The sequence below is a fragment of the Gopherus flavomarginatus genome, chromosome 20 (assembly GCF_025201925.1).
Source record: "Gopherus flavomarginatus isolate rGopFla2 chromosome 20, rGopFla2.mat.asm, whole genome shotgun sequence".
NCBI classification, from domain to species: domain Eukaryota; kingdom Metazoa; phylum Chordata; order Testudines; family Testudinidae; genus Gopherus; species Gopherus flavomarginatus.
The window spans coordinates 24,652,341-24,922,275 of NC_066636.1; the positions used below are offsets into that span (position 1 = coordinate 24,652,341).

The following is a 269,935-nucleotide window of genomic DNA, read 5'->3' on the forward strand; positions in this document are numbered from 1 at the left end:
CTCTGCGTTGAGCAAAGAGCTGCTGCTGCTGCTGCTTTCAGTTCTTAATAAAATTTCTATTTGAAAAAAACAAAACAAAAACTAATCACCTCATCGTTTTTTCCCCACGTCACTTTCCAGGAACATGGAGGCGGACTCATCCATCCTGATTAAAAAACAGCTTAATCCCTTAAATACTGCGGATTCTCCATCTCATAAGGTGAAACCCCTCTTAATTGTATTAGTATGAAAACCAGTGGCATAGAACAGACTGTTCGTGTCTGTTGCGTTTTTTTTTCCTGTAAATAGTTGTATGTAATTTACCATCTGGCAAGGAGAGCAAAATATCTAGACAGCAACTACTTTGAATACAGTATGAGTGGCACAAAGTGTAATGGTGTAAGGAATGTTTTTTCCACCTGAAGGGTAAGGTGGTCAGTGTAATGTTTTTGACACTATGTCATTTTTTGTTGGTTTGCATGGGTATAACTGGTAGGCAGTAGTTGCACCTGACAAGTAATTCAGACAGAGAAGGTAAAGCTGCAGTTCTGCATTATGTGTGGCTGGACCCGCACTGGGATTGCTCAGGAATCCTCTGCGTGGAGCTTACTGCAGGACTGGGGCTTAAGGCACTAAGCAGACTTTACTGGTAGCTTCGAAAAAGAATTGCATTACAGCTAACAGTGAGCATTTTCCTAAGCTCCAACAGCATTTTCATTCAGTTTAACAGAACTTATTTGACTATCGGTAGGAGCTCTGCTTGGTGATTCCTGGTATATTGCAGTCAGCCCCTTCTGGGCAAGTCATAAATGTGTCCTTGGTCTGACTGTAACAAAACCAGTGATATAGAAATGTAAATGTAATGAACCCATAATTTTTTAGACTTTGTAACTCATAAGTACACATTGATGCCCCAGTGCTGCAAAGACCTCCATGTGTATTAACTTTGCTAACAGGAGTAGTTCCACTGATTTCATCTGGGACCCTGTACAGTAGTAAAGCTAAGCAGGTGCATTGGTCTTTGCAGGATCGGGACCTTGTGCTTTAGATCCAATGTAGCTGATTCTCTTCCTTGGCATAAAAAATGAAAGCAAAGGTTCTCATGTGACTGGGGGGGTGGGGATCTGAGACAGACACCAAGCATCATGAGACTCATGATAAAATTACAAGAATTGGCAATGCTGGCAAGTGAGGGGCAAAATCATAGAATCATAGAATATCAGGGTTGGAAGGGACCTCAGGAGGTCTAGTCCAACCCCCTGCTCAAAGCAGGACCAACCCCAACTAAATCATCCCAGCCAGGGTCTTGTCAAGCTGGGCCTTAAAAACCTCTAAGGAAGAAGATCCCACCACCTCCCTAGGGAACCCATTCCCGTGCTTCATCACCCTCCTAGTGAAACAGTATTTCCTAATATCCAACCTAGACCTCCCCCACTGCAACTTGAGACTATTGCTCCTTGTTCTGCTCCCCTTCTGACCAGGGCGGAGGGGTGGATGGAGCACATCACACCCACTTTGCACTCGTGTAAATCACTCCACGAGGTGCAGGGCAGGGAAGAATCAAGCCTCTACTCTACTTGCCCTACACTGATGACATCTTCATCAGCTGGACTCATGGAAAAGAAGCCCTGAGGAATTCCACCGTGATTTTAACAATTTCCATCCCACCATCAACCTCAGCCTAGACCAATCCAGACAAGCGGTCCATTTCCTAGACACTACTGTGCTAATAAGTGATGGTCACATAAACACCATCCTATACTGGAAACCCACTGACCGCTATACTTACCTACATGCCTCCAGCTTCCGTCCAGGACACACCACATGATCCAGTGTCTACAGCCAAACTCTAAGCTACAACCGTATTTGCTCCAATCCCTCAGACAGAGATAAACACCTACAAGATTTCTATCAAGCATTCTTAAAACTACAATACCCACCTGCTGAAGTGAAAAAACAGACTGACAGAGCCAGAAGAGTACCCAGAAGCCACCTACTACAGGACAGGCTCAACAAAGAAAATAACAGAACACCACTAGCCATCACCTACAGCCCTCAACTAAAACCTCTCCAGCGCATCATCAAAGATCTACAACCTATCCTTAAAGATGATCCCTTACTCTCACAGATCTTGGGAGACAGGCCAGTCCTCACTTATAGACAGCCTCCCAACCTGAAGCAAATACTCACCAGCAACTGCACACCACACAACAAACACACTAACCCAGGAACCTATCCTTGCAACAAAGCCCGATGCCAGCTCTGTCCACATATCTATTCAAGTGACACCATCATAGGACCTAATCACATCAGCCACGCCATCAGGGGCTCGTTCACCTGCACATCTACCAACGTGATATATGCCATCATGTGCCAGCAATGCCTCTCTGCCATGTACATTGGCCAAACCAGACAGTCTCTACACAAAAGAATAAATGGACACAAATCTGACATCAGGAATCATAACATTCAAAAACCAGTGGGAGAATACTTCAACCTCTCTAACCACTCAGTGACAGCCTTGAAGGTGGCAATTTTGCAACAACAAGACTTCAAAAACAGACTCCAAAGAGAGTCTGCTGAACTCAAATTAATATGCAAATTAGATACAATTAACTCAGGCTTAAACAGAGACTGGGAATGGTTGGGCCATTACACTAATTGAATCTATTTCCCTATGTTAAGTTTTCCTCACATCTTCTATGGGTCATCTTAATTATCACTTCAAAAGTTTTTTTTCTCCTGCTGACAATAGCTCATCTCAATTGATTAGACTCTTCCTGTTGGTATGTATACTTCCATCTTTTCATGTTCTCTGTATGTATAAATATCTCCTGTCTGTGTGTTCCATTCTATGCAGCCGAAGAAGTGAGCTGTAGCCCACGAAAGCTTATGCTGAAATAAATTTGTTAGTCTCTAAGGTGCCACAAGTACTCCTGTTCTTTTTGCGGATACAGACTAACACGGCTGCTACTCTGAAACCAGCTAATCAATGGGAGCTCATCTTTAGGTCTCCTTGGTGATGGAAAATCAGCTGGATTCCAAACTCCCTTCAATAGGAACGCGGCTCGATGCTCTGCAGATTGCAAGGCGCCAAAGTCACATCTTTAATAACTGCAGTTTTATCGATTTAATTTTAAAAGAAACCTTAATATCCTGTCTGCGTCCTGAGTTGTAACGACAAAGACCCATTGTTGTTTGGGAACGGGCTGGGCGAGTGAGTTCATACTGGAGATAAGTCGCTTGCCTGGGGCCAGCGTCTAATAACTGATTCATGGGTCGGAGTACAGAAGAATGTGGACACGGTGTATTCATTGAGTCAGGGACTACGGTGCCCATGCTAACTGGTGGACATGGTTCCAGCAGAGGACGACAATGTGCTTTCATTTCATGCTCTGTATTATCTGCTGAGATTCAGCAAGTGCATCTGGCCGAGGGGGACGTGGGGCTAATCAGCTCTTGGCTCTGTGAGGGTGGGGGATCCAGGGCTGGTTTGCTGTAGCTCTGCCAAGTGCTTCTTATTCTTCTTGGTCCTTCCCCCTGGGAGATGGAGAGCTGGTTCCAAATGGTTTTCTCTCCTAAAAGGTTGCCTAGAGCTCTCCAGAGGCCACACGATGGCAGCATTTGCTCAGAAGCAGCGAGGCAAGGAGATTCTGGAACCTGCAGCTTGCCTCTGATTGCAGTGCACTGCTTTTCTCTCTTGAAATAAAACAAATTGCAGCACAGCTCTCCCATCCAACTTTCTGTCCTAAGGACAGTTCTAGGATACGGCTGCCATTCCCACAGAGCTTCATTTTAAAGGGCTTTCAAGGACACTTGACCGTCCGTTCTCTGCTCCTGACCTCAGCCTGTTCTCACCAGGCAGAAAAGGGCTGGTGGCTTTGATTTGTAGTTGACTTGCTTTTTGCTGCCCGAACCCAACAGCCCACGTTTTTATTTAAGATGAATGGATTCCTGGGGTGGATGGGGCTGGATGAATAGCCCTGTAGTCATCTCCTCGTTATCCATGGAATAGGTGCAGACGTCTCCCATGCCCATGCACTGTTTTTGCACTGGGTTGATCCGCTCAAGACAGGATCAGTTTTGGCCTCCTCGCAGAGGTTCCCAGTAAGCAGTAAGGGGTTTTGTCACATAGCACTAAAAACTAGACTGATGTCACTCCTTCATTTCACATGGCCCCCATAACAGACAGCATTGTCTTCACCTGGGGCCCATTCAAACCAGTGACCTTGACTGGAAAGTCTCCACATCTCATGTGCCTTCAGTTCCCCTTCACAGTTTTTTCAGTATTTATTGTTGCTAAAAGCACTGTGATGGTATCACAACGTGTGAGCGAACAGATGTCCGGCAGAGTGTGCTTAAGACAGTGCGTTTGTTCTAACATGAGCAAGGGACAATTAACAATCCCGCCGAGCAAAGTGTCCCTGGTAAGTGTCCATTACATTAGCACAAGACACTAGTGAAATGGCGTGTGAATGAGCTGGTATGGACCATTAACCAGACAGCGTGTAAACTGACTTGTGCACATGCACTAGGAAGTAGGTTGCATACAGCAATGTACCGCCCGGTCTGCTTGTCCTGTGCATGAAGAACGCTGTGTCATCCTGAGTCTGTCAGTAGGGTTTCTCTTGCTTTGTTAGAACTGCTGTCTCCACACTGGAGAGGAGAGGGCTTTCATTCCTAAAATGTAGCGGGAAGGCAGCTCACCTCCACCTCCTTGTCCCTTGCTAATGTCTAGAGTGGGGTGGGTTTCTCCGCTTTCTGGTGGGTCCCAGCAACTAGGTGTGTTATCTAGGGCATTGCACAAGCTGCTCCTTTCAGGGTTTCTTGCTGCTGAATGAATGATTGAATCTGAGCTTTGATCAAGCTGAGGCAGCTGCCGTGGCTGTTCTCCAGAGAAGTGTCAGCAACGATTACTCATCTTGCGAGCTCCGGATGTAGAGAGAGGGGGAAGCCAGGCTCTGGGGAGAGTGACCACGTCTGTCCAGCTGTTGGTGACACACTTGCCTGGTCCAGCAGTCTGATGACATTCTCACATTTGCACAGACTGCCTTTAGTCTATTAAAGTTGCGCCATTGCAAAGCAGGTGCGGATGCTGCCAGGGGATCAGAGGCGGCTCTAGGCATTTTGCCGCCCCAAGCACGGCAGGCAGGCTGCCTTCGGCGGCTTGCCTGCGGAAGGTCTGCTGGTTCCGCAACTTCCGCGAACCTCTCGCAGGTACGCCACCAAAGGCAGCCTGCCTGCCGCCATCGCGGCACCGGCAGAGTGCCCCCCGCGGCTTGCCGCCCCAAGCACACGCTTGGCATGCTGGGGCCTGGAGCTGCCCCTGTGGGGGGTCAATTTCAGGAGCCAAAATCCGGGAGCTCCCACATCAGCTGTAGCAGTGGAAAGTGTTAGTATCCTTAGGGCTATTCCGCAAGGCAGCACGTCTTATTACAAAGGGGCATCGGAACATTTTGATTCTCAGTCTCCCTGGCTGACCATCCCTTGACGTATAACTCTGGGTAAGGTGCAGGCATAGCCAGATCCAACCTGGGGTGTTCTGCAGTGCAGGCCAGGGCTGCCCTTATCTTGAACCAAGAAACACAGGGATGCCTAATTGAATTTAGTCTGTAGCATTTATAGGCTGCCAATCGTAGTATCTAGTTGGCCTGTCCTAACCTGCAGTGTGCCATTGAGAACCACGCTCCCAGGCCCCGTTATGTGAGGGGCATTGGTCACACTGGGCTGCCCTTCAGTTTTGAAGAGGAGGGTGCTCCATTTTTTATGGAAGTTAGGTGTGGGCCTCAGCATAGGCTGCTGGTGAAAATATTCATTGGGGGGCTGAGCCAACCCCATGCTCACCCCATAGCGTCCACTCCTGACCTGTGGGCCTGGGTCCTGCTCCCTGCTCCGGCCTCTTGCTCGGCCGAATCCGAGTGGCACTTGGCGTGCATGCCTGTGTGCAGGTGGGGCCCTCCCCCTGCTACACCCCACTCCCTTCCTGGCCCTGGCCCTGCTGGACATGGGCGTTGCCTGCAGAGCTGGGCATCCACGTGGACAGCAGAGTGGCTCAGAAAATAGACAGGGAGGCTGAGTCCTCTGTAGCCCTAGCCACGCACTGCCTGTGGGCCGTGGGCTCCTGGCACAGGTCCAGTACGGGTCTCATTCGGGGGTAACATGGAGGCTCTGTGATGGCAGTAGCTGTACTGTCTTGGTGTTCTTAGGGCTAAGAAGACTTCTGCTCATCTGGGCCAGGTGGATATTGGACTATTTAGTGCTGCTGCTTTCCATGGCACAGGAAAGAGGTTTGCATGTTGTTCCAGAATATTCTGTCCCAGCTGAGCTCTGCCAGGCTGTCGCTCAACAGTGTAAGCACCAACGTCAGGGCAAACTGGTAAGAGCCAGGGCACAAACCCAAAATTGCCTGGGAGCTCTGTACTTAGATTTCATCAGCAAATCATCAAGCGTAAACTTCCCAGGCACCATAACATCCTCAATATGGAGTCACAGGCCATCCCCTCAGGTCCTCTGCTCTGTGACGCCACCTTCCTTTGTGATAGATGGCCCCTTATACCAAGTATCACAGTAACATTCAAGTTGCTCCCAGGCCTCAAAGACCAGTCACTTGCCCAAGGTCTGTTGCACTTTAGATCTCCCACCAAAGACAGCACTTGGAGCCAACCCTACAATAATCTAGCGAATGATTTGTTATATAAGAAAAGGAAACGAGATTTCTTTACGAGGTTAAAGCAGGTAAACGTAGATGTACACAAGTGAGTTCCAGTGTTAAGCTTCAAAAAGTAATAGAAGCTTCTCTAAGCAGCAAGCTCTGTGTGTCCTTTAGGGCTAGTCCAGGCCTGGCATGGGAGAGCTGTTGCTTATGCCTAGTAATCCTTGCTCCCGAGTCCAAGCACATAAAGATCCAGTTCCTCCTTGTTAGGGGCTTTTTTCCTTCCCCTCTATCTTCCGCTTCGAGTTGCAAACTCAGCTGATGGAGGAATTCACTTGCAGGTCTCATCTTCATAGGGGAAGAGGAAAGGTAACCATCAGTCTTTGGTCTCTTTTAATGCTCCACTCTGGTCCATCTGGCATTGATAGGCCTTCTTGGTCAGGCAGGATAATGAGACCTGCTGGAGACCAGCATTTCACGCTGGTTAATGTTTCTCTCGTCTGGTGATTTACAGTTGCAAAGGCTTATGATGCAAATGTTCAAATCTTACTGTGCAGTGTGGACTAGACGTTATACATGAGATTAATGCAGGCAGCAGCTCACAAGCGTTCAATAAAGTCTAAATGCAAAACACATTGTATTAATTCTAAAGCCTGTTTTAACACTGCTAACACGCAGGTGAGTCAGACTGTGTATTTGTCAGTGTCCAGTGGAGACGTGGGGAGCTTGGCATGGCTTGCACCAGGCCTGCCAGCATCACAGACTCCTCCTTGTAATATCCAGGCCTGCTGGGCAATGGCCTGGGTGCATGTGCATGAGATGGGATGTTGAGTGGGGTTCCCTAGGGAGGCGTTGTTGTTCTGTGGGCAGGGTGGCCATGCTGTTTCTCCGGCAGCACTGGTTATTGAGGGGGATCGGCAGTGAAAAGTGGGTCAGTGTCGCCCCTCCGGATTACTGTGCCTGACACAGCAGTTCCCAGAGAGTGAATCAGTTAAACTAATGACCCTTCCTAATCCCAGACTTCATTCAGCTTCCCAATGTCAGTTTAATATTCTGTTGTGTATTTGTTCCTGAGCCGTAACCGCTCTCTCAGGCTCCCCTCCCATCGTGTGCAGTACGATTTGTTGGAGGAAGAGCCCTGTACTCTGCATTTAGAGAGTCTGAAAAGGAAGAGTTCAAAGTGAGCCCTGGAGCGAGGCTGCTTCTGGCCAAACCTGAATCTTTCTCAGTGTGACTCTCTTTGTTTTGCCAGCAGCGCCCCATATCTCCTTTCTCCAGGCCACCCTTTATGGCTGGGACACAGGCCCAGGTCCAGGCTGATGAGCCTTATTCAGGTCCCACCTAAGGATACATGTCTGCTATCATGCCCACAAGGAAGTGAGATAATAACAAACCAAACTAAAACTCCCTCCTCCGATTCCTGGTGTGACTGTCTTATCTGTGCACTTTCTGGACTGTCAGCTCTTTGGGGCAGGATCTGTCTGACCTTTGCCACGCTGGCATCGCTTACAGATAGCTACACCACTGGCCCCCGAGTCATCCTCAGGGCTGAGTGCGACTCTGCAGTGCAGCTACCCTGGGGGAATGCAGCTCACTGCCCTTCCCTCTTGTTCTGAGCCATCTGCCAGGAGCCTAGCAGCCATCCTCATTTAAATCGACTTCTGCCAGCAGGGAAGACGCCCAGGTCTGAATTTACCCAGACTAGCCACAGTATTTGCCTGATATGACCTTGAAGCTCACTGAGTGGATTCCCCCCACCTGCCCCATCATATTCCTCAAGAAACTTCAGGAACCTCCTTGAAAGGCCAGAAGATAGGTGGCCCTCTTCTTTCAGCTTGTTCATATTTATGTAGCTCTTGAGAGCCGAGAGATGGTGTAATGCGTTTGTCTAGCAAGTGGAACACTAGTGCATCTGGGCCTCTGAAAGGGCTTCCTCACATAACGGAGTAATTTCTGCATCCCACGGGAGCCTATTACACCTTCCTCAGGACCCCTTATTCACTACAGATTCTTTATTCACTACAGATGATCATTTTATGCAGCACGAGCCAACAGAAGGAGCCGAGGCGTGGATCAGCTAGTGATCTGTGCAGATGGAGAGGCAGGGATGCGGAGAGAGAGAGATGATAAATGGATAGAAAGATAGCTGTTTGCAAATCTCAGAGACTAGGTATGTAGTGCAAGTGGATGGCCCGAGCAGATTTCTTTGCATACAGCATTTTTTAATATAAGAGAGAGAGAAAGAGAGAGAGAAATTTGTATAATCTCTTTCATGACTTCCCTGGGGCAGCAGTGGCACATTAAGGGAAAAGAGAAGGACAAGAAAAACCAGTCAGAGGCACCAGGTGACTGAATATCTAGCAGCTTAACTGATTTCTCTTTAATGAGTACAAAGCCTGTTGCTCCTGATCAACATCCAGTGTCAGCTTCAGAGCAAGCCGTGTCCTCCAATGGCTGTGGGGTAGCTTGGTGTGTGTCTAGGGGAGACAGGGTTCAGAGCTGGCAAATGGAACATTGCAGGATTAAGGACACCTGTGTGGAAGTGGGTTTGTTGGGACACATGAGGAGAGGTAATTTTGCTGCCTACTGCTTGTTGTTATCCACCATTCTGTCTATCTGGTCTGATCTAATCTGATCTGTTTTCTGGAAGAGATTGACCCAGTTGCCCAGAGCAGATTTCTTTTATCCCCCTCGCCAAAGGGAATCTCTCTTTTAGGCCTGGTCTACACCATGAACTTACATTGGAATAGGCACGTCTCTCGGAGTGTGAGAGAGATAACTACACCGACTTAACCCGGGTGTAGACAGCACTAGGTCAATGGAAGAATTCTTCCGTCAGCCTAGCTGCTGTCTCTTGGGGAGGTGGATTACCCACACCGATGGGACAGGTCCTCCCATTGGGATAGGGAGTCTGCACCAAAGCGCTACAGCAGCGCTGCTGTCGTGTTTTAAGTGTAGACGTAGCCTTAGAAATGGTGACTCTGGGAATTGGGCAGATCCCAGGGGACTTGCATCTGAGTTGCCTTTTTCTCTTCATGCTCCTCTCCCCATCCAGCCCTACTCTTCCCCCTCCGTTCTCTGGAGCGCGGGTTCTCAACCTGGAAGCATGGCCAGCTCTCCAGTTTTTTTGCTCAGAGGGGTCCTGAAACTTCTTTCTGTTGTAGTTTGTGGTGGCAGGCTGGAGAAGGCAGAGAGCCCTGCTCTGGAGCAGAGCACGAGGGGAGAAGCAGGGGTCTGCGCTCCCAAGAAGAGCGGCTCTGAAGGGCACATTGAAAGGAGCTTAGTGAATGACACAAAAATGTGATTTCTTTCAAATCCAAGGGCCATGTTCTGCTCTGTCAATGCTGACGTAAATCTGGAGAGAATCCAGCTGAATCATTCCAATTTACTCCAGTGTAACTGTAATCGGCACAAGCCTATTCATTTGCCTTACTGTGCCCCTGGATGTTACCTGACTGTCTCCCAGTGATCGTTCGGTGTCAGGGGTACTGATGCATTATGGGACTAGGTTCACTGAAGTCAGGTGGTTACTTCTGCTTACACTGCAATCCATGGAGAACTTTCTGCTCATCCTCCACCCTCAGCAATATTCAGTGTGATCTTCTATTTCTCTTCAGTAGCGGGAGGAGTGTCTCTGTTCTTGGTGGGTGCAGAGATGCATCATGCACCCATTCCATTGCCAGCAAGGTGGGGGATCCGAAAATAACTGCATTAGTCACGGCACTACCTAAGAATCCCTGAGAAGCTGCGGCTGAGTCACTCGCCAGCGTAGCAAACGGGGCCTGCATGCCTGGTCGATACTATAATCCCTCTGCACTTCTTTACAAAAGGTTTCCCAGATACAGCAAGGTGCTGGAACACAGATGTGTTCTGGCCGGTCTGTCACCCCTGTGTCCAACCACCTCATAGACTTTAGGGTCAGAAGGGACCAATATGATCATCTAGTCTGATCTCCTGCACAAAGCAGGCCACAGAACCCTACCCATCCACTTCTATAACAAACCCCTAACCTATGTCCGAGTTATTGAAGTCTTCAAATTGTGGTTTGAAGACCTCAAGCTGCAGAGAATCCACCAGCAAGTGACCCATGCCCCACGCTGCAGAGGAAGGCAAAAAACCTCCAGGGCCTCTGCCAATCTGCCCCGGAGGAAAATTCCTTCCCGACTCCAAATATGGCAATCAGCTAAACCCTGAGCATGTGGGCAAGATTCACCAGTCAGCACTCAGGAAAGAATTCTCTGCAGTAACTCAGATCCCATCCCATCCAATATCCCATCACAGACCACTGGGCATACTTATCTGCTGATAATCAAAGATCAATTGCCAAAATTAAGCTATCCCATCAGACCATCCCTTCCATAAACTTATCAAGCTTAGTCTTAAAGCCAGATATGTCTTTTGCCTCCACTACTCCCCTTGGAAGGCTGTTCCAGAACTTCACTCCTCTAATGGTTAGAAACCTTCGTCTAATTTCAGGTCTAAACTTCCTAGTGTCCAGTTTATACCCATTTGTTCTTGTGTCTACATTGGTACTAAGCTTAAATAATTCCTCTCCCTCCCTAGTATTAATCCCTCTGATATATTTATAAAGAGCAAGCATATCCCCCCTCAACCTTCTTTTGGCTAGACTAAACAAGCCAAGCTCTTTGAGTCTCCTTTCATAAGGCAGGTTTTCCATTCCTCGGATCATCCGAGTAGCCCGACTCTGAACCTGTTCCAGTTTGAATTCATCCTTCTTAAACATGGGAGACCAGAACTGCACACAGTACTCCAGATGAGGTCTCACCAGTGCCTTATATAATGGTACTAACACCTCCTTATCTTTGCTGGAAATACCTCGCCTGATGCATCCCAAAACTGCATTAGCTTTTTTAACGGCCATATCACATTGGCGGCTTATAGTCATCCTGTGATCAACCAATACTCCAAGGTCCCTCTCCTCCTCTGTTGCTTCCAAGTGATGTGTCCCCAATGTATATCTAAATTTCTTATTATTAATCCCTAAGTGCATAACCTTGCATTTTTCACTATTAAATTTCATCCTGTTACTATTACTCCAGTTCACAAGGTCATCCAGATCTTCCTGTATGATATCCTGGACCTTCTCCGTGTTAGCAATACCCGCCAGCTTTGTGTCATCCGTAAACTTTATTAGCACATTCCCGCTTTTTGTGCCAAGGTCAGTAATAAAAAGGTTAAATAAGATTGGTCCCAAAACTGATCCTTGAGGAACTGCACTAGTAACCTCCTTCCAGCCTGACTGTTCACCCTTCAGTACAACCCGTTGGAGTCTCTCCTTTAACCAGTTCCTTACCCACCTTTCAATTTTCATATTGATCCCCATCTTTTCCAATTTAACTAATAATCCCCCATGTGGAACTGTGTCAAATGCCTACTGAAATCGAGGTAAATTAGATCTACTGCATTTCCTTTGTCTAAATAATCTGTCACCTTCTCAAAGAAGGAGATCAGGTTGGTTTGGCACGATCTACCTTTAGTAAAGCCATGTTGTAACTTGTCCCAATTACCATTGACCTCAATGTCCTTAACTACTTTCTCCTTCAAATTTTTTTCCAAGACCTTACATACTACAGATGTCAAACTAACAGGCCTATAGTTACTCAGATCACTTTTTTTTCCCTTTCTTAAAGATAGGAATTATGTTAGCAATTCTCCAGTCGTACGGTACAACCCCTGAGTTTACCGATTCATTAAAAATTCTCGCTAACGGGCTTGCAATTTCATGTGCCAGTTCCTTTAATATTCTTAGATGAAGATTATCTGGGCCCTCCGATTTTGTCCCATTAAGCTGTTCAAGTTTGGCTTCTGCCTCAGATGTGGTAATATCCACCTCCATATCCTCATTCCCGTTTGTCATCCTTCCATTACCCCTAAGCTCCTCATTAGCCTTATTAAAGACTGAGGCAAAGTACTTATTTAGATATTGGGCCATGCCTAGGTTATCCTTAACCTCCTTTCCATCCTCAGTGTTTAGCGGTCCCACTTCTTCTTTCTTTGTTTTCTTCTTATTTATATGGCTATAGAACCTTTTACTATTGGTTTTAATTCTCTTTGCAAGGTCCAACTCTACATGGCTTTTAGCCTTTCTCACTTTATCCCTACATGTTCTGACCTCATTAAGATAGCTTTCCTTGCTAATCCCACCCTTCTTCCACTTCTTGTAGGCTTTCTGCTTTTTCTTAATCACCTCTCTGAGATACTTGCTCATCCAGCTTGGTCTACAACTCCTGCTATGGCTTTTTTCCCCTTTCTTGGGATGCAGGCTTCTGATAGTTTCTGCAGTTGCGACTTAAAGTAATTCCAGGCCTCCTGTGCATTTAGATCCACAAGTTCTTCAGTCCAATCCACTTCCATAACTAATTTCCTTAATTCTTTAAAGTTAGCCTAGTAACACCTTCTAAATGTTTCACCGAGGGGGTCATGTGGGATTTCTGCCAACAGCTAAGAACTGGCTGATTATCATGGTTATTGAGAGAGGTTTGTACGGGAAGCAGTGGTGTTTCAAATCGGTTGGGTGTGAACCTGGCACCTAAGGAGGGGGAGCTGGAGAGCTGACCCAATCTACTTGAGAACCGTGAATCACCATCGACTGAGCTAGTTGGTGTTTACTGTCTTGGCCAGATGCAGGCTTTGGCATTTGCAAAGACAAAAGAACCCCAAGGAAAGTCTCTGAATGGGGAGTCCTGGGTCATGGGACAAGAGAAGAAGAAAGAGGAAGAGTGATTCTGCCAATGGGGGTTGTCTCATCAACGGTGAATCCCAGCTTTCTAGACTGGGCAAGCACTGTTTAGAACTTAATTGGGTGAGAAATACCGAATGAGACAGGAAAGTCGCTGGTTACTAAGGCCAGGCTATAAACTGCGTCTTACGTTTTTCTTTTATCTGTGGCCTTACGTTTCCAGATCCTGAGGTTGGCTTGTGTTGGACTCTTTCCCTCGAGCTCTGCTAAACCAACGGCAGGTTGGCTTTACTCTAAACCTGCCAAAGTGCCTCGTGCTAAGGAGAGTGTCGAACTGAGAGGAAACCAGGGACCTGGGTGCCCTGCTTCCCTGGAGGCAGCAAGTTGGTGCCCATTAGGGCTCCCTCCTGCTGTGAGTAGGGAGTAGTAATTCTCCCCAAACACCTCAGGTAACCCCCAAAAGTGACAGACAGACACTTTATCTCTGTACCGGAAAGGAGACCTTAGCACAAGAACAGCATCTCCGCCATAGCAAGATGGGTTATACTTTATATCCTGCGCCTGCGGACTGATTAATAAACAACTGCCTTTGCTCACATGCACTCTCTGCCGGTGGGTGCAGTGTTCAGGGCACTAGCCTCGGGCTTTCAAGACTGTGAGATGCTCAGGGACTCCAGTAATGGGGCCATATCTAGCCAGAGGAATAGCTCGTAGGAGGGGTGAGCGCTGGGAGTTTTAAAAAGGAAAGTTGTTACAGTGTGTGCAGTTTGATGAGCTTGCGTTTAGCTTTCCTGAAGCATTGTGTTGTTACAAGGAAGGTCTCCGCTTGCCACCCTATCCTGCCGTTCCAAGAGATGTAACAACAAAGGGATGTTTTCTAAGGAGGGTTTTTACAATTAATATAGAATTAGAAGTGAGATAAGAATTGTCAAAACGACCGATCAGTGTGACTATGAGAGAGAGAGAATGAAAATTAGGGGAAGGGGGGGGCGTTTTTTTGCAAGATGTCTTCAGATGGGCTTTGATTTTGCAAAACTGAAACCCAGGAGCAGTTTGGAGCCAACCCATCAAAGCTTGAGGGAGTTCATCTGGCCCAACAGTTTCAAGTTGCCGGTACTGTGAGGCAGCCAATGTTACAGTTACCCACCTCCATATGGGAGAACAGGGAGCACTTCTCAGGTGGGCGATCCTGGCACCGCAGTTAGGCAGAAACCACTGGTTCAGACACAGCTCCCTGCAGCCTGGACTAAAAGGCCTGTGTGATAGGCGGATCGGGCCCAGCTTGGTGCGGAGTTGGAGCCTCCTGTCTTTGCAGAGCAGTTCTTTGGTGCAGTCAGAAGCAAGCCGTCTGCTTCCGAAGTGCGAGATGGGAGTATGCTGACTGAATTAGATTCCGAATTGGAGAATATCTTTAGCATGAACAAACTTTTGTTCTTTCCCACGGGTCTCATCATTTTCTTATGCTTTGTGGGGGTGTCATAAACAGATAGCTAAGGGTTAATGTCTCTTTCACCTGAAGCACCTGACCAGAGGACCAATCAGGAAACCGGATTTTTTCAACTTTGGGTGGAGGGAATTGAGTGTCTAAGTCTTTTGTGAGTCTGCCTGCTTTCTCTGAGCTTTGGAGAAGTAGTTCTACTTTCTAATTTTCTGTTTCTAAGTGTAAGGACAAAGAGATCAGATAGTAAGTTCTATGGTTTTCTTTTCTTTGGTATTTGCATGAATATAAGTGCTGGAGTGCTTTGATTTGTCTTCTTTTTGAATAAGGCTGTTTATTCAATATTCTTTTAAGCAATTGACCCTGTGTTGTATCATCTTAATACAGAGAGCACATTTGTATGTATTTTTCTTTCTTTTTATATAAAGCTTTCTTTTAAGACCTGTTGAAGTTTTCTTTACTTCAGGGAAATTGAGTCTGTACTCACCAGGGAATTGGTGGGAGGAAGAAATCGGGGAGATCTGTGTGTTGGATTGCTAGCCTGATTTTGCATTCCCTCTGGGGGGAATAGGAAAGTACTTTTTGTTTCCAGGATTGGGAACAGAGAGGGGGGAGTCTCTGTGTAGTTTCACAGAGCTTGTGTCTGTGTATCTCTCCAGGAGCACCTGGAGGGGGGAAGGGGAAAAGGATTATTTCCCTTTGTTGTGAGACTCAAGGGATTTGGGTCTTGGGGTCCCCAGGGAAGGTTTTTCAGGGGGACCAGAGTGCCCCAAAACACTCTAATTTTTTGGGTGGTGGCAGCAAGTACCAGGTCCAAGCTGGTAACTAAGCTTGGAGGTTTTCATGCTAACCCCCATATTTTGGACGCTAAGGTCCAAATCTGGGACTAAGGTTATGATAGGGGGGCCTCTTAGAACAGCACTATTAAGAATAGTACAGATCTTTGCAAAAATCCAACTGGAGGAAAAGATTTATCAACCTCATCTGCATTTCTCAATGGCTGGGATGTGAAACCCTGCATCGGTGTTACACTGAGGCTTGGTTTTTATTTACCCAGGATGGTTTTTGAGTGAATCCATCCACAATGTTCTCTTGTATTTTGCTCACATATGATATTACTTTTATTCTTAACACTGGCCCCATGTACTTTTATATAGCGTGTTGCATTTTATACACCACCCTAGTGTAGCGTCTCTGGCTACAGGCAGTGTGTTACTTCATGGTTTTGATTCTCTGTTGTTCTCAGCTGTGCAAAGTGGGAGTAAAACAGATACATCTGGAAGGTGGTGGCCAACCGCACTTTGCACCGGTGTAAATGAGAGCTCAGGTTCCAGACAACAGAGCGTCAAGCCCTACGTTTTTTATTTTGATTCTTTTTGAACTAGCATCTCAGAAGGACGGTGATGTGTTTGCAGTTTGTGCAATGGAGCTGCCATGCAGGCAGGATCACAACTGATATAATTGTCTTAGCCTAGTGGCTGCTACCAGCAGGAAGTTCAGAAATACCCATTTAGTTAGAAAAAAAATGTAATTTACTGGCACATTTCACAGCATATCCTGCTGAGAAATGCTGCTTTCTTTGAGTGCCAGGCCACTAGTCTAAACTGGAAACAGCTTGTTTTTATTCCAGTAACTGTGCTGGGAGATGACATACCCTTACTAGCAGCCTGCCATCTCCTCTCTGCACATGCTGAACTTCCATTAGGGTTACTGAGAGTAACATGCACATTCTGGGGAAAGGAGTAAATCCGCTTAAATGGAATCAGGACCTGACTGGAGAAATGTTACATCTGGGTGGTTAATGCACAACCCCTGGATTGTATACAACCAGCAAAACTATCCAGCTTAACATGTATGTGTATGGAATTTCTATCCATAGATTCAATGGCACAGTTCGGCTCATTTAAGATTGTTATATTTGACTCTATGCTTGCTTTCACTCCCACACCAGCACAACCTATTCTGTCATTCCTATCTCTTTTGTGCCCTGGTAATACTGTGTCCCTTTGAGTATCATTGTTCCACCACGTTTCTGTGATGCTGGTTGTATCAATATCCTCATTTAATACCAGGCACTCAAGTTCACTCACTTGGTATTTAGACTTCTAGCATTTATAAACAATCACTTAGGTTTGTCCATATTTAGTTGTCTGCCTTCCTGTGATGTAATTGAATAGGGTTTTTTTTTTGTTTACTGGTTCTCCTCAATTCCTACCTGTATTTTATCAATGTCTGTCCTCTCCTCCTTACTAGGATACAGAGTATCCCCTTTAAGAAATCCTCTTACACAGGATGGCTCTGTCCGAAGAGTGTGCTCCTCTGCACCGGTCAGCTTTCCCCAGCCCTTACTTTAAAAACTCCTTTACCACCTTTTTAATTTTACATGCCAGCAGTCTGGTCCCAAGCTGAAACAACAATGGAGTCCTTGTTTCCAGGTTCAGAAAGCCAGTGGGTGAATTGTTGCAGAGAGAATGAAGATCTAGGTTTCAGGCATTACTCTCTTTCCCCTTGGAGAGTCCTCGATCCAGAACTGTTCATAAATACAGATTTCCTGCTGAAAAGAAAGATTAAGCACATTTTGCCTAATCTGTGTGTGTAATTTCTAGTGGTATTGGAAAATGCAGCAGGATTAACACACCAGGGAACAGCCTCCTTAATCTCCTGTAATACTGGAAACAAAGTGACATGGTTTTAATCTTCTAAGTAAGTGCTGCAGAGCCTGTTGAGGGTATTTTCCCATTTGACAGGTATTAACTGTGGAGTTCTCACAAACCCCAGTTTTGAAATGATAAGCGTGTCAGTGGAGGACGTCACATGTCCCAGGATTCCTCAAAGCATCAATATCTGGGTTACTGCATGAGAGATTCCCATCATGACTGCATGTTTCTGGGTGGATTGGAGAATTGTGTATGTGGGTATGAGATTTAGCCACCGGGCCGCTGCTTGCCCTGAGTGACTAGGGCTGCTGCTGGATCATCTGATCACTTGGGCACTGTTCCTGAGTAAGTGGGAAGATTCACATTGACTTCAGCAGCTTTTGGACAAGGCCTTTAAGCCATTTGCTGGACTTTGGCTCTGGTATCCCATGCCAGGTAGGGAGGGCTCCTTCTTTTTCTCAGTTCGTTCTCTTTGCAGAGTCACCTTGGTGCCATCTGGACTCTATCTGGTTTCAAAGCCTTTCACTCCTTTCTTTGTGTGTAGGGAAGGACTCTGGCTATTTGCTTAACAGTTCAAACACACCAAGCCTGATCCTGTTCTCCCTTGCATTGCTGTAAGTGGGTGAGAGTTAGGTTCCTTGAGTGTCTTGTTTGTATTTGAATGTACACTCGGAGTGTGAGAGACCTGTCTGCTCTGAGCTACAGTTACATTTTCAGGTGCAAAGTACCTTGCCAGGGCGCCAGAGGAACAGCGTTTCACATTAATAAGTTGCCATGGCCGATCCCTTCGTCCCTTAAAAAGGGTGAAACTTTTGAGTCCCAAAACAGATTCCTGAGGGAGCACTGGAAGGTAGCAGCCCCTTCAAATGATAACATTTTTGTGGGGGGATGTGACCCTGATGTCATTCCTAAGAGGAGAGGAGAGACAGTATGAAGTACCACTGCAGCGGTAGGAGGCCTCTGAGTGGAAGCATCTAGCAGCTGTGGGTTTGTCTACATCAGTTTGTAATAAGCATTAAAAAGCTTGGAACTGGAGCACTCCAGTGGAAGGCAGGGAGAAGAACCCTTTCTAGTTCAGATTCTGGGGCAGCCCGGCGCTGCTTCTTCTGCCTCTTTGTTCTGTGTTTGCTATCTCCTGCTCAGACTCTCGTTCAGAAAAGACACAGGCTTTAGTCAGACAAGGGCCAGGCTTGTGGCAGCCCTTTCCCCGGGGAGGGAAGTCTGCAGTGAAGTGTACAAATGCTGGCTTAAACTGGGGAAGCTGCTGCTTCTGCTCCAGACTTGCTTGGGAAGTTGGGGTCTTGTCTCTGGTGGGAGTTGCCGTGCTCACTGATGGGAGATTAATGGCCACTCCTGTCTGTGCTCTGCAAATGGGCTAATGGCTGTGACTCAAGAGGAGGGTTGGACAGCTGGTTAATGCCACTTGCATTTTGGAGACATAACTGCTATATCATTGCAGCTCTACCGGTGGGAAGCACTAGACTGCGGAAGACAAGAAGGATGGTCTTGCAGTTAAGGCATCGGGACTCAGGGGATCTAGGCTCAAGTTCCAGTTCGGCCACAAACTCTCTGTGTGAATCACTGCACCTGTCTATGCCTCAGATCAGGAGCAATGCAAAATGGTCTCTCTCGCAGGGTATTCAGGAATGTCTCAGAGGTCCCCAGCTCCACTGCGGCAACAGGACTGTGAGCACCGACTCAGGCAGTATGGGACCTGGGAAGGTCTAGACATTTTGGAGGCCACTTCAATAAATATTCTGCAGGAAATAATAAGCCATCCTAATGAAATGTCTCCAAATGATTCACTTCCAAAAGACCCACCTTCAGAATGCCCCAGCAGGGCAGCCCGGAGAAGTGAAGCCTGCTTCTCCCACACATCCTACTGCTCTCCCACCACTGGGCGGAGGCTGTGGTGATGGAATTCAAAGCCACCAGACCTAGCATTGGCTATTTCAAAACACAAGAGAAAAAACCTCCAACTTGTTCATAAAAAGTTATTTAAAGAGAGAGAGAGAATTGTAACACTGTACACTGCTGGGCAGTTTGGCCTAGTTGATAAAAGGCCTTTTTCTAAGCAAATATATTTAAGATCAGAAAGAAAGAACAGAGCTGCAAAGACCAATATGACAGAGGGTTCTGAAGCCTTTATATATATACGTATAGATGGTATATTTGTGGGTGTGTGTGTGTATATATATGTGTGTGTGTGTGTGTATAGATATGTAGGTATCTACCTACTTACACACCCACATAGTAAATATTTATAGATACTGACCTCTTCAGATTTAAGTCCAAGGCACTTTTTACAGTGAACAGGTTAAAGCCATTAGTTTAAAACATGCCTGTTTCCGGGTACAAATCAGTTTTATGGCAACGCTGTCGGATGCATCTCCGCCCCTTCCCCTCAAATTTAGGGAGCCCCGGGTTGGCAGGGACCATGCATATGGCTAGCAGAAGAACTAGGAAATGTGAGCACTGGATCAAATCCTGCCCGTGGATACGTACAAATAACAACCAAAAGTGATTCATAGTTCAGGGTTAGTGAATCAGAGCTCACTAAGTTCACTGGTACGAGCTGACCTCGGTCATGGCAGTTCCCTGGTGGAATCCTGGACTGGTAGTTAGCCAAGGAATGAGATATTTTCAGTAACAAGCCAGTGGAAACTCTGCCCTGCTCTGTGTCTCACAGTAACTGTGCTGTTAGCAGGGATCCGGAGAGTCTGAAATGAAGGGGAAGCCCGCAAGATGACTTTGAACAGAAACAGTGAGAAGGCAGCACTCTTGTTGGATAATATCCATTCAGGCAAGAAGGTAATAGTGTGAGCATCTTTGTTAAACGCTGTGGGCCAGAGGAAGCATCAGGAAAATAGTCCCAAATCTGACAGAGGGAGGGGAACTAATCCTATATAGGAATATTTCCCCAAACTCCAAAAAGCCCTTCTCTGTAATTCAGTTCTCGTGGTGTGGAGGGGTGCACTGCTGGGTAAGGGGCTGTGGCTGGGAGAAGAGCAGACTTTGGTGGCATCAGCCTCCTTCAGGGATGTTTGTGGGAGTTAAGGATGGTATTATCATCAGTGTCTCCCTGTGGAGCCAGGATCCATTATGGCGAACTGACCCGGAGGCAGTAGCACAGGGTGCAGTTTGGGCAGGAGTGGAATCATGCTACTAGAGGAGACAGTGAAAATGGGGTGAGTTGATGGGAAGCCAGAGTGGAATTGAGCCAAGGACTCATCCTCTGAAGATGCCCTGAGCAATCCCACAGGTCTTGGGACCGTTGCTCGTTCCATGGTCTGGCAAACCTACTCCCACCCCTTTTGCTCTTTCATGAGTTTCCTGCAGGGATCTTCTCCTTTGCAAGAAATAATGTGAATGATTCTTATGAGAGTCCCAGGGGCAGGAATGAGTGGTTGGACTTCTCGTCTCATGCATTCCCCTTGACTAAGAGCTTGCAGACTGGAAACTGAGGAAAAGGGAGTGAAGGATGTTTGTTGCCTGTGATAGGCTGGTGGCTGTGCATGTCTGAATGGTGCTGAGCCAGGGAAAGAGCATGTCCCCTCCAGGCAGCACTGGCGACTCAGCGGAAAAGGGTGTTCAGATCTTCAGAGAGATGAAGACTTGTTGGGAAGCACTGGGGGTGGGGGGGCAGCAGATGTCATTCTCCGAATGGCATCTAGTCACTGTAAGGGTGCTGCTCTGGAGCACTGCAGATGGGAGCCCATGAGCAGTGGGGATGACAGGGCAGGAAGGCACTGAACAGAAATACAGAACAAAGAGGTTTAGGGCTGGGCTCTTTGGCTGATCTGGCTGCTCCGTGCTGCATTGCTGATGGACTCTGACTGTAAAGCGGCTTTAGCCAGCCCAGGAGGGTCACTCCATTGTAAGACAGAGCTTCTGGCCACTTCCCGCTCTGGAGGGAAGGAGTCTGACTAGGTCTATGTGCCTTGTGGATTCTTGGCTGTAGTTCCAGACCCTTGGGGCCATTTGGAGCAAGCGTAAGTTGGAGCAGCCCTAATTCGGTACAGGGAGGCTGGCCAAGTACCAGCCACAGGGGAGTGGAAAGGGGAGAGCCTCACGCCAGCTTTGCACATCCACCCGTGCAGATCAAGCCCAGCCCAGTTCCAAGGCAGCCATTAGAGGTGGTCTGTTTCATTGTTCTGAATACTTGCAAGCCACAAGCATCAAAAACCCAAAGATGAGAATGGATGAGTCCTCAGAAATGCGTAATGTCTCTCTTCTGCAGTAAGGAATACCCCTTGTACCACCAGAAAATGAGCCTCTCTCAGAATTTAGGACTCTTTATACCAATGAAGAAATGTGTCAACTCTACCCCATGGCAGTGTCGTTCTGGGTATCCTATGAAGTCTGGTATCACACTGGCATCTTAGGACTGGCTGTCATCTGACCCCAGAGTGCCCTGGCACCATCCAGGCCTGGAATGGCTCATTTGTTTCTGGCTAAGAATGTTGGGCAGTTCCTCAGAGCTAGTGGTGACCAGGCGAGGCAGTGCACCTCAGTGAGGCACAGAGCACTGTCGGGTCTGTTTCACTTAAAACAATTTCCCCTGAGAGCAGACCTTATCTGCAGCAGCAAACGTCCTCTAGGCAGGGCAGTACTACACCATCACACAGGAAGGCATGTGATGACCGAGGGCGGGGGAGAGAGAGAGGGAGGACTCTATTCACCTCCCCACCCCAAGGAAGTCCTGAACACACATGGTGCTGGGGGCCTTGGGGACAACAGCGGCTGAAAACCAAATTTCTTTGCTGATCTACAGGCCAGGAGTGACTCAGGGAGCTTCCGCATGCTCCCTCCACCTGCTCTGCAGACGAGCTCTACTCTAGGACATTCGGACCCTCATCCTCTTCTGGGCGCAAGCTGTTCCCAGGTCAGAGCAGCGTGTCTGCATATTGGGCTTCTGTCCTCTGTCAGTGGGCACTGAGCTGAGGCCATCAAGCCTTGTTATCCCAACTGGGCACCACAGACTGCACCGAAACCACAGGGCTCGGGAGAGAAGCATTTACACGGCTCATTCCACAAAATCCTACGTCCCACTGGGAAAACTTGAGTTTGCAGAGCTTGGATTTTGGATTCATGCCGTTTGTGGCCTAGGCACCAGGCTCCTGCGTTCATTTGGAGACAGAGAACGAGGGAGAGAAACTGGCTGGCAGGGCATGTTAGGACTTGGATTGGCCACTTTAGCTGGTGGAAACTGGCATAGCTCGTTGAGGGCAGGAAAGCTCCACTGGTTTGCACCCGCTGAGGACCTGCCTTGAATCTCGGTGTATAGCGCCTATGCGATACGTAGTAACAGTCAGAGGGTTAGGAGTATGTGGAGTCTCTTACACAAGGATTGCAAAGGCTCTAATCTGATGACCATTTGCCTTAGTCCCTGTGTTACGCTAAAATCTGCAGTGACTTGTACTCAGAAACAGACATTTTGACAGCAGGCTGACATCTCTGCCTGCTAACAAACTTAATGGAAAGTTACAATACCCTTTATAATATAGCAATATAATTCATAGTTAAAATAAACTATTAGGCTTTTCTGCTATTATTTAAAAAAAAGCAAGCAGTACAGAGGCAAGATGCAAACCCATATTGATGCTCATCATCTAAGTCTGAATAGAAACACTTCAGTTTTGAGAGTTGCAAAGAGGATGATATATCGGTTCTGGCATTCTGCTTCTTTGTGGTTTTTCCCTCGTGGACAGTGCAGAATAGAGGTTCTTGGAGCAAAACTGAGGCTGTGCCAGGAAATGAGATGTGCTGAAGATGGGTGTCTGAGATTCAGAATGAGAATGTATCTGGCACTAATGAGCCAGGGGATGGTTATTTTTTCCCCTTCCATCTACCACAAAATGTGGGCATTGGCTGGTTCAGTCTGATTTGCGTGTGGTTTGTCACTGGTTTTTGTCTGTAGAATGTCAGCATCTCTTTGGGATGATAACGATGCGTTGAGTTTTACTCTTGTGCTTTTCTCCCTCAGCTGGTCTCAGTTCTTCCCTTCCTTTGTTCTGGTTCAGTTGGAGGGGGTGTCATCTCCTGGCCCGTTAATGCAGGTTCCAGAATGCCTTTCTCAGGTGTGTAAACAGCGGAACCCCCTGCCACTGGGAGATGGAGACTGGTTGTTCAAGATTTGCCAGTGGGCTACTCAGAGGGAAATTCCAGTTCAGGGAGGGTGTTTCCAATAGAGGAGAGATGCAAGGTCTAGTTTACACAAGGAGTCCTATTAAAGCAGCTTAGTAAATCTAGGAAAACTCACCTTAGTTACTCAGGGTAAGCCTAGGTCATTGTGGAAACTGACACTATACAGCAGAACCTCAGAGTTACGAACACTTTGGGAATGGAGGTTGCTCGTAACTCTGAACAAAATGTTCTGGTTCTTCTTTCAGAAGTTTACAACTGAACAGTGACTTAATACAGCTTTGAAACTTTACTATGCAAACAAAAATGCTGCTTTCCCTTCAGTTTGTTAGTAGTTTACCTTTAACACAGCACTGTGCTGTATTTGGGGGTTTTTGGCTCTGCTGCTGCCTGATTGCAGACTTCCGGTTCCAAATGAGGTGTGTGGTTGACCGGTGAGGTTGTAACTCTGGTGTTCGAAACTCTGAGGTTCTACTATTACTACGGATGTGCCTGTCTCAATATAATCAGTGGCTGGCTTATCCTTCTACTAGCAAAGGCTGTCTGACAGCAATGGCTCTATGGAATCGTTTAAATGCCACTGCAAACATCATTGCTGTCACTTCCATACTAACTTTAACAATGGTAGCAGGAAACAAGGGAGTAAAAATGGGTATCAGAGGTAGAGTCAAACATGCTGTTGCCACTGATAGTTTGATTAACCAGACTGCTGTCTAAGGTGCTGAAATGTGAGGGACTGCAAAACTGGTGGGGTAGAGGAACAGTAGTGCCTGATACTGCAGGGGTGACAACTGGAGTACTGGACCAGTCAACTGAATTACGGAACATTGCTTGTTGCAGCACCAGAGATACCAACTGGCAGTGCAGTTGAGTATCTGTGTCTCTTTATAAACCAGCAAGAAACTTCTGTCAAGATAATAATCAATCCTAATGAAATTACACTTCTCCAGACAGTTATGCCTGTAGAAAAATTCTCATACGCTACGTATGATATTGAAGCTTTCACTGCCTGTGCTTCATTCCTCACAAAAGCTTTGAATCTGTTAGCGATTTGGCATTTTCCAGTCTCATCTCATTCAGTAGGATTTACCAAAATTGATTATTAGGCACAAGTTCCAAGTTTCCTGTTGGTGATACTGATCCTTTGCAACCAATACTCCCTTTAGTGATCTAAAACTTGAGGATATATTTTTCTGTCTCTTTCCAGTACTTATATCACAGCTTCAGTGTAAGATGCTGTTGTTTAGTCCTATGTGAACCACCAGAGATGAAGACCTGTGTATTTTATAACGCTATTTAGCATTTATAGAGCCTTTCTCACCCCTAGACCTGAAAACACGTTACAAAGATGGATAAGCGTTGTCCTCACCATCTTACAGGAGAGGAAATGGAGGCAGACAGATGGGAAGTGACTTGCCCAAGGTCACACGGTGAGTCTGTGGCAGAGCCAGGACTAGAACTCAGGGCTCCTGACTCCCAGTTGAGTGACCTAACCACTGCCCTACATGGTATTTGAAAGGGGGAGCAGATGGCTACCGTAGCTAGAATATCTCCTCCTGGCCAGACTGGAGGGATACTGGCAGTGATGTTAGCGTAGCCGTCTCTCCTCTCTAAATACTGCAGTTAGGGCTGGGAAGGAGGGGGAGCACAGCTCAAACGATGGCAGTGGAAATGGATGCACTCCGGAAGTAGGAGAAAGGCCTGATGGCTACGACTGGGAGGGTGACAGGCCAAGCAATGGTGTGGCTATAAACCGAAAACCTCTCCCACCATGGAAAGGGGTGTACCTGAGCCCTGGCTCCCCAGCACCCCACACCACGATGGGCTTTGAGAGCTGATGGTGATTATTGAATGCTGTTGTATGGAGGGAAAAGCCTGCAATTTCTCAAGATGGTGACAGAGGTTCTGGGTGAGGAGTACCATGGCTATTGGCACAGGAAACCCTCTGAGGGTATGTCTACACTACAAAATTAGGTCAATTTTATAGAAGTCGATTTTTAGAAATCGATTTTATACAGTCAATTGCGTACGTCCACACTAAACGCATTGCTGGGTTGCGGCTGATGGAAAGGTGTCCATGGTGCCCTTGTTCCTGCTGGCATGGGGCTGTGTAACATCCTGCCTTGCCTCTGCAGTACTTCTTTGGAGGGTGTATAATTTCCCTCCTGAACTCGGTCAGTTGTGTTTATGGAGGCTCATTTTGCTCCTGCATTACCAACGAGGTTACTCAGACCTCTGTGGTAGCAGGGCACATTATTAGCAGAACTCTCTTGGTATTTCTGCCACAATATGCAGCAGAGCAATACCGTTGTGCCACCAGTGTTAGCACCGGTGGGAAGAAGGAGTATTCCTCTCTCCAACTAGTGATGGTTTTCTCAGAAACTTTCAATATAGGGTTTGAGGCGCACAACACCTACCAGCGGCAGCAAGGAGAGTTTTGCATGTAAACCCCTCTGCTGATCATAGATCCCTGCCTAGGTACCTATGGAATCCAGTGTTCTTTATGGAAGTGAAAGAGTTACAGAGGAGAAGCTTCCAGGCTAAGTATGCCTGGAGTAACACAGTGACTTTCAGTACAATTAGAAGACACCGCTGGGTGATGTGTAATTAATATCACAGAGTAATTACATGGTTACTTCATCCGTTTAAAGATATATAAATATCCTCTGCTGAGTTTTCATTGAGAGCAGCCAACACCATCCCCGGAATTCTAAGAAAGCAAGCCAGTGCCTTGCGGCTGCCCGCAGGACTCTGAACAAAGACCATACAAGGCATTAAAACAACAAAGGCAGGAGCTGGGGCTGAACAAAGAGTTTTTAAAGAAGTGAAAATGTCAGAGGGAGAAGGGAACATTTTAGTTCCCAGAGGAAGCTGGGAGGTGTCCAGGCCCATGGTGACAACCAGCAAAGATTAGCCATCTCTCTCTTATGGACTGCCCTCTCCCACAGCCAGTGGCGGGGCTGGTAACTTGCACGTCCATCCCCACTCCTGACCATTGCTATTGAAGGCAGCTCCCCCAGCAGATGCCCATAAAGGGCAGGATCCCGGGCTGTGGGTATCTGTCTAGCTGCCTGTGAAGCTGTGCATTGCATCATTTACCCCGGGGTGGTTCTGCTGCTAGCTACCAAGACCCAACAGAATCACTGCAATAAATTAGTCTTTTGTTTTAAACTGATGAAGTGTCCTAATCAACTTTCTTTTCTGTCTCTCCCGATTCCTACTTCCCATTAAAGCAACCTCATGGTTAGGTCACAGCAATGTTTGAGCTAGTAGAATGTCATTGTTGTCAGCCAAGCTGAAGGCAGGGGAGAGAATTTTTAAATTCATGTCACAAGTTAAGACCCTCTCTCTAACTGGCCCTGGGTGTTTTACCTTTCAGTTCTGAAGCCTCTTCAAAGAGTATCTGGATTGGAGAGGTACTGGATTATTTGCTGAGACTATAAATGGTGGCTCTGGTTTGTGGGTGATGCAGGTAATTCAAGATCCACCACAAACCTTTTTCTACTCCTCAGAGGGGTTTTCAGGAGTAATGCAGGGTGCCTCCTTGAAAGCCCTGCAGTGCAGTGACCCTCGCTCCAGTCAAACAGGACTGGATGCAGCTCCAGGAGGAACCATCTGGTTCCATTCCACAAAGCCCTCCCTGACCATTGGCTGAATGCATTGCTTCTGCAACCCTCGCTGCCCCGCCTTCTCAGGGTGCTTGGAACTCGGATGCCTCGCATGGTTTCACTGGAGTGGCAGTGCATTTTTAAACAATCCATGTTGGATTGACTTGCAGTGTGTTTCATCAGGGCCTCATCATATATCTCCCTGTAACCGCCCTGTAATGCAATAAACACCCCCACGAAGCCAGCATGCCCCAGATGCCGTGCCCAGCACCTGAATGCTGCGCTCCAGCACATTGGCTTCAGGCAGAAAATGGATTCACTCCTCTAGAGACTCAGAATAAAGCGAATGAAGCACCCTCCCCTAGCTGGAAATGTGTGTATGTGGCAGTGTTTTGGCAGGGGGTGGGGTGGCAAATGGGCCTCTGAGCTCAGAGCCTGTGCAAGAAGGTGAGATATTGGCAGTTCCCTGGTAGGGCTGTGGGAGATGCAGGAGGCAAAGGGATAGCAGTCTTGGCAAACTAATTGTCCTCCTCCCCCACTCTTCCTTGGCAAGACACTTAACGAACAGGGCTGGGAGGAATGGGGACAAAGGAAGGCCCTGGAGATAAGCAGCCCCTTTGCCCATGGCTCACAGCCCGTGCTGTGGAGTACTCTTCCTCTGGTGCAGCTCCGTTGCTTCAGTGCTTCGGACATTTTTTTTTTCTTTTCCCTATTTGAAGACCTGAGATTGAGTGTGGATTTCTGTCCTCCACCAAACACTGCAGCAAGGGCCTTGCCAGAGGCTTCCCCTCACATCTGCTTCCTTCTCATCGCATGTAGAGGCACCGAAACAGAGACTGGATTTCTGGTTCCAAGGCGTTGTTGAACTCCGAGGGCTCTGAGCTAACCTCGGCGTTAGTTCGGTCGTGCTTTCAGCATTGGCTTGGCCTGGATGTTTCTGGCGGCCAGAGGGCCGGAAGAAAGTTGACTTGACTCTGAAGACCCACAAGTAGCTCTTCTTGTCTGTCTTCGTAGGGCTTGAGGGCTCAGTCTGCAATTCAGCAGCTGCTTGAACTGGTGTAAGGGGTTGGGAAGGAGGTGGAGCTGACCCCAATCGGACTGTCAGACAGGGGTGTCTGGGGGGTGCCCCCTGCCATACTGATGCCACGAGCCTCAATAACAGCTGTGAGGAGCTGCTGCTGCTGATGGCGCAGGGTTTCAGCGATGAGCAGGGGAAGAGAGTTGAAGCTAGTGGTTAGCTGCTCCAGTTTGGACTCTAGGCTGCCAATCTGCTTCTCCAAGTCCTCACTCCGGTCATTGAGCTCTGTGATCAGGTCATACATAACGTTCTGCATCTGGGGGACAAAGAAGACATCACTGGGATTAGCGCAGAGGACACTAACAGCCAGAACAAGTGGGAGGTAAAAGCCCTGTTTACAGCTGAGCTGGCACAGCTGACAAAGGCCTGCAAGCATGAGGCAGCAGCCGGCAGGATGTTGCATATGGAAGACCTGCCCTGTCTCTCTTGGAGATCAGAAATATTGGGGGAGAACCTCTTGGGTTGCATTTCTGATGGGCTGGGGAGAGCAACAAGCTGGCTAAGCCTGGAATGAAGCCTCAGAGGCCAAGAGTTCTGTACTGGGACTAAGAAGAAAACATTTCACCCTGTGAAAGCTAAGTGGCAAATGCTGGATGTTTACTCTGTCCCACCGAGCTGTTGGCTGTAGAAACCTTGAAAATACATCTTGTTGGCAGATCCTGCGAAAATTAAGGACAGAATGTTCTCCCAGCTGAGCAGCCCCTAACCAGCTAATGGCCAAAAATTAAGAAATTAAAACTGGCTGCTGTCTTTTGGGAATGCTTGGAATCATCAGAGTCAGAGCATGTAGGACTAGATCTAAACAACAATGCTGCTTCGCACTCAGGTAGCACCTTCCATGGAAAGATCTCAAAGCGCTTCACAACAGTAGGTGTTGTCTAAGGCCCCTAGAGGGGAACTGATTTGTTCAGGGTCACATGCTGAGGCAGTAGCAAAGTTGGACTTGCCCCTGCTCTAACCAATAGGCAAGGCAGCCTCTCTGGAATCTGGCAAGTGGGAATACCAGCTCTTTTGGAAATTACAGAGTCTTCCATCACATTTGGTCCTTTTTGCTGGGGGTTTGAGACTCTCGGTGTGGTCTGACATCGGTGCGCACACATACAACCTCAGTGAATGGATTTCTGCACACCTCCACCTTGTGATTCTGATGCTGTTCACAAAATAGAGATGGGAACAAACAAACACAGGTTGCTAAAAGGGGAGAAGAAAGAAGAGAGGGAAAATGACAGCAAGGAGGTGAAAGTTTGATTAGAGGGAGTTAGGGTATAGTTGCACCTAGCTAAACCAATCCTTGTAACCAATGGAGCAGTGTGTGAACCGTGAAGCCTTTTCACATGGATACTGGGAAGAGGGAAATCTCCATTCAGAGACTGAACTTCCAGTGCTACAGAGCAAATTGCAACACAAGTGCTGAGCCAATCAGTGAAGCTGTCTCCTGTGTAGCAAGGCACAAGCATATTTTCCAAATCAAGAGAGAAGTCTTTAAAATGAATCAATGACCCGTTAAAAGAAAAGCCTGTTACAGGATTTTGCTATAACGAGTTTATTCCTTTACCAGGTTTTTACCAGAGAGATGCTATGCTCTTCTAATTTGTTGCCTGGTGACTGAATGCCGGGGAAGCCTGGACAGAGATGAAAGATGTGAGACTTCTGGCTGGTCCAGAGCATCCCAGTAAGAAAGACATCGATCAGCAGAACATCAGAGTTCACCTCTCGGTTGCAAGGTGCACATGCTGGCAGCAGCTGGAACCGTCTGATTAAACTCTTTTCTGGCAGGACTAGGCTTGATTGTGTCAGATACTTAGATTTATTTACTGGCGGTGCAAGCAGCCTGTGCAGTGTCGCCTCCAGCTAATGCTCTGCAGCTTGTTCTGTGTTACGATCCAGCTGCATGCTGCTGAAATGATTAAATGTGATCCTCATCCTCAGCTATGCCTATCACCCCCACAGGCATTTGCATGTGTTCTGCCTCCACCTCTAGCCCTTCATCTTCTGCACTGTGAGCCCTGGAGGCCATGAAGACATCACCTGTGTTTGTACAATACCGAGTACAACAAGGCCCTCATCCCGACTGGGGCCTTTGGGCACACCCATAACACAGTAACAACGAACAGAAGAGGGACCTGCTTGCTGGGTTGGGCCGGATCTTCCTCTGGGTTTAGGCTACACTGCTGGGTGGGTAGTTCCTGAATTGCTCGTGGGTAATTTAGGACACTGATATTTGCATCATAAGGATAATCCCCATCGGGGACCTACTGTCTTAACCCATCTCCGCAGAAAAGACAAGCCATCGCATTGACAGCAACCCAGCTTCTATTTGTCCGGGAGGGGAAGCACAAGCTGCTTCCTAAATTAAATCTTTTCAGCAGGACACTGCACATGAAAACTGAGCTCTTAGTCTGGCTCTCCAACTAGGTTTCCCTCTGCTACGAAATCTAACTTGGGATCGAGAGGAGAGTAACCAGAAATAATGTCCTCCTAGCATCTGAACCCTGCCGACGGAGCAGCTGGGTGTTCCAGGCCTGGGAGCTTTTAGCTCTTGCAGTTCTTTGAAGATATGGACATTGTGACGCTGCTGCGGCTCCACTGATATTCTATCTCTGGGATGAGCCCCTGTTTGCGGGGGTGAGAATTTACCAGAATTTTGTCTTCAAATGAAGAGCATCTTTGGTTAATGTTTTACGCTGTCATTCTCAACAGGACCTGAGCGAGTCCGGCTGCTGCTGGTTTTCAGTGGGAATTGAGCACCGCTCTGCCTAAAGCCCCTTTGAGAAGCCTGACATTAAAAGACTGATCCCAGATCCTGCTTTGCTGTGTGTTGGTTGCGAAGGGAACTGGCACACCCCATCAATGCCAGCTGTTCCCATTCCAGAGATGAGGCACAATACTATTGTACCTATCCAACTCCAGCCTGTTAGAATCTACACTGCCCCAATCTCCCAGTGAAGTAATAGCTACAAACGGGCCCTATCCCTGGCTGCAGGGTGTCAGTAATACCCCCAACTGTCATTTCCAGATGCCTGGTGTTTGACCTTTTGTCTCCTGCGTTCAGCCAGCTCCGACTGACTGATTATACAGTAAATGTAGATGAAAGGCTTGCAGCCCTGTCGGCCTCGGAGAGAACTTCAGAGACTTGCCTTGGAAAGATCAACCAGTGTGTTGGCCTGGTCACTCAGCTTCCTCTGCTCCATCTTCACACTGCGCAGCCTGTGGAAGAAGAAAATGCTGATACAGCCATGTCCTTTTTCTGTGTGCTGGTCCCTCCAGCCGCATTAACTGCTCTGGAAACCCAGCTGGGATTAGCCACACACAGCACATGGGTCACAAGAGACAATCATATTCATAATGGCATCTGGCAAGGAAATGGAAAATTGCTCAGATTTTCTTCTCTATGAACTGAGCTGGAACATCGAGGTCTGGACCATGTTGGTCATTCTCCCTCCCACCCCACTGTTCTTCTGGTCGCCATTTGGAGTGGATTCCACTTACTGGTGAATGGCTTGAAGGAACTTTCTCTGATGCTTCCTGACTTTGGCATGATCAATCTTCTTTAACAGCTTTGTGTGTTTGTAGATAAGCCACGTTTCCCGAAGGACGTTGGCTGCAGCATTCTTGATCTGCAAGACAAAAGTGGAGACCCAGCTGCAGGTTAGTTCCTCCTCCTGGCTCAGAGAGCATATGGGATGCAGTATCTTGTATGTTAGGCCTGGGGCAATGGTTTGGATTGGTCTGTACTGGTCCTGCAAGCTGCTAAGCACCCTCCCCTCCCATTAAAGTCAGTCAGAACTGAGGGCACTCGGCACTTTACAGCACAGCTTGGCACTTGGTAGGATCGTGCCCTTGCTCACGAGAGTGACCGGTAAGAAAGAGGGTTGGTGGCAAATGGGCAGATCTGAGGAGACATGGGATGAGTGGGCTCCTCCTTATGCTGACAGGGTCCTTTGCTGGGCACTTCGAAGGCGAGGCAGGAGTGGATTGGGGACCACGCTGCAGTGTTCTTGTTTGGGGTCCCACACACTCCCTAGCCTGCCCCTCAGTTTTTACCTTGTGCCTAAATGTGCAACCGTCTACCCTGTGCTGAGCAGGACCACGTTCTTCATGGAACCAGTTCCAGGCCATCCCCACATGCCACTGAGAGCCCCTGGCAGCTAAGTTCCCTCTAAGCTGTGTGGGCGCACAGTAGGCTATCAAGAGACACGCAGGCATGAGAGGCACCTCTCTCCCAGACCCAGAGCTGCAGCAGCCAGTGAGAGACTACAAGAGAGAGCTGGGGAAAGTCCTCTCTCCCCACCACAGCCCAGAGGCAGCCTGGACCCCAAACCCCTCATCCCCAGCCCCACCCCAGAGCCCGCACCCCCAGCCAGAGCCCTCCCTCACCCACACCCCAACCATGTTCCCCAGCCCTGAGCCCCCTGCCACACTGTGAACCCCTTGGCCCCCACCCCCACCACACGTCACCTCTGTTTTGGTGCATATAACAAAATTCATTCCGCACATGGATGTAAAAAATTAGAGGGAACCTTGCCTGGCAAATATTTACTCCTGTCCCCGAGAGGACATGGATTCTGTACTGGCCGCCGGTGTGAACATGCCTCACATGCAGAGAGGAATCCACCCCCCGTACCAGCTGCCCCTTCCCCACGGTAGCCAAAGCACTGTAACAGCTGTTTCACACAGGGGTCGGTTTGGTTACACTGGAAATGGGGACAGCACCACAGCAATTTCCTGTACTTATCCCCAATGATTAAAGCCAGAGCTTTTCCCCTTTGCAGCCCCCTCTCCATGCTATAAAGCCACATACTCCTGCTGACGGCATTCCCATATGCTGGCCCGGAAACGGCTGATATCACTCAGTGCACCACCAATTTGAGACAGACCAACAGGATCCAGACGGCTAGGGACCAAGTTTTCATTTAAACACAGACATCTTGAGTAATTAGTGGAAAGAGCAGGGGGAAGTGTTCCTTGGTCACAGGCAAGCCAAGCTGATTGTAATTAGCTGTTACCTTTTGGGTTTTTGCATGTTTTGCTCTGTGTCAGGAGTTTAAGCACAGATACCCACTGCTCAGACATTTCCAAAAGCTTTGCAGATTGCTATGGTGCTGGGGCAGGAGAACAAAGAGAGATTGTGAGTACCAGGGGGAATTTTTATACACAACCTTGTGAGAGTAACCAACAGCCCGGGAGGCTCAGGTCCTCTGTCTACAGAACTGGCAGTGCAAGTGAAAGCTTCCTCCAGTCTCTTGTGCTAGTGCATCGCCGCCGCTTGGAGGCACTGACCGTGGGGCAGCAGTTTTCATGGCTCACTCTGTCTTTGGCCTCGCTACTGAGACTGCCAACCAGCCAATTGTTTGCTTTTGTTACGGACACTTGTCCACTAGGGACTTGACTGACACCCCCCCAGCAGCCGTCAGATGTTAGTGACTCTCAGTCACGTGCGTCCCAGGTTTACTTGTCTCCAGGAGCAGGTCACACCTGAACACAGGTGCTGGCGAGAGAATGAACCACAGCTCTCCTCTTTCTACCACCCTCAAGTACTGCACTTCCCATACACGGGTTTATAATTAAATTTCACATTAGGCTGGTGGTTGTGCCCAGAGTAATCAAATCCAAGTATTTCTCAAATCAGGACTCCACGTGCTCTCGTCTTGGCTAGGCTGGGCTGTCAGGTGTGGGAAAACCAGATCCTCCACCTGTGAACACACAGGCACAAACCACAGTGCAACACGGACATCACTGAATTTATTAACCCCCTTGCTGGTGGCTCGGTCTGAGAGTCTGTGCAGGAACCTGGCGTGAAGAGTCTGCTGTTAAACTGCAGCTTTGGTGCTTGCTTTGAAATGAATTGGCCACAGTCCACTTGGCACAAAGCCAGCACATCAATAGCGGTGGGAGGAGGAGGAGGAACAGGTTTGCTTTTTGTATCGCTTATGTCACCATAAACGCCACTGTGGCTGTGGGCTCCCTGCAAGGCAGGCACGCCACATTTCCTGCCCAACACCCCTTCCCCGGCCTCCTTGGCAGCTTGCTCTTCACAAGACATTCCTCCCCTGCCAGAGACTCAAGCTCAGAATGGGCATCCTGCAGAAACTAATGTCTCTTCGCAGTGACACGGGCTGGGCCCCATGACCCAACAGGAGTGATGGAAAGGAGGAACGTGCAGATTTCCTGAGAAAGGAGTGAGGCACCAGACTCTCCCCAAGGTCCCTGGATATTCTGTGGGATACAAAAATTTTATCCCTAAACTTCTCGGGGGCTCTTAGTTTTCCACCAGATTTTCCACTTGGATTTTATCTGTAGCTGCCTTTGATTTCTGTAGGACCTAGAGCATATTTAACAAATAAAACATACATGAGGGTTGGGGAATGGGGCAGAGGGCGGGTAACATGGGCCGTTGCTCTAGGGAGGAGAATGGAGAGACCGGAAAAGAAGCTGTAAGGAGGGTGCATAGACAATTAGGCTTGCTCCGTTTTCCTTCCAAACATCACTTCAAGGGTTTTTGCTTTATAACAGAATCCCGGTTTTATCTCCAAAAGGGACCAATCCACTGCATGGTCCTTGGAAAAATACATCCCACATCAATCTACCGGCTTATTTTTTCACCATGTTTTAAAATCCCTTAAAAATGAGCACAGAGGAAGCTAGTTTTGTTCTTCTGACTGCTCCAATTCCCTGGCTATGAAGACGATCATTTCAGTTCTCTGCTGCTTATAGGAGGTATCTGGTTTTGCTCCTAGGTTTCTCCCTCTCTTCAGCAGGAGGGCACTGCATCGCACTCAAGATTTGTGTAACGTTCTTCATCTCTGGCAGTTTCAATTCAATTCCCTGCCCGTGATCACAATCTCCTTTACTGCAAAGTCTCCACAGGATCCAGACACATTTGAAAATTGAGTTTCCAAGTTGTGATGCTGAGCCAGTCCAAAGTCACATACCTACCTCTGCTTCACTGCCATCTCACTCATACAAAAAATTGCTGGCGCCACTCACATTTGAAATGACATTAAGTACAGTCACCACAGGGTATAAAGTGATTATACACTGCCAGAGTTCTAGTGCAGTTCCATGGCTAGGCTGCAGAGACTGGGTCCTCACTGATTTCTTCCCCTCTGAGAAACTCTCTCATTCATGCTGGTGAAATTCAGGCTTAGGGTTTTGTCTGTACTCACAGCACTGTACTGGTGCAGCTGCGCCTCTGCAGAGCTTGGTGGAGACACTATCTATTTCCACCTCCCCGAGAGGCAGCAGCTGGGTGCACCGGGGGTGAGGTGGTATAATTACCTTGCTCAGGGGTGTGGATTTTCCATAGTTACATAGTACCTCGGCTAAAGTCAGAGGAGTTGCACTAGTGCCACACTGGTGTAAGTGGAAAGATTAGCTCAGGATGCTTCGCATGGATCATCCACTCTGACTCATGAAAAGTTAATCGACCAAATTCAACCCTAGTGTAAGCAATTCCCTTTGCTTCAGCTGAGCTGCCCTATTTATACAAGTGTGAACTTGAATACTCATGGCGAGAGGTGTAACTGCACTAACTCCATCCTCTCTTCGTGGAGCGGCTCCCTGGCTAGACTCCCCTACATCTGTCAGAACCTACTGCTACCTGCTGCGCTCCAGGCTGGCTTGGTCTATGCATCATTCTAGCTCAACACAAGAGCTCATCTGGATGCTCTTGAAGAAAATGGAAAATGGCTTTAAGAATGAATGCCCCCAGACAGAGGTGTGAGCGGGGGTCTGTGAGCACTAGGCCCTGATTAACAAGGTCACTTTACCTCCTGTTTTGCCTCTGGAAGGTTCCATGAGGGCAGCATCACAGAAATCCCTGCACTGCCCTGAGTGGGAAACGCTTCTGGCTCTGCAGCTTTCCCTCCAGCCCTTTTTGGGAGCAGATACTGGAAATCAGAGACATGGGGCCAAATTCTATGCTGATGTAAATGGATGAAATTCCACTGAAGTCAACAGTGCACCCATTTATACCAACTGAGAAGTTTGTCCAAAATGTGGTAAGCCCTGGATTTGATGTTCTCTTGAATCCCTCTGCTGGCCAGCCCGCCCAGTATGGCTCTAAATAGCACAATATCTTGTTCACTTGGAACTAATTCTTTAGGAGACTTTTCCACTGCTCCTACAGCAAAGGCAGAATAAGTCCTGTCAAAGGATTTGAAACTTACAGTAAACAAACAAAACTACATTTTATAATGAATGCATCATGATCTCTATTTGTATTGTTGATTCCTTTGCCTAGTACACAGTGGGTACCATCCCAGCATAAAGAATGACTCGTAATTGGGTGGGCAGCTGTCTGAAATACTGGCCCTGCTGCTGAAGTGCAGAGGACCTCGGAGTGATCATTAGGCCCTGCCCAGCCGGGACCCAAAGCATGTAAACAAGCCCTGTGCCTCCAGTCAGCATAGGCCTGCCCTGGAGAGATGAGGAAGAGAATCCCCTTCGGAGAGGGGAAAGGTAGCCTGTCTCCTCCTAGGACAAGGCACTTCCTCTGCTTGGCTGCACAGTTGGGCTTTTCAGATTTTCCTAAATCCCTTGTAAACGAGAGACTTTTGGAGCAGAAGATTGAGAGAGAGCTGGTGTTACTTGCTCATTACAGACTTGACAGCTCCTCTTCCAAGCCTGCACAGCATTCAGACCATGTACGGATTATACAATTTATTTTCTATTATGCTACAGCAGTTGCCGTGCCACTGTAGCGTGAAGTAGGCTGTACTTTTTGTAACAACAACAGAGGAATATGTCCCTGAACTTTCCTTTTGACCTCTGTATATTCTCCTAAAAAAACCAAATACAAAAACGCCCTCCGCCAACACAATTTATAGTCAAAACAAAGCAGCTCAACTCTCATGAATAATTCCCCAGTGAAACGGGGCTGCAGGGACAACTGGGCATGCATTGCTGTGACTCCACAATACAAGTCACTCCATGCTTAGCTCAGGCTGCAGAGAATTAAAGCAGAGCCCAGTTTCTAATGACGCTCCCAATGAGCGGCAGCCTGACAGAGACCTGTTGAGCACAGCAGGGCTTTGACACTGGTGGGGCTTCTTGGCAAGAATATTTGTGATCTTCATGCAGACAGGAGTGTTGGGAAAACTTCTCACAGAAGCTGTCCGTAAAGAAACAGCTCCTGACCTGTTCAGGCGCTCCATTGCTGTGATGGACACATCTCTGCCTGGCCGACAGGAGCGTTTTCCCCTTTGAGTGCTGTCTCTGCACCAGGGCACCAGCTCAGGGATCTTTTGAGCTCTGCCCCAGAGAGGAGACTTTGGTTTTTCATTTTAATACCCACTTCCATAAGGAAAATTACCTGGAGTGACCAAGGGGGGAAATGATTTAGAGAAGGGCACTTTGGAGAGGAAAACATTCCTGCAGAAATGTGAGGAAACAGACACGCTGCAGCATTCCATGATATTTTTCTGTCAGGGCTCAAGAAAAGCTTATAGTGCAAATGGCCAGCGCCCCCCTTCAGCCAGCATTGTTGATGCTTGAGGAGTTTCTGGGAACATGCAAGTTTTCTCCTCCCAGATCAATGTCCGGTCTCACTGTGATGTCACAGTCTAGTTTACAAGATGAGAACTGTCAGGCCAGACTCTCAGCAGGCCTAAAGCAGCATAGTTCCATTGAGATCAAAGTGGATTTACACCAGCTGGCTTAAGGCTTCCTGCTGTTCCATTTGGGGATTTTTACCCCAACCAGCTGTGACAGACTCCCCGCTGCCTGGAGCACCTTACCCGCTTCGTCAGCTGAGTGTCCATCATGAAGTTGTGCACGTGCTTCTCGGCTTTGGTGAGTTCCAGTTTCCTGGCCACCACGGCCACCACCAGTGCGGTGCAGCCAGCTCCCTGCCGTGGGAAAGCAAGGGGAGGAGAGAGAAGGCAAAGAGTTAATCGTGGAGCAGGAAGAAGCCCCCTCCGACTTCCAAATGCCTCTTGCCTTCCCGCAGAGAGACTCTTGGGATGAAACCTTGCAGTGATGGTGCTTTGCATGGCCACAGCCCCATCCACCCGAGGCTCTCCCAGCCATTTACATACATTAATTACACTTCACCCCCCACCTCCTTGTGCAGCAGGGCATATATTTAATTACTCCATGGGGTCAGCTGCCCACAGTGCTGGACACGTGTCCTTGAGCGGCTGTTTGTGTAATTAATGGACCACGCTGCTGGTCAGCAGGGGGTCATCAGGAAACCGTCGCCCTCTCCTGACCCTCCCAAGACACTCAGAAGCTGCACTCAATACTCCAGCTCGGCTGGTGCAGTGGCATAGTGCCCCCGAGCTAAGGAGCTGACCCACTGCTTTTAGGAGAAAAGCATCAGGACTAGGGTGCATTCCTGGCTCCTGAGGAAGTCTGTTTTGTGGGTTAGAGCGGGGATGGGAGAGGGGGGAGTCAGGACTCCTGGGTTCTATTCCCAGCTCTGGAAAGGAGCATGGGCTAGTCGTCAGCCCCCGGGGAACTGGGCGTCAAGACTCCTGGGTTCTGTTCCCAGCTCTAGGTGGGAGCGTAGGCTCACAACTAAGACAGGGGGACTAGGAGCCAGGACTCCTGGGCTCCATTCACTGCTGTGGGAAGATTGTTAATGCAGGCAACCGGGACTCCTGAGTTTCTTACCCTGACTCACTGTGTGACCTTGGCAGCATATTCCTTCCCCTCAGTTTCCCCATCTGTGAAATGGGAATAATGACACTTACTGGCCCGACTAAACCCTTTGTTATTTAAAAAATAGCTTCCTTTATGAGAGTCATGAAGGAAGCCCTTTGTGTGTCACCTGTATTAGGCTGCAGGGCCACGTGGCTGGGAAGAGGATGGATCAAACACCCCAGCAGGTTTGCAGGCGCGCTCTCTCGCTCTCTCTCAATCTCTGTTTTCTCTCATGGAGCTTCAGGAAAAAAAACAAAAACCTGCCTATGCTTTTGGCACAGCTGAAGCTGACACCTTTCCTTGGCTCTTCCTAAGTGATTCCTTTCGAAAAGGCTGCTGACACCCTGCACGTTGGTCAGCTACCCACTTTTACTACAGTGAGGCCCGGCACAGAAATGAGATCATGTGAATCACTGTCTCTGTCTCGTCCTCCCTCCCCTCTTCTCCCTCTCCCTAAATGGTGACAGCTGGTAGCTCCTTTTTACCAAGCAGTTACAGTAGGAACTGTGCCCATTCGAGTCGGGATATGTTCCATTTGGCAAATGGAGAGCCCAGTTGGTAGCTATTATCTCCTGGACAGATTTGGCTGTAAAAGCAAAAGGTGCCAACCTGAAAGCGAATCTGTGCATGTGTGAGAGAGAGAGTGAGAGTGTCTGCCTGAGTCTCCCTGAGTGCGAATGAACCCGCCTCCCCTGTGCTGCCTGGCAGAGACCGTGACCTTAGGGAGTGACCTTTCATTCATTAAAGATCATTAACAAACATCCCGGTCTGAGCTGAATCCTGCAGTTCTCCTGGAAGGCTCCGTACGTACGCTTTTCATTCCCTCCGTTCCCTTGGAGTGGAAGTTCTTCTGGTTCGCCCAGTCTAGCTTGGGATTGGACATCTGCCCTTGGCTGTGAGGTTAGCACGGGGCCAGTTCACTGCTGCAAGCGATTTTGGCTATTGCTCATCTCTTCTGCCATGCTCATCATGGTGGTGTCTGAGCTCTGCAGACCCACCCTGGATCTAACACCAGGCTGATGTCTTTTACAGAGTGCACGTCCAAACGTTGCAGATATGCCAGGCATTCGTGCCTGAAGACTACCTGCCTTCGTTTCTCCAGACATGACTTTCCATCAGATGGAGGGGGTGGGGTTTCGGGCCATGCCTCAGGTTCACAATAACCCCTGGCTTCTCTTTCAGAGCTTGGTGGGACAAGTGCAGCTTCTGGCCTCCATCCCTCTGAAAATCAGGCCACAGACTTGCTGGAACCTGCTGGGAGGACTCAGCCTTCACCTGGAAGTGATGGAGGCGCTGTCCTTTCTCCATGGACCTGGCATGATTCGTAAGCCCCTGGGTCACTGGGGAAACATTTCCTTCCTTCCCTGGCTGTTGTGCAGTTAATTCTCACCCTGCACCCCGAAAGTGACTGGACTCAGTGATGCTGTGTGCATTAGCCTGGGATCTGCTGAGATGCTGGTCAGAATAGGGAGCAGGGGGATATCCACACTTCTTACATTTTCATTCTCTTCCCCTTTCATCTTCTGAACAGACAGCGAACTAAACCTATGACCTTGCTGAGAGCTGAGTGCAATCACCTCCATTTTACAGATGGGGAAACCGAGGCACGGAGCGAGGCTGGGACTCACCCAAGGTCATTCAGGGAGTCGCCGTTAGCCCGAGGATTAGAACTCAGGGGCACCTGGCTCCCAGCATGTGCTCTTTCCACTAGAGATAACATAATCTCTCTACTCCTCTAAGGAAACAGCTCGCCAATGGGGAAACTGAGGGTCTCTCCCCTGTTGTTCAGGAGTATGTCTACACTGAGTTTTAAAACCTGGGGCAGCAAGTCTCAGAGCCTAGCTCTACAGACTTGGTCATTGAGCTCACGCCTGGCACTATGAACAGGTGTTCAGACCTGGGCTGGAGCTCAGGCTGTGAAGCTCAGGACAATTTCTCTGAGTTGGCACTCCAGCCTGAGCAGTAATGGCTGCACCGGTGTGTTTGGCACCCTAGCACAAGCCGCACAGCCCGAGAAGGTAGACTCAGGCTCGGAGGCGCAGCTGGTGTTTGGTAATCCATGGGCTGTGTTGACAGGTGTTCCACGGAGTAGAATGGCTGGGGTTGCACTGGAGGGCTCCTTGTGGTTCATGAGCCCCTGGGGCTTAAAGAACAGCACGCCAGACTGTGATAGGCAGCATAGGTGGGTACCCTATGTAATTCATAGCACATTTAACCACGCTGGAGGGCACTGTACAATCCTCTGGGTACTCAGGTCCCTGCTGTTCTGGGACAAAGCGTGCTAAAATCAAATTAGGCCATTGGGTGCCTGGGACAAACTCTCCTCTTTGAGATGATGGGGGGAGGCAGCCAGCTTAACTCCCTCATCATCAGGGTGGCTCTGAGCAGGCAGGGTCCCTGATGCCCGGCTCGCTGTATGCTTAGCCTCACTCACACCTAAGCCTGACCCTTGTTGCTTCTGTTCAGCTGGGGAGCAAAGATGCTGCTTGCTCTCCTCCATCGCGGCTGGCTGAGCAGAGGGGCTGATCTGTCAGCTGTGGCAGGCGCTAGCAGACTCCTTTTCTGGCTGTTTGCTGGAAAGTGTCACACTCCTCCCGTTTGGCTGGTGTTACCGTGGCAGCAGCCAGATAAAGTATTTTCCCAGGCTAGCGAGTGAATGCCCCCCAGGGGAGCTGCATTAATAGGGTCTGAGTGCACTGGCACAGCACAATAGCAGCAGGAGCTCACCATGGAGGCAGGACTAAAACCCAGACACGAAGGGGTAGTTTCTGGCATGTTGAAAATTATCCTCCTTGAGAGTCCGGCAAGCCTGGGCAGGAGAAGGAGGGGGAACCAGTTGCTCTCATAGAACTTGGAAAATCTGTGAATTGGTCGGCCAGTGGAGCAAATTCATGCCCCTGTAGTTGGCATGGTCCCACCGGACGTGCCAGCCAGCGGCTGGCTCCCGCAGCATTGCTCCAGCCTGATGCACTAGATCCCACTGTGCCCAACCTTAGTCCCACTCAGTAGCTAGGAGGAGCAGCAGATGCAGCCCATAAAGGAGAGGGTCTTGCAAGGGAGGCAGGCAAGTCCGGGCAGCACAGTGGAGAGAAGCAGAGCGATGACGGAAGAGGAACCCGTGGAATGAAACGGGGCTAGGCTTGGAAATACCTGACGCTGTGTGTACTTGGAAACGTGTTAGGGGAGCAAGCTGAGGCCTGGTCTATCACTGAAATGTCGGCTGCCCTACCTCTGTGAAAAACCCACACCCCTGAGAGCTGCCGTTCAGCCAACCTGAGCCCCCATGGAACTGCTGCGAGCTCGCCAGAAGGATTCTTCCATTGCCCAAGCTATGGCCTCATTGAGAGCTGGATTAAATACAGCAACAGGAAAACTCCCTTTGTCGCTGTCATGAGGGTCTACACTACACACAGCACTGGAGTGGCTGCAGTGTAGACACAGTGTAAGCCTGTCTCTCTGGAGTTCCCAACTGATGTTCTGGCCTTTGTGCACCTCCTGTGAGCGCAGGCTGAGCGCCCACCCAAGGCAGCATGGGTAGCGTGGACCATCCCTCGATGCGGAGGACCTGCCCCCAGGGCTGTGGACCACTTAAACCCCAAATGTGTAAGCAGGCTTAATTGGTGCACAGGCCTCATGCAGCTACTCAACACAGATAGATTTCTACCTAGATTTCTGCGCACCCCACAGTGGTTGCTGGGATCTCTCCTGATGATAGAAAGGAAGAGTAGAGAGAAGACATGCCACTATCCCCAGCACCCAATGATTGGGGAGGGAAGACTGGGCCAGATCCTGAGCGATGGCAATTTACACCAGTTGAGGACCTGGTGTTGTCTATTGACTGGAGAAGCAGAGACCCACACAGCAGTTCCAGTGCTGTCTCCTGGTGGATGTGGTGGCATTTGCCTGGTGACAGCGTGTCAGTACACAATAGCGCTCAGTCAAGATCATGTTGCATCATGGCCCAAACAGTGCAGCACAGCACCAGGACCTCCCACACAGACAATTTTGTGCATCTTCATTCAATAACGACCCATCAATCTCTCTGGCTAGTCAAGGCTGCACACCTCCATCTTCAAGTGCCTCTCAGCTTCTGCTTCAGGCTGGCTTCCATGGGACATCTCCAGGTGGAGAACGCTAGAAGCTGGAATGTATCAAGAGGATTTTGGAGTGGGGACCCGGTATCTCTCACTCAGCCCTGGGAGAACTGACTCCATAGCTTAGTTTATGGAACACAAACAAAATGAAATATTAATGAAGAGGTGAAAATGACAAATGGAATGAGGGGGTGTGGAGACTTCACAGCTGACTTCTTGTCTCTTCCAAGGATTCCTTACAACAGCTGGAGTAGCTCCAACGTGATTGAAACCAGCTGGCACTGAGCGGTTTTAGGATGGAATCTAGTCCCCACAAGTACACTAGAGATGCTCACCATCTCTGTTCACTGTTCTGACAAACAGCTCTAGGAACCAAGCACTAGCCTGCTCCAGATATTGGCTTGTCCTGGAGATATCCCTACCTGTGATGGGGGTTGGTCACCCCAGCCTCCTGTACCGAATCCACCCATCCTCTGTTGACCTGGAAGTGCAGAGTCTGCTTTGCTTCTCTCTCAGAGTGAGATCGAGAGACGCTTCTCTGCAGGCAATGTCATTGCGCTGGGGGAATCAGCCCCAGTTCTCCCTCCTGCTCACTCTGGTACTGCAGCCTAGAGCTGATAGAGCCTCTGGAGGCCACTGGCTAGACACCACGCTGTTGGGTGCTTTCAAAATGCCTAGCCAGAGAGGCAAGTTGTGTGATGCTGTGAGGCAGCTGCCATAGCGTCTCCTACTGAAATGCAGAGGAGCTCCAAGTGTCTGCTGTGGTAGGCGAAACTCCCTGGTAGGCAGCAGTCACAGCGCTCTGACCCCTACTTGGTGGCTAATCACCGCACAGTTACTCGGGAACTCTGCAAGATGCCTGTTATTAAACCTGGTCACAGCACACACTAGGCCTCCATGTTCACCATGGTAACCAAATGGGGAGGCTGCCTTTAACTAATTAGTGTAATCATCACGGGGAGCCTGGCATAGGAAGGGTGTGGCCGGGGAGGGAGGAGAGAGAAATGACTCAGCAAGAGAGAGATTCCTTGATGCAGAGGGTGCCCATGAGGACTAGCGCCTGCATGGGAAACCCCACAGAGCTGTTGGCCTGAAGAGGGGCTAAGGAGCAGAGTTCCCTGCATACAAGTGTACGTGAAAGAGGAACAGGCCTTGGCTAGTGATATAAATGGCTGTGGGACTCAGACACCGGCTGTAAAACAGTGGGTAGCCATGACTGGTTAGTTTAGCTTAAGGAAAACGGAGAGCATTATTGCATTCAAAGCGAGGATCCTAGTGTATAATACACAGCGAGAGTCGCCCATTGTAGGCTGCTGAGGAGTGAGGTAGCTGGAAAACTTTGCTGTACCAGGTGATGTTTCAGTCCACTAATAAAACTATTCTCCCTGCTCCCTTTATTCTGCACCAGTCTCCCAGTAACACGTAGCATTGCGAGGCAGCTCTGCACACTGAGGAAGAGGCCCGCTTTCCACAGCTTTTCTTGAGCATGGCTGCAGGAGCTGGGAGGATTTGATAGTCAGTAAGTCAGTGAGACAAACCAGGACAGTCAGTCAGATGGGCTGCAGCTCAGTGTGGGGAGAGAAAGGCAGATGCTTGTAAAAACCAGTGGCTGAGAGGTTGGCCTGTCTGGGACAGCTGCCAAACCCCACTGCTGGGCACTGATTGAGGGATACTTCTGTCGCACAGACCAAGGTCTCTGTGGAGCTGCTCTGATGAGATCAGAAAACTTCTGTCACACAGCACTGCTCAGCAGCCTGTACTCAGTGGCAGCTGGGTCTTTGCCAGCCCTGTACTTGTTCTAAAGACTCACCTGTGCCCATTATATATCCCCGGCTCAGCCTGCGTGGTTTGGCATTATTTGCCTGCTTAGTGGGCAGCTCTCACTGCTCCACTGAGGGTTGGCAACCACTGCTGTAGCCCAGTATTGCTGAGACACTATACACACTACAGCCTTCCCACCCAGCATAGCACTGCGCATCCGCTGGCTACAGAACTGGGCCCACGGTACTTTGCAGGCTTTTCAGGTATCCACACAGACACACGCCCTCCAAAGTTGTGTGTCAAGATCTGGAAAACACCTGTAAGCTCCTGTCTAAGTGTCTTTTGCGCCTCAGACAAAGGACATGTTGGATTCATGGAAGCCCAACGCAGTGATCCAGAGACCGGAGTGAGTTCCACCGAGTGCCAGCCTGCCCGGGAGGCCTCCCATTCGTCCCATTGTCTCAGTGCATGCAGTGGTTCAGATTAACGCTGTGAGTTTTGCTTACTACTGATGAGGGTTTGACCTCCCCAGCTCCCAGCATCCTGATTGCTCACAGCCTTGCCAATTTTCAGCAGCAGAGCAGCAGGAGCAAAAACTGTGAAGTCTTGCTCATAGACAAACTAGCTGAGAAGCCCCCAACCAGTGGGGAAGGAAGGGGGCTCTGTAGAATACCCCAACCAAAACCTGCCTTGTCTTGCTTCCCAAGCTGTAGCCCTGGGTTAGACCCTGGGAGGGGAATCAGTGGAGTCCTAATGGAGCCCTATCCAGTCCTTGAATGAAGAGCCTCAAGGAGTGTTTTCTAAACGGGAAGGAAACCGAGGCAGGATCTCCACGGCTCAGTATAGGAAGGCCCCAGTGGGTGGGTGTGAGGGGCAATCTGCTGGCCCCGGCTCACCGAAGCTTTACTCTGGATTGTGTACTTCCCTCTCCTGGGCCGCTTCCTTGAGAAAACACTCTTACCATGATGCCGGTGAGGAGGCAGACGCCTTTCCCACAGTATGTGTGAGGCACCATGTCACCGTAGCCAATGGAGAGGAACGTGATGGAGATGAGCCACATGGCACCCAGGAAGTTGCTGGTCACATCCTGCTGATCGTGGTACCTGCCAAGGAGACGCACACCTCAGTGTAGCAGGAGAGGACAGGAAACCGGTCATCTCACACAACTCTCCTCCCGCACCCGGGTGTCTCTGCCAGGTCAGATAATGGTGCTCATGGAAATAGGGCCTTGGCTATCCTTCCTAGTCCCCAGTGTCAGAAGGCAGCTGCAGAAGACACCAAGCAACCACTTGTCTTGTTCCTGCACAACCCAGCCCTGCAAAACCGACAGGTCAAAAGGGCATTTTCAGTGACCTCAGGCTGGATATTTGCAACCCTGCCTCTGTTTGGCCTCAGGACCACAGCTTAGAACCATGCACTGCTAAAGCAGCTGGTCTTAAAAAATTACTTGTGGCAAGATTATGGAATCAGATAAGCGCACACCCCTCCCAGGACATAATTAACCTTGGGCTGAAAGTCTCTGGACCATATTGCAAAATAGGGAATAAATATTAATAAAGCAACAGAATGTTCCCCAGCAGCAGCAATTTCACAATTTCCTCCTAAGAAAACCCCCCATGTGCCCCGCCTCCCCCACAGCAAAGACTCAGCAGAAAGACTGATTTGCTTTTAGTCAGTGTTGCAGTCACATTTCAGCAAAATACCCTCCAGCTCCATCTGCACTGGGGTCATGCTGCTGGGCAGGGGTGTCTGTTTGATGGGGAAGCAGATGTGACTGAATGGAGAGGAGAGAGGCAGGCTGAGAGCTGCTGCTGCTCCGTTCCCACCAGCTGCTCAACCTGTCAGCGTTCCTCATGAACTACCATTTACATTTGAACTCACAGCACAATGTTGTCTCCTGCAAACTCATTATCACCACCTCCCCGCGAGTGATGGAGACCTCATGAGAACAGATTCCTTCCCCTCCTGACAGAACTGAAATGCACCTGCGCTGGTTTACATCTTTGATAACTTTGAACAGGATTCCCTACTTGGGCTCAAGCTGGCATGGAGACTGTCCACAGTATGGATGTTTGATAGCAATGGCAGCTCGCCTCCTGCTTTTCAAAAGGAGCGTGCATGTGAAACTGGCCCTGGATTATGGGTTTAGCATGCACATGCCCCCTGCGAACAACGAGCACAAACTAACAGAGTGTGCTGGCAATTTCAACTCCTTTCTGTGTCTTTACACATCATTCTGAACTTCTCTGGTTAGCAGCTCAGTCTCCAGGCGAGAGGCTTGTAAAACAACCTGGAAGGAGCAGAGGACGTTAGTATCAACCCAATAGTAATGTATTTTTCCTGACTTCTGTTACTACACCTACACACGTGCACACCCAGCCACTGACTGAGGTTAGGGAGACTAGAGACCCAGCGTCACATTAACCAATGCCCCCTGCTCTGCTCCCACCTTCTCCTGGCTCTTTCCCTGGCTGACCCCCAGGAAAGGGGGTCAGGTTCCACTGCAGGAAAACTTATGCCCAATCCTCCAAAGACTTGTGAATGCGCTTTACTCAAAGCATGTGAGGATTCAGCGGCACTCCTAGCCTTAGCGAGTAACTCCAGGGAAACCTTGCAGTGTTTCCATTGCCATGTTCCGTCTTTTGGAACATGCAAAACACTCAATTCTGGTCCATTTCCTGTCCCTGACAAGGTCAACAAACTCTCTGGCTGGCCCCACAGCCTCAGCTGCTTTTCTTCCTGTTCCTGTGCAGCACCAAGGCCTGCTCCTCTGGCCCCCACCTCTGCAGGCGAGCTTTGTCAAGGGCCTCTGCTCAGTTCAGGCCAGTCCAGACCATTTCCTCGGCAGTAATTGAGCTGTAACCTGGGGAAGATGAACTGGAACCACATGGCTGGCTTGGACGGCGTGTCCCAGCGGTGATGCGTCAGCACACGCAGCAATGGACTCTGGTCTCTTTCCCCGGCGGCAGGTCCAGGACACCTCACCCCTTCAGATAACCTAGCTAGGTTTAAGATGAAGCTTGACAAGTTCATGAACAACATTCTATGAGGAGCTGCCTGTGACAGCAGGGAGCTGGACTCCATGACCCAGATGCTCCCTTCCAGACCTATGTTCCAACTGCTCAACTACCCAGAAGCTCTAACTAGTGAGAAGCGGCCTGGGCTGCTGACCTCATGGGGCTTCGCACTGTCATGCCAGATGGCACCCCCAGCCTCTTGCTGCTCTGCCCCACAAGGGCGCACGAACCAGCTGCCCAATTCCCCCAGTCCGAGCAGTGCGGACAAACTCCTAGCAAAGGACTCCAAACCCAGACCTCTCCAGCAGAGGGCAGGTGGCTGGGATGTAAGCACTCCAGGGTGGAGTGTTTTAAAGAGGAGACGCACTGGCATTGGTTGGCGGGTGGCAGAGGGCATAGCCCAATGTGCCGTTACCGTGATTGCTTTCTGTACAGGCGCAATGGTAGTCGAGACTGGAAGCCACTTCCAACAAGCAGCAGCAAGCTTGTGTATACGGAGCCTCTCAGAGGTACCCAGCCTTGTCATGCAGTTCCCAATAACCTGGTTTCCAGACGTGATGAGAACCACAGCTCCTGTGTCTTCAAGACCCAGTCATGACTCCCTGGTTTCCTTTGACTCTTCACCATCTGCTTCCTGTGTACAAGATGTTTATTTCCAGCCCCTTTGGAGAAGAGGGGATCAGATGCTTGATGGGGTGCTGGGCTGGATCGGCCAAGGCCTGTTTGCTTCTCAGGGGCAGGTTTCTCTTAGCTTCCTTGTGAAATCATTAAGGGAAAACAGATGGAGTTTTTGGCAATTTCCTCCATATCAATTTGTCCAAGTTTCTCAACTCAGAACTCTCTGGATTGTTTTATTATTATTTTTATTTCCCTGAGTCTCCTGTATCTGGAGACGCTAATGAAATATGCAAGCATAAAAATATGTTGACAAGAATCTGTTTAATATCACATTCCCCACCCCAGTATTACCAGAGAGAGAGGTCTAGTGGTTAGAGCAGGGGACTGGGAGTCAGGATTCCCAGCTGCTGTTCCCAGCTCTTGGTGGAGTGTGTGACCTAGTGGTTAGAGCAGGAGACTGGGGGTCCCGACTCCTGGTTTCTTTTGCCAGTGCTGCCACTTGGGGAAGACACTGGGTCTCAGTTCCCACAAAAGGGGATGATGATATTTGGCCTCCCACAGGGATTAATGTTTACCTGCAGCGCTCTGGGATCGGAGATGGAGAACACTATTGAAGTGCAAATTAGGAACAGGCCTGTTTGTTTTCTGTATGGGCGAGAGGCTGCTGGTGTAGGTAACAGCGCAAGAGTCAGTTCAGTCCCCTACTCCTAAAGCAGAGGGTCAGAGGCAAAAAATGCCTGCTTTGGAGAAGACCAGACGTCCCCTCTCGGTTCCAGACTCCGAGTTGCAGTAACAAAAGCTGTTCAGGAGTGAGAGAGACCACAATTCATTGGCTAGCCCAGTGCTACGGAGGCAGCCCAACGCAGGGCTCTGAGGGCAAGTCTCGGGAGTATTGTGGAGGCCGAATGCTCCCTCCGCCCTCGGAGAAGGGAGTGCCTTGCATCATTGGGATGGCCCTGGCTGATGCAGAGTGGCACTGACAGGCTGTAGCGGAGGGGAGCTGTGTTCAGCCCTTCTCCCTCAAGGAAAGATCACCAAGATGCAGGGTCCCTGGGAGAAGGAGGTAGGAAAAACCTCCATGCCCTGAATGCCGGGAGAGATGAGGCAGAGTTCTCAGATGATGCTGGGGGCTTCATTTGATAAACCTCATTTCCTGAGCTTGCCTGCAGCTCAGTGTCCCTCTCCCCAGTGGGACAGGAGCCGTTCTGAAAAGCACCTGAGAATGCTGACTCCCACTGGGCCGGCCAGCTATCTGGGAAGTCACATGATGCAGTGTGGCTGACCAGGAAACCAAAGGATGTGGGAAGCCTCCTGCGCTGATGGGAGGTGCTGAAAACAGCCTCACAACTTTTTATCTAAGTTAAAGACCATCTTCCAGCATAACATGAAGACAACTGTGCCCTTTGCGACCCACCTGGGGACAGGCTAGAAAGACCAGCCAGGCTCCCCACAAGTGCACAGCCGCACTCTCTGGGAACCTGGAGACGGGATACTGTAGGGACCCAGTGCCTAGCTAGAGGCTATAGGATGTCAGAAAGGCATGTCCCGGAGGCCCCAGCACTAAACAAAACAAGCTTCTCTCTTGCCATAGTCTGTCTCAGATTCATTGATTCCAAAGCCAGGAGGGACCACTGTGATCATGTAATCTGATCTCCCATGTAACACTTCCCAGACTTCATTCCTCCTTGAACTAGCGCATGGCCTTTAGAAAAACCAAGCCAAGGCAGTCCAGGGACACTGCACGGAACCAGGGGCAGCAGAAAGACCCAGCCCCCCACCCCTTCCCGGGCTGTATTTGCAAAAGGCAGACGGAGGTCACTGCTGAACCATGCCCAGTGAGGAGATCTCCATGCCATCTATTCACCTCCCTTTCTCTGCACAACCAGTTCCATGGGACCAGTGTGCAGCTGTGCCAGACTGGGCGCTCATCTTGCTTTATCACAAAAGCTAAGTGTGTAGCTGTTGCACATGAGACTCCAGGTAAACCCAGGAGCTGCGAGAAGTAGTGTTGTTAGTTCAGTAGGTGGTGCTCTTTCCCCCGAGTCAGTTCCAGCTAAGGCCAGGCTGTCTGTAAAACGCTTTCCCATCTTTCTGGATAAAAGATGCTATATAAAGAGCATAAAGATGCTATATAAAGAGAAGGTGGTAGTAGGATCTTGTACCCTTGGTAAAGAAACCCAGCAGCACACAGTCCTACCCTCTAGAGTCAGCATGCCAACAGCGGAGCCGTAAGCCCTGAAAACCCTTAACCTGAGCGAGGGGGAACAGTTAGTAAGCAGAGTACTCGAGGAGTCCTGGGCTGGAGGAAGCAAGCAGAATGCCAACACCCATGCAGCCTGGCAGCTCCGCATCACTCCAGCACAGAGCAGTGCATCTGGTCAACTCCAGACACAGCCATGGATAGCGAGATGTTACTACAGCGAGAGGTGGAGGTGGACTCAAGAATCTCAGCTCTGTTTGAGGTGATTGCCAATACCATGCTACTCCAGCCTCGCTCTCCACAATGCATTTAAACCATTCCTCTGCTGCATGAACATATCCTCTCGCAGGCAGATTTTCACTTGGTGGGTTACGTCTTTCTCTGCTAACCAGTCAGCAGGGTGTTCCTACCCCTGGAAAAGTACTTCCCCATCATCAGGCAGCTGTATGCCTCTGATAAAGGGCTTGGAGCTGTCGTCTGCCTGCCACAAGCAGGACGTGAACGGAAGAGCCTGGCTGATGAGAACAGTTTGGGGGGGTTCAGAGGGAAAAGGGTTACGGACAGGCCAACATACCAAAGTTTTTTTCTTTTTTCCCAAAAAGCACTTTTGAGCAGATGAAGCTTGTCCAGACGGACCGCTGGCATGCACTGCCATGCGAAAGCTGCGAGAGCGGCTGCAGGACCACGCTCACGCCAAAGGCTCAGACCAGAGCATTCATTTCCACCACCCGCCTTCCCCTGAACAAGCAAAGCGAAGTGACGCTGCTGCTGGGAGCAAACTCTCCCAGGCTACTTGGCTTCCTCTCAGCTTTCCTTGCCATTGCTTTCCCCCAGTGCAGGGCCAGTCCCTACCAAGCCAAGCCTCTGGGACTGTGTGTTCCTTCCAAGGGAGCTGACAGCTGTTCTAAGCTCAGCCTCCTCCACGCATCTGCCCTCTCGGCCCAGTTTGGAAGTGGAGTATCCTAGTCCAAGGATGCATGTTACTACTGCTAGGCAATGCCCACAGCGAGCGAGCGACGGGTTTGGGTAGGTGTCATGGGAGGGGAGTGACCACGAGGGAGAAGTGGGCAAACGGAGGGGTTGAGGCTGGCAGTGGTGATGGAGCAGAGCTGGCTTGGGGAGGCTGAGCTAAGAGACAAGGGTGACAAGGGCACCAAACACAGCTGCAGCTAGGTCTGTGGCAGGTGAGTGAATGAAGGTAATGCAGTCCCATCTGGAGAGCTCCCAGCCGTGCTCAGAGGGAGCACTTCACGCTCTGCTGAGTGGCCTGCGGCAATTACCCAGCTGCCGCTGGTCACTGGGAACTGCCCCTGGAGCGGCACTGATGCCTTTTTCCACAAGCCAGAATGGGTGTGGGGCCCATGATAGTCCAATAGCCCCAGAGTCATCCCCCGCGCCCGAGAATGCGGTGGAAGAAGCTGTAGCTGGGGGCGCTGTGCTGCAGGCTACCTGGCTCCAAGCAGCTCAATGGGTAGGAACTTTCTGCAAGGTAAAGAAGTGGGATGGGGGAGGGGTCACTGTGCTCAGCATACCAGGGATAATTGTTCTGATGGGGGCAAAATGTGGCCCCCTCAGTGGGGGAGCCGGCAACCTCACTGTGCTTCAGCCAGAACCCCTGTGCTGAGCAGGCGCGGTGTACAAAGCATACTGATGGGTTGCTAAGCAACGCAAAGCCTTTTGAAAAACCACAAGCCACCCCTGGCAACTCGGGGGGGTTGGGAGGCAGCAGAGGAGGGAGCAGGGAAGAAAAGGGAAGCAGCAGCCAGGAGGAGAAGAGAGAGCAGAGGGCTGTGAAATGCAGAGGGACAGGGAGGATGAATGGAGCTGGGGGAAAGCGACCAAGGGACACAGCATCCCATGTGCCATGCATGTCGGGGTCCCCAGGTCACAGGTGCCCATAGCTTCAAAACCACCCCAATTAGCACTGATGGGCCCTGAGTGCAGCCTCACCAGAGGCCATGGAGCTCGGACTCCCGTGTTGAGTCCTAAAAGCAAGGAGCGAGTCTGCCGGCGCAGCCTCAGCAGCACGAGGCAGTGGTGACAGACGCACACGACGATCCGGTTCCCCCACCCCCACCCCACCCCCACTCACGCTCTCTGTGTGGAGCTCTGCACTGGCAGACACACCCTGTATTGCAGCTGCCTCTAACGTAGCCACCAGCTCTCCTGGCCGTTATGCCTGGGCAGCACTAGTACAACATATCAAGTCATTATTCTGTGTCCTAACTGCCCCCTGCCCAGCAGAGTGTGGGTAGAGGGTTAGGGAGATTGCTGGGGGCTGCTTGCTCTGCCATCCTGTTTCCTGGCCCAATTCCATCCCCGTTAATTGCATTTTGACACCTGCCTTTTCAACTGGATACAAAGTTATTCTGTAATTCCTGTCTTAAATGGTCGTGTAGCATTGCTACTTCTTGATGGATTCTGTGGGCCACCTTAGAGATGGCTGCATTCCGGTCTTGGTGGCACAATCCCTGTGTCTCGCAGACCTCGCCCAGCTGGGAGGCGTAAGGATGCATTCGTTCATGGTTGCTGTTCGGCCGAGGATATTGCTGTAGTGGTATGGATCATTACCATGGCTGTGATCTGGAGTAGGGTGCTTGCTAACTTGTACAGTGGCTATTTTTTAGTATCAGTGCTTATTTATTTACATTTCATTTTCCAAATCAATCCCACGGGGGACAGGAACTCAGTCAGGAGAGCTCAGGGACCTTGCCAGACCATTTAAATCCCCCAAATACAGAACCCATAAACCACACTGTCATAGCACTGTCGGATAACCATACCCATCACTGCAGCATAGAAAAGCTTGTGCAGTCAGGGCGTGTGGCACCAGCCCTCTTCCATACGACTTAAAGCAATCTGAGTTCCCCTTTAACAGGCCCCGGCAACCTAGACCAGGCAGTCATAGTTCTCTGCAGTGATTGGGCGCCCAGTCCAGGCACCTGGAAAGCAGAGTGAAAGGTCTCTTGCTCTCAGTGCCTTCATCTCCCATAACTTCCCGCCCGAGGTCCCAGGAGAGATCCCGAAGATTCCCCTACTCAGGCAGGGATACTGGCAGCACAGGCCACGCAGCTATGGGGCCAGGCCAAAACCTGAGTGGTGCTGCGATCCCGTGCACAGGAAGCAGTGCCAGGGGGGTCAGGCAGCTGGGGGGAAGGCACCTGAGAGGGGGAGAAGAGGGTCAGGTGTCCCCCACTTCAAAGCAGAGGCTGCAGAGAGCCATTGAAAGGACTAGTGACGGTCCCTGCAGTCCCTGGCACAGGGACTCCCAGGTACAGCTGATTTTACCATCTTCATGGCAGGATGGGCTGCTTCAGGCACGAGCCTGCGTGTCAGGAGCTGTGGGTTCAGTTCCTGCATGATCTGGGGCAAATCACATAATCCCTCTGTGCTGCCATCTGTAAACGGAGAGAACAATCCTTCCTTTCTGCGTAGAGAGCATGCACAAGCCATCAGGATGGGGCAGCGCCATAGACTGACCTGGGTCACTTGGTAAGCTGGGCTTATGTGAACAACACACATTTTAACGTAATCAGATGCCAGGTGTATATCTGGGGATGCTGGTGCACTTCTGAGCTGGAGGACTATGTCCTGGAAAGTTGTAGGGGTCGTGGCAGATAACCAGCTGAACCTGAGCTCGCAGTGCACTGCTGGCTGAGCGAGTCACTGTGATAGAGATGTGTAAACAGAAATACTGAACTGGAACAGGACCATGTCTAGGGCATCAGTGAGACCATTCCTGGAATCCTGGGGGCAGTTCCAGTGTCCACACTTCAAAACGCATGTTGAAAAATTGGAAGGGGTTTATAAAGAGCTATAAGAATAATTCCGGGCCTGGAAAAACCTGCCTTACAGTGAGAGACTTCGGAAGCTCAGTCTGTCTAGTTTAACCAAGAGAAGATTAAGTGTTGATTTGACCATGGTCTTTAAGTACCTACACGGGGTGAAAAAACAGACTAGTAAATTATTGCTTTTTAATCTAGCAAGGCAGAATGGAATCCTGTGGAGCTGTAGCTAGACAAATTCAAACTAGAAATAAGGTGCAAGTTTTTAAACAGGGAGGGGAACATTGGAACAACTTTCTTAGGAATCTGGTGGATTTTCTCACTTGAAATCTTTCAATCAGGTTTGGCTGTCTTACTAAAAGGACTGCTGTAGCTCACTTAGAAATGATGGCCTGGACACAGGAATTAGGAGAAGCTTAGACAAATACCTGTCAGAGATGGTCTAGATAATACGTAGTCCTGCCACGAGTGCAGGGGACTGGACTAGATGCCCTCTGTCAATGTTAGACTCAGGACTCACAGTTTGTCAGACCACTCTGTTTTATTAGCACTGCGCTCTGCTAATAATACCCAGATGTGAGCACCATGCAAGACACAAACTATCTTATTTAAACAGATAAAAGGGCGAGAACTTAACAAGAAAACAAAGGAAGCAGAATCTGATAAGTTTACCTGGGCTAGCCATGCATATCTTATTTCCTTACTAACTAGTACCAATCTTCTTAACGTTTCGCCATGAGCACCCTTGTTTATGCCTAATGTTTCTTTTCCTGGCACCTGTATTTCAACATTTCTTATTTCTGCTTAAAGATACATACAACATTTCTTTAATCCATTCTTATTTTTACAATATAATTCATTCTAGTTTCACACCTCTCAAGGTCCCTTTCAGTCCTACGATTCTATGATTACTGGGTGAAATTGCAGATCACTATAGCCCCTTTTGGCCTTAAAGATCTAAGACTCTGAGCCGCGGCTGTTCATGCCGTACACTCGGTCCCTCGCTATGGTTCGTACAGGCCCTAGCACAAGACAGTTATCATTGCTTGGGGAGCAACAGCATAAGCCCAGGTTGCAAGAGAGTTTGAATGACCTCGAGCATAAGGTCTGTAGGACAGCGCCCAGCATGGGGGTGGAGGGACATTCCTTGATCAGGGTCTCTAAACACAGCTCTAATATCAATATTAGCCTCCTGTTTTCACCCCTCTGATTTGCCAGTAACTCCATTCAGCCTGAAGCTCAAACTCCCCCAGCAGATTGCTCCTGTCAAACTGAGCCTGCGGGCTGGCGACCCTCCAAGACAGAAACTGGGCGTGAGGCAGGTGGCTATTGGGGCTTTTTGCACCTCTGGTGGCAGCAAACCTGCAGGAAGCTGATTCAGTGCTGCAAAGCAGATGGCCTGGCTTACTCGACCCAGCTTTGCAGCACGTTCTTCTATTGAGGGTGGCTCAGTTCAGACTCCCAGGATGTGATGTGATAGCACTGAACAAAGTGCTAACTCCAACAAGACATCAAAGGTCAAGCTGCGTTTTCAGGCCCTAGCTAGGCCCCAGCAGCACAAAGGGGATTTCACCAGGGCCAAGGATTGGGTCCTCCATGACTCCCCTAGGTGGTTACGTCTGTGCTCACCTCTGGCCCCCACTGGCAGAGAAAACCCTGGCGTGCCATCTGTACAGGCCAGGTGAAATGAAGAGCGTGGTTTCCTGGTGTTCTACAGCCATTGCCGGGCGTAGCTGCTCCCACTCTGCCAACGATATGCATGAGCACAGCTCTAAGAGGAGTTTGGTTTGGTTGGTAGCAGGTTCCAGGAATCCAGACTGAGGCTCCCCTTTCCCAGTGCACCCGCCCCCTGGGGTGACAGCGACCCAGGGCCCAGCCAGTGAAGTGAATCTGGGCAGGCCTGTCTGCCCTAGGAAACTCCATCTTTCCTTGCATAGCAGTAGCAGCGGCTAACCCAAAGCGGGGCTGGGCAGGCAGGGACAGCACCGTCTGTGCATGGCAATGCAAAGCACGAGCTGTTGATCTGCTGACTCCACACTGACACTGGCTGGAAGCGAGGAGGCCACAGCTACCCAAGCACAACGTGCGGAAGATGGAATCTGCCCAGCCGGGGAAGAGGCAGTGAAGAGGTGCAGCTGGAAGGTGTCGCCTGTCTCTCCCTCAGCAAGTTGGAGAACTGAGTAGCTTTGGCAGGTGCTTTGAGCTACTGAAGCGGTGCTGCAAGCGCTCTTCCCACGGGGCTCCAGGAGAGAGCAGCACTTGCCTCCCTGCCCAGTTCCCACTGGGGAGACCCCGACTGCCTGCACTGCGCAGAGGTGAATGGCAGCTCTGGCACCGCCTTCGTCTGCACCAGCCCTTTGGAAAGGTGATAATCCTGGTGCACAAATGACTAGGTTCTGGTGGTGGACTGGCCTGTGGTGGACAGCCAGCTGTGACAGTACTTTGCCCACTATGGGGTCTTTCGTCTAAGGCTTCACCTGCAAGTACTGATTAGACCTCGCAATGCGAGGTAGGGCAGGGCCACACAAGGACCCGGCTGCCTATCCTGGGGTGCACAGCAGCACAGGGAGTGGAGGGCCCTCGGCCAAGCGGTGACCAGCCATGGGGAATATCCTTGAGGGCTTACAGGTGGGGAGCTTAGTCTGGTTCCTTACGTCAGGGCTGGGCTGGTCCTGGTGCCATGTCCCCGGCTGTGTCTCTGGGAGTTAGGAGAGGATTTTGTGACACAGCCTCCATTTATGGGACCAGAACTGAGCCAGTGGGAGAGATGCGAATGCTACGGAGGGGGCTCTCTGCTCCTCCGAGCAATGACCAGCTTGCAAGGGCGAAGGCTGGGCAGCGAGAAGGTGCTTCCCAAGGAAGAGAGAGATGAATCTAGAGAAAAGAGAAGGGAGGGAGAGACCCAAAGATCCAAGGGAAGGAAGGGGGGGAGTGGAGAAGCAGCTCTGGGGTGGTTTGAGCAGGCAGACGGGAGTCAGTGCAGAGGCCTGCATGCAGGTGGCCTGCGAGTCCTCAGAGCGCAACTCCTGACCCTTCATTGGCAGCCCTGATCCTCCCCGCAGACTGACTGCCCTGCTCTCCTGCTCCATGATTTCCCCAGCACACCTGGGCCAGACAAGCTCATCTCAGAGGGAAGGGAGCAGGCCCCAGGCTCCCAATAGCACTTCTAGCCCTGCCAGCCAGAGATAGCGTTATTGTTAGGCAAATGGCAGGTGCAGGACAAACATGCAAACAAGGCCGCTGAGAGTCCTCCTGATCAATTAGCTACTCTGGCTTCCTAGTGCTTTTATCGCTGCTCTGCATTCAACAGCCCCTGGCCCCCCGCAGGGCAGAGCCAGGGCCATGCACCACTGTGATGGAGTACGGGGATGAGAGAGCAGGGGGTGACTTTAGGTGAGGGACAGGTGCTCAGCCTGTAACCTGAGCTAGGCAGGGGGGAGGGGTGTCAGCACCTTTGCCCGGGAAGCTGGATAAAGGAAGGGGCCGGCTGGAGGGAGCTGGGTTAGTTCAGCTTTGGTTTTGGGCTGGGTTGTTGCAATTCAGGGAATCCCAAGCTGGGGACTAAGTTTCCTGAACCCCAGAAGGACTTGATTGAGGGGTCCTGGTTGTGCCTACAAGCTCTGCTGTATCCTTCGTTCCTGTTGTCCAATAAACTTTCTGTTTTACTGGCTGGCTGAGAGTCACTGTGAGTCCCAGGAAGAGGGGTGCAGGACCGGACTCCCCCACAGACTCAGCAGGCTGAGGATTGCCAGTGTTTGAGCCTCTGGCCTACCCTATTCCCTCCCTGTCTGTCTGCCCATCCATCAGGTACTGCCACGGGCGCCTTACCATAGTGCTGGAGTATCTTGCAGTACCTGTGCTCCCTGTGCCCCCTGCTCTTCTCTCCCTGAGGAAGGGGTTGTTTGGCCCAGCACCTGGCGCTGCGGGGTCCCGATCTGAAGGGCTCCTGGCAATGCAGCTAACCCATAACCGTTGCCTCTCCCTCCACACAGCTAGAGCTCACCATTGTCTTGGTTACTCGGCAGTCGTCTCTCTGGCCTTGACAAATGCAGTCTGCCCTGCTCAGAACCATGCCGAGATCGTTTTCCTAGCGTGTCCCTCCCCCCATGTCACTTCGCTCTCACACCCCCCGCAAGCGGCTGGTTTTCGCTTCCCAGGCCCTTCCCTCCTCTCCCCACCTGTCTGTCCTCTCCCATTCACTACGGAGCGTTTGAAACTCACCTCTGATTGGCCCGTAACACCAGCCCCCAGTGTCCACTTGTTACTTTTTCAAACAAGCCACTTTGTACTTTCGCCTGCGCTGCCCCCCCCGTGTGGGAGGAAACCCCCAGAGCCACTTCTGCACCCACCTTCCAGTCCCACTGCCAAACGCTCCTTTGCTGTGATGCTGCTGGCATGCAGAGGCCATGGCCTGGCAGGCTGACCAGCACTGTCTCACTGTTCACTTGTAGTCCCGTCTGCCTGGCTCTGTCCCTCTGCTGTCTTGTGGCTTATATGTGGGTCGGGAGTGGCAGGGACTGTCTTTTTGTTCTGCGTTGTCCAGCTCCTAGCGCCATGGGGATCTGGCCCCGGACCAGGGCTCCCACAGTAACAATACAGCAGAAGCGGGCTGCCCCTTCCAGAAAAGGTTTTCAGATGACAAGAGGCTGTGGAGGGAGGCTGAGGAGTGGCTGGGAAATGGCCTCCCAGCTGAACGGCAGGCAGGGGCACTGCCAGTGAGTTTTGCATGTCCGCAGTCAGTGCCACGCAGCCAGTCTTAAAGAGCCGCCTGCAGGGAACTTTTCTCTCCACCATCTTACAAACATGTCCCATGTGCCTAGCTGTGCCCATCTGCCTGCTCCCTGCTGGCCTCACTGCTTCCCCTTTCTGTCCGTCACTCAGTCAGTTTTCTAGGGCTCCCTTAGTTGCTGAGGGCCCTCAGGCAGCAGCCCTGCCTCAGTTGCCCTACTTGTAGATGCACGAAGCTGTGCAAGTCTTGACAGTCTTGATCAATGGTAAAGCCTCTGCCCCCTGATACCCCTCCTGTCACTGCTTGGACAGACAGGGTGCTAACAGGAGAGCAGAGGGGTATGAATTGGCAGCAAGGACAAAACGGGTTCAAAGAGACAGCACTAGAGAGCAGGGCACCAGCAGAGCCAGCTTATGTGCCTGGAGGCAAGGAAGAATCAGCAGCTCGATCCCTTATCCGTGCCCACAAAGTGCTCAGTGCCTAACTGCTGCTTGGCAAGCTGTGGCACTGTGGGTGTCTGACTCACCCGGGGACAGCCTGCTGCTGTCAGACCAAGCCTCTGGGAAAGCCGCTGAGCTCAGCCCCACATGCTAATTCCCACTTGGAAGGGTTTAATTAGGAACCTGCTTGGACACATCTTTGCCAAGCTGGGGGAGGCTGGGGAAATGCCAGGCGTGCCCTGCAGGATGCCAGCAGCTGTCAGTCCCACCTCCCATGTCATGACTAATATGATCCAGCTGTCAAGCCACGTCTCTGTTCTGGCCCCAGAACAACACAGAATGCATTCGTGACCCCATAACCTTCCCTCTGCCTGCAGGCAGCCTGGCGGGGCTGTGAGAATGAAAAGCCCAGAAGGAGACGTATCCCTGCACCCCACCCCCGCAGGCTAGGAGTACACTCGCTGCCCCACATTCACACCTCGTACGGGGCTGTCTCCACCGCAACCTGGAGAGACGTGCACAAGTCCCAGCGAGATGCTCGCCCAGAGCTGCCGTGTAACTGTACTGTCATGACAGTTGCTCTCAGCAAAGCGAGAGCCAGAGCCCGGGGCTTGGCAAGTTATTTGGCACCTTCTATGTTTCCAGCAGCTTCCCCTGCACTATTTCACAGGAGACTGCGCCTGGCAGAATGCGGCTGGGCCCAGGCCATCTGAGCCCTCCCAGCCTTCACTGGTGAGCAGAGTCACCCCAGCTGCCTGCACCTCTCCCCCGGATACAGTTTAGGACACTGGGAACATTCTCTCCTTGTAGCACTTGTGTGACTCAGTGGATAGGCTCTGCCCATTGTCAAACCCTGACTGGGAGGGGCCAACTAGCAGGGGTCTGTCATCCTGTCAAGGACTGCAGGGGAGCCTGGCATGGCAGAATGGGGCTGCTGGTGAGAACGGAGAGGCCTGGGAGCACTGCATGCACACAGCCTCCCTGGGAGAGGAGCGCAGAAGCCTGGCAAGGCGGCCCTCCGCTGGGTACCTACAGAAACCTGGGTTTCCATTTTCAGGCAGCCACTTATTAATTCCACTGGCCTGGCCTGTGCCCGCTGACCAGTGTACCTGGACCCCACGATCCTGGGGCCGGGGGCGGTGTTGGGTAGCCAGCTGGCCATGCTTGCACAGCACCACACCCACATCCCCTGGGTTTGTTCACATGGCACCAAGGACACCCGCAAAGCACTCACACACACACAAAATCCTTGGCTCCTGCATCCTGCTCCCTGGGTACGTCTACACTGAAGAGAAACCCATGGCAGTGAGTCCCAGAGCCCAGGTCAGCTGACTCAGGCTCACGCTACAGGGCTAACCTTAGCAGTGGAGACTCTCCCCCCTGGCCAGGCGTCAGCCCGAGTAGGAACGGCACCCCGCAGTGAAAACCCAGTCAGCTGACACAGGCCCTGCGACTTGCTGCCCTGGGTTTTGTTTGTGCAGTGCAGGTGTACCCTAGAGGCTCTAGGGGTGCCTGCCTTAGGGAGGGAGAGTTCTGCATGGAGCCCACATCATCGATTCAGCCCTTCATCTCTGGGGGGCCTTGGGATTGCTGAGCCCCTCTCCAGGGCTCTAGACAGCTGTGGGAAGCTGGGAAGGGTTCCATCTCCTCCCCTTCCTGCCCTGTGCAGAAAGCGTGCATGCCACTCACTGCTCCAAGGAGAAAGCTGGCTTACCTCTCGCAGACACGGACCGTCCAAGCGGCGATGATCCACAGGGAGATGCTGAAGACCAGCAGCACGGTGCCGGGGCAGATGGTCATGAGAGTCTTCATGACGAAGCGAGTGTTGAAGTTGATTTTGTTGAGCGCCCCGATGCTGCGTGACGAGGCGTCAGTGAAGAGCTTGCTGTGCAGCAGCATGACCCGGGCAATCAGGTACAGGCGGAGGAACATGGGGATGGAGAGGATGATGTCCACATCGGCCTCTGCCCGCGAGGGTGCGTAGGAGAAGGCCAGACGTGCTGTCCAGAAAAATTTGTACTCTCCAGGGATGGGGTGTATAGCACAAACCAGCATCTCCAGGCTGATGTAAAGGATGCGCTCATAAGTCATTGCTATCCGCCAGTCATCGGCGCCATTGTCAATCACGAAGAGCTAGTGGGACGGAAGGCACGTGATTAGAGACAGTACCCAGTTAGCGACACCCTGCCTTCCTTCCCAGGGGCTACCCTGCAGGGCTCGGCCCCTGGGAACGGACACCATGGCAAGAGCGTGAGGGAATTCACACTGGCTACGGTACAGGGTCCAGAACCCAAACGTGAGCTCTGGGCCCTGCCCCAAAGTGCCCACAGTCCAAAGAGCAGGAGGGGAAACAGGGGAGGCAGTTTGCCCAGTGGTAGCAGTAGGAACAGGACCCAGGTGTCCTGACACTATGGTCAGAGCTCGAGCTGCCCCTTTTAGGCACAGTCTTTCTTGGCTTGACTTGTAGCAGCTGCCCCCATGAAGCCCCAGGACTCCCATTCTAATCTTCCCACTGACACCAATCCCCTGCTAATGCTCACTCAGGCAGGCAGTGCCGTGGGAATCATGTAAGTGACAGCAGCACAGATGGGCAGGATCTGGCCTGTAGCTTTTCACCTCCATCCTTGGGCACCTGTGGCGTGCAAAGGTAACGTGCTCACTTAGCCCTGTCTGACTGGCGCAGCGCGTGCTGGAGCCGGCTGAGCAGCCTGCGAGCAGAGCTCAGAAGCAGGGTCCCGGCAGTTAATAACGCAGGCTGGAAGGAGGGTCTGTAGGGAACCGGCTGAATTGCTGCACTTCAGCATGGGACAACGTTTGTCAACTCCAGAGCAAGTTCAAGGTCAGGTTTCTCCCGTGGAGCCCACAGACTGGAAGCTGTTTTAGACGAGGTTATTTATTCCAGGAACAGAACACTCTGGGGAAAAGCTTTCCCTCTCCTGCTCTCGTCCCTGCATTTCTCTCTATCACACGTTCACACAGGCACACTTGGGGGGTGAAGACACTTCTTCAGCTGCTTTAAAAACTAAACAGAGGGAGTGGAGACTCCACACCAGGGTGGTAGAAAGGCCTGTCTACACTAGCACAGAGCTCAACCCAACAGCGCGAGCCAGCTGTCTGAGAAAATTTGCGTGCAGAGCCACCCCAGGCCCAGCCCTGCTGGCCGTACTGCCTTAGAACAAGGCTTTCAGCGTAGGCCATGTGCAAGACAGCCCCCTGGAGCGGGGGCCGGCAGCCCCAAAGCACTTAGGTGAGCTGCATGCCAGGGCCAGACCTTTGCAGGCTGCCTTGGGGGGGATCCCGTCTGGCAGGGCCTGGCCTGGGAATGGGTGATGGCCACCTGCTGGGCACTGGTAAGGGGCTCAGTTAGTTTGGAGGCAGGGAGTGGCTCATGCAGCTTTTCAGCTTGCCCCATTTGGGGAGTGACAGCCCATCTGTGCATGTAGCATGATGGGACTCGGATACCAGCAGTCCTAGTGGATGCTGCAGCAGGAACCACTGGATAAAAGCTCTGGGGATTAGCAGGGGCCAACCCAGGAAGAAATGGAGATTGTGGTCTGCGTCCTGCACCTTTGGCTTGTAAACGCAGGGACAGAGCGTTGTACCCGGAGTGCAGGGCCCTTCTCCCCCCAGCCCCCTTGCACTGGACGCTGGGCGTAGCAGGAGCCCTGCATTGATGAGCTCCAGGCAGGAGGGGAAACAGAATCCCAGGGAGGGCAGGTGACTCACGCAGGGCTACCCAGCAGGTCAGTGACAAGCCAGGAACAGAAGTCAGGTCTCCTGGGTGCACAGCAGAGCCTGCAGGGGGCCCAGGGCCAACCCAGGGCTGCAGAGCTCAGGTGGCCCCAGTGCTCTCAGTCAGCCTAGCTGCGTTAGCCAAGGAAATGCCTGAATGGCCTTACACCGAGCGTGAGGAGGGGCTTTGTCCAGTTCCCTTTGCTCTCAGGGGTCCCAGTGAATTTGTTGCTCACACTGTGCCTTAGAATGGCCCAGCCCCCAGGGCAGAACCTGCCATCACCCTCACCCGCTGAGCACTGCACTGTCAATTAACATGACTGAATGGCTCCTTAAAGGTCCCCTTGCTCTTAATCGCTGATGGACGGGAAAATCAGAGCAACACAATGGGGCAGCCAGCTTTTCAACAGCAACATTAAAGACCCAGACACCCTGCTGTCAGGAAAGAGCCCATCCGGTTCCCATGGCAGCAGCAGGTTCATCCTGGGCCAAGCAGTAAGGAAGGACGGGCTAAGGAAGCAGGGTCTCCTTGGCTTTGAAGGTCAGGCTGGCTTGCGCTGGGGACACCGCACTGGAAAGCACCAGGCCTGGCTCCTGCAAACCCTTGTTTATCTGCATAGCTCTTGCTCCCATGGGGGTTGTGAGCCCTGGGCCCCCAGGCTGCGTATGTGGGGCTCCGATGGGGCAGTGCATTATTGCATTAATTAAGCACTGACCATCACTTAGCTCCATGAGACACGCAGAGGGAGACTTGGTCTCTGCTCCACAAAGCTTACACTCAAACAACTTCTTCAGCTCCTTTTTGCTAAGTAACAGCCCAGTTCTGCCCCCATCACTGCCTGGCTCAGCAGAGCTTTGGAGAGATGCTACAGCCAGGAGTCCTAGGCATGATAGCAGGCTGGCTGCTCGCTGGGTCTCAGGGGGCAACATCCAAGGGGTTCCCAGACTGCTAGAGCGAGGGCAGCAGCAGCACAGAGATGGCTCCAGGCTCAGACACAGGTCAACCAAGCAGGAATCTCCTCCAACCACTGACCCCTAGACCGGAGAATGCACTAGAGACCAAACCTGCATAGGGCTGGGGGGGCAGGTGGGGACTCCTCCTCAGGCTTTTCCATCCCTGGTTTGTGATTCCTAGCAGCTCTGTGGGAGAGACGGGCACACCAACCGCCGTTAATCACTGACAAACAGCTCTCTAGCGTGGAGAATTAGGCTTGCCAGAGCCTCAGACTGGAGTCATGTTCATTGAGGCGTCACCTCCTCCCCTTTCACTTTAGTCACACCGATGTTACAGCACTGGGGGGGGGGGCGCTGAGCTCAGGAGCCCGGTACGGTTGTCCCTCCTTTCCCCCACTCTCACCAGCCACATAAGTAATTAGAGCCCCCGCAATACTTGCAGTCTAAATAAAGACACGGTCAGAGGGAGCAGGGAAAAGACTGTCCTAGGTCCTGCAGCAGGCAGCTCCAAGACCAGATCTCAGGCCTCCTGGCCACTGGATTCCTTTGAGCAGATCCCGGAAGATACTGGCTCCCATGTGAGGAGGACCCCCATCTTATTTCCCCACTTGCCCAGCCAGGGGCAGCACCTTACACCTGCTCTGAGCAGCTCTGCCTGGGGCTGGGTGTGAGCATCCTTCTTGGGTGAACAAAGCCACAGGCAGACTCACCCAGCTACTTGGTCTCTTTCCCCTGGTCTGTTTGGAAAGCTCCCCAGCCTGGAGCTGCTTTGTTTAAGCAATTGTTTATAAAAATGCTCCAAGCTGCCAGGACGATGCTCAGGGGTGTGAGCAGCTGACAGCCCATTCCTTCCTGCAAAGGGTATTACAAATAAACAAGCAAAGGAAATAGCCCAGAAGCTGTTTGCCTCCTTGTGCAGGAAAGGGGGCACGCTTTCATGTTTGTTTGTTGTAACCTTACCCCCCCAGCAGGGAAGTGAAAAGGAGGTGTGTGTGTGTGTGTGTTTTAAAGCTTCTGCCTTTGTAAAGTTCTCTCCAGCATGCACGCTGGGAGTGCACCATTGCTACCAGGGTTTCCATGGAAACCACATCCAAAGTCCAGCCATATCCAATTAGGCTGCCCCAGGCTTGCCGGCAGGGAAAGGCTCGAGCGCACTCACCCCAGTGGCTAGGAAACAATGATGCAGCTGGAGAATGCAGCAAGAAAGCCAGGGGAAGGAAGAGACTCTGTTAAGCAGCACGGCCTGCACCCATCGGTGTGGGAGAAGTTCCAGTTAGGGCAGCTCTGGCATTTGCTGCCACTTCAGGCATTGCCCTCTTACAGCTGGGATTCGAGTGCGCCTCAGCGTGTCACGGGACTGCAGGCCTGGCTCCTATGGGACTTCTCCTTACTGCTCAGGGCAGGGCTGTTGAGAGGAGCCTGATCCGAGCTCCACTTAGGCCCTTGACTTCACTCTCAGGGATATGGAGCCATAGGCCTGGGCAGCTGCACACGTCCTTGTGAGTTGACGTTGCAGTGCACATGTCTGCGTAAAGCTGGGACTTTCAGCACCATGACAGCTGTAGTACACCCCATCCGGGCTGTCTGGCTCTTTCAGAGCCCAGCTCCCCTGGGACCTTCCTGCATGCTGCCCTCCATCTCTGCCAGGGCACAAGCAGTTCCTCTTGGGCAGCCCGGAGCCAGCTCCAGGGTCTCTGATCCTCAGAGTGTTTTGCACCTACATCAGTCACAGCCAAGCCCTTTCCGAAAGCCAGTCCTGCCACGTACCGGCTTGCCTTCCGCACAGCACGGAGCAGGCTGAGCCTGGGAGGAAGAAATGAAGCTTGCTCAACAGGCAGCAGGAACCACCTTTAGAGCAGACACAATCCACTTGCTGAGGGGCTGGATCCTGCTCGGTTAAAGTCAAGGGGAGCTGTGGCAAACTGGGAATGTTCTTCATGTTTTCTCTGAATACTGTGTTGGTGCCTCAGTGTCCCCTATGCAGTTCTTAAGTATCTAGGTGGTGGGATAAGGGTGTGTGATTGCTGCAGAGCAAAGGGCCAGTGCACCTAAATACCTGACACTCAGTCTCCTAGCAACTGATGGCCTGGGCCCCTCCTCTGCAAAGGTGTCAGCTGAAGGTGTTGGAGACAAAGAGATCAGGTGACCTCCTGGCCTGGGAAAGGGGCTGAGCAGAGAGGAGGGGCTGGAGGGGGTTGTTAGTCTGGAGCTGGCTGGGGATGAGGAGTGAGGGCAGACGTGGGGGTCTGGCTCACTGCCCCCCAGAATGGACCCGGCCGAGGGGCCCGTTCTCTGTACCTACAAGCTCTGTTTGAGACTGTGTTCCTGTCATCGAATAAACCTCTGTGTTACTGGCTGGCTGAGAGTCACGTCTGACTGCAAAGTGGGGGTGCAGGACGCTGTAGCTTCCCCAGGATCCCACTGGGGCGGGCTCCCTGTGGGCAGCGCACGGAGGGGCAGAGGATGCTGAATGCTCCAAGGAGAGACGCAGGAGGTGAAGACGTGTGAGCTTCTTTCCCTGGAGACAGTCTGCTCCAAGGGAGAGGAGGCTCCCCAAAGTCCTGACTGGCTTGGTGGAGAGCAGTTCCAGAGCATCGCCCAATAGGAGCAGAATAGGGCCTATAGGTCTTGTGTGCAGTGGGGATCGGTCCTGATTTCAGCCATCCATGGCCATACCCATACAAGCCCCTAGTGCAGAGTTAACTGCTATTAGCCTTGATTTGGTAGGTGCAAGCTACCCTGGTTTCAAGCAGGGTTCGGCTCCACTGCTGCCCTCAGCAGAGAGTTTGCCAGTCTGTGGTGGTGCAGCTGTACGTTGGGCCAGTCCGCACGTGGCCCAGGCCTTCGAGTATGCACACGCTACTTTAGGCGCTCCCAGTTCTGCAAAACCCTCCAGCAGACACAATTTTAAATACAAGAGGGCACCTCTGAATCTGCTCCCCTGTTCCTAGTTAGCTCTCTGGCTTAGTCTGCTGGGGGAGGCAAAGCAGGATGGGTTCAAAGGCACACGGTGCCATAAACAGATAGTAGGAGTTAATAGAACAAAAGTACTTTATATCTCTTTTGCCTGTAAAGGGTTAACAAGTTGAGTGAGCCTGGCTGTCACTGACCAAAGGACCAATCAGGAGACAGGATACTTTCAAATCTTGAGAGGGAAGTTTGTGTATGTGCTGTTAGTTTTTGGTTGTTGTTCACTCTGGGGGCTCAGAGGGACCAGACGTGCAACCAGGTTTCTCTCCAACCTCTCCGATACAGGCTCTTATAAGTTCAGAATAGTGAGTACCAGGTAGATAAGGCAAGTTAGGCTTATGGTTGTTTTCTTTATTTGCAAATGTGTATTTGGCTGGAAGGAGTTCAAATGTGTATTTGGCTGAAAAGATTTTAATTTGTACTTGTATACTTAGGCTGGGAGGGTATTCCCAGTGTCTATAGCTGAAAGACCCTGTACCTATTCCATTTTAAATTTACAAAGATAATTTTTACTGTTTTTCTTTCTTAAATTAAAAGCTTTTCTTGTTTAAGAACCTGATTTTTTTTTTTTATTCTGGTGAGACCCCAGGGGACGGGGTCTGGATCCACCAGGGAACTGGTGGGGAGAAAGGAGGGAAGGGGGAGAGAGAGGTTAATTTTCTCTCTGTGTTAGGATTACTTTCTCTCTCAGGGAGAGTCTGGGAGGGGGAGAGAGAAGGAGGGGGAAAGGTGCATTTTCCTCTCTGCTTAAGATTCAAGGAGTTCGAATCACAGTAATCTTCCAGGGTAACCCAGGGAGGGGAAGCCTGGGAGAGGCAACAGTGGGGGAAAGGGTTTACTTTCCTTGTGGTAAGATCCAGAGGGACTGGGTCTTGGGGGTCTCGGGCAAGGTTTTGTGGGGACCAGAGTGTACCAGGCACTGGAATTTCTGGTTGGTGGCAGCACTACAGGTTCTAAGCTGGTAATTGAGCTTAGAGGAAATCATGCTGGTACCCCATCTTTTGGACGCTAAGGTTCAGAGTGGGGATTATACCATGACACAAGGGCAGTTTGGCATCCAACTCCCTTTGGAAGCTGGGCAGCTCTCCCCCACGTGCGCCGTTGAAAATCTCCTCCTTACGTTCTCACCTACAGGTCATGGAAGACGGAGGCGCGCTGTGGGATCACTGACAGTGATGTTGGCCATGTGACTACAATGCAACACACACACACACACCCGGGTTTATATACATGCCAACTCCTGATGCATCCTGCAGCAGCAGGATGAGAAATCCATTTGCGGTTGCCAAGCGAGTGCTAATTAATGAGACACAGAGGCAGAAAATGGGAGAGGATTCCGTTTTCCTTTCCCGTGCCTGGCCACAAACCAAAGAAAAGAGCCATGCTTAAGGCAAGTTCTCCTTTCGCTAATAGTGGGGACGCGGCTCCCACCCCAGCCAAGCCTCCAGCAATTGCTCCCAACCAGCCTCCCAGTTACTATCAGCTATCGTTAGAGCTGAGTTAAAACCCAGTGACAAAGGCTAGAGTGCACAGTTGGACTCCAGCCATACGTGCGGTCTTGATCCTTCCAGAGAGCCTGGGCAGTGGAGAAGGGCCCTCTCGGTCTGCCTATTTCCACCCCGTGCCCTTCCTCGTGGTGCCTGGAACACGATCTGCATTGCGTCTGTGGCTCTGAGTTCTCATACCTTGCTCATCAGCAAGGCGCTGGGAATAAAGAGAGGCTGGGGGTACTATCCCACAGCACTCCTAGCCTCAGCCAGTCCACCACCAAGCCACAGCCTTACAGGAGTGCTACCGAGGCAGGCACTATCACTAACTGCCTAGGAGCCAGGGACGTTCTGGGGGGAGCTGCCAGCTCTCCCTGGAGTTAGCTTGCCTAACACTTTCCAGTATAAAAGATTCTTTTGTCCTTTTCTTTGAGAAGCTGTAACATCTCTGTTGTTTGCAGCAAGCCTTTGAAATGGGGCAGGGACAAAGCCTTGACACTGGCACCCTGCCTTTTGCTAGTGCCAGGCAATTCCATTCAGCTTGGCCTGAGTTATAAACTCTTTAAAAAGTCACCATTACCATTCTCTCACTTGTGATCCGCAGGCAACATTGGCAGCTTGCCAGAATAACACTGACCGCCAACGCTCTGGGCTCAGGCCACAGCCAAAACAGCAACAGCACCCGCTGCACTTGGAACCCAGGGTTAAAAGAAGTTTGGGCAAGTCCCCTCTGCGCTCTCTGTCTCAGTTTCCCAATCTGTAAAATGGGTTACCCATCTCCTGGGGAGCCAGGATGCTTACATGGTTAATGTGCATCCAAAATAGGGAAAGGGGAAATTATTGTGTTTGATCCAAGCTTTAGTAATCATTTTAGGAACACCTCAGTTGGCCTTGGCCAATGCCTGCTCCTTGGGGAGCACAGAGCCCACATTGGATAAGGGAGGCTCGGCACTGCCACTTATGTATTATACACATCCCACCCTACATTGGCAGGGGAAGGGACAGGGGCCCTGCTGTTCTCTCCCCCCAAATGCCTCTGTTACAGGCCAGGTTCTGGGTCAGCTGGCAGCCCATTTTGCTCAAGAACTGATGGCTCGGCCCTTAAGAGTGAGGTAATTGGTTCATTAGTATTCTCAGCCTGTAAGCCATTAGCTGAGAGTGAGAAACCCCAATCCCTGTAGGAGAGGAGAGGCTCTTGCATTTGCTCTTGGAAATCAGTGCACATCTGCTTCCTGCACTGGGCATCCCTGCATGGGGGCTGGGGGAGGGAGCAGCAGACAAGTTTCACCCCATCTGACGTAATAAAGTCAGACAGAACACGACCACTGGCAGATTGGTAGCTCCACACAGCCTGCCAGCCAGGATTCCCTGGTGACACTGGCTCAAGAGATGCAGCATCAGTCCCCTCCATTCAGTGCAAGTTCTTCCACAGCACTGGCTTGAATTAGGAAAAGAAATGGGTCCCTGCCCAGTTGGTTTTCAGACCCCACAACAGAGAAGGGACGTGGCTGTATCCCAGTCCTCAGCCAACCTGTGTCCATGCCCTGGAGTTTGCTTGGCTGAGGCCTGGCTCAGCCCCTCCTTCCATTGGAAAGGTGCACCCCCACAATGAACTGCTGGCCCAGCCAGCAGAACGTTCAGCACATCCTGATCATTTTACCGGAGGTAGCTGGAGGGGAAGCAGCTTCATGTGACTAAACAGAACAAGCAGTTGTGGACAACCTAATCTCCCCAGCAGCTGCTTTCAGCCTCAAAGCTGTTGTCCCCTGACCCTTCTGCTCTGGTCTAAAAGAAGTCCAACAACAGAGTGATATTGTCCTCTCATCTGCACCCCCGGGTCTGCACTGAGAGCAGTGAGGTCACGCTGACGGCAAGGGAGGAGGCAGAGACGGGCTCACACCAGCTCTGTGCAGGATCTGGCCCACTTGGCTGGAGCCTCTCGCTGTTACTGGAACGTAAGTAACACTTATCAGCCTCTCCTAAGGCGAGACCAGGTTCCCTTGTCTGCAAAGGTCACAGGCACCAGGCCAACTCTCCTTCTGACGAAAGGAGGGATTCCAAGGGATCCAAACCTCAAGGGAGTCAGGACGGGGCCCTGGGGAAGGTGCAGTTCCTCAGGAAGCAACCTGCAGCAACCCTCATCTGCTCCACCCGCTTTCAGCCCCTGGTGAGCAACAGGCTCAGTCAGGCACAGGAGACAGGGAGGGGAAACGCTCATGCCTTGGCCTCACCTGTCCTTTTCCTCATGCCAGTGGTGGTGGCTGGAGACGCTGGCTGTTCAGGAAGCCGCTCATCCTCATTTTGTTAACTTTCTAGGAGTGGAGCAGCAAACGGCCCTGAAACCAGAGGCCCAAGTACTCCCAAGTTCCCTAATGTGTCTCTGAAACTACCCCATCCACGCCTGCGGGCAGCTCAGCTACAGGGCTAGAGGAAGGGCTCAAAGTCTTTCTCCAAGAATAATCATGTGTCCTCATTCATCTCCTCCCATTAGGTGTTCATTCAGGCTTAAGCTCCCCTTCCTCCCCCAGCTGTTTCCACCCCAAACCTGACTTAAAGGGTACAAGGAAAATTCAGCCTCAGGCTCTGGCTGCAGTGTGCCGCCGGGATTCTGGGTGAGTGCGAGTGCACCACCCTGGGCTCCTGCAGTTAGCATCCAGCTGCTAGGCCCTTCCTGGAGGTGGCTGTCAGTGGTGCTGAACCAAGCTGCATGGCCTGAGCTGGGCTCCCCTAGCCCCGTTACACAAGCTGACAGGGTGGGGGCTCAACTCAATCCCCAGCTTCTCAAGAGAGAGGGAGCACTTGGTCCTGTGTCTGGCTGTAGGTGCAGACAGGCCAAGCCGGTGGCACTGGCAGAGCTGAGCCCCAGGCCAGACAAGGCCTGAGAGTGTAGCTGTGCTGCCCACACCCAGCTAGAGCCTCCATGGCAGGCAGGGTGCAACAGACCCGTCAGGGCCAGGCAAGCGCTCAGCAGTCACACACGCTCAGCACGTCCAGGGGCTGCATGTGCACCGAGGCCTTGTCAGGGCTATAGGAGCTGGCCCATCCCTAAGATGCTGGATGTGGCACAGACAGGTCCCCTAGATGGCGTAGCTCAGTATAACCATCTAAGCCAATGAAGTTGGCTTACACTTGCTGAAAATCTGGCCCAGACACTCCCGCTAGGTTTGAAGACATCCTCGCTGGGAACTCGAGCTAAGCCCGCGCAGCTCAGCCACTGACTGATTCTGGGTTTATCTAGCAGGACCTGCCCCACGCACGGTTACGGGGTGACACTTCTGTGCTCCTCTGCCCAGTGAGAGCCCATCTCATCTCCAAGGGGAATAGTATTGTGCAGTCAGAACCCAGTAGGACACTAGTGTCAGTCTGTGATGGGGAGCAGGAACGTCTCAGCAACACCCCCACCCCCATTCTTGTTTTAGCTGGGCCTCGGTGCTTTCCACTGTCCAGTTCCACCAGGGTCGGGTGCTTCCTTCCCTCTCATTTCCCAGAGTGCAAGCGCTTCCTCCCCCTGAAGGGCCTTGTCTTTGCTGACAGCTCCCAGACACAGACAAATGAGGCTCCCTCCCCAAGCAATCACACACTGGAGGCGCATATGCCGCTCTGCAGCTGGATAGGAACAGCTCAATCCAAACCGGCCAGGCTAGGGGAGTGCTGTAATATATCGTGCCCGGCCTCACACACGCAAACCAACTGACAAACAGCTGGGGCTGGAAGGGGGGCAGCCCATTCAGCACCATTCCGCTAGAGTGCAGCTCCCAGTCGTCTCTCCCGCCCTGCTGGGGGCACTGCCCCCTGGGCAGAGAAGGGGAAGGGCAAGGGTGGCTTAACCCCAGGCCCTGGCACACTCAGCAGGCTCCTGGCAGGATCTGCTGTCCCCAGGCTATCCAATCCCCTCAGGTGTAGTATCTGCATTACACCTGTCACTAGGCTGTAGCTGAGCTCAGGGCTGTATGTGCATACAGCGAGACACCCTGCCCTAGGACCTCAGTGTGAATACACAACCCAGAGGGTAAGAGAAGGGAAATGTGATGGTGCCATTCTACAGCTGGCAGATCAAGGACCAGGCCAGGCCAAGATACGGATGTGCACAGTGGGTTGAACGTTGCAGCCTAAGGGCCTGGTTCAATGTGACAGGGCTGCACCAGAGCCAGGAGCTGAACTCAGCTCTGCCCGCTCCAGGCTAGTGCCGCATTCACAAGCCCGTTCTCTTTCCCCTTGGGCTGCCATGCCAGCGGCCTCGTAGCATCACAGAGGATAAAGACTTGTAGATCATCTAGTCTGACCTGCATAAGCCACTTACAGATGTTTGCTAACTGTGCATTATCCCAAACAGCCTGGATGGCCAACAAATCCTCCAGCCCTGTCCCACTTCAGCTGAGCTGGAAATGCCCTGCCGGGAGCTAGGGGGCCTGACCTGCACCCGTGAAGGGGTTAACGTTACTCATCCTGGAGACAGGAGAAAGGACCAAACTGACTCCTGGGGCAGGGAGAGGAGAGGTGCTTACTAAAATAAAGAGGCAGCAGAACATACAGTTTACCACAGGTCACGGCCTCAAAGCAAAATAAGAGGGTATTATTCATACAGCAAAACCATTGCAGAAAAGAGGGGAGCTGATGGGAGTGAGAAAGCTGAGTATGGGAGGAGACAGGCATGGAGAGAAAATAATGTAGGTACGGAGGGAGTCCCTCCAGCTGGCGGGGTGGAGGGGCAGTTGGGGATGCATTGTGTCTCAGACAGTCCAGGATTGAGTCCTCTTTGCTGATGCCTTCTGTAAAAAGCATTATGTGCAAATCAACATAAATCACAATGAATGAAAACAACAGGATGTGTACCAAGCTGGTGGTGTTTGCGTAAGAGGCCCCACCCAATTGGCAGGTGCCGGGCAAGGGTTAAGTGAGGTTTGCTGATTCCCTGATGCAGGGGGAGGTGACAAGAAAAGATGTGGGAGTAGTGCATTAAAGGAGAAGGGGTGGGGAATCTATGGTGTGGGCTGGGCAGTCCAGAGGGAGGATCTTCAGGAGCATCCAGGCCGCAGGAAAAGGTCTGAGCTGAGCTTTACGGTACGATTCAGTTTTTTACTAGTGACTAACCGCCAGGAAGGGAGTTGTTTTGGACCCTACACAATGTCCTGATTTTGTTTCAGAGCCAAGGGGTGAGGTACCGATTCACATCATCATCCCACAGATTTGTAATTTCCAAGCCAAGACCTTTAAGATTTGCGACCCACCCTGGGCAGGCCGAGCAGGAATCCTGGGCCCTTCCGAGATGATCGTATGCCCCTATAGGAAGAGCTGCTAGATGGAGATATGACGAGAGGCACGTTCCAGACAAATGACCTTAAACAGCAAGAAAAACAGGGGCCCTTAGATTAGCATCCAAAGGAAGCTTTTGGGAGGAACATTGCTCCTGTAACTCCATGTGCCAGTGGCATTTGCATTAATCTCCTTAAGCTGTTGCCACAACTCCCTCATGGTCCACTCTGCTAGGGCAATGTCCTTTGTACCCTTGCAGCACTGAGAACTTCTTACCATGTTCTGGGCGCTGGCATCTCCTGAGGGGTGCACCTCAGGCCGGCACACCCAGGGAGCCAGCTGCAAAGCACTGATTGAGTGGCACTTGCTGCCCATCAAACTCACTCTGTGCTGAAGTGCACGAAGCAGGATCCGAAGAGGCCCCAGCAGCTGTAGGGGCTGCAGACGCAGTTATCAGTGTCCACAGCGAAAGGCAAGGCTGGGTGCCTTGGGAGGTCTGGACAGCTGGGCCCAGGAAGGAGTGTCAGTTGAGTGTAAGCAAATGAGTAGGAACATGCAGCCCACGGATGGGGAGTGCAGGCAAACTGGAGTCTGTGAACGCAGCCTGAGCTCCTGTCTTGGGCCAGGCGGCAAAGCTGGGGACCGAGGACCACAGAGAACCAGTGCCCAAGGCAGAGGGGTGGCAGTTATCCAGCCTGCTTGCAGGACCTCTCCCAGAGAGCCTCCACTGGCCAGGTCTGGTGGATCAGCAGTGCTTTGGCAGGGCTCAGGGCTAGGTTGGCAGGAGCTCAGCACTCGCCCCTGGGGCCTGGCTTTCAGAGCAGCTCGGTGCTCGGCTCTCTGGGCCCCAGCCTCACACAGGGCCTGGGCCTGCTCCTGCGCCCACTGAACTCAGTGGCAAAGCTGCTGGTGGTTGCAATGGGAGCAGGTCAGTGTCTGTTGTCCCACAGATTGTGAGTGAACATGCAGCTCACATGGGGGTGGCGAGAGAATCTCTCCCTGCAGGACGACTGATGGCTGGGCTTCAGGCTGCCAGATAGGGACAGACTCCCTTTCAGAGCTCAGCTCCAGCACAACATCCCATTCCAAGCAGAAGCAGCCATCACCCCGATCAGACTCACCCAGGCTCAGGGCTGCTGTCACTCAGTGGAAGAGAGCCTGGGCAGGGCGGTCCCATAAATCACCCAGGTACTTCATAAAGCTAGACCCCATGAGAAATGAAACCAGGAGCCCGGGCAGCTGCTCTTTATCTGGTTTTCTTGCCAGTTGAGCCTATAAATCCTTGGGAAGAAAATGTCTCAGCCTTGTCCCTCCTGCGTCAGGTCAAGGCAATGCTGGGATTCCGCTGCAGATGCTAGGGAGAGTGAGAAATTCCCAGTGCAGTCAGACATGCCAAGTGCCACAGGGCAGCATGAATGTAACGGAGATAAGTCATGGACAATGGCAGGAGTACAGCAGAATCCCTGCGCATCACCCAGGGCTCTGACAAGGCAGGCTCTTCGGAGCACAGACTCCATGGCCACAGGATGGAGAGCACAGGCCTGTGCTCTCCATTATCCCAGGTAACAAAAGTCCCACAGTGAAAGCATTCAGCCCTGCTCCACACCAGAAGAGCCAGGGTGCGCCATGGAAGGGCAGGGCATTTAGCACTATTCTGTGATACAGTGTGGAATCCTTTGAGGAGATCCCCCTCCCCTGGGTCGCATAGACCGTCAGCGGCTGGAGCAGGCTGGACAGTGCATGGCCCAGCGTGCCCAGTGACGCAGGCTAAGAGCAGGAAGAGTGATCAGGATGTCAGCTGGACACCACTGCCATCAGGCAGGAACGTTCCACCATCTGCAGCCTTCCACCTTCAGGGCCTGTAACTGCTGACGCTTTCAGTGCTTTCTCCTGAGCATCTCCTGTTGGATGCTGCAGGCAGGATACAGGTTCCACAGGCCAATGGTCTAATGTCACTAACCTTACGTCAGAGTCAGGCCCACTTCCACGCAGCCTGACCTGCCACTGTGAGAAGCCCCTGGGGCTGTTACACCCTGGGACTCAGCTCTGGCATTGCTCCAGCACTGCACCGGGGGCTAAGACTTAGGAACTAGCCTCTTGCTATGGCACTGCTAACAGCTCTCACTTGCTCCAGCCATTAAAACAGGGAACTCCCACCAGCCTGGGCTCCAGCCTTCAGGAATGCCTCATTAAGCCACGATCCGTTATCTAGCCAGCTTTAAACTCCGCTTAGGGAGCTGATCTGCCCAGCCAAACCACAGGCTCTCCAAAGGAGGGTGCCACCAGTCTGATGCCTGGGGCACTGAGAACAAGGCCCACGCAAAGCCCTCTGCAGTGGGAAGGAGACTGGCAACTCTGCAGCAGCCTGGGATGGCATCCCTTGGTAGGAACAAAAACATTCCTGCTCCCCAGCCCCGGGGGAGACCAAGAGGGGTAATCCCCATTTTCCAGCAGGCACAATGGACCCAGAGTCGACAAAGGCCCCACAGTGAGTCGCTGGGAGGTAGACGATTAATCCCATTTATTAGCTGGAAGTCCATCATGCCAGGTGCTGTACAAACACATTACATTAGAACTCTGAAGGGCTTGGCTCCTAGACTCAGACTCAGGGACGGCTCCAGGCACCGGCAAAGGAAGTGGGTACTTGGGGTGACACGTCCAGGTCTTCGGCAGCAATTCGGTGGCGGGTCCCTCACTCCCTCTTCGGGGGGGAAGGACCCGCCGCCGAATTGCTGCCAAAGAATGAAGCGGCGCAGTAGAGCTGCTGCTGAAGTGCCCCCATCACAGCTTTAGCTTTTTTTTTTTTTTGCTTCGCCACTTGGGGCAGCAAAAAAGCTGGAGCCAGCCCTGCTCAGACCTTATCCACCACATCACACTGCCTTCTCTGCAGCTCAGTCCCAAACCTCACATAGAACTTCCTGACTGCAGCTCCAGGCTGAGGTGAGCCAAGACCAATACAGAAACCCAGGCTTCCAGCTGGAAAGCCTTTCCTGAGGGAGGAAAAAATTCTCCAGCTGGGAAGCAACTGATAAGTGCCCTGCAGAGAGACCTGCAAGGGGCAGTCTCTCTGCTCTGGTGCATGGGCAGAGCTTTTCTCAGCCCCAGAGTGGCTCATGCCATCCTGCCATGGTTCACAAGCCAGCATCACTATTGGAGCGCCAGCCCACTGCAAAGGGACTGGGAAACGCAGGAGGCTGAGCTTTTCGAGAACACCCAGAGGATGTGTTAACTTTCACATTAATTTGGGCAGCTTGGAGACTCAGCCTCGATGGATAGGACTAAATCAATTCCAGTCAGTTATTAGTAAAGTGTACAGGCAGCTAGAGACCAGCGTGACATCTCAATTCAGTTCTCACACCCAGAAGTTAATGCTCAGAAAACACATCCTAACTCCATCTGGCTCTTTATTCAGCCTAAATTGGCTGTATATTTGGGAAATGGTGGATACTCTATTCCTCTTTGAGGCTAGGACTGGCTGGGAGCTGGTCAGAGAGGAGTTTTTTGCATTTTGCTGCACAGCAAGGAAAGAAATTGCTTCCTTGCAGTGGCAGATTTTACACTCCAGACAGGAACGTTTGTCACTTAGGTTTACATGATCTTGTTTGTGGCTCACAGGAAGACACTGACGGGGGAAATTCAGAGATTCCAAGGCCAGATGAGACCATTGTGATCATCTTGTCTGACCTCCAGTACTTCTCAGCCCAGAGCCCTGTCCCCAAGTGATCCCTAGAGCAGAGGTGTTAGAAAACCAGCCACTTGCCATGTAAAAACTGCCAGTGATGGAGAACCCAGCACAACCCTGGGTCAGTTGTTCCAATGGTTAATTCCTCTCATGGTGAAATATTTACACCTGACTTTCAATCTGAATTTGTCTAGCTTCAACTCCCAGCCATTGGCTCCAGTTAGACCTTCCTCTGCTAGACAGATGAGCCCCTGATTAAATATTTGTTTCCAGGTAGATCCTCACCCCTGAACCGGCTCTTTGTTCAGCTAGACAGACTCAGAGCTCAATCAGTACAACTGCCCAGCCAGCCAAACTGCATGCTTCTCCGCTGCTGGCTGGGTCTGTAAGGACCTAGCACCCGCAGGAGAGAGCTACAAGGAGAGGGGACGTCGGTCACAGTTGGTGCTTCTGATGCATTAGCTACTAGTGCTTGGAACATGGATCTCAGCTGCACGCAGGGATCCAGGCTCGCTCCCCTGTCCTTCAAGCCACGTATCCAAGCGCTGGTCGCAAGTGATTTGCAGCAATTAGATATTGAGCAGGAAAGTAAGTATGTTAGCAGAGTGTTTTATTAACAGGAGTCAGCTACTAGCTAACCCTAATCCTAACCCTGACCCTCAGGCTTGGGTTTCCTCCAGGTGCTCTTTGTGGAAGATCTTTTCCCCTGGCCCCTCTCTCCTGTTCCTACAGGTTGTTCTGACCCCTCAGTAGCAGAGATTCTTTTCCCTTCACAGTTTCTCCCCTCCATGCTGTGGAGGACAAGCACTGTCTCTGGCTTCCTGCTTCTCCTCTCCGAGTGCCATACAAAGCACACATTGCTGCAGAAAGAACCTGGATTGGTCTTGTTGGATTGCTTTGAGTTTACGACCAGTAGCCAAACCCCGCTGAAAGTTGCCAAGTCTTTGCTGGGCAAATATGAAAATGCCACCTGGAGATACTATGGCCAAAGGTTGGCGCATGGGTGCCAAACATTAGGATCTTGAATACAAGGCCTTTATTCAGTAATCAATGGGAATTTTGCCTTTGACTTCAATCAAAGGTAGGTCAGACCTGTGAAGCCCTATGCACAGCTCAAGAGGTGGACTTTGCAAATCTCTCACCAGAGAGGACAAGCAGGCCCAGGAGTGAAGCTCACAATGACAAAGCAGCCTCAGGGGAGATTATTTTTGCAAAGGCCAGAGCACTCTCAAATATTTGCTTTGAAATGTTCAGCTAGAGGAAAAGTCAGCAACTGCTCATTTGCCAGTCCCTCTGGTGGAGTCACAGGCCAATCTGTGCATAGCCCAGATGCCTTCTACTGCCACAGCCTGAGGGGACCCAGCATTTTTCATGACAGTACAACATGTGGGTTCCTGGGAGTGCTGGGAGAAATCAAGCATCGTATCTAGCTTCAGCTAGAAGTGGCCAAACATTCTTCACATGCTGCCTGTGCAGCAAGGAAAACAAAACGGTTCGCTCAGGGCAGCAACTTTTACACTTCTGACAGGTGCAACATTTGTCAGCGAGTTCTCAGTGTGCTTGGCAGTGGGTGACTGCAAAGCTGCTATGGGGGAGGGGCCCACACCTACCAGCTGGGCCAGTTAGAATAGCAAAGGATCTGACAAACTGCACTGGAGGCCTAGAGATGCTGCCCAGTTCCTGAGTGCCACAGGCCTCAGATATGAAGCAGCACTGATGGTCTCCCCCAGCGAAGCTCCTTGTGACATGCAGCCTGAGGAAGGGGTAGCTAGGCACCTGGCCGGAGCACCCAGCTTAGCTCAGTTTGGGTGTGAGCAGCCACTCTTCAAAGCTGTACAGAGTTACCATGTGCCCGCTGGTGCGGCGCTCGGACTTCTGGGGGCATCTCCCATGGGGTTTTGAGCAGCTGATTTTCCCGGTGAATTGTGGGAGAGCTTGTCTGTCCCTGCACACACAGGGGAAACGTGGGAAGGCGCTGTGGGACTATCATCTTCTCTGCCAGGCGGCTGAGTCCCTAGCCAGAACGCAGGCTCCCTCTCACCCCAGGACGGCAAGCTAGCTCAGGCTGCGAGCAGCTCGTGACACCCTCAGCTGCTCTTCACCAGTTCCATTGCCCTTCTGAGCATTTGCTTTTGGAGCCCCCAGGGCGTAGTTCTACCCACACAGAACATTGCAGACTGCCAGCCTCTCTTGCAGGTAGCTGTGCTGCTGGCTCTTCTCCCTGGATTTGCCCCAGAGCAACCCACTTGGCTCCCTCTGCAGAGATTGCTTCCAGCTGCACTCAGGGGCAAAATCTGAAACAACAGCACTGGGAGACGGAGAAATTAAGCCCTAGAGATGAGGGAGGGAGGGAAGGTAAGGGCAGGGGCTGCTGGTGCTCCCAGTGCAGGAGGCCTGCGTTGGCACCACCTCTACAGACACTCATGGGCTCCTGCCACTGGCAAAGGTACATAACACAACAAATAAAAATCAGGGATCTGCAGCTGGACGTTGATGTGGATGGACCTCGGGTCCCACCAGGTCCCTGATCTGCAATCTCTAGGTTCCCGAGCCCGGATCAAGGGGAGCCTGGTCCCACTTTGTGGGAAGGCTCCATTTACAAAGGGTTAATCAGCAATGAAGAGATGCTACAGACACAAGCTGCAGTGCTGGAAATGGGGACAAGCCCATCAGTAGCAGGAGCTCCCAAGGCCTCTGAGCAGCCTGGGGGCCTGTGGGATTCTAGAACAATGCACAAAACCTGATCAGCCAGTCATCAGCCTGTGCTAACTCTTTAGGAATGGACCCTTCATACAAAGAACAACCAGAAATTCACCTGCACGCACAGCGTTTTGTTCCACAGAGGCAGTGCCGAGCTGCAGGCTCTCTGCTCAGGCTTCGGTCTATTCCCAAGCCCTCTCTCTGCTTTCCCATTTGGCTCCCATCCTTGCCCATCAAACATTTCCATAAAGCGCCTCCTTGCTGCAGAAGGGGCTTTTCTGCTCTCCCAGGAGCTGTCCTGGTTGGGCTATGTCACGCAGGAGAGTGGGGTAGACTGACCTGGGAATGTTGATTAGTTTTATTGGGGCTGGCTGCATGGGGGATGGGAGAGCAGTGGATGACTTTGGGTGAGCGTCAATACCTGAGCCTGTAACCTGAGCCAGAAGGAGGGTGAGGCCAGGTGACACCTTGGCCTGGGAAACTGGACAGAGGGAGGAGGAGGAGGAGGAAGAGCTGGGGGGAGGGGAGTGAGTCAGCTGGAGGGGTTTTTGGTTTCAGTTTTGGGCTGGCTGGGAAGACACAGGCAACCCCAAGTCTGGGATCTAAGCTCCTTGTCCCCCTGAGGGACCTGGCTGAGGGGTCCTGGTTGTACCTACAAGCCCTGCTTGGGACTGTGTTCCTGTCATCTAATAAACCTTCTGGGTTACTGGCTGGCTGAGAGTCCCGGTGAATCACAGGAAGTCGGGGTGCAGGGCCTTGACTCCTCCACACTCCATGACAATTACAGGCTAGGACCTGACTGTGCTGAACATGGCCAAGTCTTCAGTGAAGAAACATAAAAATGACCCCCGGAGCTCAAGAGAACCCCCATCACCAATGCACAGCGTGGGCTTCGTGGCTGCGGAGTTCTGAAACCATGGCACAAGAGGCAACGCTAGAGAAGGGGGATAAAGCTAACACTGGTAACCACAGGCAGCATGGCCTGCGGGAGGAACAGCATCTGAACCAGGGAGCAGAAGTTCATCAAATACCGGGGTTGAAATGGGCAGTTCTCTTCCATACCAAGATCAGCTGCTTTGGACTGGCCAGCTCCTCAGGGCTAAGATGGGCTTCAAGGGACTAGCGGAGGATTGCAGCCTGCTGGGACAGAGGCTCTGGGGCCAGGGGGGTTGGTTTGCTCCTAATCTCTGTCCCAGGCTAATGTGTACGGTGCTCCGCCCCTTCCACAGGGGAGCCTCATCGTGGTAGGCAGGGGAGCCCCACAGTAGGCTCTTCCCAGCTAGCAAACAGGGCCTCGAGAACGTCTCCCTTTAGGACAGAGCCCCGATTAGCACAAACGCCCCTAAGCGACTGATGAACTCTTCCCGCGCCCAGCCCCAGTTTAGCACTGAACCCCTGTGTCACAGAGTCCCTGGGCGATGCTCTGGAACTGCTCCCCACAAAACCAGACAGGACTTTGGAGAGCCTCCTCTCCCTTGGAGCAGACTGTCTCCAGGGCAAGACGCTCACAAGTCTTCACCTCCTGGGTCTCTCCTTGGAGGGGTAGAGGATGCTGAATGCTCCGTGTGCTTGCCACAGTGAGTCCGCCCAGGCGGGGTCCTGGGGAAGCCACAGGGTCCTGCACCCCCACTTTGCAGTTAGATGTGACTCTCAGCCAGCCAGTAAGACAGAGGTTTATTAGATGACAGGAACAGGGTCTAAAACAGAGCTTGTAGGTACAGAGAACAAGACTCCTCAGCCGGGTCCATTCTGGGGCCCAGTGAGGCAGACCCCCATGTCTGCCCTCACTCCTTGTCCCCAGCCAGTCCCAAACTGAAAAGCCCCTCCAGCCCCTCCTCTCTGGGCTGTGTCTCTTTCCCGGGTCAGGAGGTCACCTGATCTCTTTGCTCACCTTTAGCTATTTCCTTGCAGGGGGGAAGGCCCCTGGCCATTTGTTGCCAGGGAGACAGAGTGTCAGTGATTTATGTACACTGGCCTTTATCCCACCATCTAGAGACTTAAGAACTGCATAGGGGAAACTGAGGCACCCACACAGTATTCAGAGGAAACATTAAGAACAGTCCCACTTTGTCACACCCTGGGAGCAGGTGCCTTTCCCACATGGGCTCTTGGACAATGCTCAAATGCAGTGTGTGATCAGATGTTCCTGAGTATGGCTTTAATCAACAAAGAAATCCACATCAGCATAACATAGCTTATCTCAGAACTTCTCCCCAGGCATAGCTGTTCCCTCCTCAGGTCTGCTTAGCCCAGCCTCTAGGTCTTCCTTCACCAGGTGCTGTAATGAGCCCCTGCAAGTCTGCAGTGCCCACTTACTCCTTCTCCAGCAGGCCCTGCTGATGGGCAGAGGGAGGGAGAGGGGATTGCCTGCCTGTTCAGACCCTCACATAGCACATGTGGCAGCGTCCCTGCTGAGAGGCTGAGGCACAAAGGGTAAGCTCCTCTCAGGTGCGAGCAGCCTGTGCCCCGCAGCACGTAGGAAGTGCTGATCCCTCCCAGCCCCTCGGATCCATGCTCACTGGAACAGCAGCGCTGCCTTGTCGCCTCAGCGGAGCACAGGCCTGGAACAGGCAGGTACTAACTCCCTAACAAACCTGTGAACCCCCCACTCCAGGCACTGCGGGATGAACCCTGCTGCATGCAGAGCCTGGGACCATGAACCCTGCTGCTCCTGCTCAAGGATCATGCTGCTCTTGGATTCCAGGGCTGAGAGCTGCTTTCCACAGCCTCTCCCTCCCACAGAGCAGCAGCAGCCCACCCGATAGGGGCTGCGAAGGCTGGAGCAGGGCATTGCCACTCCAGAGGCCCTGGGCTAGTGCAGCTCGTGTAGCGCCAAGACAGGCTGCAGGGATCCTCTGGGAACGAGCCAGCCCGGCTGTCTGTTTCTCCAGAAACCCTTGCCCTTCCTGTCTCAGCACTGAGCAGCTGCAGGAGGGGGCCTGCACTGCACTCTCAAACAAGGCTCAGGGTGGCGATCTCTGCAGCATCCCTGTCACTCATGTCCAGCACTGATGGTGCAAATCCACTCCAAGGGAGACATTCAGCATTATGTCCCCCAACACACACACAGCATCATTTAGGTTAGATAAATGTCTATCAGGGATGGTCTAGACAGTATTTGGTCCTGCCATGAGGGCAGGGGACTGGACTCAATGACCTCTCAAGGTCCCTTCCAGTCCTAGAGTCTAGGAATCTATGAGTCTAGGACCACAAACGCAGACATGTCTGGAAAGGTGCTGGTTCTCCCCAGGATTCTCCCCTCTGGAGGAGCTCCCACCCCACAGGGGACCTACCTGCACTTCCCGTGTGTGGTAGGCAATGATCAAGCCCAGCAGGATGACCGTGGACAGGCTGATAAGGCATTTCAGGGCCAGAGAAAACATGGACTCCTGCAGGACAAGGAAGGAGAAAGCATTAGGGGAGTGAGGGCCAGAAAGGGGTGACTCCATGCCCACTGAGACATACAGGAACTGGGTCCATGGGCCAGGGCAGACGGGAATGCACGGGCCTTGGAGAAAGCAGAATGCCTCTATCGCTACAGGGGAAGCTGTGGGCGCATGGATAACACAGCAAGGCGTGAGGTGGAGGCAGCTGCCCACCCCACCCCTGTTTCTGAGCCTGGAACATCAGCACATGCTCTACCTAACCCCCCTCCACACACACACACACACACACACACACACACACTCTCTCTCTCTCTCTGCAGGCAGTTTCCCAGAGATACCTGCTGTCTGGCCCCTCCCTGCAGCCTCAGCCATGATTCTCCCCCCTCTGTACAGCTCCTCCAAGTGCTCTGGCACAGCAACCCCCTTCTCCTCATCTGGAGGTCACACTCCCACTCAGCGATGGGCCACCCAACTGAGAAGAGCGGGTGCTGAGCACAGGGTGCCCCAGATGAGAATACTAAATAACGATATGTGTGCCTCTGTGTCCCCTTCTACCCCAGGCCCTCTGAGTGCGTCACAAGCACTAATTCATCCTGCCCCCTTTTCTCAGGGCAAACTGAGGAACAGATGGGGTAAGTGACTCACCCAGAGCCACAAGGCAAGTCAGCGACAGCTGGGAATAGAACCCAGGAGTCCTGATCCCCAGTGCCTTATTCTAGCCACTAGACAACACTGCCTCCGGGCCACGGCAAGAACCTAAGACTGATGCTCCATGCAGTGGCCTCGGAGAGCTGGCAGCCACAAGTGCTAGGCTCGTCTGTGCCCCTCAGCGCTGCGATAGCACCACGTTTGGCAGAGTGCACTGCACCCCAGCACTCAGGCCATCTGGCACCGCGACAGGAGGGATACGAGCGGCCGCCTGGGCTGACAGCCCAGGGGCAGGACAGGGACTCTGCAGCCAGGAGAAATGAGGCAGCCAAATCGGATGTTCTTTGCAGATGATGCGATGGGGGCTCAGAGCTGGGATGGGCCATTGGGGACGGACCCTCTGTCTCACTGCACCAGCTTGACCCCGCCCCCCAAAAGGTGCCTTTTGCCCCACCCCCCACAGCCACCCCTGGCTGTGGATTCACTCCTAATGGAGTTCAGGCAGCTGGTGCCTGGGGAACAGTCAATACTGTTTATATGTGAGCACTGGATGCAGCCTCACAAGTTACTCGACCCCAGCCGTGTGTTTTACAGCGGGAAGTCTCAGGCTGCAATGACACAATCCATCAGCATAAAGGGACACATCAAACCACCACTTCTTGGCTTGATTTGCTGTTGCAATTGGGAGGAAAAAAAGACACAGCTCCAAGGCCCCCAAGTTGAAGCCTCAGCATATGAACAAGGTGTGGGAACCGACCGTCCCTGCATGAGTCTGGAGACCTTTCCCATCACAAACATCCACCCAGCAGCGGCCCTTGGGGGGAACTGCTGGTGCACAGGACACAAAGGTTAGTGCAAAGCTGGTGCAGTGGGTAGGATGCTGGCCTGCGGTCTAGTACCTGCTCTGCCACAGAGGCCCTGGGTCAGTCGGTCTGTTCTGTGACTCAGTTTCCAGTCTGTAAAATGGGGACATCCCTTCCCTCCTGCACAAAGACAACACTGCAGGCTGTACACCTACCAGCATGTGAATGCCTGAGCTCAGGGGTGAAAAGTGCTGACTGCATGCCCCCATGCTGGCAAGAAGGCCTGAGGAATAGAGGCCCAATGTGCGGTGCCCCAATCCTGCTGAACGGACTATGCCACCAAGGGTAGCAGCTTTCTGAGGCCAAGGACCCAGCTGATCTCAGTCACACAAGCAACAAAATAGCAATAGTAGACCCCCAATCGGGCCTTCCTCCAGGGATCTCAACCCTCCTACTTCAGGGTACAAGCCAGCCTCTCACTGGGGGTCAGGAGGGAACTCCCCTGGGGGCAGGTTACTCCATCACTGGGGGGTGCCTTGCACCTTTGAAGCAGGTGGCACAGACTGGTGAGATGAGGACTGCCCAGCCCAGCACTCCCTGTCCCTAGGGTCTCAAAGCCCCACCCTCTGGTAGGAGGGAAGTACTATTGATCCCCTCTTTACAGCTCTGCCAGCACCCCACTTGGCTATGGAGCCTGACCCCAGGCAGCCCACGCTGCACACCAGGCCCACCATCCATCCAGGCTAGTGACACAGCAGCCTTCCATCAGCCACACATGGCTGTATCATGGCACAGAGGCCAAGGGGACCAAGGAGATTTACAGAACAGGAATCCGACCCAGGTCCCTCAGGGCCACCACCGCAAGCACAGCCGTACCTCTGCATGCGGCAGCAGGCCAGGCTACGTGAGCCGCCACCGGACCAAGGGGGCCACGGCCCTGCACCTCCTGGGGCTCTGCAGCTGGGAGCACGATGCTATTGGCATCGATTTGCTGTCTGGAAGAGCAGCCCTTTTCTCAATGAGGTTTTTAATCGAATGCTGTTGGATGTAATTAGGTCTCCCCTCAGCCGGCCAGGGGATTCCAGCAATCTGCTGAGAGTCAGCATTAGCTCTGTAATATGGCAGCCTAATGGATGGTCTAATTAGATCCTCCTGCTAATCAATGCTATGTAAATTAAACCAGCCCTTAGTTGCCCATGAGCAAAGTGACCGCTTCCAGACCCTAGGTCTCTGCTCCCTGACCCCCCCCCACCTCACCAACAGCATTTCCCCAGGGAAAGGCCAGACAGCCGCACCCCTCTCTTTCCTCACTGTCTCACTTCCTACCCAAGCCCTCATTTTCCTCTCCGTGGGGCTGAGGTACGTGTGTTCATGGCAGCTGCATGAGAACAGACCTCTGCCCTGTCTCTCCCCTTCAACCCTGGGTAGCTGCCCTGGGGCTCTAAGGGGTGTCACTGCTGGGTAATGACTGACCTGAGCCAGCTCCAGACAACGGAGTGATGGGAAGAGCTGGGTCTTGGCCTGTTAGGAGAGGAGCTGGTTCCTCTCCCAGGGGGACAAAGGCCAGCAGCGAGCGTTCGGATCATTATTGCAGCTGTCCAGCCACTTGGGCTCACCCAGCACACACAAGAGCCCTGTGCAATTTCAGTGCCAAGCAACCTGCCCCAGCAACAGGGCTAGCTGGAGTCTGGCTTTTCCCTGACCTCCACCAGATGCTATGAACACCTGGAGCCCTGTCTCTACCTCCCAAACCCCTCTGCAAACCCCACAATGCAGTCAGCTGCCCCAAGGACCTCCTGCCACCATCTCCAGTGTTTATGGCTCAGCAGCCCCCATATTTCACTCCAGTTGACAGAGTCAATGTCTTTAAACACTCTCAAGACAAACAAGCTTCTGGGTGACTTGCTTACAACACTTAGTTCCTCCTATTACAGCCTGCCTGTCCTAGTCACTGGAAGGGCCCTGTGCAGCACGTGGTTCTGCTAAGCAGAGTGCTGGTGCCGTCGGAGCACTCCTGCCTGGGGCTTACAAGGGCAGCCGCACTTGGAGACCCCAGCTGCAGGGTGCTCCCTACCGGCCAGGGTGGCTCACAGTCACACAATTAAAGGTGGAAAACCAAGGGAACCAGCAGAACAAGGAACTGTCCCAGAGCTGGGACCCCACTGGGGTCAGGAACCCCACAGACAAATACCAGCCCCTCCTTATTGTCCCAGAATGTGGGGGAGACAAGCCCCTGCACCCTGGCTTCCTGCGATTCACCAGGACTCTCAGCCAGTCAGTAAAACAGGTGGTTTATTTAGATGACAGGAACACAGTCCAAGACCGGTCTTGCAGGTACAGACAACAGGAAACCTCAGTCAGGTCCCTTGAGGGAGCGGGGGGTGCCAGGGAGGCCAGAGCCTCAACTTGGGCTCCCCTCCCTTTTCCCACCAGCTCCAAACTGAAACTCCCTCCAGCCATCTCACTCAGCCTTCCCCTCTCCTTCCAGTTTCCCAAGCAGAGGTGTCACCTGGCCTCCAACCCCTCAGGTATCCTCCCTCAAGGCAAGTCTCCCATCCCCACTGCAGCCAGTCCCAGCAAAGTTCCCCTGCAACCTTCCCAGGTCAATACTCCCCACTCAGCAGTCAAAACACATTAAGAACATCCCCACTTCGTCACACTTATCTGCACTGAGGTAGCACTTGGTGCTGCAACCAAGCTGGAGCCCTGTTGTGCCAGATGCTGCAGACACAGCAAGGCAGCCCCTACTCCATGAGCTCCTGGCAAAGGCAGGATTATTCTCCCCATTAGCAGAGCTGGAACTGGAACTCCCAGACTTTCCCAGCAAGGTCAGCATGTGGGGAGTGGAGCTCTGTAGATCTAACCCCACCTGTGCGGGGGGTCAAGCACAGGCCATCCGGCCCAGGACACCCACCCAGGGAGCCTGCTAGACCCAGCAAACCAAGCCCAGATTTCCTGAGTTGTGAGGAAATAACCACAAAACCCTCCTTCCTCTCTCTCAAAAGTGTTGCAAAGGGAGGCAGAGCCAGAGCCAGGGTTAAGCAGGGCAGAATCTACCCAGGGAAAGGGAACGGGGGATTGTTAGCAGAGCCCCAGGACAGACCCATTGCTGCAAAGACCTCAGTAGTGTGTCTCCCTTTGTCTTCCCACTGAGCAGGTCTCTGCCAGGGCCACCGGTGCTAATGGGGCTGCTTGGCTTCTCACCACGCAGCCAGAAGGGAATTTCCCATAAACCCAACAGCAGAGCCAGAGGAAATCAGGGCATTTAGTGGGATTGTTCTAAGTGCCAGGAGATAAAGAGGCCCATGGGAGAGATACAGACAGGCAGAACTGCTGACAGATGAGCAGAGAGCAACAGCTGATGCCTCGGAGAGTTACTCATGAAGCACTGCTCCTTTCCCAGGGAAGTTCCCTAGCTGGCTCGTGGGCAGGCTGTGGTGGAGGGTGAAGACTCAGGCAGGGAAGCCCTTCTCTGTCAGAGCCCTGCTAACCCCCTTCGGCTGTGCTAAATCGCCTATGGCTCAGGGGCAGAGGGGTTGGTAGCATGTATGCAGCCATCCACCCTCATGCAGACAGTGCTGGGGAAAGGCACAACACACCAGCCCTGGGAGGCAACCCTCTGTTAATGCATCAGGCAGAACAGCCCCCACAACAGTGCCAGCATCCCTGGTCAGTATGCTTCAGCCTTGCCATGCAGGGACTGGCCCAGGGGCGAAGGGGAGTTCTGCCTCAGACCCTCAGAATCCAAGGCCAGAAAGGACCCCATCATCTGGGCCAGCCAGCCAAAGAACCTCACCCAATGACTCCTGCATCCAACCCAGAACATCTGGTTCAGCTGGAGCATGTCTGGTAAAAAGGCATGCAACCGCCCCCCCCCAACCCCCAACAGGGAATCCCCCACAACCCTTGACAGGCTGTTCGGGTAGTTCGTTACCCTCCTGTGAAAAAACTGAACCTTATTTTTAGTCTGAATGTGTCCGGCATCAACTTCTAGCCCCTGGACCCTGTTCTGCTTTGACTGGATTAAGGAGCCATTTATCATCTGCCATTCACACCCCACCCCCGTAGGTAACTGCAGATCATGATCAAGTCACCTCTTCACCTTTTCTTTGTTCAGTGAAATAGCTTGAGCTTCCTCAATCTGGTGGTGAGGCAGGTTTTCCAGACCTTGACGCCTGGACCCTTTCTGACTATCACCACCCTTTCCAGAGCGTGGACATAGTATTACGAGACTGGCCTCACTAATGCTGTTTACAAGTCACACCATCTCACTTCTCCACGCTCATCCAGCCAGGACTGCATCAACCCAGCCACGAAATCGCACGGAGCGTTTCTACCCAGACTCCTTAGTCTGTAGGTTGGAAGTCACTGCCTTCCAACCTACAGCCCCTGGAAGAGCTAGACATGTGACCTACATTCTTGGACCCTCACTATATAGCATTGTCTTTGGCTCTATTAACAGGCATGTGAGCCCAGCACAGCAGGTGCCCAGGTCACTCTGGAAATGACTAGTCCCCATCACTATCACATCGGTCAGCAGAGAAGCCAGTCAGTGGTGCATTTTAGAATGTTCACTGGCCTAAAACCACCAGCGTGTTTCACATGGGCCGCTGAAGAGCATGGTCTAGTGGCAAGCAGTGTGGCATAGTGGATAGAGCCCAGTGGCCTATGGGAGATCCTCCCCTTTCCTTAGATCCTCCTCTGGGGCTCTGCCTCCCCACGAGCATTTCAAAACAAGAGGAAATCGGTCCTAAAAATACCCCGCTGGTACTAACGGGAGCGATATTCCGGGTGCAGCCTGGTGAATGGGGACCATTGTTCTCCTGCAGCCCGGCAGGGCCATGCATTGTTGTCAGCTTCACAACTTGGCACTCACCTCTCCATTGTTTGGATAGAATGGCTGGTGCCAAAGGAGCGCTGGAGACCAAACACAGGCTATTAATAGGCAGGTTCTAGAGTCCATCTGACACTGCCACAGAGCCACTGCCTCTACCTGCCTCTGCAGCATCCAGCCCTTTAGAGGTACCCGGACATCTGGGCAGTCCGGCACCTCTCTGGACTGGAGTTTGCCACACACCCTGTGGCGTGCAGGTCTAATGTCTCTCCTGGAGACATGGAACCATGGCAAACCAGGACTTGTTCGCTACCAAATGCACAGTCATGGTACACACAGGTTGGGATTAAAGGGCATCAGCACAACTACAGAGGCAGGGAGAGCTCAGGGCTGGAACAGCCAGGGGCTGCAGGCTAGGACTGGGGTGCCAGGGGTAGGGAACCCCCAAGACAGAGAGCAAGGGGCTGCAGGACAGGGTTGATGCATCTTGTCGGAGCTCAGCAAGGGGAACTCACCCTTCACTTGCTAGTACCATAGATTTGCCTTGACCCAGCTGGTTCTTTTCAAGAGCGGGGAACGTCAACAGCCAGTCAGAACATTTACATACACAGAGTGACCGAGCCTCAGGATGACTCAGTACCTGTAGGGAACAGGTAGGAATCTCCACTGCCACCTACAGAAATGCACAATGGAATGACTAAAAGGAGGGGGGCTGTACCCAAGGCAGGAGACCACACCAGACGGGCCAGTGTTTGATCCAGTGCCACGAATCCCATGGCTCCCCGTATCAGGAGGGGAAATGCAGCCCCTGCTATATAGTGTTGAGCATGGCCTGCTGCTGTTCCAGCCTGTCCCACCCACACGCTGGGCCAGAGCCCCAGCTGGCTTAAATCAGCATCATTCCATTGAACCCAGTGCTGGCTTTGGCCCACGGCATCCAACCAGGCCTGGCCTATCAGAGAAGAGGGACTGGCAAGGGGGCTTTACAGCCAAGTATTATCAGTAGGGTATCCGGGATCAGAGCCCCATTGTGCCAGGCGCTGCACACGCAGGTCTACAGACACTTGGACAAGGGCTACGCAACTGCTGTGCAGAGACCACAGCCTGGTCTCATGGTTTCCTCGTTCTCCCCCATCTGCCTCAGGCTGAGAGCTGTCTGGAGCAGGACTGTGTTCTGGTTCTGTGTTTGTGCAGCGCTCGGCGGTAGGGGACCCTGGCTTGCTCCTTTAAAGAGGAGCAGATTTGTGTGCGATTCGAAATGGATTTAGTGAAACTAGTGCAGCTTTGTGGGTGGACACAGGCAAGCTAACCCACAAGAAGTGTCCAAGGTCCGTCCCCCCCCCCCCCACACACACACACACTGTCCACCCATCCCCACCTCAGTTTAATTCAATCAGTGTGCCATCAGCTGCAGTTAACCCTTGGAACTTATGCATGCAGGGAACTCTCTCCTGAGAGGCCCTGCTCTGAAGAGCTCAGTCTAGAAGCATGTGACACAGGAAGGGTGGTGAGAGGAGCAGAAGAGGCAGGAAGGGGTTTTGCCCCTGGTGAGAGCAGGACTCTTGGGTTCTTTCCCCAGGCCCAAGGGGCTCATGGAGTTGGGAACAGCAGTGCCAGCAGCAGACAGCCATGCCTCTGACCACACTGGAGCTTGTGCTGCCATTGCGCACCTGGTCCTGGTAGCTGTCCAAAAGCAGCTACCGGGCTGGCTGGACCGCTAGCCAGATGTAAGGCAGAACCCTCACATCCCAAGCCATGGTGAGATCTAATGGGAAGCCCTGTTCTAAGCAGGTCAGTGTCACTGTGAAAGGAACACCCAGGATTACCTGCAATTAGGTGTCTCTCCTGGAACTGTTCTGCCATCAATTATGGCCTGTTTCAGCCACTGTCTAGACAGTGTTAGCCCTTCACTGCCAGGCAGCTGGTCAGACCAGGAATGCCTGTTGGCAGAGGAGCTTTTCCGAAGCAGAGAATACAAACACGCCCAGAAGGGTCTGTCAGTGCCAGCTGCATGGAGCTGTCCAGGGCGCCCTGTAGGAGGCTGGCAGTGTTCATCTATAGCACCCCACCCTGTAAGCAGGGGTGGATGCTGCTAGGAAAGGGTTAAGTGGGTCCCGCTGACTCACTGGGCAGGTGGCTTAGTATTCCACCCAGAGACACAAAGGTGTGGCCCACTGGAGGGGGATCAAGAGAGCTGGCTGAGCAATGATGCAGGAGGATCCTTAGGGACTGCCACAGCATGGGGAGAAGAGATCAAGCTGAGCTTGTTGTCAGTAAAGGCAAACCCCAGCTCACGCCCACACATGGTTCTCACAGGACAGGCTTGGCTGCAGCCTGTTCACAGTGAAGATTTTAGCACGTTAAGCGTCCACAGCACTCCCCTCAAAGCGCTCCCGCATTCACCTGTCATTGCCAAATCCCATATGGGGTGCACAGCCACAGGAGACGGTCACTATGGGGCACCTAGTGAAATCCTCCTGGTTTCTCTGCCCGTGGGATTCACTGCACCTGGCTCACCTGCAGCCCCTTCCAGCCCTGCCCCTCTGTCACCCTGCTCTCAGGACACAGGAAGCAGCTGGGACTATGACAGACATTAGCCTGACTGAGCACGGTGGCTTTGATATCAGTCTGTCACTCCCATGGGGCTCAGTCCGAAGAAAGGCCCAGCTAAGTGGGTGACCCCAGCCGGGCAAGCATGCAGAATCCAGGGAGTGTTAACGTTTCCTTGCCCATTGGAGGAGTCTCTCCGACCCCCCTCCCCTGCCTGCATGCTGCTTTCCAATTTTAATAAAAAGCAATCCAAGCCAAGCTGGAACAGCCCAGGAAACCGAGACAGAGCCAGCAACAATCCCCTTCGCACCCATGGGGCCATGGCACGACAAGGCGGAAAGGTACAAGACAAATGATACTTTGGGAAAACCAGCCACACAGCCCCGGTCTTTATGCACCGCTCCCATCAAAGCCGGCTCCAGAGGGGCCTGGACAGGAAGAGCTACTGCTGGCTCCCACACTCGCCCCCAGGAGCGGGCAGAACTGAGGCCAACGCCATTCATGGGTGAGCAGAGTCCAGCTCGGAGAAGAGACTGGGGCTTAGGACAGGTGAGCACCCAGAGTAAGGACACGAATGTGCACACGTGTGTTGGGGAGGGTGGCTGCATGGCCCCATGTGTACACATAGGGTGTGGGGCACAGACATCCCAACGTCCAGCCCATCTAGAACAGGCCCCCTCAAACCCATCTCTCAAAGGGACGGGGGTGCCAGGCAGGCCACATGACAAGAACTGGAGATCCCCACTCACAGTCGCCATTGGGTGCATGGAGGGGTCAGTGGCCAGGTCACCCACAAAAGGCCACTGCTCTATGGCACAGCTGCACCTGGGAGCCAGCAGCCCTGGGGTGCTGTGCCCAGACTCCAAATCCCAGCATATAGTGCTCCCTCTTCAGCCAAGTGCTAGGCAAGGGGGCACACATGGCATGGTGTTCACAAGCAGTCCTACAACACACATGCCAGGCCTTGCAGTCCAGAGCCTGCATACAGCCCTACAACAACACGCCCTACCTAGAAAGGGGGGGCTGTCGGCTGGCACCTAGCTCCTGGCTCTGGGTGCCATGCCCTGGGCAGCAGGCCCTATCCTCCAGCTGGGGAGAGGATGAAACAAGCTCCCAGCCTTCTGCTCTCAGCTAAGAGCTGGAGCCAGGTCAGGGCCCAGCACTGAAGCAGCCCCAGGCTCCTTCCAGCCCCTTCCCCCAAGGAGCACAGAACTCTACTGCCAGCTCCCAACACTTCCATCAGGGGCCCATGGACACTGCCAGTGAGTGCCGGTTCCTAACACAGTGGGGCCTGGAAGCTGCCTGGGGATACTTATAGACAAATCAGAGCATTGGTGGAGCTTCACAGAGCAGCCTCAACCCTGCAGCCACACTGGGATGGACTGGGGGCAGGGGGAGGAGAGAAGGAGGGATGGGGATACACTTCAGCAGACCCTGCAGCCAGATCACAACCAGTCTCATTGTCGCAGGGAATGGGCAGGACCCCTCTTGCCCAGGGGCAGCCTGCAGCCAGAGGCGGCTCAGGAGGCCCCAGGCCTGTGGCTGGGTGGGAGGTGCTGCTCGCAGGTGTATGCTCAGGATGCAGGGACGCACGGCCTATTCTCCATTTCCCAGCATCAGGGGCAACCCAGGTTCCCAGTCTCTGCAGCATGGAGAGCACAGCTTCCATACCACAGCATGTCTGGACAGCTGAAGCCAGACCCAGCAAAGGGTTCCTCCAGAGAGCTCTGTCAAAGCCTCTCTCTCTGGCCAAAGCAACCCCTGCTAGCCCAAATCTGGGCCCCCCAGCTCTGCCAATGCCCCTCTATCCCCATCCACAGCCCCCCTGCTATGCCAGCACTGAGTGCTCTTAAGCCCTGGCTGCAACACCCACCATGCTGAGCAACAATCTCTGAATATCATACTATGACCAGAGCCAGATACCCCTGTCCTGCCCAGCTGAGAGAGGCCTGGGGGCAGCTGGCCCTGCAGAGCTGTCTCCAGCTTCCACCTCTCCCCTCACTTCCTGGGCTAGCCCAGCTGAGACTCAGTGGGGGCGGGACATGTGGAGCTTTTGCCAGATGAAGCACTGCCTTGGGCTAGCAGGCCCAGGAAAGACTCCCTGCTGCTGGGGAGACCGGGCCCAGACAGCCAACCACAGGGCCTGGGGGAGGGTGCGGGGGGCATCACCGCAAAAGAGAAATGGATCCTTCCCCCTCCACCTTGCTCCCTGGGGATCCACCACACAGGCTCCCCCCTCAGCATCCCATTGTGCAGGGGCGCAAACGTGGAGAACTGCAGCTACCTTCCCGGACAGCATATGGCCAGACCTTTCCTAGCAGCCGCACCCATGCTGGGCAAGCCACATCAGAGCCACAGAAACAAGGCACCAGAAAGACCCAGAAGCCAGCTCGGGGGGCAAGGGAGGCGGTCAGAGCCACAGCTCTGCGGCCACCCAGCCCCTCCACTCAAGAGCCTTGAGCAAACTTAAGTGCAATTAATTTGAGCACGGGGGATCCTACTCCATTCCTTTGTTGCCGGGCCTTGCTGCAGCAGAGGGTGACCTGAAAGCTCACCCCACTGCCTGTATATTCCTCTCAAACACCCAGAACTAGCCCTGTCTCCCCACCCCTCATCCCTGCATAGCCCAGCCAACAGCCCAACCCAGCCATGCTCCACCCTGCAGATCAGTGCCTGTCTCCCGTTTGGGAGCCCTGTGCACTCATCAGGACTTTCAGGCATTTCTCCTCTCCTCCTGATTTCTGGTTTCAAGGGAAAGGAAGAAAGGCAGGAGCTGAGTGCTAGAGCAGCCTTTCCTCTTCTGCTGCCCCCCGCACTCCTCCCCACCCAGCTCCTCTGATTGCTACAGGAAGCAGAGAGCAGCCCCTTCTCACACAACTCCCTACCTCACTGCTCCCTCTGTGTCCACATGACCCGAGCACTGCTTGGCACCAGCCCAGCTGCAAACTCCCCCCCCCCCTCGCCCCCTTAGCAAGAGCCAAAGGAATGCCAGGGAATGGGACAAGCTGCACAGATCCCCCTCGCCACACAGCCCAGCGCCTGACCATTCCACCGCTCCCTGCCTGCGCTGCACACACCCTTCTAACGCAGATGCCTATTCATCTCCCCTCCCCAGATAGGTATAAATAACATGACAGATGTCTATACAAAGAGTTATTCATATCCCTACCAGCGCACAGCCAGAGAGAGAGAAAGGGAGCCTGTGTGTGTGTGTGGGGGGGTATAAATAACACCCCCAGGGGGCAGGGGCACCATTGTACTAGCTGGGGGTGTCTGTGCCATAGACTCAGGGCACAGAGCGTTCTCTAGGCAGGGTGGAGAGTGTGCCAGTCACTGCCACATGGGGTGCTGGGGAGCGAGCCAGGACACTGGGTCTCACACACGTCACCCGGACAGGCTTGCACAGAGCAGCTTCTAACTACACAGGGATCAACTCTGAGCCGAAGGACTCGTCTCCAGCAGCTGGTACTTGAGGGCCCTGTTCAGGGCTGGGGTCGGCAGAGGAGCAGGACCCACTCGCATGTCCTCTGACTGTGGCCCAAGCATCCAGCCCCAGGCAGTGTTTTAAAGCAAGCCTGGGGTCGCAGAGCCAGCAAAACAAAATAATTAAAGCCAGGTCGTGAGGGGCACTTTAAGCCCGGGCTGCTCCCAGATTAGGGCAGAGCCCCCATTATTTCAGACCTCTAAGTACTGGGCCCAGGAGCAGAGCAGCCGCAAGAATCAAGGGCAATGCCCCACGGAGGCCTAGCAGCCATTTTAATGGTGCCACCCTCCTGTCACGGAGGTTGAAAAACTGCGAACTCCTGCAAGGGGGTCAGGAACACCCCTTGGCTACTCACCACCCTCGGCTCCTCTACTCCACCGCTCCTGCAGGGGGATGGGATGCTCTGCCCCACCCCATTAGCAGGCACTTCCACCAGCCTGAGCCCCCACCTGTTGGCTGTGTTACAAAGGACCATCGCCTGTGACAGTGGTTCCAAACAGCAGCAGGCTGAGGAACCAGAGGCAAAAATCAAACCCTCCAGCAAGTCCAACAGCATGGAGATCCCACCCCTTCCCGGCTCAGCCCCACCCCAGGGACCAGGCTGGGGGGCTGTCAGGCAGCGAGCAGACAGCTGTGCCCTCAGGGCTGGTGGCTGTTTGCAAACAAGGCCAGAGACAGGAGCCAGGTGTGACCCCTGCATGCCAGCACTTTCTACAGGCAGCCACCCTCCTCTGGGCCTGAGCATGGGGAGTCAGGAGAGCCCAAGGAAACAGGAGGGAAAGGCACCAGACATCCCTTAGTTAGGAGGTAGCCTGTCCCAACCCACTCCAGCCACGGACAGAGCCCAGAATCCCATGGGGGAGTCACAGAGCAGAGTGTGATTCATGCAGAGAGCCCTGGGAAAGCCAGTCCCACCACTTGCTGGTCCAGTGACTCCACTGGAGCAGACGGGGGTGGGTCTTTCCTGCTGGGAACAGTGCTACTGCCAGAGGGGTCCCGCTCCTAGGAGGGCTGAAGCCACAAGGAGCTCCCCCCACGCCAGGACAAGGCACATCCCTGGCTGTAGGTGAGCCCATGGCAGGAGATAGAAAGCGAGGGCAAAGCTGGGGCCCCCTAACAGAAAGGAAGGAGCATTTTACAGGGGCTCAGCCAGACCCCAGGGTCCAGCTGCTTGGGCTCAAGGCTCAATCCCACAGGGAAATTTCCTCTAGGCAGACAGCAGAACATAGCTGGGCCAGGCTACCTCTCCCGAAGGGGACAGGGCCAGCCAAGGGGAATCCCCAGCCACACCCAGACAAGGAGCCTCCTGGGCAGGGTCTCTGTAGCGCCCCCCACACAAGGGGTTGTAAGGCTGGACCAGGGCTATCAGAATACACACAAGGGTAGGCGCTGAGAAAAAAGCAGCCCTGGGGCAGCCAGTCTACCCTAGGTAACAATCCCACAGGAGCTTGGCCATCGGGGACTGCCAGGAAGGATGGGGGGGGGTTGAGCTGCGGAGGGCAGGAAAGCGGGGACCAGAGAGCACTCTGAGTGCAGGGGGGACCTGAGAACTCAGGCGGTGGCTGGCAGGGGGCGAGCGCAGCGGCAGCCCCTGCCCTGCGGAGTCACTGGACTCCCATTGCCAGAGGTGTCCTCGGCCCCTGCTCTGTGGCTGGGTTTCACAGAATAATGTGCCAGCGTCCCAACAGCTGCGCCCTGTCTGAAATTAGCTCTATTGAAAATCAACAGCTGAGCAGCACCAAGCACCCCACCCACCCCATGGGGGGAGCCGGGGAGAGAACTGACACCAGCCAGCCCCCCCCGTGAACTCAGAGGCAGCAGCTTCTCCCTCCAGCCCGTCCCTGTCCCCTTCCCCCAGCTCCGGGCTGCAACAAGCGCCAAGCGCATCCAGCCAGCAGGGCCCCCGCTCTGCCAGCGTGTGGGGAGGGCTCCTGCGCCCCGTCACGCCGCCAGCCGGGGGCTCGCTGGGTCCGCGCCCCGCGGCAGGTAGCCCTGCCCCCGGAGGCTGCCCGGCAGTGCCTCGGGCCAGCGGCGCCCGGGGGGGCCGGGGCCGGGACCCCGCCCACCTTGGAGTAGAGCCCCCAGGACAGCTCGGTCTCGATCACCATGACGACGATGCCGAACATGCCGAAGATCAGCGCGTAGTCGCTGAGGCGTTTGCGCTTCTCGAAGAGCGCGCGCCGGTGCCCGAGCCGGTAGCCGATGTTCTGCTGCTTCCGCTTGGGCGCGCGGGCGAAGGCGGCGGGCGCGGGGCGGCGGGACACGACCACCTCGGGCGGCGGCGGCGGCGGCGGCGGGGGGCCCGGGCCGAAGGGCTGCAGCGCCTGCCCCTCGGGCTCGGCCTCCAGCAGGTTGCGGCGCGAGGCGCTGAGGCGGCTGAGCGGCTTCATGCCGCCGCCGCTGTACCGGCAGGAGCTGACGGCGATCTCGGTGAAGGGGTTGCTGTCCCGCCGCGGCGCCAGCGGGCTGGGCTGCCGGTGCCGCCCGGCCGCGGGGCCCGGCGAGGGGCCGCCCGGCGGCTCGCTCAGGTTCAGCTGGCTGCCCGGGCGGGAGGCGGGCGGCGCGCCGGGCGAGGCGCGCAGCAGGGACCCGGCCCCGGCCCCGGCCCCGGCCCGCGGGGTCTCCTCGGGGGCCCCCGGCGGCGCCTCCATGCTGGGGGCCGCCTCAGCGCGCGCCCCGCGGCGGCCCGTGCCCGGCGGCCTCCCTCCCGCGCGCGGGCATGTGCGGGGCGGCGGCGGGGGCGCGGGGCGGCTGGGCGCCTTCGCCGGGGCTGCGCTGCGGGCGCCTTGTGCTCGCCGGCCCCGCCCCCTCGCGCCCGCCCCGCCCCGCCCCGCCCCGGGGCGTCGCCGCGCGTGCGCGGAGCCGGCGAGGGGGAGGGGCACGATGGGAGTTGTAGTTGGCCGCCTGCCCGGGCGGGGCGGTGCTCGGCGGCTGGGGGCGGGGCGAGGCGCATAGGTTGGGTGCATGGTGGGGGTGGGGAGTGAATGGGGGGGTGGGTGCATGGTGGGGCGTGGTGCATAGGTTGGGTGCATGGTGGGGGTGGGGAGTGAATGGCGGGGATGGGTACATAGTGGGGCGTGGTGCGTAGGTTGGGTGCATGGTGGGGGTGGGGAGTGAATGGGGGGGATGGTGCATGGTGGGGCGTGGTGCATAGCTTGGGTGCATGGTGGGGGTGGGGAGTGAATGGGGGGGATGGGTACATAGTGGGGCGTGGTGCGTAGGTTGGGTGCATGGTGGGGGTGGGGAGTGAATGGGGGGGATGGTGCATGGTGGGGCGTGGTGCATAGGTTGGGTGCATGGTGGGGGTGGGGAGTGAATGGGGGGATGGGTACGTAGTGGGGCATGGTGCATAGGTTGGGTGCATGGTGGGGGTGGGGAGTGAATGGGGGGGTGGGTACATAGTGGGGCGTGGTGCATAGGTTGGGTGCATGGTGGGGGTGGGGAGTGAATGGCGGGGATGGTGCATGGTGGGGCGTGGTGCATAGGTTGGGTGCATGGTGGGGGTGGGGAGTGAATGGGGGGGATGGGTACATAGTGGGGCGTGGTGCATAGGTTGGGTGCATGGTGGGGGTGGGGAGTGAATGGGGGGGTGGGTACATAGTGGGGCGTGGTGCATAGGTTGGGTGCATGGTGGGGGTGGGGAGTGAATGGCGGGGTTGGTGCATGGTGGGGCGTGGTGCATAGGTTGGGTGCATGGTGGGGGTGGGGAGTGAATGGGGGGATGGGTACATAGTGGGGCGTGGTGCATAGGTTGGGTGCATGGTGGGGGTGGGGAGTGAATGGCGTGGTGCATAGGTTGGGTGCATGGTGGGGGTGGGGAGTGAATGGCGGGGATGGTGCATGGTGGGGCGTGGTGCATAGGTTGGGTGCATGGTGGGGGTGGGGAGTGAATGGGGGGGATGGGTACATAGTGGGGCGTGGTGCATAGGTTGGGTGCATGGTGGGGGTGGGGAGTGAATGGGGGGGATGGGTACATAGTGGGGCGTGGTGCATAGGTTGGGTGCATGGTGGGGGTGGGGAGTGAATGGGGGGGTGGTACATAGTGGGGCGTGGTGCATAGGTTGGGTGCATGGTGGGGGTGGGGAGTGAATGGGGGGGTGGGTACATAGTGGGGCGTGGTGCATAGGTTGGGTGCATGGTGGGGGTGGGCAGTGAATGGCGGGGATGGTGCATGGTGGGGCGTGGGGCATAGGTTGGGTGCATGGTGGGGGTGGGGAGTGAATGGTGGGGATGGGTGCATGGTAGGGCAGGGTGCATAGGTTGGGTGCATGATGGATCCAGGGTGTGCGTGGGAGGGGGGAGTGAATGGAGGGGTGGGCGCATGGTGAGAGTGGGGTGCATAGGTTGGGTGCATGATGGATCCAGGGGGTGCATGGTGAGGGGGGAGTGAATGGGGGAGTGCATGGTGGGGGCAGGGTGCATAGGTTGGGTGCATGATGGATCCAGGGTGTGCATGGTGGTGGGGGGAGTGAATGGGTGGGAAGGGTGCATGGTGGGGGCAGGGTGCATAGGTTGGGTGCATGATGGATCCAGGGGGTGCATGGTGGGGGGGAGTGAATGGGTGGGATGAGTGCATGGTAACCAGACAGCAAGTGTGGAAAATCAGGATGCGGGGGGTAATAGGTACCTATATAAGACAAAACCCCAAATATGGGGACTGTCCCTATAAAATCGGGACATCTGATCACCCTAGATGGGTATATAGTGGGGGTGGGGTGCATAGGTTGGGTGCATGATGGATCCAGGGGGGTCCATGGGTGGGTTGGGTGTATGGTGGAGGTGAGGGAGTGCATGGAAGCTGAGGTGAGGGCAGGAGGTGCATGGGGCAGAGTGAAGGGTGCTCAGTATAGCAGGGACTGAATTCCTTTCCTGAGTGCCCCAGAAGCAGGATTGGGCAATTCCTGCACAGAGATTTGGGGAGAGGGGGTGACCAGACCCCTAATTTTCTCTTTGTTCTGCCCATCTCCTCCCACTGTGGGATCTGTTTGAAACTCGCCCTGGGGGATGGGATGGTGATGGGAGGTGACTCACTAACCTCCACCCCAATCTACTCAGCCCCTTGCTCCAGTTGTGGCTGCCCCAGGGTGACAGGCTCTAAGTGTGAGAGGTGAGGCAGCCGTCTGGTCTGTGAGAGCCCTGGGGATGCCCCCACATCCCCAATCCCTGAATCCATCTATCTCCCGTCTGGTCTGTCAGAGGCCAGTATGACCCCCAGGAACTGTGAAATTGGAACAATGCTCTTAGGACTTAATGGATGCAATTGTTTGATATTTGGAATGAAACTATAGATGGGGGTCAAGTTGCAGTAGGGGAGGGTCCATTGGCTCAGAGACCCATTAGAACATCCCATCCAGCCCCCTCTCATTTACAAATGCAGGTTATAAAGTTATACTGGAAATTTCATCGCAGTGGGTCCCTCACTAGTCTTCTATAGGGCATGCTTTCCCCACGCTTGCAATGCAGTCACTTCTGGGGAGGGGTATGGCAGCAGTTTGACAGCATACAGCAAGGCTACAGTCACAGCAGTTGAAAGACATCAGCTGAATCTGCAGGGGGATTTTGATTGACACGGTGGGATTAGCAGAGTTAGAACTTGGCTGGGAGAAGAGATTTCACAACCTACCTGCTGGGGAAAGTGCCATGGGATGCCTGTTGGTAGCAGCTGCACCCTGGATACTGCTTCAGATGGAAAGAGCACCCCCTGCTGAATCACCAGCACCGTTTTCTGCAACAGTGCAGGCTGGGTGTGAGCTGGCCCTGTCCTGCTGAGTTTGGAGAGCTGAGGGGAGATCACAGCCTGAGGGGAAATGGCTGCTGTACTTCAGAAATAAGCTTCTTCTGGGTTCATGCTGTTGGTACCAGGAAATTTGCCCCCTGCCTTTCTCACCTGGAGCCAGTCACGTGCAGGTAAGTGGAACATCAATCATGGTCACTCCAACCAGCAGGAATGTCCTGGATTTGCTTGTGCTCGGTGTAAAGGGCAAGAGGACGGAGCAGCGGGTTGGAGAGAGGACACCGTTAGCCAGGGGCATTGCCTGAGGGAGCTTTCCAGGGAAAGGAAGACACATCTACAGTCCCTTTCTGCAAGGCCACCCAGAGTGGGGGGGGCAAGTGGGGCAATTTGCCCCAGGCCCCGCAGGGGCCCCCACAAGAGTTTTTCGGGACCCCTGGAGCGAGGTCCTTCTCTCACTCTGGGGGCCCTGGAAAACTCTCACGGGGCCCGGGCCCCCGGAGCTTCTTCCGCTCAGGGTCTTTGATGGCAGGGGGGTCCTTCTGCCCCCGAATTACCACCGAAGTGGGGCCCCCTGCCACTGAAGACCCTAGGCCCCCTGAATCCTCTGGTCGGCCCTGCCTTTCTCTATGTGCCATGCTTCCATCTGCTTCCTGCTTGCCTTTGCAATGCTCAGACCTCTGTTGGTGGGATCTCATGTGCTCTCCTGTGGCTTTTTCAGTGGCCCTGCTGGTGTGTTTTCTACATGCGTCTCACGGGCATTATCAGGCACGTTTGGGTTGATCCCTAGTCATGTGTAACTCTCATCCATCTGTTCAGGTACAATGGGTGCAGATGCCCCAGCCCCTGTCCGTCCACACAAGGTGCAGGGGAGAGGCAGAGGCCTGCTTTAGTTAAATGCACCGTTTACCATCCTTGGAGGCCTCCATCCCCTGCTAGTGATTTGGCTTCGGACACCAGCCCATTAGAATTACATTTTCCATGGCATTAAATATGAATGGTTGAGGTTCTGCTGTTTCCACTCCAGGCCAAGCAGCAGTCTCCAGCCTCTGGCATCTTTGTCTTGTTCTTGGAGGAATTTCATTAAAAAAATGGCTTTTAATTGCACCTGCTATTAGTTGGCAGCACCAAGTGAATGGCTGCACCCGTCTCCAGGCTGGCACTGGGATGGCAAACTCATTCCTCATGGTGGGGAGTGATGAGTAAACAGGGGCTAATTCGGGGTGGGGGCAGCTGGCTCATCCAAAAACCAGGTGGGTACCCTAAGTACTGCCTCTCTCCAGGGCTGACAAACAGGTGGCTCTTCGATGACCATCCAATCAGGTAAAAGAGCACATGCCTCCCCAGCAGCACTGTACGGCCTCAAGGTGCTGAATGCGAGGAGCCCCTTCCATAAAGGTGAGAGTTAAAGAGTTGCCATGGACACGGCCTCCTGCTGCTCTCGTTTACTCTTGGGGACTCAGCCACGATCTGCAGGAGGCGGATGCCTGCCCACGGGGCTGGCACTGGCAGAAGGGCTGGGCTGAGGATAGAGCTGGCACTAGGGTGGGCTGGGGAGTGGGTCGCTGCATCGGCAGGGAGGGCTCTGTAGCTGGGCACACACCACGCCAGCACATTGTGCCCCAGCCTAGTGGGGCCTAAGCCTCTGGAAGAGGAAATAGAGCAGGATGGGTTAGTGGCCATCCCCCATCTGCCAGGTTGTCCCAGCAGTGTCCTGGGCTTGGCCAGGGCATGTTTGTCCAGCTATGGGCAGTGTGCAGGGGTTACCCCTCCCAGAGATGGGACCCAGACCTTTCCACAGAGGATGACCCTGCCCCATGAGGTCCCCATTAAGTTCAAGAGGATGCTGCCCCTTTTAAGAGTCTCCCCTGGCTTCTGTGATTATATAATGTCTCCTCTAATCGCCTTAGATTTGACGAGGCTGATGATTGCAGACAGAGGGTGGGGATTATGGGCAGCAGCTGGAGGTGGGAGTTAATGGAGCCCCTCGAGGCCAGCTCGGAGCAGGGGGCCTGGTCCCCCAGGGCTCTTGCCTGCCTTGACACAGGTCCCATGACCAAGCTCCATGCTGCTGAACAAAGGTTGGCTCCTGGGGTGGTCTGTGGGGGTAGCACAGCTGGCAGGGAGTGGGCCCTGTCTCCATCCGCCCAGGGTGGGGAGCGCTAATGTTCAATGCAAGCAAACAGAAGCCAGATCAAACTAGCAAACACTTACTGCAAGGCTGCATTGAATTGTGACTTGATTTCTTAGTCCCCAGAGTAGTAACACCCAAGAACCCAAAACCAGAGAGAGACAAAGCAGGCTGTTCCCAGGGCAGACATACAACTGACACCACCCTGGCTGGCTGGTTCTCGTCGGCCCAGATCCCACGCTTCCCTGCAGAATGCCATAGGCTGCATGCAGGAACAGGAATCCCCTGAAATGTAAAGCGACAGCTTACAATGTCCATATGCCACAGGAGCCACCCCACATTTGGGGTTCTCTCCCCTCAGGCCTCTACATCACTGGCTGTTTGTGTCGGCCTCAGGGACTCACTCACGAAGCTAGGCATTGAACCCAACTCTCCCCTGCCCCAGCTCAGTCCTGCGACCCAGCCCAGCCTGTCTTCACCATCTTGAGAGGGGCTAGCAAATGCAGTCGCCTTGCCCAGGTCCCCGCTGCTTTCCCCTCCTGGGCCTCCAAGTTGCTGTGGTGGGCCGCCCCACCCAGGCTGCTGCAGGTGCGTGCGTGGACCGGCCCGGGGGATGTAGCCAAACATGGCCCCCGAAGCTCCCCCTGCCGTTGGGTGCAGGGACGCTGAGCAGCCTCACCATCCTCCATCAGACTGGTTGGCTTGACACCTCCAGCCCCAGCTGCCTGGTCAGTCCTCCCTCCCCAAGGCTGGGAAGGGGAACGATTGGCCCAAGGGGGGTGTGCAGGACCCAAAGCTCAGCCCAGGCCTGCAGTAACCGTATGCCCCTCCGTGGCGCTGAGTAGGGGTGGGCTGTCCTATGCATCAGCACCCCCCAGCAATGCAGCAAGGCTGGGGGCAGCGAGTGACAGCACTACAGCTCCCACAGAAAGAGGGGCTACAGGCCCCCCAACCTCCAGCTAGTCCAGCCTGGGGTCTCAGGGCAGCCCTGCTCCTAGACCCTGCAGTGGTGCTGGCCCAGGTCCCTGGGAGCTCCCCCCAGCGAGGGTATGCGAGTCACAGCTCCTGCCAGCCCCCAAATGTGACCTGTGAAATGAACGGAGGCAGGGGAGAGGCCTGCACAGCCCTGGCACTCACCCACTCCCCAGGGCAGTGTTTAGGTCTTGGAGCAGGGCTGCTGGGGTCCAGCACAGAACCCCTGGTCCCCCGTATCACCTGGGAGCAGCCTGTGAGGCAGCGCCCTCCCGCCCTGCCCCAGCCAGCTGCTCCACAGGGAAACAGGATTGCAGTTGTTAGTTATTAGACTGGCTCCTTCTGCTTAGGACGTGGCTAATCCACAGGGAATTGGCTGCAGTGAACCTATTAACCGCAGCACCAGGCGCCTAGCTGCCATTCCAGCCCCAGGAGATAAACTGCTTATTCACACATGCAGGGCGGGGGGCTCCTGGAGCTCAGAGGGGGTGCAGTCTCAGCTGGGGGGGTGGGGGTGGAAGGGCTGTGGCTCCAGCATTTGATTTTCCTCCTGACAGATCCAAACAAACCTGCCTCTGAAACCCAAAGAGGAGCACCTGCCCCCCAACCTGCAGCGAGAGCTCAGACTTACTTTAACTTTTGTCTGGGCTGGTAGCTCCCTAGATCCCCCTGCTAGCCCAGCCCTGAACTCGCTCCCCCATTTGCTGGTGCCCCTCAGTGCCAACCCACAGTCCTCCTTGCCCCTCCCAGCCCATTATCCCAGCTCAGGCTTTTCCTTGAGCCAAGTGGGTGAGATGTGGACAAATATACACCATGGACTAGGGACCAACAGGCCATGTGCTCTGGCCTCGAACTCAGCACCGGAGACCAACAGGCTGGTGCAGGATGCTCTGACATGCCCTCGGGCTGCAGCTCTGGGACCTAGAGCGTCCCCCCTCCTCTTAGAAAAATGGGGAGCCATCGAGTGCAGTCACACCCCGAACCAGCCAGCCCCCTCCCCAGGGCTGGCTTGGAGCCTGACCCCCAGAGGGGAAAGGCCCCGTGTCCCTGCCTCTCCCTGAGGCAGCCAGTCCAGGCCTGGAGCTGCACAGGAGCAGGTCCCCCCACTCGCCCAACTCCTGCGCCAGCAAGGCGATTCCTGCTTGGAGAAAGCTGAGGCCCAATGGCTGCACCGTTGACAGGAGGCCACTAGAGGGAGCTGCAGATTCAGCCAGGACGCACCTGGCCCAGCACCAGCACCAGCCTGCAGGTACCTGGGCCAAGGGGCAGGATGGGGCCCAGCAGGGACTGGCAACGCTCCACGAACCCCGTGGCAGCAGGACCCCCCCCCATCTCACTCGGGCTGTCCCTAGTTCCTGCCCAGCAAGGCTCCTTCCTTCAGCCCACAGGGGAGAGCCCCCCATTGAGCCCCATAAGCACAGGGCTCAGCCCAGCTGGGGCCAAGCTGGAGCAATTCATGGGCCAGTGAAAGGAGATGTCCTGGCTGCAGCTGAGAGCACTGGGGCTTGCAACAGGCCTGGCACTTCCCTGCTTCCCTTCCAGCCAGAGGCACCCCCCTCTCCCACCTACTTCCACATTGGGGAGCAGCGCCCCTCGCTGGTCAGAGTGCAGCTCACTCACCAGCCTCACAAAATCGTAGGCGTGGAAGGGACCTCGAGAGGTCTCTAGCCCAGCCCCTGGGACTCCTTGCAGGACTAAGTATCATCTAGACCATCCCTGACAGGGATTTGTTTAACCTGCTCTTACAAACCTCCAAGGATGGAGATTCCACAACCTCCCTGGGCAATTTATTCCAGTGCTTAACCCCCCTGAGAGTGAGGAAGTTTTTCCTAACATCCAACCTAAACCACCCCTGCTGTAATTTAATCCCATTGCTTCTTGTTCCATCCTGAGATGCTAAAAGAACCATTTACCTCCTGCGACAGAGCACCAGCTGCCGGACGTCCTGGGGCCGTGCCAGGGAACAGGCTGATTGCCTCCCCCCAAAGCTCCCTCTGGGGAGGCGGACAGGGTGTGAATGGCTGAGCCCTATCATGCAGGCAGCCCATCCCCTGCAACCCGGCACCAGGGGGCTGGGATTTCACGCCATTTCCACACGGTAAATAACGGGCACACACGGGTCGGTGTTCCTCACCTGTCAGCTTTATTCCAGGTGCAGCGACCCCCCCATTGCTCTGGCTCCCTTGTGGAAGAGGGGTCAGGCGAGCAGAGAGTCACAAACCCAGAGATGCAGCCCCAGGCTGCCAGCCTGGCACCAGTGCTGCACGATCCGGCTTGGCCCAGGCAAAGCAAGTCAAGGAACTGCTGAGCAATACTTTGCGCGGCAGCTCTGACCCTCAGGCCCCAGCCGCCTGCCTCAACCAGTGGCTGGGTGAAGCGACAGGGCCTGTCCCCAGCAGGGCCGCATGCAGCCAGGTACATGGCCGCAGGGTATGGCTCAGGCCAGGAGCTCCCCTCGTAGCGACATCTGTCCTGGAGCTGTGGGCAGTGATCAGCGTGCCCAGGCAGGGAGCCAGCAGTGAGGAGCTATGTTCCCAGCGGGGTTTGCAGCAGGCGAGATGGATGGGCATGGGCGGCTCCGGGTCCCTGGGACCCAGAAAGCACTGCAGGGTGGTATATGGGCACCCATTACAGCCTCCCGCCCCACCCATCAGCAAGGCACAGATAACTGCCGCCACGTGGGGCACGAGCCGCCCGGGCACAGCAGTGCAGGGAGGCTGGCAACTAAGCAAGGGGCAATGATGCTGGACGTTCACGTCGCAGGCGATGGCAGCCCCAGGCCACGCTGCCAATGAGCCGGGATGCAAAGGGACCCGGTGAGCTGGGATAGAGCGGCCTGGGCCGAAGTCAGGGGTTCTCAACCTGGGGGTCGCGAGGTGTCAGGCACCCCCCGAGTTACCAATACAAAGCATTTGAGAACCCCTGGCGTGAGCGGTGGGGCAGACAGTGCAGCTACAGCTCATTATACAGCCCCATGAGGGAAGGCGCCATTCCTGCCACAGCAAGGACCTGTCCTGTCCCACACCCCAGAGGTGCAGAGCCCCGGCTCTGGGTCCCACCCAGGGGAGAGGGATCACCCTGGAGGCTCACAACAGGGCAAGGGTCCAGGGACCTGCTCTGGTCTCAGTGCAGGGTGGTCCCGCAGGGCAAGAAGCTGAACGGCACTGGAATGGGCTCTGAAAAGAACCACTGGAATTGGCCGCCTGCCCTCATGGAATGGAGTCTGGGCGCAGCCCCACTCAGCGGGCCTGGCCCTCCACCTGCAGCGCCTCCCACAGTGAGGTCCCTGCCCGGATGGGGCTTGCTGGACCCTGCCCCCAACATTTTCTTTGGTCTGAGCCCTGGGCTGCACCCGGCCTCGCCGCCTGCTGCAGGACGCTATAATTTGCTGTAGATGAAGTGCAGCAGCTTCTCCAGCTGACTGTCCAGGGACAGCTCGTCCCCATCGTTGGTGATGACCCAGTCAAAGGTCACGCCCTGGTCCAGGCCACACTCGGACTCCGTGTTGTCCACCCCTAGGGAGGAGCAAACCCAGAGATGTGAGCTCCATGCAGATCGACTGGGGCAATGGACAACTACCGTCCCCCCGCTGGCCCCAGCACTCCCGATCCTGGCTGGATGGCTACGTGCTGCAGCAACACAGGCGAGATCCCAGAGTCAGCACGGCCAGGCAAACTCTGCTGAGCCAGCCTGGAAAACAGCCCTCCCCTAGCGCTCCTCCTCCATCCTTGCCTGCTCCACACAGCTCAGCAGGGGTGAGGAACCGGGGGACAGCAGCAGCTAGGGGTGCAATATGGCAGTCAGGGAGAATCTCCAGCCTCCCTTAGAGACGAGAGAGGGCCCAGACCTCAGGGTGTGCAGGGAAACGGCACCCAAGTGTGACTGAAAGCTCAGAGGCTGCGAAGCAAAGACCCGAACCCCCTGCACCTCAGCATTTGCTGGGGCCTGGCTCGTGATGGCTGAACACGGGGCAATACCTGGCCATACTCAGCCGTTGCCCTTACCCCAAGCCAGTGCCACTCACCCACTATGAACACCCAGTTCCTCCTCTTCCGCGTCTCCTCCGTCGCCACCACCCGCACCAGCTGCACCGCGGCCCCGTACACGTCCTGGAACCACTCCACATCTGACAGGCGCCGGGTGTCACTCACCACCTGCGCGGAGAAGGAGACGTCAAGGGGGGGTGCTGGCAAGGGGGTGTGGCTCCTAGTTGCCCCTCCCCCTGGCTGGCCCCCTCCTTACCCAGACGGGCTGCGTTACACCCTCCACCACGATCCTGCAGAAGAAGCCCGGGTCTGTGTTGCGTTTCTCCTCCCCCCAGCGGATCATGTCCTGCCGATAGGTCTCTTTGTAATCGCTGGCATCCAGCAGCCGCTGGAAATCCAGCCCGTGTTCCTGCAGAGAGAGAAGAGGTGGCCTTGAGCACAAACTCAGACACTCCTGGCGCCGCCTGGGCCGCAGGGGGGGTGGCAGGGCGGTACCTTGGCATACTGCTCCTTGAGGGGTCCCGACAGCTGGAGAATGGCGCAGACATCTGGCCCCAACCTGCCAGAGAGAGGCACAAGTGGTTGGAGGGTGACAGGCAGCAGCCCCAATTCCTGCCAGGCCCATGGGAACAGAGATGCATTTCCCCCACCCCAGTGGGTCTCAGGCCCCTCTCACACAACACACCCGAGTGCCACCCCCATTCTACATTTACAGCACCATTATAAATACTGGAGGCAAAACAGGGTTTGGGGTGGAGGCTAACAGCTCATGACCCCCCATGTAATAACCTCAGGGGGTCGCAGGGGATCCCGATCCTCAGTTTGAGAACCCCTGCCCTACCCACATCCTGGTGGTGGGGCAGCTGCCAAGTCAGAGCCCAACCCTTACCCTGGGGGCTTCCCATGCTGCAGTTGGGGAGGGGCCCAACCCAATCCCCTCCATGCTTTAGGCTGCTCCCCCCACTACCACACCCGATGGGGGTCCCCATACAGGCACCTTGGCTTAGGGCCCCACCTCGCACTGCCCCGTATCCCCGCCCCGGGCCCCTCCCATCTCTCCTGAGCTGCGTCACACCGCCAAGGCCTCCGCTGGCCTGGATCTCCGCGAACTGAGCCACCCCCGGCTCCCCCGTCCGGACCCGGAGCCCGCTAGGCCCAGCTCCCCCCAGCCCGGTCCGGTCCCACCTTCCCCCGTCCGGTCCCGGATCTCCCGGCCCGATCCCTGCTCCCCCCGGTCCGGTCCGGGATCCCCCTCCACGGCCTGGTCCTGCTCCCGCCGGTCCGGTCCGGGATCCCCCTCCACGGCCTGGTCCCTGCTCCCCCCTGCCCTGGATCCCCCTGTCCGGTCCCAGTCCCGGATCCCCCGGTCCGGTCCCGATCTCCCGGCCCGATCCCTGCTCCCCCCGGTCCGGTCCGGGATCCCCCTCCACGGCCTGGTCCCTGCTCCCGCCGGTCCGGTCCGGGATCCCCCTCCACGGCCTGGTCCCTGCTCCCCCCGGTCCGGTCCGGGATCCCCCTCCACGGCCTGGTCCCTGCTCCCCCCGGTCCGGTCCGGGATCCCCCTCCACGGCCTGGTCCCTGCTCCCTCCTGTCCTGGATCCCCCTGTCCGGTCCCAGTCCGGTATCCCCCGGTCCGGTCCCGGATCTCCCGGCCCGATCCCTGCTCCCCCCGGTCCGGTCCGGGATCCCCCTCCACGGCCTGGTCCCTGCTCCCCCCGGTCCGGTCCGGGATCCCCCTCCACGGCCTGGTCCCTGCTCCCCCCGGTCCGGTCCGGGATCCCCCTCCACGGCCTGGTCCCTGCTCCCTCCTGTCCTGGATCCCCCTGTCCGGTCCCAGTCCGGTATCCCCCGGTCCGGTCCCGGATCTCCCGGCCCGATCCCTGCTCCCCCCGGTCCGGTCCGGGATCCCCCTCCACGGCCTGGTCCCTGCTCCCCCCGGTCCGGTCCGGGATCCCCCCCCGGTACCGGTGCTGTAGCTCCTCCGCCACGAAGTCCTTGCCCGACTTCCTCTTGCCGCTCAGCAGCAGCACCAGCCGCGGCAGCCCGGCCATGAGGCTCCTGAGATCCCCCCCGCGCACGCTCAGCGCACGTGGGCCCGCCCGGGACAGACCATCCGGGCCGGGGGGTCCGAAGACCTGGCTCCCCCGCGCGGATTCGAGTCCAAATCCGGTACAGTCGGAATTCATTTTGCCGCCCACGTGGTGACACCCGCTCCCCCCCCGCTTGACATGGGCCGACCCATCCTAGCCGCAGGTGCCCACGGGGGGGCGCTACCACTGCACGCAAGAGGGAGAACAGTGGTGCATCCCAGAAAGGGGCGGAGTCAAGCCTGCTGAGGGAGGAGCCTCCAATGCTCCGCCCCCGTACGAGGAGAAACTGGGGGCTTGGCGTCGCCTCCTGTGACATTCGTTCCCCCGCCCCCCAGCCAGTCCCACCCACAGCTGGCGGGGGTGGGCAGAGCCTAGACCACGCCCCCCGCAGCTCACGCCACTGGAAACAGACCCGCCCCCTAACAGCGCCCCCTACTGAGCCCCTCCCCAGCACAGGCCCCCAGCACCCTAGTGCCATTGGGCCAGCACTGACTGTCAGGGGAGAGTGCCCCACTGAGCCTGTTCCCCCCACCCCCCCGCTGTGTCCCTCACAAGGGGCTCCAGATTCTCAGCCAGCTGAGCACCCCGTTACCTTCTCTGATGGTGCCTGATCTCCCTAATGCAGCGCAGGCCTAACAAAACATTTACTTCATTCATATCTCTTTGATATATCTCGTCGGCCCTGACCGCTCCCATTTCAATTCCTGGGGAAACCGCTGGACGGAAGGCTGAAGCCGTGGGTCTTTCACTGCAGTGCAGCCAGATGCTAAGGGGCCCTGCCAGGGCTGGGCCATGATGCTCTGGTCCTCCTGTGCCAGGGGCGCCAGGGTGGCTGCAGCTCCCTCCTGGTCTCAGTCCCAGCATGGCCTAGCTCCAGCTCCGAGGGCCCTACCCTCTGCCGAGACAGTGGAGCCATGGGGCAGCTTTTGTTGAGGTGAGATCTGCCCCTCGAGCCCTCTAAAACCAGCCACAGCTGTGGAGTGTCCAGCTGCAGCCCAGGGCAACCAGCCCAACCCCCATGGCTCCAGCCAGGTGCCTAAAGCAGCCACCGCGAGCAGCTCGGAGAGCTGGGGCCACGGACTGGGAGCTGATCGTGGGCAGCAGAGAAAAGGCGTCCCCCCGCTAAGGGCTCCTGGTGGTGAGAAGCCTGGACCCCGGGGCGTGTCCAGGGAACCCCCAGCCCCAGGGAGCTGGGAGGAACCAGCTGTCCCTACACTCCAGAGGAGAACGGAGCGAAGGGCCCAGCTTACAGGGAGAGGGGTCAGGCTTGGACACAGGAACCCCTGGGTGGGTTCTCTAGCCTGGGTTGGACGGTGGAGGGCGGGATGGTAGACCACAATGGGCTCTGCTGGGCTGATGTGGGGCGGGCTGGCCTGGGGGCCCCGGGAGGGGAGGGGCTGGGAATGGCAATGGAGGCGTCTCACCGGGCGTTGCCTGAGCCAGGACTCTGGCATCATTTGCTGGGCTCCATCCCCAGTCCCCCAATGGCAGAGCTGCCCGGGGAGCCAGGCAGGCAGGGTGCTGCCGACCCTGGGAAGCTGTGTCCCCCCCAGCGCCGCACGGAGTCCCACCCCACTCAACAGTGCCTGGCCTCAGGAGCTCCCCAACAGCGAGTTTATTGGTTTCTAGCAAAGTGCAACATCACACGCAGGGCAGTTAGTGTGGAGGGAGCCTGGGTGGGGAGCAGAGAGGGGGCCCCACGTGGGGGGAGCCAGCCTGACTCGGTGCTGGGGACGGCAGTGGAGTGGGCACGCAGCCAGGCCGCAGCAGGGGGACACCGTTACCAACCAGCGGGTGGGTGCATGTGGGAGCTTGGTCCCCATAAACCCACCCCTGGCCCCATGCCAGGGAAATCGGGCCCCTTGGCACCTCGAAGGGACAGGGCAGGGGGTAGGGTGCCATGGGGAGCCCCATGGCACAGCACCCAGGGGGAACTGCAGGTTGTGGGCAAAGCATTCCCTGCTGTCCAAAGGAAACCCGCCAATGCCCCCCATCGCTTTGTGATGGCTCAGCCCCCCCAGCTCAGCCATGGGAAGGGGCCTGTGCCTGGCAGCAGGCGTGTTGGCATCTCACTGGTGCGCTGAGCAGGGGCTGATGGCTGTGGGCTCTGATCGAACTTTGGCCATATGGATTTAGAGGGGGCACGACCCTGCACCGGCATCCCCTTCCCCCAGGGGTCGCTCCCTCCCAGCCCCCCTAGCCTGGAATACGACCCTCAGAACAAGCATCGCGTCCCTATGGGGCACTGGCCGCTGTCCCCTACAAACTACAGGGCTGGGTGGCCCCCGGCTCTAGCCTTTGTCTGGCGGGCTGCTCTCCTTGCCACGGTGGCCGTCCCTGTCCCGCAGGGGGCCATGCCCATGGAGCTGTTTGCTCCGCTGCTTCGCTCGGCGCCGCTCACTCTCCTTCTTGGTGAAACTGCAAGTGCAAACACAGGGGGGGTTACCGGGGAGGGGCTGATGGGGAGCAGAAAGGGCAATGTGCCCCCCCACCACACACGCTGGGCAGCCCCGACTCCCCTCCCCTGAGTGCACAGAGCCACCTCCGCTGCCTGGGCTGACGGTGTCACCCGCCCCCGGTGCAGGCCCCCACATCGAGCACCCCCACCTGTGGACACGGCATCCACACTTTGTGTGCCTGGGGGGAAGGGGGCAGGCTCACCCGTCCCCACCGTAGGGCCGGGGGGGGGATACGGGGGCAGGCTCACCCGTCCCCACCGTAGGGCCGAGGGGGGGGGAAGGGGGCAGGCTCACCCGTCCCCACCGTAGGGCCAAGGGCAGGGGAAGGGGGCAGGCTCACCCCTCCCCACTGTAGGGCCGGGGGGGGATACGGGGGCAGGCTCACCCCTCCCTGCCGTAGGGCCAAGGGGGGGGATACGGGGGCAGGCTCACCCCTCCCCGCTGTAGGGCCGGGGGGGGGATACGGGGGCAGGCTCACCCGTCCCCACCGTAGGGCCAAGGGGGGGGGAAGGGCGCAGGCTCACCCGTCCCCACCGTAGGGCCGAGGGGGGGGGGAAGGGGGCAGGCTCACCCGTCCCCACCGTAGGGCCGAGGGGGGGGAAGGGGGCAGGCTCACCCGTCCCCACCGTAGGGCCGGGGGGGGGAGATACGGGGGCAGGCTCACCCGTCCCCACCGTAGGGCCGGGGGGGGGGGGATACGGGGGCAGGCTCACCCGTCCCCGCCGTAGGGCCGGTGGGGGGATACGGGGGCAGGCTCACCCGTCCCCGCTGTAGGGCCGGTGGGGGGATACGGGGGCAGGCTCACCCGTCCCCGCCGTAGGGCCAAGGGGGGGGGAAGGGGGCAGGCTCACCCGTCCCCGCCGTAGGGCCGAGGGGGGGGGAAGGGGGCAGGCTCACCCGTCCCCGCCGTAGGGCCGAGGGGGGGGGGAAGGGGGCAGGCTCACCCGTCCCCGCCGTAGGGCCGGGGGGGGGGGATACGGGGGCAGGCTCACCCGTCCCCGCCGTAGGGCCGGGGGGGGGATACGGGGGCAGGCTCACCCGTCCCCACCGTAGGGCCGAGGGGGGGGGATACGGGGGCAGGCTCACCCGTCCCCGCCGTACGGCCGGGGGGGGGGATACGGGGGCAGGCTCACCCGTCCCCGCCGTACGGCCGGGGGGGGGGATACGGGGGCAGGCTCACCCGTCCCCGCCGTAGGGCCGGGGGGGGGATACGGGGGCAGGCTCACCCGTCCTCTCCGTAGGGCCGGGGTGGGGGGGGGGGGATACGAGGGCAGGCTCACCCGTCCCCACCGTAGGGCCGGGGGGGGATACGGGGGCAGGCTCACCCCTCCCCACCGTAGGGCCGGGGGGGGATACGGGGGCAGGCTCACCCGTCCCCACCGTAGGGCCGGGGGGGATACGGGGGCAGGCTCACCCGTCCCCACCGTAGAGCCGGGGGGGGGGATACGAGGGCAGGCTCACCCCTCCCCCCTGTAGGGCCGGGAGCGGATACGGGGGCAGGCTCACCCGTCCCCACCGTAGGGCCGAGGGGGGGGGGGAAGGGGGCAGGCTCACCCGTCCCCGCCGTAGGGCCGAGGGGGGGGGATACGGGGGCAGGCTCACCCCTCCCCCCTGTAGGGCCGGGAGCGGATACGGGGGCAGGCTCACCCGTCCCCACCGTAGGGCCGAGGGGGGGGGGGGAAGGGGGCAGGCTCACCCGTCCCCGCCGTAGGGCCGAGGGGGGGGGGGGAAGGGGGCAGGCTCACCCGTCCCCACCGTAGGGCCGAGGGGGGGGGGATACGGGGGCAGGCTCACCCCTCCCCCCTGTAGGGCCGGGAGCGGATACGGGGGCAGGCTCACCCGTCCCCACCGTAGGGCCGAGGGGGGGGAAGGGGGCAGGCTCACCCGTCCCCACCGTAGGGCCGAGGGGGGGGGATACGGGGGCAGGCTCACCCCTCCCCCCTGTAGGGCCGGGAGCGGATACGGGGGCAGGCTCACCCGTCCCCACCGTAGGGCCGAGGGGGGGGGAAGGGGGCAGGCTCACCCGTCCCCACCCTAGGGCCAAGGGGGGGGGGATACGGGGGCAGGCTCACCCGTCCCCACCGTAGGGCCGAGGGGGGGGAAGGGGGCAGGCTCACCCGTCCCCACCGTAGGGCCGAGGGGGGGGGGGATACGGGGGCAGGCTCACCCCTCCCTGCCGTAGGGCCGGGGGGGGGGGATACGGGGGCAGGCTCACCCGTCCCCGCCGTAGTGCTGCAGCACGTACTCCTCGAAGTCATCGGCTGCCTCCTCGTGGCCCTGCTCCTGCTCCGCCAGCTCCTCCAGCAGCTCCTCCACGTCCTCCACGAAGTGGCGGAAGCACAGGCGGTCGTGGGCGAAGGTGCCGTCACTGGCGAAGGCGCCGTCCAGCCGGGCCGCCACCCCCGCGAAGTGCTGCCCCCAGCCCAGCCCAGCCATGTAGCCCTGCAGTAGCTGCAGGAACTGCCCCTTCTGCACTGGTGCCAGCTCGGCACCAAACAGCTCCAGCCCCTCCTGGCGGGCGCAGCCGGCCACGCCCGTGCAGCCCTGGGGCGCCCGGTACCGCTGCAGCCGGGGCGGCTCCCAGAAGACGTTGTGCTCGTGGGTCCCGTGGAGCGCCGCCTTCCCTCCGCCCGCCCGCCGCTGCCCATTCTGGTCCTTGGCTGGCTTGGTGTCCCGCGGCCCCTGGCGCCTGTGGGGCTCGGGCTGCTCCCTGCGCTTCGGGCGCTTGGCACCATCCTGCTCCCTGTCCCCCAGGTCCCCGTGCTGGCGCCTACGCTCCTCTCTGGCCTCTGACCTCTTGTGCCACCCACCCTCCTTCTTGTCAGTTTTGGATGGCTCCTGCCGGCGGGGGCGGGACGGCTCCGTGGCCCCTCTGCCTTCCCCGCTGCGCCCTTTGCTGTAGTTCTGTTCCCAGCTCTCCACCCGCTGCAGCTCCTGTGCCAGCTGCTGCTCCAAACCAGCCAGCTCCACCCGCAGCTGCTCCATCCCGCCGGAGCCCTGGGCTCGCTGCAGAGCCCCCTCCAGCTCCCGCTGCACGGAGCCCAGCAGCCCACGCTGCTTGGCCAGCTCCTGGTGCAGCAGCTGATCCTCGTTGGGCAGCTCTGGGGCCGCTCGTGGGGTCTCGGCTGCACCCTCCTGCTCCAGGCCCTGCAGCTGCTCCCGCAGCACCTGCAGCTCGGCCTGGGCAGAGCGGTGAGCCTCGGCCGCCTGCTGCAGCGCCTGGTGGAGCCGCGCATTCTCCCCTGCCAGGCTCTGCTGCTGGGAGCCGGCCGACGCCTTCTCCCCCTCGCTCTTCTGCAGCAGGGCCTGGAGCTCGTCCTTCTGTGCCTGCGGACATCGGAAGGGGGCAGGGTCAGGACAGACGGGTCCACGCTGGGGCAAGGCAAACAGCCCCCCCCCTCCCCCCCGGCCAACCCAGGGCACCAAGAAGGGCCAATCCCTGCTTGGCCGGGGCAGGCAGAGTGGGCTGGGCCCCTTCCCCCAAGGAGGGAGGGAAGTAACCCCCCTCTGGTGCCCCCTGCCCATATCAGCGCTGCTAGGCTCCTCCCACCCAGATACTGCAAAGGACTCAAGCTGCGTCCACACGTCTCCCCAGCACAGGCTGGAATTGCCCCGGGAGCTCAGCCGGGGGCAGCCAGGGGCCGTCCTAGCGCACAGAGCGGGCGAGCCAGTCACGGACATGGCAAGGGGTGGCGTGTCTGCAGGGCGATACAGAGCTGGCTCCCCGATGCCACACGGACCTGCTGCGGCTCAGCCCAAGGCAGCTGAGTGCCCTGGCCACGCTACGAGCTGGCTTTGCCCTTGGCCGAGAGCTACAGCAGACAGAATATGATGCCGCCAGTGCTCCCTGTGGGCCTCCCCAAGCACCCACCTGCAGCTCTGCCTGCATGAGCCGGATGTCCTGGTTCTCCTTGGCCAGCTTGTCCAGAAGTAGGCTCATGGAGTGAAGGCTCTGGGGGTCCCCGGCTGAGTGCAGCGGAGGCTGCTGCAGCCAGTCCTATGAGCAAGGGTAAAAGCTCAGCTCTGTGACTGTACAGGGCATGTGAGAGCCAGGATGACGGGGTTCCCCTCCCAGCTCTGCCCCAGCCCACCCTGCCTCCCTCTGTGCCTCAGTTTCCCCAGCAAGCTGGGGCCAGCAGGTGGCAGACCTCATTGTGTGGTGCTGGCGGGATCTCATGGTGGTATCGCGCAGGCCTGTGTGCCTGGGAAACAGGCAAGGATGCCTGGGGCTGCATTTCCAGGGTGCCTGCTCATCCCAAAGCCAATGCTGGGGACACCTCCCTTGTTCAGCAGTGGGTTGCTGAGCTAGTCTCAGGCCCGGAAACCTCCCCACCACCCCACGTACCTTCACACCAGCAGCCAGTGGCTGCTGCTCCCCATCTGGGATGTCCCCAGGATCCATGCTCTCCGTAGGGCCTGGCAGGAAGGGAGGAGAGGAGATTTGAACAGCCAGCTGGGCTGCGTCTCAGCAGCTCCACACAGGGTGTCATGGGGGGGTGTCAATGACACTTCCCCCCCGAGGGCCGGAGACAGGTGAAGGCCCGAAGTGTGGCGCAGCTTGTTAGTGAGGGGGAGGCCCCCCGGTACTTACCATCCCCAGGGTCATAGATGGCACCTGGGGAGAGAAATAGATGGTGAAGGAGATGCTGGCGCCAGCCCCATCCACCCCCCAGCAGCTGCAAGGCCTCGCTCACCGGAGAAGGTCAGGAGCCCGACGCCCAGCAGCGCCAGCACGCCTAGCAGGCATGAATTCACACTGAGCCCGCTCTCCCCGTCACCGGCTGCCTCGGCCCCACGGCGCTCGGCAGGGCCACACGGGGCCCGGTGTGAGTCCCGCAGCTGCCACTGCTGCAGACCCTCAGCATCATCCTCACTGCTGCTCACCTCCTCCGGCGGCTCACCTGCCGAGTGGGGGAGCCTATTGAGAGCAACGCATGGAGCCAGGCCCCGCCCCCAGACACTCAGCCCCGCCCCACTGAGCTAGGCCCCTCCCCCAGACACTCCGCCCCACCCCACTGAGCCAGGCCCCGCCCCCAGACACTCCGCCCCACCCCTGAGCCAGGCCCCACCCCCACACACTCAGCCCCACCCCACTGAGCCAGGCCCTGCCCCCAGCCACTCAGCTCCACCCCATGGAGTCAGGCCATGCCCCCAGACACTCAGACCAGCTGCCATGGAGCCAGGAACCGCCCCCAGAAAGTCAGCCCCACCCCCAATGAGCTAGACCCCACCCTCACTGAGCCAGGCCCCACCCCCAGACACTCAGCCCCACCCCATGGGGTCAGGCCTTGCCCCCAGACACTCAGACCAGCCCCCATGGAGCCAGGCACCGCCCTCATGTACATTCAGACCAGCCCCCTGCTAAGTCAGGCAGTCCCCAAAATTGAGCCAAAGTTCCCTCCCGCTCCCCCCGTCCCCTGAGACAAGCACCGACTGAGCTAGGCACCCCCAACACTCAGACAGGCTCCCCACTGCAGAGGGGTGGGGGCTGTGCACCTGTCTCTGGGGGTGAGTCCTGCACAGCACCCCTGCGGCCCAACCCTGGAGCCTGTCCCTGGAGCTGCCCAGTGACTTGGGACCCACCTGCTCTGCCACTGGGCGCGGAGCCCAGGGTGTTGGTGTCAGAGCCCAGCTCGGGGTCCTCAGAGCCTGGCCCATCCTGTGCCTGGATCTCTGGCGCCTCGTGGCCCTGTGCACCAGGCCTGGGGGAGGCTGCTAGGCTCAGGGTCTCCTGGGGACACTCCTCAGAGTCCTGGGGACAGAGCGACACTGTCAGGATCCATGCTCCACCCACCCCCACGTGCTCCCACTCCCAGGACACAGGCAGGGCACCCGGAGCCCACCTGGAGTCTGCAGAGGAGACCCAGGGTGGGGCTGCGTGCCCTGGCTGGGCTGGCTCCTTCCCCCACCACGACTGGGCAGCTTGGGAGCCCAGCTCTAGACTCCGCGCCCCCTGCCACCCCATCAGAGATTAGTTAATGACCCGTATAGGCCTCGCTACCTAGGCAGCCAAAGCTAACACCCCCCTTGCTGAGGGGCAGATCTGAGCATCTAACGGCTCCCTAACTACAAACCCCGGCTGCAGGGCTAGAATTCCACCTGCGTCTGCCATCACCCAGTCTTGGTTGGGTGCAGAGATCAGGGGAGCGAGCCTGGATCCCTGCGTGCAGCTGAGGTCCATGTTCCAAGCACTAGTAGCTAATGCATCAGAAGCACCAACTGTGACCAACGTCCCCTCTCCTTGTAGCTCTCTCCTGCGGGTGCTAGGTCCTTACAGACCCAGCCAGCAGCGGAGAAGCATGCAGTTTGGCTGGCTGGGCAGTTGTACTGATTGAGCTCTGAGTCTGTCTAGCTGAACAAAGAGCCGGTTCAGGGGTGAGGATCTACCTGGGAACAAATATTTAATCAGGGGCTCGTCTGTCTAGCAGAGGAAGGTCTAACTGGAGCCAATGGCTGGGAGTTGAAGCTAGACAAATTCAGATTGAAAGTCAGGTGTAAATATTTCACCATGAGTGGAATTAACCATTGGAACAACTGACCCAGGGTTGTGCTGGGTTCTCCATCACTGGCAGTTTTTACACAGCGAGTGGCTGGTTTTCTAACACCTCTGCTCTAGGGATCACTTGGGGACAGGGCTCTGGCATGGGAACCTGTGACCCACCCCCAGCCAACGTACATTGAATTCAGCCTCCTCAGGGCCAGGGGACATGTTCAGCTGGGAGCCTTCACTCTTCCTGCCTGGGGAGACACGGCCTCGTTAGCGTCCAGAGGGCAGCCAGCGGGGAGGCCAGCGCGTCCCCAGTGCCGGCGGAGGGGGATGGAAGCTAGGGCCCCTCTTGCCCGATGCAGAAGCCCTAATGGGCACCTGAGGAAGCCCCCCACCCCCTTCCGCCTCCAGCCAAAAGAGGCCCAGGGATCCTCCCCCTCAGCCCAAAGGAGAAGAGGGAGCTGGGAACCCAGCCAGGAGGCCAGAGCAACCCATGGGGCCAGGGATGCGCCTGTGTCAGGTAGCAAGCATGGGGGTGGGGTGGGGGGACAGGGAGATGGAGAGCAAGAGGGGCTGGGCAGGACCAAAGGGCTGGATGGGGGGAAGACAGGGGCAGACAGCCCGGGGGGCTGGGCAGAATGGGGGACAGAGGAAGCTGGGGCCTGGTGGGGGGGGGGTGGGCATTACGGGGGTTGGGTAGGGCAGGGGGAAGCCAAGGGCAGACAGCCTGGGGGGCTGGGCAGAACGGGGTGGGGGGAGCTGGACAGGCAAAGTCGGGGGCTGGACAGGGGAAGCCGGGGGCAGTGGGCCCAGGGGGATGGGGGGACTCATCCCATATCTGCGCCATTCACGTGCCCGTGTGCACATCCTCAGTGCTGTGCCCCTCCGGGAAGGTGTGTCCTGCTGGTTCCTCGTCCACTGGAGTCTGGATGACTGTGCCCAGCTCTGGGCCCACGGTCTCCACAGGCAAACCCTGGAGAGACAGAGGGCAGGTTACATCAGTCACTACCTGCCCTCCCCGGGCACAGCCCACTCCTCCCCCGCCCTGCCAGGGACAAGGGGCAGCAGAGATGATCCTCAGATGCTGAGAGCTCCTGAGTGTCAGATCCACACCCCTGCTGCCCCCTGGGAAGTGTTTGGGGCTCACAGTTTGGGCCCAGACCCTGTCTCGCCAGCAAACCTGAAGGGGGGGGGACAGTACGACACCCCTCACCCAAGGGCAGGTGGCTCAGAGTCATCCAGGAACCCTGAACAGGAGGCAGCAGAGGGGCAGGGATTTAGGGGCAGTGGTGGCAGCGGGGGTCACAGCAGCTGGGTGTTCAGCAGAGGCCAGGAGCTCTGCATCCCAGGCCAGCGGGAGAAGGAGCAAGAACTGAAGAGATCTGCTTGGCCAGGGCAAGTTCTGGGCCCCCTTTGGGACATCTCCACCCTGCAGCCCAGGGCCTGGTGCGGCACCTCGGAGCCTGCGATCACCCAGCTGTTATCCGAGTCCCGGGAGTCTGAGTTCTCAGCCATTCCTGCTCTGGTCCCAGGACAGCCCGGATCCCACCTGCAGGGGACAGAGAGGTCAGTGCTGGGGCAGCCGGCAGTGGCCAGCGGAGAGACACTGCTCAGAGCACAAGGAATGCCTGATGCCCCCAGGGACAGAGACTTTGCATGGCTTTGGGTGCCCAGGCTGAGGCTCTGCCCTGGGCGATTTGACTTGCAAAGGGAAATTTGCAAATGAAAACAAAGATCTTCAGGCCCGTTTCCAAGCTGCTTGGCCTCCCAACGGGAGTGGGAACACCCTGTTCCCACCACAAGGCACAGCTCCAGCCAGACGGGACAGGAGCCAGGGAGAGACCCCACCCAACTCTAACCGAGCTGGGAATAGAGCCAGGAGCCGGAGCTGCCAACCCCACCTGTCCCTACTCCCTTGCAGGGGTCATGGGGTCAGGGTGCCTGCAGTGAGAGGGGCCCGGGTTTGGCAGCGTTGATAACACAGATCCCTGGTCCCTGAGCCTGGCGCGATGTGGGGAGGGCAGGCTCACTCCCCGGGCAGGTTCTGAGGGCTGGAGATCCAGGGGGCAGGGGAAGGGGGCAGGGAGGAGTCAGCTGCCTCTTGGGATTCAGCGCATTCCCTGCACAGCTACCAAGGAGCCCGGCCCACTCAGGGGGCAGAGGGGATTCCCAGCTGGCACAGGACATGTATGAGGCCCCAGGCCTCATATGGCAGCTGGCCGCCCAGAGAAGGGGAGGCTGTCTAGGTGCCAGTCTGGGACTGGAGCTCCAGGTGCTTTCAGAGAGAAGGGTCACTCCCCACTGCCCATCTCTGAGCTTCCTGCCCACGGGCTCTGGGGATTTCCTTCCCACCCAGAGCAGACTTAACTCCGACAGCTCCTGCAGTGATGTCACAAAGCCAACTCCATGACATCACAATGTTTCCATGACGATAAGATGAAGTCACACAGTTTTGGTTCACATCAAAGGAAAAACTGGGCTGAGAGGGTGCCCTTATAGCCCCCCCCCTTGGCAAGCAGGGCAGGGGGGCAACCAGGACTCCTGGTTTCTATTCCTGGCTTTGCTGCCACAGACTCACGGTGTGACCTTGCTGGAGTCTCTTCCCCACCATGTGCCTCAGTTTCTCCATTTGTACAATGGGGATAAAAATCTTGCCCCTGTCCTGGGACGGCTGTGAGGTTTGGGCTCTCCCACTCCAGCATCAGCCCAGAGGAGCACAGGAGAACCCTGGCTGCAGCACTTGCTCCCCCAGGGCAGGTCACCGAGCTCTGAGAAGCAGGAAGTGCCCCAATGAGAGGAAAGGCAGGAAACGCTGCAGCGAGGTGAGACGCAGCTGGGCCCTGCAGAACGGGGACGCCGCCAAAGGAGGCCCACGGCCCAGCCCCCTGGGGTGACACTGAAGAGGGTCTACAGCAGTGGCTCTCAACCAGGGGTCCAAGGCCCCTGGGAGCTGCAAGCAGGGTTCAGGGGCACCACCAAGCACAGCCAGGGGTAGCTGGGGCCCAGGACAGAGAGCCAAAGCGCCACTGCATGGGGCTGAAGTCCGAGGCCCTGAGTCCTGCCCCCCAGGGCTTACGCCGAAGCTGCCCAATGTAGCTTCATGGGGGCCCCTGTGGCAAGGGACCCCAGGCAACTGCCCTGCCCTAATGGCAGCCCTGGCTTTTATATGCAGAAAACCAGTTACTGGGGCACAGGTGGGCCGTGGAATTCTTATAGCGTGTTGTGGGGGCCTCAGAAAGAAAACTGTTGAGAACCCTTGGTCACAGCACAGCCTCAGGCATGAGCCAACTGTCCTGGCATGTTGCCCGGGGCGCCCGTCTCCCCACACCACCGATCCCCACTGTCCTGCTCCCTGCGCAGCCCCCACTGTGCATTCACCTCGGCCCAGCCCCTGCCTCCCGAGCCCCACGCCACTGACACCAGTTGCAACATGGGAAAGTGACACTGGGGGGCTATTTTTAGCTGCTTTTCATGCAGTTTAGCAGGTGGAAGCAGAGGCGGTGACGCTGCGTCTGCAGAGCGGCTCCGTAGGGAAGGGCAGCTCCAGCTCGGCAAGAGGTGCCCCTGGGCACGGCCGGGGTGTGGATGCCATTCTGTCCCTTCCTCCCCGGGCTCTGCACAGCAGCCGTCTCTGCTAGCAGCGCCTCATGGGAAGGGAGTGGCAGGAAGGAATTTATCGGAGCTGTGCGGGTGAGACTCCCTCCCCGGGGAAGCCATGGCACCAGGAGAGCGATATGGGGCAGTGGGCACAGCCCCATCGGCTGGGCATGGGGCACAGAGCGGAAGAGCCTGGGCCTTGGGCAAGGCTCTGCGGTAGTGTGACAGGCCTGGCCCAGCGAAGGGAGCCCAGAACCGCACTCGTGCCAAGGGCACCGTCGGGCACCTTGGCCCAATGCCTGCTGCAGGGCACTGACAGGGGCCCCAGCTCAGCTCGCCCAGCGCAGGGTTCTCAGCCCTACCCAGGCCGGGACCCTCACTCCCAGCCAGCCCCTCTGCCCACTTGGCAGCATGGGAACAAGACCCCTTGACATCAGGTCGTGTCCCCAGGCTGAGAGCAGCGGGCCTGCAGACTCAACCCCCCCCTGCGCTGCGCTGCGCGCCAGGGACCCGGTGCCTTCAGGGCAGGGCCCACCCAGCCGCTCGCCCCAGGACCATCCTGCAGCCATCGGGGAAGCCCCCCTGCAGGGCGGAGGCCGGCCTCGCCCCTGGCCAGGGCTGCCCTGGGACCGGCGCCACCCACAGCAGCCGGGCCGGGGTCTCCAGCCCCCGCGGGCTCACTGACCTGCTCCGGGCTGAGCGGGGCGCTGGGCCGGGGGCACCTGGCTCTGTCTCCCGGGGGGGTCCCGGCTCCGGCGCGTCGCAGCAACTTTGTATCAAACTCGGGCAGCTGCTCGCTACATTCCGGACGGGCGCGAGGGCCCACGTGACCCGCCGAGCCAATCGCAGACACGCCCCGCGCCCAGCTGGCAGAGGGAGACAGGGAACCCCGCCTCTGGCTGGACCAGCCCCCTCAGCAGGCGGGGCCCCCAGGGGCTCCCCCCGGCCCCCTCTCGCTCCAGGTGACGCTCTCCCCCCACGAGCAGCACTCGGGGGCTCCGCTTAGCCTGCGCCCAGCCTCCGGCCCTGGGGCAGCTTCCTCTCGCAAAGCCCCCCGGGGAAGGGCCTCAGCCCCACACACACTGGGACACCCAGGCCCCTGCCCGGCACGCTGCCCTTCCCGCTCCCCCACCAACAAAGGCCAGGGAAGCCCGGGCCTTGGACTCCTGGGAGCAGGCTGGCTGCTGCTGGCTGTGCAGCTACCACACCAGGCCAGGGGTGGGGGGCACTGCTGGCACCCTCAGGGGAGAGGCTAATAGAGCAGAATCTTCAGCTGGGGGGCCCCCAATCCAGCTAAACCAACCCAATACAACGCTGGGTCTCAGACAGGCAGGAGGCTGGTTTCAAATAGCTTTATAGCTGGACAATACAAAAAGATTTAATGCTCAGACTGTTAAAACGGGGCAAGACTGCACCCCCTGGTCCTGCAGAAAGCTCTGGGAGGTTAAAAACGATTACAAACCACACCAGCAACCACTTTACAAAAGGGAACAAGTCATCAAAACAGCAAAAAGTTAACAAAACCAGGAGATTCCCCCAACCCAGCCGAAAGCAGCAGGGCCCAGCACACAGGCCTGTCCAGGGTGCCTAGCGAGGGTTGGGATGGCCCATGGCTACTAAACAGGAGCAGCTGTTAGCCAGCCAGCAGTCCTGCCTTCGGGCGATGTGTGTACGCAGCAGGGTAAAGCATGTGCCTACCAATCAGCCCCTGTGCCATGCACCAAGCTGCTCCCAGCATGGCTGTTCTCAGCTCAGAACCCTCCCCCTGCCCATTCCCCACCCGCAGCTCATGACAGGCCCTTGCCACCGGCCTGCCCACCCCCCTCAGCCACTGGAGCAGGAAGAGACCCAGCCCATGTGCCAGGCCAGGCCGCTGGGTTCACCCCACTCCCCCGTCTCACTCTTCACTGTAACTGGTTCCAGACAGTCCCCCCCGGCTCACTAATCTAGGTCGGTGCCACTGGTGGAAAGCAAGCTGCCCCCTGCACCGCATGCACTGGCTGAATGGCACTCCCGGCCCCGGGGCTCTGCAGCTCTCACTGACACCAGAAGCAGGCGCAGGCCTTTAAAAGTGTGGCAGCCAAGAGAACTTCACAAACATGACCCAAGTGCAGCCGCTGCCTGAAATGACAGCACCGAGTGGTGTGAACGAACTGCCAGGCAGCCGAGGAAACCTGATGGGCTGGTGAGCTGAGCTGCCCGGGCAGGAGCACAGCAGGTCGGGAGCCAGGCCCTGCAGCAGGCTACGTCCCTGGTACAGAGGGAAGGGAGGCACCTCTGTGCTGGGCTGCTGGCAACCCCAGGAAAACACCTTCACACCCACTGCTGCTTATTGCCTGCTCCGAGCCCTAGCCCTGGGGGGGGAACAGGAGGGACTCCCAGACTCAGTGACTTCAGAAGCTGCTTCCACAGGCCTGGGTCCTGCTTTGCCAGAGCATGTGGCCTGGTCACAACATGCGCATTTCCAACATGTGCGCCCCCCACGCTCTGGGCACAGCCGGACCCGCCGGCCTCCCTGGTCCTGTGCCTGTAGCCTGCTGTGTGTGACCTACCTCACGTTGGAAAGGGGCACTGAGCTTCTGCTCAGCTGCATAACCACCCACTGGCTTTCGTGGGAACCCAGGAGGCAACAGGCACCATCCAACCAATGACGAATGGCGCAGCCGTGCTCCCCCTAGCGCAGACAGGCCCAGCAGTGCAGGGTGTGTCTGGCTCACCCACCCAGCATGGCACAATGGGGTTTGGAGGCTCCATGGGTCCCAGGCATTCAAAAATCACGAGTCACGTCCCAAAGCTTGAGGACATCTAACGACGGCTGCGGAGTCTCTTGGGCCATGTCTCTCAGCTGCTCTCCCAGCCCCCTGGGCTGGGGGTTGACTCATAACGAAATCTGGGTCTCACCTAATCCAGGCCCAGGGCTGGAGCTTTACGGAAACCCAGCGCGCAGCACAACCTGGCAGAGCAGCTCCTCCCGGGGGACACGGTGCTGAGAGCGCTGGGGCTGGAGGGGTGTCTCGCCACAGACGTATTCGTGAGTGATCAGGAGAATCCACCTCGTCCCTGCAGCAGGCCCGGCTCAGCTCTGAGGGGCCTGCGCTATACTCAGCCAGGATTCCACACACATCCCAAGCGTAAGCATGTATACCGGGCACCAGCTGCAGTCTGGGGAAAGGGAGCGAAAGCCGCCTTCCCTGCTGCTCAGATGCACGCTGGCAGCACACCCACCTCCCCATGCTGCAGACCCATCGCCCTCCCCTCTGGCAACAGCACAGGGCCGACTGCTTGGGAAGTGGCAGCTCGGGTGGGACAGACCCCCACATCAAGTGCAAAGGGCTCAGCATGCTGGTTCTGCTACAGGCCCCTGCCAGAAGACGGAGCCCTGGCTGTTCCCAGCACTCGCTGCGTCCAGGGGAGATCTGTATCACTCTAGGCTGAGGTCCCAGCTCTAGGAGTCACACCACGGCTCCCCCATCACCAGGACACAGCCCTCACCAGCTCCTCCCTGCTTCTATCCAGCAGAGACTGCTCCGAGCGTCAGCATTTGCAGGCTGCCCCCTGCCCCAGGGCTCTCTGTGGGACAGTCACTTACTCTGTCCCCAGACAGAGATTCTGCTACCACTGGCTGCTCAGCTCGGCCAGTAACAGAGACCCCAGAGCCCCGAGCCGGACTTCACACTCTGGGCTGGCAGGCGCAGGGGTATCCGGGGGCAGGACCTGGTCTCTCCTCTCCCTCCAATGGACGCTCCGAGTGTTTAAAAAGGGCATGAGCTGCACCAGGCCCAGCCATGCAGATGAGCAAGAACAGAGAGGAAATGTTACCGAAGCCAGACACCAGCACTCAGCGTCGTCTCTTGCACACAGGGAGAGGGGTGGCTACAAAATAAATGGGAGGAAATTGGCCCGAAAACCAAGCAGGGATCTGTACGAGGTGAGGGCAGCATGGCCCCTCCCTAGCCAGGCCCAGCACCCGCTCAGCCGTCATTGGCCGCCACCAGCTGCCCCATGCCCTCCCGGATGTACACCGACTGGATCTCCTTGGTCTTCAGGCAGTAGTCGCAGGCCCAGACAGCCGAGGCCTCGGTGGTGAGCAGCCCGTAGGCGTTCTCCGTCATGCCCGTGCACTCCCGGTGAAACCACTTCTGGCAGGAAGCCTCGCACAGGATGGCGTCCTGGTCATCGTTCACCTCACTGCGGCAGGCACCGCAAGGGTACACCAGGCCTGGCGGTGGCTGGTGCCCAGAGTTGCCAGACGCCTTGCTGGAGGGCGGGAGGCTGTTAGCTTCAGGGGTACTGCTGCTCCGGCTGGCGCTGCTGGGGGCGAAGCTCGGCTGGGCCCCGTTCACCGCAGCTGGCGAGCCTGAGTGCGGCTCCTGGCTGAAGGTGCTGGGAGGGGGGTTGAGGTTCTTCCCCCCATCATCACCCCCAGCCGGGAAGCCAGGGTCAGCCCCAGGGAAGGGGCTGGTGTTTGGGGGCAGGTTCTGGCTGGGCCGCTGCATGGGAGACTGTCCAAAGAGACTGGCAGGCTGGCTGAACCTCTGGGCCATGGGGGGACCAGCAGGGGGATTCAGGGCAGGCCCTGGTGCCATGTCTCCACGGGGAGGCTGCCCCACGGTGGGGGAGATCATGGGCCCAAAGCCCCCGACTGGCCCCTGCATGAGCTGCCCTGCGGGGGGGCTGAAGTTCTGTCCGAGAGGCTGGTTGAAGGGCTGGCTGGGGAAGCTCATGGCACCAGGCTGCACATAGTTGGGGTTCTGGGGGGGCATGCTGAAGGCTGGGCCCATCTGGCTAGGGGCAAAGGGCGGGGGCTGCCTCCGCATGGCCTGGGGGCCACCTCCGTAGCCCGGTGGAACCTGGGATGTCATGCCCCCCTGCATGCGGAAGTTCCCAAAGGGCACAGGGTTGCTGAGGAACGGAGCTGACGAGGCCCCCACTTTAGGTGCCCCAAAATCATCTTCAAAAGGGTTTGAGGCCACCAAGTGGTCGACCATTGGAGTTGGGGGTGGGGCGAACTCCGAGAGATGGGAATAGGCAGGGCCCTGTGGGTAGAAGACACAGGAGTTAGCGTGGGGCTCACCCACACAACAAGCAGATGTGTGGGGCACAGGCCTGCCAGGGGCACAGGGCCCTCAGCTCTCGCTGGTGCCAGGCAGGGCCTGGAAGGAGACACACAGCACTGGCAGGGCCGAGCCCACTCGTTCCTCTGCATAGCCTGGCAACGGACGGCATTCGGAGCAGCAGGAAGCTGCCCCTCCCGGAGCCTCATGCTACTGGGAGAGGGGAAGACGAGCCCTGGCTGGAGCAGGGACCCTGGTCTCCTAGTGCCATCGTGTCAAAGGCATCTGAGATGCTGGGATAGTCCCCAGGACATGGGAACAGCCAGCACTGGCTGCTTTGGAGGACGGGCACCGCTGCCCATACAGCCCCCACTGGCTGCGCGCTGCTCCATGGAGGTGCGTGTGTCTGTCAGCCCTGATGCAGGACACTCCAAGCAGCCCCAGGGTTTGGCTTCAACCTGCTGTGGGTGGGGCTGTCTGTGCCACCAGAACCATTTGGGGTTCTTGCCCCCAGGTGCCATGGTGCTGGGCTGACAGCCTGGCCCCCACCCTCCTATCACTGGGTCTCAGCCACGCTCCCTACCTGAGTGTTGGATTTGCGCCGCTTCTTTTCAGGGCTCTTCATTTGCAGACCTGTGAGGGGAAGCACCGGTGAAGTCAGTGAGCGCCGTCAACCCTGGCAGGGCCTGAAGACAGCCCGTCCCCCCATCTGCCCTACGCAGAGGGGAAATGAAGACCAGCATCTCCCCTGAACCTGTGCTCCCTCTCTCAAGTTAGCCTTGCACAAAGAACAGACACCCCCCAAACTCTCTTCTCCCACGAAGCCTCCCTGTTCTCACACCCGACCTGCTCGCCCAGGGCAAGGCCTGGGGAGCATCCAAGGCACAGGCAGCATTTTCACCCCATTAATGACGGGACAGAAGAACTTTATGGCCTGATAAGGTCACCAATAAATCTGATCCAGGGAGAACAGGAGCAGGCCACAGCCCCAGGACTGAGCAGCACTATGGCCCTGCGTGTGCATCCCTGGTTCTCAGCTGCATGCACAGTGGCTGGTGTCCCGATCCGGCTCCCGCAAGAGCTCCGTTCCCAAGTGAACGCGTTCCCTTCCCCACAAAACGCCAGGCTCCAGTTGTGTTCAGCACAACTGCTGCCCGTGCAAGCTCAACCTGTGCGCAGGAAGGGCCGGCGGGGATGGCTGCTGCATCCTGGCAGGCCTCAGCTCGGCCCCTTCCTGCGCTGCACAAACACCTGCCAGCCAAACCATGTTCCGCAGGCCAGGCACAACTCAGCCCCAGGTCACCCTGCCTGCAGTAAGGGGGCTTGTGGTGGCACAGCCATGCCCCCTTAGAAGCACCATGGGGCAGGGACCCATGGCCCAGGTTCTCCGTGCAGTGCGCCAGGCATGAGGCCCCCACGGCCCTGCTCTCTTCAAGCCCTGTCCAGGGGAGAAGGGTGCCGTACAGACCCCAGCACCCCTGGCCCAGCATTTACCAGTCACGCAAGAGCCAGGACAGCCCTGCCAGCGTCACTGCCCCAGCGCCCCACATCTCTCTAAGCCCCTGCTACACCCCCACATGCCCCCAGCCCCTCCTCCCCTGCTACACCCCCACATGCCCCCAGCCCCTCCTCCCCTGCTACACCCCCACATGCACCCTCCCCCCGTTACACCCCCACGTGCCTTCCTGCCCCGCCCCACATTACACCCCCACGTCCCCCCCCGCTACACCCCCACGTGTCCCCCCTCCCCCGCTACACCCCCACGTGTCTCCCAACTCCTCCTCCCGGCTACACCCCACATTACACCCCCACTCCCCCCGGCTACACCCCCACGTGTCCCCCCGCCCCCGCTACACCCCCACGTGTCTCCCAGACCCTCCTCCCGGCTACACCCCCCCGTTACACCCCCACGTGCCTTCCTGCCCCGCCCCACATTACACCCCCACGTCCCCCCCCGGCTGCCCCCCCCTCACCTGCCTTCCCCTGCTTCCTGCCGGGCCCGCCGGGGGGGCCGCTGCCCGGCGGGTTGGGGGGGCCCGGGGGGGGCGGCGGGGCCGGGACGCCTCCCTCCAGCTTCTCGGGGTGCGGAGCCGCCATGGGGGGCCCGGGGCTCAGAGCCGGGGGGGCCCGGGCTGCGCCATGGCCCCGCGCGGGGAGGGGGCTCCGCGCTGCGGCTCCGGCCCGCACTCAGAGCAGCCGCGCCGGAAGCGGAAGCTGGCCGGGCCCTACCACCACGGGAAGGGGGGAGAACCATTCCTCCCGGGGCGGACCCCACCACTCCGCATGCGGTGGGAGGGGGACCGGGCGGGACAAACCATTCCAAAGGGAAGCGGGGGCACGGCCGCGATTAGACTATTCTAGACTGGGGGCGGGGGGTGCTGGAACAAACCACTGCAGGCTCCTGGGTTCTGCTCCCCGCAGCTGGGCCCTCGCCACGGCGGGGCCCCAGGCTCCCCACCCTGGGAGCTGATCCCCTCGCTGGGGCCCCTGCCCATGGGGCACCTCCAAGTCGGGCTAGAGGGAGGCCAACCCCCAGGGAGCCAGGAGCTGAGTGCCCCGTTCTGCCCCCAGGAGACAGGGCAGGGCAGGGCGCTCCTGCGCCCAGCTGGCTGGGGCTGTCCAGTCCGGCATGGCGCGAGCAGCCCTCGTCGGTGGCTGAGCCCTGGCCCAGATCCGGCCGTGGGGCTGGGGCAATGCTCTGCTGCCCTCCCGCTGCAGGGATGTTACCTCCTTTGCAGCCCCCAGCTGCAGCAGGAGGCACCCACCGGGGGAGATCGCGGGCAGGGGAGGCCAAGCAGGGGCAGTTACTGGCCATGTAAAGCTGAGGGTCTAAGAGCCTAGGAGAGGGGCCACTGGGGCCCAAAGGGCAAAGCATCAGCCTGCTGGTTCAGAGACCCCTCAGCCAAGCACACGCCCCATGTACCCTGGATAAGGAGCAGCTGCTGGACATGGATGCAGCATGCACCTTCCTGCACGGACCCCTCCCCTCACATCAGACAAGGAGCCACTCACAGCCATGTATTAAAGAAATACTAACTTTAATAATAGCCATCCCATTCCTTTGGTATAATCAAGACCTGGTAACAAATCAAACCCATATAAAGGAGAAAGAGAGAAGGGGGAGGAGAGAAAGCAAAACCCTCCCCTGCTCTGAGCCCAGGCTGACTCCTCTGAGGGGAGCAGGAGGTGGGAGGGGGAGGGTTACACTTTGGCTTCAGAGTATAACAATGTGCATGCAACACTGGGATCCCCACACTTCGTGCAGACCCAGCGGTGGACAGGCTCCATGCCCTGCAGGGGGAGGGCTCACCTGCCACTGCAGCAGAGCCTGGGAAGCCCAGAAGGATGCTCCCAGCGGATGCTGCTTAGCGCTGGCTGGGGAGAAACAGCAGAGCTCAGGCTAGCTGTCCTGTCCCCCTGGGACCTCAGCAACCCACTTGTTCCCTGATGTGGGGAGCTCTGGTTCCCCCTTCCGGCTGCGATCTTGTTGGGTGCTATGTGCTTCCTTTGGCTGCGTGGTTGGCCCAGGCCGAGCTGAGGTACAGGGAACTGGCTGTCACACCCTGCCCAAGGGGCAGCAGGACGTAGTGTACAGCACTGTTCCCCACCCACCCACCAAGGACAGGGAGCCAAGGGGCTCTTGCTCTCCTATGGAGAACCCCATTTACCCCATCTAATTTCCATCCGTGCCGCTCCCTGGACACAGACTAGGAGTTGCCCTCTGAGACAGAGTGGGACTGTGAGCAGCCTGCTGCAGAAGGGGCCACCTGAGCCCTGCTTCCAGCCAGTAGGACGCTGGGATGGGACCGGGCCTGGCTGTGGCCTCTGGGAGCCAGTGGAGCCTTGTGTGAGGACAGGGGCTGTGCTCCCAGCACTGCCCCAGCAGCTAGGGTGGGCTGACTGCTCTCCCTAGCCCACCCCAGGACCAACTGGTTTGCATAAGTATCTGGGACCTGTGGAGGGTCAAGGCACAGAGTTAATACGTAAAGTGATCGGGTACATTCAGTGTGCGGCCAGCCCAGCCTTGTGCTTCGTGGAGCAGAGGGCTGGGTTCTCCTGGGGAGGGCAGGGAGCCCTCCACTCCCACCCTCTGGGGAAAGTCTCCCTTGTTCTTGCCCTGTGCAGCAGGAGCCATGGCGCTGCTCTGTGGTGCAGTGGCTCTCCCAAAGGGGTCACACAGGTGGTGCCACGCATGGGTGCTGGCCCCTAGGGATTGCAGGGGAATGGCAGATGAGAATCCAGCCCTTCCCTGCTGGGTGTGAGCTGCCTCTCAGAGGAGGGCAGGGGCCAGGAGTGCTCTACAACCTCCGGACAGGCAGGCCTCTGAGCCAATAGGATTGACCCTCACCTTCCTCACAGAGGCTCAGCAGGCACTCAGAGGTCAGGGCAGGCTCCCTCCCACCCGCCCTGCCCGAGGGGGGGGATGAGCACAGGGCGAGGGCGTGTGGTTGCAGTTGGCCTTCGGAGCAGTGCCCACAGCCACTCAGGCTGGAGTTTGGTGCTCGCGGAGGTGGAGCCGTGGCTGGTGCAGCTCCCTGGATGCAGAAACAGGCTCCCTCCCTCTGCCCAGTACCCAGCCCTGGCTCCCCTGGCCGCCTCCACCTCTGCTCTGTCTCCGGAGGGGCTGGTGTGAGTCCAGGGAGTCTGAGCTCATGGCGGAGAGACAGGGAGCCCCAGGGCCTCCTGGGCAAGCAGTGGCTGAAACAGTCCAAGAGCCCTGCTGGCAGAGAGGGGATGAGAAAGCCAGGGTGGGCAGGGCCCAGGAGGCTCCACCAAGGCCTCCCACGCCTCACAGTCTCCTCTCTACGGGCTGCTGCAGGCACAGCTCACTGCCCGCCGAGATGATGGGCAGGTGATTGTCCATGTGGTAGCTGATCAGGTGACTGACGCTCTCAAAGCGATGATCCTTCGTCCGCACCTGCAAGGGCCAGAAACGGGGCTCAAGGGATGGCCAGAAAGTGGGTGGAGCCAGGAGGCAGGTGCGCCCTCTTGTGACCAAATGAGACATGGCAGCACAAACCCAGCGGAGAGGAGCCAGTGTCCTGTTCCCTTGCAGGACCCGACTGAGGCATCTCCAGGAGGGAGGGGTGGCTGTATCCACTTCTGGGGTGGGGGTAACTAAGAGCCAATAGGGCTGAGCGGGAGCCAAGGCTGGAGCAGGGAAGGGCTCCTGTCAATCATTCTCACACACAAGAACCCAGGAGCTGATGGGGGGCAAGAATACAGGGTGCTGGCTCCATGGCCAGCGGGCACCCCAGGAAACCTGCAGTGGCTTGGCTCTTCTCTGCACTCCCAGCTCTGGTCAGCTCTTCCCTTGAGCGCCAAGCCTGTAGGACTGGGGAAGGGAGCCCCCCGCCATGGCCCCAGGGCCAACTCACCACTCCCTCGGGGTCGACCAGCAGCAGGTGCTTGGGCTGCCCGCCCTGCAGCCCGGTCAGCACGTACTGGCCCGGTGTGGTAGTGCTCTCCCGCACCAGGAAGTCCCCGTTCACCTTCAGCAGCTTCTCCGCCTCTTTGCGGCTCATCTTCCCGTGGTACCAGGGCTCCCGCCGCAGCTGCTCCTCCATGGAGGCCAGGAGCTGGGCTGGCGGCAGCCCCATCGGCACCGCGGGCGGGACCCGCAGGGCATCCTCGAAGGGCTCTGCGGGGGAGAGGAGCAGGGGTTGGACGGACACGGAGCCCACACTCACGCCTGTGCCCTGGGGCTCTAGACGGTTGGACAGAGGCAAGCCAGGCCCCTCAGCCCAGCAACCATGCAGAGCCAATCAATGCCAGCCCAGAGCTGGCGCAGAGGGCCAGCAGGATAGGCCAACCCCCACTCACTCATGTCGAAGAGGTCTCGCTGGGCACTGCCATTGGCCGTGCACGGGATGCTGGCAGCAGAGGCCTGGCGCGACCTGTCCAGGTTCTGCACGTTGACGTAGGACGGGTCATCAAACAGGTCGGTGCGGATGGCTGGGACAGCGCCGGAGGCATATTTATCCCTTCCTGCATGGAGGGCAGCTGCAGTTAGCAGGGCTTGCCAGGCCCCCCCACCTCAGCTACAGGGTCCAACACCCCCCTGCTGGGCCTTGGGTTACCCCAGGAATTGCCGGCAGAGACCCCAGCTAGGGGGCAGCAGGGGGCGAGCCCCACACTCTGCAGGGATCCCTTGATTTGCTCCATGTGATCCTGGCAAACCCAAAGATGATGCAGAACCGGACCCAGGGACGTGAAAGTCTTGGGGCATTTTGCTCCTGACCTTGGCACACACGGGATGCTCAGAGATTAGCCTATCCCACTGCGGAGGGCAGCAGGGAGGCAATGCTAGAGCTGGCACCGCCATGAGGGGCAGGAAGGTGTCCAAGCCGCACCATGCCAGGCCATGCGGCCCCCAGCAGGTGGGCGAGGGAGCCTGTGGCACAACTGCCCATGATCTGGTACCTTGGACAGGAGGATGCTGCTTCCGGGGGTCATGCTCTGCGCTGGACATCTGGCCCACAGGCTGCAGGAGGAAGAGACAGGCGGTGAGTAGCCAAGGCTTGGGCTGCTCCCTTCTCCTCCCCGTGCCCGCAGCACCCAGCTCCAGTGGCCTCCAGCCTGACCATCTGCCACCCATCCGACTGGCAGCAGGCAGCGCCCCCTGTGCAGGGCCATACTCTGCCAGGTCTCACCCTGGGGTCATTGGCCAGGTGGCCCCAGGCCCGCAGCTCAGCCCTGAGTTGCTTCTCCTCTTTCCAGACACACTATGGGGATGGCAGCTCCCCTCCGAGCTGGCACCAAGGGACCCTTCTGGCATGGCCCTGGGAAGGGGCGCAGTGGGACGAACCGGTGGGAGCGACACCCTCACCCCCCACGAGCAGTGCTTACCAGCGTTGCCCCCAGGTGATTGGGCGTCGGTGCCACGCTGGCGCCATCACGCAGCCGCATGTCCACCACGCCCCCCAGGGGCGGCTCTTTGCCGGGGAAGTCGTTGTAGTACTGGTGGTCCGATGGCTCTTCCTCCTCCTCGTCCCAGGCCGAGCCGTCGAACCCGGCCATTCTAGGGTGTGGGGAGCAGTAGGTGAGCAGCAATGCACCCCAGCTCTGCCACGCACCCTCCACTCCCCCCTACCGGCTCCATGCCCAACGCCTCACCAAGGGCCCAGCAGGGCCTGGACTGGAGCCAGGCAGCCACTGCATCCTGCCCAGAGCCCTGCCGGCTGGCCAGGGAGCTCAAGGGGCAACCCCACCCAGCAGCATCCTCAGGCACTGCTGCCCCCCATACCTGTCGTGGGGAGTGACGAGCTTTGGGGGGTTTTTCAAGTACTGCTTGAAGCGCAGCTCAAAGGCCTGCCCAATGGTGCTGATCACGTCCTGCGCCAGGCCCTCGGGGCACTCCAGGATATGGCAGGCTGGGGAGGGAACGAACGCAGGGCTCAGGGGGAGGGACACCCCCCTCACACACACACACACACGCACACCCCGGGACACTGCCAGGCTCTCGTTACACCCACCCCTGGCGGCAGGGCCCCAGCAAAGCAACTGCTGCTGCAGGCCTGGAGCCAGTCAGGGCATGCAGGGGGGTGGCCAACCCACCTCTCATGGCCCCGGCTGGCTGGGGGGCAGCACTGGGCTGCGGCAGGCATCCAGCAGCGGTGGGGTTAATGGCTGCGCCAGCCAGCCAGGAGATGGCATGAGTCACTCACCTCTCTGATTGACGGGGTCTTTGGCAACATAGGCAACATACTCTGCAGTGTCCTGTGAGGGAGACGCAGTGGGTGAGGTGACAGCAGCACCGGAGCTGGGGGCGGGGGGCACCCCTACCCGTCACCCACAGCCTAGTGCTCAGCGCACCAGCAGCAGTCCCAGGTGTGAGGCTAGGATGAAGGGCCAGGGGGATGTCCCAGGGCACCAGCCCAGCCCTGTTGGAGCAGTAAGGGGGGTGCCGGCCAGATGCAGGGGCTTGGGTCAGAACAGCACTGCGAGTGGGCCAGCTGTGGGGGAGAGCCCCCCTCCCCCCGAGGGAGCCCTGGGCAGAGGTGGGATGGAGCCCAGCCATCAGGGGAGCCTGGACACGAGCAAAGGCCCCCAGGTGCTCACTCACCGGGTCCCCCCCGGAGGCGAAGGAGATGGACTGCATGTGATGGTTGGCGATGATCTGTGGGGAAGGAAGAGTCCTTGGTTAGACTGTGATGAACTGGGAATGTTCTTCATGTTTTCTTTGAATGCTGGGTGGGTGCCTGTGATGCAGCAGGGAGAGGGAAGTGTTGGCCTGGGAAGGTTGCAGGGGAGTTGTGCTGGGACTGGCTGCATCGGGGATGGGAGACTTTCCTTGAGGCCAGGCTGAGCAGGTAACATGAGAACCAGGAGGGGAGTTGGAGGCCAGGTGACACCTCTGCTCCGGAAATGGACAAAGGCTGGGGGGAGGGGCCGGGGGGAAGCTGGATGGGAGGACTGGAGGGAGTTTCAGTTTGGAGCTCGCTGGGAAATGGAGGGGAGCCCAGACTGGGCTCTGGCCTCCCTGGGGCCCCCTCAAGATGGACCTAACTGAGGGGTCTTGTTGTCTGTACCCGCAAGGCCTGTCTTGGACTGTGTTTCTGTCGTCTATATAAACCTTCTGTTTTATTGGCTGGCTGAGAGTCCTGGTGAGTCGCAGGAAGCCGGGGGTGCAGGGCCTTGTCTCCCCCAAACTCCATGACATAGACACAGCACCGGCTGCTTTCCCCAGCCAGGGATGCCTGTGGGGGGGAGGTACCCCCAGGGACATGCGGTCTGCATTCGGCCTTCGGACGCCCCCTGGAGCTGGCAGCCATGGACCGGCCCGGCACAGTGCATCATGGGCCTGGGTCGAACCAGTGACCCCCTGTGGGGGGCCCAACACACAGGGTACAAGGGGCAGGCCAGGCCTGTGTCCCCCAGGTAGACAGGGAGCGGAGCTGCAGACTGGGTAGGCAGGGGCGGGAGCCCCACGCTGGTTGTTCCCCAGCCAGAGCAGGCTAGCAGGGGGCTCTGTGGCCCCGGCAAGGCTCACCTGTTTGCAGTCGGACGCCATGAGGTTGAGGCTGCTGGTGGAGATGGTGAGGGTGATGGGCATGCCGGCGAACTTGAGGTTGCTCTTCCCCAGGATGGAGTTCAGCGAGCGGCCGCAGGGCTGCAGAAGCAAAGGGCCGTCTGAATCCCCCCTCCCCCCGCCAAGGCAGGCCCCTGAGCGCCCAGGGCTCAGCACTTCGCATCTCCCACCCCAGGCAGCCCCAGGCCTGGCACCTGGGAGCCTCTGCATAGCAGAGTGCGCCGAGGCCCTGGCCTCAGCCACACCAGCTCCCTGGCAGCCCAGCCCCTGTGCAGGCCCCACCGCCCGGGAAAGGCAGCAGCCCAACCCCTCCAGCCTGGCTTAGCACTCCATCTGCCCCCACCTCACATCCATTAACCAGCAGCAGGGCGCCCTGTGCACTGAGCGGGGGAGGGCTGCACTGGAGCAGCCAGCGTCACTCCTCCATTAGCGCCAGACAGGGCCGCTATTGATCAGCCCCCCGCAGCGGGGGACCTATCCCAGCCCAGCCGCGGCTGCCATCCCACTGCCGGGGCAGCCACAGGGGCTGGTCAGGAGAGGGCTGAAGGCTCCTGCTCCAATAGATGGGGGGGAAGCATGGGGGTGCACAGGCACCTCCCCAGCCCATAGTGTGTCGTCCCCCCGCCTCCCCCGAAGCCTCCTGCCAGACACCAGCACTGCCTGATTCCTAGACCCCGGAGTCAATTCCCAGTTCTGACCCAGCTGACCGGGGCCTGGTCCTTCCCGCCCCCTGGGGTGTGTGGGTGAGAGCATAAGTGCGTGAGAGGTGAAGGAGTCGAGTCCTGGCCTTTTGCCTCTGCACCTCCACCATGTTCGCCCCTCGCTCACGCCCCCACCCCGGCCCCAGACTCTGGGTTCCTGCTCAACTGCCAGAGTGCGCTGCCGTTACCCGGCCTGGCCTTACCTTCCTCCTCCGGACGGCTCCTTTGGCACTGGGCACTGCCTCGCACACCAGGCTGATTGCCTCCCTGTGGGGACCACAGGGCAAAGTCAGGGCAGCCCCAGGGAGTGGCCAGGCCCCCACCATTTCCCCCAGGGACCCCCGCCCTTCCCCCAGTATCCCTTCCCCCAGGTCTGGTGACACACAGACTCCTGAGTGCTGGGAGGGCAGGTACAGATCTTAGCCCACTTGGGGTGAGTGAAGCTAGAAGGAGCCTGGAAGCGGCTCTGCAAGGGGGATTGGCCCTGCCCCCCAAAGAGACTGCAGTCATTCATACACACCAGCCTTGTACAAAGGGGCCAAGGGTTGTGGGCTGGATGCAGAAAGGAGAGGATGGGAGACCCTTCCCAGCCCCTCCCGAGAGTCTACATCCTCTCCAGGCAGACACAGCGGGGAGAGACACGGGCGGTGCCTCCTTTGCCTGGCAGAGGCTGGAGCGAGCATCTGGTTTCACTAAGAAGCACTGGTCTCCCTGGCACCTTCTATGCAGCTGCCATTCAGACCCCAGCACGCTCCTTGGCAGCTGCCACCCAGCAGCATCGGGTGGGGGGCAGGGGGCACCGTGGGATGTGTTCTGGACCCGGAGTGACCTGGCTGCTCAACCGCAAGGCACTGGGTCAGAACCCACTCTCCGGGACCGTGGGCTTCAGCGCAGGGGGTACGTGCGGATGCACCTCCCAGCGTGGGGCCTCTCTGCCCACACCCAGCGTCCGAGCGCCTGTGGGGCTCCCGGGAGACGGGGGGGGGGACCTGTGGCTCACCTGGTTACCTGAGTCCTGGTGTTGAAATCCAGCGCCCGCATGGACTGGAGAACTTCCACACAGCCCATGTACTGAGAGAGCGAGAGAGAGCACATCAGATGCCAGGATAGGGGTCAGCCCTATGACCCCCCCAAGCTTGCTGGGATGGCACAGACCAGCCCCGCCTGCCAGCCCTGGCAGCAGGGCTGCAATGCTGGCAGGCTGCTCCCCTGCATCGGCTCAGCACTCAGGGCCTCCCCCAGCCCCCAAGCACCGCAGGGTGAGCTGCAGGGGTGGAACAGGGGAGGGACTGTCTGGGCACTGGCTGCCTCACCAAGGGCCATGTACGGCTCCCCACAACCCCCTGTGGGCTCAGACCGGGAGGTGGGGAGCAGAAATACTACAGCGCTAAAGAACCCTCCCTGTGTTTCTCTAGGGGAGGGTCTGGGCTGGTGCCTGGCTCTGGGGCACCATCCCTGAGATGCCAGCGCCCTCCAGGCACCCCCTGGGGGATTTCACCACACAAATCCCAGCAAAACTGTGGTGCCAACCCCACCCCTGCTGCAGCTCAGCCACTGCACACACCCAGCCCCCGGCCCCAGAGCAGCTCAGTCACTGCACACGCCCCCGGCTCCAGCCCCAGGGCAGCTCAGTCACTGCACACACCCAGCCCCCAGCCCCAGGGCAGCTCAGCCACTGCACACACCCAGCCCCCAGCCCCAGGGCAGCTCAGCCACTGCACACACCCAGCCCCCAGCCCCAGGGCAGCTCAGCCACTGCACACACCCAGCCCCCAGCCCCAGGGCAGCTCAGCCACTGCACAAGCCCAGCCCCCAGCCCCAGGGCAGCTCAGCCACTGCACACACCGAGCCCCAGGGCAGCTCAGCCACTGCACATGCCCCCGGCCCCAGCCCCAGGGCAGCTCAGCCACTGCACACGCCCCGGCCCCAGGGCAGCTCGGTCACTGCATACGCCCTGGCCCCCAGCTCAGGCATTGCAAGGAGTTAGTAGGAGGAACCCACCATTCCTTGCAGGGGTCAGTAACCCACCTTTTCTGCTTCCATGACCCAGCCCCTCTGGACCCTCAGGAAGGGCCCTGCACCACCCAGGGCTGGAGGAGCCAGGACACCCAGGGGCTCGGGGGATGGGGAAGGTGTGTGTGTGGGGCGGAGATGCTAGATGATTAAAAGGGCACATTCAAAATCCCCATTCCCAGGATGATTTTGGGAGCCCGCCTCTCTTGGCTGATGCCAGCTGGGTAGCACTGGCCCTGCGGGCGGTTGCTCCCTGCTCCTGGCTCGGCTAGGCACTCATGCCAGACACAGTAACTCTCATGCCTGCCTACCAGAAACAAAGCTTCTCTATTCAGTGTCCCGTTTGTGGCTTTGATGCTGGGGGGAGGGAGGCAGGGGGGCTTCTCTGAAGAGTTCCATCCAGCCTTCTCTGTCTGTTCCTATGCTGTGGGGATGGGGGCTCAGGGCTCTGAGGGGAGGACCCCAGCAAGGGACTCTGAGCAGGGCCCCCTGTGAGCCCCTGCAGGCTGGAAACGGGGCTGTGTAATCCTGGCTCAGGTCACAAGTGAAACGAGCTGGCTGGTCTCAGCCTGGTGCTCCGTGTGCATGTCCTGCCCAAATGCGTTGCACACACCCTAGATATAGACACCCAGGCTGTGAGCTACATCAGCAGAGCTGGGGGGGGAGCAGGGGGCTGCCCGACAGAGCTGGGTGTGGGAAGCTGAGCTCCCTTCCCCGGTCCTGCCCCAGCCCCCGAGGCAGCACTCAGTAGCAGGAACCAGGGCAGCCAGCCAAGCTGAAAAGCAAACAGGAAAAGACCAGCCAAGCTGGTACGCAGGGGGAAGTGCCCCACCACACACGTGGCTCTGCAGGCTGAGCTCACCCCATGGAGGGAGACGGCCAGGAGCACCAAGGCTGAGCTGCGGTACTGGGCTCTAGGCACACACGAGTCTGGCTTGGTGCTGCCCTCTGCCACATGGCACCAGTGCTGCAGTGCTGTTGTGGGAGGCTGACAAGCATGTCTTGGGCTCTGTCCCCAGGGCCCCGGGCAGGGTTTAAGCAGCACCCACGGATTGCGTCCAGGTATGACACCTCCTCCTCAGTTACTGGGAGTGGACCACATCCACCCTGACTGAATTGGCCTTCAACACTGGTTATCCACTTGTAAGGTAACTCCCTTCTCTTCACATGCCAATATATATTTATGCCTGGATCTGTAATTCTCACTCCATGCAGCTGAAGAAATGGGCTTTCTACCCACGAAAGCTTATGCCCAAAGAAATCTGTTAGCTGTGAAGGTGCCACCGGACTCCTCCTCGTGTGGGTCTGGCTGGGCAGTTCAAGGCACACGGGGTAATGGGTGATCCAGCAGAGACTTTGATCCCAGCATGCAGTGCTCCTGCTCCACCTCCACTCCAGCGGCCAGGCAGCAAAGCATGCTGGGAACTGCAGTCTCCACAGGCAGCTCCGACAAAGCACCCCATTGCCAAACCAAACGCCCGTCGGACGGAGTGCAGGGGTCCCTGCATGGAGTGACAGGAGGTGCCGGGCACTGCGGGAGGGACTCCCAGCTGGGGGCAGGGGCTGGCAGGCTGTGCTGGGTCATAGGCAGGGGGAAGGCTCCTGGCCACCTGCATCTGCTCGGCAAGTGCCTCCGTGCCCGACAGGCTCCTGGCCCAGCGCACAAGGCTGCCTCGGGGACACGGGCACCAGGGCCAATCAAGAGACTGGTGCCAATGCAAGCGAGGGAGCCTGGCAACACTTCTCCAAGGAGCAGCTGTGTGCTGGAGAGCTGCCTTGAGCTGACTGCCTCCTACAGCGCCCATCTGCATGGGCATCTGCCTGGAGGACTTGGAAGGCACGCTGATCCCAGCTGCCCCCACCCCGCCTACCACACCACTCCACTCGCAGCGGGTGTGGCAGCCGCTGGCCCAGGGGCTTAGAGACAACAGTGTGCCCCCGGGTGCCATCTGCGGCCCTCCGGAAGGGCGGGGGGCCAGCCAGCTGTGGCTGAGGTGCACGAAAGGGGAAGAAAACCCCACTGGGCACACAAAGGAAGCAGCTGTTTCCAGAGCAGCTCCCCTCCCAGCCCAAAGAGGAGGGGCCCCCAGCAGGCAGAGGTTTGGAGCCCTTGGGTGAAGGGCAGAGGTACTGGACTCCCCGAGCAGCAGCACTGCAGAGCCATGCAGGGCTGGGCGCTTGCGGGCTGCCCCCTCCATGCAGGCTATGACAGTGCCCAAGTTCAGAGACATGCCCTTCCTGGCCCTCCCTGTGCTCCCCCTGGACGGCAGTGCACAAAGTGGAAAGTGCCATCTGTGCCAGATCGGCAGGGCGAGCTCCCCACACACTGCCCTGCCCGGGGGCCTCTCTGCTGGGGCGGCAGGGGCGTGGAGCAGTGCCCCCTGCTGGGGGGCTAGGACAGCTGCTCAGGCAGGTGTGGTCACCTCCCTTCCCCACCCTGCCGAGGCGCCCCACTGCACTCACCCTGACGAGATAGGAGACACCAGGGCCCATGACCTTGTCGTCGGGGTGCAGCCAGCCACGGGTGGGCTTATTGACGAAGCTGCCGTGGCGGGTCCATTCGTCGCCCCCCAGTTGGCCACCTTCCACCCGCGTCTTCTTCCCACAGCTCAGCTTGTTCATATCCTGGGGACAGACAGCAACAGGCCCCACTGAATTGGGGCTGGAGGCACCCGCTGTAGCCAGCACTGCACCCGGCTCCTCGAGGCTCTCCGCCTCCTTCATGCCGACAGCCGAGAAGCCCCGCAGACTGAGCAGGTTGGCGGGGTAGGAGAGCTTCAGGCTGGCCATTTTGGGGAAGAAGGAGCACAGGGTGGTGGGGCTGTCCTCGGACTCCGACGAGAGCTCCCCGATGGGCAGCATGGGGCTGAGGGAGGACGACGACAGGGAGCCAGGCAGAGACTGCGTGGCGATGAGGGACTCCACTGGGGACCCCGGGGACCCCGCGCCGGCCACTGCCTCCTCCAGGGAGGAGACCGACTCGTTCCGGAGGTGGCTGTATTTACTCTTCTGCAGCAGATCCATGCTGGAGGGGCTCGGGCAGGCCAATGGCTCCGGAGCAGGGAGTGAGGTGGCAGCCCCCCAGAGAGGCAAGGAGCCTAGGGCAGCCAGCACCCTGCAGAGCAGGAACTCCAGAAACATGGGGCTAGGCCAGCGCCCATGCCAGCCCCACTCCAGCACAGCATGACTGCTGGCAGAGCCAGCCCCAGCGATCCCAGCACTGAGCCCCTAGCCAAAGGGTGAGCGTCACCAGGAGCAGGCAGGAGGGAGCAGCAGCGTCTGTTCACAGTCAAAGGTCATCTCCCCGCAACACACAGCCCTGGGTGCACCAGCGCTCCCCGGGTCCGACGAGCCAGGGGCTCCCACCTCGTTACAGCCAGTCAATAACAAGCAGCATGGTGAGGACAGGACAGGGAGGGACACGCCGGTGCAGCCAGCTGCAGAGCAACCCCTGGCCCCTGCCCGATCCCAGCTCAGCTGCAGAGAGGAAGCAGGCGAAGTCACTGGCGGCACCCGAGGGGGCCGTGTGCTCAGCAGCCCAGTGGGCGAGGCAGCCGGAGCCACAGGCTGAGCCCAGGCTGCTGCTCCTTCACCTGTCAGGAGATCCTCAAGCCGTGCTGCCCAGAGACCATTGTCCAGTCTAGCGCCTCGCACCCTGCCAGCACTCCCAGCCTGCTGCACCAGCCCAGCTCCCGTCACCAGCTAGCAGGAAATCAAAGGCATGAATATTTAAAGTCCGGAGACAAGGCAGCCACAGAGTGTGTTCCAGCCCAGCCTGGCTGCACTCCGGGCACCAGCCTGGAGCCGACGAGGCCCCCTCTGTGAGCTTGGCGGGGGTCCTGTGGGCAAGGAGAGATGTGGCTGGCGCACGTGTCCAGCCAGGGCCTGGGGCCCCAAAGCCGCAGAGAGGAGCAAGGCAGAGACCGAGCAGGGCCAGGTGCTGTGGATCCGGCCGGGCAGGACTCAGGAAGCTGGTGCGTTCAGCCGGCCTCGGCCAGAGGTTCCCCAGCTGCCAGGAGCTGGGGAGGGAGCTGCTGCAGCCGCTGCTAATTGCTGCTGCTTCCTGCGTGGAGCTGGCGCTAAGTGACTGCAGCTCCCGGGAGAAGAGAGGGGGCTCCTGCCAATCGGAAGGGCAGTGCTGACTCACAGCCTCTGCCCACAGCCTGTCAAGGGGAGCCTCGCTCGCTGGCTCCCTCCCGAAGGGGTGGGGTCGCAGGGAGCATCTAGAGCAGAAAATCAAGGTCACGGGCGTGGGGCGGAGCCAGAGCAGGGGGCTCTGCCTGCTGAGCACATGGGGGCAGCACAGACTGGAGGTGCCCTCTCTCTGCAGGGACCCGTGGGCTTGTGTGCCAGGTGGGGGCAGCACAGCTCCCCACGCTCAGCCCTTTCCCCCATCCGGCCCACCATCCCCGGGTGCCAGCAGGATGGGTAGAGCAGGGCCCCGCGGCACAGAGCAATGGGCTCCCCCAGCACCCCATTCCAAACTCCCCTTTCCGTGCTGTGCCCCAGACTCTGAGCCCCTCCTGCTGTGGGTGAAGAGAGCCTTCTCCTCTGCAGCGCCCGCCCCCCGCAGCAGCCGTTTGCAGACCCACCCACACACCGAACATGCCCCTGCCCTTCCCAAACCTCCCAGTCTCTCTGAGCACCGAGCATCTTCCAGCACTGCGGGTGCAGGGGGCAGCACACCGGGGCACGTGAGACCCTAACCCCATGTTCTCACGCCCTTTTCGTGTCACTTTCACCCAGGCCCAAGCCCCAGGGAGGGCAGCCCCCCCCCACCGCATGCTGCTGCAGCCAGCCCTGGACATGGCAGCACTGGGCTGAGGCCAGAGGCCTCCACGGCAGACTCAGGTTGGAGTTCGTACTAACTGAGGCGCGAGAGGGATACAATCAGCAACTTGCAAATCGGCAGCTCCCCACTGGGCCACAGACCCGTGTCTGGAGAACACGGAGCTCTCTAGCCCAGCAGCCCTCACTAGTGTTCAGAGTTAATGCCCAATTTAGGCCACAACACTCAGAGCTATTGTTTCAGGCTCCCTGCAGACTCAGGACAACAACTCTGCCTCAGTTCCATGCAAAACCCTTTGGCTGCTCTGCAGCCAGAAGGGCTGGAAACACAAGGGTTGGACTCCATAGCAAACCGTGCTGGGCACCAAAGACCCTGGCTCAGCACTGGACCCAACGCCCCTTCTGACCACTCTGGCTCTGAATGGAGGCTGAGAGGCCGGAGCTGAGCCCCGCAGGGCAGGTCGGGTATTCCTGGGCACTGCCACCCCTCAAAGCAGAAGCATGAGTAAAACACTCCCAGAGCCAGACACATCGCATGGGAGCTCCGGCTCCGAGCCACGGAGCAGCACCATCTCACCACGGCCACCCCCTCAGCCCAGGTGTCAGCGCCTGCCAGCTGCTGTGTGAACCCTGGCAGGCAGCCACGCGCAGCGAGGGAAATGGAAGGCTGGCCAAGGCTGGAAATAGCCTCCTGAGCGGAGCGTGACGCGTTGCAAAGGGACTGCTGCTAACTATAGCAGGGAGGCTCAGCTGGCCTCCAGGAACCACCAGCACCACAGGGGAGAGTCCTTGGGCGCAGCAGTGATACCCCTGTGTGCACCCCCCAGGGAGATCTCTGTGCATCCCCCACCCCACCCCAGGGCGATCTCCTGTGCACACACACCTCCTAGCAGGATTCACCAGTGCTCACCACAGCCTCTCGCACCAGGTCCCCTGCACAGTCCGTGATAGAGCAGAGCTCACCCTGGCCTGGGGCCCAGCAGCTCTGCACAGCCACTTGAAAGAAATGCAGGAAGCCTGGGGCCAGGAAGCAGCGACTCACCTACCCAGCATTTCCCTGAGCCAAGCCCTGTGCATTCCACCCCACAGCCTAGCCAGGCGGCATGCTCTTGGCAGGCAATGGAGGGGGCTCGTGCCCCCCAAAGGCCAGACAGCTGCGCACTGCCCTCTGCTGGAAGGGGCAAACAGCCAGCCAATGGAAATGGAGTCAAAGGTCACAGAGCATTTTCCAGGAGAGTCCAGGCGTCCCAGGCATCCTCTCCCCCAGTGAGCGCCCGGCCTCTTGTCTCCAGCCCTGCACCAAGGTGCTCTGCCCTACCTGCCTATCATGCCTTGGGATGGGGGGCTGGAGCCGTGCCCCACCACTCTGCCAGCGGCATCTGGTGCCTGGGGCAGAGCAGCCCCAGCAGCAGCGGGAGGGAGGAAGAGCTCTCCAGCACCTGAACCCCCTTGCTCTGCGCCTTTTCCACCCCCCCTTGAGCCAAGGGTCTGTTCCTTGCCCGCCCCACCTCCTTGGAGCAGCTTCCTACAGCATAGGGGCGAGGATCACAGCTGGCTGGAGTCACACACAGGAAGCAGCTGCCCTTGGGAGCAAGGAGTGAGGGGCAAAGGGAGCAGCTCAGGGCTTTGCCTTAACTCCTTCACTCCCAGACTGGGCCCAGCCCCAGAGCACAGGGGTGGGGGAGCAGGCACGGGCAGTGAGGGCTTGGTGTGGGGCTCCACCAACCGATCCCAAACAAGACTTGATCCTCTAACTCACTCCTGATCCGCAGGTTCCCCTGCTATCCCAGCCCGACTCCCCCAGCTCTGCCAGTGCCCCTCAATCCTGACCCGCAGCCCTGGGCTCCCCCCCTCACTCTGCCAGTAACACCTCAATCCTGACCCGCAGCCCCGGCTATCCCAGCCCTGGGCTCTCCCTCCCAGCTCTGTCAGTGCCCCTCAATCCCGACCCGCAGCACCGGCTATAGCAGCCCTGGGCTTCCCCCTCCAGCTTTGTCAGTGCCCCTCAATCCCGACCCACAGCCCTGGCTGTCACAGAGTCCCCAGGCGATGCTCTGGAACTGCTCCCCACAAAGCCAGGCAGGACTTTGGGGAGCCTCCTCTCCCTTGGAGTAGACTGTCTCCAGGGCAAGAAGCTCACACGGCTTCACCTCCTGGGTCTCTCCTTGGAGCATTCAGCATCCTCTGTCCCTCCGTGTGCTTGCCACAGTGAGTCCGCCCAGGCAGGCTCCTGGGGAAGCCACAGGGTCCTGCACCCTCACTTTGCAGTCAGACGTGACTCTCAGCCAGCCAGTAACACAGAGGTTTATTTAGATGACAGGAACACAGTCTCAAACAGGTCCTGCCGGTACAGACAACAGGATCCCCTTTAGTTAGGTCCATCTGGGGCCCACAGGGAGGCCACAGCCCCGTTGGGAAGCCCAAGCCCTGTCGGGGCCCCTCTCCATTTCCCAGCCAGCTCCAAACTGAAACACCCTCCAGCCTCTCACTCAGCCTCCCCCCAGCTCCTCCCCCAGCCTTTGTGTCCTTTGTCCAGTGTCCTGGGCAGAGGTGTCACCTGGCCTTCAACTCCCCTCCTGGTTCTCAGGTTACATGCTCAGGTATCCTCCCTTCCCCAAGGCCATCCCAGCACAACTCCCCTGCAACCTTCTCAGGTCAACACTCCCCACTCAGCATTCACAGACACAGCAAGAACATTCCCACTTCGTCATATGGGCTATCGCAGCCCCGGGCTCCCCACCACCAGCTCTGTCAGTGCCCCACAATCCTAACCCACAGCCCCTGCCAGCCCAGCTCTCTCAGTGCCCCTCACTGCTGCCCCATGTTCCCCCTGCTAGAACAGTCCTTGGTTTCCCAGACACGGAGCACAGGTTACACGGACCTGAGCCAAATTTCAGAGATTTAGCAAGAAGAACAAAGTGGAACTAGGATGCAGGGCCGGCTTTAGGAAGTGTGGGGCATAATTCGAACAGTTTCAATGGGGCCCTGGCAGGGAAGACAAAAAAAAAACAACACCAAGTTAAAAAACCACGTGGGGCTTGTACTCACCGGCCGGTGCTCCGAGTCTTCGGCGGCACTTCGGCGGGGGTCCTTCACTCGCTCCAAATCTTCGGCAGCACTGAAGGACCCGCCGCCGAAGTGCCGCCGAAGACCCAGAACAAGTAAAGGACCCACCGCAGAAGTGCTGCTGAAGACTCGGAGCGCCACCAGCTGAGTAAAAATTAAAAAGGCGCCTCTAGCTAGGGAAGAGATTCTCACTGGGCGCGGGGCCCTCTTAGGCGGGGGCCCGATTCGGGAGAATTGGTGGAATTGGCCTAAAGCCGGCCCTGCTAGGATGGGACTGGACAACTCACGTCACATGTGTCTTGGGCCAGGTGGAGCCACCCCAGGCGGGCACAGACGCTCTTTGGTCCCCAGAGTCCCATTTGCACAAGTGAGCCCCTCAGCAGAGACAAGCAGTCAAGCTGGGGCTCCACCAGGATTGGGAAGTATGCCCAACTCCTCCCAGCACAACCCCCAACGGACAGCTGGGTAAACCCCTCCCAGTCACCCGCCGCCCACTCAGGCAACAGAGGAGAAACCAGGTTAAAACACACGCCTGGCTGTGTCTGGACTGGCAGCCCCAGGAGCCCTGTCCCAGTTACATGCTCCCCACCCCGTGGGGCTGCCCGCCAGGCAGGACCAGCCAGGCTTTCCCATCTCTGCAACCCAGGACAGGGCATTGTTAGGCTCAAGGTTGCTGCAGGTGTAGCTCCCCAGGACACAACGGCTGCAGCAGACACCTCCCCAGGGCCAGCTGGTGGCTCTGCACCCCCCAGTGGGGCACCCCAGCCCTCGGGTGTAGTCCCCTGGGATGGAGAGCACGTGACACCTACAGCACTGCCTGTATGCGGGCCGGCAAGGCCCCCGTACCTGGGAGCGCCGGGGCTGGCAAGGACCCCACGCCAGGGAGCGCCGGGGCCGGCTGAAGACAGGTCTGGGAAGTAGCCCAGGCCAGAAGGGGAGTCTGCAGCCCGTGTGTGGCAGAGCCATTAGCAAGGTTTAACTGGTTGGCACGGCAGTGGGGGGGGGGGGCAGTTCAAGAGGGCAGGGAGCCCATGGCTAAGAAGGGATTAAGTCAGAGCCCCACGGGAGCCCTGGATGCTGCAGGGAGATGGAGGAGGCAGAGCTGCTCTCTCCCAGCCCTGGGATGATGCAGGGACAAGACCTGGCGGATGGGGAGCCAGGGCCCTTGGAGAGCCAGACCCCGAGCCCTGCTCAGGTCCCTGAGCACTGGGAAAGCAGGTGGGCCAGGAGCCTGGGCTAGAGAGACACCTGGTCTCACCCATCCTGTCAACAACTGTGGCCACGGGAGACCTAACTCTTCTTCAGCCGCCAGTGCACAGGAAGCCCCCTCCCCACCAGGCCCAGCAGTCCCAGGGAGCCATCGCCTGTGCAGGGAGCAGTATGGGGCCAGGAGAGGAGAAGCCAGCCCCAGGGCTCTGGGGGCTCACTGTGGGACAAGGCCCATGCTTTCCAGCCACCCTGCTGCGCTCCTGGCAAAGGCCAGACACCAGGGCCCATGCAGCGCTGCCCAGCCAGGCGTCGTGGTGCAGGGACCCAGGAGGAGAAAGAGTGCGACCCAGCAGCTAGGCACAGTACGTGCTCTCTGGCTGGTGGACTCCAGCAGAATCCAGCCCCTGTCCCAGGGCTGAGCGCGCTGGCTCCAGCCCTGCAGGACCCCATTTCCGGAGAGCTGGTGGGGAAAACAAACGCTGCGGACAGACCTCCCCCACAGCCAGTGAGCAGCCCGAGAGATATCGGGAGACTCCTCCAGCTCTGCCAGACATTCTGAGGAGCAGAACTCACAGGGCCAGGGCCCCTCAGGCCCATGTTGGAAGACTCTCAACTCCTTCTCTGGGTCAGCGGCACACAGTGGCTCTGCCTGAGCCTCTCCTGCAGGGTCCAGCACCCGACGCCCTCCCAGGCAATGCGAACCCGGGAGCTGAGACAGAGTTTTGGAGCAGGTGAGCAGCTTGGGAGGAGACTCAAGCAGAGCCATGCGCGCACACCCTGACGCACAGAGACAGTCTGTGCGAGTTCAGGAGACGCTGCACCAATTCACATCTCCTGGGCCCTTCCTCCCCGCCCTCAGTGACGTGCCCGGAGACACGGCTACTCGTGTGGAAGCCGTTTGTTCTCACCAGAGCTGACACAAGGTCTCTTGGACAGGCCAGGACCCCCGGCTCCAAGGCAGGGGTGCCCTGCAGACCCTGCGTTCCTCCCACTGCCCTCTTTGGGCCTGCTCAGCCCAGCAGGGCCAAACAAGCGTGACACGACGTGCTCAGCTCCAGGATTGTGTGGCAGGGGGCCAGTGATTTCGTTCCACGCGCCAGGAACGGCACTTACGCCGCCCTCCCAAAGGCCTGGCCTGGTGCTCTGGAGATCCCCTGGCAGACGGCGATCCCGACGTGCAGCCACATGACAGGCTGCGGACATGCGGCTCAGGAAATGCACCAGAGAAGGGAGACGTGCAGAAGGCTCCCCAGGAAGGCGGGCAGATGTTCGGCGAGGTTCGGCCAGTGGCAGGTCCTTTCCCAAGCGGCACAGCAGAGGCACTGGTGACACTGCTACCAGATCCCAGGGGGTGACAGAATCTGTGTCCCAGATCCCATGCGCACGCCAGCCCTCTCTCCCTCTTGTACACACAGGCTCCCTGCAACTCTCTGCGACAGCAGGAGCCGTGCATGCAACGGCTCTTCACCACCAAGCGGACAGAAAATTGTGGGACCCCCAGGAGTCACATTCATGGCCCCCTTTGGGGTCATGACCCCACGGTTGGGCACAGCTGCTCAGTGAGAAACACACCAGAGCCCAGAGAGAAGGCGCAGGAGTGGGCCAGCGGGAACCAGCGGGTCCGAGCGAGAGAAGGAAAGCCTGGTCCATCACCAAAGCCGCCTACCCACCACCACAGGCCCCGAGAGCCGCTGGCCTTACCACGTACTCCATCTGCGCCGCACACGGGGAGCAGAGCTGCAGAGCCCTTCTGCGTGGAGTCCAACCTGCAGTTCAGCGACAAACAGGGCGTTAGCCGGCCTGGCCCAGCCCAGCCCTTGAGGAGGCTGCTGTGCACTCAGCACTGATGGGACGAAGCAAACCACTAGCCACAGCTCTTGAAGACACCCCACCACCGTAGCAGCCTCTTCCCCCGCTGACTCGCTTCTTGGCTCCATCCAAGCCAGGCCTGCCCCAGGAGATCACTATGAGCTGGGGAGGAGACGGCCTCTGGCCGCTGGGGATCGTTTGGGGAGCCCCTGGCACTGGGTCCTCGTTTGGATCCCTGCTTGCCTGGCACCCGCTTCCCCTGAGGAGGCCTAGCAGACAAGTGCGGAAAGTTTGGGGTCTCAGCCAAGGTGGCTTGATCTGCCAAGAGATGCTGAGCCCTGGCGCAGCCGGTGTGCAGTGGGGAGGTGAAGGGACACCTGGGAACGCAGTTTGCCACATACACATCCAGCCAGCCCACAGGAATCTCCCTTATAGGAGCAGCAAACCCAGTGAGCCACCGAGACGACGTTGGAAGCCCATATACTTGTGCAGCAGCCCAAGAGGCAGCAGACCAGAGCAAACGAGCCCAGGGGCCTGCCCGCCTCCAGACAGAACCTTCAGTGACACCGCAGCCAGTGGGCCAGACTGACACGCCCTGCAAAGAGGGGCTGGGCTCTCATCCCCACAGCCAGGGAGAGCCAAAAGCCTCCAGCCAGGAAGGCAGCAAAGCAGAGGGGGCCCGTGGCCGAGTCCCAGTAAACATCCAGGGCTGCACCAAGTCCCAGCCCCCTCCCAGCCCATGCACCATGGGGTGTCCCCAAGTGAGCTGCCCAGGCTGCTCTTGGGACTGCCCAGGACACTGTGCAGCCTTTGCCAGGTTAGTGCCCCCCCCGGGGGCGGCCCACAGCACCATACAGAGCCCGTGGGTGGGGATGGTGCACTCACCTCCCGAGGACACCGCCCCTGCAGGCCCAGCCACTCCTCAGTCTGGGGAAGCAGCATTCGCAGCCCAGCCGTTGCCTGACTCCTGCCCAGAGCAGCGCCCAGCAGAGGCTGGGGGGGTAGGAGGGAGGCCAGGGAAGGGGAGGAGGTTCCAGGCCCAAGGAGAGCATGGCAAGGACAGTGGGCACAGCTCCTTCCATGGCCCAGAACACCCTGCTCAGCTCCCAGGCCCGCCCCTCCTCCCTTTGGCCCAGGAAACCGCCCTCCAAACACAGCAGGGAAACAAACCCAATTTATTTCCTGGTAGCTACTGGGCCCTGTGACGAACTGGGAAAGTTCTTAATGTTTTCTCTGAGTACTGTGTTGGTGCCTCAGTGTCCCCTGTGCAGTTCTTAAGTATCTGGCAAAGCAAAGGGCCAGTGCACCTAAATGCCTGGCACTCTGTCTCCTAGTAACTAATGGCCTGGGCCCCTCCTCTGCAAAGGTGCCAACTGAAGGTGTTGGAGACTAAGAGATCAGGTGACCTCCTGGCCCGGGAAAGGGGCTGAGCAGAGAGGAGGGGCTGGGAGGGGTTGTTAGTCTGGAGCTGGCTCAGGGCAGACGTGGGGGTCTGGCTCACTGCCCCCCAGAATGGACCCGGCTGAGGGGTCCGGTTCGTTGTATCTACAAGCTCTGTTTTAGACCCTGTTCCTGTCATCGAATAAACCTCTGTTTTACTGGCTGGCTAAGAGTCATGTCTGACTGCGAAGTGGGGGTGCAGGACCCGGTGGCTTCCCCAGGACCCCGCTGAGGCGGGCTCGCTGTGGGAAGCGCACGGAGGGGCAGAGGATGCTGAATGCTCCAAGGAGAGACCCAGGAGGTGAAGACGTGTGAACTTCTTGCCCTGAACAAGTCTGCTCCAGGGGAGAGGAGGCTCCCCAAAGTCCTGCCTGGCTTTGTGGGGAGCTGTTCCAGAGCATCGCCCGGTGACTCCGTGACAACTGGTGGCAGCGGCGGGACGTACTGCACCCTGTGAATGGCGCTGCTTGCAGTAAGTGACTGGGGAGCAGTAAAACAGAGGAGGGATAATGAGGACCAGGCGTGCTGAAGGCTCAGAGAGGGACGGTTTCAGGGGGCAGTTAACCTCTGGGAGTGTGTGACCAGCGAGAAGGACTGTTGGAGTAATGGGGTCCCCCTGAGGACTGCAGCGAGCAGTCTCAGGGGCGGAGGAGCTTGCCGCTCGACCCTGGGAGAGAGAAGGATTTTTGCGTAACAGGGTTCCCCTAGGGATTGCAGGAGCAGTCCCAGGGGCGGAGGAGTCTGCAGCTCGACCCTGGCAAAGAGGTGGTGATCACGAGAAGGGCTGGCACACCAGGGGTTCTTCCTGGAAACCATGGGGGAGCCAAGAGCACACAGGCCTGTGAGTCCAGAGCCACTTGGGAACGGTGAAGTGATGGCCTATCACCATCTCCTTGAGAAGGACATTGTGATCCTGTGCACAGGGGACGTTCACCAAGGCACAGTTAATCGTGCAGTTGGAGGAGGAGGACCGCTCTGAGGAGCAGATTCCTGGCCCAGATGAGGCTACAAGAGGATCTGAGAGCAGCTGGAGCATCAGCCAGGCATCCCCAGGAGTCTGGTCCCCAACCATACGAGGGTCTTCACGATCAGGTTCCCCATCAGGGGATCGGAGACGGATGGGATGGGAGCAGAGCCCGAGAGAGCGAGAGGACCATGAGAGAAAGCAAGAGCCCGAGGAAAAGCTGCAGGAGAAGCAGCAGCAGCATGGACTGGCAATAGTGGAGCAAAGACATAGGGGGCTGCCCAGGGGTCAGTGGGAAAACATGCCTGCGGGGGCAAGACCCTGGGACAGAGAGAACTGTGGTGGTGCAGCCCCAGATGCTGAGGGACTGTGGGACCTGGGTGAAGTTCCCTGGGGTGAAGCCCCTTGCCCTGCCTATGGCCCAGATCCCTGTGCAGTCGCAGGAGGGGTCAGGCTGGCTGGTAGTTGGGGTTCTCCAGGATGTCGGCTGGGAGGCCCTGTTGGGGGGTGACTGTCTCCCCATGGGACAGGATCCAGGCCCCGCTCCTGTAACGGCCAATGTTTTAAATTCAAATCCAGGGAACCAATTGGCTAGGATGGAAATGGTCAGTGAAAATGCAAATAACCTGGCTGGCAGGGGGGAGGGGCTGCTGGGCTCAGGATACCTGCCTACCTATAACGAGCCCCCTGGGGCTGAGTGGGAGGGAGAGATGCTCCCCGCCCCCCTGCACACCAGAGAGGGGGCTCACGCTGGCTCTGATGCTGTGACCAGAACAGAGAGCTCGCTGCCTGCCCCCACTGGGACAGCAAGGGCAGCGCTGAGCACGGGGGGAGCTGAGACCCCAGCTGAGTGGGGGGACACCCGGGCAGGGCAGGTCAGCTGCCAAACAGGTTTGCCTGGTCCAGACATGCTGCTGGGAAGAGATTACACAGCAGGGAGGGAGCTACCAGGGACAGGGCTCAGGGGGGCTGTGACCCCAGGCCCAGCCAGCGAGAGGGAGCAGGTCCCACTCCCTGCCCCAGCTGCCGAATCCCAGACTGAGCTGCAGAAGGATCCCTCCTTGGAGAAGCTGAGGAAACTTGCTGGCCACAGCGCTGCAAACCCCCTTGGGGAAGGCTGCAGGGACAAAGTCCTGCAGGAGGAGGGATTCCTGTACTGGGAATGGGCTCCCCAAGGGGAAGTAGAACTGGGGGGAATCGGGAGGCAGCTGGTGGTGCTCCAGGAATCCACAGGGCTCTTCCCATTTGAGCTGCTGGATGGGAGGAGAGTGAGGGGACCCCTGGACCTGAAGAGGGAGGATTGGATGGAGAAGGGGGAAGACCCCCGGGGGGATCTCTTCCCTGAGGTGGGAGCCAATCTCCCCATCAGGTGTTCCCCATTAAGAGTCACTGGGAAAGCAGCCCAGAGTGCTGGGAGAAGACCCATCCCAGTTTGAACCGCAGGGGTACTGGGGTGGCAAAGGGTGTGGGCTGCACAAACCTTCCCACATGCGGCCTGCAAGTGCCATCAAGCACACCCGACCTAAGGGAGGGCGTGAGACTGGACTGCCCTGGTGTAACTCACACCAAGGAATGGGAGAGATGCTGGGGCATTCATGGGAAAGTTGGTGGGTTCGAACTTCCCCAGGTCACTGGCTGAAGTGACCTCGCTCAGTTCGGTCTCGAAGGGGGGAGAGATGTGACGAACTGGGAAAGTTCTTAATGTTTTCTCTGAGTACTGTGTTGGTGCCTCAGTGTCCCCTGTGCAGTTCTTAAGTATCTGGCAAAGCAAAGGGCCAGTGCACCTAAATGCCTGGCACTCTGTCTCCTAGTAACTAATGGCCTGGGCCCCTCCTCTGCAAAGGTGCCAACTGAAGGTGTTGGAGACTAAGAGATCAGGTGACCTCCTGGCCCGGGAAAGGGGCTGAGCAGAGAGGAGGGGCTGGGAGGGGTTGTTAGTCTGGAGCTGGCTCAGGGCAGACGTGGGGGTCTGGCTCACTGCCCCCCAGAATGGACCCGGCTGAGGGGTCCGGTTCGTTGTATCTACAAGCTCTGTTTTAGACCCTGTTCCTGTCATCGAATAAACCTCTGTTTTACTGGCTGGCTAAGAGTCATGTCTGACTGCGAAGTGGGGGTGCAGGACCCGGTGGCTTCCCCAGGACCCCGCTGAGGCGGGCTCGCTGTGGGAAGCGCACGGAGGGGCAGAGGATGCTGAATGCTCCAAGGAGAGACCCAGGAGGTGAAGACGTGTGAACTTCTTGCCCTGAACAAGTCTGCTCCAGGGGAGAGGAGGCTCCCCAAAGTCCTGCCTGGCTTTGTGGGGAGCTGTTCCAGAGCATCGCCCGGTGACTCCGTGACAGGCCCTTCTCTTGGGCCTGCAATCCCAGCCCCACCGGCGCTAACCTGATCAGCCCAGGCGGATGTTGGCCAGACTGGGCAGGGCACAGCAGCATGTCCCTAGGCCGGTTACTGATGGCCAAGGGAACTACCAACCAAGTCCTGCAGTGCAAAGGCCCTGATTAGTGACAGACGGGAGAAGGGGGGGGCTGGGAGCAGGCAGCAGGTACAAGGGGGGTGCTCCCTCCAAGCTGGGCTAAACACACACACCCTTGCTGCGGTGGGATTTGGGGGAGGGTGGTGCATGCTTAGCTGGCACGCTGGGCCCGGCTTGCCCCGGTCAGAGGCACATTCCCAGTCCCCAGTGACACCTGCTTAATGCAGCTGGCACCTAGAGGCATCGAGACAACAGGGTTAGGGGGAAACAAAATGCAGCTTCACTGGCATTGACGTTATGGCCCCTCGGACAGGCTGAAGTCAGACCCCCCCCAGGGCCAGGCGCAGCCAGAGACATGCCCCCTCCACCCCCCTGGGGCCGGGTGCAGCCCAAGACAAGCCCCCACCCTTGGGGCCGGGCGTGGCCCGTCTGCAGCAAAGATGGCCCCTTGGTCCCTAGAGATGGGCTAGACAAGGGACGACCCCCAGGGGCCTCACAGAGCCACGGACAGGCCAGCTGGGAGTAGATGTCACTTGCCCTTTGACCCTGCGTCCAAGGATAACATCCCATCAGCATGAGCCACTGCGAGAAGTTCACAGCTAGATGAGCCTTCGGCGGGGCTGGGGGGGCGTTCAGCTCCGCTCCAGGGCACCCCAGGACCCAGTTAAAGGACTGGGACTCCCTGCCAAGGTGAGCTGTCACACAAAGCACACGGGGAAACACGGCCCAGAGGGAGGGGAGATGGCAGCACAGCCACTGCCAGGGTGGGACATGGGAGCCTGGGAGCCCACAAGATACCCCAGAGGTGCTGGAACAAGGCAATGCCCAGGTAGCCCCCAGGGGCTCTCGGACAAGACCAGCCAAAGGCCCCTTCACGCAGGAAAAAAAACCCTTCCTTCCCCAGGGCTACAAGAGCTAAAGGCAGCTGAGGGTAAACCCCAATCAATCAGAGCTGGCAGCATAAAGTCAGGGACCACTGGTGCCACCACCCCTCCCCCAAACACCATGTCTGACTCCCTGTCCCCAGCTGCCCCTGGAGCTGGCCTGAGCCCAATCCCAGACATGGGGCATGCAGGGCAGGTGCCAAGCAGCAGTTTGGCCAGAGGCTGGTGTGGTCTCTCCCCTGAGCCTTCTAGACAGGAAGCTCTTGGGGTCTACTGAGCATCCCTCACGGTGTGGGCGCTGGGGCAGCCCCCAGCATGCAGCCCTGGGCACACACAATGCCAAGCCATTTGGGGGGCCTGCAAAGCCAAGCGCCTCCTACGAGGCAGGAGAAATCCGCTTTCAAAGCCTGCGTCCCCGAGGTTATTTCAGTCCCTTTCTTCTGCTCACAATGGCAGAGACAGCGAAAGAGTTTTTCCCATCCAGGGCTGGATCCAGGCTCTGGCTGGCCCAAGTGAACCAAAGCCACACTCTTTGCAGGGCAGAGCTACCTCTCCCCACTCACATCCTCCCTGTGAGCCAGAGGATTAGCACACTGGACATGGAGCATGATATGCCCTGGAGCCTGAGGCTCACATCCGTTCTACCAAGCTATGAGCCCCAGCTGGGCCCACCTGGTTCCATCAGAGCATTCAGCCTGCTGGGGCCATGAAGATTCACAACACAGGAGGCTTCTCTGCACCCTACATCTCATTTCCTATCAGCTGTTTCCTGACTCAGCATTTCTGTGCAGGGGCGGGAGCATGGGCTGCCTGGGTCTGAGCAGAGCAGAGCAGCACCTGGCACGCAGGCTGGCTGGGCAGCTGCCATGCAGCATGGCGAGGGCAGGGGAGTCATGCCAGCAGCAGGCTCAACTAGTGGTTATTTCCCAGGAGCCTCACTCAGATAGGGCCCTGCGACTAGAGAGGCCCAGATTATATTCCTTGCCCACAGGGGAAGAGTTCAGACATAAATAAATAAGCAGCCATTAGGGCTTAGGCAGCCAGCAATAAATCACGTGGCAAAGCTGCCAGGCACAACACGGGCAAGGCAGCGAAACATCAGCAGCTTTGCCAGCAGAGCCCGGTGCCATTAAAGTGACGCTCACCCCATGTCACTTCAGGGAACACTCCAAGCTACAAACACAGCAGCAACTAGCAGGATCCCAAGCCAGGACAGAGCACGGCACAGAACCACAGCCGGGCTCAGGTTGGAGGCTGTTGTGCACTGGAGGAGGAGCACAGATGGGCAGAGAAGCATGAGGGAGCGTTGGGCTTTTGGAGTATTCCTGCTCACTGCAGCTTCTGATGCCAAGACCTCAGGAAAGTTCTTAAAATACATCCGGGGGGGGGGGGGGCTCTGCGAGGCTGGGACACAAAGGCAGCAATTTAGGTGTTAATCCAAGTCCCTAGCAACAGAACCAGTGACTAATCCTACCCACCCGAACTCCTACCGCACACTGTAATTTACCAACATGAGCTACAAAACCCAAAGTTTAAACACCACTCATAGTCTGACAGCAAACCACAAGAAGCAGGAAATTCACAGGCCGGGTGAGAACCCAGGCTGTGTTTATGCAACACGGCTGGGCTCGGTGGTGAGAGAATGCTGCACTTGCACCCTGAACTTGGCATTTCTGCACTGGCCTCAACTGCGCTGGTTCAGTTGCCTCTCAGGGGGAAGAGTCGAGCCTGTGAAATATACACCCAACAAGCGACAGCCCAGCACAGAGTCTACGCCCTTTGTTTACAGTAGCGTCTATCACAGCAGGAGGAGTCGATCATTCTCTTTTGGTGCACAAGGACCTAGTGCCTGAAGGGCCCTGGGCAACAGATGAGCCAGACCGTGCCAAAGGCGACGCAGCCTGATCAACGGCAGGCCAGACGTGACTCCCAAACCCTCCGCCCTCCACAGGAGACAAATGTTCCAAGGTCTTGCTGGGACCGGCGAGCATTCCACACAGCTGCCCCGCCCACAGGGGCAGCAGCTGCAAGCCCCCCACGGTCAGACAGTCAAATCCCCCCCTGACCTGCCCCCTGCCACGTCATGGCATAGAACGCACAGCTGCTGCTTGGGCAACCCCTTGGAGCCCCTTTGGGATCACGGGCTCTCAAGCGAGCTTCATTTGCTCATACTAACACTGGCCAACTCTGCACAAGGAGCGGGCGCAAGCCAGCGCTGCGCAGGGACCGGCGTGATCCGCCTGGCACAGCTATCTGCAGTATTCGGCTTTCCAAAGCACCAGTGCCCAGTTCCCAGGGCCACGAACCTGCCCAAGCCACTGCTGAGACCTTTCCAAACAGCTCCCAAACTCAGTCAAAGCTCTGCAGATGAGTGCCACGTGTCTGCTCCTCCCAGGGCCAGGTGATGAGCCGAGGGATTTACCACCCAGATTCCCGCCCAGACACGTTACCCTATGCCCCCAAGAGCAAACCAGAGCTACTCGGTTTGCCAGCCCAAGCAGGGAGACACAGCCTCACAGGCTGGGACCAGGAGAGGCTGCCGGGAAGCAACAGGAAATGAAGAAACACCAGGAATGTTTCCAACCGGGGGAGGAAGGTGAAATCACAGCTGGACAAAGGTTACCAGGGATGTAAACACCAAGCTGGGCCCACAGCCCCCACTTCCTGTGGGAAGGGGGCGTGTGGTGGGGGGCAGCCAAAGGAAGCCACACTGGAGGCACAGTCACAGCTTCCCATGCTTTGGCTCCACTGCACCCAGGCTGGGACTAAAGAGCAATACAGCCCTGTGACCCACATGGGGAAAGGAGCAACTTGCCCCCACACCCCATCCCAATTGTCTACGCCAAGTGGAACCTGGAGCAGCCAGCAGTGGCCTGTACCCACACCTCCTGTTCACGGAGCCAGCCGGGCTGCCCTGGCAGTCACCCCACAGGGATGGAGGCTAAAAGCGAGGTGGCCACAGGTGTCCTGCTGGGGCCCAACTAGCCCTGGTCTGAGGCACTGGGAACCTGGCCCCACCCTGCCAGTGGCCCTTGCTTACTCACCATCTGCTCTGTGATACACAGGGGAAAGTACAAGCACCCAGAGGCTCCCTGCCACTGGCAGGTAACCACCCAGCTCAGGGTGCCCCACAGGGACGTCTCACGGCCCCTGTAGACTTTAACTGTCCACCAAGGAGCGAAAGGCCCCCGGGGGACCTAGTGCAGGCTCAGCAACAGTAACTGGCCCACGGCTGGCACCATCTATACCCATGAATGCAGCCACACCCCGGCCGCGGGGGTGACAGAGAACAGGCAGAGAGGGGCACTGGGGTGGGCAAAGAGCGAGCAAGGGGGCTGCCAATGGGGGAAAGAGGACCCTGGGGGATAGGCCATGAGAGGAGAGGCACGAGTGGGGGAGACGCAGGATTCTGGGGGGCACCAGAGCCATGGGGTTTGTCACATCTGGGGAGCCTGGTGGGCAACAGGGGAGTCATGGGGAGCCAGTAGGGAGTTGAGCCCCTGGAGTGCAGGGGACACCACAGGAAGTGGGGCGGGGTGGGGGAAAGGGGATCAGGCCCAGGACAGGATCGGGGCAGGAGATTAGGGGGACCATGTGGGGGGGGGCGATCAGGCCAGGGGGATTGCAGAGCGGGGGATCAGGCGAGGGGCAGGACTGGTCCGGGGGGGTGGGCAGGCCTGAGGGGGATCAGGCTGGGGGGCTGAGGGGACCAGGCCTGGGGGGGGGGATTGGGCCGGGGCAGGACTGGTTGGGGGGACCAGGCCTGGGGGGGATCGGGCCAGGAGCAGGACTGGTCCGGGGAGGGGGGAGGTTTTGGGGGAGATTGCAGGACAGGAGATTGGATACGGGGCAGGACCGGTCGGGGGGGGGGGGCAAACCTGGGGGTGGCCCGGCAGGAGGGTTGAAGGCTCCAGGCTGGGGGCGGGGGGATCGGGCTGGGGGGTTGTGGGGCAAGAGATCGGACCCGGGGCAGGACTGGTTAGGGGGAACCAGGCCTGGGGGGGGATCAGGCTAGGGGATTGCAGGGCAGGAGATCGGACCCGGGGCAGGACTGATGGGGGGGGGCACCCCTGGGGGTGGCCGGGCAGGAGGGTTGGGGGCTCCAGGCCTGGGGGGGATTGGGCTGGGGGGACCAGGCCTGGGGGGTAGATCAGGCCAGGGGGACCACGCCTGGGAGGGAGATCGGGCCGGGGACAGGACAGGTGCGGGGGAGGGAGGCCTGTGGGGGATCGGGCCAGGGAGAGGACCGGTCCGAGGGGGGGGAGGCCTGGGGGAGGATCGGGCCAGGGAGAGGACCGGTCCGAGGGGGGGGAGGCCTGGGGGAGGATCGGGCCAGGGAGAGGACCGGTCCGAGGGGGGGGAGGCCTGGGGGAGGATCGGGCCAGGGAGAGGACCGGTCCGGGGGGACCGGACCTGAGGGGGATCGGGCCAGAGATAGGACCGGTACGGGTGGGAGAGGTCTGGGGGAGGGATCGGGCCAGGGAGTTGCGGGGCGGGAGATCAGGCCAAGGGCAGGACCGGTCCGGGGGCGAGGGTCGGGCCAGGGGCAGGACCGGTCCGGGGGGGTGGGAGGTCTGGAGGGGATTGGGCTGGGGGGTTGCAGGGCGGGATATCGGGCCCGGGGCAGGACCGGTCGGGGAGGGGGGCACACCTGGGGTTGGCCGGGTAGGAGGGTTGAGGGCTCCAGGCCAAGGGGGGGGATCGGGCCCGGGGGACCAGACCTTGGGGGGATCGGGCCCGGGGCAGGACCGGTCGGGGGAGAGATCGGGCCGGGGGGACCAGACCTGGGGGGGATCGGGCCGGGGGGGGGATCGGGGGGAGCGGGCCGGGGGGGGATCGGGCCGGGGCAGGACTGGGGGGAGCCAGGCCGGGGGTCGGGGCGGGGGATCGGGCCGGAGGGGGGGATCGGGGGGAGCCAGGTCGGGGCGGGGGGATCGGGCCAGGGCAGGACCGGGGGGAGCCAGGCCGGGGGTCGGGGCGGGGGATCGGGCCGGGGGGGGAGCGCACAGGAGCGGGCCGGGGGGGGATCGGGCCGGGGCAGGACCGGGGGGAGCCAGGCCGGGGGTCGGGGCGGGGGATCGGGCCCGGGGCAGGACCGGTCGGGGAGGGGGGCACACCTGGGGTTGGCCGGGCAGGAGGGTTGAGGGCTCCAGGCCAAGGGGGGGGATCGGGCCCGGGGCAGGACCGGTCGGGGGAGAGATCGGGCCGGGGGGACCAGACCCGGGGGGATCGGGCCGGAGGGGGGGATCGGGGGGAGCCAGGTCGGGGCGGGGGATCGGGCCGGAGGGGGGGGATCGGGGGGAGCCAGGTCGGGGCGGGGGGATCGGGCCAGGGCAGGACCGGGGGGAGCCAGGCCGGGGGTCGGGGCGGGGGATCGGGCCGGGGGGGGAGCGCACAGGAGCGGGCCGGGGGCCGCGCGCGGCTCTCACCGGGGCACCATGGATCCTCCGGGCTCGCTCGGCTGCCGGCGGCCGCGGCTCCAGCACAAACTTCTGCCCGGACCCTCCCTCAGCCACTCACTTCCGGCCCCACGCCCCCAGCCCGGCCTCAGCGGGCCCTGTCACGTGACGGGGGAACACGACGCTCCAGACAAACGAAGGCCGCAGGAGACGAGCCAATAGGAACGCACGCTCCTTTCCACCCCGCCCAACGAGCGCCAGGGCGGAACGCAAGCGCCCCTTCTCCCGGCTTGGCCAATGAGAGAGCTAGGGGAGCCGGCGGGGACACACCCCCTGCTGGACTTCGTCAATCGCGTCCCTGGCGATCACGTGAGAGGAGTTCGCCCCGCCTCCTCCGGCTGGACCAATGGGCGCGGGGGGCGGCGGCGTTTGAAAGCGGCGGTTGAGAGCGGTGGGGGAGGGGGGCCGCTGGCGGGCGGAGGGCAGCGCGAGAGCTGCCAAGGCGTCGCGGCGGCCCGGGAGCGCGCAGAGGCCGCCGGGAAGGGGGCGGATCGCGGGAGCATGGCGCACAAGCAGATCTATTACTCGGACAAGTACGACGACGAGGAGTTCGAGTATCGGTGAGAGGGGGCGGGGCCTCCGGGGGCTGCACAACCCGCCTGGAAACGGGGCGCGGGCCCGGGGTCGGGCCGGGGCAGGGGCCCAGCCTGCGCTGCCTCGCCGGCATCTCACGTTCTCAGCCGGAACTGAACTGTGTTGTGCCAAGTAAATCACCGGTTACAATGTTTGAGCAGCTTCCGTTACAATTAACGTGAAAGGCAGAGCCTGCCCCCCGCCGTGTGCGGGCCGCTGAAAATCAGCTCGCCTGCCCGCCCCTGGGCTGGCGGGTAACACTCCTCTGGCCTGGAAATCTGCCACCCCAGGGGCTGGGTTGGGGCTCCTGGGAGACCAAGCCGTGGAAGTGCTGTTGGGTAACCGGAGAAGGAATCTGCCTTCAGAGTTGTCATGTTGTGTTCTTCCTCCTGCTTGCAGGCATGTGATGTTACCAAAGGATATAGCCAAACTGGTCCCTAAAACACACCTGATGTCTGAATCAGAATGGAGGAACTTAGGAGTTCAACAGAGCCAAGGCTGGGTCCATTATATGATCCACGAACCAGGTTAGTTGGCCATGATTCATGTCACTAAGCCTATGGGCTACTTTACTAGTCTGGGATCTTGATTAAATTTATATTCATTCTAGTTAGAACAAAAACCGAGACTTCATGATGCTGGATTTGATGGGTTTTGGCACACTTGGCGATGGCTGGAAGCCAAAATCATATTGGGTACCGGATATGGGGCAGGTTTTGTGCTGTGTTCACATGTGTAATCATAATTGCTTCAGTGGGAGTTCAATATAAGTAAGGAGAATGGAATTTGGCCCCCAGCTGGTTTACTGACTCAACAGCAGGAACATCCCAATTTCCTGCAATACTAAAAGTCTGCAGCAGGCCAATCCTTCGGTTACTAATGGTGATGAGCTTTGCAGAAAGAGACAGCACCCACTTCAAAATCAGAATGTAGAGGTTCCTGCTATTGCAGTTCCTTCCTAGGAGAATCCCTGCCCCCCTTTAATTGGATATAAACCCTGCTGCATGCTAGTGGGGCAGCTGTTAACAGTAGAGCTGTCACCCAACTGGCCTGGGGAAAGAACTGAGGCTGTGTGTTCAGTATGCAGGTGAGGCAGGGAGGGACAGGGTATTGTAGAAGTGATCTTTGTAGCAAGATGGGATGTTGTCCTATTGGCAACCAACTGGGATTCCCTTTGTCTGTAAGTTTGAGCACATCTGAGCTCTGGGGCTGTTGGCTGGCTCATGGGGGAGACATAATCTATAATGTGACCATATAATGACACTACTGACTAAAGGGGCTTCTGGCAAATTAGATCAGACTGTCGGTATCAATTTACAGGGCTCTGGGGCTGTGGTTTTATTCCCTCTCTAAACATTGCAGACTAGGCAATAAGTGAACAGAACACTTGTGCATTTTAACCTGCAGATTGTCCTAATGCTCTGCTCTCCATCTTCTCTCAGAGCCTCACATACTGCTGTTCCGACGGCCACTGCCAAAGAAGCCAGAAAAATGAACCTGTTACCTCTGACCTGTGTATAGAACCTCCCCCTCTCTTTTCTTAGATACATGCACCTTTGGGGGGTTTGTCTCCTGTTTTAAAATATCTGACAAATGTTTCAGTACATTAAAACTCCTGGCGATTTAACTTCAAGCAAATCCAATCATCATGACAATAGTGGCTGGTAGAAAATGACTTGGCTCGAAACTAGAGTCTGGCCTTTACATATGAAAATCCTGTTGTATAGAACCCAATGATTCTTACCCACTGAGTGTGTCAATGCTCTCCTGAGTTCTACTTGAGCAGAGAGATTTTTAACTGCAAAATCTAGACTTCAACAGTTGAACCATAAATATTTTAACATTGTTTGGCATGTGATAGTTGCTGCTTGTTCAGGGGGTATGTTGGACTTTATTCCTGGTGGACACTATATCCACTTGCTTGGCATCTGCTTTAACACTGTTTGATATGTATTTTTGAATCTTTATTTTTGAATAATTTTTTAAGTTCTAGAAAGTCTGTTCAAAATCTGTGGTTGAAGTCCTTCAATAAAGAGGAAGTTTTTTTAAATACATGTGTTTCCTCTCATTCATCTGAAACAATCCTCTCTGCCACCTTTTGTTGTCTAAACACTGGCTATTCCCTGCCCCCAAAGTGGGTGGTGCTAACATATACCTTTGTTTTATTTCATTAGTTTCAAGTGTCAATCCTCCACAGATGTGTGGAGAAAAATAACTTTGCAGGATTCTGGTAATGTGCCTTAATCTCATTTGCTCTCAGAAAATCTTTCCAAAAAGAGATGAGACTATTTAACTCCTTAAAAGGCTTATTACCTCACTACTAAGTACCCAAGGTTTCTCTAAAACCGTCTAAGACACACCCCCACCCTTTGTCCACAAAATTAGCCTTGTTGCCCTAACATGAACTTTCTGTCCATCAAGGCAATAAACATAGTAAGAATTTAAGTATGGTTAGGTCTGTAGCATTCAAGGTTTATAACAGGGGTTCTCAATCTGGGGGTTGGGACCCCTTAGGGGGTCACAAATTTATTTCATGGGGGTCATTAGCTGTCAGCCTCCACTCCAAACCCCGCTTTGCCTCCGGCATTTATAATAGTATTATAAATTAAAAAACACTACATATTTAAGGGGGGGGTTGCACTCAGAGGCTTGCTGTGTAGAAGGGGTCACCAGTACAAAAGTTTGAAACCCATTGGTTTAGAAGACAGCCTGCTGTCTAACTAGATGGCTAAGGCAGGTTTTCCTAGTGGGGAGATGACCCATGTCCTTCCTGGAGTCTGTATCAGCTATTGATGTACAGCTCTGCTTAGCTCATAGAGAAACAGGTCAAGCACTTGACTCTAGGTAGCTGCAGGCCTCTGACTTCATAGAATATCAGGGCTGGAAGGGACCTCAGAAGGTCATCTAGTCCAACCCCCTGCTCAAGGCAGGACCAATCCCCAGACAGATTTTTACCCCAGTTCCCTAAATGGCCCTCTCAAGGACTGAGCTCACAACCCTGGGTTTAGTAGGCCAATGCTCAAACCACTGAGCTATCCCTCTTGAACCCTAGTCAGACCCCTTACTGGCAACTTTTTAGTGGGCCACAACTGAGCAGTGAAACAAGGAGCTGGTTCAGTGTAAAGTGGTATGGGCAGGAACTATGCCGCTAACTCTAATTGCCAACAGCTAAAAACAATCTGCCAGAGCCAGCTCCAGCCTGGTGTCCATAGGCAGGGCCCCATGGTGTAGGGAGGGAAGGGTAGCAAGCCTGCTTCCTGCATTGTGCCACAATCCCAGTACCATGAAATTCGCAAGGAAGGGTGCATGCCTAGCATCCCATGGGCTGGGTAGCAAGCCCAATCCCTGCAGTGTGCTGGGATCCCAGCAGCAGGGGAGCAGTCCCAGGGAAGGGTGCCTAGGTAGGGCCTCGTGGAGTGGGCAGTGAGCCTGGATCCACCACCGGGGGGGCCCAGGGAAGGGTGCCAAGGTAGGGCCTTGTGGGGCAGGTGGGCAGCGAGCCCAATCCCTGCAGCGTGCTGGGAGATCACCACTGGGGGGGCCCAGGGAAGGGTGCCGAAGTAGGGCCTTGTGGGGCAGGTTGGTAGTGAGCCTGGATCCAGCACCGGGGGGGCCAAGGGAAGGGAGCCGAGGTGGGGCAGGTGGGCACCGAGCCTGGATCCAGCACCGGGGGGGCCCAGGGAAGGGTGCGAAGGTGGGGCAGGTGGGCAGCGAGCGCAATCCTTGCAGCGAGCCTGGATCCAGCACCGGGGGGCTCAGGGAAGGGTGCCGAGGTGGAGCAGGTGGGCAGCGAGCCTAATCTCTGCAGCGTGCCAGGAGATCACCACTGGGGGGGCCCAGGGAAGGGTGCCGAGGTAGGGCCTTGTGGGGCAGGTGGGCAGCAAGCCTGGATCCAGCACCGGGGGGGGGTCCCAGGGAAGGGAGCTGAGGTGGGACAGGTGGGCACCGAGCCTGGGTCCAGCACCAGGGGGGCCCAGGGAAGGATGCCAAGGTGGGGCAGGTGGGCAGCGAGCCCAGTCCCTGCTGCGAGCCTAGATCCAGCACCGGGGGGGCCCAGGGAAGGGAGCCGAGGTGGGGCAGGTGGGCAGCGAGCCTGGATCCAGCACCGGGGAGGCCCAGGGGAGGAAGCCGAGGTGGGGCAGGTGGGCAGCGAGCCCAGTCCCTGCAGCGAGCCGGGAGATCACCACCGGGGGGGGGGGGGGCAGGGAAGGGTGTCGAGGTGGGGCAGGTGGGCAGCGAGCCCAGTCCCTGCAGCGAGCCGGGAGATCACCACCGGGGGGGGGGGGGGCAGGGAAGGGTGTCGAGGTGGGGCAGGTGGCCAGCGAGCCTGGATCCAGCACCGGGGGGGGGGGTCCCAGGGAAGGGAGCCGAGGTGGGGCAGGTGGCCAGCGAGCCCAATCCCTGCAGCGAGCCTGGATCCAGCACCGGGGGGGGGGTCCCAGGGAAGGGAGCCGAGGTGGGGCAGGTGGCCAGCGAGCCCAGTCCCTGCAGCGAGCCAGGAGATCACCACGGGGGGGGGCGGGCAGGGAAGGGTGCCAGGGACACACAGGTCTGCGCCCGCCAACGCGCAGAGTGTGCTACGCCCTTTGCACCAGCGCCCCCTGCCGGAGAAACACGAATGAACCTCAGCGCTCCGCCCACGGGGAAGATGCAGGCCAATCAGCTGCTAGCACGTTCCATTGCTGGGAGGAACCCCCCACGGGCTGCGATGGTTCAGCCTCTGCCCTGAGAAGAGCAGGAGTCTTCCGGCTCCGAAGTACGTCACTTTCTCTCGTTTCAAGACTGGCCAATCAACGCATTCACAGTCTTCCTGTCTACTGACTGGCATCCTGACTATCCAATGAAAGGAGAGAGGCTCGGCGGAGGCGAAGCTTCACTCGCTGTGGGCTGGGGAGGCGGGGCCGGGACTGGAGGCGCTGGGCTGCCAGCGGGTGCTGGTGTGGGTGGCCGTGCGCCTGGGTTCTCTCCCCGGCTCTGGGAGGGGAGTGGGGGCTGGTGGTTAGAGCAGGGGGGCTGGGAGCCAGGACTCCTGGGTTCTCTCCCAGCTCTGGGAGGGGAGTGGGGGCTGGTGGTTAGAACTGGGGGGCTGGGAGCCAGGACTCCTGGGTTCTCTCCCTTGCTCGGGGGGGCTGGGAGCCAGGACTCCTGGGTTGTCTCCCCGGCTCTGGGAGAGGAGTGGGGGCTGGTGGCTAGAGCAGGGGGGCTGGGAGCCAGGACTCCTGGGTTCTCTCCCCGGCTCTGGGAGAGGAGTGGGGGCTGGTGGTTAGAGCAGGGGGGCTGGGAGCCAGGACTCCTGGGTTCTCTCCCCGGCTCTGGGAGAGGAGTGGGGGCTGGAGGGTTAGAGCTGGGGGGCTGGGAGTCAGGACTCCTGGGTTCTCTCCTGGGCTTTTGGAGGATAGTGGGATTTAGTGCTTGGGGGCTGAGAACCAGGACTCCTGGGTTTTTTTCCCAGCTGTGCCCCCACTCATTGTCTGACCCTTTGTTTCCGGCTTTCATACCCAGTCGCTCTCCTTTAGGCCATTTCTGTGCTCTCTTGGGCGTTCATATTCATGCGTCCTTAGCATCCTTGTGAGCGCTCTGATGTTTGGTTGCAGGTGCTGTTGTCCTGGAGATGCCTGGTTGTCATCTCTAGAGCTGGGAGACCTGACTGTGGGTGCCCATGCACTGGGTCCTCAGGCTCTGCAGGAGCATTGGGCGGGTGGGACAAGAGAGCAGGCCTTTCCAAGCCATGGCTGCGCAGAGCAGCACCCTCCCTGCGCAGAATGGCCACGACGCTGTCACAGCTGGGATCATAATCATCGGAGATGAGATCCTGAAGGTACGATACTGGCGCTGCACTGTGCACTCCCCAGCTGCTCTGTCCTCTGCGCCACACCCGTCACCCTTTGAGGTCAGGCTCCAGATCAACAGAGACTGGGACAACAATTGCTCAGGCTGGCCGTGAACATTGTCTTCCCCCACGCTTGGCCAGATTGCATCACCCACGCTCACCTTGGTAGCGCCTCACACTTTGGGTTGACCCAGGCCTACTCAGCAGGGTGGAGGGGCCCCCCTTTAACCCTAAGCTAGTGAAACTCACCTTAGAGTCCCAGTCAAGTTTTACTGAGGGACCATTGTGGGGAGGTCAAAGTGCACGGGCTAGTAAATGTTCAGTGACAGCACCTTCCCCATGAGGGTCTGAAAAGTCCCAGGCATTAATCACTAGTTCCCTCTCCCTGCAAGAGACAGGGATGGAACCCAGGAGTCCTGGTTCCCAGTGGCCCCCCCCCCCCATAACCACTAGTCCCCTCTCTCTCCCAGAGACAGGGATGGAACCCAGAAGTCCTGGTTCCCAGTGCCCCCCCACCACTATAACCACTAGTCCCCTCTCTCTCCCAGAGACAGGGATGGAACCCAGAATTCCTGGCTCCCTGCCTGCCTGATCCCCCACCCTCCACCTCCCGAGGCATCTCCTAGTTCTGCAGCATGTGGCCAGTGATGATGCGCCACAGCTTTGCTGGCTGGGGTTATCTCACAATATTTTTGCCTCCAGGGACTCACCCAGGACACAAATTCCTTCTTCATGTGCCGGAAGCTGCGGTCACTGGGGGTGAAAGTTGCCAGAATCTCCGTGGTCCCTGATGACGTCGATACCATAGCCACAGAGATCTCCTCCTTCGCAGCCAAGTTCACCTATGTGCTGACATCAGGGGGCATTGGCCCCACCCACGATGATGTGACCTTTGAGGCGGTGGCCAAAGCCTTCGGGGAGCAGGTTTGCCCCCACCCAGAGCTGGTCGCCCTGGTGCACAGGTTCTTTGGCAAGACGGACATGCGTTGCCCTGAGATGAAGCTGGCGCACGTCCCTGAGTCCTCGCTGCTCAACTACGGCACGGACAAGAGGACGGGCGATACCATGAAATACCCCCTTGTCAGCGTGCGCAACGTCTATATCTTCCCGGGCATCCCGGTGCTGATGGAACGGGCGCTGGAGGGGCTCGGCCACCTCTTCCGCAACGAGCAGACCCACTTCCACTCCCGGGAGATCTACGTCAGCGCCAATGAGACGCTCCTGGCACCCATGCTCAACCAGGCCAATGCCTGCTTTGGGCGCCACACGCACCTGGGCTCCTACCCTGACTGGGTCAACAACTACTACCGTGTGAGGCTGACCCTGGACTCGGAGTCCGAGCAGCACCTGGAGGAAGCTTACAGCTTCCTGATGCAGAATCTGCCCCCTGCGCTGGTCGTGCCCCTGGTGACAGACCCTGTGGGGCGGGCAGCCACGGACGTCTATGCCCTGGCAGAGTCTGGTATGGCTTGGCTGGAGTAGCGACAGGGGCGTGTGGCTCTGGGGCTTCATCCTGCTGCATATAATAGGAGCAACTGAAGCACCAGGCTCCCTCATGGTGCTTCCCACCCACCTGCCTGAGCCCGGACCTGCAGAGAACAGTTTGAAGGGGAGGTTCAGTCAGACCTGGGCCTCTGTGGAGGCTGCCAGCCCTAGTGGGTTCGGATGTGAGCACCTGTCTGGCTCCAGACTGGTCCCCAACCCATTGTGCACAGGCCAGCAGTCGCCATGAGTCACTGCTGGTTGTGACTGAGCTGGGCTGGCATGGAGAGGGAGCTGCCTGGCCGTGTGGCCACAGCATTGGCCTGGGATCTGGGTTAAAATCCCCGCTCTGCCACTGGCTTGGTGTGACACAGGCCACTCACTGCCTCTCCTTTCTTTGGGTCCCTGTCGATAAAAGCAGCCTGTCCGTTCAGCCTGTGAGCTCTTTGGACAGGGACTGTCCCTCTTTGTGTCCATGCAGCGCCTGGCACAATGGGTGCGGCCTGTAGACACAGCTGTAATGTGCTGCTAATGATGGTGGAGAAGGGCTCTGGAGCCGCCATGTCCTTGGGGGGTCAGGCAGGCCTCGTCAATGCCAGTCTAGCGAGAGCAGCCGTGTGGCAGGATTGGCAGAACTCTGCTTAAGGTGGCACAGATTGTGCCGGTTCGCCGCACCGGCACGATTCTGCCAGTATAAATGTGTCTGTGAGGGCTCGTGCCAGCAGAGCTGCGTTGGTGAAATGTCCCCACGCTGACAGAGTCGACAGAGCTGGGCAGGGGCACCTGTCAGCGCAACGTGGGCCTTCAGGTTGGGCCCCTTCCTCCCAGCACGGCTGTGCTGCACAGGCCAGGCCCGAGGCTGATAGGGACGGATCTCAAGGATGGTTTTGCTAACCTTGTTCAGAACCCCCACCCTCCCCAAGCCAGGCTTCCGGGGCCCTGTGGTGAGAGGAGGGCACAGGTGGTGGGTATCAAATGTGATGGAGAGCAGGGGAGTGCTCGCAGGAGTGTAACCAGCAACCTCCCAGATGGGGCAGCCCCAGGCTTTGAGAGGCTGGGACCTACCCTGCTGGCTGCTGCGCCTGCCTCGTCCCTGAGCGAGACTCTGTGCAGCAGGTGGGAAAAGGAGGGCGGGAGGCTCCGACCTGCACCAAGCCCAGTCCCCCCTCGCTGACTCCTCTCCTCTGTGGCAGGTTCCGCCCTGGGCCAGAAGGTGGCAGCAGCGCTCCGGACCATCGAAGAGGCCTTGGATCAGTTCAGCCTGGCCCAGATCTGTGTGGGTTTCAACGGGGGCAAGGACTGCACGGCCCTGCTGCACCTGTTCCACGCCGCCGTGCAGAGGTACCCGCTGCTTCCCTTACCCTGCGTCAGAGCCCCAGCAGGCCTCCCTGGGCATGGCGCTCAAAGGAGGACGTGGGGTCTAGGGAGTTAGAGCAGGGGAGTGGGAGTCAGGACTCCTGGGTTCTATTCCCAGCTCTGGAAGGGGAGTAGGGGCTACTGGGGAGCGTCATAGAAATGTGGGGCAGGAGGGGACCCCACAAAGTCATCAAATCCAGCCCCCTGCGCGGCGGCAGGGCCAAGTCAAGCTAAACCGTCTCTGACCAGGGTTTGTCCAACTTTCTGAAACTTCTGCAGTGGCAGAGAGTCCGCTGCCTCCTGCTCCAGAGTGTAACTTGTCTTTGAGTCCGAAAGATTTTCCTGAAACTCCCCTGCTGCCAATTCAGCCCATCGCTGCTTGTCCTGCCTGCAGTGGAGGTGGAGTACAATTGATTCCCATCTTTTCAGCAGCCTCCACAGATTTGCAGACTGTTCTCAGGTCCCCCCTCAGTCGTCTTTTCTTGAGACTGAACGTGCCCCATTTTTGAGCCTTTCCTCCCGGGTGAGATTTTCTAAACCTTCAGTCAGTTTTGGGGCTCTCCTCTGGGCCCTCCAGTTTATCCCCATCTTCCTTAAAGGCCTGGCCTCCCTCAGCACAGCACATCTCAGTCTCCCCTGCATCCAGGTGGGCTCTGCCTGCTCCTTCTCTCCAGCCTCAGCCCACCTGCTTCCCAGAGGGGAATCTGATATCACCGTCCCCAGGCCCCCTCTGTCCATTGTCTTCTCTCCAAGTTAACAGGGTCGCCTGGGCCTTCTCTCCCCTCTTCTGTCCTCTTGTCCCTCTGGCTGGAACCCACTGGTCAAGTCACCAGTGTCCTCTCCCTGCAGCCCATTGTCCTCCCACTGGCCAGAACCGGTTGTGACTCCTGAGCTGGGCCTCTGGGTCGCCAGGTCACCAGTCGCTGGGGTCTCCATCCTCCAGGCCATCGGCTGGGGTCCCAAGTTCCCTCTCCGGTCCTGTGTCCCAACAAACTCCCTCTCCCCTCACCTGTTAAATCAGTAACACCCGGGGACACTGAGTCCCCCTCCCTCTGCATGCAACCCACTGGAAAAACAAGAAAATCCCCCACTTCATCACATAGTGCAGTACCCAGAACTGGACACAGGACAGCTGGGGCCTCAGCAGTGCCGAGCAGAGCGGGACACTTACACATGACGCTCCCAGGAATGTGCCCTAGTAATGGACTTTTTTTGCGGCTGCATCATTTTGTTGACTCCTATTCAGTTTGTGGTCCGCTGTAAGCCCCAGACGCTATCCAGGCGTGCGACCCTCCCTCCGGCTAGTGCCTGTTTGTAGCTGTGCATTTGGTTTTCCCTTCCTGACTGTCGTGCTTTGCCCTTGTCTTTTCTGAATTTCATCGTGTTGATTTCAGATTCATTCTCCAATTTTGTCAAGCTCATTGTGAACTCTAATCCCATCCCCCCAAGTGCTTGCAACCCCTCCCAGCTTGGTGTCATCCACATATTTGATAAGCATGTGCTCTGCTCCGTTATCCCAGTCAGCAATGAAAATACTGAGCAGTACCAGAGCCAGGCCCGACTCCTGCAGGACCCCACTAGAGACGCCCTCCTGCTCTGACAGAGTCACTGACTACTGTCTGAAGACGGCCTTTGAGCCAGTTGTGCACCCACTGTATAGTCGTTCTGTCTAGACCCTGGCTTGCCTGTGAGAACGTCATGTGGGACTGTGTCAAAGCCTCACTAAACTCAAGATCTCTCACATGACCTGCTTCCCCCATCCCAGTCAGAGAGGGAAATTGGGCTGGCTTGGCATGACTTGTTCGTGACAGATCCATGCTGGCTGTTCCTTGTCGCCCTGATCTCTTCTGGGTTCTCACAAGTTGATAGTTTAATAGCATGTTCCAGGGACTGAAGTTGGTCTGATGGGTGTATAATTTCCCGGACTCCTGGGTTCTGGTCCCAGCTCTGTCACTGACTCGCTGCGTGGCCCTGTGCAGGTCAGGCAGACGGCTGGGGATGGTGAGTCATGGTGACGGATGTCTCTCTCTCCAGGCGATTCCCACAGCGGGAGGAGAAGCTGCAGGTGCTCTATATTCGCATTGTGTCCCCCTTCCCCGAGATGGAGCAGTTCATTCAGGCCACCACCCAGAGGTAAGGGGAGGCTGTATTTCCAAGTAGCTCCCCACATCCCTGCAGTGGAACAGCCCAGGCAGGATGGGCTTCAGAGGCAGCCCTGGCACTTACAGGCTGGTGAGCCTAACTTCAGTACCAGGCAGGTTGGTTGAAACAACAGTAGAGAGCAGAATGATCAGAAGCAGAGTTGGGGAAGAGTCAACACGGCTTTTGGGAAGGCGAATCGTGCCTCAGCACTATTCGAATTCTTTGAGGGGTCAACAAACACATGGCCAAGGGTGATCTAGTCGATATAATGAACTTGGACTTTCAGAAAGTCTTTCACAAGGTCCCTCGCCAAAGGCTCTTAAGCAAAGCAGAGAGTCAGGGGATAGGAGAGAAGGTCTGATCAGTAACTGGTTACAAGATAGGAAACAAAGGGTAGGAATAAATGGTCAGTTTTCACAGTGGACAGAGGTAAATTGCAGGGATCTGTACTGAGACCAGTGCTAGTCAACATACTCTTAAATGATCTGGCAAAAGAGGGTTAGCGGTGAGGTAACCAAGTTTGCAGATGATACTAAATTACTGGAGCTCGTTAAGTCAAACAAGTTACAAAGGGATTGCACAACTGGGTGACATAGTAACAAAATGGCAGATGAAATTCCATGTTGATAAATGCAAAGTGATGCACGTTGGAAAACATAATCCCAACTCTACATACACAATAACGGGGTCTAAATTAGCTGTTACCACTCGAGAGAGATCTTGGAGTCATTGTGGGTAGTCCTCAGTGTGCAGTGTTGGGAATCCCCCATGCCCTGGGTGTCCCTAAACCTCTGACTGCCAGAAGCTGGGACTGGAGACAGCAGGGGACGGATCACTGGGTACTTGCCCTGTTCTGTTCATTCCCTGCAAAGTGTCAGGCACGAGCCACTGTCAAAAGACACAACACTGAGCTTGAGGGCCCATTGGTCAGACCCAGTGTGGCCGTTCATACATTCTTATGAACCAACCAATTCCCTGGGGTGGGGGCCTTGACTTCCCCACGGGGCTTTCCCACACTTGAATGTTGTGTCCCTTGCTGCTGTTTCTGCGTGCCAGGTACGACCTCTGCCTGTGCGCAGTGCAGGGGCACATCCAGCAAGCACTAGCAGACCTGAAGGCCCAGAACCCCCAGCTGCAGGCCGTGCTGATGGGGACGAGGAGGACCGATCCCTACTCCTGCACTCTGACGCCCATGTGTATGACCGACCCCGGCTGGCCCGAGTACATGCGGGTGAACCCCCTGCTGGTGCGTCATGGCGCTAGGGCTGCTACTAGTGGGGCAGAGAAGTGCAGTTGGAATACAGGGCAGGGAGCCAGGACTCCTGGGTTCTCTCCTAGCTCTGGGAGGGCAGTTGGCTCTACTGAGTTAGAGCAGGGGGCCTGGGAATCCTGTCTAAGGGATGAGACCTTAGTCTCCCTTTTCCTGTCCGGCACTTCCTCCTACCCCACCTCTCCCCTCCCCATGGCATCCCTCCTGCCTCCCCTGAGCAGCACCGCCTCCACACCCCTCAGACTCTAACCCCTGTGGGTTGTCTCAGGCCCTTCCCAGCAGCTATCCAGTCCCAAGCTAGTTCTCCGGACGGACCTTTCAGACAAGCCCCAAAAAACCTGGGCTAGGAGTTAAAGCTACGATGTGCCCGGGTCTGCGCCCCGTTGCTCCCTGTCCTGCTGTGTGCCCACAGACACGCCCCACAGCTCCCTGTCCTGCTGTGTGCCCACGGCCATGCCCCACAACTCCCTGCCCTGCCATGTGTCTGGGTCTGCGCCCCACGGCTCCCCGCCCTGCCACATGCCTGTGTCCGCGCCCCATGGCTCCCTGCCCTACCATGTGCTTGCATCTGCGCCCCATGGCTCCCTGCCCTACCATGTGCCTGCATCTGCGCCCCACAGCTCCCTGTCCTGCTGTGTGCCCACAGACGCGCCCCACAGCTCCCTGCCCTGCTGTGTGCCCGGGTCCATGCCCCGCAGCTCCCCGGCCTGTCGTGTGCCCGCGGCCACGCCCCACAGCTCCCCGTCCTGCTCTGTGCCCACGGCCACGCCCCACAGCTCCCCGCCTTGCTGTGTGCCCGGGTCCGCGCCCTGTGGCTCCCCGCCTTGCCGTGTGCCCGGGTCCGCACCCTGTGGCTCCCCGCCCTGCCGTGTGCCCGGGTCCGCGCCCTGAGGCTCCCTGTCCTGCTTTGTGCCCACAGCCACGCCCCACAGCTCCCTGCCGTACCGTGTGCCCGGGTCCGCGCCCCGCGGCTCCCTGCCGTACCGTGTGCCCGGGTCCGCGCCCCGCGGCTCCCCGCCCTGCCGTGTGCCCGGGTCCGCGCCCCGCGGCTCCCCACCCCTCCATGTGTCTGGGTCCAGGCCTTGTGGCTCCCTGCCCTGCTGTGTGCCATGTCCGGGCCCCGCGGCTCCCTGCCCTACTGTGTGCCCAGGTCCGTGCCCCACGGCTCCCCGCCCTGCGGTGTGACTGCGTCCGCACCCCACAGCTCCCCGCCCTGCCGTGTGCCCGTGTCTGCTCCCCATGGCTCCCCACCCCTCCATGTGTCTGGGTCCAGGCCCTGTGGCTCCCTGCCCTGCTGTGTGCCATGTCCGGGCCCCGTGGCTCCCCACCCAACTTTGCAGTGCCTTGTTGTTTCGCCCCCGACTCCAGCTGGCCATGCTGAGGGCATGGTCGGTGTGTCCCAGAGGGAAGGCGTTGGGGGGACAGTGACAGTCCCGGTGCCTTTGGGGAAGGGATGCCACTGGCTTGGAGCGGGACCGGCTGAGCCTCACAGCCAGCTGGCCTCAAACAAGGGGAGGAGGAGCCGAGGGCTCGGGAAGACTGCTGCAATGACCTCTGTTCTGCCTCTAGGACTGGAAGTACCAGGACATCTGGCAGTTCCTGCGTACGCTCTTCGTCCCGTACTGCATCCTGTATGACAAGGGGTAAGAGCCGGCTCTGGGAGTACTGTGCCTCCCCTCCGCCAACCCTGTCACTTCTCCCCAAGCCCTTGTCTAGAAGGACCAGCTGGGCTGGGCTCCATGGCCAGGGGGTGGGCAGCTGGGGGTCCAGGGTCTTGGGGGGTGGAGTGAGGGCTGGGCAGTGGGAGGGGAGCTGAGGAGGTGGCAGGATGGGAGGGCGCGGTGCATGAGGTCAGATGCCTGGCCAGACTCGCCCCCGTCCAGGATTGTGCAGGGGCTTTTTAGCACAGAAGGAGGCGTTGGGCAACGCCTGGCGTCTAGGACCCCTCGTGCCCCCGTCCTGCTCACAGCCCCCCTCCCCCTGTTGCAGCTACACTTCCCTAGGCAGCATGAGCAACACGCAGAAGAACCCGGCGCTGCGCTACACGAATGTGCTGGGCCAGGAGAGCTACCGGCCGGCCTACCTGCTGGAGAACGAGGAGGAGGAGCGCACCTCGCGCCAGTGAGGCCCTGCCAGGCGGGCCCTCCGCTTGGCAGCGAACTGGGCTGAGCGCATGCTGCTTCCCCGGGCACTGTTGTCGGGACACCTACCCGCAGCTCTGCCACCTCCTCGGCCTTGGGCCCTGCCTGCCAGACACCTGGAGCAGGGCGTGGGGTGCACCTCCGCCCACTGGGCACTGCTGACTGGGGCATGCGGACGAAGGGCCCAGGGGCCCTATGAATAAACCTGCTGCGCTCAGCCTCCTGTCTGTGTCTCCTGCCCGTGCCGGCTCCCTGTGGGCTCAGAGCGTTGCCCCCACGGTATGGGTCAGTGGGTTGTCATGGAGTGTGGGGGGACACAAGGCCCTGCACCCCCGGCTTCCTGCGATTCACCAGGACTCTCAGCCAGCCAGTAACGCAGAAGGTTTATTTCGATGCCAGGAGCACAGTCCCAGACAGGTCTTGCAGGTTCAGACAACAGGATTCCCCCCAATTAGGTCCATCTTGGGGTCCCAGGGGCACCACAGCCCCATTGGGGGGGTCAGAGCCTCATCTGGGCTCCCTTCCATTCCCCAACCACTCCTGAAAAACCCCCTTTCTCCCCCCAGCTTCTCCTCCCCCAGCCTTTGTTCAGCTTCCCTGGGCAGAGGTGTCACCTGGCCTCTATCCCCTTCCTGGGTTCTCACGTTACCTGCGCAGGTCCCCTCCCTCCAGCCAGTCTCCCATCCCCCAATGCAGACCGTCCTCCCAGGCCAACACCTCCCCCCCCCAGTATTCACAGCCCACATTAAGAATGGTCCCAGTTCGTTATGTGGGTCCATGGCAGTCCGGCCTGAGGAGGGCAGAGGACTCTGGGAGATGGGATGTGCAGGGAATCTGACCCCTCCCTGGGACCACTGGCCACAGCTAGAGCCCTGCCAGTGCTTCTCGGTCTCTGGCAGCCTCTGCCCCTGGCACCATGTCTCCCATCCGCACTCTCCCTGGGTGAGCGCCTGGCCCAGGGTCCCAGTGCCCTGGAAAAGGGGGGAAGCCTCCCTAGGGGACCCCCCCCTTGCACAACAGGTTCAGTCTGGTTGGAGGCCAGGCCCCCCCGGGGGCGGGAGCGAGCAGATCTGCTCAGGCAGCAGAATGCCCAGGCCTGGCGCAGGCGGCAGCCCCTCCCCCACCCTGCCCGGGGCCATAGTCACGCAGCCCTTTGAGCTGCAAAGAATCCAGCAGTTTCTAGCCTTTGCACAAGGGACTGGACTGGGTCAGGCAGCAGCAAGGCCCAGTCCTGGCTCATCCCCGCACGATGCATCTCCTGGGCAGACGCCTGGCCTGGCAGCCCAGGGCCCTGACCCGCTACCCCCTGCGACGGGTGGTGCGGGGCATGGTGCTGCCGGGGCCCCTCCCCAAGGGCCCTGTGGGGCTGAATCTCAGCTACTGGCTGCTGGACGTCCTGCGGGAGTGCGCTTACGTCCTGCTGTGCTGCTGGTGCATCAAGGAACTTCTGGACTAGCCCCCCACCCCATCGTGTGCTGTGCTGCAGTGTGCTTGTCCTCCCGGCCCTCCTACCCCTCCGCAGGGCTGGACCCACTGGCTGCGCTCTCTGGTCGCCTGACCCCCTGCTGCTGCGTGGCCTGGAACGGACGGAGCTCCCACCAGAGGGACCCTTTGGGACGCCCTGAGCCTGTAGGAGGTGGGTACAAATGTCCTCCAGCCTTGGCACTGCCCCCTGCCTAGCCAGCCCAGCGCTGGTCAGAGAGGGGGGCCAGGATCCAGCGGGTGCCACCAGCCAGGCCGGGGCATCTCTACCCCCAGCAGGCAAATCCACAAGTGTCTCCCCCAGCGCCCTTGTCTGCGGCTAGTGACGGCCAACAGGTGAACCGGTCAGGCTGGCACAGCCACCCCAGGGCCACGCAGTTCAGAGCCATCAGCATGGGGCTCCAAGGGCACCTTCCTTCCTTCCCAAATACCAGCATGTGCCAGCCTGGCTCCACCTCCGCCAGCAGGGCCTGGCACCTGACCTGGCCTGAGTGCCTTTTTCCCACAATGCCACATGGGCCTGAGTGGGCTCCCAGGTGCAGCCAGGAGGAGGGGGCTTGGCTCAGCCCCCTGGGCTGTGGGGCCCAGTGAGAGAGGTTGCACCTGGACTCCAGGCTGGGGGATGGGCTCTGTCCTCTGCTCAGCAGGGTCCCCAAGGCAGTGGGAGGTGCTGTCTCACCAGGGTGGGACGGGATCTTCCCCTCAAGTCTGTGGGCTCCAGGCTGCGTCTGGCCCATGGCTACTGGCTTTGTTTTCTCCCCTCTAGTTGGAATCTCGGCTCTCCAGCCCTGACGGGACAGGAATGGGACTCGACGGTGGGTGCCTGGCCCCTGGCCCAGCGCTCCCCAATAAACCTGGGCAATCTGTGACCGCTCCGAGTGCTGACTGTGTGTGGGCTGGGGATGCCTCTGACAGGCTGTGCTCACCAGGCGCAGCTGGGCCCCAGGTGGCTCCATCCGCCTGCTTCAGCTGCCCTGACACTAGACCCAATGAACCTTCCAAACATCTGCCCTGGCCAGGCCTGGGAGCTGGTGGGGCTGTAGGGGGTGGAGGGCAGGGCCCACAGCCGCCAAGTCTCTGGGCCGAGTTTCCTGCAAAGCTCCTGCTGTTTATCCAACTTTTCCTTCCTGTGTTTGGGACATTATCAGCATGGGCCCCGCCCCCGCCCCCAACCAGCCCCAACTTGGGCAGGCAGGCGTCCCTCGCCCAGCACACTGGGACGCTGCTCAGAGTGAAGCTGGCATGGGCAAGGAGACCTGGGATGGGGGTTCTGCACAGCTCACAAGGGGCCAGATGCCCTGGGCCAGGACCTGGCTCAACCCCCTGAGGGAGTGTCTGTCACCCCTCTGCCATGGCGCCCTGGGGCTGAGCAGGGGATGAGCACCAGGCAGTGCTGCCCAGTGGTTGGGGTAGGAAGTGCAGAAGAAGCCCAGCTCTGGTGCAAGGCTCCCTGGGAGCAGATGGTCTGCGGCCAGGGTGCTGGGGTTCTTGTGCCAGCCCAGGGGTTCCACAACTGAGCACAAGGGCATGAGAGGCACTGGCATCGGAACCCCCCACTGCCTCCCGCAGCACAGGGGCCCCTGGGAGGGCTCGGGCACAGCTGTGCTGTAGCACCTTTGTCTGAGGGTCCCAGGAGTCCTGGTTTCCAATCTACCCCTGCTATAACTGCTAGCCCCTATGTTCTTCCCAGACACAGGTACAGAACCCAGGAGTCTTGGCTCCCAGCCCCCACTGCTCTCACCACTAGCCCCTGCTGCCAGTCCTCCCCTCCCCTCAGTTTATCTGGCTGTGACTCAGTTCCTTGTTTAGAGAGCTGCTTTCTCGGCCTGTCTCCACTCCAGGCCGTTTCCTGTCGCCTGCCCCCCAAAGATCCCGTCCGCGGCTCTGCCAAGAGCCGGGGGAAGCTACAGAGGCGGGAATGCACCCAAGGGGCCAGACTGGCTGGAGCTCCGGCAAAGGTCACAGCCCGACTGGCCACTGACCCGCAGCTTGGCGTGCGCCAGGCCCTGCAGGGCCGCCCTGGCCCGGGGCATCCCAGCCACGGCCTCCCTCTGCCAGCCTGGGCCATGCAGCCGACTGGGGGGCAGCCCAGGGTGAAGGCTGGGGGTGGGGCCTGTGTGTCCCCAGAGATGCCGCCCGCCCCGGGAGAAGGGCTGCCCCTGGCACTGTCCCGGCATCGGCGGGGACCTGCTGTGCGGAGGCTCCGCAGGGCCTGGGCCCGGAGCAGAGTTGAGTGGCTGGCGCCAGCGCAGCCTGCCTTATCTCAGTGGGAAGTCGGGAGCAGGAAGCTTGGCTGAGAGTGGGATAAGGGCCCGTTTACATTAACCGCCTTTCCATGGGATCTGCTCCCACCCTCTTAAAGGGGCACCCCCCCAGCACCAGCCTCGGGGAGCCCCCTCCCCACAGCCTGAGCCAGCCGGGCCTCAGGGCTGCTCGGTCTGGGCACAGGGCTGGTGGGATGGGGTTTGGCTAGGCGGGGAGAGCAGAGAGGGGCCTGGCAGAGGTGATATGGGGGTTGCAGTGGGGCTGGCGGAGGTGGTATAGGGGTAGCAGTGGGGCTGGTGGAGCGGGTTGATGGGCATGGGGTTGGCTTCTCAGGCCTGTAGCCTCGGTGCATTTGTGTGGCTGTGTGGGAGCCCAGACAAGGTGGGATTGGACGCCTGGAACCCGTCTCACCCCAGTGCTCTGCGAGGGCCCTGCTCCCCCGAACCATGGGGGACCCGAGAACCAGAACTGGCAGGGATGTGACAGCAAAACCAGCCGACCCAGAGGAGACACCAAGATGGCCCCACGCTACAGAGCACCCCCAGCACTGCAGAGTCTGCCTGCCCCACAACACAGAGCCTCCCCCACTGGGCAGGGCAGACTCTGGCTTGGGCCGACCCCAAGGCAGCATGTGACCCCCATTGGGGTGTGAGCCCCCATCCTGCTGGCCCCTCTGCCCAATGAATGCCGTGAATCAAACCAAAGATGAGGGTCTCAGTGTGAACGGGGGAGGGGTGCTGTGAGCCCCGGGGTGAGCTGGTGCCTGTTCACACGCTGCCCAGGTTGTGGTGAGGGTCCTGGTGCCTGCCCAGCTCCTGGCCCTTTGCAGCACTTTGCTGCCATCCGTCTAGCTGTCTCTGGGGGCAGGAGCTGCTCCAGGCACCGCGATTCGGGCCTTGTTCCCCTCTCAGAGCTCGCCCCTGCCCAGGGCTGGGCCCCTCTGAGGCTCCCCCTCAGCTCGCACCCCCCGGACCCAGGGATTTGCTCACCTGCGGCTCCCCCTCATCCCATGCTCCCCCCTGCCCAGGTCCCCCTCAGCTCCCATCCGCCCACCCAGGTTCTGGCCCCCTGGGTCCCCCTCAGACCCGCCTGCCTGGGGCTCTGCCCCCCAGGCTCCCCCTCCCCCCCAGCCTGGGGTTCCCCGGTGCATTGTTTCCACTGAGCTCAGCTTCCCTCCCTGCAGCCCAGCCAAGCCGTCTGGGCGGCCTCTAATCAATTGATTCCCCCAGTTGGGAGGGCCGTGGGAGGGGAGCCGCCTGCAGGAAAAAGTCCTGGCCGCTGAGTGCACCAGGCAGAAGTGTCCCAGCCTCCCGGAGAGCCCCAGCGTCAGGCACTGCGCCCGCCTGCTGCCCCACAGTGAGTGAGCCACCTGCCCCACGGGCACCATCCCCTCCCTGCTTGGCCTCTTGCTGTGCCACCCAGCTCTGCCAACGGGGGGGCTTTGGAATGAGCCACGGCCCCCAGCTGCCTTGCCTGGCACCTGGCATACGTGTGTCACTGTGTGCTCACGTGCTTGTGAGCATGTGCTCTGTGTGCGTGTCAGTGTGACTGTGTATGGCACAGGGGTTGCAGGAGTGTTTGAGCATTGTGCTGTGTGCGACTGCATGTTCACATACGTTAGGGCACGTGCGTGCCCCAGGCAGTACATGTGTCAGGGGGTGTGTGTGTGTGTGTGCATGCTGGGTGCCACGTGTGTCAGGATGCATGTTTATGTGCCAACTGCCGTGTGTGTGTGTGTGCGCGCGCGCGCACGCCAGGCACAGTAATGTGTGTGTGTGTGTGTGTGTGTGTGTGTGTGTGTGTGAACGCTGGGTGGCATGTGTGTCAGGATGTGTGTGTGTGCCAGGCACTACATGTGTCAGTGTGTGTGTGTGTGTGCCAGGCATGGTATGTGTGTCAGGGTGTGTGTGTGTGTGCCAGGGATGGTACGTGTGTCAGGGTGTGTGTGTGTGCGCGCGCGCGCCAGGCACTGTGTGTGTCAGGACGTCTGTGTGTCAGGATGTGTGTGTGTGTGTGTCTGTGCGCGCGCGCCAGGCACAGTGCGTGTGTCAGGACGTGTGTGTGCGCCAGGCACTACGTGTGTCAGGACGTGTGTGTGTGTGTGCCAGGCACTATGTGTGTCAGGCAGGACGTGTGTGTGTCAGTGGCTGTGTCTCTTGGGGTGTCGATGGGAGGCAGCCCAGCCCAGGCCCTTGTCCCTCCTCCCTGCCCTGTCTTTGGCTCCATTTCTCTCCTCCGCCCCCACCCAACCCCCCAGCCCCCGCCCCATGTGGCCATAAATGCTGCTCATCACAGGCTGGGTCCCTCAGATCAGAGCCAAAAGGTAGGTGGGGAAGGGGGGCAGGTCTGGCTACCTGGGTGTCCCTGCCTGGGGAGGGGTGCGTCTGCTGTGGGCACGGGGGGAGGGGGTCGCTCTCTCCTGGAGGGGTCAGCATGGGGACCAGGCCCCAGTCCCAGCTAGGGCTCTGCCCCTCACACTCGCAGGGCCTAGCTACACACACCAGTGACCCCAGCGCACCCCGAGTGCGGACGCAGCGCTAGCAGGCGGAGGCACTACCAGTGCTGGAGTTATCCCGTCGCGGGGGTGAGCTGGCTGGGGAGGAGACCCCGTCACAGTGGGGGCCTGGCCCGTCCCTGGGGGTGCACCTGTCACTAGAGCAATAACGCAGCTGGGTGCTGCCCCAGGGCAACACTAGGTCCAGAGCTGGCCCCACCAGTCACTAGACGGGAGCAGGGGGGTGCTGCCCTGGGCAGTGCTGGCCCTGGAGCTGGCCAGCAACACTCGGCATGGCCTAGGGGAGCTGCTGCACGGGTGTCAGAGTGTGTGTGTGTGTGTGTGTGTGAGTGAATGAGCAGCAGCATGTGTGACTGTGTGTGCTGTACAGTGTGTCTGCACAGGTGTCAGGGTATTTGTGTGTGACTGTGTGTGTGCTGCATTGTGTGTTTGTACAGGTGTCCATGACTGTCTGTGTGTCAGTGAGTGGCAGCGTGTGTGTGACTGTGTGTGTGCTGCATTGTGTATTTGTACAAGTGTCCATGAGCGTGTGCGCGACAGTGAGCGGCAGCATGTGTGAGACTGTGTGTGTGCTGCACAGTGTGTCTGCACAGGTGTCAGTGTGTGTGTGTGTGTGTCAGTGAGCAGCAGTGTGTGTGAGCGGCAGCATGTGTGTGCACAGTGTGTCTGCACAGGTGTCAGGGTATGTGTGTGTGTCAGTGAGCAGCAGCATGGGTGTGACTGTGTGTGCTGCATTGTGTGTTTGTACGGGTGTCAGTGACTGTGTGTGAGACAGGGAGCAGCAGATGAGTGTCAGTCAGTGTGGCAGTGTGTGGCAGTGAGTGTGTCAGGAGTGAACACCGGCCTGTCCATCGAATTCTCGTTTTGACTCCCAGGGTCTCTGGGGACGTGGCTGCCTGGTGGGTGCTGCTAAGGGGTGCTGGGTGCAGCCCCACCGCTCCCTGCCAGGACAGGGTGCCCTGCTGCATCATCAGGGGTTTGATTCCTGCTCCAGCAGTGGGTGCCAGGGGTGGAGAATCTCTGCCAGGCCTCCGGTGCCGCCAGCCACTGCCCCACTCACTCAGGCCCCAGGTGTTTGGATACAGACTCCCAGCCCAGCTGGCCTGAGGGCAGCTTTGGGAGAGACTGGATCAGCAAAGCCCCAGCCAGCCTGGCCTAGTGGAGGCAGGCCTGGAGCAGGCTGGTTCCCCCTTGAGGGAGCTGCGCCGAGGTCCGGCTGCAATAAGGAGCGGATCCAGCCCCGGTGGGGACCCCCGTGTCCGGCTGGATCCCTGCTATACCTGAAGCTGGGGGGTAGGGGAGGGGATACCTGCTTGCCCTGGGCCTGGCCAGACAGGGACATGGGGGATCTCTGGAGCGGCACATGACCCCTCTCTCCCCCCGCAGGTGGGCCCAGCACCCCATGTTCCGCTCACGGCGGGCCAGCCTGGTGCGGAGGCTCTGGAGGTATCGCTGTGCTGGGCCCGGCCCCGAGGATGGGCACGGCGCCCTCAAACCCGCCGCTCACGCCCTCTTCAAGAAGCTGAAGGACGAGGAGCTGGAGCTGCTGGTGCAGGCGGTGGAGAGCCGGGGAGCCGGGCAGTCGGGCTGCGTCTGGGTGGCCCGGGCAGAGCAGCGTGGCACCAAGCAGGCCCTGCCCCCTCAGGTGCTGCTCTGTCGGCTCTATCGCTGGCCTGACCTCCGGGACCCCCACGAGCTCAAACGCCTCAGCTGCTGCCAGAGCTTTGGGGGCTGGGGGGGCTGCGGCGAGGGGGCCACGCTCTGCTGCAACCCCCACCACCTCAGCCGGCTCGCCATGCCCGGTGAGTGGGCCAGGGGGGCCGGGCTGGGGGCCTACCCACGGCAGACCTCCCCCACTGCCAAGCAGCACCGCTCGGAGTGGGGGGTCAGCATGGGAAGGGTGGTTGCCCCCCTGCCCCCACCACTCGATTGCTCAATCTATCCCCAGACACCCCCTCTATCTATCTATCTATCCCCAGACACCCCCTCTATCTATCCCCAGACACCCCCTCTATCTATCTATCCCCACACACCCCCTCTATCTATCTATCCCCAGACACCCCCTCTATCTATCTATCCCCATCCGCCCCCTCTATCTATCCCCAGACACCCCTCTATCTATCTATCCCCACACCCCCCCTCTATCTATCCCCACACACCCCCTCTATCTATCTATCCCCACACACCCCCTCTATCTATCTATCTATCCCCATCCGCCCCCTCTATCTGTCTACACCCCCTCATCATCTATCTATCTATCTATTCCCAGACAGCCCCTCTGTCTGTCTGTCTATCCCCAGAACTTGGTCCCCCTTGCCCTGCTGTTTTTGGGGCTGCTTTGCGCCGGAAGGGGAGGGCTGGCATCAGGGTGGGGTGGGGAGGGGGATGCCCCAGGGACAGCTGCTCACTGGTTTCCGCTCTTGTCTGGTTCTCTTTCAGAGACGCCACCGCCCCCTTATTCCAAAATCTCCCCCTTCAGCTGCCCCTGGGCAGAGGTGTCAGAGCGCCCCAACTCCAGCCACCTGGAGTCTGGTTGCAACGCCCATGGAGACTGGCGAGGTACGGTGGGGACCGGGGCGCAAGGGATGCCCACAGGGACTGGGGGGCACCCAGGGGATTTGACCCCCAGGCCCAGGAGGGGAGCGTCAGGAGACTCCAGATGACCAGCCCTGGGCTGGGTGGGGACTGGAGCTGCCAGGCTGCAGAGGCTGCAGCCCTGGTATCGGGGGTATCCTGCTGCCACCTTCCTCCTGCAGTGGGGGCCTCACTGGGGAAGAAGGGCTCCTGGGTGGAGCAAGGAGAAGCCCCCCACTCAGGAGCCAGCAGTACCACGTGTGGGTCAGGTGCCACCCCTCCCCCATAAGTCAGGGGTGCAGGGCACCCGCTGAGCCATCCTGGCCCTTGGAGCCTGAAGAGCTGCCAACATGGGGCCCCTGGGGTCCACTGGGCCCTCACCTGCTGGCTCAGCCCTTTGCAGAGCAGGGTCCCCTCCCCAGCCCTGCCCGAGCTCCCAGAGCAGATCTGACATTGCTGCTGCCCCCATCTCCTCTGGGGCTGCAGGGAAGGGGTTGGTGGGGGTGACAACCAGCCCCCACTCCCCTGAGTCAGGCCCTCCCACCGAGCCTGGGAGGAAAAGCTGCCTAGAGCAGCCAGGGCCAGGGGGTTCCTGTCTGCAGGGAGCGGGTGGCTCCGGCCGGCCCCCAGCCCCGGCTGCGCCTGTTATTTTTGGCCTGTCCGCGTTCCCCGCTGCAGGAAGTGCTGCCCACAGGGACACTCACAATGTGCCTTGACGCACAAGCCGCGCTCCGGCCTGGCTGCCGGCCACCGGCTCCCTCCCACGGCTCCAGGGCCTTGGGACCGGCGCCCACTGCCGGGCCCACCCCACACTTGCCGTGCCATGGCGGGCGGTCCCCTGGGACGGTGGCTGGAGCCGTCCTGGGCCTACGTGCCGGCTCCCAGCACCCCACCATGACTCACGCCCCCGGTGATTGTCCGGCTCCGCGATGGAGTCGGACGCCCTGCTCCAGCCCAGCTGCCCCACGATACCCTGGGGGGCCGAGCCTGGGGCACTGAGGGGGTCATGGCCATCTGCTTGGGGCCAGTGGGATCAGGCAGCCAGAACCCCAGGAGGGCCAGCGTGGTGGGTCTGAGCCCCTGCCGGCCACGCTGAGATGCAGAGTGAGGCAGCTCCTCTTCACCAGCAGAGATGGGGCCTGAAACTGGCCCTTGCACAGCCCAGGGCCCGTTCCCCACCTGCCCACACCGCTGGCTGGGCTGAACTTCAAGCTGGGGCATTCAGGCCGGCTTGCACCCAGCCCCCTGCCACTGCCGGGGCTAAACTGGTTCTGTGTGGCTGTATCCAGAGCCCTGCAGCTCACCCATGGCCAGTGCCAGGCGAGGGGTCCCTGCATAACCAGCCCCCGTGCCCCACCCCAGAGCCAGCTGCCTCTCAGCACCAGGCAAGGGATCCCTGTTTAACTAGCCCTAATGTTCCCCTCCTCACAGCCAGTGCTGGGGGAGGGGTCCCTGTATAAACACCCTCCACGTCCCACCCCAGAGGGGCTGCATCCCAGCGCCGGGGAGGGTCCCTGGGTGGTCTGTTCATTCTCTGGGGGCTTGGTGGGGGTGTCTGGGGGCTGCTCTGTGCGTGGGCTCAGGGGTTCCCTTCTCACCCCTGCAGACCCCAGCCTGGCATGGAGCACCACCAGGGACGGCTGCTGGTGCAAGCTGGCCTATTGGGAGCACCGGACACGGGTGGGCCGTCTCTACGCCGTGCACGAAACCTCCGTCAACATCTTCTGCGAGCTGCCGCAGGGGAACGGCTTCTCCCTGGGCCAGCTGCAGGCTGAGAGGCGCAGTGCGGCCGTGCGCCGGGCCCGGAGCAAGATCGGCCGTGGGCTGCTGCTGAGCCAGGAGCGGGACGGGGTGTGGGCCTACAACCGCAGCGAGCACCCCATCTTCGCCAGCTCTCCCACGCTGGGGCCCCCTGGCGCCCGCGGCCTGCCCGTGCGCAAGGTGCTGCCCGGCTACTCCCTGCAGGTCTTTGACTATGAGCGCGCGGGTGGCCAGGCCAGCTGGCGGAGGCCAGGCGATGGGCCCTGCGACCCCAACAGCATCCGCATCAGCTTCGCCAAGGGCTGGGGCCCCTGCTACTCCCGGCAGTTCATCACCGCCTGCCCCTGCTGGCTGGAGATCCTGCTCACCAAGCCCCGCTGAGCCGGGGGCACAGCCCAGCACAGCTACTCCCGCTGCGGCCACGGGCCCTGCAGCCAAGTGGAGTGGGGGAGCGTCCCTCGGGCCCCCGCCTCTGAGGCCTGGCCCTGCTGCCTATGCTAGGCTCTGGCCCTGCAGCTTCTGGCCTCTCTGCCTAGAAACCCCATTGCAGCCTCCCTCCGCCCCGACCCCATCACGAGCCTGCAGCTTGGGCCTATGGGCCTCTCCAGCCATCCCCAGCCCAAGCGCTATGGCCCTGGTCAGCCCCTGTCTGCCCCTCTCCCCTGGCCTGCCTCCCAGCCTCCTCCCCCGCACCTCTTCCCCTTATCTCCAGCCCCCCACCCCCATCCCTCTGGAAATCCCACACCTCTGCCCTCCCCCATCCCCTCCCTCACCCCATCTCCCCTTACCCCAGCCCCACCCTGTCCCTCTGCCCTCCCCCATCCCGTCCCTCACCCCATCACCCCTTACCCCCAGCCCCCGTCCCTCTACCCTCCCCCCAGACCCTTCCCCAGCCCATCTCCCCTTACCCCCAGCCCCCGTCCCTCTACCCTCCCCCCAGACCCTTCCCCACCCCATCTCCCCTTACCTCCAGCCCCCGTCCCTCTACCCTCCCCCACCCCATCTCCCCTTACCCCCAGCCCCCGTCCCTCTACCCTCCCCCCAGACCCTTCCCCACCCCATCTCCCCTTACCCCCAACCCCTGTCCCTCTACCCTCCCCCCAGACCCTTCCTCAGCCCATCTCCCCTTACCCCAGCCCCACCCCGTCTCTCTGCCCTCCCCCAGCCCATCTCCCCTTACCCCCATCCCCCATCCCTCTGCCCTCCCCCCAGACCCTTCCCCAGCCCATCTCCCCTTACCCCCAGCCCCCGTCCCTCTACCCTCCCCCCAGACCCTTCCCCAGCCCATCTCCCCTTACCCCAGCCACACCCCGTCCCTCTGCCCTCCCCCCAGACCCTTCCCCAGCCCATCTCCCCTTACCCCCAGCCCCTGTCCCTCTACCCTCCCCCCAGACCCTTCCCCAGCCCATCTCCCCTTACCCCAGCCCCACCCCGTCCCTCTGCCCTCCCCCCAGCCCCTTCCCTGCCCTGTGGTGTCGGACACGCCTGGCGGGGGGAAGGGGCAGGAGCGGGGGACTGGGCGGTTCTCACATTTATTTCAAATTATCTTGTTTTTGTAAAGAAAAGTAGATAAAACACCTGCCAAGTGCGGGGGAGCAGGTCCATGTGCCAGCCCGACCTCCTTCCTACTTGCCACATGCTGGGCAAGCTGATCCATTCTGGGCACTGGCCCAGGGGGTGAGCGGGTCTTAGCCCCCACTGGGAGCCTGCTGGGCTGGGCTGGGCTGGGTGTGGGTTCGAGGTAGAGAGTGGCTGAGCACGTCTGCAAAGGGGGGAGGAGGTGAAGCAGGAGGGAGGTAGCAGTGGGGGCAGGACTCAGCATAGGGTGAATTCTTAGCCATGGAGGCTCTGAACAGGCCCCAATCCCCTGGGCTCAGGGGTATCCTGAAAGCCTCAGAGCTTGGGCTCTGGGGTGGGGGCACAGAGGCTGGTCCGTGCATAGAGGGAGGCACAGAGAGTGGTGGGGAGAGGCTGGGGCAGATCAGAGCTGGCAGAAGGAGCCAGCAGGGCTGAGGATGGAGCAGGGGCCAGGTGGCAAGCAGCAGCCAAAGCCCCCGTGTTAGAGGGCTCCGGGGCTGGCAGGGGAGTTATCCTGACTGGCAGGGTGTCCTGCATGCAGCAGACAGCACCAGGCCCAGCCTGGCAGGGCAGAGGGGCCCTGCTGGAGCTGGGACGGGCCGGCACTGGTGCTGCGTGAGGAGTTCTGTGTTCTTCTAGCCACATGCCCGGCCCATCGCTGTTATTTATAACTCCAATAAACGGTGCCACCGAATCGCTGCTGCCAGGTGTTGTCCCTGCGCCGGCCCCACCTCCTGTGCCCAGTGGGTGGGGAGCTGCAGCGCTGCCCGGGGAGCTGGGGAGCTCGATTATCACTGTGGCAGCTGGCGAAGGGCCAGCCCCCCAGTGCTGGGTGCTAGAGGTATCGCTCCATCACAGCTAGGTCTGGGCGTGAGGCAGGGAGGGACCCCAGCCTGGGAGCACATGGTCTCCCTTAGCTTAGAATCATGGCTGAAGGGTGGGGGCCTTCCTGCCATGGCTCTGATATGCACCTCCCCACCCCAAACACCGGGCACCTCCACATCACAGCCCATGGCCCCAGAGCAGGTTCACTGGGCAGACCAGCCAGATGTGTCACACGCATGTCCATGCACCCCTCACAGGCTAGCATGCACACACATGGGCACACACATCCCTGCACACGCAAACACACACCGCTGTTCACATGCCGGTACATACACCTCTACACCCCCCATCCCTGCACATGTGCACACACACACATGCACTCCTGTGTGCACACACGTACATACACCCCTGTGCACACACACGCACCCCTGCGTGCACACACCTGCATGCACACACACACTCCTGCACACATGCACATACACACGTACATAACCCCTGCACACATGCGCACACAATTACCCCTGCACACACATGCACACACACATACCCCCTGCACACATATGCACGTACATATCCCCTGCACACACACACACGTGTACATGTACATACCCCTACACACACACACCCCTGAACACACACACACATACATACCCCTGCACACACACACGCACCCCTGTACGAACACACGCACACACACGTACATACCCCCTGCACACACACACCCCTGCACACACACACACACGTACATACCCCCTGCACACACACACACACCTGTACACACACACGCACACACACGTACATACCCCTGCACACACACACACACCCCTGCACACACACACACACGTACATACCCCCCTGCACACACACACACACCCCTGCACACACACACACACACAAACATACGTACATACCCCCTGCACACACACACACCCCTGTACACACACACGCACACACACGTACATACCCCCTGCACACACACACACCCCTGCACACACACACACACACACACACAAACATACGTACATACCCCCTGCACACACACACACACCCCTGCACACACACACACAAACATACGTACATACCCCCTGCACACACACACACACCCCTGCACACACACACACACGTACATACCCCCCTGCACACACGCACACACACGTACATACCCCCTGCACACACACACACACCCCTGCACAGACACACACACGTACATACCCCCTGCACACACACATAGACCCCTGCACACACACACACACACACACGTACATACTCCCTGCACACACACCCCTGCGCGTGCGCACACACACACACCTGTACACACACACACGCACACACACGTACATACCCCCTGCACACACACACACACCCCTGCACACACACACACACGTACATACCCCCCTGCACACACACATAGACCCCTGCACACACACACACACACGTACATACTCCCTGCACACACACCCCTGCGCGTGCGCACACACACCCCCCTGTACACACACACGCACACACACGTACATACCCCCTGCACACACACACACCCCTGCACACACACACACACACACAAACATACATACATACCCCCTGCACACACACACACACCCCTGCACACACACACACACACACAAACATACGTACATACCCCCTGCACACACACACACACACACACACACTTACATACTCCCTGCACACACACCCCTGCGCGCGCGCACACACACGTGCTGCCCATGCCGACTCCTTTGCACTCCGGCTCCGAGGCGCCTCTCCCCGGTCGGTGCCCAGCAGCGCCCTCTGCAGGCCAGAAGAAGCCAATGCCGCCCGCAGCTGTCGGCAATGACCGCCCGGTCCTTCCTGCCACGCTGCCCGGCTGGGCAGAGATGGGATCAGAGGCTCCCTGGCCTCAGGCTGGCCCCACTGCCGTCAGGCGTCCTCATCCCTGCTGTGCTGCCCAGCGCCCTGGGAGGGCTGTGTCCTGGGGGGGGCGGAAGGTGAGTGCCCGTCGATGCCCCTGCCCTGCTCAGGGCCCCTGGGCCAAGTGGGGCCGAGGCACCTGCAAAGCAACTTCCCAGCTCTCTCATGCTGGGAGCGTTGGGGCTGAGCCATGCCACTGCCCCAGGGTCTGCGATAGGGGGCACGGCCCAGACCAGGGCTGAGCTGGGGGTGCCAGCTGCACATGGGCGGTTCGGGGGCTCTGGCTGACAGGCTGGCCCATGGCAGCAGCGACGGGGATGGGCCGAGCCCCCGTGTGACACAGCCACAGCCCCCACACCCCAAAATAGACCAGTGGCTAAAAATAGCACCGTGCACCCCCAACCGGGGAAGGGGTTGGTGTCTGCCAGCCTGCACTGGGGCAAGGGAGGGGCGCCGGTGGGCTGTGTGGTTTGGTGTCTGGTTCCTAGAACACTAGGGGCTGCGGGCTCAGCAAGCCCTGGGGGGGCTATGGGGGAGAGACTCTTTCCTATAAACAGGCGCCAATCCAGCCCACGGTGCTTGCAGAGAAGCCGCCCGACTTAGAGAAAACTGGGGGAGGGGGAGAGAGAGCGAGGGAATGGGGAAGCGAGGGAGGAGGAGTGCCGCCTTGCCAGCTGCAAGCACTTCCCCTTGCTACCCACTGGACCCAGGGCGTGTTGGGGGGGGTGCCTGCACAGTGCCCAGGCCTGACTCCCAGTAGCCAGCGAGGGGCTTAGCTGGCACCATGTGCAGCGGGGAGGCCAGGGCAAAAGGGAGGCCAGATGCTGTCCATGGCCTCTTGCTCTGCAGAGGAATCTCTTTGTCCAGTGCTGGGCTCCCACCCCCGTGGGCTCTGGCAGCTGAACTGGGCGGCCCAGTAGCACTTGGTGCTGCCCTAGGCGGAAGTGGGAGGCTGTGGGCCTGGCCTGGGCGGGCACAGAGAGCTGGGGGCTCCTGCCCCTCCTGCCGGTTCCTCCTTAGAATCATTTCCCCTGCAGCATCTATAAATAGCTGGCGACGCCGGGGCCTGCGGTGGGTTTGATTTCGGCTCTTGGCGGCCTCAGGGGGTTTGTGACACGAAGCACTGGGCGCCTTTCATCCCCCGAGCTGCCTCTGAAGTGGTCAGGGTGCAGGAAGGCTCGGAAGCTCCCCCCACCTGTATGATGCCCCCAGGAGCTGGGCTGGGACGTGGATGTCTCTGCAGGGCAGGGTCTGCACCTCTGCATCCCATTTCCCAGAGTGCAGTGCCCCCCACCCAGCACACAGGGCCCAACAATGGTGCCCAGCCCTCAGCAGGCCCAGGCCAGGCCTGCCTGGCATTGCCCAGCATTGCCCAGAGCCTGGCACTTTCAGCCTGTGGTGGCCCTGATTCCAGGATCCTCCCAGGGACCGAGTCTGCCAGACACATCCTGGACCCCCAGCTCCCCCCACACCTCCCCGGGGTGCAGCTGCATGGCCCCTGAAAGTGAAAGTGGGAGGGACCGTGGGAGGCTGGTTTCAGGCAGGTGGGTGGCTGGGCTGGCTACAAGTCAGCACCAAAGAGGGGATTTTCTTTGGATTTCCCCCTCACTCGCTTCATCCGTCCCCACGCATCCCCAGCTCCTCAGCAGCCCCCTCCCCCATTGCCTGCTCAGGCCAAGGGAGACCCAGCAGCCAGGCTGGGCCAGGCAGGCCATTCCCTGGAGGTACCACAGCTTTCGCCTGGCCCCTGGGTGGCTCCTGAGCCAGCTCCCTCTGCCCCCCAGCCCGCATGTGGGTTATTGTAAGCAGTGTGCGAGGGCTTTGCTGAGCAAGGGGGAAAGGGATGGAAAGATGGATGGAGGGAGCAGCAGGTGGACCAAAGCTGCTCCTCTCTCTCTCTCTCTCTCTGGTGATGCAGAGGACTTGCCCCGGTGGGGTGGAAGGGATGGGGGGGGGCAGCCAGGGCTAGGCACCTCAGGGCCATCGCCCCAGAGGACAGGTTTGCAACCCTCCCCCACCCCACTGGGGACACACGGGGGGCCCCAAGGGCTGAACCCTCTTGTTGGGTCAGCAGCCAGGTATGTGCAGGGTAATTGCCCCAGCAGGAGGGATGACCCAGCCCTGGATCTGAGCCCACTGGAATGGACTCTGGGGGCAGTGATCCGGCAGGAGGGGAGAGCCGGAGCTGGATCCCTGCCCCCGGAATGGACTTGCCTCCTGCCAGTGAGCTAATGTCTGTACAGAGCCCCTGTTTGGTTTGGTGTCTGGGCAGTGGGGGCCTGGCCCAGGGCCATGTCTGAATCAGGCCGCCAGGGAGCCCCTCCTTGGAGCAGCAGGTGGGGGCAGGGGCAGGTGGGGTGAGCTGAGGTGAGCAAGGAGCCAGGAACATTTTGATTCTTTCCCTCCTGGGCGCTGGTTGTGGCCAAACAGGTTGTGCCTGTGACCCCACCTGAGTCACCTGCACAGGTGGGGGGAGCTGCTGCTCAGGGAGCCTGCCCCACCCTGGCCTGCCCTGCCCTCCTGCCTGCTCTGAGTGCCCCCATTGCCTTGGGTCCTTCCTGGCACTCTCCCAGGTGGGCACAGGGAAGGGAGGCTGGTGATGTGTGGATACCCCTCTCCCATCACCTCAGAGTCCCCCGGAGAAAGCAGGGCCTGGGCTATTTTAGGGGCTATGCCTCTGTTCACATCACCACCTCTATGCAGCGAGCTGGGGCTGGGGGACATCATCTAAGGCCACCCAGCGACTCTGGCAGACAAGGTTAGAACCCTGGAGTCCTGGATCCCAGCCCCTCTGTTCTAACCCCCTAGGCCCCACTCCCCTCAAAGAGCCAGGGACAGACTCTAGGAGTCCTGGCTCCCAATCCTGTGTTCTGACCCAAATCCATCTTCTCTCAGCGCCTCAGCCTGCATGCTGGGTTCTCTTTTGGCTGGGTAGTTATGCCCAGGTGCAGGTGAGACATTTGGACATTTTTTGCCAGAAGCGGGGAATGGGCGCCAGGGGATGGATCACTTGCTGATTCCCTGTTCTGTTTGTTCACTCCCTCTGGGGCACCTGGCACTGGCTGCTGTCGGCAGAGGACACTGGGCTAGATGGACTTTGGTCTGACCCAGTAGGACCGTTCTTATGTTCTGACAAGCAGGGCCCAGGGCGTGGGGCTGCGAGTGAGCGAACCGGTTTTCCTGCTGGCTGACACTGATGTTGCCCGAGAACAGCCAGTCAGGTGGGGGCGGTGGGGAGGGAAAGCGTCCCCCGTTCTGGCTGTGTCAGTGCCTCAGTGCTTCGCCTGGTCTGTTTACAGAGCACATGGAGCGATGGGTCTATGTGGGGATGGCTGGAGGGAGGGACAGAGGAATGTGTGTGGGGATGTTTGGATGGAGGGACAGGCAGACGGACGGAGGGATAAACAGCAGAACACAGTGGGATGAACATAAGGATCTGTGTGGGGATGGACGGAGGGAGGAGTGGACGGACAGAGGGATCTGTGTGGGGATGGACAGAAGGAGGGAGGGATGGACAGATGGAGAGAGAGCCAGCTGGACAGAGGGCCAGCCAGGGCAGGGCGCCAGGGAACAGGCCTTCTCCCTGCTCTAGGGTTGCCAATTTTAGTTCAACGTGTTCCTGGAGGTTCCATCAGGTGACATAATCTTTAATTCCTGGAGACTCCAGGCCAGTCCTGGAGGGTTGGCAAGCCTGCCCTGGCCAGGGCAGGGAGCCGGGCCAGCTCCCGCCGCAGCACTTTGCAGTCACGGGCTAGCGATAGCTGCGTCTCGGCCGGGCCTTTGGGGGTGTCCAGTCCTGGGGCTCCCCTGCCAGGCCGGGACCCCTCCACCGGAGAGAGCCGGCCAGGGACGGGTCATCCTTTCCAGCTGCAGCCTCCGTCCCACCCCAGCGCTCTGACTCACCTTCCTCCCCGCCCGCCGCTCCCGCCCCTCCCGGGCAGGGACCCTGCCAGCGCTGCGACACCCCCCCCATCCCGGGCAGCGCCCCCCGCCCGCGCTGCGAGCCTCCCATCCCGGGCAGGACCCACCCCCACCAGCGCGGCGAGCCCCCCATCCCGGGCAGGGCCCCCCGCCTGCGCTGCGAGCCCCCCACATCCCTGGCAGGGTCCACCCCCACCAGCGCGGCGAGCCCCCCCATCCCGGGCAGGGCCCCCCGCCCGCGCGGCGAGCCCCCTCATCCCGGGCAGGGACCCCCGCCCGCGCTGCGAGCCCCCCCGCCATCCCGGACAGCCCCCTCCCAGCTGTGCGAGCCCCCCACATCCGGAGCACGCCCTGTCCCCCGTGTTGCGAGCACCCCCCATTCCGGGCAGCCCCCCCCCACCGCTAGCGCTGCGAGCCCCCCAAGGGAGCGGTGCAGCTTTAAGGGCCCTATTAGCCGGGGGGGGACGGGGACCCGAGCCGCTGCTGCTGCAAACACTGTCATTCCCTCCACCCCCCCGCCCCGCCAGCTCCTCCCTCCTCCCCCCGCCCCTGAGGGGTGTGTTCTGGGGGGCCCGAAGGGCAGCACCCCCCACCAATGAGAGGCTGGGAACCCACCCCCCATCCAATGAGCTGGGCGGGGGCGGGCGCTTCCTGGTAGCCGGCTAAGGAGGGCGAGGGGGAGATGCTGAGCGGCTGGGGCCAGGTGGAGGGGAGGGGTCGGGAGGGGAGTGGGGGGGCCCGGCCGGCGGAGGGGCCGGGCTGCGGCGAGGCGAGGCGGGGGAGGCCGCTGGAGGTAGGACAGGTGGGGGGCGGGGCTGGGCGGGCCAGGTGAGCGAGGTGGGGACCGCGGGGGGCGGGACGGGACGGGACAGGTGAGTGAGGTGGGGAGAGCGCAGGGGCGGGCAGAGCGAGGGGCCCCTGGAGTCCGGCCCCCAGCGGAGCGCACGGACCCCGCCTGCCGCACCTGAGCCGAGCGGAGACCGGTGAGTCCTGCGCTTGGAGCTGCCTGGAGCCCCCGGGCGGGCATTGCTGGGGGGGGCCGGCTGTCCCGCGCCCCATTAGCGCCCCCTTGGTGGGCTGGCTCCTGTCACTCCCCCGCCCCCTGCCCCAGCTCGGGTCTCTCCCTGGACCCCGCCAGGTGCGTCGTGGTCCCTTGAGCGGAGCCCCCGTCACCCCTGGGACGGGAGCAGGCCTGCTTGGTGGCTCAGGTCTGGGGTTATAAATAACCCTCCTTAGGCTGGTAGGTGAGTGGCAGGACGGGTGTGCCCGGCCCGGCCTGGCCCAGGGGATCGGAGACACCGGCTCCCTAGATCTGCGCTGCCTGGGCCCCGGCTAGCCCGGCTGGTGCCCCTTGGGGCTGTTGGCAGCTCCCTGCGGAGAGCCAGCTCGGTCTCCGGCTGGGTAAAGGGCTGCCCGGGGCTCGGGCCCCACCGGGCACAGCACCCCTGGCGCGCTGGGGGCGGGAATGGAAACCCTGAGTGCACCCTTTGGGAGCGGCAAGTTACGGCGAATGTGGACACGTCGCCAGGCCGCTGGCTCTGGCTGTGCTGGAAGCTGTGGGTGGGCAGGGTGCCAGGCGGGAGGAGAGGAGAAGGGTGGGGAGGATTACTCGTCGCATCCCCTGCGCTGGCCGCGTCTGGGTGGGGGAGTCTGATTCTTACTGGGCTAAACTGGCAGGGGTGGGGAGGGGAACCGTGGTTCCTGCCGTGGTTCGCTGTGTCTGGAGAGGGCTGTCGCTGGGCTAGAAACTCAGTATGGCTAGAGCTAAGCAGACCCCCCCCCCAATACAATCGAGGGGGTGGCCTGCTCAGGCATTGGGGCTCTTCCCGGCCGAGCTCCCCCCACCCCATGGCTGGGCAGGCCCCAGTGGGAGGACAGTGTGATCTGGGCCTTTCTAGGTCCTATTTACCTCTGCCTGGCTTGTGACCCAACAGTAACAAACCTGGTGAGCGCTCACCCCCCACCTCCGCATCCCGCTGGGGACAGGGCCCCTTGCCCTCTGGTGCCCTGGCCGCTCTGATGCCCAGTGGTGGCCCAAGGGAGCAGCCCCCCCGTTGGCCGGCAGAGCAGGGAGGAACTGGGTGTCACCATCATCTATCCTGCAGCAGTCGCTGACTAATGCTTGTGGCCACTTGAACTAGGCCCTGCACTTAACCGAAGACCCTCCCCCCCAGCCATCGCTTAGCACGTGTGATCTGCTTTGTTTGTGTAGGGCCTACAGTAAATGGAGGGGGGCTGTTCTGGCTGTCCCTTGGCGAGGGACCGTTCTGTGGAAATGTCACGTGTCCCTGAATGGAAGGGGGTCTTGCTGGGAAGGGATAATCCACCCCTCCCTGCCCTCATTAATGCTTATGTATCCCAGGATGACAGTGTGTGTCTGGCACGGGAGTTCTTGGGGCATCTGGGTCAGACTCTGCTCTGGGGGCCACCTGCCGGGAATCTGGTGCTCCATCACTCTCACCTTGCTTGGAGGCTGCTGGACTCTGCCCTGAGTGTGCCCAGCCCATGGCAGCTGTTCCCACCCGAGCTGGCCGCCCCTGGTCACGGTGTTTACCCAGGGGGTGGGGTGCGTATTTACCCTCCCAACTCTGTCTGGGCCGCAGTGGGATGACGAGCAGCTGCTGTCTCAGGGCTGAGACTCCCCTTGACCTGCTGGGATCTACCTTCCCAGGACAGCTCCTGCTGGGCCAGAGTCCAGGGGCTGTTCTCACGGCTACTGCCTGGGACTCCTGGGTTCTCTCCTGGCTCTTGGAGGGGAATTGGGTCTAGTGGTTAGAGTGCAGGGGGCTGGGGGACTCTTGGGTTCTACTTCTAGCTTCTGACACTGCGGCTTTGGGTGGCGAGTCTCTGCCTTCCTTTGTGCCTCAGTTTTCCCCTCCTTAATAGGGAATCAACTCCTGCTGAGAGTGGGGCAGGCTGCTGCACTCTGGCGCCTCTGGGTTCTGCCTGCTTGCCGTCCAGGGACGTACCTATCAGCTGTTCCCGCGTGCGGCACCCTGCGGGGCCCCTCACTTGGCTGGCATCCTTTGGGCACAGAGCTGTGGAAAGGGAGGGGGCCTTGCAGGTCTCTCTGGAGGCCTGGATGGCAGTGTGTGAGGAGGGCGCGGGCACGCTGGGGAAGCGTCAGCAGGTTGGAAGGGAGGGGCTGTGCTCTGTAGGGCCTTGAAAGGCAGGACAAGGAGCTTGAGCTTGGTGTGGGGGAGAAGGCAGCGCTAGAGGGCCCCGGGGGTTGGAGGAGGCTGGGCAGGAGGGCTCGGGGTAGGTGGGCTGTGTCTGCAGCCAAAGCTTGACTGGGCCACAAGCGTCCCTGGAGGAGGCGCCACTGGCTGTGCGGGACGTGTGGGGTGGAGGGTGACTTGTGGGGTGGGTGAGGCGTGAGCAATGGGAGTCAGGCCGGCAGGCAGTGCCGCTTTTCCTCCTGGCTGGTGTGTTCCTGGGAGTTCAGTGGCAGTGGCCTTGCTGTGCCAGCAGCACCCTACGGAGGCTCTGAGATCCGGAGGGTATTTAGGGGGAGGGAGGAGTCCCAGCTGCATCACACAGGGTGCTGAGCAATGGGGCTTGGAGCTGTTCCCTGAGACCCAGGGAGTGCAGCTGGGCCCCAGCTCCTCCCAACACCCCCTGAATCCATGTCCCCTGGCTGGGGCACCTCTGGGTCCCAGGGTGCATGGAGGGCCCCGTGTGCTGGTGCCCTGGGCACCCTCCCCAGCTCAGGCCTCTGAGGGGTGCAGCAGGAGGGGGTCAGTGGGCCAGAGTGGCCCAGCCTGGTCCGGCCTGGGGACGCTGAAGCTCGGAGCAGCAGGGGCTGCTGCCATGCCCAGCCGAGGAACCTCTTCCCCAGCAGGAGGGGGTGGATGATGAAACCACCGAGAAATTGCTACTGATAGCGTGCTGGAGCCCCGGGAGCCCACGCCGTACCTTGGGACCTGCCGCAGTAACCTTGGCGTGCTGGGGAAGGGGGGGTCCAGCTTTGGGGAGGTGGAGTTCCAGGAGTCACGTGTCGGGGCGGGGGCAGATTTGAGTCTGGATGTGATGGAAGACTCCTTCGTGCTCCCCCGTGGGGGGCAGGGTGAGCCCCATTGGGCCGAGGGGGCAGCATGCTGTGTCCCTGGCTGCAGCGAGAAGGGGCACCCTGGAGGTGGGGCGCCCACACGGGACTCTGGAGTCAGGAGCTGGGCTCTGACATCCTGCAGATGGTGGGTCTCAGCCTGGGCCTGGGGATCTTGGGGATTGCTCCCTGCTGCGGGGGGCCAGGCTGAGACTCAGCCAGCAGGAGATGCCTGGTGCCCGGTGCCCATTCAGGGAGCCCCCAGAGAACCGCTCCGTCCACCCCCACCATGCCAGCTCCCCCAAGGCTGGTGACCTTCAGCTCCTGCGGGGAGGCGCTGAGCCACTCATGGAGTCCGTGCCCTGCCCATGTGCATTCTTGGCACCTTCTGGAGCTGCTGGGCCTTGGAGCCCCACGTCCCCAGGGAGCAGCCGGCATGACTTGGCCGGGTTCCCATGGTGGGGGGGACCAGGCTGCAGGAGGGAAAATGAAAGCAGGTGATGCGGAAGGAGAAGTAGGTCAGGCGAGCTCTGGCCTCTCCCAGCAGGCAGGCTCAGGGTGTGCGTGCACTGCTGCTGCCGGCTTGTCCCCGCTGCTCCAGCCTGGGCCCCGATGGGCAGCACCTGGCAAGCCTGGTGAGTACGTCTTTGTGCACTGCCCCCTCTGGGTGGGGCCCTGATACCCAGGGCCATCCCCTCTCCTTCTGGGCACTGTCTCCTCCCAGCCTGCAGCCCAGGCACTGATGTCAGGCTGAGCTCATCGGTGGTGGGGGGCCCTGGCTGTCCCAGGGGGCCCGGTGGGGGGTGCTAGCTCTGCTCCCCAGCTGGCTGCCCTGGGCTCTTGCTCCAATCCTCCCCCACTCCATGGTCCCCCGGAGGGTCAGGTGTGGGGGATCTTATTCAGTCTGACCCTGAGCCACTTTCCGTGTGTCCTGGCTGATCGCTGTGGGGGAGCAGGGCCTGACCCCAAGGGAGCTCCTGAATCCAGGCACTGCTGGCCTAGTGTGCAGTCACTCTGTGCTCCACCCCTGGGTGTCCTCCCCCAACCCCGAGCCTGGTCAGGCCCCTCCGCTCCGTGTACAGCTGCTTGGTTCTGCTGGGTGGGAGAAGAGGCTTTGCCCAGGGAAGGAAGTAGCATGAAGGAAGGTGCCTTGCTGGGCTTCCCCATCTCCAGGGTTGGGGGTTACCCAGTGTTGGGGAGACCTGCCCTGTCACAGCTGGGTGAGAGGGAGCTGGCAAAGGACCCTGGTGCTGGGAGACAGAGCATTGGGGCCTGGGAGCCCCTGCTGGCAAGGGGGAACAGAGCCTGGGGACATCCTGCTGCTCAGCACCTGTCCAGGCTGTCCTGTGGCCCGATGACCCCCTGGTGCCCAGGGGGTGGGGGGCAGCAAGGACATTAGTCCTCTCTTAATGAGTAATAATTAACCCTGCACATGCTGTGCTGTTTGGTGGGGCCTGAGTGAGAGAGGTAGATGGGAAGGGGGTTTAGCAGGAGAAGTGTGTGGGACTGCAGAGGAAATGAGTCTCCCACCCTGGGCGGCATGGCTCAACAGGGGGCGCTGTGCTGCAGGGAGCAGGTGGGGGCTCAGCAGGGGGCGCTCTCCCCCGGCAGTGCTTTCCCCAGCGCAGGGCTGGGGGGCGCTGGGCTGCAGGGAGCAGGTGGGGGCTCAGCAGGGGGCGCTCTCCCCCGGCAGTGCTTTCCCCAGTGCAGGGCTGGGGGGCGCTGGGCTGCAGGGAGCGGGTGGGGGCTCAGCAGGGGGCGCTCTCCCCCGGCAGTGCTTTCCCCAGTGCAGGGCTGGGGGGCGCTGGGCTGCAGGGAGCGGGTGGGGGCTCAGCAGGGGGCGCTCTCCCCCGGCAGTGCTTTCCCCAGTGCAGGGCTGGGGGGCGCTGGGCTGCAGGGAGCGGGTGGGGGCTCAGCAGGGGGCGCTCTCCCCCGGCAGTGCTTTCCCCAGTGCAGGGCTGGGGGGCGCTGGGCTGCAGGGAGCGGGTGGGGGCTCAGCAGGGGGCGCTCTCCCCCGGCAGTGCTTTCCCCAGTGCAGGGCTGGGGGGCGCTGGGCTGCAGGGAGCGGGTGGGGGCTCAGCAGGGGGCGCTCTCCCCCGGCAGTGCTTTCCCCAGTGCAGGGCTGGGGGGCGCTGGGCTGCAGGGAGCGGGTGGGGGCTCAGCAGGGGGCGCTCTCCCCCGGCAGTGCTTTCCCCAGTGCAGGGCTGGGGGGCGCTGGGCTGCAGGGAGCGGGTGGGGGCTCAGCAGGGGGCGCTCTCCCCCGGCAGTGCTTTCCCCAGTGCAGGGCTGGGGGGCGCTGGGCTGCAGGGAGCGGGTGGGGGCTCAGCAGGGGGCGCTCTCCCCCATCAGGGCTGGCCCCAGTGCAGGGCTGGGGGGCGCTGGGTTGCAGGGAGTGGGTGGGAGCTCACAGGGGGCGCTCTCCCCTGGCAGTGCTGGCCCCAGTGCAGGGCTGGGGGGCGCTGGGCTGCAGGGAGCGGGTGGGGGCTCAGCAGGGGGCGCTCTCCCCCGGCAGTGCTTTCCCCAGCGCAGGGCTGGGGGGCGCTGGGCTGCAGGGAGCGGGTGGGGGCTCAGCAGGGGGCGCTCTCCCCCGGCAGTGCTTTCCCCAGTGCAGGGCTGGGGGGCGCTGGGCTGCAGGGAGCGGGTGGGGGCTCAGCAGGGGGCGCTCTCCCCCGGCAGTGCTTTCCCCAGTGCAGGGCTGGGGGGCGCTGGGCTGCAGGGAGCGGGTGGGGGCTCAGCAGGGGGCGCTCTCCCCCATCAAGGCTGGCCCCAGTGCAGGGCTGGGGGGCGCTGGGTTGCAGGGAGTGGGTGGGAGCTCACAGGGGGCGCTCTCCCCTGGCAGTGCTTTCCCCAGTGCAGGGCTGGGGGGCGCTGGGCTGCAGGGAGTGGGTGGGGGCTCAGCAGGGGGCGCTCTCCCCTGGCAGTGCTTTCCCCAGTGCAGGGCTGGGGGGCGCTGGGCTGCAGGAAGCGGGTGGGGGCTCAGCAGGGGGCGCTCTCCCCTGGCAGTGCTGGCCCCAGTGCAGGGCTGGGGGCCACTGGGCTGCAGGGAGTGAGTGGGGGCTCAGCAGGGGGCATTCTCCCTGGCAGTCAGTGCTGGCCCCATGCCCGGGGGCAGCACTAGGGTGTAGTTGCCCCTTGTGACACTTGCCCCAGTGCAGAACGGCTGCTGCATCCCGCCCCAGGGCTGTGGGGAGCGGTTCCCAAGCCCCATGGTTGGGGGGCCAGCACGGCCTGCCCCAGCGTGGCAGCCGGCGCTGCGTGGGCCGTGGGAGTGTTGAGCCGGGCGGGGTGGGGCTGGGATCTTGGCAGTGGCCTAGTTCTGAGCTCTATTCCAGGCTGTGGGGATTAGCACCGCCCACCCCGGCTGGCGGGGATCAGCGCTGGCCTGGCCGCTGGGCTCAGGTGCATCTCGGTGGCCTCAGCAGCTGCCTTGGGGGCGGAAGCTGGGCTGTTTTGTTTTGTTTTGGGGTGGGGGCACACTAGGGGCCAATCTGGGCTCCAAGCAGCCGCTGTCCTTACGGGGCAGCTCTGGCTTGGTCTGGTCGCAGTGCTGAGCCCAGCGCCCCTGCTGTCTGTAGCTCTGGCCTTGTTGGAGTGAGGCTGGGAACCCTGCTGCCCTGCACCCCCTTATGGGGACTGATACGCGAGGTGACGCCAGGGGGGCTGGTGGGCCGGCCTCCCCCATGAGCTGCAGCGTGGAGCTGACTGGGGATTCATCTTGCACCCGATGCTGCGCTCGTTCCAGGGTGTTGGCACTTGGAGGGAGGAGGGGGTTCTTGCTTGCAGCTCCTAGATGGGGGGAGGGGGTTGTGATCCCCAGTCCTGTGCTCTGGCCATTCAGCAGAGCTGCCTCCCTCCCGCTACAGGGTGGGCTGCTCTCTGGGTCTCGGTGCTGGGCCAGTGGGGCCTCCTGGTCTGAGATCTGACCCAGCTCATTGCACTGATCCTGGTGCCAGGCTGAGAGCTGGCCCTGCTCTTCCTCCTCCCACAGCAAGGGCTAGCCGGCCTCCAGCCAGCTCCCATGGCTGCTTGCACTCATCTGGGTGGGGAAGCTGCTGAGGGGAACGTGGAGGGAAGCGGGAACTGAATACAGCAGGGGGGTCCTGTCCCCCACCCCAAGGCTGCAGGGCTGGGGGTGCAGAGACCAGGGACTGAGCCCCGGGGAGGAATTAACCCACCAGTCCGGGGCTAGGTGCGGAGGCAGTGGCTAAATGCAGCAGCAGCGCAAGGGCAGAGCCGGAGGGGCCACACGGAGCTGGCCTCTTCTGCGTCTCCTGCTTTGCAGCTCTCGGGCTCTATAGCAGAGGCTCCCACGAGGCGGGAGCCCTGTCCGTGCCTTGAGCTGGGCTGGGGGGAGGGATCTGTAGGGGTTCCTTGGCACACTGGCCCGAGCGCCTGGGTGGGAGGCAGCTGGTGGCTGAGCGGGTCTCCCTCAAGGCCTCGGGGGTGGGGGAAGGGCCTGGTGCTGAGGCTCCTGGGTTGTCCCAGGCAGGGCAGGCTAAGCTGGTCCCCCTCCTGTGGGGGGTGGGGTGGAGGTCGGTGCCTTGAGTTCATCTCCCTTTGGTTTGGGGTTTTTTGCTGTTTAATATTTCCTTCCTGTTCCCCCATCGACTGCGTTTCAGCAACTCCTTCCTTCCGTGGCTCCTGCCTCCCACGCGGCCCTGCCCCCCCATGCCAGCTGCCCCCCAGAGCCCTCGCTGGGCTGCGGGCCTTGCCCTGTGGAACCCCTCTCCTTGCAGGGGTCTCCCCCTCACACGGTGCTCCCCTAGCAGCCACAGCCTGATACAGGGATGTTCCCCCCCATGACCCTGCACACCTGCTTGGCACGCTGCTCCCCAGCCACCCACAAGGGGTCTGTGCCCTTGGTTTGGGCCCCCTGGGGCTGGGAACCCTCTGGTGCAGCTCATGGAGCCTACAAATCCCAGCATGCAATGCTGCCTGGGGCATCTGGCAGCTTTCTGGGGCCTGCAGTCCCTTGGGGGTGGGGGTGGGGGTCAGGGCTGCTTATCTGGGTGCCCCAGTGGTTCTCAATGGGATTGGGAGTAGAGGGTCCTGCAGGGGAGCTGTGTGTGGGGGTTGGGGCAGGCAGGGGTGCTGTCCTGTGCTGGGGCAGGGGGAGTGGGTTGGAGGAGCCATGCTGCCCTGCTTGTCTGCGTCTGGCAGTGACACTGGTGGGGCCAGAGGTGTGGGGGGTGCACAGCCCTAGCTGGCATCCTGAGCCCAATTCCTTGGTGGATAACAGGGATGGACCCTCCTCCCTGGAGTTGGCTGGGCGAGCTTTCCCCAGCGCCTGGGCTGGCCCTTGCCCATTGGCCCCCTTCCTTGGGCTCTTGTAGGACCCTGGAGCTGGGCATGGAGGAACTGTTGGGGGGGGGGGGGGGGGGATGAACCTGCTGTCAGGGCCTGCTCCTTGGGGTACTGGGAGTTGTAGGTGCCCAGGCCTGCTAGGCTGGCTGGGTCAGGGACTCTGCTGACATCGGCCTTGGGCATCCGTCCACCATAGGAGCTGTAACCCGCCTGAGTGGGGGATTTGGGGCAGATGCGGAGCTCGCACCCTGAGGCTGCCAGGCATGCTGGGCGCAGAGCTGTGGCGGGTGCTGAGGGTGCATGAGGGGCAGCTGTGGAGCAAGAATCTGTCTGAGCCCCTTGCAGTCAGGGTCTTGGCTGAGGCTGGCATGGGGAGAAGGGGAGGTCTTAGCTGAGGCTGGCATGGGGAGAAGGGGGGGATCCAGGCTGAGGCTGGCATGGGGGGTTGGGGGGGCCCGGGCTGAGGCTGGCATGGGGGGCTAGGGGGAGGCCCGGGCTGAGGCTGGCACGAGGAGAAGGGGGTGGTCTCGGCTGAGGCTGGCACGGGAAGAACGGGGGGGTCTGGGCTGAGGCTGGCACCGGGGGGTAGAGGGGGTCCGGGCTGAGGCTGAGGCTGGCACGGGAAGAAGGGGGGGGTCCGGGCTGAGGCTGGCATGGGGAGAAGGGGGGGTCCGGGCTGAGGCTGGCACGGGGGGGTGGAGGGGGTCTCGGCTGAGGCTGGCATGAGGAGAAGGGGGGGTCCAGGCTGAGGCTGGCACGGGTGGGTGGAGAGGGTCTCGGCTGAGGCTGGCACGGGGAGAAGGGGGGGGGGGTCCAGGCTGAGGCTGGCACGGGTGGGTGGAGAGGGTCCGGGCTGAGGCTGGCATGAGGAGAAGGAGGGGGTCCGGGCTGAGGCTGGCACGGGGAGAAGGGGGGGGTCCGGGCTGAGGCTGGCATGGGAAGAAGGGGGGGGTCTCGTCTGAGGCTGAGTCTGGCACGAGGAGAAGGGGGGGTCTGGGCTGAGGCTGAGGCTGGCACGGGAAGAAGGGGGGGGTCCGGGCTGAGGCTGGCACGGGGAGAAGGGGGGGGTCTCATCTGAGGCTGAGTCTGGCACGAGGAGAAGGGGGGGTCCGGGCTGAGGCTGGCACAGGGGGTGGAGGGGCTCTCGGCTGAGGCTGGCATGAGGAGAAGGGGGGGGTCCAGGCTGAGGCTGGCACGGGTGGGTGGAGAGGGTCTCGGCTGAGGCTGGCACGGGGAGAAGGGGGGGGTCCAGGCTGAGGCTGGCATGGGAAGAAGGGGGGGGTCTCGTCTGAGGCTGAGTCTGGCACGAGGAGAAGGGGGGGGTCTCGTCTGAGGCTGAGTCTGGCACGAGGAGAAGGGGGGGTCCGGGCTGAGGCTGGCACGGGGAGAAGGGGGCGGGTCTCGTCTGAGGCTGAGTCTGGCACGAGGAGAAGGGGGGGTCCGGGCTGAGGCTGGCACGGGGAGGTGGAGGGGGTCTCGGCTGAGGCTGGCATGAGGAGAAGGCGGGGTCCAGGCTGAGGCTGGCACGGGGGGGTGGAGGGGGTCTCGGCTGAGGCTGGCATGAGGAGAAGGCGGGGTCCAGGCTGAGGCTGGCATGGGGGGGTGGAGGGGGTCTCGGCTGAGGCTGGCATGAGGAGAAGGGGGGGGTCCAGGCTGAGGCTGGCACGGGGCAGCTGTCCCAGCAGCATCACCTCCGAGGGGGCCCTTGGCCTGGCTCTGAGCTTGTAGCGGGGGGCGCCTGATAGTTGGTTTTCTGGAGGCCATCTGGCTTTGGCCTGGCTGGTGGGTGCCACTGGCTCCTGGAGCCCCCGCGAAGACCCATCCCTGACAGGGACAGGGAGCAGTTTGTGGTTTGCTCTGGTGACTGAAAGCAGGAGGTTGCAACACCCCTGGGGGGCGGGGGTTGGACGACCCGGTGACTCACTTGCCACCAGCGGGATCCTTCTGACTCAGGGCTGCGTGCGACTCCTGTGCCCATGCCCCTCCCTGCCCGCCTCGCCCACCTTATCTCCTGCCCTTAGCACCTGGCGCACCTGGGCTGGGGGGGCTGGCTCCGCTGCAGCCGTTCCCCTCCTTTATGGGGGCAAAGGGCAGGCAGGGAGGGCTGGCAGGCAGGTGCCTCATGCCCTTCCTCTCGGAGCTGTGCCCACCAGGGCGCCCAGAGCCAGCCTCTGCTGCCCCAGACTGGCTGCTCCACTCCTGGCTGGCGGTTGGGGCCTGGCACTCCCCACAGTAGGGGCCTGGGCCCGCGGCTGCTCTGACTGAGCCTGCGAGGCCCTGGGCGGGGCCAGGGGCAGGATGCTGCTCTCTGCCCCAAGGTGGGGGGCTTGGTGCCAGGCAGGCTGGGCGGCACCAGTAATGATCTGACTGTCGGCTGTGCTCTGTGAGATGGCTGCAGCCAAAAGCCGGAACCCTGTGGTCTGGTGTGGTGGGGAGTTCAGTCCTGGCACCCCCCCAAATACCTTAAGGGGGCCTGATGCTCGTTGACTCCAGCAGGGGCACAGAGCAGCTCTGGGACCCAGCCACTTTAAACCCTTCACAGAAGGAGACCCGAGTCAAGGCTGCTTCTGTAGATGTTTCCTGGCTGCGTCCCACCGGGCTCGGGTTCAGCACCTGCCTGCTGGGGTGTGCCCGGGGTCATGTGGTGTGGGGTTTGGTGTGGCGTGGGGGGCAGTGCCATGGCCCCAGCTGCCCGTTCTGTTGCCGGGCAGAGCAGCAGGGCGATTGTTTTCTGTATTTGTGCTCGGCATGTTCCTGGCACTGGTGGGTAACGACTCGCTGCCATGGAGGAGGTCTTGATTGCATCTCCACCCCCCTTCCCTGGGGGACTGGGTGCCATTGAGTGCCATGGGTTGCTGCTCCCTTCCCCCCTTTCTGGCTGCCAGGGGCCCCCAGTGCTGCTGGGCAGGGGACTGGTGTGGTGTGAGCATGGACTCGGCGGGCAGGGTGGGGGCTCTGGGGTTGGGAAACCGGCACTGGTCAATGGCCCCTCTCACCACCCCACCCCTCTGGCATGGCTTGTCTCTCTGAGAGCCCCCGGTGCTGGAGCCGCCGGGCGGGAGGGCCTGACCGGGATGGGGACTGCGGCTGCCGGGGCAGGAGGTCCCCGCTGCTGCTGCTCTCCTAGGTCCAGCGCGTTTCATCGAGTGCCCAGCCCTGCTCCTGCGACCTGCCATAGCCCCTAGGGACACGGTGGCTGCCCCAGGAGCGCTCTCCCGTGCTGCCCTTGTGGCTGGCAGGGCTGCGGCTGCCCAGGGTGAGTGCCCAGTGCGTGCTGTGGGTGGGGTGCAGGCTGTGACAGGTGTGTTGTGAGAAGCCGCAGCTCTGCTAGGATTGCCAACCCTACAGGGTTGTCCTGGAGTCTCTGGGAACTGAAGATTGTGTCATGTGATGAAACCTCCCGGAACCTGTCCAATCAAAGCTGGCACCATAGGCTCTGCCCAGGGGATTGGAGCACCCAGCGCACTGGCAGGGGCAGTGCCAACAGTGTGTGGGTGCAGATCAGTGGGGGGAGCTGACCCCCACCAGCTCAGGAGCGTCACCCCTGGTGCACAGGAGGAGGAAGGGGTGAAGCTGAGCAAAGGGGGGGCCTGGCTCCGACGCTGGCTCAGCTGCTCAGGGCAGGAACAGCCTGTGAGATATGACGTGCTCACAGCATCTGCCTTGTGCCCTGCCTGGGATCTCATCCACTTGCTGGCTACGCGGCTTGCCCAACGCTGCCAGGAGCCCATCTCGCTCCCTGCCCTACGTGGCGGTGCCCTGCCCAGGTGCTGGTGGGAGCTTGCTGAGCACCCGGGAATGCTGGTCATCCTGAATGCAGCCTCAAGGGGCGCATGCTGGAGCCCCCCATGGCCTAGATGCTTTCCAGCACCTTCCTGCTGTGCATGTGGGAGCTGGGAGCCTGCAGGCAGACACTGGTTGTCTGCTTCCCCCCCCCCCACCGCCCTGGGGCACTGGGGGCAGCCAAGCTGCCAGCCCCAGTTGTTCTCTGGCATGTGGGGCCAGGCGTGTCAGGCCAGGTCTTTCTGGGGTGGCTCCTGGGGCTGGCCGGCCGGGCACGTCGCGGCACGCAGCGCAGCGCAGTCTGGCTCTGGTGCTGATGCAGCCCTGCTCCCTGGGACAAGCCCAGGTTGGGAGCCGATAGAGCAGAGCAGGCAGCCGCTGAGGCTCCCTGCGGGGCTGGGCAGCACACCCCACCCCGGGACTCCCGGGGGGCTGTGCTGGCCAGGGTGTCAGGGCTGCAACTTAGCTGGCAAGCGGAGCATTATCCCACAGGCAGCAGGGCCCCCGCTCAGATGGCTGGGGCAGGGGGCCTGGCGGAACCCCACCCCCATGGCTGGGCTGGGGGCAGCCCTGAGCCCCCTTCCCCATGCGATTGGCCTCTGCATCCCCTGTTCCCCTCCCCACCGGGGCTGGTATGTGGGGAGGGGGTTCCCCCGGCTGTGCCTCACCCCAGGCGCTCTGACGCGTTGGCCTGGCGTGCTGGGAATTTCCTCTCTTTCGGGGCGGGGGGGCCCCCGGCGCCATGGCCAGCTACCAAAGGGTTAATGCTGTGTGTGTTCTGGGGAGCGGGGCTGGGAGGTGCGTGACCCGGGGTGTGGGCGTCGACTCCTTTTGAGGTGGGGTGGGAGGTGAAGTATGAGCGGGGAGTGGGGCCAGGTTCACACGGAGCCTGGGCGCCCTGCCGAGAGCCAGCCGCGCGGGCACGCAGCCGAAGGTGAGGGGCCCTGGGCCTGGGGCATGCGCTGGCACCCTTGGCGGGGAGTGGGCCTGGCAGCACTCGCGGAGTGAGCGGTGCCAGCGTCTGGCTGTGCCCTGGCCATGCCTGCTCTGCAGGCGCCAGGCGGTGCTGGGATTGTCTGGGGGGCGCTCCCCTGGGAGCTCTGTCCCCCAGTGGCTGTGGGGCAGGGAGGCTCTGGGGGCCTGCATGTTGTGGGAAGGGGATGCAGACATCTTAGCCCCTTGCTGGTATGGCAGGTACCCCTTCCCGGGGGAGGCACGGGGGCGGGAGGTCCTGTGCCTTGGCTTCCTCCCGGCGGGTCTGAGCCTCGCGATCCTGAACAGCCTCGGTCTGCGCCCACCTGCCCGGAGGGAAGGGCTGGGGGAGCCAAGGCCCCAAGAGAGGCGGGACTGGCTTGGGGTCCCAGCGACAGGCCGTGGTGGGGCTGCGAACGGGAGCCAGGTGTCCCCAGGTCTCAGCCCGGTGGCCTGGTGTTGGCCCGCTGTGTAGGGTGCTGGGTTCAGGTGGGGGCTGGGTGTGCTAGTGGCAATAACTCCTGGCTGCCCAGCTGTCCCGTGGCTGCCGGCTCTAAGGGTCCCCAAAGGCTGGAGTGGGACTGAGCCAGTGAGCTGGAACCATCTGCACAAGGTGGGGAGTCCCTCAGTGCTTGGGACCCAGCTAAACTAGGGCTGTCCTGTGGCAGGGGATAGGCCTGGAGGAGATGGGGTTGGAACAGCCCTGGGGGCGTGGAGGGGGAACACAGGCCCAGAGGATTGGGGGTGCAGGCCCTAGGGGAGCTGGGGATGCGCTGACCCTGTGGGGGGTTTAGGCCTGGGGGAGATGGGGTTGGGACAGCCCTGCCTGGGGGGGAACACAGGGCCAGGGGGTTGGGGATGCAGGCCCTGGGGGAGCTGGGCGCAGGCTGGCCCTATTGTCTGGGGCGGGAGGGTTTGCAGGCCCTGGAGCAGCTGGGGGCAGGCTGGCTTAGGGGGAGCCAGAGACAGATTGGCCCTGTGGGGGGACGTGTGCAGGCCCTGGGGGAGTCGGGTGCAGGGCCACCTAGTCTCTCAGTTGGGCACCATGGAGCAGAGCCGAGGCCCTGGGTGTTATGGTGGGGTTGGTGCTGGATCTGAGGGGGGTGGATGCCCCCTGCTTGTGGAGCTGCCCCTCATCTAGGAGCCTCCTGATGCCCTGGCTCTGCCTGGGTGACGGGTGGCTGGAGGCACCGGGAGGGTGAGCGTCAGTCCTGGCTCGACCTGGTCTGCTCGCTGGCCCTGGTGCCCTTGGGGGCCCGTCACCCTAGGCACTGCCTGAGCCCTGCATTTGGGGGTGGGCTGGGGTTTAAGATGCATTGGGGGCTTTGCCGCCCGGCCTCCCCTGCAGCCTGCTACACAGCAGGCATGGCCGTGGGGGCGACGGGGCCCCCCCTTCCTTGGTACTGGGCCTGGGATGGGATTGCTCTGGCATCTGGCGCAGCCTGTGAGCGGTGGGGGTAGGGGGTTGCCCTGGCTCCTTGGGGCAATGGCTGGGTATCTGTAGGGAGCACATATCCCTGTCCTTCCCCCCCCCACCCCAGGCCTGTTAGAGGAGCAGGGAAAGGCGTGAATTCTGCCCAGTAACACCACTGGCAACAGTGTCTTGGGGGGGGTGGTCCATGGTCCCGTTGCTGTGCCCTGTGGGGGGAGGGGGTCCGTGGTCGTGTTGCTGTGCCGTGTGTGTGTGTGTGACCTGTGGTCCCGTCGCTGTGGCCTGGGTGTGTGTGTGTGTGTGGGGGGTTCCGTGGTCCTGTTGCTGTGCCCTGTGAGGGGAAAGGGGTCCATGGTCGTGTGTGTGTGTGTGTGTGTGTGTGTGTGTGTGGCCCGTGGTCCCGTCGCTGTGCCCTGTGTGTGTGGGGCCCATGGTTCTGTTGCTGCGCCCTGTGAGTGTGTGTGTGTGTGTGGGGGGGTCTGTGGTCCTGTCGCTGTGACGTGTGTGTGCGTCCATGGTCGTGTCGCTGTACCCTGTGTGTGTGTGTGTTGGGGGGGTCCGTGGTCCTGTCACCGTGACCTGTGTGTGTGTGGGTTCCGTGATCCTGTCGCTGTGCCCTATGTGTGTATGGGGGGTGGGTCCACGGTCCCATCACTGTGCCATGTGTGTGTGTGGGTATCTGTGGTCCCATTGCTGTGCCGTGTGTGTGTGGGGTCCATGGTCGTGTCGCTGTGCCGTGTGTGTGTGTGGGGGGGGTCCATGGTTGTGTCGCTGTGCTGTGTGTGTGTGTGGGGGGGTGTCTGTGGTCCCATTGCTGTGCCATGTGTGTGTGGGGTCCATGGTCGTGTCGCTGTGCCGTGTGTGTGTGTGTGTGGGGTCCATGGTTGTGTCGCTGTGCTGTGTGTGTGTGTGTGGGGGTGTCTGTGGTCCCATTGCTGTGCCGTGTATGTGTGGGGTCCATGGTCTTGTCACTGTGCCATGTGTGTGTGGGTGTCTGTGGTCCCATTGCTGTGCCGTGTGTGTGTGGGGTCCATGGTCGTGTCGCTGTGCCTTGTGTGTGTGTGTGTGGGGTCCATGGTTGTGTCGCTGTGCTGTGTGTGTGTGTGGGAGGGTGTCTGTGGTCCCATTGCTGTGCCGTGTATGTGTGGGGTCCATGGTCTTGTCACTGTGCCCGGTGGGTGGGTGTCCATGGTCCCATTGCTGTGCCCTATGTGTGTGTGGGGGGCTGTGGTCCCTTTGCTGTGCCACCTTTGCTGTGCCCTGTGGGGGGGGCATGGTCCCGTCGCTGTGCCCTGTGTGTGTGGGGGGGGTCCGTGGTCCCGTTGCTGTGCCCTATGTGTGTGGGGGGGGCCGGGGTCCCGTCGCTGTGCCCTCTGTGTGTGTGTGTGGGGTGGGGGCCGTGGTCCCGTCGCTGTGCCCTATGTGTGTGTGTGGGGGGGCGTGGTCCCGTCGCTGTGCCCTGTGTGTGTGTGGGGGGGGGCCGTGGTCCCGTCGCTGTGCCCTGTGTGTGTGTGTGTGGGGGGCCGTGGTCCCGTCGCTGTGCCCTGTGTGTGTGGGGGGGGGGCCGTGGTCCCGTCGCTGTGCCCTGTGTGTGTGTGGGGGGCATGATCCCGTCGCTGTGCCCTGTGTGTGTATGGGGGGGGGCCGTGGTCCCGTCGCTGTGCCCTGTGTGTGTGTGGGGGGGGTCGTGGTCCCGTCGCTGTGCCCTGTGTGTGTGTGGGGGGGCCGTGGTCCCGTCGCTGTGCCCTGTGTGTGTGTGTGGGGGGGCCGTGGTCCCGTCGCTGTGCCCTGTGTGTGTGTGGGGGGGGGGGCCGTGATCCTGTCGCTGTGCCCTGTGTGTGTGTGTGGGGGGTCATGATCCCGTCGCTGTGCCCTGTGTGTGTGTGGGGTGGGGGCCGTGGTCCTGTCGCTGTGCCCTGTGTGTGGGGAGGGGGCGTGGTCCCGTCGCTGTGCCGTGTGTGTGGGGGGGGGCCGTGGTCCTGTCACTGTGCCCTGTGTGTGTGGGGCGTGGTCTCGTCGCTTTGGCCTGTGTGTGTGTGTGTGGGGGGGGGGCTGTGGTCTCATTGCTGTGCCCTGTGTGTGTGGGGGGGGGGGCCGTGGTCCCGTCGCTGTACCCTGTGTGTGTGTGGGGGGGGGGCGTGGTCCCGTCGCTGTGCCCTGTGTGTGTGTGGGGGGGGGGGCGTGGTCTCGTCGCTGTGCCCTGTGTGTGGGGGGGGCCGTGATCCCGTCGCTGTGCCCTGTGTGTGGGGGGGGGCCGTGATCCCGTCGCTGTGCCCTGTGTGTGGGGGGGGCCGTGATCCCGTCGCTGTGCCCTGTGTGTGTGGGGTGGGGGCCGTGATCCCGTCGCTGTGCCCTGTGTGTGTGTGTGGGGGGGCGTGGTCCCGTCGCTGTGCCCTGTGTGTGTGGGGGGGGGCCGTGGTCCCGTCACTGTACCCTGTGTGTGGGGAGGGGACGTGGTCCCGTCGCTGCGCCCTGTGTGTGTGGGCGGGGGGCCGTGGTTCCATCGCTGTGGCCTCTGTGTGTTTGTGGGGGGCCGTGGTCCCGTCGCTGTGCCCTGTGTGTGTGTGGGGGGGGCCGTGATCCCGTCGCTGTGCCCTGTGTGGGGGGGGGGGCCGTGGTCCCATCGCTGTGCCCTGTGTGTGTGTGGGGGGCGTGGTCTCGTCGCTTTACCCTGTGTGTGTGTGTGGGGTGGCCTGTGGTCTCGTCGCTGTGCCCTGTGTGTGTGTGGGGGGGGCGTGGTCCCGTCGCTGTGCCCTGTGTGTGTGTGTGGGGGACATGGTCCCGTCGCTGTGCCCTGTGTGTGTGTGGGGGGGGCCGTGGTCTTGTCGCTGTGCCCTTTGTGTGTGTGTGGGGGGCCGTGATCCCGTCGCTGTGCCCTGTGTGTGTGGGGGGGGGCCGTGATCCCGTCGCTGTGCCCTGTGTGTGTGTGGGGGGGCCGTGATCCCGTCGCTGTGCCCTGTGTGGGGGGGGGGGGCCGTGATCCCGTCGCTGTGCCCTGTGTGGGGGGGGGGGGCCGTGATCCCGTCGCTGTGCCCTGTGTGGGGGGGGGGGGGCCGTGATCCCGTCGCTGTGCCCTGTGTGTGGGAGGGGAGGGCCGTGGTCCCGTCGCTGTGCCCTGTGTGTGTGGGGAGGGAGCGTGGTCCCGTCGCTGTGCCCTGTGTGTGTGTGGGTGGCCGTGGTCCCGTCGCTGTGCCCTGTGTGGGGGGGGGCCGTGGTCCCGTCGCTGTGCCCTGTGTGTGGGGAGGGGACGTGGTCCCGTCGCTGTGCCCTGTGTGTGTGTGGGTGGCCGTGGTCCCGTCGCTGTGCCCTGTGTGTGGGGGGGGCGTGGTCTCGTCGCTTTGCCCTGTGTGTGTGTGGGGGGGCCTGTGGTCTCGTCGCTTTGCCCTGTGTGTGTGTGTGGGGGGCCTGTGGTCTCGTCGCTGTGCCCTGTGTGTGTGTGGGGGGGGGCATGATCCCGTCGCTGTGCCCTGTGTGTGTGTGTGGGGGGGGCCGTGGTCCCGTTGCTGTGTCCTGTGTGTGTGTGGGGGGGGGCATGATCCCGTCGCTGTGCCCTGTGTGTGTGGGGTGGGGGCCGTGATCCCGTCGCTGTGCCCTGTGTGTGTGTGGGGTGGGGGCCATGATCCCGTCGCTGTGCCCTGTGTGTGTGGGGAGGGGACGTGGTCCCGTCGCTGTGCCCTGTGTGTGCGTGTGGGGGCCGTGGTTCCATCGCTGTGCCCTGTGTGTGTGTGGATGGCCGTGGTCCCGTCACTGTGCCCTGTGTGTGTGTGTGGGGGGGGGCGTGGTCTCGTCGCTTTGCCCTGTGTGTGTGTGGGGGGGCCTGTGGCCTCGTCACTTTGCCCTGTGTGTGTGTGGGGGGGGGCCGTGATCCCGTCACTGTGCCCTTTGTGTGTGTGGGGAGGGGACGTGGTCCCGTCGCTGTGCCCTGTGTGTGCGTGTGGGGGCCGTGGTTCCATCGCTGTGCCCTGTGTGTGTGTGGATGGCCGTGGTCCCGTCACTGTGCCCTGTGTGTGTGTGTGGGGGGGCGTGGTCTCGTCGCTTTGCCCTGTGTGTGTGTGGGGGCCTGTGGCCTCGTCACTTTGCCCTGTGTGGGGGGGGGGGCGTGATCCCATCGCTGTGCCCTGTGTGTGTGTCTGTGGGAGGGCCGTGGTCCCTCGCTGTGCCCTGTGTGTGTGAGGGGGGCCCGTGGTCCCGTTGCTGTGCCTTGTGGGGGGGGCATGATCCCGTCGCTGTGCCCTGTGTGTGTGTGGGGGGGCGTGGTCCCGTTGCTGTGCCCTGTGTGTGTGTGGGGGGGCCGTGGTCCCGTTGCTGTGCCCTGTGTCAGGGGTGGATGCATGGTCCCGTTGCTGTGCCCTGTGTGTGGGGGGGGGGCGTGGTTCTGTTGCTGTGCCCTGTGTGTGTGTGGGGGGGGGCATGGTCCCGTTGCTGTGCCCTGTGTGTGTGTGGAGGGGGGCCGTGGTTCCGTTGCTGTGCTCTGTGTGTGGGGGGGCCGTGGTCCCGTCGCTGTGCCCTGTGTGGGGGTGGGAGCGTGGTCCTGTTGCTGTGGTCCAGCTGCTGCCTGGCAGGGTGATGCTGTGATGGATGTAGTTGAGCTCTGAGGTTGACACACAATTTGCTCCTGGTGGCAGCTTGACAGAGCGCTGCACAGAATGAGGGGGGTGTCACCAAACTCCCCCACACACACTCGCCCCCACCCCTCGCCATGGGGCGGGTGGGTTTTGTTTTCCTCTTTTTTTAAAACCATTTCCTTTCTTGTGTGTTCGTTGTTTTTCATAGAGCGGCACCCGCTCAGCCCCCATCCCCCTGCCTGCGTGCATGGCGGGGCCCCACTGCTGCCAGAGATGGGCCTGGCAGTGCCCAGGTCATGGGGCAGGCTCAGGGGGGTGGCGGGATCTCTAATCTCAGTAGCGAGAAGCTGGCTATTGCCCCCTCCTCTTGACTGGAGCTCACCTGGGGGGGGCTCTGTGTTAACTGGTTTTGCCCCTTAGATGCTCCCCTTCCCCCGGTGGGGCAGCCCCGTGGGGCCGTGCTCGGGTGCTAGCAGCGCTTGGGGGCCAGGTAGGGGTAGCAGAGCCCAGCAGCCAGACCCTGCAGGGAGTTGGGGCAATTGCCTGCTCTGTGCCTGGCTGTTCGTGAGTTTGCTGCTGGCCGTGAGGAGAGAGCAGTGTCTCAGGGCTAGAGCAGGGGGACTGGGAGCCAGGACTCCTGGGTTCTCTCCCTACTCTGGGAGGGGAGTGGGGGCTGAGATCCAGGACTCGTGGGTTCTCTCCCCGGCTCTGGGGATGGGTGGGAGGGAAATATGTCCCAGTGGTTAGAGTTGCTCTCACCTCCCCTGTGACTCACATTTCCCAGTGCAGCTGTGAAGTCCCTCGACAGCGTCCCTCTCCCCGGGGGCCCCGGCTCTGGTGTAACTCAGACAGTTACAGCTTCTGAGGCTAGGGGGCTGGGCCCCAGGTGGGGTGCTCTCCAGTCCCTGCATGTTCCACTAGCAGTGGGGCATTTGGTTCCCACCAAGGGTGGGTTAAATCACCATTGCCAAAGGGCCCAGGGCAGCAGCCCAAACCCACATGGATGATTCACAGCAGGGGAAGGGCCTGGGTCCTGTGGATGGGCCTGAGCACTGGGTATTGCAACCCAGAAGTGGCTGGGAAACCAGGGGGGTAGGACGTAGGCCCCCTGCTCCTCCCCGTCTCTGGGCGCCTAAGAAGCATCTCTGGGATGGGTTGGGTTGCAGGATCCCTGCCCGTACTCCCTTGCAGGCCAGGCTGCACTCTGCAGCAAGGGGGGGTGGAGGGCTGGAGTCCGCACTGCTCACTGCCCCGGGGAGGAGGGAGTGGGGCTGGAAGGGCGGGCTCTGAAGGAGGCTGGTGCCGAGGTGGACGATGGTGAAGGGCAGCACGTTCCTAGTGGGAGAGGGCTCAGTGCTGTTCTCTGGATTGCTCCAGTGGCTGGGTGCCGGCCAGTACTTCAAGAGTTTGCCCCCATAGGGGCAGCTGTCTGCGGGATGGGGTGGCTGCTGTTGCATCTGACACAGGCTCTGAGGTGTGAATGGTGGATGGCAGCTGCTGGTTCTGTGAAGTGCCCAGTGATCCCTCGCCTGGTGCTGAGGCAGCTGCCTCTGGGGTGGGGTAGCTGTTTAGTAACTCACAGCAATGCTGCCCAGTTCTGTGCTGGATGAAGCGTCTCCAGCTGGAACTGCAGTGGCTTGTGGCAGCCCTGCAGAGAGGGTTTCCCAGGCCCCTGGGTCCCGCCACTTGCCCCTTGCACAAAGGCCCGTGAGAGCAAGGAGGAGCTGAGCAGTTGGGCTGTGCCCTTGCCAGGTGGCACCCAGGCCTGCGCGATGCCAGGGGCAGGGCTCTGACCTGGGCTGCGGCTCGTTCCCTGGGAACCGGCTGGTTGCCAGGCAAAGCAGGGCAGGTAACGAATAAGGTTGCGCAAGGCTCCTCCTGCGTTGCTGACACATGAGGCGGGGCGGAGCTGGTCTCTGCGCGGGGCCCAGCCTGCCGGGCACGCGTGTCAGGCTGACCCGCTGGGGATCGCATTGTTCCCCAGCAGGGGCTGTGGCCCTGTTACCAGGGGAGACGGCCGGGGCCTGTTGGGACCTGGGGAGACGGGCCGCCCCCGCTCGGTGGGACGGCTGGGCCCCTGCAAGGCACTGCTGCCCGCAGAGAGGAGCCGTGGGCGTGGGGAGCGGTGCTGCCTCGGCCCTGGCTCACCGCAGTGCTTGGGAACAGGCCCCCCTTACCGGCACTGGCTCTGCCTTCCGGTGCCAGAGCTGTGCTGGAAAGAGTGAAATCACCCTGGGCCCAGGCCTGGCCACGGGAGCTGACGCAGCTTCCAGGCGCCCTGCCCTGCCCCGCTGCCGCAGGCCCAGCCGCTGTGCTGGGAGCAGGGGGGACCCCCCGCCCCTGCTCCGTGGCTCGCGTGGGGGAAAGCGAGGGTGCTGCCTTTCTTGCTTCGGGGCATAGTCGGCTCCTGCAGGCCCTGCTCTGTGCTGGGTGCTGCAGGGCTGAGTCATGGGTGGGCCCTGGTGGGCTGTGGATGATTCACAGCAGGGGAAGGGCCTGGGTCCTGTGGATGGGCCTGAGCACTGGGTATTGCAACCCAGAAGTGGCTGGGAAACCGGGGGGGCAGGACGTAGGCCACCTGCTCCTCTCAGTCTCTGGGCGCCTAAGAAGCATCTCTGGGCTGGGTTGGGTTGCAGGATCCCTGCCCGTGCATGATCTACTGTACTCCCTTGCAGGCCAAGGGAGTGGGGGGCTGGAGTCCGCACTGCTCACAGCTTGGCCCAGTGGGGCTGGGGAGATGCTGAGGTTCCTGGCCCAGAAGGATGGGGGAGGGAGTTGCTTGCTGTTTTCTCTCAGCCTCGTAGCTGCAGGGGGTGGCTCCCTGCGCGGAGCCCAGGTTTCCCTCCCCCCACCCCCAGTCCCCTGTGGGAGAGGTTGGGGAACCGTCTCCAGAGGGGCTGGTCGGGGGATCAGAGCCCTGGGGCCTGGCTGCGCCATGCGGCCGCTCTCCATTTCTGGGCTGCACTCTGCGCCCACACACCTGTGCCCCTCCCCCCCGGCGTGTCGCTTATCGCTCTCATCTGCCTCGATGGTAACTCTGGCTCTGCATGCAGTGCTGCTCCCGCGGGGAGGATGCACGGGGGGGCAGCAGTAACAGGCGGTGGGTGTGACGGAAAGTCCCCCCCCTTCCTGCCCGCTAGCCGCTGGGATGGGCCTGCCCCTTGGCGGTGCCATCCAGCCTGTGTGCTGACCGCTGCCCATCTGCCAGGCCAGGGGTAATGAGGCAGCTGACCCCCCACTGCCCAGCTCAGCTGGGCCACGGCCCCCCTGTTGCAGTGACCCCAGGTAGGCCTCACGCTGAGCTAGCATGGGGCACACTGCTCCTCACCTCCTCCCCTCTGGGCCCAAGAGGTTGCAGGTTAATGGCTGGGGCAGGGGTTCCCACCTATGATGTAGGGCCCCCCAACTGGCTGAGCTGGGACATGCGGGGCAGTGGGAGCACCCCTGAGGGCCGGTGCCCCCTGAGGAGTTGCCCAAAGGGCTTTAGCGGGTTTCCTGCCTCCTGGGGCTGGAGGAAGGGAGCGCTGAAGTGCTGGCTGCGGGGACTGGCAGGCCTGGCTGGGCGCAGCAGCAGGGTGGGAGCGCTGTTGGCGCAGGGGCCTCTCTCTGACACCCGCAGGGAGAACCGCACCCGGCTGGGGGCAGGAGCTGTGAAACTGCGAGAGACGCGGAGGGGCGGGGGTGGATCTGACTCCGGCAGGGGAATCGAGAGCGAAACGCTGGGGTTCTCAGCTCTCGCTGCACCAAGCCATCGGCCCTGTGGGAAGCGGGTCTGGGTTAGGGGTCCAGGCGCTATCGGTGCAAGGGGCCCAGAATGGGGAGCTCCAGGGGGCCAACCCACGTGTGTGCGAGGGGTCCCTATCCCCCTGCATGCGGCTCTGGGCTGCTGTGGAATTTCCCAGTGGGGACCTGGGCCATTTGGGTGTTTTTTGGGGAGGAATGTGTCACACCACCCCCCGGCCATTAGCTGTCAGGCAGTCTGGTACTGCGCTAGAAAGAGCAAGAGCTGCGAGCGTGAAGGACCCAGCCGGGCACCCCTCTCCCCTGTGTTTGGGTTCAGCTGGCCCCAGCTCCCTGGTGCTGCAGGACACTGGGAGCAAAACAGTATTTGCTGGGGGAGGGGGCGGGGTCCTGTGCACCTGGGCTGCTAGGATGAGAAATGACAATCCCAGACCTGCCCCCTCCCCGCTCTGCCAGTGCCCCTCCTGCCCAGCCTGGAGCTGCCCGCCCCCCAGTTCTGCCAGTGCCCTTCCCTCCTGACAGTCTTTCTGCTTCCCCCTCTGCCCTTGGGGATGCTCTGGTATCCGCAGCTCAGAACGCCTGTCCCAGAGCTGGCTGGGTCCCTGTCCATGCCCCCGTCTGTGCCAGTGCTGTGTGTCATGGCAGCACCTGTTGTCCTGGGTGCTGGGGGGACACAGTCCCTGGCTTGAGAGCCCCCAGCCCTGGGACAGCCTGTGCCTCTGGCTTTGGGTAAGAGGCACCGTGAGGATCTCCTAGCAATGTGGGGGGGTCCCCCAACTCCTCCAGTGTCCCCCACTCACTTGGGGCTGATCTGCTGTGTGTGAAATCTCCTGCCCGCTAATCCCCCCCAGCTAATCTCCCCTGCTAATCTGATTGGGGTTTTGTCACGGCTTGTCTGCTCCGAGCGGTGTGATGGGTTAATCCGTGCTAATCTGCTCCCTCTAATAAACGCCAGCCAGAGAGGCTGCTGGGAGAAGGAATGGCCTAGTGCCCAGTGCTGGGAGCCAGGACTCCTGGGTTCTGTCCCCAGCTCTGGGAGGGGAGTGGGGTCTGGTGAGTTAAGAGTGAGAGGGGCCCTGGCTTGCTGTGTGACCACAGACCTCCCTCCCCAGATGCTGAACGTGGGCAAGAAGCAGCTAGCAAGAGCCCTTGCTGTGGCCAGGGTGGGCGCTGAGGCCAGAGCAGAGCATCACCAGAGATGGGAGAGGCGAAGTGCCCCATGGGAGGCGGGCTGGGTGCTGCGGGGCAGCAGGGTCTGTGTAGCTGGCATGTCCCTTCTGTGGGCATCTGGGCAGGAGTGTGGACCAAACCCTGGAGATGGGGTTTCAGCCCTGCTCTGCTTCCCGCTGCCATGCCCCGCTGGCCCCCTGACACTGCCTGCTCCGGGTGGGTGGCAGGGGCCAGGGGGCCTCCTTCCCAAGGGCCGGCTTGACTTGGCTTCCGCTTTCCGGGGAGGCTGCTGCCTGCCCTGCCGGTGGATCCTGCTTGGCAGAGAGGGGAGGGGCAGCTGCGCTCAGCTCTGTTCCCACCTCCCTGCACCGGCAGGCAGCCCCAGCTGGCTGGCACCCAAGCACAGGGAGCGGCTGTGGGGGGCTGGGCCTGCTTGCCATGGGGCCGCCGTCCACACCCCCCCGAGCTGGGCAAGAGGGGGCATGTCCCCCGCCTTCCTGCAAAGCTGGGGACAGGGTGGGGCCCCTCACCCACCCTCATTCCTTGCTACGCTCTGCCCCCAGCCCAGACACCCGCGGCCGTGGGTCCTGCCCCACCCCAGTGCTGGTCACTGATCCCGCTCTGCTGGTCCCTCTCACCAGCTCGGGTGGGGAGCACCGGGGCAGGCTCCCTCAGCAGCAGCAGTCTCTGATGGTGAGAGGCGGATGGTGGGTGCCAGGACTCCTGGGTTCTATCCCTGGCTCTGGCTGACCTTGGCTAAGTCCCTTTTGCCCCTGCACCGCTGGGCTCCCTGACGGGTCTGGGGCTCTTGGAGCTTGTGTTGGCGCTGGGCCCTGAAGCTCTTAGGTGTCACAACGTGGCTGGGGAAGGGGATGCTGTGGTGTGTGTGGGGAGCTGGAGGGGCTGGCGGAGCCCCTGGACAGAGCCCATCCCTGTGTCTCAGCCAGGGAGAGGGTACTGGGCCCAGGGAGCCCCCCCCACGGTACGTCTTGGGCCCATGTGGCAGGGCGGTTGGTCTCCACGGCCCTGCTGCCCTCAGCTTTGGGGGTGGGAGGGGCCCGGCTGGCACTGCTTCTCTCAGGGTCTGTGGCTCCCTTCACACCTGTGCCCCCTGGAGCCCCCCCCCACCGTCATGCAGCCACGTCTCTACCCCAGGCAGCCTACGGGGTACGCGGGCAGCCCCTTCCCAGCATGCCTGAGGCACCAAGCAGGGGTATGGTGCCCATTTCTGCCTGGCTGCCTGGCCCCAGGGAGGTGCTGGGGTGGCTGGAGCTATCCTGCCCCCTCCCCTGCCCGGGCAAGAGGTCTGGGAAAGACCTAGTCCCATCTCCAGTGCCGCTCCCTGCCCGGCTCGGGGAGGGGTGCTCCACCCAGGGCCTGTCCCAGGAGCGAGCCCCCCAGCGGCGCGGCCCCAGCCATGTCTTGTGGCTCCCAAGTGGCATGTGCGGGGAGGCTGGCCCTGGTTGGCTGCATGGGGGGAAGAGGAGGAAATCTCCCCCTGCCCAGACTCAGGCGGGCCAGGGCTGGGCCCAGCCTGTCCTCCCCCGGCCAGGCTTCTGTCAGGTTTGCAGTATAAATCCTGCCTGTCCTTCCCTGCTGCACCCATGCTTGGCTGTCTGTGGTGGTGCCCCCCACCGCAGGGGCAGGAGCCTGGGTTCACGCAGATCCTCTTCTGCCAAGGACAGGAAAGGCGGCCTGGTCCCTGGTCTGGTTCCGAGCCTGGCTGGGCTCCGTGGGGCTCCCGGCCTTGGCAGTGCCTCGTTCCCCAGCACGAGGGGCACAAGAAGAGCAGCGGTGACCCCCTTGGTGGCTAACAGCCTGGGGGACCCTTGCTCGGCACCAGCGCAGCCCGGGTAGCAGCTGGACACGCTCCCCTGCCCAGCCCCGGTCCCCTCCCTGTCTGAGGCAGAGAGAGACCAGTCCACTTGGCCTCTGCGGGGGCTGCTGGCATGGGGCCTGTGCGTGCCCATGGGGATGGGGGCAGCTGCCCCATTAGGGGCTTGGTGGCAAGGTTGGGGCCCTATGCCCACATCTCATGCCCACGTGGGGAGCTGGTGCGTGCCAGGGGAGGTCTCAGGGCTGGGCGCTGGGGGGCTGTGAGTGGCGGCTCAGGAAGCCGCCTCTGTCAGTTGCCAATTCAAATGCGGCGTGCTGAGATTTCCCCCTTTGGTGTGGTCGCACTGAGGGGGGCGGCAAGCAGGTGCTGCGGCTGTGTCTGGGTTGCGGGGGAAGGCGAAGCCCCGGTTCCTGGCAGGGGGCCCTTGCCCAAGAGCGTATCTAAGCCCTGGGTATAGGTGCGTCCCTTGCCCTGCTCCTTGGGACCATAGGCATCATGCCCCCCTCCCCAGCTCTGGCCTGTCTGCACAGACTTATCTCCCCATCCCTGGCTCTGGGAGGCAGCTGGGACCTGCTTGCAGCATCTGGCTTTAGTGCAAATAGGTCCCCAGCTAAGTGGGCCTGCCAGTCAACCTGGGGGGTGGGCAGGGCTGCTGACACCCCTGAAATGGGGGGCAAGGAGCCGCTGAATTTCAGCACCTTCCCACCACCAGACGTTGCCCTCTGCTCGGGGGTCCTGCACGTACTGTTCCCCCCACCCCACCCCGGTTGGCGTCAGTCTGAGCTCCTCAGGGCAGATTTTATCAGTGCCGTGGGAGCGTGGAGCCGGCGTTATCTCTTCTAGGAATCTGCTGTGCTGGGGGGCTGCACGCCCACTCCCCCTCTGCGCACCGGCATTGGCACTGCTCCGGGGCGTGGGGGGTTTCCTCAATTGGTGGCGGAGCCGGCGCACTTAACACTTTCACCACAGAAGTTTCCTCTGAGTGGCTGCCCCCTCCCCCTTCCATTGCCACACGGCCTCGTGGGCTGCTCCCCTCCCACCAGGCCCTGTGTGGCGGAGGGCACTGGCTGCCCCCCGGAGCAGTGGAGGGGGTTGAGGCTCTGGGGAGGGCCCCAGCCCCCTGCATGGCCTGGCTCAGGGCACAGCTAGTCCCAGTGTGGGAGCTGCCTTGGCTGCCCGCCGGCCAAGACTGGCAGGAGCTGAGGCTGGTGCTGCAGGGAGCGTGTGGCCGGAAGGCTCTGACCAGGCCGTGTCTATGCCCGCAGGTGAGGAGGATGGGGAGCCCTGAGGATGACCTGATCGGCATCCCCTTCCCGGAGCACAGCAGCGAGCTACTGAGCAGCCTGAACGAGCAGCGCCAGCTCGGGGTGCTGTGCGACGTGACCATCCGGAGCCAGGGGCTGGAGTACCGCACCCACCGGGCCGTGCTGGCCGGCTGCAGCCGCTACTTCAAGAAGCTGTTTGCGGGGCCGGGGTCGGGCCCGGGGCAGGAGGTCTGCGAGCTGGACTTCGTGGGGCCCGAGGCGCTGGGTGCGCTGCTGGAGTTCGCGTACACGGCCACGCTCACCATCAGCAGCGCCAACATGGGCGAGGTGCTGCAGGCAGCCCAGTTGCTGGAGATCCCCTGCGTCATTGCAGCCTGCGTGGAGATCCTGCAGGGCAGTGGGCGGGAGGCACCCGGGCCCGATGACGGGGACTGCGAGCGGGCCCGCCGCTACCTCGAGGCCTTTGCCACCCTGCCGGACGTGGCTGGGGCCCCCCTGCTCCCCGCCCGCCCAGCCCCCCGCCGCAGCAAGAAGACCCGCAAGTTCCTGCAGGCTCGATCCTCCCGGCTCAATCACCACGCCGAAGAGCCGGGCCCCGGCAGCCCCTTGCCCGAGCCTCGGGAGCCATCTCCCCTGCTGCCCCCGGCGCCCGAGGGCCTGGCCCAGCCCTATGAGGGCTACGAGGCAGCTGAGGAGGAGGAGCTGCCCCCGCACCCCTACCCCTACCCGTATCCGTACCCCTACCAGCCAGCCCTGTCCCCCGAGGACGCCGGCTCCGACGAGGACCCCATTGATCCTGACCTCATGGCCTACCTGAGCTCCCTGCAACAGGAGCCCCTGGCCCCCGGCCTGGACAGCCCCGACAAGCTGGTGCGCAAGCGCCGCTCCCAGATGCCCCAGGAATGCCCCGTCTGCCACAAGATCATCCATGGTGCGGGCAAGCTGCCCCGACACATGCGCACCCACACCGGCGAGAAGCCGTTCGCCTGTGAGGTGTGCGGCGTCCGCTTCACCCGGTGAGTGCCCCCTGCATCCCCGCTTCGTCCACTGAGTCCCCCCTCCCCTGCACTCCTGGTGAGTCCCCCTTGTGTGCCCCCACTTCACCTGCTGAGTGCTTCACGCGTGCCCCCTGCACCCCCTACTTCATCCAGTCAGTTCCCCTCCTGTCCCCCCCCCCACTTTGTCTGCTGATTTCCCCACGCACACCCCTGCTTCACGACTAAGGGGGATATGCTAGAGGTCTATAAAATCATGACTGATGTGGAGAAAGTAAATAAGGAAGTGTTATTTACTCCTTCTAACACAAGAACTAGGGGTCACCCAATGAAATTACTAGGCAGCAGGTTTAAAACAAATAAAAGGAAGTATTTCTTCACACAACGCACAGTCAACCTGGGGAACTCCTTGCTAGGGGATGTTGTGACGGCCAAGACCATAACAAGGTTCAAAAAAGAACTTGATAAATTAATGGAGGACAGGTCCATCAATGGCTATTAGCCAGGCTGGGCAGGAATGGAGTCCCTAGCCTCTGTTTGCCAGCAGCTGGGAATGGGCGACAGAGGATGGATCACTTGATGATTCCCTGTTCTGTTCATTCCCTCTGGGGCACCTGGCAGTGGCTGCTGTCGGCAGACAGGACCCTGGGCTAGATGGACCCTTAGTCTGACCCAGTGTGGCTGTTCCTATGTTCCCATGCCAGGGGATGGATGGCAGTGCCCAGCTGGGACAGTGGTTGTGTGCGTTGGGGGAGTGGGGGGCAGCTGTCTGTCGGGGGAGTAGCAACAGTTCTCGTGTGATCCTGGCCCTTGCTTACACTGAGCTTGGGCATCTCCTGGGCCAGAGTCACTGCCCCTGCCGATGGGCATCTCCTGGCTCCACCCCCTCTGCCACCGACCGGCACCTCGCCCTCCGCCCCCCCCACTCATGGTTCCCTTCCCCACCCCCCGCAGGAACGACAAGCTGAAGATCCACATGAGGAAGCACACGGGCGAGCGGCCCTACTCCTGCCAGCACTGCAGCGCCCGCTTCCTGCACAGCTACGACCTGAAGAACCACATGCACCTGCACACGGGCGCCCGGCCCTACGAGTGCTACCTCTGCCACAAGGCCTTCGCCAAGGACGACCACCTGCAACGCCACCTCAAGGGCCAGAACTGCCTGGAGGTGCGGACGCGCCGGCGCCGCCGCGAAGAGCCGCCCCCGCCCCCTGCCGGCCCCCAGGGTCTCGACCTGTCCAACGGGCGCCTGGAGAGCCTGCGCCTCTCGCTGGCCCGCTTCTGGGACCCACCCCGCGCCCCCCCGCCCAATGAGGACGAGGAGGAGGAGGAGGGGGAGGCAGAGGAGGGGCCGCAGCTGGACGGGGCTGTCCCCCTGGAGACAGCATAGGGCCCCGCCCCAGGCGGGTGGCCAGAGGCACTATCCCCAGGGCAGGCGCTGCCCTGGTGGGGGGCTGCTGCAGGCATAGCCCCAGCAGCTCCTGCTCCGGGGTTGGGAGCGGCCTGGGCATGCGCTGGGTGGGGTGGAGGCCCAGCGTCCCCTGGGGATAGTGCATCACGGCGCCCCCAGCTGGAGCACACGGACCCTGCCCTGGCGGGAGTGGGCATAAGAAGCAATAAGGACCGTCTGGGGCTTTTGGGCATGTGGGTCTTGGGGGGAGGCAGGCGGGGCTGCCTGGGGAGTATGTCTCAGCTCTCCTGGAGCAGGGGCTCTGGGCTGGGCCTCGTCTCCTTCTTGTGTCTCACTGCTCTTCAAAGGGCTGGCGGAGGACTGGGAACAAGACTCCTGGGTTCTGGGAGAGGAGGGGGACTGGTGGGTTAGAATGGAGGGGCTGGGAGCCAGGACTCCTGGGTTCTGTCCCCAGGTCTGGAGGGGAGTGGGGTGGAGTCTGGGGGGTTGGAGATGGGGGTGGGGGAGCTGGGAGCCAGGACTCCTGGGTTCTATCTCTGGGAGGGGAGTGTGGTCTGGTGGGTTAGGGCTAGGAGCTGGGACTCCTGGGTTCTGTCCCCAGGTCTGGAGGGGAGTGGGGTGGAGTCTGGGGGGTTGGAGATGAGGGTGGGGGAGCTGGGAGCCAGGACTCCTGGGTTCTCGCCCTGGCTCTGGGGGGGAGTGTGGGCTGGTGGGTTAGAGCAGGGGGCCAGGACTCCTGGGTTCTGTTCCCAGGTTGGGGCGGGGCTGCAGCCTGACCCTGCTCCCTGGGCGGGAAGCCATTCCCCACACAAACTGTCTCTCACTTGACGACGCAAGTTTCTGTTCCTGTTTTTCCCGTCGCTGTTTGTTCTGAATTATGCAAAGGGGGAAACTCCCCCTGGCGGATTTGCACAATGAAATGCTGGGGGGGCCTCGCCCTGCCCCTCCCCATAGCCTGGGGGGCAGTGCCAGGTGCTGGCTGCTGTGCCTGCACTGCCCAAGGGGGGGTGAGAAGGGATCTCACGGTTCTGCCAGCTCACAGCCCCTCCCTGCTGGCTGGTGCTCAGAGCTGGGGGGGAGGGCAGCGTGTCCACACCGACCCAGCTGGCAGGGAGCCACGAGCCCTGCGGGTGGGACAGGCTGTACCTGGAGCCAGCTTGTACCAGGTGCCCCTTCCCTGTATGAATCAGGTGCATTTAACCCTCAGTGTGCCAGGCCTGGCTGCGCCCCCCTGCCCTGGGGTGTCGCGCGCCCTGACAGCTGGCCACGGGGCGCCACCTGGTGGCCTTCCTGATGCATGTGGCTGGCCCTGTACCCCACAGAACTGGCTCTGCAGGGTGGGGACTTCACTCCCCCATTCCTGTGGGTTTGGCTGGCAGGGCTTGGGGATGTGGGGGTCACTTGGGGATGTGCTGGGGAGAGCTGTGCTGCCCCCACCCCCCTGTGCATTAGCCAGCCCCTGGTTTTTAAAGCTGTATGTCTTCATTTCCCGGCTCGGCGCTGGAGGGAGGAAAAGTGCTTAGTGCCCTGGGGCACAGCTGGTGTCCCCGAGTGCCCCCCTGGCTTTCTCAGCCCCCCCCCTTGTAAATAGCTTGTGGAATAGAGCCCCCTGCCCCCAGCTGTCCACTGCAGGGAAATGCAGATCTAAGGTGTCCTCTGCACCTCCATGCCTTAACTAAGGGGCTGCCCCCCCGGGCCTCACTCGCCCCTGCACTCCTTGCTGCTTTCTCTGGTTGCACTATTTGGGCAAGTTGGCCCAGGAAAGGGAGGGGGCCTGTTCTGTGCGCTGGGGGCCGCCCCCTCCTGCGGAGGCAGAGGAGCCCCAGGGACCACCCCAGAGCTGTGGCTTTTCCCCCTCGAGGGGCATCTCTGCTGTTTGCACATTCCCGTCTGCCCTGGCAGCAGCGCCCCTAGCCCCTGGAGCACCCGGGGAGTATTAGCCCCAGATCAGAGCTGATCTATATTTAAAGAGATGATGTAATATATTTCTTCCCCTCCTAGCCCCCAGTGCTGTCTGCCGTCATTGTCAGTCCTGGGGGCGGGGGTGGGGGGCCTGGCCTGGCCTGGCTTTAAAGTGCCTTATGGTGAACTTGAAATCTTGGCTACTTGAACTTCTCTAGTGGAAAGAAAGCAAAGTACAGCTAGAGTCAGCGGGAGCTGCCCAGGGTCGGCCCCGCATGCGCTTTTCGGTTCCTGTTGTTATTTTGATTTTTAAATGAAGGCTGCTTGACAATAAATGGAGAAGCAGGGACCCTCAGCGCTCCTGTCTGTGTGTGGCTGGCTGCCTGGGGGAGCAGGGCCTGGCCCCAGACCCCTGGACCCTGCCTGTGCTGGGGATCCAGGGCTCCTGGGCCTGGGAGTGGCTGGGGCTCTGCAGGGGCAGGAGGTAAATGGGGGTTTCTGGGGTAACAGCAGCCCCTGGCCCCAGAGAGCTGGGGGGATGCAGGCACTAGGCCTTGCACCCAGAGGCCTCACCCCCACCCCATGGCAGAGAGTCCAGTGCACAGATCAGCCTGAGCCACAGGGCGCTTTATTGATGGCGCGGTCCCTGGGGACCGGGCTCACAGGCAGGGGGAAGCCCCTTGGTGCCCAGGCCGGAGCCCGTGCAGCCCCGAAGTCAGCCGTGCATTGGGGGGCAGGATCATCTGCCTGGTGCCCCCACCTGCACGGTACATCTGTCTCCTTGGCACTGGTCCGGCTCCTGGTGCTTCCCTCACTGGCTGGTATCTGGGATCGTCTTCACTTCCTCCAGCTCCCCTGGCTCTGGGGGGCTGGGCCCCGGCAGAGCCCTTCCCTCCCCGTCACTGCCCTCGGGCTGCTCCTGGTAGCTGAAGTCCAGGTCGCTGCGGGGCAGAGAGGGGAGGCCCCTGAGATAAATGCTGGCAGATGGGGCCTTCAGCAGATGGTCCCCGTGCTCCCCTCCCACACAATCCAGCTGGGCCCTGTGTACCTGCTCTTCCTCCGCCTCCCCTCTCTGCTTCTTCCGGGGGCTGGGAGCCCCCTCCCCACAGACCTTCAGCCCCGCCTAGCGGCTGCCAACATTGTCTTTCAGAAATCCAGGCCGGACCATGTGTGGGTGCCCATAAGACCCCCTGCATGAGGTCACAGGGCCCCCCTGCTCTGGCCCAGCTGCCCCCCAGGCGAAATCCCTCCTGACTTTCGGGCCAGGCTGTAGTGGTGCTGGGGAGGCGGGCAGGGCCCAGCTTGCAGTGCCAGCCCCAGCAAGGCTGGAAACACGGGTGGAAAGGCAGCCTGGGCTGAAGCAGTGTGGGGCAGGCAAGAGCCCTCCCTATAGCATAGGCCTCCTGGGTATCCCCTATGGGCCTTGGCGCCTGGACCTGCCCCCTTTGGGACTATGCCCCTGCCTGTTCCCAGCTGCTCACCTGGAGCTGTCGTCAGCCGCTGCCATGGGGCTGGGAGTGCTGGCCTCAGTGCTGTCTCCGCTCTCATCCTCCTCCAGCTGGGCCCAGACCCATGCGGCCAGCTCCTGGGGCAGGCGCCGGCAGGAGCCCTGGCCCTGCACCACTTGGCGGATGCGCTGCCTCAGCAGCTGGCGCAGCCGGCGCCTCTGCTCCTGCTCCTGCCCCCGCAGCGCCCGTGTGGCGCCCAGCCATAGCCCCACGGTCTCCTCGTCACTGGAGTCACTGTGGGGACGAGGGCCAGGCTGAGGCAGGGGAGCCATCTCCTGCTGGGCCCCTCGGCTCTCACCCGCCACAGCCTGGACCCTAGCCCTGGGGGGAGCCTCCTTCCCCAGCCCCCAGCTGGTGTGTTGTGTTGTATCCAAGCTAAAGCTTACACAACGGGCAGCAAACGCCAGTGCCAGCCGGGGGGGCAGAAATAATGCACCGGACCCCCCAACGCTACCTGATTGGCCCCCAGGTGCTGGAGAGCTGTAAATTTGGAGGAGCTGGTGGGTTTTGGGGTGTTTTGATTTTTATTCCCCGCCCTGCCCACGCACTGTGTGGGGCAATTAGTGTGACTTTGCCCCACTTCCCCCCCATCAGTTCTGTACCCCCAGCCCCACCTCTGGTCCTCCGGTAGCTACAGGGGCCTTTACTCCCCCTCCCAGGCCTGGGGGGCTGCACTAGGGTCCCCTCTCCCCATTCCAGGCTGGGGGTTTGGGGGGCCAGAGGAGCCATCTCATTGATCACAAGAGCTGGGGGGCTGGAGCACAGCCAGCCTGAGATCCTATGTCTTCTGTTTCCCACCCCATGAGAAGGGCAGGGACAAGAACACTGTCTGCCTCCTCCAGCAGCTGATTGGCTGCCTTGCCCAGGGAGGTGGGACGGTGGGGCAGGCAGCCAATGGGAGGGGAGATGTCATCCCTCCCCCAGGGGTTCTCCTGGCATTGCCTGATGGACACCAGCCACGCAAACCGAGCCCATGATGCCCCTGCCCCCAGCTGATGCCAGTCCCCCTGCCATGGGCTCTGTGCCCCATGGTGGGCGCTGGGTGCTGGTGCCCCCAGGGCCCCTGCCACCCTCACTCACATCTCTTCATCCATGTCACCCTGGTAGGCCAGGGGGGCCATGCAGATGGAGCAGACATTGCTGAGCATCTGGTAGCATTCTCTGCAGTAGAACCCTGGGGAGGGGAGCAGGGCAGGGGGGAGGGAGGGATGTCAGACTCAGCTCTGGCTGTCTGTGCCTGGGGGGGGGAAGTGTCACCCACCCACCCCTCTTCCCCCTCCAGCCCTGCCCTCTGCTGCCCCCATAGTCCTAGGCTCCTCTCCCCTCGCCGTCACCTGCCCTGCTTCCTACCTCTGCAGCCAGGGGTGATGCAGGTGATGAAGTCCTGGCTGGCAGCCCCATCCCCGATGCGCCCACAACCCATGCAGTACTGCTGGTGGACGCCCATCCTCCGCGCCAACCAGGCGCACAGGGGAAACCTACGGGCACAGAGCCGGGGGGCATCACTCACAGGAGGGGGATCACTGGGCTTGCACAGTGGGGGGTTGCACAATGGGGTATGGGGGTTACCTGGGGGGGTCACTCACAGGAGGCGGGTCACTGGACATGCACAATGGGGGGGTGCATGGTGGGGGGTTGCAGGGTGGGGTATGGGGGTTACCCGGGGGGGTCACTGGGCATGCACAAGGGGGGTTTGCACAATGGGGGGGTTGCAGGGTGGGGTTACCCGGGGGGGTGTCACTCAGCCTGCACCGGAGGGAGAATTGCTCGGCAGGGCGATGGTGAAGGGGTCTTGCAGTGTGCACAGAGGGGGTTACTCAGGGTGGGGGGGTCACATGACGTGGAAAGTGGAGGGGACAAGCCCATGGGATCTCAGAGGGGGTAACGCCACCCCTCGCACGAGGGGCACAGGGGCATGAACTGCCCTGCAGCCCCCCCCTCAGGTCTCCATATCTGCCAGTCAGGAGCCCAGGGGTGAATAGGGCAAGCTGGCGGCCAGGGCCTGGGATGGATCCCATGAGCCCCACGCATGGAAAGACCCAGGGGACGGTTCCACCCTGCCCAGGCACCTGGCTTGAGACTGGGGGGCTGGCCCCAGGGGGAGGGGGCTCCCTTACTTGGAGGCAAGGATGAGGAGCAGGTTGGTGTGACCTTTGTCGGCCGCCCGCTGCCTCGTGGCCCGGAGCAGGGAGCTTGCCAGGCCTGTCCGCCGCGTCAGGATGCTGTTGTAGAGGAAGCATGTCCGCTCCTAGGGAACAAGGAGGTAGACGCCATGGAGGACTGGGGGGCTGGGCCTGGGATAATCATAAGGGGGAGGGGCTGGATGTGGGGGGGCGTGTCAGTGGCACAGATGGGGGGACTGGGTGTGGGGGGGTGTCAGCGGCATGGGGAGGGGGGCTGGGTGTGGGGGGGGTGTCAGCGGCACGGGGGGGGCTGGGTATGTGTGGGGGGTGTCAGCGGCACGGGGCGGGGGGCTGGATGTGGGGGGGGTGTCAACGGCACGGGGCGGGGGGGTTGGGTGTGGGGGAGCATGTCAGTGCCATGGGGAGGGGGGCTGTGTGTGGGGGGGCGTATCAACGGCATGGGGCCGGGTGCTGGGTGTGGCAGGAGAGTGTCAGTGGCATGGGGCGGGGCGCTGGGTGTGGGGGGGTGTCAGGGTCCTGGGGGGACCCTGTCCATAGCAAGGGTCCATGTTCTGGCTGGGGGGAGACGGATGGAGAGATTCCCACGCGGAGGGCCCAGGGAAGGGCCCGGGCCTACTGTCCCTCTGGCTAACGGGGGGTCTCACCTGCTCGCGGGAGGGGTAATATGAGGCGCACACAACCCTGCGTAAGCGCCCCACATAGCTGCCGAAGATAGTGATGAAGAAGCACATGCCGTACATGAGTCCTGTGAGCAGGAGGGGGCGCCAGTCAGATGTGGGGGGCTGGGCACAATGTGGCAAGGGGCTGCTGGGCACAGTGGGGGGCATCTGCCAGACACACTGATGGAGGGGGGCTGAGGCTGACCCTGTGGGTACAGCTCTCCCGTGCGGGCTGGTGAGCCGTAGGGCGGGGCATATGGGGCCTTGCACACGCACTGACATGGCCCCGCCGGGGCACACACGTGCACCTGGCTATGCTCAGACAGTGCAGGCAGTGACGGCTAGGGCCCAGGTGCAAACCCCCCCCCAAGCTGGTCACCGATGAGCAGGTAGGTGCGGTAGTCAGGCTCAGCAGGGCGCAGGCGGCACCGGCGGGACAGGACACTGACGTTGCCACGCTGCAGGGAGTTGAACGCAGAGACCAGGTCATGGTAGATCTCACCCGTGTAGCCCGTCCCATTCACACTGACGCTCATCACCACGGGGGCTGCCGGCAGACGGGCTGGGTTAGTGCAGGGCTGTGTGGGCAGGGAGCAGCTGGGGGCCCAGCGGCCGGCGGGGCCGGGTGTGGGCGGGGAGCGGCTGGGGGCCCAGCGGCCAGCGGGGCCAGGTGTGGGCGGGGAGCGGCTGGGGGCCCAGCAGCCGGCGGGGCCGGGTGTGTGTGAGGAGCGGTGGGGGGTCCGGTTTCTGGCAGGGCCGAGTTAGTGGTTGCGTCCCACTCCCCAATGTGCCATCCCTAGGGCCAGTAGGGGCAGGTGGGCCTGGCCAAGAGGGCTCAGCTAGCCCCAAAGGGTGGCCGGAGAGGGGCCAGTGAGGGGCTGGGCTGGGGGACTCACCCCTGGCCACGATCTCACCATGCAGCTGGTAGCGGACCAGGTCGAGCAGCCAGAAGACTCCATAGTCGAGGAGGATGAGGGCAAGGCCGAGGAGCACGTGGCGTAGGACGCCGGCCAGGGCCAGGCCGTAACCGAAGCGCTCCCGGTGCGACAGGAACGGGGAGCCTGGGCCAGGAGGGAGGAAGCCCCACTGAGAGCGGTTGGGAGCCGGGCAGGAGCAGCCCCCTCTGCCCAAGGCCCTGCCCCTCTGCCCCCTGCTTGGCCCTGCCGCAGCCCCTTACCCGGGCAGATGTACTTGGTGCTCTCCCACGCGGAGAGGGGCAGCACCGTGGGCCTGCCCTGCTGCGCCCGCAGCACATCCATGGCCAGGAAGCGCCCTGTGATGTAGATGTTGTCGAAGTCGTCGTCATGCAGGTACCGTCTGCGATAGAGCAGGGCCCTGCGAGGACACCAGGCTGAGGGGAGCACGGCACAGGTAGTGGGGCAGGGGAGCCAGGACTTGCTGGATGGGAGTGGGGGCTGGTGGTTGGAGCAGGGGGCTGAGAGCCAGGACTACTGGGTTCTCCTCCCAGCTCGGGGAGGGGAGTGGGGTCACTCGGTTAGAGGGGGGCAGCTGGGAGCCAGGAATCCTGGGTTCTCTCCCTGGCTGGGATGGGGGGGGTCTGATGGGTTAGAGCGGCCGGGGCTGGGAACCAGGACTCCTGGGTTCTCTCCCCAGCTCTGGGGGGCAGTGGGGGCTGGTGGTTGGAGCAGGGGGCTGAGCGCCAGGAATCCTGGGTGCTGTCCCTGGCGGGCTCCAGGATGCACTCACTGCAGGTACAGGTAGAGGAGGACGCAGGAGGAGACGTGTGTGAAGAGGCCCAGCACCTCTCGGGCTGGCTGCAGCCGCAGGCCAATGGCCTCCATGATGTCCAGGGCCACCTGGGCCAGGCTCTTGGTGGAGTTGAGGCTGACGTCGAACTGGTGCACAGCTGAGATGTTGAACTCAAACTCCCTGCGCACGCGGTTCAGCACCCTCAGGACAGCTGGGAGATCAGAGCCACCGTGGGGGGTGGGGGTGAGAACTGGGAGGTCAGAGCCATGGGGATATGAGATCTGGGGGAGTCAGAGCCATGGGGGGGGGTGAGCACTGGGGAGTCAGAGCCATGGGGATATGAGATCTGGGGGGGTCAGAGCCACAGGGGGTAAAAGGTGGGGGGCAGAGCTGTAGGGAGGTGGGGGGGGTAAAGCCACAGGAGTGGTGAGGCCTGGGGGGCAGAGCCATGGAGGGCAGTGAAGTCATTCAGTGGACTGGAGAGGGAGGAGACCTGGAGGGGCAGAGCAACTGCAAGAGGGAGAGACCTCAGTGGGCTGGAGAGGGGGGAGACCTGGGGGAAAAGCAGGGGGCTGAGGCCCAGGGGCAGAACGACACTGGGCACTGCAGTGCTGCTGAGCACACGGGGGGGGGGGGAGCTGCCCCTTCCCCTCCCCAGGGCTACAGGGCAGTGCCTCCCTCAGCACATGGAGGACTGTGTCCTGGGGACACCCCCCCCGCTGCGCACCCCGGCACTCACGGGCCACGACTCTCCTGCGCAGGAAGGGCTGCACGTACTGGGGGATGACGCAGAAGACCAGGAGCGCTGTGGGGAAAGTGAGGGGCTGCATGGGGGGAGCTGTGCCCAGGTGAGCTGGGGGGCTCCGTACCTATTGCCTCGGCCAGGCCCACCCAGCAAGCCCCGAGGGGGCCCCACACTACCCGGTCTAGGGTCACCGGGTCCTGCCCCTGCGCCCGGCGCTGCACCCTCGCGGTCCCTTCCAGCCCCGCATCGCTGGGATTCTATGATGGAGCATGGCCCCGCCCCCTGGAAGTGTTAGCCCCGCCCCCTGGAGACACTCATACCCCATTGGCCCCACCACAGCTTAGTTACACACCATTAGCCCCGCCCAGGGACCGAACCATTGGCCTTGCCCAGGGGACTCACCATTAGTCCCGCCCCCTGGGGGAGGGATAGCGCAGTGATTTGAACATTGGCCTGGGGGTTGTGAGTTCAATCCTTGAGGGGGCCACTTAGGGGTCGGGGTAAAATCAGTCCTTGGTCCTGCTAGTGGAGGCAGGGGCTGGACTCTGTGACCTTTTGGGGTCCCTTCAGCTCTATGAGATAGGGCTATCTCCATATATTATAACTCACCATTGGCCGCGCCCCGGGAACTCACCATTGGCCAGGCCGCAGAGTGGCTTGAAGAGCAGGAGGATGTAGCAGAGGAAGAAGAGGGCAGGGATGACACGTTCACACTTGTCCTTGGCTGTGTCGAAGAGCCGCAGGCACTTGGTGTAGGGGGCACCCAGGTCCTGGTTGCACATCTCACCCACGTGCACCAGCCAGTACCACACATTCCGCAGGGCCCGGGCTGTGGAGATGGCATGGCAGGGCACGCTGGAGCAGCAGGGCAGGGGCCCGAGGATGGGTGAGGTGGCATAAGGATGATGTCCAAGAGTAAGGGGTTGCAAGCCAGGGTACGAAGATGGGATCCTGGGGCATGGGGCTGTGGGGGTATTGGGGCATGAGGGCAGCGCCATGGGGCACCATGTGGGGCACAGGAGATGGGCTTTGCTCCAAGCCATGGCTGGTGCCTATGCCCCCCGCCCTAGCGAGCAAACAGAACAGAAGCAGGGTGGGGTTGGGGTCGACGGGACTGGAGTTGGGAGCGGGCTGGGGGTAGTGAATGGGGTCCCAGACTGGAGGCTGGCATAGAGGAACAAGTTGAGGGCCCCAGTTTGGGGGCTTGTTAGGGTGAGGAGTCAGATAGGCCAGGGGCTGACCGGGGGGTGGATCAGGGTTTTGAGTGGCTGAGGGGGTGGGGTCAAATGGGGCAGGGTGGGGCCGGTGGAGCAGGCTGCAGGCTGAGCTGACCCAGGCTGCAGGGGGCCAGCAGGAGGCGGTCACTGTCGCAGCTGTGTCCCAGCTGCAACCCGCCCTCCCCTCCCCACTCACCAACGTGCCGCACGGAGTCCATGACAGAGCGGAAGAACTTGCGGACGCGGTCACCCACCACCTTGGCCTTCTGGGCAATGGCTTTGATCCTGGTCAGTGCGCCTTGAGGGCAGGACACGGTGAGCATCTGAGAGACAGCCCCCCACAAGGGCCCCCTCCACTGCTCCCCACATGGGGCGCCCCACAGCACCCCCCACGGGATACCCCATTCCCCCTGAAACACCTAGCCCTCCCCCCAGCTTCCACAATGGATCCCTCCTTGCCCCCCCACCCCAGCTCCCCAGTTGTGACCCATCCCCCCGCTCCCCGTCTCACTGAGCAGCGGCTCCCTAGCTTTCTGCAGCAGCTCGGCCGTCTGGTTGAGGGTGAGCTCGGCCCCACAGGACACAGACTGGGCCGCTCTGCCGAAGTTCCGCAGGATGTTGGTGCAGGGCCCCTGCATGGCCATGCCCAGCGCCACCAGCAGCAGCATGTTCTTCCCCTGCTCTGCAGGGGGCGGCAGTCACCCCACAGCATCAGTGGGGCAGGCAGGGCAGGGTCTGGAGGGATGCAGGGTGCCCAGGGGGCAGACTGGGAGCAGGGCACCAGGTGGAGGGTGTGGGGCAAATGACACCAGTTCAGCTGCCCCCACTCCCTGTGGCCGCTCGTGGTGTGCCAGGCAGGGGCACGGCTGGTATGTCGGGCTGTGGGCAGGGGAGCCCGGGGGCATGAGGGTGGCGCCGGGTGATCCCGGCACTGTTTTTGGTCCCTGTGGGATGGGAGGAGAGGGGCGGGACTGGCGGGGGGGCACTTACTGGAGAAGACGTGGGGCAGCATGAGCAGGACAGTGACGCGCACCTTGCTGGAGAAGGCCATGCCCAGCCCCAGGCCAGCGCCCAGGCTGGCGGTGGACACCAGGCAGTACCAGACGTTGTAGCTCTGTGCGAAGAGCACCAGGGCACCGTAGAGGCTGGCCAGGGTCATGCCCAGGGCGAAGCTGCCCGCGCTGCGCACCATGCCCCGCACAGGGCTCTCCCCTACCAGCCCTGGCCCCCCATTGCCCTTCCTGCTCCTGGGCCGCGGGCCCTGCTTTGACGTGCCCAGGGCCCTGCGGAGAGCTGAGACAAGCCCCATCGAGCTGGCGCTGGTGGCGGGGGGCGGCCCTCCCAATCCTCCGCTTCGCCTCACGGAATGGGACCCGGGGCTGCGGAGAGACGAGGCATTGCTGGGACGCAGACACCTCCAGACACCAGCCCCTTTCCCCACCCCTCCTCAGCCTCCTCCCCACCCCACCCACAGCCTGCTTGGCTCTCTCCTGCTCCAGGTGCCCGCTACGTGCCCACCTCTCAGCACGCCTGGGTGGGCATGGGGCTGGCTCCTGCCTAATCAGCCTGTGGGGGGCGTTGAGCTCGGCTGGTCCGGGGGGGCTGAGTGATACACAGATCAGCTGGGCCCCGCTGTGGATGATGCTGGGGCCGGCCCATGTGGCTCTGGGGTGGTAAAACCCAGGTGGCCCTGGCCCGCACCAGATAGTGGGGGACCTTGTTTCTCCTTCTTACCAGCTCAGTCTGTGGGGCTCTGTGTTTGAGTCTGGCCTAGGGCAGGTGGCACACACCAAGGGGCCGCGGCAGTAGGATGTGTAGGGATGGGAGCAGCTGTGCAGTGGCGCGGGGACCTGGCGTCCCACTCCTGGAGAATAATAGACACCAGGGCCCCATCAGGTCTCACTTGGGCAGGATTCCATGGCGGGAGTTGCTGCCCGTCGCTAGGATACGGGGCATGGGCAGGCGCAGGGAGCCCCAGGCCTCGCGGCCTGTCGCTGGGATACGGGGCACTGGCAGGCGGAGGGAGCCCCAGGCGTCGCAGCCCGTTGCCAGGATATGAAGCACTGGCAGGCGGAGGGAGCCCCAGGCGTCGCAGCCCGTCGCCGGGATACAGGGCATTGGCGGGCGGAGGGAGCCCCAGGCGTCGCGGCTTGTCGCCGGGATACGGGGCACTGGCGGGCGGAGGGAGCCCCAGGTGTCACAGCCTGTCGCCGGGATACGGGGCACTGGCGGGCACGGGGAGCCCCAGGTGTCAGAGCCCGTCGCCAGGATACAGGGTACTGGCGGGCGGAGGGAGCCCCAGGTGTCACAGCCCGTCGCTGGGATATGGGGCACTGGCAGGCGGAGGGAGCCCCAGGTGTCACAGCCCATCGCCGGGATACGGGGCACTGGTGGGCGCGGGGAGCCCCAGGCATCGTGGCCCGTCACCAGGATACAGGGCACTGGCGGGCGGAGGGAGCCCCATGTGTTGCAGCCCGTCACTGGGATACGGGGCACTGGCGGGCGGAGGGCGCCCCAGGCGTCGCAGCTTGTCACCGGAATACGGGGCACTGGCGGGCGGAGGGAGCCCCATGTGTCGCAGCCCGTCACTGGGATACGGGGCACTGGCGGGCGCGGGGAGCCCCAGGCATCGTGGCCCGTCACCAGGATACAGGGCACTGGCGGGCGGAGGGAGCCCCATGTGTCGCAGCCCGTCACTGGGATACGGGGCACTGGCGGGCGCGGGGAGCCCCAAGTGTCGCAGCCCGTCGCCGGGATACGGGGCACTGGCAGGCGGAGGGCGCCCCAGGCGTCGCAGCTTGTCACCGGAATACGGGGCACTGGCGGGCGGAGGGAGCCCCAGGCGTCGCAGCCCGTCTCCGGGATACGGGGCACTGGCGGGCGGAGGGAGCCCCAGGTGTCACAGCCCGTTGCTGGGATACGGGGCACTGGCGGGCGGAGGGAGCCCCAGGTGTCACAGCCCGTCGCCAGGATACAGGGCACTGGCGGGCAGAGGGAGCCCCAGGTGTCACAGCCCGTCGCCAGGATACGGGGCACTGGCGGGCGGAGGGAGCCCCAGGTGTCACAGCCCGTCGCCAGGATACGGGGCACTGGCGAGCAAAGGGAGCCCCAGGCCTCGCAGCGGAGGGAGAAGAGCACAGGTGTCATGGGGAGACCAAAGCGGCAGAAACTGCCCAATACGAGTGAGACCCCCCCTCGGGGATCCTGGCCTGGGCCCCAGCCCCTTGAATCCCAGCTCCCTGTTACTGGCGGGGCAGCCCCCCCATGGTGCCCTGGGGAGACCCGGCATGAACCCCTGTCTCTCCCACAGCTCTGAAGCGAGCTGTGCTCAGCCTGCTGCCCGCCTGCTGTGCCCGCTTCCTCTGGAGCCAGCCCAACCAGCTCCGCCTCAGCAAGTTCTTCCTGGGCGCAGGCGTTGGGGGCTTCCTGGCCCTCGGTGAGTCCGGCCGGTACCTGTCGGCGGGCTGGGGAGGCCCTGTGGGGCTGTTAGAACCCAGGACGGCCAGGATATGGGGTCCCTGCTGCAGGGCAGAGTAAATGGGGGGGGCTGCTTGGGAGCCTGTGATGGGGGCCTGTAATGCCAGGGCAGTGCTGACAACAGGGATGTTGGGGTATCTGAGGGCACTGGGATATTAGGGGGGATATTGGGGTGGAGGGTCACCCCAGTTTAGCTACATCAGCCTCCAACCCCATTTTGTTGAAGTGGTGCCATTGCCTTGCGCTGCCCAGGCTGTGGCCTTCCTGCAGCTAGCCCGAGCCCCCTGTGATGGGCAGGCATGTGTGGGGCTGGAGGGAGGGATGTGTGGGCAGGGAAGGGCCTGAGGTGCTCAGGGCAGCTCCCACATTCCAACTTCTTGGCTGTCCAGGCCTCTCCCAGCTCCTCCTCTTCCCCACGAGCCTCGACGAGGGTCACAAGATCAAGCTGATGTACGGGCTGGCAGGTGGGTGCCCAGGGAGTCGGTGCCTCCTGGTGGGTAGGTGCCCTGGACTGGGGCGTCTCCCCAGGGTGGGTGGGTGCCCAGGGGGTTGGTGCCCCCTGGAGGGTAGGAGCCAATCGTGGGGGGGCAGTGCCCCCTGATGGGTGGGTACCCAGGGGGTCAGTGCCCCACGGTGGGTGGGTGCCCATGGAGAGCGGGTGCCGCATGGTGGGTGGGTGCCCAGGGCAGGGCTGTTTGTGTTTCCTGTGGTGGGTTGGTGCCTTGTGGCCGGGGGGTGGGTGGGACTGACCGGTGCCCAGCTGGGCTGCAGGTTGTGGGAAGAAGCCACCGGCTCTCTCAGCCCCACTCCCCTGCAGGTGTCAGTGCCCTGGGCTGGGGCGTCTCCCCGCACTTCCGCTGCGCCAGCCTCCTGGTCGCCCCCAAGTTCCTGGGCAAGGAGGGGCGGCTCTACCTGCTCACCTACGTCCTGGCTGCTGTCTATGACGGTAAGGAGACAGGCTGAGGCTGGAGATATGTGGGTGTGGGGCCCCCTCACCGGGCACCTGGTGTGACTCCCCCCCACTCTGCACCTGGTGTGACCCCCTCCCCCACTGGGCACCTGGGGGTGACATTCTCCCCCTCCCTCCCCCCCGACTATAAGGATGCTGCCTCTGGCAGGACACAACTGCGTGTATCGATTCAGGACAAATTGCTCAGAGCCGGGCAGTCACAGCCCAAAGCTGGGGTCCTTTACGCACCAAACCAGCCAAACAGAGAGAACTTCGGTCTCACCCCACTGGCTAACCACAAGTCACACAAGCAATTCCCTTAGACACTCCAGTTTCCCAGTATCACCACCAGTGCCACTCATTATGGGGATGAATGGTTATGAAAACCAATACCCCAGTAAAAGAAAATGGGTTCTCATGATTGTGATGAAATGGGAATGTTCTTAATGTTTGCTCTGAATACTGTGTTGGTGCCTCAGTGTCCCCTATGCAGTTCTTAATATTTAGGTGGTGGGATAAGGGGGTGTGATTGCTGCAGAGCAAAGGGCCAGTGCACCTAAATACCTGACACTCAGTCTCCTAGCAACTGATGGCCTGGACCCCTCCCCTGCAAAGGTGCCAGCTGAAGGTGTTGGAGACAAAGGGATCAGGTGACCTCCTGGCCCAGGAAAGGAGCTGAGCAGAGGAGGAGGGGCTGGAGGGGGGTTTCAGTCTGGAGCTGGTTGGGGACGAGGACCACCTAGATACTTAAGAACTGCCTAGGGGACACTGAGGCACCAACACAGCATTCAGAGAAAACATTAAGAACATTCCCAGTTTGTCACACTGATCCCAAAGAACCAAGCCCCTGACCCAGGTCAATATACAAGTCAGATCTTACCCACAAATCACACTGTTGCCAATCCTTTAGAATCTAAAATCTAAAGGTTTATTCATAAAAGGAAAAAGATAGAGATGAGAGCTAGAATTGGTTAAATGGAATCAATTCCATACAGTAATGGCAAAGTTCTTGGTTCAGGCTTGTAGCAGTGATGGAATAAACTGCAGGTTCAAATCATGTCTCTGGAGTCCATCTCCAGCTGGGATGGGTCATTCAGTCCTTTGTTCAGAGCTTCAGTTTGTAGCAAAGTCCCTCCAGAGGCAAGAAGCAGGATTGAAGACAAGATGGAGGAGCTGCAGCAGCTTTTTATAGTCTCTTGCCATGTGGCTTCTCTTTGTTCAAAAGACAAGCTGCCCAACATGGCTTGAAAACCTCAAGCGTTCTGTCCATGGGCAGGTCCCTGCCTTGCTGAGTCACAAGGTGTGTCTGCTTCTCTCGATGGGTCAGTTGTGTAGCTGATGGTCCGTAATAGGCCATCAAGCAGGCTAGGCTGAGCTGACACCAACTTGTCTGGGGTGTCACCCAGTTTGAAATACTGACAGGTCAGAGCCAATATTCATAACTTCCACTACAAAAATGATACACACACCCAGACAGCAGCATCATAACCAGCAAACCAAAGCCTTGTCTTAGACACCTTATTTGACCCCCTTTATACAAGATTTGGTGCCACTACAGGACCTTGGTTGGAACAATGATCTATACCAGGGGTCGGCAACCTTTCAGAAGTGCTGTGCCGAGTCTTCATTTACTCACTCTGATTTAAGGTTTCACGTGCCAGTAATACATTTTAACGTTTTTAGAAGGTCTCTTTCTATAAGTCTATAATATAGAACGAAACTATTCTTGTATGGAAAGTAAGTAAGGTTTCAAAATGTTTCAGAAGCTTCATTTAAAATTAAATTAAAATGCAGAGCCCCCCGGACCGGTGGCCAGGACCCGGGCAGGGTGAGTGCCACTGAAAATCAGCTTGTGTGCTGCCTTTGGCACATGTGCCAGAGGTTGCCTACCCCTGACCTATATGGTCCCAGTTTGTGTCAATAACGTCACCCCCCCACTGCGCCCTCACTGGGCACCTGATGTGACCTTCCCTTCCCCACTGCAGCCTCACCGGGCACCTGGTGTGACCCCCCCTCCCCACTGCACCCTCACTCGGGGTATGGCAAGGGGGGGGTTGCGTTTTTCACCCCACTTCAGCAGGGGGCTGTCAGGTGGTTCTGGCCTCAGGCCTTGCCCTGGTGCTGGGGCCTGTGACCTGGCCGCATGGCCCATCCCCAGGCCCCATCGCCAACATGCGCCACAACCTGGACGAGGCGATCCGCTCCGTGGGCTGCACCGTGGAGCTGCAGATCAACCACAGCCGGCAGATCTGGAAGGTGTCCACGGCCCCCCTGCGTGCCGTGCTGCGCGACATGGTGGTGAGGAGCAGGGAGCACAGGCAGGAGCCTGGCCGGGATGGGCAATGAGGAGCTCGGGCCAGGGAGGGCACAGTGTGTGTGTGGTGGAGGGAGCATGGGGAGTTCGGGGGGGAGCCCTGGAGAGCCTGGCTGGGAGGGGGGCAAAGACACCAGGATGGCGGGGAGCCCAGCTGGGGGGGCGCAAGGACACCGGGGAGCCTGGCCGGGGGCACAGGGATACCAGGGAGCCTGGCTGGGGGCGGGCACAGGGACACTGGGGAGCCTAGGGGGGCACAGGGACACCGGGGAGCCTGGTGGTGGGGCATAGGGACACCAGGGAGCTTGGCAGGGGGGCACAGGGACACCAGGGACACCGACTGGGGCCGGGCAGATGAACTGGGCAGCTGAGGATGGGCACCGGGGTAAGGGCAGCGGGGCAGGAGCTGCACTGGGTGGTGGTTCCTGGAGGTCCCCCACTCAGCCCAGGGTGGGGTCCCCCCCATCGTCAGACCCCCCCACCCCCGTGAGCACCTTTTCCCCCAGCAGAAGGGCGGACGGACCCTCAATGCGGAGACCCGGAACGTCTCGCAGGCTTTCGCGGGGCTGAACGAGCAGGTGGCCAGTGAGGCAGGGTACGGCGTGAGGCGGCCGCGCCGGGCACAGGGGCAGCGCACCCCCAGCACACAGCAGCTGTACGAGCAGAAAACCAAACTGCGCTGCAAATGTGAGTGTGCCCAGGCAGCGTGGGAGCGGGGGGCACAGTGCCAGGCGGCCTGTGGGGGGCCGAGGCGGGGCCAGGCTGCACCAGGCAGGGCTGTGGCTCCGCTCGCTCTGTGGGGCTGAGCCGGGGGCTGCACTGGGCTGTGGCCAGAGGCCCTAGTGACCTGCTCCCCCCCCCCAGACGTGATTGACGAGGCGATCAGGCGCTGCCAGGCCTGGTTCGACGCCAAGCACAAGGCCTGTCTGCAGCACATTGCAGTGCCCCTCATCAGCCACCTGCTCTGCCTGCCCATGAAGTTCAAGTTCCTCTGCCACGTGGTACAGGGTGAGTCTTGGGGAGACCCTGGGCTGGGAGAGGGGAAGAGGCCAGAGGGTGACCCCACAGTGAAGGAGCTGGGAGCCCTGGCTGGGGAGAGCAGGGCTGCAGTGCTCAGGTCCAGGGACTTGGGCAGCGGGGTGGCGGAGAGGACTAGGCCTGCTGCAGAGGGTGAGAGACCCTCCTTCCATGCCCCCCCCCACGCTGGGATCCTCTCCCACCTGGGGCCCGGTGCTGCCAGAGCCCGGAAGAGCCAGGAAGCCCCCACACACCTTTAGCGGCCCTGAGCACCCCAGCTGGGAAGGACAGGGGAGGCTGGGCCCACGACGGGGGGCAGGTGGGGGGCTCCCCACTCCATGCAGCTCACTTCAAACTCCCTCCGCCCCAGTGATGCACACCTGGTGCAGGGACAAGATCCCCGTGGAGGGAAACTTCGGCCAAACCTACGACAAAGTGAACGGCTCCGTGGCTGGCATCAGCCAGGACTTCAGCGCCCAGCTGGTCGTCCAGGTGTGACCATCCTGCCCCCGATGTAACGCCCGCCCTTCCCCCATCCCTAGGCTGTGACACCCACCCCTCCCCCCAAGGTGTGACCGCCCCCTTCCCCCATCCCTAGGCTGTGACACCCACCCCTCCCCCCAAGGTGTGACCGCCCCCTTCCCCCATCCCTAGGCTGTGACACCCACCCCTCCCCCCAGTGTGACATTCTAGTGCTCCCCCGGGGATGTAACATCTTCCTCACCCTCCCGGGTCTGAGACCGACCTCTCCCCCCGGCCAGGCCCCGATGGTGCGTAAAGCCCCCCCTGTACAAAGTGCCCCCGGAGGTGAGATGGCCAGCCCCTACGCCTGCTGTACCCCCTGCTGACTGGCTCTCTGCCCCCTAGCACGAGCCCCAGGACACGCTGATGGGCGTGAATGTTTCCCGGGAGCGGCTCACCGAGGAGGTGACCGCGCACGTGCGTCAGCAGAGTGTCCGGCTGGGCCAGGCCATCTCCGTGCTGCGCCTGCTGCTCTCCTGCACCTTCCTCTTCATCTTCATCTCGTGAGCTCGGCCGGTGGCCTGTGGGGGCAGGGGACAGGCTCCGTTCCCTTGCATGGGATGGCACCGAGCCCCCACTCCCACATGCCCTGGGAGATGGTATGGGACGCAGCATGGCCTAGGGGGTAGACCAGGGGCTGGGACTCTGGACTGGGCTTCTAGTCCCACTTTGGCCACTGCATGACCTGGGGCAAGTCCTGTTCCAACTCCACGCTTCAGTTTCCCCATGTGTAAAACAGAGACCAGGATCCCGACCTTGAAAAGCCCGTTGTGACCTGTGGACGAGCTCTGTGCAGCCTCTGGGATGAGGCCTCCCCTGGCAGCAAGGGGTGGGGCTCTGTGCCCCATGTGTCTGTCTGGCAGTGCCCAGCGTGGGGCGGGGGGTTGGGCCCAGCAGTGCCCCAGGTCTCAGCTCCCTCACTCGTCTCCCAGTGCTTTCTCCTACATGAACCACTATAACCATGATATCCGCTTCGACAACCTCTATGTCACCACCTACTTCCGCCAGCTCGACGCCCGGCGCTGGAAGCAGGTGAGGGCACCTGGCCTGGCTTGGGGAGGGCATGGGGAGCCGTGGGCTGGGGCTCGGGGGGCTCGGCGATGGGCTCTCAGGCAGACAATCCACTAATTGTCCTGCTCCCTGTTGCTGTTCCAGGTGAGTTCCCCTGGCCGCGTGGGAGGTGAGGAGAGGGCCCTCGGGAGGGGCAGGCCCCGGGTGCCAGCCTGTGCCACTCTGCTTTGTCTCTCCAGAAGAAGCGTACATTATTGCCCCTGCGCCGGGCCGAGGTCTCTGGCGTGATCTTCCCCTGCAGACTGGCCATGCAGCCGCCTGAGCTGAAGAGTCTGGTGAGTGGGGGCCAGGGGCCACGCTGGTACAGGCTGTTCCTGGCTGCCCGGCAGTGTCACCCCTGTGGGAGCCCTGGCAGCTGGTGCTGACTGAGCATCGCACGCTGTGCTTTGAGGGAGCACTGGGCTGGGAGCAGGGGACATTTGGTGGGCCGGGGGGCCTGGGGGAGGCTGTAACGCACCCCTCCCCCTCAGATGCTGGAGCTGCTGGAGTGTGTCCCCCCGCTGCTCTTCCTGCTGCTGGCCTGGGGCCTCGACCACGTCCTCTACACCATGTTCAGCGTCATCCGCCACCACTCCTTTGTGCAGTACTCCTTCCACAGTGAGCGCCTGGCACGGGCAGCTGCCCGCCTCCACCATGCCATGGCACTGCCCCCTGCCCCATGGCACCATCCCCAGCCCCATAGCACCGTCCCACGCCCCATGGTACCCTCCCCCACCCCATGGCACTGCCCCATGGCACCGTCCCCCGCCCCATGGCACTGTCCTCCACCCCATGGCACTGCCCCATGGCACCGTCCCCCACCCCATATAACCCGCCCCATGGCACCATCCCCAGGGACAGCCCCCAGCCCCATAGCACCACTCCCCAGGGACAGGCACAGCTCCCCAGCCCCATGGCACCATCTCTGGATGTTGGCCTCTCTCCCTCCAGCAGCAGTAACTGCCTTTCACAATATCTGGTAGCGGGCACCCACACTCCAGCCCCACAGGCAGGACTCACCAACTCCCCTCCCTGCCTTCCCAAGACCTCTACAACCCCCCACCTGTGTGTGTCCCAGAGTCCCCCTCCCCATGACCCCGACTCTCTGCCTGCTGCAGGCAGCCACCACCTGGAGGTGCGGGTCGGGGGCCGCTCCCTGCTGGCTCGGCTGCTCCGAAGCACCATCGGCGCCTTGAACACGTCCTCCGAGATGGCACTGGAGTCGACTAACCTGGGTGAGGGTGGGGGAGATGGACACCCCTCCCCCACGTGGAGAGTGCCCACCCCTAGGCATGGGGCTCCTGAGGGCGCAGGCTCCCGTGGCCTGGCCCATCTCTGCCCAAGCCCAGCTGCTCTCCAGAGCCTGTGGATATTCTCCCTCCCCTCTGGAAATTCACTGGGGTCGTCCGGGCGAGACCCCAGGGCAGTGCCCTCTCCCCTTCTCGGCATTCCAGCTGCTTGAGGAGGGGGACGAGGGGAACACGGAGCTGAGGCCTCACTATGTCTGTCTGGCCCACGCAGCCTGCCTGCCGCAGCCCCAGGCCATGGCACAGAGCGACTACCTGGCCAGCTGCCTGCCCCTGGGGGCCCTGGTGCTGCTGTGTCTGGGCCAGGTGTATGCCCACCGCCTGCGCCGCGTCATTGCTGCCTTCTATTTCCCCAAGGTGAGCCCCCCACTGACCCCTAGTCCTGCCCCTGAGACCCCAGTGACCCCCTCCCCCACCCCGAGACTTCTCCCTCCCCTCTATCCCCAACACCCCTCCGCCCACAATGTTTCCTATCTTCCTCCATCTCCCCTCTGGTCCCTCCACACCCCCTGCCTCCTGTCTCTGTAGATTCTAGCCAGGGCCCCCTGCCTGGGCTGGGGACTGAGACCCCGCCCTCCCCACACTCCTGGGGGTGGGGTCACCCCCAGATCCCAGGGAAGGGAAGCTGGGGGAGGGGCTCTGCCTTCCTGCCCCCACGGCCCCTCAGGCTCTCCCCTCGGCCAGCGGGAGAAGAAGCGGGTCCTCTTCCTGTACAACGAGCTGCTGCACAAGCGTCAGGCCTTCATCCGGCTGCAGAGGAGACGCATCACCCAGCATGCCCGGCGGCACCAGGCCTTCGTGAGTGCAGGCGTCGGGCTGGGCGGGGCTCGGGGATGGCGAGGGGCAGGGGAGGGCCCTGCAGCCACTACATATGTACACATCTCTGCACACCCACGGCAACACACGCCTCTGTGCACCTATGGAGACAGCACCCACACTCACACCTGATGGTGAGAGCCACTGCACACCCCTTTGCACAATTGTGCACATGCTCACACATGCATGGGGGAGCCATTGCACACACTCTCTGCACACACTCACCCACCTGTGGGAGATGTTTCACACCCGTTGCCACAAGTGGCTGGCCACTCCTCCCCACAACCCTCCCCAGCTGGTGTTATTCTGCTCCTCCCCCACTCTGCTGTCCCAAAGTCCAGGGCACAGCAGCTGGGGCCCCAGTCCCATCACAGGCTCTGGCTCCCACTCTGACCCTACAGCCAGGACAAGACCCCAGCCTGGGCTGCGGGGGAGGATGTCAAGCAAAAGCCCCAGTCCCTTGGGAGAAGGACCCACTGCCCACACCCGCCTAGAGCCCCCGGCTTGTCCCTGCTGCAGGAGAAGCCCCTGCTGGAGCGTCTCTACCTCTGGTGCCCACTTCTGCGCCGCTGCCTGCGCCGGTACTGCGTGCTGTGCGGCTCGCCCGAGAGCCGCGCCTCCCAGCTGTGCCCGACGCCCACCTGCGGCACCATCTACTGCCAGCCCTGCTGGAGGGACATGGGGCAGGTCTGCTTCGCCTGCACCCCCGGCCACGCGTCCCTGTCTGGAGACAGCAGCAGCGAGGAGCAGATGACCTACACAGACTGAGGCGTGGGGGGCCAGCGGGAGGCTCCTCCCCAGGACAGGGCTCCTGGCTCATTAAACAGACGCTGGCTGGTCTTGGCCTTTGTGGCTGTCTCATTTTCCCCTCTAGCAGCGGGTGCACAGGCAGGATAATGGCCTGCTACTCCTGCTGGCTGAGGGAGTTAGTCCTTTAAGCTCCAAAGGCTGGGGGCTGTGCTAGTGTCCTGGGTTCAAACCCTGCTGGCAGCCTGTGGTCAGGGGAGTCCCGAGGAGCAAGGGCTGATCCTCAACTCTCTCCTCCCATCTTTAGTCTCGCCCCAATGCCTGTGACCCCAGGAGAGCGGCCGGGAGCCAGCGCCACTAAGGCCAGAGTTTTGTATGACTCAGCTCCAGGATGTGTGGATCCAACTCCCCAGCCCCAGATGTGTGGAGACAACTCCCCATTCAAAGGCTGCCTCCCTCCCCATCTCCAAGCAGCCCCCGGCCCATCAGGGTTGTCCTGAAGCCCATCCTCCAGGACAGTTGGGGGAAGAGCGGTTGACGTGTGGGGGATGGGGCAGTTGGGGGCAGAGGAGTCAGGGTGTTGGGGGCAGGTGGAGGGGAGTGGGGCACTGTCATGCAGTGTGGGGGAGTCAGGGCCCTGCACCCCTCTTCCTGCCATTCACCGGGATTCTCAGCCAGCCAGTAACACAGAAGTTTATTAGCCGACAGGACCATGGTCTCAAGCAGGGCTCGTAGGTACAACTAGAACCCCTCAATCAAGTCCTTCTGGGGGGTTCAGGGAGCTTAGACCCCAGCTTGGAGTTCTCTGCGTTGCCTCTCAGCCCAAGACTGAAAACAAAACGTCCTCCAGCCGCTCTCTCCGGCCCCCCCCCCTCCTTTGTCCAGTCTCCCCGGGCAGAAGGTGTCACTTCTCCCAACCCCCTCCTGGCTCAGGTTACAGCTCAGGGAGCCTCCTTCAAGGGAAGTTCCCCATCCCCAAGGTAACTCCCCTGCGACATTCCCAGGTCAAATCTGCCCCACTCCCTGCTCCGTCACAGGCAGTCGGGGGGCAGAGGGGTCGGGGTCTCTGCGGGGCAGGCGGAGGGGATAGGGGCAGTTGGGGTGTTCGGGGTGGCAGAGGGGAGTGGGACAGTTGGGAGACAGAGGAGGCGGGGTGTTGGGACTAGGCGGAGGGGAGCAGGGCAGTCCAGGGGCAGAGGGTTTGGGGTCTGCGGGGCAGGTGGAGGGGAGCAGCGCAGTTAGGGGGAAGAGGGGTCAGGATGTTGGGACCAGGCAGAGTGGAGTGGGGCAGTTGGGGGGCAGAGAGGTTGGGGTGTTGGGAGCAGGCAGAGGGGAGAGGGGCAGTTGGGGGGCAGAGGGGTCAGGGTCTGGGGAGCGGGGCAGTTGGGGGGCAAAGGGAGCAGGGTCTGGGGGCCAGGCAGAGTGGAGCGGGGCAGTTGGGGGACAGAGGGATTGGGGTGTTGGGGGCAGGCAGAGAGGAGAGAGGCAGTTGGGGTGCATGGCAGTTGAGGGGCAGAGAGGTCGGGGTGTGGGGGTCGGGGGTGGGGAGCGGGGCAGTTGGATGACAGGGCCTGCGAGGCAGGTGGAGGGGAGTGCGGTGTTGGGGGCAGGTGGAGGGGAGCAGGGCAGTTGGGGGGCAGAGGGGTCAGGTCAGCGGGGGTGGAGAGCGGGGCGGAGGGGTCAAGGTCTGCGGGGCAGGTGGAGGGGAGCGGGGCAGTTGGGGGGAAGAGGGGTCGGGGTGTTGATGGCATGCGGAGAGGAGCGGGGCAGTTGGGGTGTGGGGCAGTTGAGGGGCAGAGGGGTCTGGGAAGCGGGGCAGCTGGGGGGCAGGGGGAGCGGGGCAGAGGGGTTGGGGACAGGCAGAGGGGAGCGGGGCATTTGGGGGGCAGAGGGGTCTGATGGGCGGGGCTGGGGAGCGGGATGGAGGGGTCTGCGGAGCAGTTGGAGGGGAGCGGGGCAGTCGGGCGGCAGAGGTGTCAGGGGCAGGGGTGGGGAGCCGGGAAGTTGGGGGTCAGGGGGAGCAGGGCAGAGAGGTTGGTGTGTTGGGGGCAGACGGAGGGGAGCAGGGCAGTTGGGGGGCAGAGAGGTTGGGGTCTGAGGGGCGGGGGTGGGGTGCGGTTGGGGTCAGGGTCTGCAGGGCAATTGGGGGGCAGAGGGGGCGGGATCTGGGGGGCAGAGGTGGGGAGCGGGGCGGAGGGGTCGGGGTCAGGGTCTGCGGGGCAGGTGGAGGGGAGCAGGGCAGTTGGGGGGCAGAGAGGTCTGGGTCTGGGAAGCGAGGCAGTTGGGGGGTGGGGGAGCGGGGCAGTTGGGGGGCAGAGAGGTTGGGGTCTGAGGGGCGGGGGTGGGGTGCAGTCAGGGTCAGTGTCTGCGGGACAGTTGGGGGGCAGAGGGGTCAGGGTCTAGGAGGCAGGGGTGGGGAGTGGGGCGGAGGGGTCGGGGTCAGGGTCTACGGGGCAGAAGGAGGGGAGTGGGGCAGTTGGGGGGCAGAGGGGTCAGTGTGTTGGGGCAGACGGAGGGGAGCGGGGCAGTTGGGGTGCAGAGAGGTTGGGGTCTGAGGGGCGGGGGTGGGGTGCGGTTGGGGTCAGGGTCTGCAGGGCAGTTGGGGGGCAGAGGGGTCGGGGTCTGAGGGGCGGGGGTGGGGTGCGGTCGGGGTCAGGGTCTGCGGGGCAGTTGGGGAGCAGAGGGGTCGGGGTCTGAGGGGCGGGGGTGGGGTGCGGTCGGGGTCAGGGTCTGTGGGACACTTGGGGGGCAGAGGGGTCGGGGTCTGAGGGGCGGGGGTGGGGTGCAGTCGGGGTCAGGGTCTGCGGGACACTTGGGGGGCAGAGGGGTCGGGGTCTGAGGGGCGGGGGTGGGGTGCAGTCGGGGTCAGGGTCTGCGGGGCAGTTGGGGGGCAGAGGGGTCAGGGTCTGAGGGGCGGGGGTGGGGTGTGGTCAGGGTCTGCAGGGCAGTTGGGGGGCAGAGGGGTCAGGGTCTGCGGGGCAGTTGGGGGGCAGAGGGGTCAGGGTCTGGGGGTGGGGAGCGGGGTGGAGGGTTCGGGGTCAGGGTCTGCGGGGCAGTTGGGGGGCAGAGGGGTCGGGGTCTGAGGGGCGGGGGTGGGGTGCGGTCGGGGTCAGGGTCTGTGGGGCAGTTGGGGGGCAGAGGGGTCAGGGTCTGAGGGGCGGGGGTGGGGTGCGGTCGGGGTCAGGGTCTGTGGGGCAGTTGGGGGGCAGAGGGGTCAGGGTGTGAGGGGCGGAGGTGGGGTGCGGTCGGGGTCAGGGTCTGCGGGGCAGTTGGGGGGCAGAGGGGTCGGGGTCTGAGGGGCGGGGGTGGGGTGCAGTTGGGGTCAGGGTCTGCGGGGCAGTTGGGGGGCAGAGGGGTCAGGGTCTGAGGGGCGGGGGTGGGGTGTGGTCAGGGTCTGCAGGGCAGTTGGGGGGCAGAGGGGTCAGGGTCTGAGGGGCGGGGGTGGGGTGCGGTCGGGGTCAGGGTCTGCGGGGCAGTTGGGGGGCAGAGGGGTCAGGGTCTGGGAGGTGGGGGTGGGGAGCGGGGTGGAGGGTTCGGGGTCAGGGTCTGCGGGGCAGTTGGGGGGCAGAGGGGTCGGGGTCTGAGGGGCGGAGGTGGGGTGCGGTCGGGGTCAGGGTCTGCGGGGCAGTTGGGGGGCAGAGGGGTCAGGGTCTGAGGGGCGGGGGTGGGGTGCGGTCGGGGTCAGGGTCTGCGGGGCAGTTGGGGGGCAGAGGGGTCAGGGTCTGGGAGGTGGGGGTGGGGAGCGGGGTGGAGGGTTCGGGGTCAGGGTCTGCGGGGCAGTTGGGTGGCAGAGGGGTCGGGGTCTGGGAGGTGGAGGTGGGGAGCGGGGTGGAGGGTTCGGGGTCAGGGTCTGCGGGGCAGTTGGGGGGCAGAGGGGTCGGGGTCTGAGGGGCGGAGGTGGGGTGCGGTCGGGGTCAGGGTCTGCGGGGCAGTTGGGGGGCAGAGGGGTCAGGGTCTGAGGGGCGGGGGTGGGGTGCGGTCGGGGTCAGGGTCTGCGGGGCAGTTGGGGGGCAGAGGGGTCAGGGTCTGGGAGGTGGGGGTGGGGAGCGGGGTGGAGGGTTCGGGGTCAGGGTCTGCGGGGCAGTTGGGTGGCAGAGGGGTCGGGGGCAGAGGGGCGGGGGTGGGGTGCGGTCGGGGTCTGTGGGGCAGTTGGGGGGCAGAGGGGTCAGGGTCTGAGGGGCGGGGGTGGGGTGCGGTCGGGGTCAGGGTCTGCGGGGCAGTCGGGCGGCAGAGCTGTCAGGGTCTAGGGGGCAGGGGTGGGGAGCCGGGAAGTTGGGGGGCAGGGGGAGCAGGGCAGAGGGATCGGTGTGATGGGGGCAGACGGAGGGGAGCGGGGCAGTTGGGGGGCAGAGGGGTTGGGGTCTGAGGGGCGGAGGTGGGGTGCGGTCGGGGTCAGTGTCTGGGGGGCAGAGGGGTCGGGGTCTGGGGGCGGGGGTGGAGAGCGGGGTGGGGTCAGGGTCTGCGGGGCAGGCGGAGGTGAGCGGCCGGCGAACGATGCCGAGCTCCCCGGGGGCCGGCGTAGGCGGAGCTCGCTGGGCGGACCTGAGCCCTGGCAGGGCCGGCCGGGGAGGGGAACTTCCCGGCCGAGCGGGCGCTGCCAGGCCCGGCCCGGCCCCGCTCCGTGCGAGCCGGGAGGGCGGGGGCGGCCCGGCCGGATCGGAGCTGGGATAAACCCGCAGCCGCGGCGCCCCGCACACCAGGAGCGAGGGCCGGCGGCTGAGCCCCGCCATGGGGCTGCGGCTGCTCCTCGGGCTGCTCTGGGCCCTGGGCAGCGGCTCCGGGCTCCCCGGGCCCCCGCACGAGTCGGGCCCCCGCGGAGCCGGCTGGGGCGCCCGGCGCGCAGGTGAGCGGGCGGCGCGGGGGCTGGGACGAACAGGGGGTGGGGGATCACGGAAACCCTTGGAGTCGGCGCGCAAGTCACTGGGGCCGGATGGGTCAGAGCGGGGGGCTGGGAGCCAGGACTCCTGGGTTCTCTCCCAGGCTCGAGGCGGGGAATGGGGTCTGGTGGATTGGGGGGGCTGGGAGCCAGGACCCCTGGGTTTTCTCCCGGCTCCGGGCGGGAATTGGGGTCTAGCGGGGGCGGGGAGTGGGCCCCTGTCTGTGGCTGGGACTGGGGCCGAGCACCAGCCCCGTGCTTCCTTCCAAGCGCCTGGCGACCCTGCAGGGAGGGGCCGCGACAGGTGAGCAAACCTGTGCTGATGCGACTCCTGCAGACCTTTGGCCCGGCCCATCCCCCCGCTGCGCAGGTGCCTGTCGGACTCGCTGAGAGTGGGGCCAGGTGCCATGGGGGTCTGGGCGTTCCTGTCTGACAAGGGTGGATTCAAGCACCTGGGTGCATTGTGCCTTTGCACCCACACCTGGAGGGGCTCCTGTGCTCTGCTTGGAGGAGCTGGGCCCACTGTGCTTTCCCTTGCCTGCCATGCCTGGAGCAGCCCTCTGGGTGAGGTTGGTGGGAGCCCCAGAGCAGTGGGGCTTGGAGCTAATGCCCTAGTGAGAGGCAGCGCACAGCTTCCCTTTGGGACAATTGGCTCAGGCTCTCTGCAGACTCAGGCAGGTTTCCCTGCAAGTTGTACTCAAGGCAGCTTCCTGCCCCCACGCAACTGACTCTGCCTGTGGTTGCAGAGAGCCTGAGACAATTGGTTGGGGGGCAGGCTGCATTGGCACAGGTTTGGCATCACTGGGGTGGGGGCGGGCTGCAGCTGAGAGCCATATGGAGCCAGGGGGCTGCAGGTCATGGAGGCTGCCAGGGGGTGGGAAGGCAGGACCATGGTGTCCCTGCACCAGTGGGGGGGGGGGGGAGAGGAGGTGGTCAGGGGATATGTGGGGGGAGCTGAGCCTCCTCCCCAGGGTAAGCTTTGTCATCACAGGCCCTGGGGGTGGGAGTGGATGCAGAGCGGCTGGGGAGGAGATGGGTGAATGGCGGGTTGAGCTCTTCACCAGACATCCCCCCCAGTCCTTGGCTGTGCCTGGGGGGCAGGAGTCTAGGCTGGCTCTGGGGCCCAGGGGATGAATTCCACCCCCCCACCCATGCTATCTGCTGCCCAGCTCCCGGCTGGTGTCTCAGCAGAGCCAAACGGAATGTGGAGCCTGAAGTCCTGGGGGGGAGTTACCTAGCCCCCCTGGGGAGACCCAGCCTTACGGTGATGGTGATGGAGGGGGCGTCTCCTAGCAGGGCAGGAAGGTCTGTGCTGGCATCCTACCCGACCGGCTCCTCCAGCTCCACCCAGCGCTGCCTGCCCCCAGGGTCCTGGGAGGAAGGCCGGGGGTGGATGATTGCTCCACCCTGACCCCGCCGACCCCGCTGGGTCACCTGGCTTCAGATGCAGCTTAGGAGGGATGGGCGTAGATGCAGGGATCTCTGTGCGGCCCCAGCAGCTGGAGCCCTGTGGGGCTGGGGGCTGCCTGTGCTTGCTAGGGCTTGGCCAGGCCGTTTCGGAGTGGGACCCTTGGCAGTTCTTCCCCGATGCACATGTGAGTCTCTTGCAGCGCCTCCTGCCCAGGCAGTCAGGGCACATCCTGCACACACCGGCAGTGGCGGGAGTACAGCTGTGCCGTAGTGTAGACATGGCCTACGTATCCCGAAAGCGCTGCCGTCTCTCCACGGGGCAGGGGGCACGCGCTAGTGAATGGCGGGCACAGGGCATGGGCCTTGCTCTGAGCACTCACCAAGAGAGGGGCATGCGCCCCACCTACAGTGTGCGGGTGGAGAGCCAGAGACACTCACCAGGCCACACAGGGCGTCAGACTCAGAGCTGGGAATGGGACCCAGGAGTCCTGGCTCCCAGCCTATCCCCAATTCTTCCTGGGGCACCGAGTCAGATGTGGAATAGGGCACGGGTCTGGCTCCCAGGGCATGCTTTGTGCACCTGCCTGGCCGGGAGCCCCAGGGGGGTCTGGGACCCATGTGCCAGTCTGGGGGAGGGGTACAGTGCTCTAGGAGTGCATGGATCCGTGCTGCGTGAGGCGAGGCCTGGGGGAATGGGGCACCCAGGGTGATGGCTCTGTTCTTGGCCCCGTGCAGGCGGCTCCAGGCGGCAGCGTGAGGACCTGGGACATTATTGGCATGTGACGCCCCGGATCCTGCAGGGCAACCAGACACTCAGCATGGCTGAGACAGACCTGGTAAGGACTCTGCCCTCCACCTGGCTGCATTCCCTGGCACTCCTGCTCTCCCCCAACTGTAGCACCCCCCCCGGCTCGTCCGTCAGTGGGGGCCTCTCCCTGGGATGGGCAGGACTCAGTCCAGCTGGCAGGAAGGGGGCAGTGCCCACACAGCCTGGCCCCTGCATTTGTTGCGATCACCCCTGCTTTGGGGGTGCACTCGGGGACCCCTAGCACTTCCCTCCCAGCCCCATGGGTGCTACTCTGGCATCACTCGCCACCCCCGTTGGATTCCCCAGTTCCTTTTCCAGGCACAGGAAACCCAGCCCCTGTCCCAGCTCTGGCCTCAGCGTCTGCCCTGTTCCTGGGGTCCTGGCAGGGAGCAACGATCTGCAGCCTCTGGGGGGATGGGAGCATGGGGAGACCCCCAGCCTCTGCAAGGATGAGGGAGAAGGGACCTGCTGCATTGCAGCTCCCCCCAACCCTGTGTGGGGGTCCCCGGCCCCAGCAGGCCCCGCTGCCTTGAGTGGCTTCCTTAGGGGCATCTGGGGGCTCCCCACACTGGGAGCTGGGGATGCCTGGGGAAGGTCCCTTCAGATCCATGCTGGGAGAGGGGCAGGGAAGGAGACGCTGCCCTGTGGACTCCCCTGTCCCCCCCGCAGCCAGGCCGGCTGTGTGAGCTCATTCCTGCCCGCCCCCCCACCGGAAGGGCCTGGCCCGGCCACAGCCAGGGATCCTCTGTGGCATTTCCTCTTTGCTCCGTGCTGGCAGGAAGCGCAGGGTGTGGAGGGGGTGGGGGGCGGGACACCTCCTGCGACACCCCACACCCAGGACAATGAGCTAATGAGGGAGGGGCGCTTCCTGGCGAGCTCCGGGAGGGGACCCCCATCCTGACCTCTGCCTGACCTCCAGCATGCTAGGGCCTAACCGAGACCACATGAGTGGTGGGAGCTGCCCCGTCCACCGCTCCCTCCGTCACAGCTTGGGCCCCATCGGCGATGCTGGCTGGGGAGGGGACGAGCACCCCAAACCATGGCAGGGGAGCTGAGCCCTGCCCAAAGCAGAGGCCAAGCGACCCCAATGCTGGGCTGGGCTGCGATGAGTAGGGTTGGGCGGGTGGGTGAGCTGGGACATTGTCTGCCAGGGGGCATTGGTGGGTGCACCCCCCACGCTTCCTTCTTCCAAACACAGGGGGGCTCAGCCATGGGGAAGGGGCAGAGGAGCTGGCTTTACCCCTGTCCTAGTGACTCTATCGCACCCCCTTGGCTGCCAGTAAGGGGTGGGGCAGGGAACCTGAATTGGGGTGCCCCCTGGTGGGGACCAGCCCTGTGTTCCATCCTGGGTGGGTGTTGGGGGTGACTCCCAGGCTGGGGATCGCTGGCTGCTGGGCCTGTAACCCGCTCCTTGGTCTCCCCCAGGAGGGCTTCCCAGCCCGGCTTCAGGTGGCCCTGGACCTGGAGGGGACGCAGCTTGTGCTGGAGTTAGAGCAAAACCGGTGAGTTTAGGGGAGTGTCACGCAGTGTGGGGAGTCAGGGCCCTGCACCCCCTCTTCCTGCGCTTCACCGGGACTCTCAGCCAGCCAGTAACCCAGAAGGTTTATTAGCCGACAGGACCACAATCCCAAGCAGGGCTTGTAGGTACAGCCAGGACCCCTCAGCCAGGTCCTTCTGGGGGGTTCAGGGAGCTTAGACCCCAGTTTGGGGTTCTCTGCGTTGCCTCTCAGCCCAAGACTGAAAACCAAACCTCCTCCAGCTGCTCTCTCCTCCCTCCCCCCAGCTCCTCCTCTCCTTTGTCCAGTCTCCCCAGGCAGAAGGTGTCACTTCTCCCAACCCTCTCCTGGCTCAGGGAGCCTCCTTCAAGGGAAGTTCCCCCTCCCCAATGTAACTCCTCTGCAACATTCCCAGGTCAGATCTGCCCCACTCCCTGCTCCGTCACAGGAGGACTGGGTGTGTTCCCTGTACCCCTCTTCCTCCCCTCCCCACCAGCTGGCTGTGACCGTGTGTGTGGGGGGGAGGCAGCATCTGAGCTGCACAGGGCTTACTCTGCTGGGCCCTGAGGGGGGGAGGGAGCTGGGGGGCTGCAGTGGGTGCCCGGGGCACCAGAGCATTGTTCTAGGGGAACCAGGGGTGGGAGAGGGAGCTGCACAGGATGGCTGGGGGGCCCTATGAGGAGGGACCTGGGAGGCCCTGGGGGGCAGGGAGCTGCAGGGGGTGGCCAGTGGCCCTATGGGGAGGGAGCTGGGGGTCTGCACGGGGTGGCCGAGACACTTGTGCATTGTTCTGGGGGCGGGGGAGGGAGCTGCAGGGGGTGGGCAGGGAGCCCTATGAAGAGGGAGCTGGAGGGCTGCAGGCGGGTACTGGGGGGCAGGAAGCTGGAGAGCTGCAGGGGGTGGCTGGGGGCCCTGTGGGGAGGGAGCTGGGGGGCTGTATGGGGTGGCTGAGACACCTGTGCATTGTTCGGGGGGGGGGGGAAGCTGCAGGTGGTGGCTAGGGAGCTCTGTGAGGAGGGAGCTGTGGGTCTGAGAGGCACTGGGGGGTGGCTGGGGTGCCCATGTATTGTTCTACGGAGGCCTGGGGGTGTTGCTCTGGGGAGCCTGGAGTGTGTGCAGGGGCAATGGCCTGGCAGCAGATGGGCTCCAGCTGGGTCATGCTCCCGCTGGCCCCTCCGTGGGCCCGGTGGATGGGGAACACCTTCTGCCTCTGTTCTTGGGGAGCAAGGCAGTGCCCCTCTGGCCTATGGGGATGCTGTGCACCCTGGGGGCCGTGCTCCCATTGGCTGGTGCAGCCCCCGGCATCCCAGAGATGGGGTGGGGTGGGGAAGCCTGTCCCTGGGCTCGCTCTCACTGTCTGCCTATCTCCGGCAGGGAGGTGGCTCCGGGCACCCGGGCACTGCTCTATTACCTGCCCAACGGCACGCGGGTGACGCAGACTGCCGGCTCGCAGGTAGGTTTGTGGCTGGCCATGCAGGTGTCAGGGATCCACAGGATCAGTCTCTGGCAGACCCCTACAGCGTGGCAGACCCCCAGGGGTCCCACTCCTCCCCAGGGCAGGCCATGCGGCTTCACCACCTTAGACCGAACTGCTGGGGCACCTGCCCTCCTGCATCACCCAGCAGGTGCACCAGCGCCGGGCAGAGACTTCTGCCCTGCAGGGACGGGTGCCCCTTGCCCAGTGCTGGTAGGGACACCCACACAGCGCACTCAGCATGCCGGGTTTATTACTCGCGGGTGCTGAGAGCTGAAGATGAAAGCAGCGTCAGAGCCCTGTCACCGCTCAGCAAACCCCCGGCCCATGGGGCAGGTCCCAGTGAAACCCCCCAGCTCTGTCCCTCCCCTTCCCCCATCCTTTGTTCTCCAGCTTGGGGATTGTGTGCAGAGGAGGTGATATCCCTCTTTCCCCTACCTCCTTGCCAGGTGTCACTGTCCCTTAATTGGCTTTGTTCTCTGAGATTCTCCACGGATTTAGGGGGGCCTGGGCCACCCCCTCTCAGTGACTCCTCCGCCTGGGTGACATTCACAACTGTCTCCAGCTGCCATGGAAGCAAACGCCTCTCCCAGCCATGCAAAATGGAGGGAAAAACTGAGGCACATGGGGGTGGTGGTGGTGGTGAACGGACATAAAAATAGTACAGAAAATTCCCACCCCCCCAGCAGGTGAGTCTGACGGCAGTGCCCTGGCTGTGCAGGACTCGGGGGTGTGTGTGTGTGCGTGCGCGCGTGCGGGGGGTGCTGCGAGCTTCCCCAGGGCAGTGCCCTGTCATTGGCACTGTTGTATTTGTACTGGTCCATTACTTGGACCAGTGTCTCCTCCTCTCATTGCTGGCCAGGGCTGCTTTGCAGGGGGAGAGGTCCCAGCTGGGTCCCCCGAGAGCCCTTGGCGCTGCAGCTAAACTCAGCTTCTCTCTGCTGCAGGGAAACTGCTGCTACCGGGGCCACGTCCGGGAGTATCCAGGCTCCTGGGCCAGCGTCTGCACCTGCTCCGGACTCAGGTTGGGGAGAGCTCTGCAGCTGCAGGCTGGGGGCTGAAATCGGGGGTGATGGGGGGAAGGGACAGTGGGTGCGGGGGTGCCCTGGCCAATGGAAGGATGTGTGTGGGGGGGTGATCTCTGTGGGTTTTAAAGAGGAGCCGTTGTGGGTGCCCCTTGGTCCCGACCTGCAGCCCCAGTGACCATAGCCCTGCCCCCCCCACCCCCGCCAAGCAGGGGCTGCAGTTTTGCTGAGCCCCTGACCCCTGCCTCTCTTGTGACCTGCCCTGAGGATTAACCCCATCCCTGCCCCCCAGCTAACACCCGTCTCCCCCTCCTCTCCTAGTGGTGTCCTCGTGGCCTCGGAGAACAGGAGCTATGGCCTGGAGCCGGACCCCCAAGGGCCCCGCGGGAGGCACCTGGCCTACAGGCCCCGGGACATGCGGCTGGGACAGAGGGAGTGTGGGCTGGGCCCCCTCAACCATACACAGCCACTGCTGGACCCGGAACCACACAGGGTATGTGGGGGAGGGGAATTGGGGGGTGTCTGGGGCCACAGCGCCCCCCCCCAGTCTCATTTGTCTCTGGGATGGGGGGAAGCTGTTGCCTGGGTCCCCAGGTCACAACCCCCTCTCCTTCCCCCCCCTCCCCCGGTTCTGGCTCTTGTGTCCATGCGTTCGCTGAGTGCCCTCCTCCCCACTCACTGGCTCACCCTTCTCCCCAGGGGAAGCGGGAGGCAGCCCCAGAGCAGCCGTTCGTGGAGCTGGTGATGGTGGTGGACCATGCAGAGGTGAGTGACTCCTGGCCATGCTGGGTGGGGAGGGGAGGAATCTGCCTCACTCTCCTGAACCCCATGGAGGCTCCTCCCCCTTGACGCCTCCTCTCCCCCCTTGCAGTTCAAGAATTACCCCAACATGAAACGGATCCAGACCCGGATGCTGGAGATCGCCAACCAGGTGGACACGGTGGGTCCCTAATGACCCCTGGGATGCCCTTACCCCCCAGCTCTGCCAGTGCCCCTCACTCCTGCCCCGCAGCCCCGGTTATCCCAGCCTGCGCCTCCCCCCTCCCCACAGCTCTGCGTCCCCTCACTCCTGTCCCGCAGTCCCAGTTATCCCAGGTCTGTGTCGTTGTCACAGAGTTTGGGGGAGTCAAGGTCCTGCACCCCCCACTTCCTGCAATTCACCAGGACTCTCAGCCAGCCAGTAACACAGAAGGTTTATTTAGACAACAGAAACACAGTCCAAGACAGGCCTTGCGGGTACAGACAACAGGACCCCTCAGTTAGGTCCATATTGGAGGGGCCCCAGGGAGGCCAGAGCCCTGTCTGGGCTCCCCTCCATTTCCCAGCCAGCTCCAAACTGAAACTCCCTCCAGCCATCTCCTCCTTCTCCTCCCCCCCACTCCGCAGGGCCCCTCCCCTGCTCCTCCTCCAGCCTTTGTCCATTTCCCCAGCAGAGGTGTCACTTGGCTCCTCCTCCAGCCTGGTTCTCAGGTTACCTGCTCAGGTATCCTCCCTTCCCCAATGCAGCCAGTCCCAGCACAACTCCCCTGCAACCTTCCCAGGCCAACACTCCCCTCTCCCTGCTGCGTCACAGGCACCCACCCAGCATTCAAAGAAAACATGAAGAACATTCCCAGTTCATCAGGGTCGTTCACCCCCTCCCCCAGCTCCAGGCCCCCCTCACTCCCGTCCCGCAGCCCCTGCTGTGCCAGCCCTGACTCCCAGTGTGGACTGCCCTGGTGCGGGCAGTGGTGCCATCAGTGACTCTGGTCTGGCGCCCGTTGCCTGGCCAGCATCTCTAACCCCAGCTTCCCCCCAGTTCTATCGGCCCCTGGGTGTCCGCGTGGCGCTGCTGGCAGTGGAAGTGTGGAACCAAGGGGACCCCATCGCCGTGGGGCCCAGCGCCCGGGCCACGCTGGAGCGCTTCCTGCAGTGGAGGGAGAAGGAGCTGCTGCCCCGGCTCCCGCATGACAACGCCCAGCTGCTCACGTGAGTGCGGGGGCCGGGGGGGGGGGGCCAGGCTGGAGCCTGTCTGATGCCAGGCGCACGTGGCCAGGGTCTGGGCTCTGGCCCCCCTAACACTCGCTTGCTCTTACAGGGGGGCCCCGCTGGAGGGGGTGGCGGTGGGGATGGCGTCCCAGGCCTCCATGTGCTCGGCTGCGCGATCGGGCGGGGTCAGCGTGGTGAGTACCGCCCCACCCCTGCCCCTGCCCCCTCCTCTGCCCCTGCCCACTCTGATCCAGCCTCTTTGCACAGGATCACTCAGTCAGCATCCTGGTCGTGGCCTCCACCGTGGCTCACCAGCTGGGCCACAACCTGGGCATGAAGCACGACGGTGCCGGGCGCCAGTGTGACTGCGTTGGCCCCTACCAGGAGCGGAGCTGCATCATGGCGCCGCCCACAGGGTGAGTCTGGGGGTCCTGGCGTGTGTGGGGGGAAGGGGGGTCCCCGGGCCCTGCCCCCCTGCACTCACGGGCTCCCCTCCACAGGCTGATGCCCGGTCTGAGCTTCAGCAGCTGCAGCCAGCAGGACGTGGAGCAGAGCCTGCGCTGGGGCCAGGGCTGGTGCCTCTTCAACGTGCCTGAGCCCAAGAGCTTCATCGTGCGCCCGCACTGTGGGAACTGGCTGGTGGAGAAGAACGAGACGTGCGACTGCGGCCTCCGGGCGGTAAGAGGGGGAGGCACGTGTGTGAGGGGATGTCTGCTCATCGCACCCAGGGCCCCGCTGTCACGGACTCACAGCACGTCTGTCTCTGCCGTGGGCCCCCTCAGGGAGTCTCCTCGCTCTGGGGCCCTGGGCCTTCTCACCCCCAAAGGGGACAATGCCCCCTGTTCTCTAGCCCGGAGCGACTCTCAGCCAGCATAAAACAGGAGGGTTTATTGAGCATCTGAACCCAGCACAGGAAACTCTCAGGGCCTCAGCACAGCACATCCAAGTCTCTCCTGCATTCAGGGGGGCTCTGCCTGCTCCCCCTCTCCAGCGCAGAGCCCCCCTGCTCCCTGCTGGGCCTCCGATATCCCCGGCCCCAAACCCCCTCTGTCCATTGTCGTCTATCCAGGTAAACAGGGTCGCCTGGACCTCCTCTCCTGTCCTCTGGCCCCTCTGGCTGGAACCAGCTGGTCACGTCACTGGGGTCCTTTCCTTGCAGCCCATTGTCCCCCACTGGCCAGAACCGGCTGTGACTCCTGAGCTGGGCCTCCCGGTCACCAGTCGCTGGGGTCTCCATCCTCCAGGCCATCGGCTGGGGTCTCAAGTTCCCTCTCGGGTCCTGTGTACCAACAAACTCCCTCTCCCCTCGCCTCGTTAAACCAGTAACACCTGGGACACTGAGTCCCACCCCCTCTGCACGCAAACCACTGGAAAAACCAAGGAAAAAAACAGAAAATCCCCCACTTCGTCACATCTGCTCACCCCGCCCCTCTGCCTCGCAGGAGTGCACTGACCCCTGCTGCAACGCCAGCAGCTGCCAGCTGGCCCCTGGAGCTGAGTGTGCCACGGGGGATACCTGCTGCCAGGACTGCAAGGTGAGTGGAAGGGCCCTGCCAGTGCCCCTCACTCCCGACCCGCAGCCCCCTGCCAGCCCAGCCCTGGGCTCCACCTCGTCGCTTTCTGGGGGTGCACGACCAGATGGCAGCGCAATTAATATTAAGGGTGTGGGAAGGAACGGGTTATACCTGGGCTACGGTCGCTAGAGTCCAGTGGCAGGGCTGATGGAACGCGGCCCCAGCTGCTGACGGAACTAGCTGAAGCAATCACAGACCCACTGGTATTTCTCGTCAAGAGCCCCCGGAGGGCGGAGAAGGGCAAACGTAGGGCCCAGGGTGTTACCGACCCATCAGCCTGACCTCACTGGCTGGAAAGAGCCTAGAGCAAACGGTTAAACTACTCAGAGCCCCTGGAGCAGGCACTAAGGAACAGCCGGCACGAACTCGGCACGGACATGCCCAGCCAGTCTCTGCCGGGGGCAGCAGGGAGCATGGGAGGTGTTGGGGTTAGCCAGGCTTTGGGGACCGACCCACATGACAGCTGGTTTTACTGCAAGGGGGGGTCACGGCTCTGTGGGGTCGGCACTGTGCCCCCAGCTTGGGCCCTTTGATGTGCCAGACCCTCAGGGGTCCCCCTCGTCCCTCAGGGCAGGCCCTGCAGCCTCCTGCTTCACCCCGGGAGCACTGCCCAGTGAGCCCCCCAGAGCTAGAGGTCAGGCCAGAGACCCCCCACACACCGCCCATTCTGACTCTTTCTGATCCCCAGCTGCGAGGGGCCGGCTCCGTGTGCCGGGAGCCCCGTGGTGAGTGTGACCTCCCTGAGTTCTGCGACGGGCTGTCCCCACGCTGCCCTCCCAACACATACCTCCAGGACGGGCAACCCTGCGCCGGGGGCCAGGCCCGCTGCTACGAGGGGGCCTGCACCACCTACCAGGGCCAGTGCCAGGAGCTGTGGGGCCCAGGTAAGTGGCAGGGGTCTGATGGGAGGGCGGGATGCAGTGGAGCTGAGTGTGGGGGTGCAGAGCTGGGGGGACTCTGGGGAGATGGAGCGGGGGTGCCGAGGCCCCTGCGATGCTCACAGCTCTGTCCCGTGCAGGTTCAGGGCCCGTCTCCGATGTCTGCATGGCCTCCCTGAATGCCAGAGGGGATGAGCATGGGCACTGCGGGCAGCGCCCCAATGGCACGTACATCCCCTGTGCCCAGCGGTGAGTGACTCCTGTACATCACCCATCTATCCCCTCCCTCCTACCCTATCTGTCCATCCTCCTGACCCCTGTCTGCCCGTGTAGGGACGCTGGCTGCGGGAGGCTGCAGTGCCAGGGGGGCAGTGCCCAGGGCACACTGGAGGATGGAGTGGCACCTGGCTGCCGCGCTATCCCCCTGCCCCTGGGTGAGGATGTGAGCGACCTGGCCATGGTGCTGCCGGGCACGGCCTGTGGCCCTGGGAAGGTGAGCTGGGGGGACACCCCGGGGCACAGGGGAGGAACAGGTGCAGCAGCCAAGTGGGAAGGGGGTCGCTGGCCCCCCCATGCTGGGCCAGGGCCCCCCCCCTTCTCTCACGTGACTCCCTCTCTCTCCGGGCAGGTGTGCAGAAGTGCCCGGTGCCGAGACGTCTCCGAGCTGGGGGTGCAGGAGTGTGGGAGTAAATGCCACGGACACGGGGTGAGTGGGGCAGCAGGTCTGGGGGGAGGGGAGGCTGTGCCGTCCCTTTGCTGAGAGCCCATCAGTGAGGAGGCTCTGTGTCCCCCCCACCAGGTCTGCAACAACAACGGGCACTGCCACTGTGAGGCGGGCTGGGCCGCCCCCGCCTGCAACAGCCCGGGGGCCGGGGGCAGCGTGGACAGCGGCCCCGGGGGCCTGGAGCAAGGTGAGGGGGGGGCAAGGCACAGGGGCTGGGGCTGATCATGCTGTTTCTGACACTGACAAGGCTGGGACCCAGGCATCCGGCTAGGCAGGGCAGGGTTTCAGACCCGTCTCCCCCTGGGGTGGGGCTGGTGGCACCCGAGGGCCAAGCTGGGCACACGTGGTGGATGCAGGGCCCCCCCCAGCTGCGTGGGGCGTGAGAAGAATGGGGCTTTGTGTGCTGGGGGCAGGATGCAGGGAGGGCCTTTTCTGCCAGGGACACTAACAGACTGTTCTCCTGCCAGGGGGCAGCTCGCTCCCCACCACCCTGTTGATCCCAGCCGCACTGCTCCTGGCCCTCGCTCTGGGGCTTTGCTACGCCAAGCGCGCCGGCCTGCACCAGCGCCTCTGTCAGCTCGGCAAGGGCACCAGCTGCCAGTACAGGTAACGCTCCCCCCACCCCCGTCCCGGGCCTGCCTCCCCCCTTCTCCCCCCTGCGTCCCCAGCACAGTAACCGCCTCTGCTCCCTGGCTCCCATGGGTACGTTCTGGGCCTGGGATGTGACCCTGACTCTCTTCGTCCTGCAGCGCCAAGCCAGGCACCCAGGTGCAATTGCTCAGCACAGGAGTCTCGGCCGACCCGAACGGGTAACGTCGCTGCGGGGGGGCGGGGGGCTGGACACTGGCTCGCTTCACTTTGGTGGGGCCTGGCTTCCCCGTGGGCCCCAGTGGATAGATGGGGGAGCGTCACGGGTTCCTCTCACCATATTCCCGTTCCCCCCCTGAGTGGGGGGCTCTGAGTTACTTGCCTGGAGGGTTCTACTCCCCGTGTCCCCCTCTGAGAAGAAGGAAGTCCTGTCCCCTGTCTCTCTCTACTGGTGACTGGTCGCTGAGTGCTGTCCAGTCTCTCACCCCCAGCTCTGCGGGGCCTGGGGGGGCTGGCCAGGGGCTGGGGATCAGCCTTCCCAGGAAGTTAGGGGGGGTGGCTGGTTGCCATGGACCTGCCATGCTAGGGGCAGCTGGCCCTGGTGAGATGCCTGCTGTCCTGTGTGGGGGTTCTGCCTGCCCCCTGGCTGGGGAATTGGGGACACCAGGACTGGGTGCTCCTGGGGGCAGTGCTGGCTTGGGGGGCCGCCTGGGGCTGTCCTGGTTGGGGTAGGTGCCGGTGCCCTCTCTGCACAGTCTTGCAACCTGGTACCCTGGGGGTGGGGATGTGTGTGAAATGGGGGGGGACGCTGCCCTGCAGGCGCCTGAGACGTGTTTCCTCCCCCAGGATCGCTCAGCTGGAGCCGCGAGGCTACAACAAGCCCCACCCTGGGCACCCGCGGCCCCTGCAGTGGCCCCAGAGCACCGAGCTGCAGATGATGCCCATCAGTAAAGTGAGTCCAGCACCACCCACCTCATGCTGGGGGCCACTCCCGTCCTGCCTGGGGCCCCACAGCTGGGGCAGGGAGCCAGCGCTGCGGGCAACTGGGGAGAGGCCAGGGTCCTGCTCCCATGGGCGATGTGTTCTGGGGATGGGGTCTGAGCTGCTGCAGTTGCCAAGATGGCCCTAGTGGCGGACGGCAGGTGCTCAAGTAGGGGGCACAATCTCCAGTCAGTGCTGGCCCCAGGGGCACGGGGGGTGCGGCGCTCCAGGGCGGGGGCTCCGTAGGGGGCTCAGTCCCCAGTCAGTGCTGGTCCCAGGGGCACGGGGGGTGCGGCGCTCCAGGGTGAGGGCTCCGTAGGGGGCTCTCCCCCTGGCAGTGCAGGCCCCAGGGGCACAGGGGGTGCGGTGCTCCAGGGCAGGGGCTCCGTAGGGGGCTCTCTCCCGGCAGTACTGGCCCAGGGGCAAGGTGGGTGTGGTGCTCCAGGGCGGGGGCTCCGTAGGGGGCTCAGTCCCCAGTCAGTGCTGGTCCCAGGGGCACGGGGGGTGCGGTGCTCCAGGGCGGGGGCTCCGTAGGGGGCTCTCTCCCGGCAGTACTGGCCCAGGGGCAAGGTGGGTGTGGTGCTCCAGGGCGGGGGCTCCGTAGGGGGCTCAGTCCCCAGTCAGTGCTGGTCCCAGGGGCACGGGGGGTGCGGTGCTCCAGGGTGAGGGCTCCGTAGGGGGCTCTCCCCCTGGCAGTGCAGGCCCCAGGGGCACAGGGGGTGCGGTGCTCCAGGGCGGGGGCTCCGTAGGGGGCTCTCTCCCGGCAGTACTGGCCCAGGGGAACGGTGGGTGCGGTGCTCCACAGTGGGGGCTCCATAAGGGGCTCTCTCCCGGCGATACTTTCCCAGGGGCACGGGGAACTAGGGGGCACTTATGAGAGTTGGGCTTCCAACACGTCAGGGGAGAACGGGAAGTTTAACCCCCCCACCCCCAGAATGAGCAATTGAGTTAAACTGAGTGGTGGCGTCCTACGTTCACTCCCCACCAAGTGTATCGGGGAGAGCTCTCCAGCCAGCGAGTCGCCCCTGCGCGTGCTGGGCGTGAGAGCTGCGGCTGGGAAGGGGTGTGTATGCGCACGTGGGTGTGGGGATGTGTGTGTGGGTGGATGTAGAACTGTGATTGGAACAGCGGTGCCACTTCAACTTCACCTCGCGCCAGTGTGGCGGGGCAAGTCACAACCCTGTGCCGCAGGGAGTGTTATGGGGGGCAGCAGGGGGCGCTCTCCCCAGCAGGCAGGACTGCCCCTAGGGCTGTGATGGGGAGGTGGGGCCGTGCCGTTATGGGGGGCAGCAGGGGCGCTCTCCCCAGCAGGCAGGGCTGGCCCCAGGGCTGTGCTGGGGGGGTGGGGCCGTGCCGCAGGGAGCGTTATGGGGGGCAGCAGGGGCGCTCTCCCCAACAGGCAGGGTTGGCCCCAGGGCTGTGATGGGGGGGGGGCGTGCCGCAGGGAGCGGTTATGGGGGGCAGCAGGGGCGCTCTCCCCAGCAGGCAGGGCTGGCCCTAGGGCTGTGATGGGGAGGTGGGGCCGTGCCGTTATGGGAGGTAGCAGGGGGCGCTCTCCCCAACAGGCAGGGTTGGCCCCAGGGCTGTGATGGGGGGGGTGGGACCGTGCCGCAGGGAGCGTTATGGGGGGCAGCAGGGGGCGCTCTCCCCAGCAGGCAGGACTGGCCCTAGGGCTGTGATGGGGAGGTGGGGCCGTGCCGTTATGGGGGGTAGCAGGGGGCGCTCTCCCCAGCAGGCAGGGTTGGCCCCAGGGCTGTGATGGGGGGGGTGGGGCCGTGCCGCAGGGAGCGTTATGGGGGGCAGCAGGGGGCGCTCTCCCCAGCAGGCAGGGCTGGCCCCAGGGCTGTGATGGGGAGGGGGGCCGTGCCACAGGGAGCGTTATGGGGGGCAGCAGGGGGCGCTCTCCCCAGCAGGCAGGGCTGGCCCTAGGGCTGTGATGGGGAGGTGGGGCCGTGCCGTTATGGCGGATAGCAGGGGGCGCTTTCCCCTGGCAGGCAGGGCTGGCCCCAGGGCTGTGATGGAGAGTGGGCCGTGCCGTTATGAGGGCAGCAAGGGGTGCTGGTCCCTGCCCTGGCATAGGGCTGCTGTGCTGCTGGAGGTGCTGTCTGTGGGTCGGGGTACAGCCAAGGACATCACTCGCTGACCATCCCTGACCTGGCCCCAAGGCTTAGGGAGCCGATCCCGGCACTATGCCCCCTCCTTCCCCTGGCAGCGTTGGGGTGGTGCTGGATGCTGCTGGGTGAGGGGTTCTGGGGGTGCCGGGGTCTGATTGCTCCTGTGGGGCCCTGGGCCAGCCCCAGTGTGAGGGGAGAGGATTGGCCCCCAGGGAGCGGGGTGCATTCCTCCAAAAGGAAGGGGTGTCCTGCCCGGGCAGCAGCCTGGCGCAGGGCTGTGCCTCAATCCAGGGCCCCCTGGTGCTGGCATGGGGGCTCCTCTCCATGGGCTGCGACCTCTTGAGATTCTGGGGGGTCCTTGCGAGTGGAACCTGTGCGGGGTCAGGGGGAGGCAATCTGCTCTGCCCTGGGGGGACGTGGGTGGGTGGGTGTCTCTGTCCTGCCAGTTGACTCTCCGCATGCTGCATGGCGACTGACTGACCGACTGACCCCTGCCTGCATGGTCCCCCGGCCCGTCTCTTAACCTCCCCAACCCTGGTCTCACTGACACTCCCCCCCGCCACCGCTTTCTGCTCCTCTTCTTTCCGCAGCCCATTTCCCACGGCTGGGCCCGGCCCGACCCGCCCTCCAAGCCGCTCCCGCCCGACCCGGTTCCTAAGGAATCCCAGGTAATGTCCTTGGGCCCTGCCGGGCGCGGATGGGGGCCCAGGGCGGCAGCTGCTCTAACTCCCCAACCAAGGCCCCTGCATGCCTGGCACTGCATGGACTCACTGGGGACACCGACTTCTGCCCCCACAGGGCTGGGCTCCAGGGCTTGCCTGGGCCTCCCCTCCCGTGCAGTGATGGGGTCAGAGCAGCAGTGAGGGCAGGGGCTGAGTGTGAAACTGGCCCCACAGGGTCTGGGGGGTTGCCCTGTCCCACCACCCCACGTCTCTTCCCCAGCCCCGATGTGGGGGCAGGACATAGCCACGAGGGCCGTGCATCCCTGTGCTGGGCTGTGGGATCCTGGGTGCTGCCATGGGGCAGAGCAAGCACCCAACATGTGGCCTTTGCCCCAAACTCTCCCCAAGCCTGACATGCAGACCCCAGCCCGGGGCCCAGCACGCCCTGCCCCAGGCTCTCACGCCTGGCCACGGGAGGGGCACTGGGCCAGCAGCTCCCCACGGGCCCCCTGGCATTGCTGCACCCTGGCTGGGAGATTTTAGCCCCAGCCTATTGGTGTTCGGCTCCCTGCGGGGCAGCCCTGGCCCCACTCTGTCCCTGGAGCCCCTGGCCCGGAGCTGGGCTCCCATCTCCCCCCGGCTGAGGCAGGCAGGACCTGCCTCTTCCCCAGGGGTCTGTGCGGACCCCCCAGCAGCTGCCAGCGTGGGGCGCTGTGTTGCTGTTTCACTGTCCCTGCTCTCTCTGCCAGGCCTTTCTGCGGG

The 269,935-nt window shown here is 60.2% G+C and overlaps 13 protein-coding genes across 28 annotated transcripts in view; 7 read left to right on the forward strand and 6 right to left on the reverse strand.

The window, feature by feature from the left end:
• Positions 1 to 22,910: 22,910 nt before the first annotated feature.
• On the reverse strand, positions 22,911 to 98,232 carry KCNN3 (potassium calcium-activated channel subfamily N member 3). Of its 5 annotated transcripts, XM_050930119.1 has the most exons (7): positions 98,094 to 98,232; positions 83,616 to 83,711; positions 61,259 to 61,677; positions 45,717 to 45,858; positions 38,871 to 38,923; positions 37,994 to 38,104; positions 31,778 to 31,873 (listed from the first exon to the last, which is right to left on the reverse strand). In XM_050930119.1, the coding sequence occupies exons 1-6, from the start codon at positions 98,151 to 98,153 to the stop codon at positions 38,017 to 38,019; spliced, it is 858 nt and encodes a 285-aa protein (XP_050786076.1). In that variant the 5' UTR covers positions 98,154 to 98,232; the 3' UTR covers positions 31,778 to 31,873; positions 37,994 to 38,016. The 5 variants fall into 5 exon arrangements, with proteins under 5 accessions (XP_050786077.1, XP_050786076.1, XP_050786080.1 ...); XM_050930120.1 differs by lacking the exons at positions 38,871 to 38,923; positions 61,259 to 61,677; positions 83,616 to 83,711; positions 98,094 to 98,232 and adding exons at positions 22,911 to 28,512; positions 31,394 to 31,463; positions 58,725 to 59,126 and having other exon boundaries at positions 31,746 to 31,873; XM_050930122.1 differs by lacking the exons at positions 31,778 to 31,873; positions 38,871 to 38,923 and adding an exon at positions 39,028 to 39,138 and having other exon boundaries at positions 38,033 to 38,104.
• Positions 98,233 to 106,981: 8,749 nt separating this feature from the next.
• PMVK (phosphomevalonate kinase) lies at positions 106,982 to 111,048 on the reverse strand. 2 transcript variants are annotated; one of them, XM_050930118.1, is made up of 5 exons: positions 110,813 to 111,048; positions 109,343 to 109,406; positions 109,104 to 109,256; positions 108,886 to 109,015; positions 106,982 to 108,376 (listed from the first exon to the last, which is right to left on the reverse strand). In XM_050930118.1, exons 1-5 carry the CDS (start codon positions 111,031 to 111,033, stop codon positions 108,240 to 108,242), a joined length of 705 nt encoding a protein of 234 aa, XP_050786075.1. In that variant the 5' UTR covers positions 111,034 to 111,048; the 3' UTR covers positions 106,982 to 108,239. The 2 variants fall into 2 exon arrangements, with proteins under 2 accessions (XP_050786075.1, XP_050786074.1); XM_050930117.1 differs by lacking the exon at positions 109,343 to 109,406 and having other exon boundaries at positions 110,813 to 110,991.
• A 2,173-nt stretch (positions 111,049 to 113,221) lies between these two features.
• Positions 113,222 to 124,256, reverse strand: PBXIP1 (PBX homeobox interacting protein 1). 2 transcript variants are annotated; one of them, XM_050930057.1, is made up of 11 exons: positions 124,166 to 124,256; positions 121,339 to 121,432; positions 120,735 to 120,856; positions 120,073 to 120,130; positions 118,980 to 119,148; positions 118,091 to 118,297; positions 117,988 to 118,011; positions 117,742 to 117,812; positions 117,268 to 117,393; positions 115,612 to 116,723; positions 113,222 to 113,355 (listed from the first exon to the last, which is right to left on the reverse strand). In XM_050930057.1, the coding sequence occupies exons 2-11, from the start codon at positions 121,396 to 121,398 to the stop codon at positions 113,229 to 113,231; spliced, it is 2,076 nt and encodes a 691-aa protein (XP_050786014.1). In that variant the 5' UTR covers positions 121,399 to 121,432; positions 124,166 to 124,256; the 3' UTR covers positions 113,222 to 113,228. The 2 variants fall into 2 exon arrangements, with proteins under 2 accessions (XP_050786014.1, XP_050786016.1); XM_050930059.1 differs by lacking the exon at positions 117,988 to 118,011.
• A 562-nt stretch (positions 124,257 to 124,818) lies between these two features.
• PYGO2 (pygopus family PHD finger 2) lies at positions 124,819 to 130,730 on the reverse strand. Of its 2 annotated transcripts, none has more exons than XM_050930104.1 (3): positions 130,512 to 130,730; positions 129,118 to 129,167; positions 124,819 to 128,516 (listed from the first exon to the last, which is right to left on the reverse strand). In XM_050930104.1, exons 2-3 carry the CDS (start codon positions 129,157 to 129,159, stop codon positions 127,452 to 127,454), a joined length of 1,107 nt encoding a protein of 368 aa, XP_050786061.1. In that variant the 5' UTR covers positions 129,160 to 129,167; positions 130,512 to 130,730; the 3' UTR covers positions 124,819 to 127,451. The 2 variants fall into 2 exon arrangements, with proteins under 2 accessions (XP_050786061.1, XP_050786060.1); XM_050930103.1 differs by having other exon boundaries at positions 130,508 to 130,685.
• Positions 130,731 to 131,555: 825 nt separating this feature from the next.
• Positions 131,556 to 162,458, reverse strand: SHC1 (SHC adaptor protein 1). 5 transcript variants are annotated; one of them, XM_050930064.1, is made up of 14 exons: positions 162,342 to 162,456; positions 151,044 to 151,108; positions 142,743 to 142,904; positions 139,267 to 139,337; positions 138,470 to 138,533; positions 137,527 to 137,646; positions 136,600 to 136,653; positions 136,202 to 136,253; positions 135,781 to 135,907; positions 135,384 to 135,555; positions 134,958 to 135,018; positions 134,358 to 134,522; positions 133,913 to 134,175; positions 131,556 to 133,452 (listed from the first exon to the last, which is right to left on the reverse strand). In XM_050930064.1, the coding sequence occupies exons 2-14, from the start codon at positions 151,053 to 151,055 to the stop codon at positions 133,324 to 133,326; spliced, it is 1,452 nt and encodes a 483-aa protein (XP_050786021.1). In that variant the 5' UTR covers positions 151,056 to 151,108; positions 162,342 to 162,456; the 3' UTR covers positions 131,556 to 133,323. The 5 variants fall into 5 exon arrangements, with proteins under 5 accessions (XP_050786021.1, XP_050786022.1, XP_050786023.1 ...); XM_050930065.1 differs by lacking the exon at positions 151,044 to 151,108 and having other exon boundaries at positions 162,342 to 162,458; XM_050930066.1 differs by lacking the exons at positions 151,044 to 151,108; positions 162,342 to 162,456 and adding an exon at positions 143,873 to 143,981.
• A 358-nt stretch (positions 162,459 to 162,816) lies between these two features.
• On the forward strand, positions 162,817 to 164,994 carry CKS1B (CDC28 protein kinase regulatory subunit 1B). Its single transcript, XM_050930139.1, has 3 exons — positions 162,817 to 162,931; positions 163,344 to 163,471; positions 164,387 to 164,994. Exons 1-3 carry the CDS (start codon positions 162,873 to 162,875, stop codon positions 164,437 to 164,439), a joined length of 240 nt encoding a protein of 79 aa, XP_050786096.1. The 5' UTR covers positions 162,817 to 162,872; the 3' UTR covers positions 164,440 to 164,994.
• Positions 164,995 to 167,853: 2,859 nt separating this feature from the next.
• Positions 167,854 to 177,382, forward strand: FLAD1 (flavin adenine dinucleotide synthetase 1). 3 transcript variants are annotated; one of them, XM_050930085.1, is made up of 8 exons: positions 167,854 to 167,883; positions 168,539 to 168,762; positions 169,477 to 170,236; positions 171,450 to 171,597; positions 173,647 to 173,745; positions 174,811 to 175,000; positions 176,594 to 176,667; positions 177,014 to 177,382. In XM_050930085.1, exons 2-8 carry the CDS (start codon positions 168,604 to 168,606, stop codon positions 177,147 to 177,149), a joined length of 1,566 nt encoding a protein of 521 aa, XP_050786042.1. In that variant the 5' UTR covers positions 167,854 to 167,883; positions 168,539 to 168,603; the 3' UTR covers positions 177,150 to 177,382. The 3 variants fall into 3 exon arrangements, with proteins under 3 accessions (XP_050786042.1, XP_050786043.1, XP_050786041.1); XM_050930084.1 differs by lacking the exon at positions 167,854 to 167,883 and having other exon boundaries at positions 168,143 to 168,762; XM_050930086.1 differs by lacking the exons at positions 167,854 to 167,883; positions 174,811 to 175,000 and having other exon boundaries at positions 168,140 to 168,762; positions 177,014 to 177,129.
• On the forward strand, positions 177,361 to 179,506 carry LOC127037909 (translation initiation factor IF-2-like). Its single transcript, XM_050930095.1, has 2 exons — positions 177,361 to 178,801; positions 179,414 to 179,506. The coding sequence occupies exons 1-2, from the start codon at positions 177,361 to 177,363 to the stop codon at positions 179,437 to 179,439; spliced, it is 1,467 nt and encodes a 488-aa protein (XP_050786052.1). The 3' UTR covers positions 179,440 to 179,506.
• A 2,704-nt stretch (positions 179,507 to 182,210) lies between these two features.
• LOC127037916 (mothers against decapentaplegic homolog 6-like) lies at positions 182,211 to 188,535 on the forward strand. 2 transcript variants are annotated; one of them, XM_050930109.1, is made up of 4 exons: positions 182,211 to 182,268; positions 184,814 to 185,229; positions 185,867 to 185,986; positions 187,608 to 188,535. In XM_050930109.1, the coding sequence occupies exons 2-4, from the start codon at positions 184,830 to 184,832 to the stop codon at positions 188,141 to 188,143; spliced, it is 1,056 nt and encodes a 351-aa protein (XP_050786066.1). In that variant the 5' UTR covers positions 182,211 to 182,268; positions 184,814 to 184,829; the 3' UTR covers positions 188,144 to 188,535. The 2 variants fall into 2 exon arrangements, with proteins under 2 accessions (XP_050786066.1, XP_050786067.1); XM_050930110.1 differs by lacking the exon at positions 182,211 to 182,268 and adding an exon at positions 184,287 to 184,326.
• Positions 188,536 to 191,995: 3,460 nt separating this feature from the next.
• On the forward strand, positions 191,996 to 228,762 carry ZBTB7B (zinc finger and BTB domain containing 7B). Of its 2 annotated transcripts, none has more exons than XM_050930097.1 (4): positions 191,996 to 192,157; positions 224,114 to 225,121; positions 226,055 to 226,965; positions 227,265 to 228,762. In XM_050930097.1, the coding sequence occupies exons 2-3, from the start codon at positions 224,115 to 224,117 to the stop codon at positions 226,488 to 226,490; spliced, it is 1,443 nt and encodes a 480-aa protein (XP_050786054.1). In that variant the 5' UTR covers positions 191,996 to 192,157; position 224,114; the 3' UTR covers positions 226,491 to 226,965; positions 227,265 to 228,762. The 2 variants fall into 2 exon arrangements, with proteins under 2 accessions (XP_050786054.1, XP_050786053.1); XM_050930096.1 differs by lacking the exon at positions 191,996 to 192,157 and adding an exon at positions 200,519 to 200,679 and having other exon boundaries at positions 224,111 to 225,121.
• Positions 228,763 to 229,224: 462 nt separating this feature from the next.
• Positions 229,225 to 237,705, reverse strand: DCST2 (DC-STAMP domain containing 2). The gene is made up of 15 exons (XM_050930056.1): positions 237,387 to 237,705; positions 236,908 to 237,078; positions 236,593 to 236,694; positions 235,814 to 236,008; positions 235,174 to 235,239; positions 234,432 to 234,645; positions 233,902 to 234,059; positions 233,621 to 233,785; positions 233,104 to 233,271; positions 232,710 to 232,810; positions 232,039 to 232,169; positions 231,272 to 231,399; positions 231,002 to 231,095; positions 229,895 to 230,155; positions 229,225 to 229,354 (listed from the first exon to the last, which is right to left on the reverse strand). Exons 1-15 carry the CDS (start codon positions 237,703 to 237,705, stop codon positions 229,225 to 229,227), a joined length of 2,403 nt encoding a protein of 800 aa, XP_050786013.1.
• A 1,836-nt stretch (positions 237,706 to 239,541) lies between these two features.
• Positions 239,542 to 248,656, forward strand: DCST1 (DC-STAMP domain containing 1). Its single transcript, XM_050931009.1, has 15 exons — positions 239,542 to 239,578; positions 239,707 to 239,832; positions 240,263 to 240,337; positions 240,691 to 240,819; positions 242,981 to 243,120; positions 243,646 to 243,823; positions 244,524 to 244,645; positions 245,021 to 245,178; positions 245,608 to 245,707; positions 245,926 to 246,021; positions 246,217 to 246,343; positions 246,844 to 246,960; positions 247,247 to 247,389; positions 247,717 to 247,830; positions 248,368 to 248,656. Exons 1-15 carry the CDS (start codon positions 239,542 to 239,544, stop codon positions 248,614 to 248,616), a joined length of 1,911 nt encoding a protein of 636 aa, XP_050786966.1. The 3' UTR covers positions 248,617 to 248,656.
• Positions 248,657 to 253,166: 4,510 nt separating this feature from the next.
• ADAM15 (ADAM metallopeptidase domain 15) overlaps positions 253,167 to 269,935 on the forward strand; it is a 17,671-nt gene continuing 902 nt past the window's right edge. The window contains 23 exon segments of the mRNA XM_050930052.1: positions 253,167 to 253,438; positions 255,617 to 255,717; positions 257,115 to 257,191; positions 258,560 to 258,638; positions 259,607 to 259,683; positions 260,006 to 260,177; positions 260,384 to 260,449; positions 260,556 to 260,624; positions 261,483 to 261,652; positions 261,762 to 261,846; positions 261,920 to 262,068; positions 262,153 to 262,330; positions 263,095 to 263,187; positions 263,915 to 264,110; positions 264,245 to 264,353; positions 264,438 to 264,597; positions 264,733 to 264,810; positions 264,904 to 265,015; positions 265,296 to 265,434; positions 265,578 to 265,637; positions 266,263 to 266,368; positions 269,102 to 269,179; positions 269,923 to 269,935. The exon segment at positions 269,923 to 269,935 is cut by the window's right edge and continues 8 nt beyond it. Of these exon segments, the coding sequence (XP_050786009.1) occupies positions 253,324 to 253,438; positions 255,617 to 255,717; positions 257,115 to 257,191; positions 258,560 to 258,638; positions 259,607 to 259,683; positions 260,006 to 260,177; positions 260,384 to 260,449; positions 260,556 to 260,624; positions 261,483 to 261,652; positions 261,762 to 261,846; positions 261,920 to 262,068; positions 262,153 to 262,330; positions 263,095 to 263,187; positions 263,915 to 264,110; positions 264,245 to 264,353; positions 264,438 to 264,597; positions 264,733 to 264,810; positions 264,904 to 265,015; positions 265,296 to 265,434; positions 265,578 to 265,637; positions 266,263 to 266,368; positions 269,102 to 269,179; positions 269,923 to 269,935 (2,482 nt within the window). The 5' untranslated portion in view covers positions 253,167 to 253,323.

Bases quoted from the DNA above. Each gene is read 5' to 3' on its own strand.
- KCNN3 (XM_050930119.1), bottom strand. From the start codon at position 98,153: ATGTTCGGCATCGTCGTCATGGTGATCGAGACCGAGCTGTCCTGGGGG. The intron at 61,678-83,615 runs GTAGGTCCCCTG...CCGTCCCACTAG, and splicing joins ACCACACACGGGAAGTGCAG to CTCTTCGTGATTGACAATGG. The intron at 38,924-45,716 runs GTAAGAGTGTTT...CCCATTTCACAG, and splicing joins GCCTCCTCACCGGCATCATG to ATGGGGAAACTGAGGGGAAG.
- PMVK (XM_050930118.1), bottom strand. From the start codon at position 111,033: ATGAATTCCGACTGTACCGGATTTGGACTCGAATCCGCGCGGGGGAGC. The intron at 109,257-109,342 runs GTACCGCCCTGC...CTCTCTCTGCAG, and splicing joins TCAAGGAGCAGTATGCCAAG to GAACACGGGCTGGATTTCCA. The intron at 109,016-109,103 runs GTAAGGAGGGGG...TTCTCCGCGCAG, and splicing joins GTGTAACGCAGCCCGTCTGG to GTGGTGAGTGACACCCGGCG.
- PBXIP1 (XM_050930057.1), bottom strand. From the start codon at position 121,398: ATGGCTGAGAACTCAGACTCCCGGGACTCGGATAACAGCTGGGTGATC. The intron at 120,857-121,338 runs GTGCCGCACCAG...CTGTCTCTCCAG, and splicing joins GGGTGATCGCAGGCTCCGAG to GGTTTGCCTGTGGAGACCGT. The intron at 113,356-115,611 runs GTGAGCCTGCCC...TTGCACTTGCAG, and splicing joins CAGCACTACGGCGGGGACGG to TTTCACCAAGAAGGAGAGTG.
- PYGO2 (XM_050930103.1), bottom strand. From the start codon at position 130,631: ATGGCGGCTCCGCACCCCGAGAAGCTGGAGGGAGGCGTCCCGGCCCCG. The intron at 129,168-130,507 runs GTGAGGGGGGGG...TTCCCCTCACAG, and splicing joins CAGGAAGCAGGGGAAGGCAG to GTCTGCAAATGAAGAGCCCT. The intron at 128,517-129,117 runs GTAGGGAGCGTG...TTCTACCCACAG, and splicing joins GGCGCAAATCCAACACTCAG to GGCCCTGCCTATTCCCATCT.
- SHC1 (XM_050930062.1), bottom strand. From the start codon at position 143,420: ATGTTTCTGGAGTTCCTGCTCTGCAGGGTGCTGGCTGCCCTAGGCTCC. The intron at 136,254-136,599 runs GTGAGTGAGCAC...TCTCCCTCACAG, and splicing joins TCGCCTCCGGGGGGGACCCG to GACACTGCAGAGTATGTTGC. The intron at 134,176-134,357 runs GTGAGTGGGGGT...TCTCCCCCGCAG, and splicing joins GCGAGACCTCTTCGACATGA to AGCCCTTCGAGGATGCCCTG.
- CKS1B (XM_050930139.1), top strand. From the start codon at position 162,873: ATGGCGCACAAGCAGATCTATTACTCGGACAAGTACGACGACGAGGAG. The intron at 162,932-163,343 runs GTGAGAGGGGGC...TCCTGCTTGCAG, and splicing joins GACGAGGAGTTCGAGTATCG to GCATGTGATGTTACCAAAGG. The intron at 163,472-164,386 runs GTTAGTTGGCCA...ATCTTCTCTCAG, and splicing joins TTATATGATCCACGAACCAG to AGCCTCACATACTGCTGTTC.
- FLAD1 (XM_050930085.1), top strand. From the start codon at position 168,604: ATGCACTGGGTCCTCAGGCTCTGCAGGAGCATTGGGCGGGTGGGACAA. The intron at 171,598-173,646 runs GTACCCGCTGCT...CTCTCTCTCCAG, and splicing joins TTCCACGCCGCCGTGCAGAG to GCGATTCCCACAGCGGGAGG. The intron at 173,746-174,810 runs GTAAGGGGAGGC...TCTGCGTGCCAG, and splicing joins ATTCAGGCCACCACCCAGAG to GTACGACCTCTGCCTGTGCG.
- LOC127037909 (XM_050930095.1), top strand. From the start codon at position 177,361: ATGAATAAACCTGCTGCGCTCAGCCTCCTGTCTGTGTCTCCTGCCCGT. The intron at 178,802-179,413 runs GTGGGTACAAAT...TCTCCCCTCTAG, and splicing joins ACGCCCTGAGCCTGTAGGAG to TTGGAATCTCGGCTCTCCAG.
- LOC127037916 (XM_050930109.1), top strand. From the start codon at position 184,830: ATGTTCCGCTCACGGCGGGCCAGCCTGGTGCGGAGGCTCTGGAGGTAT. The intron at 185,230-185,866 runs GTGAGTGGGCCA...GTTCTCTTTCAG, and splicing joins CAGCCGGCTCGCCATGCCCG to AGACGCCACCGCCCCCTTAT. The intron at 185,987-187,607 runs GTACGGTGGGGA...TCACCCCTGCAG, and splicing joins CGCCCATGGAGACTGGCGAG to ACCCCAGCCTGGCATGGAGC.
- ZBTB7B (XM_050930097.1), top strand. From the start codon at position 224,115: ATGGGGAGCCCTGAGGATGACCTGATCGGCATCCCCTTCCCGGAGCAC. The intron at 225,122-226,054 runs GTGAGTGCCCCC...CACCCCCCGCAG, and splicing joins TGCGGCGTCCGCTTCACCCG to GAACGACAAGCTGAAGATCC.
- DCST2 (XM_050930056.1), bottom strand. From the start codon at position 237,705: ATGGGGCTTGTCTCAGCTCTCCGCAGGGCCCTGGGCACGTCAAAGCAG. The intron at 232,811-233,103 runs GTGACCAGCTTG...TCCTGCTCACAG, and splicing joins CCGCACCTACCTGCTCATCG to GACTCATGTACGGCATGTGC. The intron at 232,170-232,709 runs GTGAGACCCCCC...CTTGTTCCCTAG, and splicing joins ATTACCCCTCCCGCGAGCAG to GAGCGGACATGCTTCCTCTA.
- DCST1 (XM_050931009.1), top strand. From the start codon at position 239,542: ATGGGGAGACCAAAGCGGCAGAAACTGCCCAATACGA. The intron at 240,820-242,980 runs GTAAGGAGACAG...GCCCATCCCCAG, and splicing joins CCTGGCTGCTGTCTATGACG to GCCCCATCGCCAACATGCGC. The intron at 245,179-245,607 runs GTGAGCTCGGCC...CTCGTCTCCCAG, and splicing joins TTCCTCTTCATCTTCATCTC to TGCTTTCTCCTACATGAACC.